This window comes from Fundulus heteroclitus, chromosome 8 (assembly GCF_011125445.2).
Source record: "Fundulus heteroclitus isolate FHET01 chromosome 8, MU-UCD_Fhet_4.1, whole genome shotgun sequence".
Lineage (NCBI taxonomy): Eukaryota > Metazoa > Chordata > Actinopteri > Cyprinodontiformes > Fundulidae > Fundulus > Fundulus heteroclitus.
The window spans coordinates 10,803,622-11,050,468 of record NC_046368.1 but is presented as its reverse complement, the minus strand read 5'-3'; the positions used below and the strand labels follow the sequence as shown (position 1 = coordinate 11,050,468).

Sequence of the window (246,847 nt, the reverse complement as noted above, 5' to 3'; positions counted from 1 at the left end):
TAACAAGAACATTCTGAAACCAGTCTGGTCATTGAGCAAACAGGACTGAGATTCATTATTGCGTTGAATAGGGGATTGCCGGTTTCGACCTGATCCACACCGACCCCTTCATTGACCCCGACTGTCTCGCGGCGGCATGGAAGTGTTTCAGTAAAGAATCTCAATAGTGCAGCGATCAGTAACCAGGCCTAAAGGAGAAATGAGTTTGGCACATTAGCTAACAACTAGTTGTTCTTAGTGATTTTGCTTTGGATTTTACTTCAGGTGACATTTTCACCAAGTTGCCAAAAACCCTTCTGTCACTGAGCTGAAAACATGTTGTGTGATGTTTCTATGTTCATTTACATGAATCTGAGTGTGCAGTAGTAAAAAATCCCCCCCCCCCCTCCAAAAAAACAAAAAACAAGCTTTTGTTATTCACGCTGCAGCAATTTGTGTTATTGTTGGACAGCATGCAGTGCAGGTGCTTCTTGTTTGCTGACCTCTTAAGCCATTTAACTTAGCTTTGTCTTTCAAGCTTGAGTTTGAGCGCTGAATGTTTCTGTTTGTCCATCTGCTGATAAACCACCTCAACGGTCAGCTAGCTCCCATCTGGCTGTCTCTGGTGTCACTGGTGTGTACCTTTCCTTTCATTTTTGCTTCAATGCTTTATGCTTCAGAATGTTTCTTTTCTGAGATCCCTTTAGTATTATTTGTCTCCCTCAGTCATGACTTGGAACGTGTGCCTTTGACTGCCCTCTGCTGGACTCATCCCGTCTGTGATCAGCCATCCGGTTTGCAGACAGTTTGACTGATTTTATGTTTGTATGAGCCAATGAGCCAATGCCTTGGATAGAAAACTTTTTAACCAATGTCTCTGTGTAATTTGATTGAATTGACTAAAGGGCTTTGAGAGGTGTCAAAATACCTCTAAAATCGGTGGTGTGGTAAGCTCAACCATATTCTCTATCATTCACAAATTAAGAGATAATTTGAAAATTAAAGGTATTTTGTAAAAAAGATAACATAAAGAGCCTTTTAATTATGTGTTTACATTAATTGTTTTCTCTTTATTAAATTGCACATTTTGATTATTTTTCTTTCTTAAAAAGATCAAGCATTCATGTATTAAATGAGTGAAATGATGATTATTTTAGTGCAGTCCAAGTGTCTGGCAGGCTAAGGAGAAAATAGGTTTGTGCAGTTGCTGGCTACAGGAAATCTGCCGAGAAGAAAAGAGGAAGTGGAACCAGACGGTTTGGTTCAATGACCTGCTGCCTGGGGTCAGAGAAAGAGGAGCGAAAACTTTTGACTCGGCCAGAGATCTGTGTTGGGTGAAAAGTTTATGAGGTGATAAGGGACTGGGTGCAAGTGTTCGGTGGAGAGAGATGGGGGGGTAGAGGTTTGTAACCTCGCAACGGCTCTCTCAGCATATAAAAGAAGGGTGATTTGGGTACTCGTGGCTCAGATTCTCATCTCAGAAGACATGCAGCGCGGAGCAGAAGAGAAGAAGACCCAAGACGGAAGGACGATCGTGGAGCCAAAGGAAGAACACGTCGCCCGTGTCTCTGAGAACCGCCGAGACTGAGTCAGATTATCTATTTTTTGTATTTTTCCACAATTCGGGGCCAACGATCTGCAAATCCTGTCAAGAAGAACTGCTGTGGTTTTGACCTGGTTGATGAGAAGATCTTAGATGTCCAGAAGATGGGAGTTGCACCCATGAGATGTCAGTTCTGAAGATGAGCCGACTTGTGGAGCAGAATAGACGGAACTCAGACACAGACATCAAGGCAAAGGGCTCCAGGCATGAGTCTTTGTTAGTGGGGCATCAACGGGACATCGGGTTTGCCATCAAGAGAAGGCACGTTGTTCGGCTGAACAACTCCTTATCCAGCAATCAAAGCCACTATAAGTTTCCATCTGAGGTTCGGGTCAGTTTGCTCCTCCAAATTTAAAATCCTTTCCTGCACATATTAGTAAGCAGCCTTAGATAAGAGATAGGACGTTGATTAAATATTAATTTGTAATCTGTTAAATTGCTTAATGCTGTTTCTAATTCCCTGCTAAAGGGTACTAATTAAAGAAGCATATCAAATTTTGTTCGAAGTTGTGGACATTCAATTATTGAGTCAACATTTTTCCGAGTTCTTCTATGATTGTAAAACAGTCATGGTGCATGGTTCTAGAAATATTTTGGAGGTCTTAAAAGGTTGCCTGTAGCCCAAACTTTAAAACAACACCCTTAGGGACTTTTGAGTCTTTAAAAAAGCTGGACAGTTGTATCCTACTCATCTAGCTGAAAAGGTCTCACAGGAATTCTAAACAGGGTAATACTCGTTAGATTCAGAGGTCTTTAGAACCCCAGCTAGTCTGAGCTTTAACCCAAAATAGGAAGGATGTGGGGAGCGGGGTTTTAGTTCAAAGCCGTAATCGTGACAGAGGACATGTTGGGAGTTGGCGCTATATTAACCCTTTAAGGTTCACACCAAGAAAACTCCAATGAAAAAAATTTTTTTTGCATTTTTCATTCCTTTAGAACATCAATATACAATGTACAATTTTTTTTTTCAAACACCTTCATAGTTTTTAAATCACAGGTCTCTACCAAACGGTTGAGAATTCCATTTATGGTAAAACTTCGCATAAAATTACTAATAACAAATTATTATTAAAACTCTTATAATCTTTTTTATTCTAGTAACAGAGTAGGAAGAACAGACAAAAAAGAGTTGTAATGCCTCCTAACCAAATATAACTGCAGTTTTGAGGTATTGGATCACCCTTATTTAGTATCAATTATTATTATTATTTCTGGTGATATGCAATAAAGCTCTTCTGGTGGGCATTCAGGCACAAGAAACGTTGCACTTTTGACACTTCCACCTTGACCCTCCTGTTGGACAGAGGCTACACCGGCCTCGTTTGTCACAGTGAAGTGGCAATTGTCCAACGTTATCATAATGCACATCTGGCTGGGGCTGAGTAGGTCTTGGAGTGTAACGTTTCTTCGGATGGAACATTTGTGGTGGAGAAGAAGATGGTGGCTTGTTGACTTGCATCAAACTATGAGCAACTGCCAGACAAAACCTTTCAAAAAAGAGCAGTTTCTCATTCAGTAGGGCGCAGTCTCTCTTATGAGTGGGCCAGTCATTTGAGATATACAGGTCAAGAACGTAGCCAAACAGTGGAAAATACCATCACCTTGATTTTACTGGGGTCTTGTACATGTGTATCAGCATGTCCGAGAGATCAATGCCTCCCATGTGTTGATTGTAGGCATGAAGGAGTGATGGGCATGGAACATCAATCTTTGTGTGGGTGTATTTACTCCGTTGTTTAACACTTCCAACAGGCATGATCCCGCATGAATTGCTTAGAATGTTGACACATTTATTGTCAAACCATTTCACAGCAAGCACTCCTTCAGAAGACCTGAAATCAAAGGCCCCATGATCGTTTTTCATCAGTTGTTTGTCTGTCGACAGTGAAGCTTCGCCCGTTGGGTTTGATCTGACAGTGCCAATGCATTTGACCCCCAGATTTGCATGGAGGTTTTGTGTTAAGTCAAAGCTTGTGGAGTAGTTGGTACAGAAGACAACTGAGAGGTGTCAGAGCCTGGAAATTGTTTGTCCTTGCAGCATAAAAAGTTTTGCTGTCCATCTAGAATTTTCGATATAAGGGAAAATATATATCCAAATATAAAAGATCTAAATCCATGCATCAATAAAGTGGTTGTAATATGTCAGCATAAGAATAAGTCAATAAGGGATGTAACAATTAAAAAAATAAATGTATATGTGATCCAATCACTGTACTTAACAAAAGAAAGTATTTTCCAACTACATTAGTTTTGAGTCTCTGCCCTTAATTATAAATGGATAAATCAACCGTTTGGTAACATGTGTTTTTAGAAAATTATTTAACCCTCATAAGATTTGCTTTTCATTATAATATTACTTTTGAATGTTTAATGAAGCCTCTGATATTGTTCCATGTTGAGAAAGTTTGCCTATCTTTAAAATATTTGACAAAAAGAGCTTTATTTTTTAGCATTTTCATCCCACTCCAAACCTCCTGTGTGGACAGTTTTTCAACAGGTCGACATTTCAATTACACAGTGCACTCTAGTGGAGTTTTTGAGTATTACAAGTCTAAACCAATTGGTAGAAAAGACTCAATAATGTATGTCAATTTCAGTGTATGCCTGAGTTAGATATAAAGCTTCAAAATATGCTCTACCAATATGTTGAGCAGAACGCTAAAGGGAACGAATTGAATTATATTATTTCAGTTGGAAAAAACAAAAACATCCCAGTTTGTTTTGATTTACAAAATCGCTGCCTAAACCATTTTAGTTACACCTAAATGTTGTTTTAATATAAGTGCAACTGAAGCCTTTTTGTCATTTCCATTTTACTCTATAATCCTGATCAGAGCGCCCAATAAGTTTTAATTAGTAATCCACAACATCCTGTTTTCATTAGGTATAAATATATGCCACAGAGGAATTTTTCAAAATGGGATAGATAGCAGAACATGGAGTTCAGTTAAGACAGATTTGTGTTGATCTTTGCTGGTGTGGCTACAAGAAAAGCAGCTGGTACATAAACTTGCCCAAAACTGGAATTGTGACAAAAATAAGGCTGGATGAGGTGATATGTTTGTCTTTACATCAGATGCAAGATCAGGATGGTGAGGAAGGAAAAACAAATATCCAAAGCTCCTTGAAAGATAGCTGCATCAAAAGGTGGTGGCTTCAGGTCACCAAGACTCCATAACAACTAATTATTAGAGTGACATAGCTGGTAGTTTGAAGGACATGCCAGGAAAATGTCCATTATGTTCAGCCTTCACAAATTGAAGTGTGGAGTTAACTCAGTTCTGCTGCTCAGATGACACTAAAATATTGAACAAGCTGTTTAATGAAAACGGACATTTGGAGATGCACCTCATGCCCATATGCATATGAAGGCAAGGCAAGTTTATGCGTACAGCACATTTCAGTAACAAGACAATTCAAAGTGATGTATATATGCAGGATATAAGAAAAGAAAACATTACAGAGGAAAGCACAGTGAAATAGTAGCAGCTATTTAAAATAGCTTTTACAGTTTTCTGGAAGTTTTTTTTTTTCCAGATAATTGGAGCATAAGAACTGGATGCTTCTTCTCCATGTTTGGTTCTGGTTCTAGGTATGCAGAGTAGGCTGGTGTCAGAAGACCTTAGTGGTCTGTAGGGTTGATACACTGATAACAAGTCTGTGATGTATTTAGGTGCTAAACCATTTAGGGATTTATAGACTGACAGAAATATTTTAAAGTCTATTCTCTGAGCTACAGGGAGCCAGTGTAAGGACTACAGTTGTCTTTTCGGCAGACCTGTGAAAACACCATTCTAATAATCAATCCGACTAAAGATAAATGCATGGATCAGTTTTTCCAGATATTAGTTATTTAATTCTGGAACTGTTCTTCAGGTGACAGAAGGTCGACTTTGCAAATGTCTTTAGATGCCTTTCGAGGGTCAGGTCTGAGTCCATACACACAGATTTCAGGCCTGATCAGTGGTTACTAGCTGAAGCAGCTGAAGCTGTGTGCTTATGACCGCTCATCTATTGGTCCAAATAGATGAGCGAATAAATATCAGTTTTGATTTTATTCAACTTTTGTTTTGCTTGAATGGGTTCACAGTCACCTGGTGACATGATGATGTGGAGCTGTGTGTCGTCTGCATAGTTATGGTAATTAATGTTTTTTTTTATGATCTGAGCTAGAGGGAGCATGTAGATATTGAATAGAAAGGGACCCAGGATGGACCGTTGGGGAATCCCACATGTGATTTTTGTGGTCTCTTATGTAAATTTACCAAATTACACAAAAAATGTCCTATATATAGGATTTAAACCAGTTGAATGCTGTACCAGAAAGGCCGACCCGGTTTTCCAGCCTCACTAACAGAGTGATCAACTGTGTTGAAGGCTGCACTGAGGTCCAATAATACCAGCTCTGTGGTTCTTCCACAGTCTGCATTCATACGGGTGTCATTAAACACTATGACAAGGGTGGTCCCTGTACCCTTGTGAGCAAGGAAACCTGACTGGAAAACGTCAAAGTGACTGGTCATTGTTAAGAAGGCATTTAAGAGTTGAAACACAGCTTTTTCAGTAATCTTACTCATAAAGGGGAGGTTTGAGTAGTAGTTTATCCTAATAGTTCTTTTTCAAAAGTGGCTGGATAATTGTTGTTTTTAGGGACTGGGGGAATACACTATGCTTATTATCTGAGTCAAATCAGACGCGATGACAGCCAAAACCATCTTAAAGAAAGCTGTGGGTAGGACATTGAGACAGCAGCACGATGAACTTAGCTGGTGTATGATTTCTTCTACATTTTTTATAGTTTATTTGGCTGAATTGGGACATTTTGTCAAGATCAGTTTTAGTTGGAGATGGCTTTGGTATTTAATGTAATATGGACTGCTCCTCTAATCTTTATAATCTTTACTAATCTCGGAAAATAAGTTAGGAAATCCATTGCAGGCCCTGGTGGAGTGGAGTTCAGATGCCAAAGTCACAGTTGGGTTTATCAACATGTCAACCGTGTCAAATAAGGCACGAGCAAATAATTATTCTAATAATAATTTCAAAAGTTCTTACAGTCATGTTTGAAACATTCCTATTGCGGTATAAACACATAGGTTATGTATTCAGACAATATTATAAGAATTAATTGTATAGAGACCCACTTTGACTGAATGAATGATTGACTTCAGATAATCCAGTGAAATTATAAATTTATCAAATGCAAACATTATATGAACACAATACAATATATATCAAGATATATATTGTATTGAAAAAAATCATATATATATATATATATATATATATATATATATATATATATATATATATATATATATATATATATATATATATATATATACATTTGTTATCATATCTGAAGAGGGGTATGAAGAAATTAAGCTTATTTAATCACACCCCTTCTCTTTCCTATATTCCTCAAAGTCCATTAAGGAAGCAAATAAATCAATATACTGTACATTATAAACATACATATACACATTCACATGTGCATAAAAACATCTCAAGCAGAGCAACGGAGAGCAGTTTTGTTTCATATTTGTCTCACTTTGGCCAGGATCTGTTGTGAAATTTGATTAAAAGTTGACTGAAAACTTACATTTACAACTAAAAGTAGAGTAAACACGTGCTAGAATCATTCTGGGAGAAACCTTAAGCATGGCAGTGTTTTTGTTTTTTTAAGAGGGAAAAAAAGGGGGAAAAAAGGAAAAAAAAGAGGAAAAAAAGAGAAAAAATGGAAAAACAGGGGGAAAAAAAGAGGAAAAAAAAAAGCATGGCAGTGTTTCATGCGTGTTATGTTTTCCCCCAATACACATGCAGGCAATGTCAACGTTGTTGCCACCTGCTGGTCACGTATACTTATTACCGTATTTTATTTGGAATCCCAGTCATGTCTAAAGTTTTTAACATAAAGGCTGATATGCATCTATGATAAATTCTTCACAAACACAAAACATTTCAAATACAAACAATTGTAATGTTATGCAAATGACCAAGCAAAGTAAAATATAATGTTTTTTTTGGGGCTATGTATTCACCATATTTGCCTGAGACTATTAAACAACTCCAATATGGAGGCATGCTGTTGTTTAAAACAATCTGTTGCAGCTATATGTATGTATATGTATATATATATATATATATATATATATATATATATATATATATATATATATATATAAATATATATATGTATAGTCGTGGTACTCATAGATAGTGAAATTTCACCCTGTATCTTAAGTCTTTTGGAGTCTCTAGCCGGTTGTTCGGTGTTTAGCTCCATCCATCTTCTTCTTAACTATGATCAAAATCCCCGTGTCAGCTGAAAAGCTTCCCCATAACATGATGCAGCCACAAAAGGTCAGATTTTGGCCAGATTATGAAGACTCACTAGAGCTCAATTTAGCTTGACTGAACTTAATTTCAAGGTTTGCGTATGGTATTGCCCAGTGACAACATGCAGTATTGAGTGACGCTATCCGAGACACACGCCAGAGTGATGCAGAGCAGAAAGGGCCATTCAACCCTGCTTGCAGCTTTTTTTTTCTTGTTTTTAATTTTCCATAAGGGCCAAACTTTTTCTGTTTACAACAAATAGCTGTCCATAAAACAGATTATTTCCCCTGAGATGTGGCTCGCTCCAGCTCCTTCAAAATTACCATGGTCCTGTTGGCTGTTTCTCTGACTAATGCCCTTAATGATCCCAGGCATCATGATGCTGTTTGTTTAATAAAGTTCACTTTTAAACTTTCACAAAACAGCGACCTTTCTACTGAGGGTATGCAGTATACATGTGGCATTTACCAATTAGGTGACATTTGATGGCGGCTTGATGCCTTGGATTTGATTCAGGGATAACCGAGTAAAGGAGGCCAAATTCATATGCCTGCCACACTTTTCAGATCATTACAAAAGTCATGCATTAGTGGGTTTTCACCTATCACATGCAAATTAAATGCAATTCATTGAAGTTTGTGCTTTTAGCGTGGCAAAATGTGGTCCTAGTGGTAGGAATAGTTTGTTTTATATTCCCAGTGGATAAAATGTTTTTTGATGCATTTTTAAATCCATACTGTTTCCCTTACTATGGGCTGTACATCTTTTCAGTGAACATATAGTATTTTTCATAAGAGAACGCTGATGCTCCTGGAACTGAAGTGGGATGTTCTTTCGTTTGTTGTGACTCACTGTGTGCAGCACTAGATTTCACTTCAACTAAAATATAAAAAACAAAAGCTGCATAAAAATGCTTGTGAGCACATCCCCACGGACATGGCACTAAAAGACGGCCTGCCCACATAAAACACATGAACTTTCCTGAAGAACTGGAGCAGACATCTCCAAACACCCACTTTCCATTTTGTTTCCAAGCCTGGCCAAAGCAGGCTTTGGGATCCATGCATCTCGTCACTGCCAGGCAGTAGGTGGGTGTGGTCTTCACTGAGTTGTTGAACATACCAAAGCAGGCTGACTGCTGACACACACACATTCACCCACACAGGAGCTTGTTCACTCTTCGTCTGCTCCAATATTTGTCTCACTTTTCCTCACAGTCGGAGCAACAACAGCAAGGTTGGTGGTGGACTTTTTACATTCTGTAATGTGTTTTCACCAGTTTTTTTTGTTCTGTGGTTTCTGTGGTTTTACCACAATTTTAACTGTCCTTGTCTCTTTTTTTTCCCCTTCTGTGCCTTTGAAATGGACCTGGAATTATCAGTTTATTGCTAACTTCCCGGAAACGTCTGTGTGACTGACAAGTCGTTGGAACACAAAGATGTATCTGCCGTTGTCAGTGCTGATATGCCTGTCAGTCTTCCAGCTTTGTGCTGGAGATCCGCCTGTGGAGGAAGCCATTGTAACCAGTAAGTAGAGATATGGATGAGAAACGTAAGATGTCCTGTATAGACATATGTAATGAGGCAACTCATTATGGTGTGAAAAATGTCAAATTCTCAATACTGAATTTAGAATTTGACCATTTTGATCTGCTTCCATTAAAAAAAAAAAACGAATTAATTGTCTAACCATGTAAACACAAGATCACAACCACAAACCTGTAAACCAGTTTATCAACATTTGTCGCCCAGCTTAACTCTGTGGTTTCATGGCAAGGTAAGGCAAGGCGAGTTTATTTATAAAGCACTTTTAAGTAACTAGACGATTCAAAGTGCTTCATGGGTTCTCATTTGCTTAATGTCACAAGGTTTATATTTTTTTTAGTCTGACATAAAGCAGCTGTAATACTTAATCAAAGACAAATATACATTTTCAGTATAAAAAAAAAACAGTTGAACTTAATTGGATGAGAAAGAACTTTATTTATTTCCATTAACCAGTATAACATTTGAATAAGAATGAATAGAGTGAATAAAGGGATAGGTAACAAAAATAAAATTATAGCTAGTCTGAAACACAAGGAATCTGGCCCTTTAAAAAGAAAGGACACGTTGTTCGGAAACGGTGTGGCTCTCTGACTTCATGGTTGAATAATTTCTGTGTTTGTGGTCTTATTCTGCAGACGATGACTCCTCACTGCAGTGTGGTTGGGCACTGTAAGTCAGATGAATTCATCATTGCCAGAGTGCTGTTTTTTTTTTTTTTTTTTTTGGCAGAGTGCAGGTTTATTTTAAGGAGAAAAACAAAAAGCCCACACTCTTCAGTACCAGGATTATAAATTCTATGAAGACAGGATAAGTAATTGGTGAACTAATAACTTATCCTGTCTTCATTGCTTTGTGATTTATTTACTGACATCATATCTGTTGTAATATTTGCTTTAAGATAGATGTTTGACCTAGCTTTTACTATATTTATGCAGTTATTCAAGCAACAATCCAAACTTTTGCTAGAGGACAAGCACTGTTTGCCTCTTCGTTCTGCATTTCTGAACTAAAGGTCCTAAATTAAAAAGTACTTAGCAAATTTCAGCAACAGAATAATTCAAAGTGTTTTACATGAATAGAACATGAGAAAAGAAAAATTGTGCAAAGTACAAGGCAGAAGGAAAGGTTGGACTATAAACTGAAAATAATGATGTTTCAGTTAATAGTTTAAATAGAACATTCAGAGGCAACAGTGAAGAAATGGGGATTTAACCTTAGTTTAAGAGAACTCAGGGTTTCAGCACTTTTACAGTCATCTTGGAGTTTGTTCCAGATAAGTGGAGCATAGGAACTAAATGCTGCATCTTCATGTTTGGTTCTGGTTCTGGTTCTGCAGAGTAGGCTGGTGTCAGAAGACCTGTGGTCTATAGGGTTGATACACTGATAACAAATCTGTGATGTATTTAAGTGCTAAGCCATTCAGTGATTTACAGACTAACAGGATAATTTTAAAGTCTATTCTCTGAGATACAGGGAGCCAGTTTAAGGACTTTAGAACAGGGGTGACGTGCTCTACTTTGCTAGTTTTAGTGATGACGTGGGCTTCAGCGTTCTTGTATCAACTACGGCTGTTTGATAAACTTTTTAGTGAGCCTTGTGAAGACACCGTTGCAGTAATCAATTCAACTAAAGATAAATGTAAGGATTGCTTTTCCAGATCCTGCTGAGACATTAGTTCTTTAATCCTGAAACTGTTCTTCAGGTGATAGAAAGCCAATCTTGTAATTGTCTTTAGATATCTCTGAAGGTTAAGATCTAAGTGCATCACTACATCCAGATTTCGGGCCGGATCAGTCCAAAAAGTATTTCCTCAGTTTTGTTTTAATTTATCTGAAGAACATTTTGGCACATCCATGCATTGATTTCTTCTAAGCATTTATTCAGCGCTTCAATGGGTTCATAGTCAGCTGCTGACATGGCGATGTAGAGCTGTGTGTCGTCTGCACAGTTATGGTAACTAATGTTGTTGTTTTTTATGATCTGAGCCAGAGGGAGCATGTAGATATCGAGTAGCATGGGCTCCAAGATGGAGTCTTGGGGAACTCCGCATGTGATGTTTGTGGTTTTTCAAGTAAAATTAATTATTCAACGATACAAAAAAGTTCCTGTCCTTTGAGTAAGATTCAAACCAGTCAAGTGCTGTACCAGAGAGACCAACTCAGTTCTCCAGTCGCTCTAAAAGAATGGAGTGATCAACTCTGTCGAAGGCTGCACTGAGGTCCAATAGCATCAGCACTGTGGTTCTTCCACAGTCTGCATTTATACAGATGCCATTAAATACTTTGACATGGGTGGTCTCTGCGCTGTGGTGAGCACGGAGACCTGACTGGAAAACACCAAAGCAACTGGTTATTGTTAAGAATGTATTTAACTGTTCAAACACAGCTTATCAATAATCTTACTGATAAAGGCGAGGTTTGACATGGACCTTTAGTTCTGCAGTAGCAGCTTGTCCAATTTGTTTGATAATTGCTGTTTTTAGTGCCTGGGGGAATATACCTGACAGAAGAGACGTGTTCACTATTTGAATCAAATCAGACGCAAACACTGGTGAAACTTCCTTAAAGAGAGCTGTGTGTAAAATATTGATACAGCAGGAGCTTAGTTGATATACAATTTCTTTTAAACTTTTATCGTTTATTTAGCAGTCGGGATATTTTGTCAAAAGTTGTTCTAGTTGGAGACGATCTTGGTACTGGGCTTGAGGTTGATGTACAAACTGCCCTTCTAATCTTTTTGATCTTGTCTGTAAAGAAGTTTGTAAATTCACTTCAGCCAGTGGTAGAATGGAGTTCAGATGCTTTAGACACAGGAGGGTTTGTTAACCTGTCAGCCGTGGCATATGAGGCACGAGTATTAATGATGTTGATCATGTTAATGATCTCAGAAAGAATCCCTTGCATTTTTTTAGGTGTAACTATTTGTAAAGTATATTTTATAGGTGCCTTAATGAACCTGGAGTCCAGTCTTTCACTTACCTGACTCCGCCAGATAGATTTGCTCCGCATATCCATCTGGAAACCTTCCGTTGAAGTAATTTTGGGAAGGGGCGAAAATACTGGTTAGCTGATTGGCCTATGGTGATAGACGGGCCAAATAAACCAATCAGATTCGTTGTTGCTCGTAACAGAGCGACGACGAAAACACAACCACAAGCCAAGCTACTCTTGCTGCTGCAGGTAAAGGCTCGTTAGCTCAGCAAAGAAATACTCTGTAATTCCGATAAAACTTGCTCGATAGCCCCGCTAACGCTAGTTTCATCGGCTGAAGCCGCCATGTTCTTTAGACTGAACTGTCGCGCTTCCCGTTGCGTCACACCTCAACCCGCCTCAAAGCCAACACTGATTGGACGTTCGTTTGGTGAACGGCTCCAAATTTTCTTTAACGGAGAGTAGCCAGACTGATCTGCGAGTGAAACCTTGAAAGCTCGCGAGATCAGGATGGTCTCACGAGGCTAGTCTTTCACCACCTCTGTTCAGCTTTCTGACACCTAACAGGGTGTGATCAGCTGCGTTTGATCGCATAGTCACTCGACATGACCTTCATGTTTGAATGGGTGGAAATAGAACATTCATCAACTGCTAGCTGGCAGCACAAGCAGGTCTTTCCACCTTTAAACAGACACAGCCCACAAGAATGGTGTGAATCTGAAATTAGCATGTCAATGCAAGTTAGTTTCTGCATGATAGCAGTTACAACAAGACTAACAAAGTGGTAAAATAGCAAGAAAAATGCTTCACTGGTCAAGTCAATCATAAAACCACATTAGTAGACTAGAAAGACAGGGAATTCATTCCCAACATCAATATTAACAGAAGTCAGTCAAACAGTTGGAGAGCACGTTTTCACAGACAGATGTCACAATGGGCTTAACAAAAAGAGTAACCCAGCAAAATACGTAACGATGTACAATACAGAAAAAACAGAACAAAATATAATCATAAAATCCCAAGTCTAAAATAGACTTGAACTTGGGCAAAACAATAAGAAATTTTCTAAAAATAGGCACTTAACAAGTTTGGAGCCTCCTCATAATGCTGAGATTACAGAGCACCACTAGCATGGAGAAGAGTTACATCTAGGATACTGCAAGGTCAGCTAAGTTGACCTTAGAAGACTGTTCAGAGGGTCAAAGTTCACATCTGAGGTGTGTTGTCCGCTTACACTGAACTACTAAGCAAGTATTATTTTGAATTAAACAAATACCTTTTAGTTTTCTGCATTCAGAAATAATACCCAATACTGGACATTGTGGAAATGTTACTGGTCCGCATTGACATCATGACCAATGATTGATTAAAATGTGGATGCTGGACATAAGGAGCTCTAACTTATGCTGCCTGTTTAGCACGTTGGAAATGATATCTAAAGTTAACAAGCTAGTTCCTTAAATATTACAAATGCTTTTAACAAAACCCAATGACATTATTATACATAATAAATCTGTCACCTAAAATGGCCTTTTTAATTATGTAAAAGAGATTGTTTGATGCGTGATCATGTCATTGAATAAATGTCAAAATAACGTCTGGAAAGAATGAGGCTCCTTTTTGCCTCTTCTCTCACTCAGAAAACTGGGTCAACAATATTGTATAGTGTTACCACAACTGTAATCCTAACACAATTAACCCAGCATTTGATTAAAAAAACTGTATAAATATATTTAAAAAAATTGGGAAGTCTTTGTCTGTATACTGTGCTTTTTATTTGTGGTTTATATTGATTTCCTATATATTACAGTGGCCTTTTCACTTTATAATACCCACAATTAATGGCCACATGTTTTTGATTTGTGTCCCAGGAAAAGTGACTCCTCTGGGCGGCTGGGTTGAGAAAAGTCCAGAGTCAAAAGACATTCAGAAGGCCATTCAGCATGCTGTGGAAGTGTTCAACACACGCTCCAAGGCCAAGAGGTTGTACAAAGCGGTCTCTGTTACCAGCGCTAAATCTCAGGTTGGGCTGATTTGCCTTAAAGAAATGTATTTACCCCATCACCATTAAATGACCCCTTCTAATCACTGTCATATATGGTTCTATGGTCAGGTGACTAATATGATCAGCTATAAGATCCAGATGGTCCTTGGAAAAACCCAATGTCTCAAATCTGAAAACCATGACTTGGAGAGCTGCATTTTGAATAAAAAGGTAAATCTGTTCACGCTCTGCCTTTTGATGTGAAAATAAAAATATCTGTCTCAATTTTCATATAACAGTTATTGTCGTCTTTTCTTTCACAGCAACTGAAGTGCCTCTTTGAGCTGACTTTGAACCCCCGCACTGACAAGTATGAGCTGCATGCTAAAAACTGCAACAAAATTGTGAAGAAGGTTTAATTCTTTTTTTTACGGAATCGACATTTTTTTATAGCTTCATAGTTGTGACTGGTTTTAAAAAATACTTTCAGTACATACTTACAGCAACACGTTAAAAGTAATTCAATGGAAAAAGTAAAACTGGATGCAGATTAAAAGTGATTTGGGTTGAAAAAAATCAACAAGTTAAAGACATTTAGCTTTAGTAACTGTTGCTCAAAACTTATTAAATGCATTTTGATTTAGAATTCATGTGTTTTTGTGACACTTGCTTGTACGTTGAACTCAGCGATAAACACCAAAAAATAAATCATCTCTTGATTAAAAAAAAAAAATTATTGCTTGTCGGGAGATTGGAGACTGTTCAAGTGTAAATAAACAATTATATATTTCATACTTTTAAAAACCCTTTTAAATAACATCATTTTAAAAGTTGTTTTCATTCTGATGGCTTGTTATCTGCATATTTTTTATTATAGGTAAATAGGATAATACTAATAAATAAAAAGACATCTCTCATATATTTTACTTCAAGAAAACACTCAGAGGGTCAAGTTTTTCAGCAGCTTTATAATCTGTTTTAATCTGTGCAAGAGGGAAGATTGGCTCCAAACAATACTATGTCATCCACAATTATTTGAAACCCTAATAAAGATATGAACACACCTAAAAATGAATGCGTCTTTTATTGCAAGAGCATGATCTCGTCCTGGGATGCATGTAAACTTTGCCCATTTGCAAAGGAAAATATAACTTATCTGGGATGTAACCAGCTATGTGAAAGAAAAGCAAGAAAAGCCCCTTGATGAAGCCTTGCTTCCTCCGAAGGATTATGGATGAGCTTGAGGCGCGTGTTTGGTCTCGTGCATGTCGAGTGCTTCTCATCCATCCATCCATCTTCTAACACGTCTATCCTTTGTGGGGCCGTGAGGGGTGCTGGTGCCTATCTCCAGCTGTCAATGGGAGAGAGGCGGGGTGCACCCTGGACAGGTTGCCAGTCTAGAGTATTTCTCATTGGGAGGGGGGAAAAAAAACAAGTGGAGGCGGGGCTTACAATTCACATTGAACTCTTCTCACTCACGGTTGGAATTTGTGCAAGATCAGGTATAGTTCCTTTAACTACAGTTGTAGAATTTGATCAGATGAGAAAAAGAAAGAGCTGTTCAGCAACAAACACTCCAGGTGGGTTCCGTGTGGAACAAAGGTTTAATATGTGGAAGAATGCCTTGGACTGGGGATCTGTAAGGAAATGTGTCGTTGTGTTTCTTTACTAAATCCAATGTAACCATGTTAGAGCACATGGCATCCTGGGCGCTTTGAAAATAGCAAGACGTTTTAGCCTGCTACTTTCAACCAAAAAACTATCAGCATTGGGTTTTTCTTTTAGCTGGGTAATATTCTAAAACATACAGCCATAAAATCAGTTCATACAAGATGAGTGTTCTTCCATGGGCACCACAGAAGAATGTGCACACAAACAGCCGGCCTTTGTGGAAGAATGGCTAGACAAAAGCCAAGGATGAAAGAAAACCATCGGCTGTCCTGTTTACAGTTTGCCACTAGCCAGGTGGGATGCACATTACTTTCCAAGGAAGCACTTTGGTAAGAGAAGAACAAAACTGAACTTTTTGCCCAACAAGGAAAAGTGTGTAGAAAAACTGCCCCTGAGTACACCAGCCCTAAAGGGAAACTTGGCAGTGGCGGCATCATATTGTGGGGATGTATGTCTTCAGCGAGGGAAGGAAATCTGGTACAGAGCAGTCCTGGAGTCAAACCTGGTTCAGGCTGCAAAAGGCCTTAGACTGGAGTGGACGTTTCTTATCCAGCAGAACAGTGACACCAAACATGCAACTGGAATTGCAATGGAAGGATTTAAATCAAGCAATGCCCATTATTTTAACAAATCAAAGAAAGCGTTTCCCCAGTTTAAAAAAAAAAAATGAAACAAAATTCATTCAGTTTGGTGAAATTGCACCAGCCTGACCGATAGTCTGCAGTACAATTCAAACGTCTAAAACGTCTCCATCACTTTCTAAGTTAAAAAAAACTAATGACCAGCAAAGGCAAAAATAAAAAAAAGTGGTTGTAGACATGGACATTCTTTCAGTGAGGCACATTTTTCCATTTCTGACAGAAACCTACTTCTCTGAGCTGCAGCCAGATTCCCCATGGAAACTCCATCTGGTTTTATGGCCATAGATGCCATTTATTCTCATTTAGTTGTTTAGAATGTGGAAGGAAAACTATTCTCTCTGCTTCTTATTATGAGCTTGTCTGTTAAAATCAGCTCAGCTCCCTTTACACTGGCTTCAGTATATTCTGTTAAATTATTTTCCATTTATAGACTTTTTCCTGTCATTCAACACATTGTCAGTCATACATAGTAAAAAAGGCATTCATATTATTTGAACTCATTCACATGTCATCTTTATAACCAAATGAAAAGAAAATTTAAAGAGTCTACCTTGCAATTTAGGCCCCGTTTATTTATTTAGGTCTATTTATGTCTAACAAATCCAATGTAGTCAACTTTGGTTTTGCAAGGAAGACAGAGTGAAAACTTTGTGACTGTGGCACATGTGGTGCATGCCATACTTTTCAAATTTCTAGTTGCAAATGATCTGGAAGACCATATAATTTCATTTATGTGCTGCTTTGTGAGAGTCAAGCACATAAGATCCAGTAATACAGTACATTGGCATTAGTTGTCGTTAACAGGCTCAGCAGATGCGATTTCTTTTAAAGGGCACTTTATCTTGGATGTAAGATTAACTATGTGGTCAGGAAGCGCTGCAGTAGCAGATAAACTTTCTTTGGAAACGTTAAGTCATCGTGTAAGTAGAAATCTTGGGACAAATGAGCAAATGTTGTCCTTATGATAAAATACACACACATATCAGAGATGTCTGACACGTTGCAGACTTACGCTCCCATTTTTTTTTTTTACCTCACTGGATTTGGTAGCTCCAGCATTTTCTCTATTCACAGTTTGATCCCTAAAACAAACAGTAGCCTTATGATACACAAACATATGTTTTACATCAAAAAGATAGGAAACCTGTAATGGGATTCCTATGGCTCTTACTCTTAATCTGCACCGACTGATAAATACTAACCAATTTAATTTAGAATTTTCGGTCAATTGTGTGCAATCTATATACGTACTATAAATATTCCAATGTCACATGTGTTTCCCCACATGCCTTATAGATGTAACAAAACAAAAAAAAGGTCATATCCATCCCTCTTTTATTTAATAAACCTCTGATTTAAACATATTGGCACCAACATTTACAATTGAATAGTTCACAGTAAAAAAAAACAAAAAAAACAAAGAACCATGAATTTATGGAGAAGAGTGGTAAATTTGAGTCCTTCTGTAGGGCGTGGAATGGGATTGTGTTCTGTATTGCATGTGATTGTTTAGATTGATATTTTCCAAATTCCAAGTCAGAGACCAAAATTTGGGACGTATGAAAAAGTTTCTGCTTTGCAGACGTTGAGGATTCCCCAAAGATGCTCTTTTCTTCCCGTCAGCGACTGAGTTGGGAAGCGGTCAGACACTGGTCTCAATGTGAGGGGACATCTTAAAGCTCAGCATATGACACAGGAGTCTGTGCTGGTGTTGGTACCTGAAACAAACACACACGGAGAAAGATGGTCAGTCAGAAACAAAGGATGGAAAAATAAATAAAATAGATTTCTGGCACCACCAGGAGGCCAACACATGCTATTGCATCTTTGAGTTCCTCTTTGTGACAGATTTACTAAAAATATTCATGTAACAAACCACTGGTAAGGTTATGGAGAGATTTCTAAGTGATTTTGTTTTTCAAGTTAATACTCCAGTGGCAACATTAAATCCCTTTTGTGGGTATAATTTTCCTCTTACTTGTTGATGACCCTTTGAATTTCTCTGTTCTCCTCCTCTGTGAGTTTGAGCAGCACCTGATCCAAGATGGGGAGCTCCAAATTCAGGTACTGAGCAACCTGACAACAGGAGAGGAGAAAGAGTTTAGTGACAAAAGTATGACTGACCTTCACCCAAATATAACTGGAACATTAAATACAATGTGAAATCTTCTTAATATTTGACACAAAAGCTGTTCTAAGAGTTAAAAGGGTTCAGTGAAATGTTCTAGATTGTGTTTCATCCACTTTGCATTTTTTTTTGGTAATATTTTGTCCGGGCAGCGGTTTATTCTCCATTCTTAGTCGGTTTGCCTATGATAGCCTTGCATTCTTAAGTTATATGTTAACTTATCAGAACATAGCTCCAATCAAAAGTGAAATCCAACTTTATTTTGTCAAGATCCATGAATCTACAAAAAATAAATAAAATAAAAAGGGCACAACATGTCAAATCTTGGTCTGGGAGCCAAAGAACCCCACCTTGCAAATATGTCTTAAGCTGCTATTACTAATGTGACATCGATGCCTCAAAGATGGAATTTGATGAATGGTTTTCCAATCTTTGCACTGTCAGTCAACTAGAAAATACCCAGGTGTTTGTCCTGGAGGGAAATGGTATTTAGGCAGGTTCATTTGTTCAACAGCTTGAATGAATTGCAGTTCATTTCAGTAAAGACATATTGAGAGACATATTTTTAAAACTTTTAAAGAATAAGTGTAAGAGCAAGAGACAGGAACGACTGAGAGTGCACTAGACAATCATGCAGCCACCAGTGCAGGGCTTGCTCAGCATGTGCAGTGGGTAAGAGTTTGCATGCAGAGTGAGGCAAATACTTATTATTATTGTATAATGGCCTTACAGTAAGAAAAGCTGCAAAAAAGCCACTTTGTCTCAGAAAAAACAACAACATTTCCTGACAAAAATTTTAATTCTGTGTGCACAAGGTTGTCCAAGTATGAACAACAGGAGGCCAGTGCAAAGTTTTTTTTTCAGAGATCTAGAAAATCATTTGTCCTAAGAAGAAAAGGTGGGAGTGAGCTTCCTAATGTTTTTAAATAAATATTCAGAAAGCAAGTTGGTGGACAGCACTAAAAAAACCCCACAAAGAATGGGTCGCCATTAGGCAGGATTTAGTCCAGACGTTTAAATTCATCAGGAAGCAAACTGGAGAAGTTGTTAGAAGGAAAGCTAAACATCATAAAGCCATTGGCCATAGCTGGAACTCACATCGTTGCTGACTTCTTCTTCATGCATGTCCATCAAGAAGATCTTCATGATGCTATCAGAGGGACCCTGAAGTATCCGTTCCCACAGTGGATGGTCTCTGTGACTCAGCTTTCGTTTTTCTAGGCAAGACAACAGGAACATCGTATCATCTTCTCATTTATTCCTCGATTTGCGGTTGAACAGACGAGCCCTACCTCCACTCTGGTGAACACAGTACAGCGCAAACTCCTGGGGATCATTTTCTATCTGCATTACAAACAATGCAAAGTTAATCATTAGATCGTTTCATCCTTTGTGTATTTTCTGTTTTCCTGATGGAGGGAACAGAGGAATCTGCTGTGAGGTCAAAATTTGTGCTCTATAGTGACTTTGCAGAAAGGGAACCAAACTCGCCTTGAACTTGTTCAGCAGCTGTTCAATGACTTGGTCTGTGGTCATCCTGCTAGAGATGCGAACTCTAGTTGAAGTACCAAAAGATGGAGTAAATATAGAGGTCTGCAAAATGCAATGAGACATTTAAGGGATAGCTCCGGGTTTTATTAGGGACATTCAATTATAAAGTTAGTCGCAAATAATATCTTACCTGCTATAAATAACTCTTTTGGTGTCTTCATTTCATAATAAATCTAGATTAGCAGTCTTAAACTAAGGGTGCCTGGCCAAAGTGGACTTAAATGCCTTGGATCAACTACAGTCTCAAAATATAGATGTTTATGAAAATATTATACAGCTTTATGGAATTACCTTTCAGTTTCAGGTGGGCATTCAAACAGAAGACAGTTTTTACGCATGGAATGGGAGACCAGAGGTGGTCATCCTGTGTGAAACACTCACTGAGAGCAGAACATGTTAAGTGTTTTCCACCTTTGTATAAAGAAAGAGAAAAGTAAGGCAAAGGTGATCCAAAAACATTCTTTTAAACTCCCAGATTTTAGCTTTTTTTCCCCCCTAATTTACTTCTATATCAGATAGTTACTTTCATATATGCTCTGTGCTACACTGGCTTCTACGTCCTGAGTGGGCATCTGATAAATAAATAATGCAACTCTTAGAATAGTTGCTGAAAAGACTGGAATGTAGTCACAAACTCACATGATCTCACAGCTTAGCTGCAGCATGAACAAAGTTTGCCTTGGATTTGAACCGTTGGTGAACCGCTGTGGTCGAGGCAGTTTGAAGCAGAAAGTCATTTTACTTCTTGCTAAACTGGAAAAGCAGCAATACTGGTTCAGAGATCTAAGAAACTTTTGTGATATGGTCAGAGAGAAGCAGTGTTCACCAAACTATTGTGTGGAGATTTTATGCAGATAATAGACGCCTGTATTGGTAAAAAAAAACAAACAAAAAAACTCTTAGTTCTTCCTGCCGTCTCCTGTTGACATATTAGGACAACTTATTAAATAAAATTCCACTTGACTGTCTAAGTTATATCACAGTAAATTACTATTTGAGTTTGTTCTGCTTTTGTTTTTCTTCTTCTCTGTTTTGACTTCATAGCTTTTTTCCCCTGGCATACTGTAGAACTCCCCACAGCAAGGGTCATGATGGTTTATAGGCTTATTGAATGGGATTTGCATATTTCCCTGAGTACCAACTGTAACAAAACCTCGCTGTTCACCAGGCATGGCTGCTGACGCTGAAGGAGGAATCTGATTCACAGCTAGTGCCTCAGTGGTACAAAAAAGGGTTACACAGATTTTTAGAGAGTTTCAGATGCACCAGTTATTTAGATAGCTTAATATCCAATCAATGTTTATTTTAACTCTACATGAAAACTTTTTTTTTTTTGTCTGAGACTTGGCTTCGGCAGGGGAGCCGAAGCCAAGTCGGGAGTTGTGTTTTGGTTATGTGAGGGGTAGAAGAAATAATGTTCCAGGTTACGTTTTGTGCCAAACCTGCAGCTGTCAGGCTAACTAATCAGGATTTATACCAAATGAAGGCACCAACAGAGTTGTCTTTTAAACATAGGATATAAACTGCTTTGAAAGATTTTAGGAGGACCTCACTTAAAAACATTGAACAATCCCATTAATGAACACACAAAGTGAGGAAATGGCAGGCACGATTATCGAAAAGAATGACTGTAAAAGTCAAAAAGTGAAAAGGCGGTGATTCGTTCAGGTGTCGTGAACCGCAAACCCACTTTGTAGTTGTAGAAGTGTCCGTTGATGGAAAAGCGATGCTGTTTTTCTTTCTCTCTTTCGGCCGCAGACTTCCCCCGGCCCTTCCTGCGCTTCACCAACGACGCATCGCTCATGCAACGAACCAGATTGGACTGTGGCTCCATATCGAGACTCCTCTGCCTCGTGGGACGCAGAGTGGCGGTCTCATAAACAGGAGGACCTGTGAAATGTAAAAAAAAAAAAAAAAAGCACGTTCACAATGCTACAAAATCAAGATTCTGTTTCTTTTTTTTTCTGAATGATTATTTAAGTGCAGAGAAAGTTATTTGCTGTCCTGGACGGATCCTCTTTCCTTGAATAAATGCATTGCTTAAAAAGTTGACAGAATGGCAAAGGTCATAAAACTAAAGGATAATCAAGCAACATGATTTTGTAATGATTTGTTGACAGTTACTCGAGTTGCATAAGACACTTTAAAAGGTTTAGTCGAAATTGGCTCAAGCTTCAAGAACGTTTAATATTGAAATGGAAAATAGTGAAAGGATATTTCATATTATCTACTACAGATAATGGGAATCAAGTATAAATCTCTGTGTATATAGACACAAACAGAGAGATAGAATTCAAAGTTGGATGCCTTTTAGGTCCCCAAGCTGCACCGTCAGATAAACTATTGAGCCACCACGATCGAAATAGCTACATGAACTTTGGAATAGATCGGACACCATTGCTTAACGCTGGCCTGACCTGTGCTCACAAAGGTAACCCAAAAGGGTTTTTCACAAAGACAAAAACAAATAACCAGGCATTGAAACTGTTCTTTTGAAATAAACCCATTTTTAAAGGGACCACATCGATCCAGTCATATGATATGTGATAAACCAATATTTCTCATTTAGACAATATAATACTCAAGTGGAGGCAGCTGATGGTCAAGATTCCATGCAGCTATTTCTGTTTCACTTCACTGATGGATATTTTATTACTTTTTTTGTTTTGTTAAACCACGTAAATGAATGTTCACAGCTTCTTAGAGCAAGAAACATCTGCAAACCCATAGAGCAACATGACGTTTGCAAAGCAGGAAGTTCCTTTACACCCTGCGACTAAAGATTTGGTGGTGTCAATGTCAACATTTGGAAAACTGTGGACATTTGGGAAAGCACAACATTTCTAATAAAGCCCTTGGATTTGACAGGAGGAACTCACATTTATATCTGCTTGTCTTCCCACTGTTTGGCCTTAAAGACACAGAACACGTGGACATGCACTGTATGCAGTTGGTTCTAAAACTGAGAACCAACAGCGGACCTTCGAACAGTTGGAGTCTTGTGCTTTCTTTTATGCGACTAACGGGTTTGAAACATCGCAGAAGAATCATTGATCAAATATACAGTGATAGTATTTTACACTTCCCTGCAGTTTATAAAATAAAACAACTCTGTTCGTACATCTTTTTTGTAAAACAAAGGCTGATATTTGGTATGTCAATAGTGCTGCGTGGGTTTTTCCAGGAGTAATTTGGGAGGTTGGCCACGACTGTTCAGTACGTGCAGTTGATTCATCATGATGAATCAAACGTTACCGCTGATAAGATAAAATCAACCTCTCCACTTGACTGTTCTATACATTTCCTTTCAGTATGACTTAAAAAATGTTATGCTCAAAATTGTGGAAATTATGCATTGCCTGTTCAAAAAGAAAAATGGGCGAAGGGCGAGGTGAGGCAGCAAGGAGCTGTGCCTCAGCTCTGATGGCTCCGTGCCGCAGACACTGACTGATCGCTGTCTGTCTTTATGTTGCCAATCCACATGTCAGATTACACATGTACTACAAGCGCTGACGTTCCACAGCCTGTTTAAAATATGTGGTGGATGTGTGGGACACATTTAGTCTTTGGAAACAGCCATTCAAATCTGCTGAGTGAGGCAAAAAGTACTGTGCTGCACTGGTAGAAGAAGGAGAAATCTTTATTTGTCGCTGCAAATGTACATTCTAATGAAAATTGTTTTCTGCATTTAGCCCACCCCTTAGGGCAGGGCTGTCAAACTCATTTGAATATTGGGTTACTTTGTTATCAAAAGGTAACTAAAAGGGCCGGTTGCATGTGTATGGATGATACTTTTGACTTTCATTTCATTTCAGTTCACATAGCAGTATAAAAAACACACAGTAACATAAAAGTAGCACCTTAGGCTCAGTTTATGCAGTTTATCTGCAAAGAAAAGTTGATATTGGAGTGAGTTACACTCTCATTATTCTGCATCACTTTTCTCTTTTTGGACATTTCTGGGTTGTTTTAATGTGTTGTGGGAAAACTTACATCTAGTGGCAGGATGCTGTTACTACACGTTTAAAAAAAAAAAAAAAACATACGCTACAGGAAGCACAGTTTTAGCCACTTTATACAATTTAAAAGGATATATGCTTCTACATTATGACATGATATGCCATTTTTATTTGGCTCTTGAGGGCCGGATAAATTGCCTTGACGGTCCGGATTCAGCCTGCGGGCCTTGAGTTTGACACATGGGCCTTAGGGGGTGGGCAGCTTTTTACAGCTCCCGGGGAGCAATCTGCTCACTGGGCCACCCGGTGATAGGGGACAGTGCTGAGCCCCGTAGAACAATGAGTAACAAGTGCAGGTCGCCGCGTGGTCTTCTTCTGTTTAGTCCAACCAAATGGAAGATTACATCTATAAACTAAAGGATTAAACTAACTGGATTGTCAGTCAGAACAGAAGGTATCAGAGAGGACAGCACACTCCGGAGCTGAAAGATCTTTTTCTGCACTGAAAAGACTGAAAACATCCAGCTGGTCCAGAAGAAATAGAAGGATAGGCGTATAAAGTTTATACACAAATAAAGGATCTACACAATTTTAACAACAAATAGAGATCCGTACAGATTCAGTTTTTATTTTGAAAACTGGACCTATAATAAATATTCTTCTTTTTATTGCAATTGCTATTGTATAGATGAACAGTATTACATTGATTAAAGGATAACTAAAAGCTTTTGCAATAACTGAATGTTTAAATTTAGGTTAAACATTTAAATAGAAGTGTCTATTTTGGGTTCATATGTTTGTAGATCTGACTCCAGAGGCGTCGGTGCCTCACTAGTCCTGAACCTCCCAGGTCATGTTGCAGTTTGCAAGAGTCTCAAAGCACCAGAAATGGCTTTTACATGAAAGTAAACGGTGCCTCAATAGTCCTGAACCTCCCTGGTCATGTTGCAGTTTGCAAGAGTCTCAAAGCACTAGAAATGTCTTTTACATGATTAATACATGTCAATGACTTTTTTTCATTTGTTTTTGATTTTTTTTAGACTGGGACATGAAGGGTAGCCTTATACTTGTACTACTACTTCATTTTGTCAGATAAGTTCTGTTGAAGGGATTTTTTTTAATAATCGGGTCAGGCAGAAATCAGCCTGAGGCTTTAGAAACCAAACGTTTTTTTCAAAAAAACTAAATGAAATAAAACGTGTCCAAAAACAGATACTTCACCATTTCAAAGGGGGTTAAATAATTAAACAATAATTTGAAAACTTTTATTTTACGTTGACTCAGGTTCTCTTTGTCTGGAAATACATTTTGTTTGATGATCTGAAACATTTGAGTGTGAAAAAGAAGAAGACAAAGAAAACAAAACCCACAGGAAATATATTAGGGGACAATACTTCTTTTTTTTCCCCACAGCAATGTATTTAAACATTCAAGTTACTTCTTTCATTTAGAAAGAAAATGTTAATCCGGGGTGGGGGGGGGGGGGGGGGTGTAAAATATTAAAAGTCCACCTGGTAAAGGATCGTTGACGACTGTTTCCTGGGCTGCCTCCGCCTCTGCCATCTCATCTATCTGGTTCAGCTCACTGTATTCTCCCCATCGAGACATAGTACTGGTAAAAAAAACAGACCCAGGAAACCACATCTGTTTCACAAAAAGTGTTTACCTTTGCATGTTAATCGGACTTCGGTCTTCTAACTCTCTGGTTAAACTGTATTGCATGCATATTCGTGTATAGAAAAGGATTAAAGCTGCAAACCTTTTGCTCCCCAGTGGGCTGATTGGACTGGTGGGATCAGCTGAAGTTGGGGGCTCAAAGGGAAGAATCTGTTTGTCATCCTGTATCTTCAGCCTGATTGGTCTCCGTACTCCCCACGAGATGTTCAGCAAGCCCTCCACTGTCAACTCTCCATCGTCCGCCTGTCGCAGAGACGCATCCAGTGATGCTTGCGGCCACCTACAGATCTGATTTAGTGATGCTGCAACTTCGCCCATGAACCAGAGGCGGTTTCAGACGGCGCGCCTCGTACCTGAGAGTAGGTGAGGTGCAGCTGAGTCTGGTCCTTCAGGAAGCAGTTGTAGGTGTTCAAAAGTGACAAAAACTCTGCTCTAAAATAAATAACTGGATAAAATATGTTGCACAGAAAAAGAAAGGACACAAGTCTACTAAGTACCTAGCAAAATTGTCCACGTCCCTTTTATTTTTCACATTTCTACATGTTACAACCGCAAACGTCAGTGCCAGACTGGACAGAGAGCATCAGAGGACATGTATTTCAAAAATGCCAAGGCACTGACACCGATACTTAATGGGAATTGGGTATAGACTTTGACTAGGCCATTCCAACACGTCTTAAGGATGCTATTGTAGGTCTGCCAGTAAGTTACTTATCCCCCAGTCTCGAGTGTTTGTAGCAGGTTTTCTTCCAGGACGTCCTGCTCCATCCATTTTCACACTAAATCCAACCAGCTCACATTTTCATGGCATCACCATCTTCACGTTAGCGTTCCAACACACATAGGCTAACGGTTACATTTTGCCTCATCTGACCAGGACAGAGTATTTTCTGTTTGATGTGTCCCCTACATGGTTTGTGGTTTAGTTGTGGCATACTATTTCTTTTTGAGATGATGGATTGTGTTCCATGAGTTGTTCGAATCTTGGGACATTTATTTCTTTTTTCAGAAGCTACCCTGATTTAAAACCTCTCCACAACAAAACCCTGACCTGTCTGCTGTGTTCCTTCGTGATGCTGTTTGCTCCCGTATGGTCTCTAACAAAGCTCTCGGGCCATCACAGAACAGCTGCACTTCTACTAAAGATTAAATTACACACCACACAGACTTTATTTACGAAGCAGGGGACTTCTGAAGGATGGTGTGAATTTCCGGTATCCTGAATTGAAGGCACAGTCTTAATCCGCTACACCATGGAGGGACTTTCTGACGGATATCGGCTGCACTGAATTTTGTTTTCTGGTCTCTGTTTAAACACAAATGCATGCCACGATTTTCATATTTTTGTTTTTGAAAACATGTATTTCTTTCCTGCCACTTATACGGTTATGAACAACTTTGTGTTGTTCAACACATCATAATGCAGTTGTAGCATGACAAAATGTGAAAATCTGCTTTAAAGGGTTGGGATTATTTTAGACTGGAAATCTTTTTTTTTGTTTGTTTTGTTTTGGTATGGAATTTCAAAATTTGCCAGAAAATAGAAAAACAGAGATGACAACAGCAACAAAAAAAAAGCAGTGTTTTAATTTTGTAATCGCTGAATCACCTGGACAGCGTCCTCCCGTCTCCTGCGTGGATCACTGGGAGCAGGGAGGCAGGGTTCATCTCTGTTCAACTGACGCAGAGAGAGCAAAACAAAAGGATCAACACCTGTAATCTAATGTCACCACAAACTGAAAGCAGCCACGCTGAATCCTAAAGCGTGAAGCAGGATACAAACACTACATGGTGCCAGACGTGTCGATTCCCGAGAGCATTAAACAAAGATTCTTGTCCAGTACTATGCGGATCTTAAGTTAGGAATGAATCTTTTACTTGACTTGTTAAACCCTCACTCCTTCAAAATGTTACTAGAAAAGAGAAACCTTACCTCTTCCGAAAATGAAAATCTGAAACCCTTCCTTGATTTAGTGTCTTTGTTTCTTTCTTTCTTGTTCAAAAACCTTTTTTTCTTGTCATCTCTTTGTCTCTCCCTCTCTCCCTCTCTGTCGCTCACTCCATAGTTTGCATGTTATATTTATGCCTAACCGCCCCTTTGCTCTTTCACTTTCTTTTTTTTTTTTCCGCATGTTTCCAAGAGATTTAATGACAGTGCTCCACCCAGTAACCAGTGATGACAGCGTAGGGCCAACCGTTTTGTTTATATTTTGGTCCCAGACGCCGAAGCCTTCCACTGGAGAGAGCTGCTGCTGGAGTGTCCCTGCTTGCTTCTCTTTTTCCTTAACACTGTAAAAGCAGCCGCGGCTGCAGTTCATTTAGTTATCAAATGCCGCCATTCTTTCAAGCCTCGTCTGCCTCGACCTGTTCTCTGTTGTGAAGGAAATTTCTCAGGTATTCATTTCTCACTGTCAAACTGAACTGAGCGGCTGCTGAGAGCCTCAAGACCGAAAGGGGGCTCTCCAAAGCAAATGCATTGCCAAAAAGTACAGAATTTGTTTAGTATTTCTTTGCTTGCATTCAGTTCGACTTTTTTAATTACTTCCATTGTTGAAATTGAGTATTTTTTTAGGATTTCACAACATGTGTGTTTTCTTTGGCAGGATGGTCCCATATTTAGCTCAGATCATCCCCCCAAACCGTGCCAGCATGCCCATTCTTGCCAAAGAGAAGCAACAGTTTGTTGCTACCATACCATCACCATGTATGAGAGGCCGTAAGGGGCATTATTCTGAATCTGCGCCTATACATGCTACTGAAAAACTGCAAGTTCTTACACATACTACTGAAATGCTGCAAGCCTTTACACAAACTACTGAAAAGCTCTTATAAACACGACTGAAAACGCTCTCACACATGCTACTGAAATGTTTTAAGTTTATTTCAGTTGAAACAGACGGTGTTTCAATAGAAATGGAAGGTTTTTCAATAGAAATGGAATGAGGTTTGGCCAAAAAGTGTGCGTTTTACATATGTTGCTCAGTAGGAGGAAGCTTAACAAGAGGCAGTGGAATAAGCATTTCTGAATAAGGACACAGATGAATCAAGGGAGACTTGCATTGCCTGCAGGCTGCATGGCAATTGTTGACACATTTGATAGAGTTGTGATCGTCTCTTCGGGGACTAGTACGTTATTCAGTAAAGCCGCTGCCTCGTTTAGGCTTCCTCTTAGTTGCTGAGCCGCCATTAGTTCATCGCTAGGTACGTAAATCGAGCACTTCTACTGAGACAACTTCCGGTTTTCCTTGTTCTTCTTTTCTTAATTGGCGGATTGCAAAATTTATCTTACCGCCACCCAGGGATGCTGCCAGGAATATTGGTCCCCATGATAAAAATCAAAATCATCCATAAATGTCATATTATACAAATTAATTTTCAGTTTTTGGGCCCCTGTTAGTCAGAAGCCCTTCGAATTGTCATACCCCCCCATATGCCGCCCCTGTCGCCACCTACTGTACAAGAGAGTGTAGCTCTATATGTTCCACCTACTGTATTCTAGGTTTTAATTGAGTGTTATGTAAAAATAAAAACAACACTTTATTAATAATCCTGATTTATTCCCTATGCATGTTTGTTCCTAATATTATGTAATATAACAACTGTAATGTGCATGCCGCCACCTACTGTACAAGAGTGTGTAGCTTTATATGTTCCACCTACCATAAAAACCCTTTGTTTTTAATCCTGATTCCCTGTCTGTTGCTAATATACTTTTAAACTCCATTCTCTTCCTGTTTCCCGTATAAATTCAGTTCTTACTGAGACAACATCCGTTTCCAATGAAACACCATTCCAAAAAAGTAAAAAACAAAGCAACTGGACTTGTTTTCCGTAGTTGAAGACGTTTCGCTTCCTCTTCCGTAGTCTTCAACTACGGAAAACAAGTCCAGTTGCTTTGTTTTTTACTTTTTCTTTGGAATGACCATGACCTGGATGACTGAGAATCTTCACCAGCAATGAAACACCATCTATATCAACTGAAATATATTGAGAACATTTCAATAGTATGTGTTGGAGCTTTTCAGTAGTTTGTGGGAGCGTTTCAGAGTGAAGTCTTATATGGACTGTGTGCCAGAGCAACATCTTCAATAGGTTTATGTTCCCCATCTAGTTTATGGCATGAATAATTCTAAAAACACTCTATGAATGTCAAACCTTGCACTTGCTATGGTAAGTGTAAGAGATGAAAGAAGCCATTTTATTATATGCTACAAAATCCTCAGTGAATGGTTATGCACAGTAGCAGGAATTGACAATTTTTATGCTTTAATTTTACTCTTTCAGAGAACATAATTCCAGAAAGTATCTTCAGGAAATGAATCAGATAACATTGTTCTAATAAGAAAGATACTGTCAAGTATTTTATAAGATTAGAGATAATCGTCCTGTGGAAATAAGTCAAAAGCTGAGATGTTATCGATCCAGATGCAACCAGTTGGAAATAGATTATGTTCAAATGAAAAATAAAATTGTAAATACAATAAATTTAATACAAAAATAAGAAACAATGTTTAATAACACTTGAATAATGTATTTTGCTGGGCCAAAAAAAAGTATTAAAATAAACTTGTTTTACAATTGTGTGTCATGACCACTTTTCCCAAGTCAGAAAAGCAAAATGCACACATTTCCCTTATATTGTTAATATTTGCTACAGCACACATGGAACAGAGGCAATGTAAATAAGCCTTTATATTTTTCAGTAATCACATGGCTGATTGGAGAAAAAGCAAGCCTTACACACCCAAAACCTCATCTTTTTGCCTTCCTGTATGTCGTGTTGGCGCCTATTCTCCCTTGAAGTTCAAATAGTAAATCAAAGCCTTTGTTTTGCCAACGCAATGTCACTCACAATAACTCTGGAAGAAAGATTCGACAATCAAATTCACTTAGAAGATTAAAAGGAACCAAGCTGCCAATTCATTCACGTAACATAGATAATACCAATCCCACATGTTTCCAGTACTTGGTTCTTTATAAAGCCACAACCAAATCCTCCTCTATAAAAGACTGAAAAACACGTTCCTCCTACCTGGCCGGTTCTTTGGTCTGATGTTCTGAACAATGATGTGGATTTTCTCTACATGTCTGCAGTCGTGTGATCGGGCGTGTGTTTGTGTTCAAAGGTCTGAGGTACAGTTCGTGTTGCAGGAGGTGAGCCTGTGAAGCAACCCCACAGCAGCTGGTTAATTATTGCAGAACACGTTGAGACAATGCTCAGAGGGAGTGGCTGACTGACACCAGATATGACTTGACTTTAGAATGTGTATGTGTGTGTGTGTCTGCAAAAGAGAGAGAGAGAGAGAAAGAGAGAGAGAGAGAGAGAGAGAGAGAGGACTGTGTGCAGAAACAAAAGGAGACCTGCAGATTTGCAGCTGAACAAATCTCAGAGTTTGATAAAGCTTAAGACTTTTCAACTGTTAACTTCAACGGCATAATTCAAACTGCTTTAGGCTGCAAATATTACTACAGCATGCAAAGTAAACTCTTCAGTCATACCTTACAAGCACTGTGCAATGCTTTCATAGTGAAACACTATGGTTATTTGCCATGTGGTCTTGGGAAAGTTGCTTTAAAATAACCTTTCTAATTTATATAACTCTTATAATATTCACTTTTTAAGTGCCTTCTTTGTAACTAGGTAGTTTCAAACATTGTCAAGATGTAAAACACCCAAATCGCTCTAGTATTTTCTCAAAGACATTTTAGATAATTTAATAAATAATCAATTTTTAAACTGGCAATGTGTAGCCAGCAGATATTTGAACATTTTCTGGAACTTAGTGGTGGCTTCAAGAATAGAACAGGTACTTTCTAGAACTTAACAAGACACTTTCTTGGAACTTTCATGAAACCTACTAGTTACTTTCCCAGAACGTATCAAGTATGGGGAGTTTTCTATGTGTTATCACTTACAAGAAGTTACCTTCTGGTAGGTTTTTGAAAGTCACCTTTAAGATTTGGGAGAAGTACCTAATATGCTACAATAAAGTTCTGGAAGAATAACTGGTAAGTTCCAGAAAAGTCACCTGCAGGTTTGGGAATATGACGGGCCACTCTGTAGTGCTACTAAGATTTCATAGTTCTTAACTTTGAACTGTTATGGAAAATGTTATTGATGTATGTAACTCTGATCATATCTTGTCTGGGTGCACCTGCATAACTTTCCCGTGTGAAAGAAACTCACATGCTTACAGATTTCCATTTATGTTTCCACATCCAAGTACACAGAGAAGAGTTGAGTTAGATAGGAACTGGATCGTACCAGTGAATGCACTCCTCTGAAGATTACTCCCACTTTCTATGTTAACCCAGAATGTATAAAAGTTTAGTGCACCCTTTTCCTCTCGCTCTGTTTCCTGACTGCGTTGGGGGACAGAGACATTCAAACGCTCATGCCTTTGAATTAAATAACTTACAAAGACAAAGATGTATCTTTTCTTTCCATGAGTTGTGTGCTCACTTAATTAATTATTAATATCCACTACAGAACGTAACTTTTTTGAATCAGTTTTCGTTAACTTCTTTGTCTCCATTTGAGGTATAATATATTGTGATCAAATTTAATTTGCCTTTACGAATGAACTTTCTATTTTTATCTAACATTTTAGAATAATTTTGGGGTGACAGTGGTGCAGGATCTGGAAATTCATCCAGTAACCGGCAGTAGTGTAAAGCATTTGCTATAGAAGTACAGGCCATTTATTCCTTATTTATTTATGTATTTATGTACTGCAAGCCTTCATAAAAGTGAACAAATTGGATGAACAGCTGTGGGTCTAAAATCCTCTCCCTGGCAAATAAACAGTGTCTTTAACCATAAAAAGGTCCAGGATATGCATGAAAAATAAATGAAAGAAGCTGATTCCCCTTTTAGCCGATTCATCTTTTGTTTGGCAAGTTCTGGCAAATAGCTATTTGGGAGTCATCATGTTGCTGCAAAATCATTTTATAGCCTGACAGACTTGGACCATATCAAAGCGTGGGTCTTTTGTATGTTAAAAGGCCCTCGGCCTTGTGAGGCTGCATTCCTTAGTTAGGCTGGGTGCTCCATTTCTCTGCTCAGTGAAAAGTTGCTTTAGAAAAATAAATAAATTCTGATCCTCGAAAAGTTGTCAGGTTGAACATTATTACCAATAATAATACAGCCAAAGTCTACAAGCAATTCTTTAAAGGATAATCTAAAAGGTTGAACAAATATTTTTATGACTATAAATACAGTTAGGTCTATCTATAAAAAAAATTTAATAAAATATTTTTGCTCCACACAAAAAGTTAGACTTTGTTCAAATTCACACAACACAATCTAATATTGGTTATATGTGCCTGCTATTCCCCCAGCAGAGGGAGTGAGAGGATCACTACATACTGTAAAAACAAAATCATCATGAACTTTTAAGTTAGAATTTCCAGAGACAACACTTGTTTTGGAAAGTACATTTTCATTTTTCTTTTCTTTTTTAAATGTAGTTCCAGTTCTGTTATTGTTTGCATGTTAGTGGGGTTTTCCCTTTCATTGGCTTCTTGGAGGACATTTTCAAAAGAACCAAAGTTATCACTTTGCACACAGCATCACCTAGTGGGCAATTAGAAGAAGAAGAAGAATAAAAGAACAAACAGGTTTACTTTAAATATAGTTTACCCAAAGGCAGGTATTGCACTGAATAATTATTTTAAACCTATTTTCTCTGGTTGTAGCACATGTTGTGTAGTAAGTAAAAGCTGCCAGTATGTGTAAATACCTCCTTCCTTTTAATTTAAATGGATTTTAGTTTTACACATAATTATTCATCCATATTTAATACCCTTCTTAAGTTGTTAAAACTGCTTTTCATGTTTTATGCTGGATAAGAATTCACTTCACTCTCATTGCTGTTAAAATGACAACGACAATGAGGTATTCTATTCTACTCTATTGGCGTGCATGTGCTGTATTATTCCAGACAGTGGAAGCAGATAGTGATCAAACATACTGTGTGCACAGTATTTGAGCAAAACTGCTCAAACCAGGGACATCTGTGCTCGGGTGGAGCTTCTCTGCAAAAGCAAATGAAGGAGAAAAGAGCATCACATGTTGACACAGGAGAAAAAAAAAAGACTTCTTCCATCGTTCTGATATATTCATCAAACATATTCATGTTTCCCTAAAACACAACTTAAACACAACTGACCTAAAACCCGGGTCTTCCTGTTGGAGTACAATAGCTGCCTGCCTCCGACACGGAATGGATGAGCAGCGAATGAAGTGAAATGTCATTCCTTTCTTAAAATAAAACAGAACGTTCAGGCCGACAGGCAACAGGTGGACACAAAGGCTGTCTCCCGGATTCTGTGTATGCCGGGCATGCACGTGTCAGATTGTTAAGCCGTGAGCTGCCTAATCAGCTTGTGTGCGTGCTTGCATGTAGAAAATAGCAAAGGTACGGATGCCGAATTATGTGTTAGTTCCTGGTTAAGCACCGTGGCGATGTAAGTGAATCTATATTCCTCGGGAAATGCGGGAATTTGGTTTGTTTGTCTTCCGTCGTGTCAGACACAGATCTGACGGGAAGCGGAGATAAATCAGTGCAACGTTATTCTGGAATAAATAAAAAAGTGTACGGTCAGTGTTGTTGACCACTGTCCACTGGCGTGTTGGGAGCCTTCTGAGCTCCGAGCATTGCTGCAAAATCTGAGTGACTGTACCGCAGCAGCTGTTGCTGTCCATCACCAAGTTAAAACGCACACACACACACACACACACACACACAGAGGGACTGAGCTGCTTCATGCTTATCTCACAGAGAGCTCATGGCTGTCCCCGGCACACAGGGAAGCAGCTAGATCACCTCCTTACCTGCTATGGGAATCTAACTGTCAGTTTGTTGTTTTGCTTCTTCGACCACACGCTTTGCTCAGTTTAATCATTCTGGAGCAAGAATGAAGACTTTGGAGCTAATATTTGCCTTTCACTTGATTCTGGTCACTTCCGCTCATAGCACAGAGAGAGGTAAGTGAGAATGTCTTTACTGATCCAAGTTCCTTTACTGTCTTTTTTAAAAAACTTTTCCTAAAGACAACCGGTTTTCCTAAAACTTAAAAATAAACGTACAGGGATTTACAGGGAACTATAGTGATAACCTTGATACCCTGCATGAAAAACGAGCTGGTGTCTGCAGGCCAACTCAGAGAAGATTTGATTAACTCGGTTTCCTCCCCACAACCAGGGACATCCTGTCTGTAATTTGTGACACAGGAAATGGAAAGCCTCAGGTGTGTCACACGTTCTAACATACGGCGGCTCGGTCGTATACAAAAGGGAGCGGCATCACCACGAACGTGGACAGGAGCCTGCTGCCGAAAGCATTAGGTGAAGCGCTGGATTACGGACATGCGATATGAGCGCCATATCAAATGCTGGCACAAGCAGTCCGTGAGCCTGCAGGCAAACATGCTTAGAGAGTGTGGAGAACCTATGCAAGCTGCAGAGAGGGACAGGTGGCCTTTCTGTCCATGGTGATCCACAGGAGCTGCTGTGCAAGAAGTGATAGATAGATAGATAGATAGATAGATAGATAGATTGCACACACTTAGTCAATATTATAAAAAGGAACACAGTAGCAAAACCCCCCAAAAACAAACAAAAAAACAACAAAAAAAATGGTTAGGGTTTATGATTCTGTAATCTGCGTTATAGAATCATAACAAAGACTAAAGAGCTAAAGATGGCTGGCATTTTGTTTTGTCTTAGAATAAAACAACTTCTAGCAGTGTTCGCCCTCCACACGCAGCAAAACTGCGTATCTTTTTAAAATAACTTGGAGGAGACAGTGAATAAATTTCATCACAATGTCTTAAATACTTTATTGGCAAAAATATACAAAATCCCTTAAAAGTAAGGCATTTTTTGGGCAGAAAAACCCACACTAAGAAATATAGTGTGCCACTTGAAATCAGTTGTAAAGTCGTTGTTGCCTCGGCTGCTGTTGATACTTACTACAACCCTGATTATACCAATAGGACAGCGCTACAACATATCACATGACTGGAGCATACTGAGTGTCAGGATTTGTTTATTGATGAACTCAGAACACACACAGGACAAAAGTTTGAGAGGTTTATTGAAGGGTAGATGACTGATGGAAGATGTAACCAGAGGTGCAGGAATACAGCGGCTCAGGGGTGCAGGTGAAGGCAGGGGCTGACGGCCAGGAGAGAGAGAGTCCAACAACGCTGAGCGGGGTGGCACAGAGCAGAGCCTTCTCAGAGCGGCTAGTCAGGTTAGCAAATCACTGGGGACACCAGAACACAGAGCAGAACTTCCCAGGAACAACGGTGAGGCACAAAGTCTTTCAACGAGGCAAAACTAACCTTAAATCTGAAAACAGAAATAGACCTTCCAAGGCAAGGACGAGGACTGGCATGGAGTGGATGATACAGAAGACGTACCAGCACTAAAGTGAGGCAGAGGGAGGTTTAAATAGGAAGACTAACAGGTGACATGCATCTGACTGAATAATTACTAACAGGTGTGACTGACTGCAAGGAGAGTGAAGTGAAGGCTGGGTGGAAGGGAAGGCTGAAGTGAGGGGAAGGAGAAACTAAAAACAATAAATAAAGTTAAACCCTAACTAAAACTAAAACAAGGTGGAAAAACCGAAAACCAATGGCAACAAAAGCCGAATCAAAACTAAACCATGACACTGAGGGGGTCTTTGACCGTTGTTTTTTGCATATTCCCTCAAGATCCAGAGCGCTGATCCCTTACTTTCGCACTATTTACTTCAGATTTTCCACAGCATTTAAGTTTTGAGCGAGAGAGAGAGAGAGAGAGAGAGAGAGGGAGAGAGAGAGAGAAAGAGACTGTGGTCAGAGCACCTTTGTGTTTAAGGAAATAGTTATTTGTTAATTTTACTGTGTAGTTTGGATTATTATCTATTTAGTAGATGGCTCATGACCCATTTTCAGTTTTTGTCATTGGTTACCATATTTCTATATAAAATGTCCTGGTATTTCAAATTCCTCTTGATGTCATATGTTCTAACAAGCTGCTCAGGGACATATATATATAATTGCTTCACTTTCACTATATGTCTGAAATGGGAAAATTAAATGTGTGTTATATCAACGACCACACATCCAGAAAAGGCCAGAAGAGATTCATTCTGTGACACAATCAGCATGTCATCAGTTCTCATGCTCAAATGAGGTGTTAAACATCTGTTCAGACATAACACTGAAAATACAACAACAGTGAGGAAGGAAATGTATCATCTGGAACACCTCTAAATGGAGCAAATAATGAAACATTTACAATCTTTAAACCCAAACTTTAGGTTGATCAAGGAATCCTTGCGGCAACTTTTTTTCTAACAATCAGCTGTCCGACATCAAACAGCAGCAAAAAACTGATGGTGTGAACTGAGATTTTATATGTGAGTCATTTAGAAGTCTTTGTGAAATTTCAAAGCGACAAAATATCCTTTGAACTCTTATCCCTTTTCCTCTTGTGCTTTATTCTTGGTGCTGAGTTGAATGTGTCTGATCTGGAGCCAAACCCATAGACTATTGTCTTACCTAATCCAATACAAACATGTTTTTTTCTATTTTATACTTTACATGAAATAAAAAAAGATCCAATATTTCTAGTCTTGGTTTATGTGATAAACATTTTTAACTAGTTTCATTTATTTTTCTGCTTGTTTAATACAGAACTGAAATTTGACCTTTATTATACTGAAAATGAGTTTCTGACAACAGATTAAACAGGATAGAATGTTTATTAGGGATGGACCCAGCTCATGGCTTTTTATCTTCTTATAGACTATTTTAATAAATACATTTATAGTGGCTTATGTATCCTATTAATGCATGTTGATGCATTTACTACACAGTGACTGGAAGCACATTGCTGTCAATATAGCCATCAGTGTTATTTTTAGTTATGCCTAATTTTGATAATCTGCATAATAAATGCGCACATGCATATCTATTGTATGTACATATTTTATTTAGATTAACCATCTCTACACATCTTAGTATATGCTTGACAGCAAAATTTTAATGTAATCGTAAATACATGCAGGTAGGAAGGAGTTTTATCTCGTCATCGTTTGGCTTTTTAAAATCTGTGAGAAACTGTCTAATCCTAAATTAAAGTTAAATATAGTTGTAATTTGGTAAAAGAAACACAATTACCAAATAATAATAGGATTTTTCTGTAAATATTATTTTGTTGTGTAACAAAATGCTTTCTCTTCCTCTATATGGTCCAGCACCTCACATCATCACTTTACTAGAAACGGTGGATGTACTTCTGGATCACAATGCCACCTTCATCTGTGAGGTGGAGTCAAGCCCCAGTGCTTATATCACATGGACCAAAAACAATCAACCAATCATGTAAGTTTACTAAGCTTTTTGATAATTTTAGACCTTGTCTTTTCAAAATAACTGCATTTTGAGGGCCCCTTCACATGCAGGAAAGGATGCAGAGACAGGACTGGTTGCAGCTGATGAGTTTTGGCCGAAGAAGGCAGCAGCACATATCGTAGTGGAAAAGACAAACAACAACAACAAAACAAGCACAAAAGTATATTAATGAATACAATATAGGAGTTATTGCAATGGAAATATAAAATTTAAAGCAGAAATAATTTGGAATTGAAAACACAGGCCCTGCTCGAAGGATTTCTGTTGTGCATAAATAAGTAGGTCAATAAAAGCCAGACTCATTAAGTGTGTATTGGTAAATGGTAAATGGACTGAACTTATATATCGCTTTTCCAGTCATACTGACCTTTTGTAGCACTGTACACTAGAGCCGCAATTGGGGCTAAGTACCTTGCCCAGGGGCACATGTACATGTGACAGAGAAGTTGAAATCGAAAACACCACCTTTTCTATTCAATTCAATTCAATTTTATCTATATAGCGCCGATTCACAACACGTCATCTCAAGGCACTTTACAAAGTCAAATTCAATCAGATCATACAGATTGGTCAAAAAGTTTCCTACCTAAGCAAACCCAGCAGATTGGATCAAGTCTTGACAAGCAGCATTCACTCCTCCTGAAAGAGTGTCGAGCCACAGTGGTCAGTTGCCTGCATTGTTGACGGCTTTGCAGCAATCCCTCATACTGACCATGCATGAAGCAACAGTGGAGAGGAAAACTACCATTTAACAGGGAGGAAAAACTTCCAGAAGAGCCAGAACCAGGTTCAGTGTAAACGGTCATCTGCCTCGACTGACTGGGGGTTAGAGAAGACAGAGCAGAGACACAAAAAGCACAGAAGCACACATTGATCCAGGAATCAATTTCTACGTTATATGGTGATAGCGGATGATCTGCCTCTCCTGGATGATGAACACCAGACCAGTTGTACCTACTATGAAGAAAAAAATGACAGAGAACAAAAAGTTATAAGTTTAAATAACAACAAACTGCATATTGGAGAACAGTAGGAGAGCTTAGCAGAGTGAGTAAAATAGACCACGGTGTCCTCCAGCAGCCTAAGCCTATAGCAGCATACCTACAGAGATAGCTCAGGGTAACATAAGCCACTCTATCAGCATTGTCAAAAAGGAACGTTTTAAGCCTAGCCTTAAAAGTAGACAGGGCGTCTGCCTCACGGACCAAAACTGGTTCTATCATGGATATTTAATCTCAATTGGTAGGTTTAAAATGTAATGAGACTAGTTAATAGTCAGTAACTAGATTGATACTCTTGGCTTTCTGTTACAACACAGTTCGTTCCGCACTATCTTTGTGATTACCAGGTACTATGACAACCGATACTTTACCAAGGAGCAGGGCCAGATGTTGATCATCCCTCATGTCAAAGAATCAGACAACGGAGAGTACTGCTGCATTGCCAGTAATGGCATCGGAGAAGCTGCAAAGAGTTGCGGAGCGCTTCAGCTGAAAATGAGTAAGCTTTATTTATTCCATGGCTAAAATGATTGATTCAAGCCATTTTAAATGTTTATTTTGAATAACAAAAAAAGTGCATTTTCCCTTAATCAGAGCCCCAGATCAAACGGCAGCCTACCAATGTGACTTTACTGATAGAATCCAAAGCGGTGCTGCCCTGTGTCACACTCGGGAACCCCAAACCAGATGTCACCTGGCTCAAGGATGATGAGCTTATCAAGGTAAGCACACTTAGTATCTTTTATGTTTTGGCTTTAAGACCTAAATAATTTATTCTGATGGCACATTGCATTATGACCACCAGTCTGATAGTGTGTTGGCCCCTGATTTTGCTGCTGAAACAGCCCAGACCTGTTGAAACATGGGCTCCACTAGAGCCCTTAAGAGGTGCTGTGGTATCTAGCACCAAGATGTGAAGATGCTAAGAGCAGATCTTATAAAACCTGAGAAGTGTGAGGTATGGTCTGCAGCGATCTGACTTGTTTGTTGAAGCACATCCAAAATATACTCAACTGAATTGGGATCAGGGGAATTTGGGGGCTAAGTAAATACTTCAAGTTCTTCTCAAGCAACTACTCACCCATAGTTGCTGTTTGGCATTTAATGTTAAAAAGGATCACAACCAGCTTACACTGCAGCCCCATATGCAGGGCTCTGCACATCCTGACTTCTACATCCACTTGGATGAGACATTGTTCACTTGCTACCTAAAAGCGCTGAAAAGCCCTGAAAAGTTCTTTGTAAATAAACTTGCCTTGCCTTACGTTGCCTACAATTTCCCACCCGGTACTACTGTCATGATGAAGAGAACATTAAAGTTATTCACTTGTCTGTGGTAATAATGTTATGCCTGACTGATATGCATTTCTAAAAGAAAGCAAAATTTCCTTATTTTGATTGAAAGAACTAAAAAATCGGTATGCGAAGAGGTAAAGGTAATATTCTAGATGGTCTGTGGTCTAACGTCGCACCGCGTCTCTGTATGTTGTTCTCCAGTCTCTTGTTTGCCCCTCCTTGCCCTAAAATGCTACCATCAGAGCAGCACTGGAGCAAATAGGTGGGGAGCAAACCCAGCAGATCAAAATGTTCTCTTGCTAACAGCATTATAAAGTCATGAGGGATTTACTTCTTCACTAGAAATGTTCCTCCGAAAGGTGAGGCAGGTTTGCTGTGCTCATATCCTTCACAAACATGCGCATGAAAGGCGACTCGTGAGGAGGGAAAGAGGGGCTGGGTGTCCGCTATAGAGGAGGAAGAGAGGCGCGGCTTGTCACACATCCTGTTTTGGTCTACAGACATTGCTCAAGCACCACCTAGTGGTGAAATATGGCTTACTGTTCTATCTTTTAAACAAATCACTTTCAGGTCAGCGACCGCGTTACCATTCTGGATTATGGGGCCCTGAAAATTCATAGGATCCAGAAGGAGGATGCAGGGATGTACCGCTGTGTGGCCAGGAACAGCTTTGGTTTGGCCTTTTCAAAGCCTGTCACCATTGAAGTGCAAAGTATGAATTTCAAAGTGGTTTTACTTTCTATGCTTGCATGAGCAAATTTACTTCCAGCAATCAGAACTTCATTCTGTGAGGTATTTCCTGTGTGTTTAAAGGAATCTAGTACTCTATTTTATTTCTGCTCAGCTCCAGCACGACTCCTGAGAGTCCCCAAAGAGAAGAGAGCAGATTATGGGAGCCAGATAACCCTGGAGTGCAACGCCACGGGAAACCCCATCCCCACCATCACCTGGCTGGAAAACGGGAATGCTGTGAGTGATTGGACTTAATCTATATGCATATGCATGCAAACATTATTGACATTGGACATTTAAAAAGGTTTTCCTTTTTTAGTCCTTTTCTGTGTTAGAACCCATTCTTATTGTCTGCACTCACAATTACAAAATGTAGTACATTTTTAGAAAAGTATGTAATTAGTCTTTTACACGCTACACAATAACAGGAACCGTGTTCAGTTGTATGATTACTGCACAATTATAGATGCCGAAATATTTGTCTGCATTTATCAGCAAGCATTATTTTTTTCTTTTGGAATTTGTCAGACTTTTATTTTTTAAGTTTTCAACTGCCAAATTAGTGTTCTCTATGCGTACCCCCCTCCCCCTCATAAAAATTTTAATAAAAATAAAAAATAAAAATTCACAGCTTACTAAATAAACAAATAATTTTAATAACTGTTTTTCTATATTTTATCCACGTTGAATGTTAGATTTAATTGGCAACATGTTATTTTTGCCCCTCAAGTAATAAAATCTGATTTAGTATATAAGAAATAGTATAAAAAAGAAACAATCGATTGGGATTAGGTGCTTTTATTGTGTCCTGTGGAGCTTCTATCATTGGTTTAGAGCAGAGGTCATTAACCTTTTTCAAATTCAGAGCTACTTCATTGGTGCTGTCTCATTCGAAGGGCTACCGGTACTGACCTTTGAACTACAAGAGTCAAAGTTCACCTTAACTTTATGTAAAATAAACACAATTTTCATGCTTTTCTTCCATAACTGGACCATGTGTCCTGTTTTATTGCAAATCAAAATATTGTCACCCTAATACAGAAAAAATGGTTTGTATTTAATTTGTAATGAGCCATTTCTTCCAAAGCCAAAGTTCTTTAACAAAATATATCCATGGCACAACAGTGCAGTCAGATATCCGACCTACAGCAGTTATGCTTTCAGAGGTCTTCTTTATATAAAAACGCATTAATGCATTGAGTGGCTGTTTTCACATGGGCCGCAAGGCTCCCTCCAGGATGACAGGGGGTGGGGGGGTGGGGGAATTCATGTATGAACTTGCACACAGAACATCCACTTGTTCAAGTCAATATCTTATGAGCAGCTTCTAATCCCTTTTAAATTACATAAATGCATTTGTTCGACTGATCCTTGACTGGAAAAGCCAACGGTGAACATTCATTAAAATAAAGATTGAGATTGATGCAACCTTTATTCTGTTCTCAAATGTATCTTTTTCCTCTGAGGGTGCAAAAGGGGACTTGCCCCTTTGTGTCACAAACGAAAAAGAATCCAGGACTAGATAGTAATAAGACACAAATGACATCTTTTGGCATTTGAGTTCAATTCTCTCAACAGGAAGAAATACACAAGGCCACGAAAAGCAAACAAACAAACAAAAAACGACAACTGGAAAATACAAAGAAACGGCCTGTTAACACAAAGGTTACGTGTCCACTCATGTCGAAACAAAAAAGAAAATGTGTCATCTTGAGATTATGGATACCCAGACACTGAATCCTTTACGCCTACAAACTCTTTTAACAAAGTAAGGATCTTACCTAAACTTCCATTCATTTGCAGCTCGTTCTATGGCCTAAGTCTTACCCTAACCCTACACCTAACCCTAACCCTCAGTCCTAAACCTGACCTCCTGCCCAGAAAAAAGTGGACCAAAAAAAGTCCTCAGTTTGCATCAAAGTCCTCACTTTACAAGTAAAATGGGTAAAAAGAAAATCCTCATTCAGTTGCAATTACACACACACACTCACGCACACACACTCACTCAGCAGTTAATGGGCTTTCAGACTGGCTATTGGATCATAGATATAAACGGCAGGGAATTCTCATCATGGCGACAGAGCTTTGAACAGATTGCCCCGCAGTTATCTAATAATACACATCATTATCAGGTTTGATTAGATTGCTCTTATTAAATGAGAGCGTGACCTGAGGATTCTGCCACGAATTGGCCCAAAACTGTTCCATAGTAAATGGTGAGAATCAAAGCCTGACTAATCTATGCATGTTTTTTTGGCTTATGATTAATGTAGAACGTCAAACAGTTTGTGTTTTCAACAAGGACACTTATATCACATACCGTCTGGGGCTTTTATAGTCCTGGAGGCTGGCTACAATGTGATTACAGGCCCGTAATAGTTGTAAATATGAGGTCCGCTTGTGTGCCTGTGGGTGTGCGCTGATTAAAATTACTGTGAGAGGTGATTTTCTGGCAGCTTGTTAAGGCCATTAATACGCATCAGCAGGGCCAGGTCCTAAAAACAGGCCGTGCGAAAAGCAACTTCAAACATAGACGCAGCCACATGTCAGCGCCTAGCCTAGCTCCGCTCGCTCAGACATAGCCACACCGCACACGTTGTTTATCTTAAATTGAAGTGTGAATCCAGAAACCCAACTAACAACACGCTTATTGTTTACGTGGATACATCATCACTGGGCATGCCGATGATCTTCAAATGAATATAGTTCATTATGACGGCTAGATGTAGGTTCTTATGATGGAAAGTACGTCACATGCCTTTACTGTTTGTTGTTTCATATGTAGAGTGAACACGCGTTAATCCGTATAAATTTCCCTTGAAGTTCAATTTAAAAATAAACGTTAATTGGTTTTGAAGCTAAGCTGAGTTATAAAATCTCAGTTCCAGATTTCGCCTTCTTGCTGCCTTTCACATGGAATTACTATTACAATTTTGCAGGAGTTTCCAAATGGAAAAAAGAAAGAGGATATCAATTGCTTTTCAAGTGTTATTTTGGATTATTTACTCTAGCTCGCTTTTCAGTTTTAAAAGAATCACTAAGGTTGTATGATTAATGGAAAAACTGTTCAGCTGCATCACTGAAAGCATGAGATGAAGCACTTTTTTTTTTCATGTAAAACCTCTTACCTGAACTGTATCCATTATTTATTTTCTGACTCTTCTATGATTTTATTTCTAGGTCTCAGGGGCCTCCGTGGAGGAGACCTTGGTGGAAGACGTAATACTGTCTGTTCTCAAAGTGACGGTGACCAAGTCAGCTTTGTATACGTGTGTGGCCTCCAACAGACACAGCGGTGGAGCAAACACTGTAAAAAAAAGTGCCAGGGTCGCTGTTACGGGTAAAGTATAGAAAAAGAGCTTCAATTTCACATCAAACTGTTTACTCAGAGCAACAAAAGACAAACAGAGCTGTTTCTAACTTCCTTTATTGGTGAGGGGTTGTTTGTGCCCAGCTGCTTCTTTGTGTTGTGCTAGCTGCTAGTTGGTGGCCCCTTACGTTGCTTCAGCTGCTTCTTGCTTTAAACCCACCCTGGCCACAGACATACTGAAGTGACAGTGGCCACACCTGCATACACACTCTGCTTCCACCTGGGTGTCCCTCAGTCCCCTCACAATTAGCGAAGACATGCAGAGACAAGCACTATGGCTGGTTTTTCCTTAAAAAGATTCAAGCTTACTACTCCACTTTGTCTTTTCCGTTTGTCTTCAATCTTCGTTCTTATCGTTGTGCTTGGACTCATCCAAACGGCGTCTTCTGGATATTGCTTCTTTCCTAAAGACTGGAGGTAAGACTTGTGCCTTACAGCTTACTCTTTTGTGGTTATACTGTGATGTTTAATATTGCACACAAAGCCTTCCATGTTCATTGTCACTTTTAGTAATGATATGGTTGTACTGAAAATCATAGAAAATCTAACTTTTCATTTTGGGTATGTTTAGTTAGGAAAAAAATCCGGTATTAAAAATTATATATATTTTTTTACATAATGTCTTATTACTTTGCACAAGCTCCTACTATCAGGAGAACAGCACTTGCTGTATTGGAAATTGGCACTTAGGACGTCTTCTCCACATTTAGATGGCTGAATTTGTTGAGTTGCTCCCAGGTGATTGGCTGACTTGCTATACTTGTTAACACGCAGTTGAACAAGTGTGCCTAATAAAGTGGCTAGTGAGCACAGATTGGTCGTGATTAGTCTGAAGATTATGATAGGAGTATAAAAAGGTGGATTGTGTCCCTGGGCAACAATTTTTCATGTTGATTTGGAAACGTCATTATGATCATTATCAGGATTAAAGACCCAGTCAGGACCTATTTTGAGATTGCTGATGCAGCAAATCATTTATTTTTATGATCTGCCGGTGCTTCAAAGAGTCCATGATGCCTTGCACTCAGGCTCATGGCATCACAGATTCTCCAACATGGTTAGCTACGGAGGTGAGGCGCTTCCCTACTTTGCCTTATGTCAGACCCAGCCGATTATTTTGTTGCTGTTGCTGCAGAAAAGCTCAGTTTCAGTGTCATTTGACTAAACCACAGCGTTCCAGTTGAAGTCCAAGTACTTTTTAGCATACGCCGCCTGTTCATGTAACTCAGGTCTTCCTCCAGACTTGTTTGCCGAGTTCAGAATTGTTATCAACTTTTTAATCTGACTGCAGATATGGACAAAGCAGTGTGAGTAACTTATTTTCTGCTGCTATATTTTGACTTTTTAATTTTCCCAAGTCATTCAAGCAGGATCATCCTTACTTGGATGGCATGTTAGAGAGTGGTTTGCTATTTCCTTAGTCATGAGTGCATTGTAAGACCTTTTACACAGCTTTGCCAGGGGATATGAATATTGGTGGAGGGTGCAGTGGATTCTTTTATTTGTTTGAACATTTTCAGAAGTTTTTTGTCTTAGGGCTGGGCGATAATTCAATAACAATATATATATTGATCGATAGACGTACATAATTGAATTAAAAGGGTCAGTAAAAAGTTCAATAGAATAACAGTTTTCTATCCTTATGCATAGCCACGTAGGTTAATACTACAGTCATTACATCCTCCCTACCAATCACAAATGCAGATCAAGGAATGCTGCTTGATCAAGCTCCGCCCCCTTGGAAGAGTTCAGAGAGCATGCGTTCTTTTTTCTTTTTACCAAAAATTGTGGTTTTGGTAAAAAGTTAGTTGAATAAAGGGTTGAGTTTGAAATCAGTGTTTGTGTGTTCTTTATCTAAAAAATAGGTCGCTAAGCAACAGCATAAAAAAGCCAGGGCTGCACTTAAAATATATGTTTTGGATTTGTTGATAATTATGGGTATCAATCAATATGATTTCTATTTTATCGATATGCTTCCTGTCAATATCGTCCAGCCCTGATTTGCATTACACTAGTTTCTGAATTGGGTGTACCCCAATGTTGGTTCTTTTGACTCTGCCAAATAATGAAATGCAGTCTTAGTGTGCCAACCACCTTGCTATACTTTATCCACCTACATGCACAATTTTAGCTTTTATGCATCACAGCACTGGCTGCCACTTTGGCATTACTAATGGACATGAATAAGTAACACATGCATAGTTAGATTAAAAAAAAAAACAATAATGCATTGGGAAGTGACTGTTTAAGGAAAATGAATGGCCTAAGAGGCATTGGATTGCAGGTCAGAGACAGGTTAAATGGTAACATTTCACCGTGGTTCGACAGCTTAAGACCACATCTGGACTGTAGAAACCGTAGACCTAGAAGGAAAAAAAAAGGATAAATGGTCACAGTTTAGTTAGATTTAAACTCTGCACAGGCATCCTTTTCCCCCAGATGTGACATATGGAGTTTGTAAATGCTGCATCACAGAATGAGAGCAGAAACCTGGGTCCGGTACAGCGATCAGATCATCATTCAGAGGAGTCAAAATGACAGACAAGGATGAGCGTGTTTCCAGGCCTGAGGAATAATAGGCAACAGAGAAGGGAAATCAAGGAGTCAAACTCAAGGGGCAAAACAGGAATAGAGGGAGTCTGGCGCACAGGCAGGCAGGTTTTTACACAAGATGTGACAGATGTTCGTTCACGAGGCAGCGAGGAAGTCCAACAGACAGCATGCAATCTATGTAAACCATCCACAGCCGTTTTCATGATCAACATCTGGATCACGTTGAAGAGAGATTGCAGGTGAAGAAGTTCTCATATTTTCACGGACCATCTGCCAAAGCAGTAAAAGAGGGGCGATTTTTGAACTTCTGTTTTTTTTTTTTATTTCCTTAGTTGAGAAATAGTGTTACAGTAAAAATGGGATGAACAGTAAATACCTTTTCAGAACATGAACATTTTCTAATTCCACATCAATTTGACTATACTCTGATAACTTCACTCCATGATAAATGATAAAGATCATTATAAAAAAAAGAATAGTTTTCTTACTGTAATTTCCCATCCTGTCTAAATTGGTGTAATTGGAGATAATTACGCATGTACAGTGTTTTGAAAACATATTTGCTTTGCTTACAGATTTCTTCTGCTTTTGCTTTCTTCTCACTCTTAAATGTTTCAGATCATCAAATAACTTTTATTACCAGACAAAGTTACCCCGAGCTTTTTAAAAGAACAATTTTAATTCATTATGGGAAAAAGCTATTCAACCCACCTGGCCATGTGTAAAAAAAAAAAAAAAACGAAATCTATTGTCCCCTGTTTTAGATCATGAATTAACTTTTATTATCCACATTTTGTGGAAAGTTGAGTCCAGTTTCACTCATCACTCCTGGCCTTCGATACTGCAGACATTTAGAAGCAAGAATTCAGTAAAATTTTAAGCATTGTAATATTTTAAAATCAACTATCAAACAAGGTGGTAGTAATGAGATAATTATGGACTGATTTGTTCATTTGGGACCTGGATGATTAATTGATGTCAATGGAATGACGAATCCTGCTCTCTAGCAGAAAATGGTAAGGGAAAATGATAATTTTGTGAAATTGAGCAGCGGGAAAATGATCTGAAGCACACCAGCAAGTCCACCTCTACACAGCAAAAACAAAAACTACGTATAGGAGTGACCGAGTCAAACTCCAGACGTAAATCTATTCTAAATGCTGTAGCAAGATCATTCTTCAAATCATTCTACAATACCCCGAGAGTTAGAAACAGTTCTGCAGAGGAGAGGTTCCCTGAATTCAACCACAATGATTTGTAAAAGACTGACATTTATGGCAAATGGCTGATGGCACCATCTGCTGCCAGGATTATGGCGGTAACCGTTTTTTTCATAAGTTAGGATATGTTTAGATCATTCTTTTCCCTTGATAAATGAAATGAGTTTGTTTACTCAGATTTTCTTCATCTGATATTTAAATGAGTTTGATGATCTTTGTGTTGCTTGTTCTGGCAAACAAGCAAAACAATTTATATATATATATATATATATATATATATATATATATATATATATATATATATATATATATATATATATATATATATATGTGTAAAGGACAAATACTTTTTCACAGCACTGTACGTGTCCTTCCAACAGACTTCATCAGGAACAACAGACACCTGACAGACATAGAGGCGTCACAGGCTACTGCAGTGCATATCGTGGAGATGTGTGTCGCTCGAATCTCCAAGAAAACTCTCTGGTTTTCTTCAACTCCTCCCTCCTGGACCCCGAGGAGATGCAGGAGTACCTGGTTCACAGCTGGTGGACTGAGCTAGAAGGCCTGAGTGGGCTGTGTAGCCCAGCTGCACTCTCACTGCTGTGCCACTCCGCCTTTCCGGACTGCAACCCATCAGGTGTAGGATCGACACCGAAACCGGTTTGCAGGTAGTGTGTTGTGTCCTTGTTCTTTATCTCCTTTTGGCCAGTTTCTCAATTAGTGTGGAAAAGTAGCAATAAAGCAGTTTAGGGCATGGAATCATCTTAATTTTATTCTTTTCATTGTCGAAACAGAGAACACTGCCTGGCGGTGAAGGAGCTCTACTGTCATAAGGAGTGGTTGACGCTGGAGGGGACGGGTTCAGTTCAAGCCGGACTCTTGAGCTCGGTCACGGGGTCACAGACTTTCACATCGCTGGTGCCCAACTGTCAGGCCTTACCAAGTCTTCACACTGCCCCAGATGGTTGCACATACATTCACTTTGTCGGTAAGATATAACTTCTCCAGGCTGTGAGGAGTGTTTTAAGGACACTTTTGGACACATAGTTCAGATTTTTTGTTTTTTAAGTGTGTATTTAATCATTGTATTTTAATCATTGTGGGTAGATTTAAATATCTGAAAGGTCAGGATGGGACAGGCTGCAGGTTATAAAACTGTATCGTCTGCTTAGAACAATAATAGGTTCTGCAGTTTAAGTTTACACACTTTTTGTTAGGAAAAAACAACAATCCAAGTAGATTATTTACCTATTCTTTGGTCTTTAACCACTTTGGGTTACATTAGCCAATAAATGTTCCTATTGATATTAAAATATTTATCTTTATTTTATTTCAGATCTCCAAAAAGATCAGATAACAAGTAAGTATGAAAAGGCAAACCAGAAGAGAAAAGTACAGCCGTGAATAAATCAGCAGCGTCCTGAATGAGCCAGTTTTTTTTTTTTTTTTTTTAACAGCATCTTGTTACAATGGCAGAGGTCGCTTCTACCAAGGCAGTTTGAATATCACAAGATCTGGAATACAGTGTCAGCCATGGAACCAACAGGTATAACCAACATAAACCGGTGTTTTTGTTTGCTTATGAATGTGTTTTTAAGCAATTGCAGTCCTACAGAAAAGCATGCATGGTTGCTATTACCAATGTAAAGTTTTTAGAAAGTCAGAAAGGGGGATCAGAACGGCTCAGTCTGGCTTCATATAGAGGCATGCATGTTGTTCAGCTAAAGAAAACACCATTTGTAGAAATAATTTCTTGCAAAGTTGCAGACTTTTAATATTTGCTAACATAGTGTATCCAGCATATATGAACTATTTCTGTTTTAGTTATTTTAAACTGCTAAAGTCAGCTAAAACACACGGTCTACTTCTGAAACGCTATTAACTGCCATGATGATTTATTGATAACGATTTATTTTCACCTTTACAAAATGCCTGCTGATATGACATCTTTATACTACAGGTAAGGGAATTACTAGCAACTTAACTTCACAAAATCTGAACCAACCCTTTAAAAGCATTCCCAGCATCCCATACTCCGACTGCTGAAACATGCCTTGGGAGAGAAGGTCGTAAGCCCTCACAAGATGCACAAAACATATGTCACTGGACAATCAAACTCCCATGACCCCCCTAGCACATCTGCAAGAGTAAAAATCTGGTCCACTCTTCAGTAGCCAGAACAACAGCAACACTCCTCCTGAATCTGAGATTTGGTCAAAAATCCCTTGATATTTAGAGCTAACTAACTCTCTGGCTCCCCTTCTTAAAGCCACCGGCTAAAATCATTTAGTTTTGCTCTATCTTCCAAACTAGCAGTGGGTAAACAAATGCCTGATTCATCATATGATGAAGTTCTGATTTGATACTTTGAAAGAACAAACAACTTTGAACGTGTTCTCCTTCCTTCGTAACTGAGGAACTCTTTTAAACCTATCCAAATCCCCAAACATGCAGGGAACTGTACTGTGCGGATAAACTAGGAGGAGAGCTACACCTGAGGTTCCAGAACTCCAGTTCTATAATTTTTTTTTATTTATAATACACTTTTTTTTAACAGATGCTTCGATCCGTTTTTTATCAAGCATCCCAAGATCCCTACCCAGAAACAGAGACACCCACAAAACACTGTGACAAGCTCAAACCCAGGCGCACATAGGCAGGCATTCAGGGGTTAATCTCCCCGCAACCCAAAAGCCTCTTTATGTTTTTACGGCTTTCCTCACTCGGAGGGTCTTTTTGGGTGAACTGTTACTACCCTCCTGTGCCGTGTTGTGCGTATGTGTGCGAGTGTGTGTTTGTGCCAGGTCAGCAGAGAGGGAGGAGCATCTTATGTCACATCCTGCCTCTGGAAGCAATTAGCTTTCACACGCATATGGTAAACAGACTCCTGCACAGTCTCTCTCTCTCTCTCTCTCTCTCTCTCTCTCTCTCTCTCTCTCTCTCTCTCTCTCTCTCTCTCTCTCATACATACACACACACACACACAGACATACACACGTACAGTGGAGAAGGTTATGTTCATTCACGTCCAAAGATATGTACGTTTGCTCAATCGAGGAAACAATTGCCATCTAATACAACTCAGATGTCGGTGTTTTCTCTCTAACCTTCTGTTGCTTTGAACTAGTGTTCACAGATTACTCAATCTTTCCCTTCCTTCCTTCCCACACGCACACACCCAAAACCATTTACGGGTGCATATATACCGCGAGAAGAATACGTTGATTTAAACGGTATCTCTGTTTACGCTGCACTTGGCAAATCTACAAAGTGAGATTGGTTGATTCATTTTTAAAACTGAAATAAATAATCTGCTGGAGACAACTGAAGAAGTTACTGGGGAAACGTTTATGGCATCTTTTTTGCCTAAATGGATTTGGATACCACTCATGAGTTGACAGTTTTTTCTTTGAAGAAATTACTCATTTTTTCTAGGAATGTTTGAGCCACTACATCTTGAGAGTTACAGTAAAAGGGTCTGGCAACCATGCAAAACCTAGGAGTAGGGATAATAGCATTCAAATCACACTGTTCCAGCCCAGTTTGCAGTCTACAGTATCACTCTTTTTTCCTCCTCAATTCTCCATCATGGCTTTAAATTTATCTCAAAATCCATGTACAAGAAATACACACAAACCAATCATGCATAAAAAAACATTCTTGTCAATACCAGTGGATTTCTTGATATTTTTTCTTCAGATTTTAAGCCTTCCGCTCATTTAGGCATGCATGAGTGATAAACTTATAAAAAAAAAAAAAAAACATAATATTAAAAAGAAAATTATAGTCATTTATCTACAGTTTGTTTTGCTCTGCAAAATCAAAAGGTTTACCAAATGCAGTTTTGCAAAATTCAGGGATCATCAAACTGTCTCCCACAGATGTAGAAGTGATGTAAAAGCTACATTCACACAAGTGGATGCAATGGTGAATACCCGGTAAAAAAAGAAAGATGTACTGATTGTAGTAAAGATCTTTGCAAAATTATCTAGTTTTAATTTTAGATGTTATATTCTATTCAAGTGTTAGTGAAAAGATATCCTTTTAAACTTGACTGATGCATTTTAACGATACACCGAAGGTTTTTGGTAAGCACCCAACTTTCCTTTCGTCCTTAAAAGCATTGTAATAGCATCAGGGGGATGATTTGTACTGGAAACGTTTTCCCAAAGGGCAATGCTCTGATCAGAGTGTTATGAACTCCTTAATGACTGTTGCAGGCTCTTTATGCTTGCCCTGGGATGAGGTACTTCCAGTAATCTTTAAGGATACAAAGAAACAAAGCAAAGGTCTCATTGCTAGTCGGTGTTGAACCAGTTCGCCAGTTTATTGAATGTCGACGTGACAGTTTTGTTTGGAGTAATCCAAATGTACGAAAAAGCACAATGTGAATAACGTCTTTGAATAAAAATGGCAGTGAGGCAAAACACTGATGTGTCACTTTTTGGCTACTTGGAAGGAAGGAAGGAAGGAAGGAAGGAAGGAAGGAAGGAAGGAAGGAAGGAAGGAAGGAAGGATTAGTGTAAGTGATGCCTGGTGATTTCCAATAATCTATCTATACATAATTAATTTTGTTTTTAGTGCTTCTCCAAAACAATTTGAATGACAATTTAAAATCACAATCACCTTTAAAGGCCATGCTTGTGTGCACAATTAAGGAGTATGACTTCAGTTATAAGCGCGGACAGCGTACAGACCTTAGGTATAACTTTATATACATTAGAGAAAAAAAATGATGGGATAAACCAGAACAATAGAAATATCCTTTGTTGTCCCACGGTGGGGGAGTTCAGGATACAAGCAGCACGGTGAGTGCATATGGAAGCATGCACACACACACGCACACACACACACATGGTAAAAAAAAAAAAACAGAATAAGAGACACAGTAAGAGCTTTTTTACAATATAAGAAAACTACTATTATCAGTTATTAAGACTAGCACATTCAAAAAGCATGCAGCTGAGTAGGGTGAATTTAAAAAAAAAAATATGTGCAAAACCTGTATGTATAGTCAGGCACAAGAAAAGGAGCAGAAGGTACGTTTGTGTGTGTGTGCGTGTACAGCCATTTTTGTGTTTTAATATGTGAAGAAAATAAAACAAAAGGGAGGATTTGGCAATCCAAATATGCTTATTTTGTTTCACAGCAGTGCAGCCAACCACTCAGACTGTGAGGTGCTATTTGTGTTCATCAAAGAAACAGCCTGAGGGAAGAAACTGTTTCTTTAGTTTTTTTTGTTTTTTTTTGCAAATAGCACTTTGTAGCACCGACCTAAAGGTGACAGTCTAAATAGTGTCCAGAATGGGTGAGGTCTCCAGACATGTTAGCTGCCCTTTTCCTGACCTCTACAAGTCCTGGATGGAGGGAAGGTCAGCCCTCGATTATCTTCTCTGCAGACCTAATTGTTCGTTGCAGTCTGGCCGGTCCTGTTTTGTGGATGAGCCAAACTGTACAGTGACAGATGAACACTGGAAAGAACCAATAACGGCAGCGTAGAAGATGACAAGCACATCTTGTGGAAACTTCTAGTTCTTAAGTGTCGATGTATGATGACCAGCTCAGGCTTCGAGAAAGGGTAAATGGTTCCTAGAAACCCAAACTGTTATTTCCACAGTCTTGATCGGGTTAAACTTGGACCAGTGACAGTAGCGTGATCTGCTAACTTCAGGATGAACAGCACAGCACAGTTCAGAGATGGCAACATGTTTTTCTTCGCATCCTCTCTGGTGCTCACTAGAGAGGGGATACCGCCAGCGAACACTGGGAAAGAGGCAGCTTGCCCCCTGGACAGGTTAAGATTAAGAGCAATGTCTGTTCATCAAAGTGCCTTTGTATGATCGATACAGTATCACACACATGAATCACGTAAGAACACTCCAGTCATTATGTTTAATTTATTTCCATGGCACATTTGTCTCCATCTGTCTTACAACAAGCAAACTGCACAAAGGGAGACTGTCCAACATTGTGAGCCACTGTAGCACTGTACAGTCCATACCGTCCAAAGTAAAAATCAAATAAAAGTTAAGTCCTGTTCAGTCGTCATGTACAGTGGTGGGACACGATCTTTTTAGCTAGAGTCATAAAGACGGAAACTGGCAGGGGGTCGAGTGTGTGTCGCTGCACACTCGACCCCCTGGAAAATATGACAAATTTCTCCCCATTCTGATGTTAGGTGTAATGTGTGTAATGATGAGGCGGAATGAGTCACCCAGACAATCGCTGCACTCAAGAAGCCAATAAAATGAGCTGGACATTCACTAATTGCATCTTCAAAGGGACTGACGCATTCAGCTGCACATTTCTTATTTGCACAAGATGAGCAGTTTAAGCGCTCAGTATAATTCTGCAGATTAGGTTGCAGCCATTATGGAGTAATACAAGATGGATAATGTGGTGAGATTGCACCATTTTCTAAAGCTGTTCATGACATCATGGTGCATGACTAAAGTAACCTGACCAGCAAGACCTGATAAAGCACTATTGTACCTCTGTTTTATTGCCATGAAATACAGCCCTTCTTGCGCATTGGAATACATTTTGTGTGAGAAAAAGTTCATGGTTGAGGACGTTGTAGGGTCCTGAGAGTGCTGCGAAACATCTGGAACGCAAAAGTAGTTGGAGATGGAGGGATTCAGAAGATAAAAGCGGAGTCCTGTTCACTTCTGAGAGTCAGCGCCTTATTGTTACTTTGCTTAGAATTGTTTATAATAATAGATCTTGTGTGAGCAATTTGCTTAAAACACTTTGAATCCAACCATCTCAGGTGATAGGTTCATGCCACATCCCCTGGGAGAGATTTAACTGTAAATAAATCACTTTGTGTCCTGAATTTGTTGAGCTGTAACAACACTGCACACTAAGCATAAGTACTAGAATATGTCATATTCTTAAAATAAGTCATATCGGATTTGGTTTATGCTATAAAGGTTGATCATATGTAGTTAGTCCTTTCTATCTCTGCTTACCCAGTTCGTTTTGTCCTGCAGGTTCCCCACCAGCACCGTCTATCTGTGGACGTCATTCCAGAGCTGATGAACTCTGAAAACCACTGCAGGAATCCCGGTGGAATCAGCGACAAGCCCTGGTGCTACACCTCGGATCCCAATATACGCTGGGAGTACTGTGCTGTGCCCCAGTGCGGCGAAAGAAGCACAACTCCAGGTTCTCTTTTAATCGTCATTTGCTCAATTCATTCAGATCCTAACCATCCCCTGTACTCTGATTCACAAACACACAGGAAAAAAAAGCAAATGCTGATGCATTTAAAATGGCGAAAATGTTGCGCTCCAATGTCCATTTCCACTCCAAGCTCAGGATGTATCAGTAATGAGTTGACCCTGAAATGTGTATACCCCACTGGCTGTTGCAAATACAATAAACATCAGACAGGATCGAAAAATTATTTTCATATACCACAAACCCATAATGATAAATTTCTATTTTATGAGTTGACATAAAATCATAAGCAAAACGTTGAACAGTATACCTTTAAAAACAATGACTGTTGACTTCTTCGACGATATTACAAACAGCACAAAGGGAAAACAGTTCCCTTTTAATTTTCGATAGTGTGAAGACCACCACCTCATTATTAACGTTAATAAAACCAAAGTAATTTTGATCGGCCCCAAATCAGCAGGTGACAACTCCTCACTTCTTATCCGTGATCAGCAAATCAACCACATTCTTACAGATCTCTGGGTGTTCACCTTTGAAACCAAAGACCCAGTTTGGATGGGATGTTAATGCTAATACGTTGTTCTCCCGATTACAGCAGAGAGCATATTTCTTACGCAAACTCTGGGTCTTTGGCGTTGACCCGAGGATTATGTTTTTATTTCACCAGGCCGTACTGAAAAGTATTATCAGATATGGAATGTCAACATGGTTTGGTAATCTGTCTGAATTTAATCATCTGGTCAAGTATGCAATGAGGGTCTCAGGAAGGACTGATTATTCCTCCCTGCAGCCGATTTACGAGGAGTCCGCTCTCAGGCTCACACAGAGAGTACGGACTGATCCCGCTCGTATCCTCTAGTCCCAACATGAATTGCTACCTTCTGGCAAACGGTATAGAGCACCCATAGGGCATACTTAACAGGCATAAATATCCATTCATCCCTACCTCCATCACACTGATAAACAATGTAAGCATATAGTGTGTGGACGTATGAAAGCGTTTTATGTTTTTATTCTGCATCTATCTATCTATCTATCTATCTATCTATCTATATAGATATAGATATAGATAGATAGATCTATATAGAAACAGACAGACAGACAGACAGATAGATAGATAGATAGATAGATAGATAGATAGATAGATAGATAGATAGATAGATAGATAGATAGATAGATAGATAGATAGATAGATAGATAGATAGATAGATAGCGCTCAGAGCTGTGGTTGGTCTAGCACAGCGAGGAATTGTGCCCATATTGTATCCATAAAGTCACTTACTCTTCTTGTAACATAAAGGTGTATTTGTTGTTGTTATTAATACAGGTGAACTATAGTAGTTGTGCAGAACATTTGCATATCTTTTCACTTAAACCTGGACATGTTGATTGAGGCGACTGGCATTCCCTAAAATGCTCTCAGTTTCATGTTGCCTATCAAGTACAACGATAATGTGCATGGATTATAAGCATAATGTATAGTGTTTCATACATCTGGATTCCCTTTTCTTAATTTAAGCATGTGCCAGGAGGCCCCATGAAGGGTTGTTGAGGGCTTTGCACGGCTGCAAAGCAATATACCGAACCTTTGCTGTGAACAAGGCGTGTGACTTTGCTCCTGCTGTTTCTGATAGTAAAGAAGCCAGAGCTTCCAGTGCCTGATCACAGCCCTCGTCCCCCTCCCACGTTGACATCATCATCATCGCCAGCCTACTCAATGTCTGTCATTGTTGTCATCTTGACCTCCATGGCGATTGCAGCCTTCCTCACAATCATCATCCTTGGCTGCCACAGGCGGAGGAAGCAGTGGAGGAACCGAAAAAGGTAGAAAATCTAAAAGAAAAAAAAATCAACCAAGAAGCTTGAAATATGATTTAATGTGTTCTGGTCTTTTCACCATGTGCCTTTTGCTTCTGTCAGAAGAGAGATTGGGATCCCAAAGCTGAGCGCTCTTCCTTCTGAGCTCTTGCTGGACCGGCTCCATCCCAATCCCATGTACCAGAGAGTTCCTCTGCTGCTGAACTCAAAACTGCTGGCCCTCGAGTATCCCCGCAACAATATCCAATATGTCAGAGATATTGGGGAGGGAGCTTTTGGACGGGTTTTTCAAGCCAGGTAAGAGAGAAAAATCATTGAGAGGAAAAATGAATAAAAAAACAGTGTGAAACATACTTTTACAATATCTGTTCAGTTTGGCAGCATTTTTTCAAAAAAGAAATATTAAGGCAGCAGAACAAGGGTCTACAGAGAGATGTTGACATTCCTCACCCAGAGGAAAGAGAAAAGGATTGAGACAGGGCTAAGACAGAGGGAAGGATATTATACGTCAACAAGGCTACTGGTCATTTTGAGAACCAACGCGTCATTCACAAGGTCACAAGGGAGGCGGCCAGAGGAGTCACCTTCAATTTACCTTGAACCCCATTTCACAGCGGGACACAACAGTCTCACACTTATCGCTTTCATCAGGCTAGACACTAAAACCCGAGTCACGGGGCAGTTTTAGCCCCGCGGCGTTGTAAATCTGTCAACAGCTAATTTGTCAACAATCTTTGAGCTGTACCTGGGTGTATTTAAAACTTGAGCTGCTGTATAGTTGGCTGCGTCTCTCATCACGCAGGCCAGTGGATGCCATCTGCACTCTTCCAAATAAGTTACTGGTTTTTATCTAAAAACCGAATCCTTTCCACATAGATTTATATCTAGAACAGAATGAAAAAAAATGATCCTTCTTACTTATAAACCCAATCAATCTCTACCATATATTAGAGATAGGGTTGCTCCATATGTTCCTATGTTTGATACTTCAGGTTTACTGGTGGTTCTTAGAGTTTCTAAAAATATAATGTGAATAGAATTGAATATAACTTTTTACCCAAGTCCAGTGGGTATTTTGGACATTTAATGTCCGATGTTCACAGTATCACCATTGAAAGGTGAAATAGTACGATCATCTGTACTAGGAGGATGGGATATTTAAGACGGAAAGTGAGCAGTGTGTTTTCAAAGTTGATTTCTTAGAAACAAGAAAAAAAGTGCAAGCATAAGGTTTTAGAGGGAGACTGACAAGGATCACATCCTGACAGCTAGATGACTGGGTCATGGAGTCTCCCAAATTGCAGCTGTCATTGGTGGTTCCTGATCTACGTTTGTCAGTATCCATCAAAAGTGGTCCAAGAAACAGACAGGGGTGAACCGGCGACCAGGCGAGGGGAAGCCAGGACTCACTGATCGACATAGCTAGGACCAAAGGCTGGCCGTGCGGTCCAATCCAAAGGATGAGCTACTGAAGTTAAAATTGTTGACGACGTCAGTGCTAGTTTTGGTAGAAAGATATAATAGGCCGTGCTTTACATGTTTCTACATATGGGGCTTCAGAGCTGTAGACCAGTCAAAGTGCATATGGTGAACCCTTTAAGCATGGCCTCGTTTAGTAGTGAAGCTGAAAGAGGCCATGATATGAGGGAAAAATGGTTCTAGACTGGTTTAAGGATAACTAGACCTCCGGAGTCCAGAGGTAATGTATATATGTGCACATATAAAAGATGGCACTGTTTTATCTGTAGTAGAACGAGGATGTGACCAACTGGACATTGTAAAGTACAATATTTATTAGTGATGATGTTTTAAACCCTAACAATGCTTAAACCTTTCTGCAACTTTATCTCTGAGCTGCCTGGCGTCCTCCTTCATGATGCTGTATGCTCAGTAATAGCCTCAGCTGGATCAATAAGAGTTTGCTGGTGATGTGGCAAAATTCTTTTGCGACATACTAAAGCCCCTGATAACATCGCACACAGAGAAAGATTAATACTGATTGTATTATAATCTTTATGAACTATCTTCCTAAGAGCTTTTCTGTGACTGATTTGTGTCGTCTTGCTGCACAATACACCACGGATCTCAGAGAATCTTCTTTTCTCATTGAACTTCAGCATTAAATATCTGAAACCATCAGCAGTAGAAGAGTCGAACACAAATCTTAACAATCAGCCCAGTTACATTTAAGTCCAAAATCTCACAGTAAAAGCAAAACAAACTAAAACCAAACACATGTCAGAGTCATTCAGGACTCGGGCCAGGAAATAGAAATGGACTAAAATGTCCTTAACCGAAAACCACATCCTTTCTCTGAAACTTGATAGCTGTATTTTTTTTTCTTAGAGGATAGCAGAAGAAGCTCTACGCTCACGCTGGAAGTCAAACAGAGTGCATAGAGTGTACACAAAATACACACTGGGGCGGCAATCTCAAAAGAGGCTGTATTCTGTGCTACATGTGTTCATTGGGGATTGTATGCATAAAAAAAGTGTTTTCACTAAAAAAAAGTCACATTTATGTTAATAGACCCAAGGTTTTACTCTTTGACTTATGCCAGTTTGTCTGATTTGCATCTTCTTTTTTTGTGGGTGATTTTTATTAAGTGTGTGTTGCTCCTAACAGCTTTGGGAACACTTTCCTATCAACTCTGACCATCGATGATTCAAAGTGAAACAAAAGAAAAACTTAGTCATTGTTCATCTCTGATGGTCACTAGTCTACTGTAAAGATATATATATATATATATATATATATATATATATATATATATATATATATGTAGCTCAAACAAAAACTCAATGAGCAGGCGAGTGCTATTGTGGTTCCATCAGGGGTCATAATGTGACCTTGCCAACTGGACAAAACGGGGAGGAGAACCACAGTTAATCCAAATACCTTGTGACACAAAATCCTTACAATGTGATTGAAATTAAATGATATGCAAGATTGGAGCAATTTTACAATTATTTAGTTCAATCTGAAAAACTCACAGAGAAAGAAATGGCAATTAGAAGGATTTTATTGATACAATATTTTAAGTCTTTGGCGCTCAGACCTCGGCAGGAACATTAATGCTGAATTATACTTTAATATGCATAAGTAGATGTATGAGAACAGGGATGTTCCCCCCCAGGTCTGAAACTGGTGGTGGAGTGGAGATAGAAGAAGTTTGTTCAGTCCATATGGTGATCTGTTTAAGATAGATGTCCAACTTGATAAACACAGGTTGCATAAACTGTCCATGATGAGCAAGCTTGAAGCGACTGTGGAGAGGAAAAACTCCCCTTTGGGAAGAAACCTCTGGCAGAACCGGGCCCAACATGGTGGTCTTCTGCCGGACCAATAACAGGCGATAGGGAGTGATGAAGACTGAAGGGAGAAAACACTCTGATGGGTTGAGGATGGAGGAACGTCTTGGAAGCTAGATGAACTCAGCTATGATGGTGGAGAAGGGGTTGGGGGTGGGTTGAATCGGACATCTGATTCGAAATCCAACATGCAATCCGTTTGCGCTTGCTGGTTAGCAGGCTGAGACGTGGATTTGAAGTTGCTTTTAAGATGAGCGTGGGATGCTGATTGGCTTCATGGAGGTGCGGTTCGTAGCTGATTGGCTCACATCAGAGGCGTATCGGACTCTGATTGAATGGAGGCAGGCGACGAGTTTCTTCAATTGAACTTGCGCCTTCAGCTTCATTTTAGGCGGCTCAAAAGAAATGACGTTGTGGCAAAATGAAAATGTCCGGGTCAGAATCAGAAATTCTGATTCTGATATGAAATATGTATGAAATAGAGTGCGGTGTGTAGGTGTAAATTAGGCTATTTCCTGTATGTGTAGATCACTTCTGGTTGCATTTAGAGCTGCCTTTTATTTTTGCAAAAGCAAAATTGCTAAAATAGGAGGACACATTGTCAACTAACAGGAGCTTAAAATTGGTAACGCATTTCGTAGAAACAGAAAGCACTAAATATGTGGCAGTCTTTCTGGAACACTGACAATTTCTGTGTGTATTATACGATACTTGCAGAGCGCCGGGCCTCCTGCCGACAGAGCCTTTCACGATGGTGGCTGTGAAGATGCTGAAAGAGGAAGCCTCGGCTGATATGCAGAACGACTTTCAGAGGGAGGCGGCGCTCATGGCCGAATTCGACCATCCAAACATCCTGCGACTCTTGGGTTAGTAGGTTTGTGTGTCAAATAGAGAGAGAAGGGGAGATCGTGTCTGCTTAAGGCTTCCTTGCAGACATGCGATCACAGCTGAAACTTACAATGAATATCTGGTAAACTGGTGAGTTTGCTTTAGGCAAGGCAAGGCACATTTATTTATATAACACATTTCAGTACAGAGACAATGCAAAGTGCTTTACATGATTAAAATATAGGAAAATTAAACAGAACAAAAGCAAGCAGGAATAAAATGCAGAGACAAAATAGAACATGTGAGAATGTGAGAATAAAAGCAAACAAGTAAAAACAGTTGGACTACAAAGTGAGCTAATGATGTTTCAGTAATACAGTTCAATCAGAACAGTCGAAGGCAATCCTAAACAACAAAAACTTTAAGTAAAACTTTAAGTAAAAACACATGACAGAAGAAAAAGACAGACAGAGAAGAGACAGAAAGAATGACTCCACAAAGTAATAGACTGGAGGAAGTGCAAGCACAAGGTCAAAGAACAAGACAAGACAAAGAAAAAAAAAAAACTTAAATTTACTAATGCACTACTACTATTAAAGTTTCCGGAATAAGAAAACAACCAAACAATTCTTGCAGCTATTACCATCAGCGCAGCTCCCAATAAACTCTGTCATTAGTATTCCTAGATTATTTCTTCTGTGCTCTTTTTGAGTCTCTGCTCTGTCTTCTCTAACCCTCAGGCAGGCAGGGTTTCCTTGGATGGAAGACTTAACCAATCAGTCTGGATGATTTGATTGATCTGAGTTTGTAAAGTGCTGTGAGATGACATGTGTTGGGAATCGGCACTCTCTCAATAAAATTAAGTTGAATTGAATTAAGACTTTATAACATGGTTCATTATAGCCTTTATTCCTTTATATTTGATATACTTTTGGATAACACAATATCACAAACACAATATTTCAGATGTTCAGAAATGAAATCAGCACCTTGTGTTCTTTCTCACCAACACTGCAATGAAGTCTTTTGGTCCAAGCCTGGAAAACTAAATCCCTCTTTGTCTGCAGCAGCAGTACCTCACATGGGAAATGGAAAATCCGAACCTTAGATTAAGCACATTTATTCGATGGGTGAAAAAAATCAACTGTTAGGAAGGATCAGTAACACAAGAAAGTGAAGGTTTTGGAGTGGTTCAGAGGGAAAGTTAAACCTTGGCGTGACAATAAACAGGCTGCTCGTACTGGAAAACCCTCTGATGTGACGATGTAAACCAGTTCTGAAAGAGTGGGCCAAAAGTCCTGCACAAACTGGTCATTGTTTTGCTGTCACAAACCGTTCACAAAACAAAAGCATATTCATTTTCTATCTAACTTGGAACCATTATATGAACAAAAAAAAAAATACGGTCTGAAAGATTAGAAACACTTCAGCCTTGTTTAGTTTGTAGTTTCCACTCAGATACAGTAATTCCTTTGAATTAAGTCACTTTTTCCAGATCGTTACAACGGCAGTATAAATGCATTCCAGATAGGACTCTTTGCCATGATGCAACTCGACAACTGATGTGCTTTTACTGACCGGGGTAAAACAAATGGCCTCCATTAAACTTTATCTACACTAATTCAGTCTGTCTTATCTAAGACAAACAGCTCAAATCCAAATATACTTTCAGGAAGACATGTAGAGGTACAGCATGCTCTTTTTGCTGCTCGCAGAGAGTAAACAGAGCCATCGGTCATTGACTGTGCTGAGGGAAGGTTAGTTCCACAGTTCCTCTGGTTTGGAAATATTTTTAAAGTCAACATTCGCTCACCCCCCCCCTCTGCACAGAACTGCAGTGTCTGATTTCTTTCGCTTCAGCTTTGACTGACGGATTCATGTCGGTCAGCTCTTCTGTAGGTTGAACAAGAAACTAGAATAGCGTTGATTAGATTATTTCCTTAACCTCTGGCTAACCCTCGACTAATAATACGCGACAACTGAGCTGTGAAAATATGTGTCCATAAGATAAACGACTCAGTTTTAGAGACAACATATGGTGGCATCTCTTGACTTTGCTGCGTGAGTATGCGCAGGTTATATTTCATATATTTAGCGGTGGAGTGACATATTTTAAGCCGGTTACTGACCTTCAGCCAAGGTTGCTGCTGTTGCGTTATGTCTTGCTTATGTCCCCCTCCCTGACGCACAAACACACAGAAACCAGTAGTGAATTATTGTTTTATTGGAAGTAAAATGATGCATGGTTTTTAAATTGATTTTCATAAATGTTGACATTTGTATTTGGTGACAGCGTCACGTTGTGGAAAGGCTTTTGTTTAGCAGAGACAGGAAAGCAGGTCAAAGTCGATAGGAGGATGAATGGAGGTCGATACAGGAGGAAAATCTATTAGAAGCTATAAAGGATTTGGAAATGTTCAAAAAACATGCATCCTATTCCGGTTGGAACTATGTGTTGTCTATCACAAAACATTCCAATACAATACATTAAAATTTTTGGCTCTTAGGGGAAAACATCATTGCATCATTATTAGGGCAGTACACTAGTATCCATTTACAAAGGGCAGCTTGGTCTGAACCCTAACAGAAACCCCATCTGTATTCATATCCATGAGCAACATGCTTAACCCATATCTTACTTCAAGCCTAAAGCTATAACAACAAAAAGAAATATTATATGGCACTGGTTGCATTTACATTCACTGTGCATACCTCTCGAGGTTATTTACATGTTATTTTGTTACAATCACAAAACTTTAGTTTAATGCATATGGATTTAATGTGTCAGACAAACAAAAAGTAGTGCATACTTTGTAATGGAGAGAAAAGTGGAGATTCTAACTGTTTTTTAAAGTTTTTTTAAGTAAAAATCCAAGAAACTGAGGCCGGCATTTGTATTTCTACAGTGCTTTTAATTTTAAGAACAGTTTCTGCAGGATTTCTGTTAAGTATGTATTTACCATGATGCCTGTAGGAATATATATTTTAGTCAAATTTTCTGTGAAAAATACCAGAAGCTCAGTAAAAATAACCATGAACAGCTATTTTCAGGACTTGCAACAGATTTTTCATCAGATTCCGGTCTTGACCTTTAACATACTTTGATTTAAATGATTCCTATGAGCTGGGATGCAAAACTCTCCACATGTCTGAAGTCTGCAGCTACATCTGACATGTTTTCTTCCCTGACTGTCTAGTATTTAGCTCCATCAGTTTTCCCATGAGCTCTGAGCAGCTTCCCTGTCCCCTGCTGATGAAAAACACCCCCACATCATGATGCTGTAACCTCCCTGTTTCACTGTGAGGAACGGTGTGTTCAGGGACGGTGTGTTCTCTTGGACTATTTGTTGTCCAAGAAGTTCTTTTTTGGTCTCATCTAATTAGGGCACCTTCTTCCACATGCATGACTTGTGCCAAACAGGAAACAGATTTATCAAAGCCTTCAATCAAAAATGGCTTTTTTTTTTTCTTGTCGCTCTTCCATAAAGGACAGACTTGTGAAGTCCTTCATTGACATTCGTCCTCTCGACAGATTCTCGACAGGTCCTCTCAACTGTGGCTCCTCCAGAGTTACCATGGGTCTGTCTGTTGGTTGCTTCTTTGGTTTATAACCATTTTGTTAAGCATGTAGATGGACTTTGTGGATTTTCTTCTGTGCCATAACTTTTCGTTTTTGGATGAAGGGTTGAAGTGCTCTGTCATGTCTTCAAAATTTAGGATTTTGTTTTATAATTTAAAGCCGCCTTAATTTCTCTATACTTCACTAAAATTCACATACACACACATGTTTCAGATAAAAGCTTTGTTCATACTGATCAGGTAGATTCTATTTACTAATTAAACCACTTTTGAAGGCTAGACTTTGTTCAGACCTAAATAGACACTAAGCCACACTTCAGATTTATTTTTTTGTCCAAAGAACTTAGCTAAACCATTAATTATTTTTCTTCCACGTCATAATAGTTCACTACTCCGTCTTCCACTGTCACATCAAATTCAAACGAAAACATGGAAGTGGGTGGTTTTAGTCTGAAAACATTTGAGAGTTGTTGTATGCAAAATGAGCACAGTGCACATTGACTTCCTGTATGATGCATAGGACACATCAGTTGATTTGTTCCTTTTTCCTGCAAAACTGTCCACCTATCATGCATTTGACAAAATTTAGAGACATGCATTCTTAAAATCTATAAATGGTTATGTAACCACAGAAGAAAAGTAGTCTATCATAAAAAAATGGCTAAATAGCAGATTAATATAATTTAGTATCCTAAAGCAGCAGTTTGGAACTTTTAGCCACTAGGGGCGCTACACCTGTAACTTCCAGGTTTGGTGCCCCTGAAGTCAACAACAGATTTATAAAGTAACATAATTACTATAAATCACAACCAGCTGTTAAGGTAAACTTGGGTTAACTTTGGAATTTACATTACCCTTGTTCCTTTTATTTTCACGGAGTGATCACAATTTGTTTGTCTGGATTACATAATTTGATACTTTTATCAAATTGTATGTTGTAACAAAACAGGTTATTATACCTGGTTGTTTTACCAGGTATTGGTGACATAATTCAGAATTCTGAGTATAACTACTGAATATTAATCTTAAAAGATAAAATGGAAAAGAAAGAAGAAAATAAAATGTTTCAGGATGGCACTTTTTTGTACAGTTTAAAAAGGGCAGGTGCTCCAGCTCCACCTAGGGTCTATCTGTGCACGTCCCTGCTTTACAACATAGGATCTGAACTAGAATTAGATCTCTGAGGTGCCAGTATAGTGTGATTGTTTCATTTTCCCAGTTATTCTGTTTTTGATTTGGAGCTACATATAATCTGGACCTTTGCACCTTTGCATGCCCCTATTTGGGCAAACCTTTAGCTGTAGACAACCTCACATTTCTGTTGAAAACGACTTAGATAATCCAGAGAAGATCATGAATGCCTCAAATACTACATAATATATCCATGGCTAAAAACTGGAGAAGAAATAGATTTTTTTCTTACACTCACAATTTCACAAAACCAGACTACATAGCTTTGCTCAACTAAACCTGGGTTCTCGGTGGATTCCTGCCTGAGAACATTTCCTTCTCAAGGACTCTGGGATCTCATCAAGGAATGCAAGTCCACATCTGTGGGTTAGAACAACATTTTCAAAGCATTTCAAATAACTTTGCTACCAGCAGGTCATTGAGCTTTTGATTTCAAAAGCAAAAACAGAATCAATCATGAATACTCCTGGCAGTTCGTTGTGGGGTAATAACCCTACATACTTTAATAGTTTATGCAATAAACTAACTGACCGGAGGAAATTAAACTACAGTTCATGGCCCAGTCGGGTATTTCTGACCCTCTTTAGGGCAAATCTGGTCTACCAGCACAACAGTAAGAGCAACAATTGCTGTGTTGCCGTAATAATTACCTGTTAAGAATACATGATTGGGATGTGAATGGTTATCCAGGCTTACTATGTTGATTTTGTTGAGATTTTCTTTTGTTCTGTCTATTTTCTCCTGGAAAAAAAACTGTGTTTCTTTGTCCTCTCCTCAGGTGTGTGTGCCGTGGGTAAGCCGATGTGTCTGTTGTTCGAGTACATGGCCCAAGGGGACCTCAATGAATTCCTACGTCGCCGATCCCCAACCCGATCGGTGCGCACCCTCAGCCGAGCGAGCCTGTCAGCTCACAGTTTCTCTTCAGATGTGGAGGCGGGGTCTCTCGCCTGTCCAGAACAGCTGTCCATTTCCAAGCAGATCGCCGCGGGAATGGCCTACCTATCGGAGCGCAAGTTTGTTCACCGGGACCTCGCCACCCGCAACTGCCTGGTTGGAGAAGAAATGGTGGTGAAGATCGCAGACTTTGGCCTCTCTAGGAATATCTACTCGGCTGATTACTACAAGGCCAACGAGAACGACGCAATCCCCATTCGCTGGATGCCGCCGGAGTCAATTTTCTACAACCGTTACACAAGCGAATCAGACGTGTGGGCCTATGGCGTGGTGTTATGGGAGATCTTCTCCCACGGGATGCAGCCGTATTATGGGATGGGCCACGAGGAGGTTATTTATTATGTGAAAGATGGTCACATCCTTTCCTGTCCTGAGAACTGTCCCCTGGAGCTGTATAATCTGATGCGTCTTTGCTGGAGCACACATCCTTCAGACAGGCCGAGCTTTAGCAGTATTCATCGGATACTGGAGCGAATGCACCAAAACAGCCTGAGCACAAATGAAGAGGCTGAAGCTGACTCATAACTTTGATTTTCTCGCATGTGGAAAAGCCTCAAGGAAACTGGGATTATATCTATAATCTGCCACTGAGCACAATCATAAATATAAAACTCTTTATATATTATTTGGTAACTTTTTTTTTTTGCCTATTTGTTCCTTTTCTGAAGACACCAAATCTTATTACTTCGATCCATTTTGAAGATTTGCCATGTTTTTGTCATTTGTGTTCAGCTTGACTTTTTAAATTTTAAAGCCTAAACTGATGGATTATTTTATTTTATTTTCACCTGCTACTGTCAAGTAAACATACAAACCTTAAACATTTAGACTCCAAATGTTAAAACAAGCACACAAGGACAAAGTCTCGCTGCTTGGGCCTCCTGATAAATGGATGCAACAAAAGTAGACAGTCGTGTAACTGGGGATCAGGCTTGGAACATAATTTGAGTATTCTGTTTAGGTGTGTTGCACATCTAACATATACATTTGGCCACCTCCACTAGCCAGGGTAACACGGAAAAAACAATGTAGCCATACCCAAACCAAGCCTGATAACAAGACAATTTACAGTCACCAACATTCCAGTTTTCACTGTATATCGTAAATATAAGCAATTGGTCCCACCAACTTCGGGGAGTTTGCCAGAGATAAAATACGTCAAATATACAACAAAATATGTCAATTTTTCTGTTCTTATAGACCTAAATCTAAGCTGACTTTTAAGTTGTTTTTTTTGGCTTAGTTATTATTAGGCATGCCTTGATCAGGATTCTTTTTTTTTATGTCACTGACACAGGTTCCAAAGCCCTTTGAGCCATCAGAATGATCAGGAGGTACTATATAAATTCAGCACATATTACAAATACACATTTGCGGTTACTGAGTCTAGTGTGATACACCTGTAAAGTTCATCAATGGCATGCATTTGGTTCAAATTCACTAAAAATACACCGTATGAAAAATCAAGAAGCTTTATTGTCAATATGTGTTACCAGAATGACATTTCTAGCGAGGCAGACACTGGGTAGGAATGCAGAATGTATATCATCAGTATTATAATGGCTGACTCATGAGCAATGTTGATGGGGCTTTCTTGAAACAGATTGATATTATGTTACAAGACAGCTTCAATAGGCTGCTGTAAGTCTTCATGTTCACAAAGTAACCTATTCTAATGGCAGCCTTTTTTACATGGATAGTGAAACATGTTGCACTGCTGCAAGCTGTTCATCAAGGATTTTTTTTTGCAGTGTTTCTCCCTTTGCTCTCCCCTGAGTGAGAAGGAGAACAGGCACAAGGGGAGGAGTGTGATGGATTAAATGTGCAGTGCGTATTTGATCTAACTATCCACATTGCACTGTGTCTCATACACAGGGAGAGTGTGGGACAAGCTTCATTTAAACCGCCTGCTGGCTGTCTTGAAAAGTCTAATTGACCAATCTCAGCTAAAGTAAACACAGCAGCATCTGGATGCACTTTTCTGATGACAAAAACGGTAACCACTTCATTCCTCCCAGTGGTCAATTCCAGCTAAAAATGGATTACCCCAGAGGAGTTTCTTAAAAATAAATGATTGAGCAAGTCTTCTGAACTGCTGTTTAAATGGAAATTAGTCACTGGACCTTGCTTCCCGAAAGATCCGTAAATCTATTACTAATACTGTTCAGACAATAGGTAACTATAATTTTCTGACAAAATGTTATCAAATATGTGTGTGGCTTTACACATACCACTACAGTCTTCAGTAAAATAATTTGATCCAGCAGACAAGGTACTGTATCCATGAAGAGCCATTTGCTAAAGTGCTAGGCTAACATTAGCATGTTTCCTTTATGCTCTGATGCAACTCATTGACATTTTGACTTGTAACATATTTAAGTACATTTATTGTGTTAGATATAGATTTTTAAGAATCATTTGTTCATGTTATTATTGTTCACAAGGGGTTTAGCTCACAAAATCCATGATAATACACCAGCAGCATGCATCAGGACTCCAGTTTCATCAGGGACGCCAGTACAGATTGTTTGAATATACATTGATAGGAACATAAATTTAATAATTGGCATTGGATTGGGAAATCTTTATTATTTTATTGAGGATTTACTTATTCAGTTTAGTCTGCCCCTTTCTTTCATAGCACAATACCTTCAGAAATTAGACAAATCACAGTTATGAGAATATTTCTTTAGGATGAAAAAAGTCAAGCTTTAAATACACCTGAAATAAATGTATTGGTTTTCTAGGTTTTGGGAAGTGTATGTAGGCCTCTGTGTTTTTCTTAAATAGTCAAATTGAACACGTTTTTTAATATAACTTGTCCTTAGTTGAAGTAATTTATCATGTACTACTTTATAGAGTTGAATAACAAGTTTGGCGTTGCTTTTAGTTGTTTCAACTACACATATTAAACCATGATTTTTGGTGGTTTGATTTTTTAACATTGCCTTTTCTTTTCTTTTTTCATTGTTCTGAACTGTTAGACATTAAGGACAAACTGACTGATGTTTATTAAACAGGGAGGCAGAGTTTGATTTTTTTTATTTGATGACATCAGAGTAAGAAAAAGATAATATGAGAACATCATTCTAACATTTTTTAAATCTTTTTGCTATTAAAATAAACACCGGCTTATTCCACAGTGGCACACAATCACTTTCAATCGATGCTGATAGGGTACACGTATAAGGAGGTTCTATTCCAGTTTAAGGTGTTCTTTCTTTTTTTATGAGGCTGTTTGTATTTACTGCTGGTCTTTGACTTTGGTCAGCAAGAACAAAGTTGAATTCAATGAGTTTTTGTTGGCAAAACTCAACTCTCTAAATGTATATTTATTTTTTTAGGGATTATGCTAAATCTTAGCAAAAGGATCCAATAATAAGGGTGCCTTAAAAATAGAATTCAGTGAGAATAAGCCAACATTTGTCTTAAATTGGCAAATAACTTTGTTATGGTTAAATGTATCTTTAAAAATAAATAAAAATTGTTTCTCATCTAGGAGCTCACACATTGGGTTTGGGGAATTTGTAATTCCAAGTGCCCATTATAGATACATAAATATATAAGAGATTTGTATTTATGTATCTAAATACAAATTCTATGTATCTAGAGAAAAATTTTGAATTTTCAGTTGCTAATCCATGTAGGATAACAAACATGCTTAATTTCCCTTTGATTGTGGTGTGATCTTTTTTTATATACCTGTAATTCCTTTATTTATTTTTCTAACTCTAATCCTATTAAAGAATATATATTGCTTTATCGCCTATAAATAAATAAATATGTTTTGCGTTTACTACCTGAGGTCAAATAACTGACTTTTGCGTACAATTAGGAGCATGATACTTCCAAAATTATTATTCATACCCCTGGCAACCATTTAGGTTTAAAATAGTCTTTTAATGTAACCAACACATTTCTTCTAACTGGGCATAATTGTAACATTTTGAAAAGGGTTAAACATGAAAGCAGATTATAAGAGGGTCTAATTGCTGTAATACCAATAAATATTTTTCCATCGATTATTAAGATGGGTTCAAATAATTGTATGCATTGCATTTGTTTTAATAAAATGTAAATAAAAACATCTGTTATAATTTTTCTGGATTGATACTCATTCTTTATTTGTTAATTTTTTATGACATACTCCTGTCTCATTTCCTTTTGGGAAACTAATTCTTTTGGCTAACTGGAAATATTTTGTAGATCTAAGTCTGCCACAAGTATCACTAATTTAAAGCTTTCAGAAAATGGTCAAATAAACAAAATATTAGCAATATCCTCCCATAAAACCAAAAACTGGTTCGGTATATTTGGTGAGGCTGTATGTTGCCACAGTTGCTAACAGTGTTGCTTTGCAGCAGAAAGGTTCTGGGTTCAAGTCCTAGTCATTCTGCATGGACTGGTTACCTTTCCTAGGTGGATTCTGCCTTTTGCTCAATGACTGCTGCAGATATGCACCAGGCCACTGTGACCCCCCCAAGGACAAGTGGGTATAAACAATGGATTGATGGAAAAGAGGGTGCTGACCTTTGATCAAGTGACTTGCAGAAGTTCTCATACCCCTTGAACTATTCTTGGTTCCCCTGGCGTTTCTCTCGGTGCTCTGGGGAGTGGATCTTTGACTCCTCACAACCACGATTGAGCATTTTTCTTTTGGATAAACTTTACATACAAAAGTGCACTCTCACAAACACCTACAGGTGCTTGGATCCAGGTACTCACAGACTCACTTCTAATTTTATCTTCAGCTGTCACTTTATACATATTGTATTGATTGATACTGTATATTCTTCAGTGATGGTATCAAGGCCTTGGTTGATTGCATCTGTAATACTTTATTGGCTGGTTGTGCTGTATTTTTGTCATCTCTCTTTGCCGGTGAAGAAGCAGACAGAAGGTGTTGTATCATACTCTCCTTTTTCTCTCCTCTTTTTCTTTCACCTTTTCTCCTTTTTTTTCTCCGTTCTCTTCTACCTTCTTGTTTCAGTGTCTATATAACATGAGATATTCCCTGCATTAATAAAGCTTCTTGCACGTACAAATCAAGCGGAGCACTATGGCGAATGCGGTAAGGCTCCCCTTGTGAAAGTAAAAACCTGTTGGGCTCTTTTTGGCATTAAGACAACAATTCTTATTGCCGCATTGCCAGACAGGACACTATTAAAAAAAAAGTCTCTGGTTTTGTGTGCTTTTTTTCCATCTTTCATTTTCTAGATGTGCAAAGCTCTGATGGAACTTAAATGTGGTTTGTCAAAGAGGTGACCCTAAATAGTTCAACACACATTTTTATAACATTAGAGTAACAGTTCAAAAGGTTATGCATATGCTTGGCAAAACGCTGTACCTTTCTGTTTATACATTTACGCAGCCTACAGCTTAAGTTTGTGGAGAAAAAAACACTATCCCCCACCTCTGTGAGTCATGATGGTAGAACATTTAAAGAGTCAGCTGAATCTATCCGAAAACACGGTCAAAGCAGCTGGAGACAGTGCAGTTTGTGTTTTACGTTTGGTCACAATGCTCCATTAGCAGGCCTTTGAAAAGATATCAGCCATGACACGAGCTGGGAAGTAACTCCAAACCACTGTGCTTTGACATTTCTTGTGCTTAAATGGATGTTTTATCCCCTCAGTGTAGGAGCTGTCTCATAGAAGTCTAAGACGAGTCAGAGATGTTAAACATCAAAATTTAGCATTAAAGTGATGTGTGTGTCTCTCTTTCTAATGTGTTTTTTTTTGTTCATTTATCCACAATCCCTTCATCAGAGAGCACGCGACAGCCTAACTCAAGAGAGTGGATGCTGCAGTAATACTCTTCTCCACAAGAGGGATTATAAGGGTTGCCTTTAGGTGGAAAAAGTTGGGCGCAACTGCATTGTCTCTGCAAATTAGATTGCTGTTTGCATAACAAAGAAAGTTATGCAAGACGACCCATTTATTTGAGCTGTTTTCTAACATCTTTGCCAACATGTTTTGTCACTGCATGGGTGTGCCCGTGCAAGCTTGATGGATTCAATACAAACACAGAGAGAGAGAGAGAGAGAGAGAGAGAGAGAGAGAGAGAGAGAGAGAGAGAGAGAGAGAGAGAGTGTGTGTGTGTGTGTGTGTGTGTGTGTGTGTGTGTGTGTGTGTGTGTGTGTGTTTTGGGGATGCCCAGTGTAAACTGTTTGGATAAGGCAGCAAGGAGTTTGGCCTTGGACTGACCATCCCTCTTCTTTTTGATATAAACTGTGGCTCAGGCTCTCCTTGTCCCACTTCCTCCTGTGTCGCCTCGCTTTTCACCTACTCTACATCTGGGACTTTTTTTCTGTTCACTCCTTTCCTTTCCTTTCCTTTTACTTGTCAAGCTGCAGGGAATTTCATCTCCTGTCTCTTTTGCTTTTTCTTCAACATGTTTTTGTTAAAACTGCATCGTGAGGGCAGTTACACTTTGCCGGTAAATGCTCCTTAATCACAGCGAAAGGGTCAATCATCCCTCCTCCGAGCAAAAAGGTTTATTTGAACGAATGCTCTAACTTTTCTCACAGCTGGCGCAAGCAGCTCTTGGACCTTGGCAGCTGAGCATCATTAGAGTCAAGAATCTCTTCCTGTTTTCTCATAATATTGTTGCCCTTTGCACCAATGCGTCTTTGAAGTTCGGCTCTTAGAACTTTCTTGACTTTTTGATGGACGCAGGTTGCAGGACAACGTAGAATTTAGTCCTGTTAAATTGTGAATTTTCAGCCAGGGGGGGCAGCTCTGCTATTAGGGACACCCTAATGTGAATCGTGGAAAAATGTCCGTGTTGACTTGACAGTGATGTGACATCCCTTTCAGTCAGCGACCAGGGGAATTTCCTGCTTGGCCATGCTGGCTTTCATTGGTTCATTCAGGAGCAACAGGAAGAAAGGAGGCATATATCAGTCAGCTGGAGGCAAGCACTCCAAAACTGTGGAACAATAAACAGTAGATAGCGGACACACATGCAAAACCTTTTCACTCTTTCCAATAAAAACATTTGCTGGCTGTAGCAAGGACTCCTATTTATTGCACACTGTGCCATTAAAAGACAAAACTAGCCCTGACCACTTGTGTGTAAACAGTGTGATTGATCGGTTGTGCAGTGTACTCCGTGTCCAAACTGGTCACAGATACTTAGAATTACAGGTGCAGATTGAGGAGAAGAAATGTATCCCTAAGCCCAGATTCCTGGGACTCTAAGGACAGGGATGTGCTAAACAAGCAATGAGATCTAGCCTGGTCAGAACTCTGACTGACCTTTGACTCAGGGATGGGAACGGGCCGTGGCCTAACCCAGTGGTCAATGGGTGAGAGGCAGGGTACACCTTAGACAGGTCACCAACCTATCACAGGATACAATCAATTTTGATCAGGATCATTTTTCCCCCAGCCCACTTCAGGAGATTTCTTCTTCTCAGATTTACCTCAACACCCTTGACTAAGCCTTTCCTTTTTTGATTTGGGTGTATCATTGGACTCCTTTCTCTTCACTCACTCCTCTTCATCATCATTTTCTAGCACACAACTGAAGGTTCTGGGCCAAACTTGTTGATATTTAAAAAAAAAAAAAATCAGAAATTCATCCACCAGAACTCCATTGAAAGCAACACCAATCCCAAAGCACGATGATGCCGCCATCTTTCACGGTGGGTGTGGCGTCGGCTGGGTGATGTGCAGTGTTGTTTTTTGTGCCAAGCTTACAGCTTGGAATTAGGGCCCAAACGTTCACGTGTGGTTTGTTCCAACTAAAACACAGTGTTATAGGAGATTTTAGCCAGAGGTGGGTGTTTTCTTTTAAAGAATCTTTGACACTCCTTTGTGCATACATATGGTGAATATGGGTCACTGTAGAACACAACCAATACAGGTTGGAAATTCCTGCAGCTCCTTCAGGTCTCCTTGTCCCCCCCCAGTATTTTCCTTTCATTAAGTTTGAGGAAATGTCCAACATTATTGATGTCTGTTTTCACGTATTTTCCTACATCAGGACCTGTTGTCAAATCGTGTCTGTCTGAAGGATGCAAATGATACAATGTGAGGAAAATTAAACTATTTAAAGTTGATCAAACTCACTATAATTCACGCGACGTCAGAACTCCAGAAGACTAAATCCTGAAACTGAATATAAAGTTATCTAATAAGGGATTTGCTCAAGAGTGAATTCAACATACGGTTTTTTACATTAAACAGGTTTGTTTGATTTTCACTTAATTGTGTAGGATACTGTATATGTCTCAATAAGATCTCTGTTTTTACATCACAAAAATACTGGCCTTTTAAAAAAAGCTACTTTTTTCTGAGCCATGCTGAGTCTGTTGCCCAGTAAAAACGATACATCAGCACATCCACCATTTTATGAGAGACAAGTTGGAATTGGAAACCGATGCCTGCTTAATTTGACCCATTTTTTTTTTGGAAAAAAGAGTTTATGTTTGATTTGTAATTTCTGTACAGCCTACAAAAAACAGATGCTTATTTTAGCATGTTATTAGGTTACAAGCGCAACAGTCAGCATGTTATGCTGTCATTCAGCTAAACACAGCCTGGTAGCACAAGAGGCCCTTTTTTTCTGCTAGCTAAACATGTTATGAATCAAGTCTAGAATGCCAGCCAACGGGAGTTCCAGGAACTAATTTCTTCACCTTATCTCTTCTCATGCTGCAGAGGGTTAAAGCACCAACCAGACTGGGCAGAGATTTGTTCCTCAAACAAAAATACCCAAAGGGTCACAATAACTGCTCCTGCTAAAAACCAAGGCCGTCTAAGATGTGTGAACTGGCTCAAGGTCCATGCATCATAGGCTCCGTCTATCAGTGGCCCTCAGTGTTCCCCGTCCGAGCTTCCTAGATGTCATGGAAACCGAAACACCAGCAGATAAGAGAGCGGAGCCGGCGGGGCAAGACTAAACACTGTGTTTTCATTTGGTCCTTTGCAGAAAGATCGTTCAACACATTTATCAAAAAATAAACCACACTCACACATTAGAACCCTTCTAATGTTTTTATTTATTTTTTATTTTTTTTTTGAAATGTCAGCACACTCACTTTGGGTGAATATTCATTGGTATTAACTTCAAAAGGACTGATATTATTGGAAATCTATTCAGTTCGGTGTCACAGTTACACACTAAACCTTCTGGTACAGGGAGGTTTGGCATTTTCTTTATGGTTTTTAAACTGTTGTTTTATTATGAAAACAATCAAACAAAAAAAAAAACAAAAAAGCAGACCTACTCCTGGGAAAAGCTCATAGTACAAGTTTCGGTTTGTATAGTTGTGCCAAACGACGGCAGCCGAAGGCCGCGTTAAACACTTTTTCACCACAGAATGCAAATGAGGCCGGTGATGCTAATCTGAACAGATATGGACTAATCGCATCATTACAGGTCATGATAAAAAAAACAGTGAGATTTATAGGAAAAAAAAGGAAACGCTGAGACAAATGTGCTGCTTTTAACACTGATGTTATACTGAAAGGTTGGACTATTAACACACTCTTTAAAGATAACTAAACACCACCTGCCGTTCTTGCTCATCTCCTGTGGTTTCAGTCCCTCCTCTGCTGCTTTATGCAACCACTGTCGGATGCAGTTACACGTTAAGACTGCTGGATTTGTTTGAAGGTGAAACAAGCTTCGGACTTCCAAAAAACTAAGTCTAGTGTTAGGTTGCTCTCCTAAAGAAAACTGCAATGCGACGCACTCAAAAACATGGTTTTAAGTAAACATTTCTAAAGTTTTTTTTTTTTTTTATGGAAATTCACGGCAAAATATAGATGACATCAAACCACAAAGAGTCTACAGTACTGTATGTAAAGTATGAGTTAAATCCCCCAAACATGTTTCCCTTTTTAGTGAGTAACTTTGGAATAATATTTTTTTTTTCAGATATATTTAAACATACTGTACAAATACACTTACAATGGTATGCAAAGAGTGACACAATAGTAAACAGACATGTAATGATGGACAATTATAACAACATGAATACTTTCTCAGTCAGAAACAAAATGTCACAGTGAATGTCAAGCATGACCGTATAGGTTAGGCCTAGGCTTTAGAAATTCAGTAAAAACTAGTCTCCAGATGTACAAAGAGGGACATTTTGAGAATTTCTTTTTTCTAATTAAAAAGACATTTCAAATTAGAAAATCTCTCTTTTTAATGTGTAAAACCAGTTAGATACAGGATAAATGCACCAACACAGTCATCTTGACATGAAAAAAAGAAAGATAAAAAACATTGACATGTTAACAGCTGTGAGTAAGGTGCGATTCACAACAATGTGTCTGCCTTCATTTAACTGAAAGAGTCCAAATTAAAAAAAAGGAGAAAAATTGGCAGTTTTAAAGTCTTTATACTGATAGAACGTCACATGTTGACTAAATACAGGAAACTTCATCAGACAACGTCACTGTTTATTTTAATGTTAGTGACCAGTATATTGTTTTCACAAACAAGTTTAACTGTGTTTTAGGTGTTCATTTACATATTGGATTCAGCTGTATAAAACTATGTCCTTGCACAGTATGCCTCCATTTATTTATTTAGAATTTATAAAGTTTAGATTACAGCTAAAAGCACTAACTCCGTCATGTAATCAGATGATTTTTGTTATAAAAAAATAACTTACACAACCTTTTGACATGACCTTAAACCCTCCATGATTTGAAAACTCTCCAGAAATCTCTCCAATTAAATGTAAAAGGCTCATTGCCTGTTGTTGCAGACTCTTAAAGAACAACCAGATATTAGGTGTACAGGAGGATTACAATTTACATTGGGCCAGATTGGTTTGGATAACCTTTTTCAGATGATAAATGAAATTATCATTTGAAAACATTTTTATTTATTTACTCAACTTAATGTTTAAGCTTGACAAAAAGCAAAAAATCAAGCACTGTGCAATCTTATTAATTTGTAACATTTAGGCAATTATATGACTATTAATCTCCATAATTCATCAGAACTGTGGTTACAGATTGGTAACCACAGTCAGCCCACCCATTTTGAAGCAGAGATCATTTCTTTACAGCCGAGTGGTCACAATACAAAATATGGCATCACTACATCTTTTCAGAACTGCACATAATTATTTCAACACTTTAGAACATACCTGCTGCAAAATAATTGGAAAAAAGGTAAAATAAAAAAGTTTAAGTTTTCTGTGGCCTCTTTTTAGTCAGTTCCTAGTCTTAGTTTATAGAAAAGAGGCTTTCATGGCCTATGCCTTGCAGCCAAATGTTGACCCTTTTATTGTCCTCATCCAATGCAGTCTGAAAGTGAGGATAAAAAAAAGCACAAGTCGTCAAGGTAAAGTCAGAAGTTAAACCGTTGGTTTGTAACCAAAAAGATGCACTATTTGACACTTAGCTCTAAACCTTGCCTACAAGAACCTTGCCTCGTTGTATTTGAGCTTTCACAAACACACCAGAAACCCTCTTGTACCGCTCCGGCTTCAACAGATTTTGACCGAACCAAAAGCGGTTCGGGCCAATCACGTTGCAGTATTCAGGTTTAAGGTGGAGCATACCGGTGCAACAAAAAGCACGAGTGATTGAGTGTCTGATTTGTAAGAATCCACAATTTCTTCTTTGAAAGTAAAACAGCAGAGAATGCCTTGACTAGCTTAACTTCTTGTGGTTTCTCACAATCTCTGCTGCTTGCGTTTAAATTTGATACCGTGATTGGCTAAAACCAACCTCTGGTAGGCGGGCACGGGATTGCTTCGCCAAATCAGCTCGGAGAGTTCTGTTTTAATTCCCTCCTTTCACCCAAACTGATTCAAACGGAGCAGTCCCAGATTGATAATGTGTAGAACAAGAGTGCTAAACGTTATCAGTCTATCTAGCCAGGTTACCTATTAGTTAGAGGATGTTAACCACAGAAGATTATATCTGTCAGCTCATAGCATATGGCCATGTTTATACAAACTACGCACTTTTACATACATGTAACTTTGTTTAAATCATTAGTAACACTGTTGTAACAAAGGTTCAAGGCAGTGACCACAATGGAAGCATGTTTGTTGCCCAACCTATATCTAAAATCTGAACAGTATTATAACTGCAGTTTAAACTAAATATTTCTGGAGAATTTTCCAGTTTCTTTCAATTTGAAATAATAGCTAAAATTGTCTTTGGGCTGTATGATTTAGGATTTTCTTTATTAAGTATAATTTGTACAAGCTTCAGGGAAGTTTGTTTGAATTTTGGCCAATTGCTCCTGAACTGGGATACAACACCTTTTCTATTGGACTAAGTTTAGGCCGTGGTGAGGGCCACTCCAAAACATTAACTTTGTTTCCCTTAAGCTACGTTGTATCTAATTTGGCACCATGCTCAGGGTTATTTTCCAATTGAAAGATTTACTTGTAATCAAGTTTCAACTGGATGGATGAGATGTAACCTCCATTTCCAAATAATGATCTTTCCTATGAAAGATCATTATTTGGAAATTAACTGTTTTGCAACGTGCACCAATTCCTCATACAGCAAAACCTCCACACAGCATGATGCTGCCAGCCCCGTACCTCACAGCTGGGACAGTGTTGTCGGGATTGTGGAATTCTTCCTTTTTTCTCCAAATATAATACTGGCAAAAAAAAATGGAACTTCATTTTCTTCATCAGACCACAAGATAATACAGTATTTCCAAAAATTTAAGTCACTTTCCCCTGAGTCGGGAGTATTGGATTCTTCCTGTCTGAGTGGAGTTTAAGCAGGTGTTGTTACAGGATTCGTTTCACTTTGGACAATGTCCCTCTTTCATCAGCTCCAGTCTTTATCTTTACAAGCTCCTTCGCTTTTGTTGTAAGTTTTATGCACACATTTTTCCCAAAAGACATTCACACAAAATACATTGCCTTCCTTAATAGCCACACATTCCAAGGGGGTTAATATTTGCATGCAATCTTTGATGCATATGGCACCTTCATAATTGTTGAGGTCCACAATGTCTTGGCTGACTACTTTCGATTCCCCATACATTTTCTGCCCTAAAATACATCCTTCATTGAACTCTCTTTTTTTAAATAAACCTTTCAGAAGCTTACAAATTGAATTTGAAAGGAGCAATACAATTAAACTCACTTTTCTGGCATTTAGCAAATAGGAATAATTGACTGACCCATCATTGGAAAAGTTTAATCTGATTTCATGTCAGGGAGTGAGAAAAAAATAATAGGTCCTTTTTGTGCTGTGTACATAAATATCTGGTTTTGGCTGTATAATTAATCAAAAATAAATGATACACAATGGTTTATGTACATGGGACTGAAGTGGTTTGCTATGATTTTAAAATGAAAGAAGGGATTTAATGGCAAAGTATAGGTAGATGTTGGCGATGGGGCGAAATGCCTCGACATTCACATTCACTCCCCCCGCTGCTGCTGTAAATGAAAACAGAATATTCTCTAAACTCTAATGCAGAACAATGCAGCAAAAATATATCTCAGCAATCGAAACGGTGTAGCAGAACTAAAGGATTAAATTTTTTTTGGAAGCTTGGGACAAAGAATTTTACCCGATTTTACAGATGCTAGTCTTTTGCATGACTGTCAAGGATTATAATATTTGCACACTTCTTAGTGTTTATATATAACATGCATGCAAATTGCACAGTTTCTTACATCGTTCTGCAAATTGACTGATGTTGTTCTTATTTTTTACCTTGAACATTTCCTATTTATCTTTTGATAGGTCATCCTCTTCTGCTGTACAGCTTAACTTTAAATTGAGCTTTTTTTCATATAGTGTTTTAGCATTTCTGAAGGTCTTCTCTAGGAATGCTGCTTTTTATTAGTTTGATTTGTGTGTGCTTGTGTTATGCATGCGTTCTGAGCCGGTGTCTCACCAAAAAAAAAAAAATTATGTTAGATAGACTCTTTATCCTTCTGAAATCCTAAAATCACAGCTATAGTATGAAAGTGTGAAAGGAGCAGGTCAAAAATAGTCCCTCGATTTATATGCATGAATAATTAAAATGGTATGTATGTCTGAAGTTGGACCATATCAGTTGATACTGTTATACCTGTTCACATCTGCTCCAAGAAGTAATATAGCATGCAGCAGCTTCTGTTCAGATTGTGTAGATTACCAAATTAGAAGTGGGGGCCAATAATGAGGAGGTTGTTTTTGCCTCTGCTAAAGGAAAAGGTAACATGAAAAGGCCCTCAAGATTTTTGCCTTGGTGGCGCACGTCCAAAAGCATAGTAGTTCCGTAGTTAAATAGGCTAAATGGAGAAAGAGAATGGTTACTGGCATTACCATTTCACAGATGAACTTAAATAATTCATATCAACTTTGCTTGTAAAAAACACATTTAACACAGGAAATAATATACAGCTAAACAAAAATACTAACAGCCTGTCAGTCTTCAAATATTAGACCTTCTCTCTTCATTCATTTAGTCTTTTCATCATTCATTTTACTTCCCTTTCTTCTTCTCCTCTGTCTTTTCCATTGCTATCTCCATCAAGCGGATCACCAGTTCCATTCTCCTGTTTCAGAATTTAAACAGCAGTCTATAATCTATGCCACATTCTCGTCCCTTCTTTAGTATTCACTTTGTTGCAGTCAGAATCACGAAAACTTCCACCCTTCCTTTTGTTTCAATTATTTCAAACCACAGAGTGCTCATTGTGATGCTGATGCACACCACCAGCACCCAGCACCGTGTGGTTGATAGAAGATGCTGAGCGGTCGGATCCTTCCGGCACCGTCCCATTGACATTCTCCTGTTGCTGGCAGCACAGGATCTGCTTAAAGGTGGCGCTCATCTCCTTGTCCCGGTATGAGTAGATGATAGGATTCATAGCAGAGTTGAACTCGGCGAGGAGAAGGAAGAACTTTTCATAGGTGAGGACGTTGCAGCTGGAGCAGAAGACATCGAGGAGTAGGATGACCAAGCCCGGGGTCCAACAGATAATAAATGCACCTAAAGACACAAAACATGGGTCAGATATTAAATACTGCATGTAAAAATCAACTTCATTATTAGAAGTGTGCTTAAAAGTCCATCCATCCATCCATTCATTCATTGTCTTCCGCTTATCCAGGGTCGAGTCGCGGGGTAGCAGCTTCAGTAGGGAGGCCCAGACGTCCCTCTCCCCGGCCACTTGGGCCAGCTCCTCCGGGGGAATCTCAAGGTGTTCCCAGGCCAGCCGAGAGACATAGTCCCTCCAGCGTGTCCTGGGTCTCCCCCTGGGCCTCCTCCCGGTGGGACGTGCCCGGAACACCTCACCAGGGAGGCGTCCAGGAGGCATCCTGACCAGATGCCCGAGCCACCACAACTGGCTCCTCTCGATATGGAGGAGCAGCGGCTCTACTCTGAGTCCTCCCCGGATGACTGAGCTCCTCACCCTATCTCTAAGGGAGAGCCCAGACACACTACAGAGAAAACTCATTTCGGCCGCTTGTATCCGGGGTTCTTGTTCTTTCGGTCACGACTCAAAGCTCGTGACCACAGATGAGGGTAGGAACGTAGATCGACCGGTAAATCGAGAGCTTTGCCTATTGGCTCAGCTCTCTCTTCACTACAACGGATCGGTACAGCTCCCGCTTCACAGCAGACGCCGCACCAATCCGCCTGTCGATCTCCCGCTCCATCTTCCCCTCATTCATGAACAAGACCCCAAGATACTTGAACTCCTCCACTAGGGGCAGCACATCCTCCCCAGGCTTAAAAGTCCCAACTTAAATTTGCTCGTCGTAATTGAGAACTGTCTTCAACATATCTACTGAGGTGTAAATCAACAGGTTTTTTTTATTCTGTCGGACAGAAACAACATCACTCTGAAACCACATCTCCAACACTTAATAACCACAGTGTTATTAATTGACAATACAAAGCATCTGTGCCACTCTCTGACCACATCTGAACAACTTCTATTGACTTATGGGGGAAACAAAGTGCTTTTGAAATGTTTTGAATTATGGCTGCAGCATATTAGTGGTGATTTACAGAGCTAAACAATTGCCTTCAGCACTGAAAGCTTTTCTCGTAACTAGAAAAACTTAAGAGTTAAGAGTTTTATACTGATCACTCATACCAGTCTTTGCCTGACAAAACAACACTAACCTATTAGAGGTGGACTAATAGCATAGGGGTTGGCCTGAGGTTGAGATTTGAGTTTCCAGTTGATCAGGTTTGCTTTCTACTGATGCAATCAAAACACAACTTGCTTTGTGGGGTTTTAAGCCTAAATATAAATGTATCCCTAACCCATCACTTCTAGCCCATTACCCTATGTTCCTCAGAGGTAGTGTGTCCCAGCAGTTTTGTTGGAGAAGAGGGAAAACATAGGCAAAAGGGCCTGTAGCTCATAAAGAAGGAGACTTTTTGAATGTATTATAGATGTAAGTATATTCTATGTATAATTTAGTGATTATTTCTAAAAATGGGTATGAAGAAGTGAAACTTCTCCTTCCTATAGTCCTTAACACCAACAATCTTCCTTTTTCAACATGTCCTATCTGGCAGTGAATTAAGAATTGCTGTCTTAATGCCAAAGAGAGCCCAACAGATTTACTTTCACTACTACTGCTTTTGCTTAGTGCTTTGCTTGATCTGCAAAAAAAAAAAAACTTTATTAGCTATTATTTTGGGATTATTTCAAGTTCAATGGACACAGAAATGGAAAGGTAAAAGAAAAAGAAAAGGAAGAGAAAAAGATGAGACAAAACGTTTAAAATGGAGAAAAGGTGACAGGAATAGATCAGAGGATGAAGAGAGTACAAGATAACATCCTCGGAGTCTGCTTCTACACCTGCAGAGAGAGATATGAAATGAACAGCAATACCAACCAAAGAAGTATCACAGGTAAAAACAGCCAACGCCGATCCCAGCCCCGACAACCCACAAGCCCATCCACCTGGAGATGTGGCCAACACAATCCAAACGGGCCAGCCAACAAGAGCCCGCCCCATAACCACCCCCCTCCCCCCACCCCCACCCTTGAGAGCAAGCGTTTGAAAAAGACCTCAAGCCTGCCTCCGCCTGCTTAATATTCGTGGTTGTCACTTTACTTATAAGTCCATACTACTTCAAAATCAATTAGGTAAACATATAAATCAATATACTATACATATACTATACATGTAGTCCAACTGTCTTTAATATTTGCTTTTAGTTTTTATTTTCCCATGTTTTATTTTGTTTCTACATTTTAGTCCAACTTGCTTTTATTCTGTTTTTATTTTATTATATTTTAATCATGTTTGCATTGTCTTTGTACTGAAATGTGCTGTACAAAATAAATTGGCCTTGCCTTGCTTTGCCCTTGCCTTTGCAGACATCAATTTTGCCCAAGTTTCAATCTGTGTCTGACGACACAGAACAAGTAATGTTTATCCTACTCCCAGCAGTGACTGTTGGCTGACCTGTTTATCAAGGTGGAGAGGTGCATTTTACTATCTCACTGTTCGCGTATGGTTGGCTCTAAATAAGACATGATAAGAAATGTTTTTGTCAACCAACAAACAGGTACATTAGATACAGGTATATCTCCCTGATGCACCATTTAAAGCCACACCAAATATTGTGTTCTTCCTTGTAGAACACTGTTTACCAGATTGATTAGGTAAATGAATGATATCTCTTTAGAGAACAATATCAGATATTTCTCTAGTAAATGACCATCAATGACATCTGTAGGAGTTTCAATCTTTGTCTGATGTCAGTTAGAAATCTTACAGGAAGTCTCGATTAATCCGTCGCCAAAAAAAAAAACAGTCAGAAAGTGACTACAACATCTCGCTGAAGACGTCTCACCAGAGCTGAGCTGATCCCGCCTGAATGTAACATTGAGTCTTGCTTATGGTGCCAGCCTGCTAAACTGAAAGAAATCCTCGCTGGAGGTGTTAAGGTGGTGATGTGGAACGACCGCGGTGGTGACACATGCCGGAGGAGCTCTGAAGCTGCGAAGGCCATTCAATGCTGCTTGCAGCTTTGATTTACTGTGCACTTCATCTGGTTCTGATCTCATTATAAGATATGGTGTAGTATGCATTTATTATTTTGATCACTTTTCACAAACGGTTTGAACAATGTTACCAAACTTCTTGGTCCTCATAACCCGCTGAGATGAAAAACTGATAATAATATCCACTTCTACCAGTTTAACATGTAAAAGTTCTGTGTTTTTACCTTGTTCTAACATCGTTCAAGTGTATTTTAGAACTTCCCAAACAATTTTACAGACACTATTTTACTTTTGTCTCTTGTTATTTCTCTGGAATGATACATGTCAACTTTGAGCTGTTCTGAAATCTGACAAGCTCCGGTACTTTGTCATTTCCACCAGACAACTGCATGACATTAGCCTCTTGGGATTGTACAAGAAAAACTCAATTAGGAATTGTGCAAGCAGGGAACAAGTTGGGAAAGAGAGAGAACTGACAGGCCTGCCTGTTATCTGCGTGTGGCGTTCAGGCAGCAGCTGCAGCAAAGGCTTGACCTCACTTCCCAGCTATGCAAGCAGACTCTCCAGATTCTGCAGAGCTGGTTGCATTTCCGAAATGCTTCACAACCCTGCATACAACATATCTGAACTACTGCTTGTAGCACCAAAGTGTAGCACCAAAGAAACATCTTAAGTCTGAACAGAACACGTCCCAAGACAGGGAATACGGAAAAGAAAAGGGGAACTGCAAATTCTAATACTTCATCCAAACATTACAAATAAATTCAGCACGTCTGCCTATTGGGACCAACGAGATACAACTTTTTTTTTTCAGTGCTGATAGAGCCATGAATTAAATCACTGATACAACTCTGAAATATTTACTTGTTCACCCAATCATTTTTTTTTTATATATATATATATATATATATATATATATATATATATATATATATATATATATATAAAATTGCTCTCTTTACTCGTAGAGCTTAAAGAAGAAACATGAGGCTTTTTTTCTTCTTTTTCCAAGTTACCTCTTGTAAATGCCACAAAGAGGGCAAAGACGCTGGGTAAGTGGAAAGTCACTGGAGGAAAGTAAATAAACACACTGAAGCAGGCGTGGAAAATGTTAAATGAAATGGTCTTTCAAGCTTAGAAGGAGGTGAAATAATCTGAAGGCAGCATCTACAGTTAAAACTTTAATACTTTAACAATCCGTGCATATTCTAATATACAATATAAAGAAAATCACTGTAAGGTCCTTTTTTTTCTGCCAAAGTGATTTTAAATATGTTTGTTTTTTACAAGTTTCACATATCAAGGACGGTTTTTTTGTCAGTATTTTGCCTATCTCTGAGAAATTCATTTCAAATCACATTGTATCTCAGCAATGACTACTAGAGTTTGTTTTTGAGACCCTTCATCAGCTTTTCTTTTCCTGATGGGAAGGATATTCTGTACTCTAGGGAATGTAGAGAAATGGGAATAGTGTTACAGAAATAACTGAGACCCGGGCACTGGTATGACACCCTGCAGTCAAACAAACCTGCACTCACTACGCTCGAAGCAACAGTTTCTGAACTGAAGGAAGAGAACTGATGCAAACACGTGACACAATGAGAGAGGCGAGCACATCTGCAAGATGTACAGATATCTGGCAAATCTCCGTTCCATTCAGAAATTAACTACAAAGAAGTTAACACTGCCGTTGTTATCATAAGTCTGATACGTCGCTGATTGCAACAAGTTTTCTGTAATAGCTGAAGCTTTGAGTTAATTTTTTTAGTCATCACTTATCTGTTACTGAAATCTGTTACTGAAATCTATCTGTTACTGAAATGTGGTTGTTTTTTAGTGGCAGCAACCAATCACATTTAAGGAAAGCATTTTCTATTTTTTAGGAGGTGTCACAGTCCCGTCCCCCCCCATCCCCCAGCAAAACCACACGAATATCAAATGTTTGATCTGATCCCTGCTTGGCCAAGCTTCCTGAATGTTAAGAGTGCAAAAATATTTATAGATCTACCACTTATACATATTATCTCACATTACACTACACTACAATGGATTTCAATGTGTCTTATTGTGTTTTTATGGAACAGTCAAGAGAAAAGACCAAAGTGACAAATAGAGGATTCCCATGCAGCTAATGGTCTCAATCAGACTAGTAATACTATGTAAATAACTGGAAAAAAACAACAACATTGCAGTCATGGCTAAAGAAGTTGTTGCGGACGGCTAATAGGGTATGTCAGTTTTCTGTAGGGGCGATGATCTAACCTCACTTTGCCCCTGTTATATTTCCCAGACCTGCAGTCAATTCTTGGTTCGGGGTTTAGGTGGCAAATCAGTCTACGCATGTTAAACTGCTTGGTTACTGTTGAAAGAAAATTCAGTGCGATAGACAAATCAGTTTGGCGCTTTGAAGACTAGCAAGAAAACACACAAATCCACGGGATTCATTTATCATTTTGCAAACTGATGAGAATGTTTTCTCCATGTAGTTCAGAGAACAATGCTGGCATCCTTACTGTTGCTCCTTAATGGCAACTGATCATAAGGGTAGAAGTTCTCCAGGTAAAATGAAGGCAAACCATCTGCGCTTCCTAAGGCAGACACACTGTTTGCCACATCACTGTAAACCCCAGAGAGTTACCTCTTAAGCCAGATGAAGACCAAATGTAGCTTCTGATCAACCCATGTGGGAGTGATTTATTGTCAAAGTACTCAGAGGAAGGGCTCCTGTGTCATCATACTGCAGAACAAGGCCATCCTAATGCAGTCCCTGAAATGTCATGAACATGACCGGAATCATAAAGGACAGGGAGCTCTCTATTTTCAGCCCATTGTCCCTACGCTAATCAGTGAAATCTTATTCTGCAACCACGTAAAGTTGTATTTGTAACTCAGTGATGTCATTAGTGTGTGGAACATAGAACAATACCTTTTTTGTCACAGAAGAGCTGTTGGCTACGTTTCCCCTCATTAACCACTGCACTGAATTCTTGTGTCATCTCGCTGGCCTCGGGTTTCATCTTAAGTAAAATTTCTTTAAAACGAATAAGAACTCAGTATTACATTGCTGCTCTTGTTCTTCCCATGTGTCGCTTCTTTGCACTTATCTGTTTGGCTGATTCTGTCTCTTTTCTGCAGCTGCTTTGGTTTCCTGTCTGTTATCTACAGTTTCCTTTTTATTTAAATTTTTCCCCACTTTATCCGGTTCAAGTTACGTCCCCGTCTGTAATCACTTGGCCCTTCCTGTCATTTTCATAATTTTTGTCTTTATCTCACTCTCTAGTTAGCTCTTTCTGTCATTTTTTTTAACCGAGCCATCCTCTGTGGTTGTGACCATCGTCTCTATGTATGCTACTGAAATAGCTCAGTGGCTTCCCTGCAGAAGACTCTTTTTTGTGACTTTTCTCCTCTTTCCTGCATCGGGGCTTCCACAAAAACTGAAGCTTAAATAAACGTTTCAATGCGTGTTTGGTTATTGATAAGGAGGATTGTGGTGTGCAGAGGGGTTCCTGTATTGGTTTTACTGTAATATTACTACTGGATAAACAAGGTTTATCTGTGTGCACAGTAACTTCTTTTAAGCAATATTTTGTTCTTCCTCTGTCAGCACATAAAGTCCGTAACATATACATATACTCTTTGCTCAGCAGTGACTTATTTCCTAGTGCTGAGGCTTCTGCTTTTTTATACTTGACTTGTGCTTATTTCCCCCTCTATCAAAAAAAAAAATCACAGAATAATGGGATCTTTTGCTTTCGACAGAGTTGACTTGACGCAGTACTTAGGTTTTTGCATTTTTTGTCTAAATATCAACATACCATGGTGTTGGTCTTCGCTGCTCCTGTGGTTTCTGCGTCTGTGTCTAAGTCTGGCCTAAAGGCCTTACTTTGAATTTACATGGATATGGCATTGAGACAGAAAAACATACCCAGTTACTGTTATCACTGTGTGCCTTTAAAACTTGACCAGTTCAACAGTGTCAGACCTTATACCAATAGGGAATTAACAGTCTCTATTAATGACTGATCTCTAACGTCTTTAACAATCAGCCAACTCACTGGTTATCAAAATCAGATATGTCTACCGACTTATCAATACATTACTTTTACCTGAAGCATAAATTACACCTCTCAATTGAGCCTTTTTATAACCAGCTGCATTCTCAAAGTAAACGGCAAGAGGTGTGCGTCTATTTCAACAACCATTGATTTTTGTTTTATCAGGTCCAACATGTAAAGAAAATCTTGGATCTTAATGAGATAACCTGCATAACTAAAGGTTAAAGAAGAAAAAACAACAACAACTGTTCAATTATTATAATAATTACAATAGTCATTAATGATAATCAGTATTTTTTTTTAGTTCTGTGCATTTAATCCATTCCTTGGGTGCAGTGGGCTGCCACTGCACAGCACCTGGGGAGCATTCTGGGGCCGAGTGTCTTGCTCAGGGGCCCAGACTGGCAGTCTCTGGGGTTGGAACCGTGGAACTTGCAGCCACTCGGCTGACTAGAGTTTTTTTTAAAATGATAATAGTAAACAGTAACAAATAAAAATGCCGCCTAGGTTTATATTGATAATAATAAAAAACAGAATACAAAAATAATCTATTTCCAATGTAGGAGTTTAAAATATATGTAAAATAGGTTGATAAAAAACATACAATCTGGCACACATTTGTATAATAGAATGCAAACTGGATGTTGTGTCAGATAGACTGATTTTAAGTATTAGTATTTAAAATGCTTTAAGTTTAGTAAAAAAATAAGCAAACTCAAATTAACTTCAAATATGTTATGTAAAATGTTTTCTTACTGTAATAATATTTTTTTTAGCAACAAGGTGGGTAACCTGCAGCAAGGGTGTGTATGTCTGATGTATTTGTTTCTTTTCTCTTACTTTAATCTTGACATAGTTTAGGATATAAATTATATTTCTGCCAATATGCAGTTTTTTTAAACTAGAGCAAAACTTGGACACAACTAAAGAAAAAGTTGTCATGTTTTTGGATTGTAGGAGGAAGCCTTAGTACCCTGAGAAAGCCCAGACCTGGGCAGAGAGATCATGCAAACTCCATACAGAAAGACCCCAGCCTGAGATTTGAACCAGAGACCTTCATTTCACAAGGCAATGATGCTCATAATACATTTTAAATTATACATATAAAAATAATCTGGAAAAATAAAATTCAAAAAACAGCATTTTTCCTAATTTACACAAGAGGTTCTTTTTTCTATTGTAATGAGGTTGACCTTAGAGAGGAAATGGTTTCAAGTCAAGGTCAAGGTTTTAAAACCTTGTTGGTGCTTTTCTAAAAATTATCCCAATGCTTCAGACCAAACTTAGAATATTCAACATTAAAATATCAATACATCCAATAGTTTCTGTTACATGCTTTCTAATATATTTGATAATGCAGTCAATTTGAAATGTTCTGATGAACACACTGGATTTTCAGTGCAAACTTTAATGCTTATGTCAATGCTCAGGCAGCATTTAGAGTGTGCCAAAAATGACCAGTTGATGCTGCTGAAACAGGACTCTCGTGACAGATGCAGCCATTGGTAGAGATTGGAAAAGCATCACTGTGCAAAAAAAACACATTTCTTGGCAACATCCAAACATTCATCGAAGCGCTCAAAAAAACAGGTGACATTATGATCGACATGCCAGGCATGTTTGAACGCTTATACCGGAATGCGGAGTTTGGATCCCAAGCAGCCCTGATTGGTTCAGGTCTCAGTTTGCCAGAAACCACATACACATCTGTAGCAAAGGAAATCACACAATTGCCTGTATCTGCAGGACCCCTTTGTGACTATTGGTTTCAGTCGTCCCTTTTGAAATCAGCACATGAAAGAGCTCCTTGTCTGAATTCTGTTCAGTTAAACTGAGAGATATTGAAACAAATGCATGTTAGTGATATGCCATCTGGTTGCATGTGTTTGGGGATGGTATGGCTTGGCACTCCACACTGTCTGACACTGTGACTTTGTACAGCACCATAAGATTAAGATAATCAAATCATTCACAGAACGAGCCGTACAAGGCCCGCCAACTGACACGCAGGCACCCACGCGTTAAGCAATAGCCGTGGTTAATTAAAGAGGGCTGGCTGTTGGGTCAGTGGAGATGAATGTAGAGAATATCTGTTCCGGTCACTCAAGCAATGTATTTTTCTGATGGATAGCCAACATGGTGAAATAGCAGCACTGAGACATGTAACTTATCCATCCTACATGAGTAGCTTCATTTTTGATCACTCTATAAACAAAACTTTCTTCAAATAAAAAATAAATAAATACATTTAACAAATCTTCTTCAAGCGTAGTCCGACTTACCAGGGGGTTAGCATTTCAGACTTGAGGTTTACCACAGAGTAGATATCGTTTAGAAAGGTTCTTTGAGGTAGACAAAATCTGGATGCTTTACTCCAGAATATACGTGAAATGGACTGTGTGTTGTTTGAAGGAGGTGGGGGATCCACCCGAACGCTACTGCGTGAGTGGCTTTGTTTTTCAGCATGTCAGAAATAGTTTTGTGACATATTGGAGCATTTTGTGTTCTCCCCATTGCAACATTGTGAAAGAAGACTGAGACCACATGCGGAGGTTTATAGGAACAGATGCTAAACTGCAAGTTTTAACATCGCAACCAAAGTATTATTATGGCCACTCACCAAAAACAGTGCGCCTACGGGGGCTTTATGACACTGGCAAAATATGTGTTTACCGATAGTGTTTGGGTTGAATATTGCTGTGAAAATATGACTTTAAATCAATACATCAATGGGGCTAAAGTTTTTTTTCTGGTTTGGTTTCTTTGCAAAAATAAACCACTAATACTAATTAGTGTGTGAAAGAAAATCAAAGTCATTACTGTAGTTTTATTGAAAAAAGCTACTTCTGGCTTCATTTGCAGTTATGCTCATAGGATAACAACGTTCTAGCAGCTTCTTGGTGACTTAACCAGAATGTCTTAATTCTCACCTAAAACATTTTCTGCTGCACAACCGAACAATTTTAATGGCATAGACAGCCTTAATGTATAGCACCTATATAATTAGCTCATGTTTCCTGGAGTCCAAGCGTTTCTTTGCGATACTGAGATTGCAAACATTGATACTGGGATGTTGTTAATTTATGATGAAACGTTCTCTCCTAGCTCATATTTGTCTCTAGTGTATCTTTTTTCGACCATTTTCCGGCAGTAGAAGCCTTTTGTTTGTAATGGCTGAGAAAAAAATAAAAACAAATGCTGCAATCGGCCTGCATGACCGCTCTTTTTTCCACCCATCCCTCTTGTCTGTCTTTACAAGCCCATTCCATTGTACTCATTCTCCTTCTCCCTTTTCTATGACCCCTCTTTATTCCACTGATTACTCATGCTCATCGTCCCTCTTAGCAGCCATTATCTATTTCTCAGACCCGCCTCACCAATCCTGATCACTCCTTCATTTCAATCATCCCTCTTTACAATCCCCGTTAATCCCACTCATCCACTATAGCCATCTTTACGAACCCCCCTTTATTAGGTAAAACCATCCCTCTCATCCACCTCTATGACTCCTTTTCATTCCACTCAACCCCTTCATCTTTCTTTTCACCACTTTTAGCTTCACTATCCTTGTTTTCTATCTTTACAACCATGTTTAATATTCCTCATCCCTCTTAGTGGTCTCTTAAATCAACCTAAAGGTACAACACAAAACTTTACAGATAAAGCTCAACCTTTTGATCCATCGATTAGATTCCCTTGTCATCTTTACTTTTTGATGAAACCATTGAATTCACATTGGTTTTGTGCTCTTCTTGTTAGCTAAATTCTTTTTATGTTAATATTGAATCAGCATGAGCTGCATTATCTTTCACTACTACCCAATTTTGTTAATAATGTGGGGCAATTGTCTTTTTTTTTCAGACCACACTATACGACTCCATAACTTGAGCTTTCATACATCTGAAAGAGCCCTTTTTATCATATTGATTTTTTTTTTTTTTACTGCAGCACGAATTGCTCTGTAAATGTAAACTGAGAATAAAATTGATTATTGTCAACATTATTTGACAATTAGTCCAGGATTTATTTTTTTCATTTTCTTGATTCATTTATTTCAACGTCTGCTTCTGTTTTATTTCCCATGTGTGAATTCATCTGTTACGTGAACAACACAGAAAAAAAACAACCTACGTAGTGGTTTAGTTTTTCCATCAGTTTTATGTGAATTAAGCCAATCTGGTGTTCGACTGTTCTTTATTAAGCTCAGAGGTTTATGTGACTGTGGGAGACTTAGTATTTGCACGCTTTCATCTGCCCCTGTTTATGCAGATGTCCACATTTGCGTAACCAAAATTTTATTTTTTTCCCAGTTTACCCGAGGGACAAGTGAATAAAGGACAAAAGTCAGCAGGCCAGCAATAATATCATATAATGGGAGAAGCAGCAGCAGGGGCAACTTAAGTGTTTTTTTTTTCTTTCCTGAGAAGTAAATAATCAAAACCAAGAACCTAATGAAAGTTTTACGTCATTGGATATTAGACATCTGATTAATATTTTGGATAAATCCTCTGTTGCCTGTCAAAAAAACACAAAAAATCTACAGTAAACAGAAATGACTCACTACTTTTAGAGTCTGAGTTGGCAGAGGAGAGTGACAGAAAAAGTAGGATATGTAATCTTCAGTATCCCCTACGGCATTTCCCAAATGCGCTCACCAAGAACCTGCAGAGCATTCTAGACAGAACAAAAACAGATCACACCCTCACTCACAAGGCTTAATTTGCCAGCAAGCGTTTGGCTCCAGTCGACTGAAATAAGTGTGACTTTGGAGCAACTTTAATCTAATACAGCTTTAAAACTAAAAAATAAAGTGACACAGGTGCGGCCTTCCTTATGAACGAGGGGAAATAAACTCCTAATGCTTTGCAGAGAAGTTAAAGGCTGAAGAAAAATGCCTCCATTCACAATTCTTTCTGCTATAAGATAACTCACAATCACTTTTTATTTTGCCACAAAAATCAAACCAGTTATTGACATAGTGAAGCACCAACCAGCTAACCAGTGACTGAAATCGCGACAATTTCCCTTGATGGGCTTTAACTAGTGATCAAGTACTTGTTTTTCCTTTCCATTACATGCAGTTAAAACGGCTTTTTCACCCCGAAAATTATCAACAAACAGAACAAACACTTTCAAACACTAGTTGTTGGGTTTAATAAATATTAGACTAGGGTGGGCATGATGGAGGAAGCATTATAGAGAAACTGGGTGTACTGTTTTATCAGGGCATAAATACGTAAAAAAACAAACAAAAAAACAAATGTGAGGCAAATTATTCAGGTCAAAAAACAAATCAGATGTTAATCGGTTTGGGCAATTTCAACAGCTTGTGGCGAGCACAATTGACATTTGATTTATATATTAATACACATGCTTTGGACCTGAAGTACATCTTCCCTTAAAATGATTCATACTAACAGAGAAAAAGTGACCACAACTGTCTATTGGCTATGAGACATTCTGAACAACTTTTGTATGGGGTAAGATAACTGTCAATAAAAATGTATGCATAGGTGTCTTAATTTGTACATATAAGTCAATAAACGTGAATAAATTTAAGATTTGTATTTGTTCCTTGTGGTCAACTTATACATACATGTGACATCAGATGTTTTGTCTGTGAGCATACAAGTTTAGAAGTTAGGAATACAAGTTATAAGTACAAATCACAAATTTCTGAGTACGGTTATACAAACCCCGATGAAAGAGTTATGCTCCTTACCAGTTAGGGGCGGTAATCACATGTGACATCCAAGTTTCATCTGTGAGAATACACATTGTTTTATATTTTTTGTGTTCTTCTTCTGTTTAAATAGTGTTTCAGGGGTTGTAGATTCATACTTCTAAAATGTGTGATTCGTACTTGTATGTATTGTTGCAAAGTTGTTACTTTTTAACTTGTATTCATAACTTCTAAACTTGTATTCTCACAGATGAAACATTGGATGTCACATGTATGAGTTGACAAGGAACAAACACAAATCTTAAATGTATTCACTTTTATTGACTTACATTTACACATGTGTTTTTATTGACAGTTATCTTACCCCATACTCATGTATGTCCATACAATTTTTAAGATGAGAACAGCAACAAACATAGGCCTATCACAAGCCAAATATGTGCAAAAGATGATGTTTTCAATGTTAAAAATATTTACAAGAGGTCAATCAGCTGCTGAATATTATACAAAAATGTTGGAACTTCACCATTTCTGTCTGTTGAACAATGGACAGAGAGGATCCAACCTTAATTTAATATAATAAGATTAATGTGCTTAAATGTAAATCCATAATCAAACTACACCGATTTCTCTCAAGCCAGTTTTGAGTTATGACTTAGTCTGTTCAACAAGACAACAAAATAGTCTCTAGGCATTTTTCATAATCCAAATGCTTTACTCTCAGGAACCACCAGCTGTTCCCTCTGCATCCAAAACACGTGTGTAATATTTTATCAGGAAATTTTGGGATTGCTACAAGTATTACTGATGCATGTAGGCATTTGGAACACTTGCAGGCAGACCCAGCTGGAGTGACGCTAGGCTGACTTTAGCTTTACATTTAATTATTAGGTAATGACACGGATGAGGCTTTTGAAAGTTTTGCTGAAATAATCTGGAAAGAAGCTTCGGCAACAGACAAAACTGTAACTGTGCTTTCATTAGTGTCCTACCATAAAAAAAAGTCCACCCCCCCCCCCCCCACATTCCACTCAAACCTTCAGAGTACCGTAAAAAAAAACAAAAAAAAAAACATGTTTTATATTTTTCCCTTAACAACATCTGGACCCCACAAACACAAAGAAACAGGAATAAACCATCAGGCTGAAACCAAAACTTATTTTTTCCCGGGTTAAGCAACCATAAATAAAACCAAGTATCTCTTAAGCAGTGGAGAATATGAGTTTTCTCCTTCCAGTGAGAAACATTCTGCCATCCACATGCTTTGTTTTAAAGCTGGAGTAAAGACAACAAATGCTTCGGCATGAGATAACATAGCACACAGGAGACAAATCACGAGGAATCCTTTGGTATGTTTTGTCTAGGACCCACATATCCTGTTTCCAGGCACTCTGAAGGCACCTTTTCCTGCAGATCCTTCTCTAACCTACTTTGCAGCCACTGATCTGGTCTGTTATAAAGGTCAAGCTATGTATAAAATTGAAGAATAAAATAAGATAAAACACAATATGACACACTGATGAGTCTTGGGGCCCTGCACAGTGGAAACCGTAGCTCTGGTAAATGTTCAAGCATAAAAACGCCAGGCTCCACTAGCTTCTGGACTTTAATATAAAACAGAGCATGTTTATCAGGAATGGATGCTGTCTAACCCATCCACTGGCAGGCACAAAATCAACTTAAACACAGCGCTGTGAGGTAAAAAGGCCAAATACTTCTTTACAGCACAGTTCCAAAGCTCTTCAAGACAATTCAACGTTTTTTTTAAATGTGATGAATGATCAGATTCAATGCTAGATAAGTTATTTTGATCTGAATGATTAACTTCACACAACTTATGGAGATGTCCTACTGTCAATTTCATACAAAGTTTGGAAGTACATTTTTTTCCTGAATTTTTATTACTGTGTCCAAAATAGGTAAAACCCCAGTTTAGACCCATATATCAAATATGGGTTTTGTAGGTCATATTCAATTGATGACTTTTCTTTGTAAACTTTTCAAAGTTAAAAGCTGCAGACTAAAAACTGCAGAAATGATCCACAATTAGTACAAAGCTGGGTCATGACACTACCTCAAAATCGATGGAAGTTTTTAGCATAAATAAATTAAATCAATCAATTTTGGATTTGACTTCCACAGAAAAAAAAAACCTAAAAAATTTAACTTTCTGAAATTGGAATTAAAGAGCAGTGAATTAACTCAGGATTTCTGAAGATCACTGTTTTCTTCAAACAATATAACTGATTTGAACTGTGCTGTCACTGAAATTGACCATTTGAATATTATATTTAACACCATAAAATCCTGAGCAGCATGCAAGGAAATGTAACAATGAAAGCTAATGATTTGTTGGGTGTTCTCAGCCATAGGAGGTGAAAGTTCTTTTGTTTTTTTTAAAGACATATTTTGAAGCTACTATTACACTAATGTTGTCTTCTAAATCGTATTATCACTAACAGAAATGTAGAACTGCATTTGAAGGAGGGAAATCTGCCCCTCCAGGGTTATAAACAGTGCAGAGTGTTTTCACGCTGGAGATCGTGGCCAGAGATCTTTCAGCAGGAGATCAGGGATGCAATCATTTGAAATGTGGTTCTGCTGAAGCGCTTGTGGGTTTCTGAAGGGGATAGGCGGGTGGGTCTGCCTTTTGATCAGCTGGAGGAGCTCTGCCGTGCGATGCCGGAGAAAGTGTGACATCATTGTGTGCCGAACGAGTTCGGCACGATATCGCACCGAACAGCTGGATTTACTTTGATGCTCACTACTGTGTGGCAGGTAATTTTTTTTTTTACCTTTGGCCTCCAGTCTTTAGTCCTTTTTGTGAGTAATGATGGCGTCACTTTAAAATCAGAGAGAAATAGGTCTGGTTTTATTGTCTTCACGTGGCAAATTTCATTGGTCAGACTACCAAAACTTTGGATAAACCAGGACTGCAGTATGAACATTAGGACCTTTTTCCAGCTGCCCAGACAGTTGCGATGCTGGGATCGGCCACTGGGTGCATGGTTTCACAGGTCACTGTTGGCACCTAGTGCTAAGATCATTTATTGAACTAAAAACTAAAGCTTTTAAATGGAGAGAATCCGTCTCACTTCACAATGTGTGAAATACACTCTCTTTGAGTTTGTAACTGCAACTACATTGAGTAATTGCAATGCAATTTAGTTGTTGTTTTTTTCAACTCCAGTGCATCTTAAAAAAAAAACTCAAGCTGAGCCCCAGCGCTGTGACGTATATGAGAAAAGACAGAATAGAATGAGATCACTGTGTGTGTGTGACGCCTGCATTCGTACTAGGCAGACACCGTGCTTGCACTGACTGCAGAAGCTTTGCAGACGAACCACTCAACTCAGTCATTGTTTTGGTTAAACTGATGACTAGTTGCACTCAGTGCTACAGTGACAGACAGACATTTGTGATCGCTAGATGAGCGGGAACTGATTCATACGAATCTTTTGAAATATGTTGAGAGTCAATGTGGAAACATAAAAAGCACTACTGCACTCTGAAATGGATTCAGGAAGTTAACGGTGCACTTCATTTGATGTCTCGTCGTGGGTGGGAAATGCTGTCTAAGATTTTGGGTAATCAGTTTTATAAAGGTGTTCAGTCTGCGGCTATATTACCCTCATCCTACATAGTGGCACGTTTCATTACAGGATGGAGGTGACACAAATGATACTTTCTTTGAAATAAACCCCAGAACAGTCGGAATCAGGCTATAACATCCAAATACAGAGAAACGGCTCACTGCAGTATCCTTGCAAATATATTCATAACCCGTGATTTTTTTTATTTTTTTTTATTTTGTCACTTAGAACCGCAAATCTCTACCCATTTTATTGAGATTTAACAGGATGGACAAACCTAAAGTAGTCCAGAATTGTGAAGTAGAAGGAAAACGTTGCTTGGTTTAAATATATTTTTTTGGCATTGATATTAACCTGTTTTATTTTTGTTCCTTTTCTTCAAAGCTACTTTTGGACGCAATTGTTGGATTTATGGTTTACAGTGGTCTGTGACCTTGTGTTTGTGAAAGGCAAATCATAAATAAACCTTTCTTACTATACTTACTTTCAGAACTTATTGAAATGAGCTCTCCTGTGTCTAACGTTTTCAGGTGTAAGTCTCTACTCACTTTTTCACATCTAGTGACCTACATTTTTGCTTATTCTTTTTTGCAAAGTATGTCAAGTTGAATAAATACTAGATTTATGGATTCTTCAGGTAATAAGGCCCTTTAAGATCGTTTTCATTCATGAGCTTAATGTTTTCCATGTCTCACAGGCAGCTAAAAGGTCCCAATGTGGAATTGGGTGTCAAAGCTGACACTTTTAATGCGACTCACAATGAGAGGCGGCGATATGATACTAAGCAAATATAGCAGCACAACAGTAAAGAAGTAAATGCTCAGGCGTCTGGCTGATCTGAGAAATATGTTGATCAGTAAAATCTGATGCAGATACTAACATTTAGCAGAAGACATGTTGCAATTTTTCTTTTGATGCATTGAAGCCCTGGAACAGATTTAGACATTGTGCCTGAGGATCACGAATCACGATACAAACCTAGGATAGGAGAACTGTACCACATATGTCTTACAAACACCGCTTAGCTAAAGGCTAAAGGTTGTAGGATATAGCTGTTTAGTTTTGCAATTTCAGCTGTATACTATGAAAGCATGCCTTATATGAGGTCAATTATAACATGATTTATATTTGAAGGAATTAAAGGTGTCCTGCTGATACCTGAGCCATATGTTTTTCCAGCTCCTCCAGAGGTATCATGGAGCTCATGGCTACCTTTGCGTTTCCCGCTCTGTATAGTAATTAACTGACTTCTAAAGCCAGCAAGTTGCACTGGAAAGGGATATCAAGCGCTAAATATAAATGGACACCAAACTTAAAATCTTACAATTGAAAACCACCCATATTTTCCACTCACTTTATAACCATTTCCTACCTTTTGTTTGTCATTATTTGCGAAGGTTGTGGACCCAAAGTGCAGCAAGAGCGACGCAGAGTCATCTGGAAGAGTAGCGTATTCAATAAACTGAAAACTTGTCGACACTGTCAGGGAAGGGTTGGCAAACAGGTCAGAACAGCAGGTAACCTCAACAGTGTCGGCAAGTTTGCAGCTTATTAAATATACTACGCATCTCCACTCATCCCACCCACCCAGGCAATGCACCATTTGCCCCTCTCCCATCAGGCAACCGCTTCAGAAGCCTCAAGGCCAAAAAAAAAAAAAATAATAATCCTAGAAACAGCTTCTTCCCAACAGCTGTGAGGGCAATCGCCCCCTCATAGGAGACTGCAATCCAACGCTTTTAAATCACCCCACTGTTATTAACCCACCATACATTACAATTACCTTAATGTTACTGCCTACATGTGCACTATCATCTCTGAATATCTAAATGCACATTTCTGTAAATGAAAGCCTCAATCATCATTGTTGTTCAATAAGCACCTTATTACCTCATTATTTGTTATCTGTGACTCTCCTGAACACTCCAAAAAAAAAAAAAAAAGACATTGTAACCATTGTTCATTGCATGTTTGTTTGTCTATTTGCCATCATTATGTGTTCTCTGAACCAGAGAGGCCAAAAGGAAATTTCACTTTGGTGACACGCGGTAACACTAAAGAATCTTTGAATCTTCATGACGGCTCTGCATCGCTCTTGCTGCACTTTGGGTCCACAGCCGTCGCAAACGATGACAGCAAATCAAGCAGGGAACAGAAACAAACTGTCCACTAAACATAAAACCTAACTGAAAGATGCACAGCCCAAAGAAGCTAAAAACAAATAAATAATCAAACACCTCAAGGTTGTCACAGTTAAAAATGCATTGAATTAGAAATAAAATTAAGCTTTTAGTGAAACAAAAGACAAGGCAAAAAAAATAAAATGACATTGAAAGTGTGTGAATACTCTTAGAAATGCACTCTGGAAAGATAAAAAGACACAACATAAAGGAGCAGGTAAATGTTAGGAAATCACTCTTACCCAACACGATGACCACAGTTTTGAGCAGAGACATCATTGTATCCCGGTTGCGCCGTGGTCCGGAGCTGTGCCGCGACATCCTCATGGTCCTCTGCCGCACGTAGACGAAAATGTGGGCGTAAAGCGTTACCATCACGACAAACGTCAAAAGGTTAAACACCGCCCAAAAGACCAGGTAGGAGTTGCTGTAAAGAGGTGCCATATTGGAGCAACTTTTGAGGCTGCAGATACAGTTCCAGCCCACACTGGGGATGGCCCCCATCACTATGGACATAGTCCAGATTATAACGATCACCACCACCACACGCCGGTTGCTCATGCGCGTATGCAGCTGCATGCGGAAGACAGTGATGTGACGCTCTATGGCGATGGCCAGCAGGTTGGCCACGGACGCGGTCAGACTGGTATCGATCAAGCCTTGCCGCAGCAACCACGTGGAAACAGTCAGCCGCTTAGTGTTCGGTCCCGTGTTGAACATTAGGTAGAAGTAGGCCAGTCCAGCGAAGAAGTCAGCAGCCGCCAGGTTGGCCATCAGATAGTAGATTGGGAAGTGGAATCTCCTGTTGACGTAGATGGCGACCATTACCAGGAGGTTGGCGAGCATGATGAAGATGCACACGGTGATGCCCAAGCCCATCACCAGCTTGCTGACGGTGTTCCAGTCGGAAGCGAGGGGCTTACCGCTGCGGTTGTAGAAGAAGGTGATGGTTTCGTTGTAATAGCACTGGTCTTCATCCATGGTGGTGGTTGCTGAAAGGAAAACAGTTTTATTTAGATTATTGATATTTGATTAAAACAACTACTGCTTTCCGTAAGGTTTTTTTTGACATTTTATCTAAACAAAAGAGATTTACACATTCCCATTCGGTGGAGTATGAATCATCATTTATTTTTTTTTGCCTCTCACTTTGCAAGAAGCTTGTCAAGTTTTCATTTTAGATGCTTCATCCACTGAAGGTACAACAAATATTTCTGATATCTCCTCCATGGAACCCTACTTCAGAAAAACTGGCCTTAATTGCTTTAAAGTTTAGGACCGTTTCTTTGGGATCAAAAAATATAGTAAATTCTTTTGATTTTGTTACGTAAAGGAAAAATAAAGATAATGGATAATGATAAGGCGGGCGATCTCATAACAAATTGATGCCATGTTAAAGAACAGCTCTAAAATGTATTCAATTAATATAAATGTAGATGATATGGTCTGAAGCTACTGGCCAGTCTGAGATGGGTTGTCCATTTAACACTAGAGAGCAATATATTCCAGACAAAGTAATAAAGTGACTCAGTGTGTAAGTCTTTATTATGTTGATAAAAATAGTCATGTTAATCTGCAGGAATATCCCAGTGAATTATTTACATGTTTATCATATAGTTAAAAAAGTGTATTCAGACTAAGTCATATCAGTTAATAGTTATTATATTTTTCCCCTTTGAGTGACCTTCTATCCTTTTAGTAAGGTTTAGTTAGGTTTGTTTCTTTTCAGAAAAATGCATTCTTTCTTCAAAACATGCAGTTTAAAAAAATAAATAAACGACCTGAAACATGGGAAAAAAACTAAATTCCTTCAGGCCTTACACTCATTTGCTAACTGTTTATGTGAGGAAAAGTGTGTGTCTGTGTGGTACCCTGACTGCTTCACATATAGGGGGAAAAAAACAGTCATCATTAAGTCAGAAGCAGTAGTTTTGTAAGAGCGAGGCGTCTGTAATGACAAAACGCCTCCTGTCTACAAGTCAAGGTCTACAGCAACGCAAAGCGCAAAGTCTCGAGTGTATTTGTGAGTGCATGCCTCCTTGCTTTGTGTGACGAGCCGGGAACTTGTAGTTCTGCATGTATGTGCGTGTGTCTGTGTTTGGGTCTTGTCAACAAACTCTGGTGTGAAATTGAGCTAAGAGTGTTTTTCGTTTTTTTTTTTTTTTTCTCCCATCAAGTCACGAACTGTGAGCATCGACGCCTGTAAGATGATTCTCCCCAAGAAAGCTAAGCAGAACCAGGAGCATGCTGCTTAGTGTCAGCTCACACACGCAAACAAACACTGCCCACAGAACCATGTGTGCCTGTGTAATAAACTCCAGTCCTGCACAGATGCAGGCTGGTTTCTCTCATACACCCCAGACCGGAAACAGGACCTCAGGGCTGGAGGAGGGTCTGTTTGTGTGTGTGTGTGTGTGTTTTTTTTTTGTTTTTTTGCTTTGTTTGTGTGTGTAAATTAGACACAGACAAAGAGCCCGCATAGAGGAAGGAACTATGGAAAAATGGAGGGGAGTAAATGAACAAGTATTAGGGGTTTTTGGTCAAAAGCCAGCGTTTTTTGGTGAAGACCCGATTTTCCTTTTTTACCAATAACAAAGCACATCTTGAAGGAATGAATTCAGTTCGGCTATTAAACAACAAAACTACGCACAACCGATCCGCAAGCTTGCCGAAACAACACTGAACGCAAGCTGAAGTGTGTCAGAAGTTTGTTTTAACCTTAGGTGCAAATGTCATTTGTGGGAGAATGCTTTTAGAAGCCCATTTTCACATAGTTTAGAAAAGTGGCTTTAACCCACAAAAGAGGACACGACCCCCCTTTACATCCTCAGAGCTCAGCAATACAAAATCAGATAAGGCTTGAAGCTTCTCGGTTGAAATCGGTGCTGAGACTTCCGGGGCATATTGACATCGTGGAAAAATGTTTACGCTGCTGTTCGTGAAACAAGCGCGAAGCATCGGAGTGCCCGGATGGCGGCATTAAGGAAATCCTACTAAATCAAATTCGGCGTTTGCAGATGCTGTTTATGTTTCCCATTTCCTGCCGCTGGCTGATATGAAACATCTGCAGATGCATTTGATTGGGATGTAAGTGGAATATTACTGAATTCATATCAATATTTGACTATATGAAATAGCGTCGCGTCGGCGTTCCACCCATTCATTCGTCCACCCATCTATTGTCTATACACGCTTGTCCTCGCAGGGAAGCTTGTGCTCATATCCAGCAGTCATTGTGTAAGAGTGGACTAATCACAGGGTATTAAAATAGTTAAAGAAACATTTTGACAAGGTTTGTTGCAAAATAAAGATTTTTGGTGGCTTTTATCAACAGTGGCTAGCCCATTCTTCCAAAAGGCCTGATTTGCAGGCTGAACTTTATTGTTACCCTGTTGACAGATTCTCCTACATTAACTCATTTTCACAATTTGCCTAGAGAAGCTATCGACCTCTTGGGCCCATATTTGATTACCGCGCCTTCAGCTATTTAAGAGTTTGAGATTAAATCACTTAAATGGTGCAATTGGTCCAGATTTTATTCAGGCAAGGCACGGCAAGTGTATTTATAAAGCACTTTTCAGTAAAGGGGTCATGCCAGGGGTCGTCAGGCTATAGGCATTTCTCATCCTCTAATCTCATTCTCCTTCCACATTTGAAATATGTGCTACATTGTGTTGGTCATCAAAAACACAATAAATTCTTGCTTAATTTCTATACAAAAATTAAGTTCGCCTGCAGCTGATGCAAAACGCTGCAGCACGTCTTTTAACAGGAAGACCTAAAAGGGAGCATATTACTCCGGTCCTGGCTCCTCTTCATTGGCTCCCAGTGTATTTTACAGTTCATTTTAAAATCCTTTTGTTCGTTTTTAAAGTCTTGCACAACTTGGCTCCACCCTACTTGGTAGAGCTTCTTCACCGCTATACCCCCCCTGATCGGTCTCTTAGGTCCTGTTACGGCTGCAGTCAGTCCTGGCCTCATTTTCCTTTTAGGGTTTGAGAGACAGGCCTTGTGCAGGTGGGATGCATTTCCCTGATTAGTGCGCTGCTGCTTTAAAGCTGCTATGCTTGCAGCAGAGGAGAGGCTCTCTTCCTGCTCTCCCTTCTCAGATCCCCATTTGGTTTGGTTTGGTTTGTAGCTTGTCTTATGGTTAGGTTTTGAGGTTTGTTTTGCATTTGCTTATTTCTGGTTAGTCATGGTTTCTTATTTTAGGTATTCTCTCTTTGGGATTTTATTTCTTTAGTATAATTTAATAAAATTCAGTTTTAATTTAACCAGAAAATCCTTGTGTGGTCTCCTTGTAATGTTATCCCACCAAACGAGCCTGGTGGACGTAACATTTGTGGGGGCTCGTCCGGGAGCAGCCTCGTTAAGAGGATCCCTTTGTCCAGAGTTAAAGGAGGAACATTTTGGGTTGTCGGTATCCAACAACCATGTTAGTTTCATTTAGTCTGGAGCACCTTTTAGCCGACCCCTCTCTTGAGCGTATTGATAGCTACCGCAAGAGTGACTTGCTGCAAATTGTGGAGCATTTTAAGATGCAGGTCCCAAAACAGGTCCTTAAAGGTGACCTAAGGGCTCTAATAGTGGAGAAGTTGGTGGACATTGGTGTGATCAAAGAGCCTGATCTGCCTGAGGCTACTGTAGTGCCATGCCAAAAGGCCTTGTTTGTGGAGGACCTCAAAGATGGTCCTAGTGTGGAGGCAGCAGTGAGTGAAAGGGGGAAGACACCCCGCACACTCCCTCGCTATGACCCATTGTCTTCTGTGAGTTCAGAAGGACGAGATGGAGCTCGTTTGAAGGTGAGGCTGGCATGTCTACAGATGGAGGCTGAGGAAAAAGCCCAGGACATAAGAGCTCAGCTGGAGCTTGAGATCAGGAGGCTGGAAATAGAGGCTGATAAAGCTGTAAAGCTGCGCAAACTTGAGCTGGAGGCCCAGACTCGAGCACCTTCTGCCTCTATCACACCTGGTTCCACCACCATGTCTGCTATGCCATTTGACATCAGTAAGTGTATTTCTTTAGTACCTGCTTTCAGAGAATCTGAAGTTGATTCATATTTTGCAGCATTTGAATGCCTTGTTGGTGCTTTGAAATGGCCTAGGGAAACCTGGTCACTTTTGTTACAATGAAAGTTTGTGATAAAGCTCAAGAGGGGTTGGCAGCTGTGTTCTTGAGCAGCTTGCCACACTGCTGGTTGTGTTAGTTGTTTTTTGTTTTACTGTAACACTCATTTAACCAAGTAATGACAGGTTGTGTCACTTGTTTGGTGTTTTGCCGTGACACTCTGTTTAAACCTAGCCTTTGCTGGTTGTGTTACTCGTTTTTGTTTTACTGTAACACTCGCTTAACCAGATAATTGCATGTTGTGTCACTCGTTTGGTAATTTGCCGTGACACTCTGAACCTGACAATGCTGGTTGTGTTACTCGTTTTGTGTGTGTGATTTATGTATTTACAAAATTTTGATTTTGTAATTTAAGGGGGGGAGTGTTACGGACCCATCCCGGACGAGCCCCCACTTATGTTACGTCCCCAAAGTCTAGGGGTTCAGGGGCAGTAACATAAAAATGGGTCCAGAGAAAGTAGTATAATAAAAAGGAGTTTTATTACAAAAAAGAAGGGGTTTTAACAAACACAAAACAATACAACCCCATTTAACACAAAAGGTCTAATAATCTTAATAGTGCTTAGAGTAAAGTAAATTACTAAGGGTTTAACCAACTAAGAAGCACAACTAATTCAAAGGAGTCCAAAAACAATCCAAATCAAAAGACAACAAGGAGCACCAAACCCCCCCACTAGCTTAGAGCTAGCAAACACAAACAGTCAGACTGCTTCAGCAGAGCACACAAAAGTTCCAAGAGGTCTGCAAAACAGTAGCAAACAAAAGGTTGGGGAACAGCTTTACAAAACCTCTTCCTACTAGCTGTCCCCCTGAAGGAATGATTTCCAGGCCTATTATACAGTTCAGGTGGGCCTCATCAGAGTCTGATTGGTTTTGCTGGTCCAATGGAGTGGCTGCTCTCCTGCAGCCTCCAGGCAGCCAATCAGCAAAGGTTTTCTTGCACAGCTGAACCTGCATGACAAAACAAAGGAGCCTGCACAGCCTCAAGAGGCCAGGGGCCGTAACAGGTCCACTGATCAGTCGCTCCTGGTGGTTCCCAGCGCAAAGCACAAGCTTAGAGGGGACGGGGCCTTTTCTACTGGGGCCCCAAAGCTATGGAGCGCTCTGACTGTGCACATACGACAGGCCCCCTCGCTGTCCATTTTTAAAACTCGTTTAAAAACGTAATTTTACTCACTGGCCTTCAAACCAACTGAGATTTCATTTTACTTAATTTTTACTGGCATGGTTTTTATCTGTATTTGCATTGTTTTATTTTGTTTTGTAGCAAGTTTCTTAATTTGTTAATGCGTGCTTAGTTTTTTTCCCTAGGTATCATTTTATTATTTTCAATGTTCTTGGTGGCTAGTGGTAGAGTGCTTTATAAAAAATGTTTATGAAGATGATGATGAGATATTTTTACAGAGATGAGAAAAAGTATTGGCAAGTCATCATGGTAGTATAGAACATTAACTTAATCGGGAACATTTTAACAAATCTTAAACACCCTTTTCCACCCTTAATGAAAGCGATCTTTTCCCCCCCCACTTTCCAAGAAACGATGAATATTTGAATAACTTCCTAATTGATTTTCAGCGATAACGAAATGGAACAAACCCCACAGGCTTAAGATAAATATGCTCACAATAAATAACATGTAGGCAGAAAACACTTTAGGTTCAATACTGAATCAGCCAGTTGCAGCCTTACACTGCACAAAGGAACTAAAAGTAAGCAAAATGTTCTTGAAATTGTTGCATTTGTCTTTGATTTAAGCAAGTAAATAAGATTAGCTGCCAATGGAATTAATATTTTGTACCCTAAAATAAGATAATTAGATACACTGCACTTTAAATTCGAGGATGGAAATTAATTGTTCCTATTTTAAGTGCAAAAATCTTATTCCATTGGCAGATCATATAAACTTGCCTGCTCATGTCAAGGACAAATACACTCATTTCCAGAAAATTTTACTTACTTTTAGTCACGTTTTTGCAGTGTGGCAGTGATGGATTAAAATAACGTCTCTTCTGCTGTTGCTTCGTCATTAATAGTATCTCTTTGTAGTGACGGTGCTCATCGTTTTTGTTTATTAATTTCCCAAAGCCTTTCTTAACCTGCAAGTAATTTTGAGGCTTTTAACCAGCAGTTATATCTAGATGAAGCGGTATCAGCAATTAGAAGGCAGCACAAAGAGCATCTGAGTGATATCAGCAACACTAACTCACTATAAATCCAGAGTCGTGGAGCCTCAGTGACAACTACCAGAACAGATAAAAGCTAATCTATTCTGCTTGTCTTTTGTGGTTTATGGCCATTAAATGTCCGGGAGGGGAGGGGAGCAGTCAGTGAGGCAATAGACGCTCGAGGCAGGTCACCAGTACAAGGAAGCGGAGGAAATGTTGGTGGCCTTTTGGTGCACATTCCTGACACTTTCACCAGACCGTTGGAGCCTGGAAAAGCAGATCAGGTCATTGTGTTTGTGTGCAACAGCTGGGCAGCGCGGATCATAAAGGGGAGTGATTGTGCAAGAAACGGCACAAGGAAAAAGGGGATTTTAGTATCTTCAATGTCCTGCACCTGGGCGTGTACATGTGCATGTTACAAAAATGAAAGTATAAGAAACATACAGGTTTTTTTTTTTTGTTATGTGAAAACTGAAGTTTGTGCGAAAGCAAAATAAGGAACTTTGCAGGAGTGAGAGAACCAGTAGTGTTGGAGAACAACGTTTTATTATTCAGACCCACTTCATACTTGTTAGCGATGTGTGATAATCTCTGGCTGGGTGGGGAACAGGGAATGAGTGTGTTTTGTGTGTGAAAGTGTGTCTAAAGGCTATGAAAGGACCACCCTGGAATCCATATGAGTGAGGTCATTACTCAAGCAATGACAGCAAGACGGCATCGAAACAGTAAGGGGAAGTCAGACTCACACACAAGTCATCACAGTTTCTTAGTGTGAACTTGACTGCTTATGCTCTTTCAAAGGTCGCATGTGGAAAAGCATCTTCTTGGCTGTTTGGTAACATAAACAAAATCCCAAACTTGACACCCAAAGAAAAAAAAACCTAGCAAATTCAAAACACCTATTAATAAGCTGCTATTGGATGTTGATCATTTGGAAGGTAGTATTTGTTTCCAAGAAAACATTCCTGTTGCGCAGGACATTATAAAGTTAAAATCTCGTGGTACTCTGTTCTTTGTAGAGTAACACAACTGTAATAATATGAAATTAGCTAGTTGAGCAGTTTTGTTATCTGCTAGAGTATTTAGTCTGAACGCAGCAGCTTTATAGAGATGCTACTTTTAGCTTGCCAACTGTAATTTATGGAAAAACAAGTGTTACCTTAAAAAGATGGAAATGTTATACTCCTTAAGCTTCCACACCATAATGGCCTCTGACTTCCAAAATATATGACTTCATAAATATGTATATATGTAAATTTTTTTGCCCTTTCCTTATGCATGCTTTTCATCAAGAAATATATATATATATATATATATATATATATATATATATATATATATATATATATATATATATATATATATATATATATATATATATATATATATTAATTTTAATTTTCCTTATTCATGTGTTTTCTTCAAGAAATGTATATGATTTATTTTGCCTTTTTCTTATACAAGCCATTGTTCTTTTACATTTCCTCATCTCCTTTTTACTTTACCATCTGCATTTCTGTGTCATTATGCAAATGACGAGGGGCGGTCTTAAGGGGACAACTGCTCCCTATTGGTTGGTTAGCATCAACCTTCCACACTGAAAAATGTCATGCTGCTGCCGCTACCAAACGCTGTCACAGTGGCTACCCAGGTTATGAGTGAGCTGAGGCATTTAGCAACTTGATTTGAAAACAACGCTGTGATTCCAGACTTTATCATATGCTCTCTGACTGAACTTGTTTTTCAATCAATGTCTCACATGGACCCAGGTGTTGGCAGGTGTCGCGTCATTCTCCCGACAGAAACTACAGACCATGTGCTGCTGCTGGGAGCTCACATTGGGCTGGAGCAGCAGATCAAGTTGGCTCTGTCTCATTTCCAGTCACCTAGTCGTGGAAATAGAGATGTTGAACTTTTGCAAAAAAAAAAAAAAAAAAGTTTAAAGAATGTTGCTACCTCATTGTTCAGTTAGTGGGTTACAACAGAAAATGGCACTTTATTGCTCTCCCGCCTACATGATTATCTGAAAACCTTTCCGCAGCACAGCATGATTCATGTTTCATGTGAAAGAAACTGGATTCTGTCTGTTGGTAAAGTTTCCAAAGCATAAGAGGTGGAAGACACGGTGAAGAAAAAATATCACTTAATTTGCACTGCTTACTGGAAGTGCAAAATAAGTAGTGGCACAAGTTTGCAGACAGCTGCTAAACTAACCGCAGTTGTTCAGCCTTTATATACGTTCTGGCAACACAACCACTGATGGATGAGAAATTGGCAACTTCAAGCTCTACTGAAATTTGCAGCTGGCCATGTGGACAGCCAGTATGTGCATTGGAAAAAAAAGTATTATGATCAGACGAGAAAGAAACTTTACCGTTTGGTCAGACTAATAAGAAATATACGTTTAGGAGCTAAGATGTGCCATTTAAATTTAAGGGCATTGTTCCAGCAGTCAAGCATGGTGGGGGCGGTACCATGCAATGGGTCTGTTTTGGCTGCAGTGCTACTGGTTCATTAATCATTTTTTTGAAACGGTTAAAGCAAGCTATCATTAAGCTTTTGGAAACCTCTTCAATTACACTGACCATCTGGTTCAAATGGTTACATGTTGAGTCTGTGCCACTGAGAATTATGCCAAAAGTTTGATGACTACTACTACAAAATGTGATAAAAGTAGGTGGCTGAGATGCAACTTTCAACGTGCTTTTCATCCCAGTATGAGCGGTTATGAACTTATATCTTTGAGCCCATATAACTGTGACAATGTGTGACTTGATGGAAAAAAATAACTTACATGCCAGATTTTTGCTTTTAACATTCAATGAAGATGTTTCCTGTTCCGTCCTTTCACCCTGGAGTAAACAGATCACTTGCCTAATTTAGGAACCAAAATAAATACTCCGTGCATTGCTATCATCAGAGTGTGGAAACATGTGATGGAACTGCAATTGCGGTTTACAATTTATGTAACCTGGAATTGTAGAGATCATAGACATTATATACATAGACGCCTCGTTGGGCGGGGCGGATGCGTCAGAGCGTCCGCCATGTTGAATGTGACAAACCTGCTGTTAGACTCAGTCACTTAAACAGTATTAGAGGGACTTTAATCTCAGAATATATTACATTTTTTTGTAATATTACGAGTTTATTTTCGTATCCCTTTGGATTTATTCTCCTGACTTTATTCTCATAAAGAATAAAAATAATTATAAGTATCTAACCTTGCCCTATTACTCCAGGATTAAGATGGTTCTGCAAACTGTGACTATGATCCCCCTTAATTGTCATATTACCACTTTTGTCTTTTTTTACTTTATTCTCATATGACCTTTTTAACATATTAGTAATTTTATTTCTTTAATACTCCCCCCAAAAGCCTGTTGCTAATCTGTGCCTATACCAGATCTTAAAAGGTTCACACGGTTTTATGAAATAATGAAGACCACATTGTTTAAACTTAACCAATTGATTTTTTTATACTCATAACACATAAACATATATATATTTATCTCTCTCTTTCTCTCTCATATATATATATATATATATATATATATATATATATATATATATATATATATATATATATATATATATATATATATACTGGACAGATACTTATATACAAACACGCCTATTTATTTACTTCAAAATCTACATATGCACATCAATCAAAACATCAATCAAAAGCCACTCTGGCTGCCAATCTCTATCAATTAATCTATCTCTATATTTTTTTACAAGTATATATAAGCTCCATCTATATCTTTCTATCTGAATACTTAAAACATATACACAGGGAACTCATAGACGTTCACTTTCTGCCACATACAATATGGCGGATGACGTCGACATGCAAACCTGCACCCAATGAGGCGTCTACGTATATATGTCTGTGGTAGAGACAACCTGTATGGTATATGAGAGGTAAAACCAATCGCACATTTTTTCCCCTCCCTTTTTCTTCTTATCTCTTTTCCTGTGTCTCATCCTTTGCCTATAAAATACCAGCTCTCTTTGCCACCAAACGTCATTTCACTCTTCTACAGTTTTCACTGCTCTTCTACACGTCTCCCCCTCTTCCTGCTTTTTTTTGCCAGCGGTCCACACAATGTGGCCATTGTTCCCCCGGTCGTTCTCCAGAAAGCAAAGAAAAAGGATGTCTGCGGCACATAACTTACACGAACGCTTCACACAGACGCTTTTATTCTCCAACCTTCTCTTTAACGACGTGCGCATCACCAGCATACACCGTCAGAAACTTGGAGAAACACCAAAAGAGCTCAGGACAAGGCATTGATTCAGGGTTGGCACCGAGTCACGTGTGGCTCCTGAGTCACTGTTTATCACCAGATAATACCCAGCAAACGCATGAACACTTCCATAGTATATAAAGCCTGAAACTTCTCATCTGCCCTTCTGCTAATGGGGACAAGATGACATGAAAATATCCCCCTGATCTTGTATTCCCTCCACTGGCTGATTATTTAATTTATAAAAGTTTTTAAAATTCAGTTTTTTTATGCCTCAGTGCTCACCTCTTCACCTTGACAAGCTCTTATACCCACACACTGCGAGAAGAACTCCAAGATCTCAAGACCAAAAGCTCTCAGTTGTCCCCAAGACTCGGGTCGTGACCAGTGGAGAAGGAGCTTTTTCAGCCGCAGCTCCAAGACTCTAGAACTGTCTCCCGCTTTCTGTGAGGTCTGCCATTACCTTCTCTAACATTGAAAGTATTCCTGGATCAGTGCCTCTGTGTTTTTTGTGTCTCTGCTTTGTTTTCTCAGACCCCCAGTCAATCATGGCAGGTGGCTGTTCACCCTGAGCCTGGCATGCACGCTCGATATGAGGGATTGCTGCAAAGCCAATGACAACGTAGACGACCGTCCACTGAGGCTCGGCGCTCTTTCAGGAGGAGTGAATGTGACTCAATGCCATCTGCTGGGTTTCCTTTGCTAGAACCTTTTGACCAATCTGTCTGTATGATTTGATTGAACTGACTTTGTAAAGTGCCTTGATATGACATGTTGTGGCGCTGTATAAATAAAACTGAATTGAGCTGAATTAAGATCATTTAAAATCTCTTTTAAAAACTCATCATTTCAAACTGGCTTTTAATTCCAGTGAGCAGGACCATTAGGCCAGTCCTTGTTTCTTCTACGCCTTTGTTTGCTCTATTTTATTTGTCAATCACCTTTTGGTTTATGAAACACTCTATAAGAACAAATAAATAAATGTTAATGATAATGATTATATCAGTTTTTATTAATCAGAATATTATTATTATTATTATTCAAGAGAACATCGATCCTTGTTGAACATAAAGTGCAACCAACTAACAAGTCTGTATTAGACAGTTTGACCAGTACTTAATGCTTTGATGACATTCAGCAAGTTTCTGGTATAAAATATGATTATATCAACTCTAAAACAAATAATAAAATTAGATTATCTCACTGGTGCATCTCTCTTCCCTCCCATGTGGATGGAAGAGAGATGCATATTTTCGACACCTAAAGGATGCGTCTTATCTATTAATTGTTATATAGCCAAAAATTGCAGACCTCTGCGATTTGGAAATTGTGCCTTTTACAATTGCGATTACACTGAAATACGATTAATTGTCCAGGCCTAATCTATAGATTAATGAATGGTGTGGGGACTAAAGTAGAAAAGTCGCAAATAATCACCATTTTTAAGAGGCAAGACCTATTTTGTAACTAAGAAAAAAGAGAGTCCTGCTTGATGATGTGGAATCTCACTGTAGGCAATTAAACCATCAGCATTTCATCACCCTCCAACAACAGTAGCTCACTGGGAACATTCGTTAGATGCACTCTGACATGATAATAATGTGTTATTCTCGAAGGAAAAGGCGTTAACTTGTTGCTTCCAAATTACACATGGATGAGCTTTGTTAGCTTCACTTTGGCCTTCGGTGTCCAAAGCCAACAATTTGATAAATTACTTAAAAAAAACACAACTACAATCAATATTTTAATTTTGTTATAAAGGATCATCACTTCAAAAAGTAATAGCAAGTAATGTGACTAATAGGTCAGTATCAGCAGAGTGCAAAGCATGTTTTCCCTAAACTCAGGCTCATCTGTTTCAAACGTTTGGATTAAGCAGGCTTTAAGGGCAAAAATAATAATAATTCTTTGGACAACAAATGCATGTTGATTGAACATGGTTACCTCTACCCTGTGCATTTGCAAAGATCTTGCACACAAACTGTTTAAACCTTTATATTCCGGTCATCGCCACATGGCGCTATTTACAAAAACCACACGCCACAGAGACCGTTTCACACCCCAGGTTGTCACTCTGATGAAAACAATGGACACCGCACAGCCTGTTTAGTCAGCTACGCGGCTGTGAAACTAAAGTATATTGCATTCTCACCACTCACACCCTTCTCCTTTACCCCTTCAGTGTGCACAATCACAGCCAAATAAAGATGATTCTGATCCTGACTTATGCAGCTTTTGGCTGCCAACAGCAACAACATGTGCCTCCTAGTGTTCAGTGTTGTATAAAGTACCGAAACCTCGGAGTCAAGTAAAAGTATAGGTACCTCTCCAAAATATGACTTTGGTCCAAGTCACTGACTGAAATGTTATTTGAGTAAAAGTCTTAAAGTATCTGAAGTGTCTTGTACTTAAGTATGAAAATTACTGTAAAAATACATGTACTCAAGTAATGTAAGAAAAAGTATAAGTAAAAAGTAAAACAAAGCAAATGCAGTTTGAATGACATTTTTTAGATTTTGGTAAACTTCATCCATCTATCCATCCATTTTCTGACCCGCTTAATCCCTCATGGGGTCACGGGGGTTGCTGGTGCCCATCTCCAGCATTTCAATGGGAAAGAGGCGGGTACACCCTGGACAGGTCGCCAGTCTGTCGCAGGGCAACACATAGACAGACAGCACAAACAACCATTCACACACACACACACACACACACACACACACTCACACCTAAGGACAGTTTAGAGAAGCCAATTAACCTAACAGTCATGTTTTTGGACTGTGGGAGGAAGCCGGAGTGCCTGGAGAGAACCCACACATGCACACGGAGAACATGCCAACTCCATGCAGAAAGGCACAGGGTTGGATTTGAACCCATAACCTTCTTGCTGCAAGGCACAGTGCTACCCACTGCGTCACTGTGCAGCCATTTTGGTAAACTTTGAAAGTCAAATTCACTTAAAAATAATATAAACAACCAAGTGCAGGAGACATTTAAACGAAGTTTAGACAGAAAATACAACCTTTTTGTAAGCTTTCAGTTTTCCTTCTACAAGTAAGGTCAGTGCTATGCACTTTAAAATTATACACAACCAGGTGCAGGCAAAATTTAGACCAGGGGGTGTATAATAAGAACATGGTTAAGTGATAAACCAGGCTTAGTTAACCTACAGGAAGTGGTAAACCTGCTAATAGATATTGGAAACTGTTTCATTTACGTTTTCTATATATACAGTGTTTTTATTTTGAAAGCCGGAAGTTATTGTGACGGGTAGCAGGAAGTAGTATGCAGAAAGAAAGATGGCTTTTACCTTGCTCACTGATGCACAGAGTGCAACTCTACTCTCGCATGTTGGTTGAAAAAAAAAAAATAGTACGGAGAGCATCGAAGAAGCACTTTTATTGCTGATTTTCCCTTCGGAGTCAAACTTCTTGGTCAGGTTTTTGACAATGTTTGAAATCAATGCATCCAGTCTTAGTGTCTAATGAGGTTGATGAGGAAAGATCCATTGATGGCGAGCCTTCCCAGTCGGATCGTGAGCTCTACCACATCATTCAATTAATTCTGTGGTAGGATTGTGTCAGTCCGCTGACAGACATCAAGAGATCCTACTTCGGATACAATCTTTGACCTGACTAATCCCCCTGACTAACTCACTAACGGACTTGAACATTTATTGAAGCTTTCAAGCAACTACTTCCGGCAAGAACATTCTCCAAAGGACATTTTATTTTCTTAGTTTTATTTTGGGCCCATAGGTATTGTTATTTTTGTATTGTACACTTTTCCATATTTGTTTAGTAAAGGTATGTTAATTACATATATCTGTGTCCATCCCTTATTCCTATTTCCTCAGCTCCTATGAACCTAGAGCCTTAGACGTGTACATACCCTGAAGTGGTTTACACATGATTAAAACAGATTAAAAGCAAGTTGGAATAAAATGTTGAAAAAATTAAACCAAATAAAACACGGGGAAGTGGAAACTAAAAGCAAATATCAACGATTTTAAAAACAGTTGGACTACAAACTTTAATAATGTTTCAGTTAACAGTTTAACTAGAACAGTCAAAGGCAATCTTAAACAAATGTGTTTTTAACCTTGATTTATAGGAACTCAGGCTTTCCGCACTTTTACAGTTTTCTGGAAGTTTGTTCCAGATAAGTGGAGCATAGGAACTAAATGCTGCTTCTCCGTATTTGGTTCTGGTTCTAGATATGCAGAGCAGGCTGGAGCCAGAAGACCTGAGTGGTCTGGAGGGTTGATACACTGATACCAAGTCTGATGTATTTAGGTGCTAAGCCATTCAGTGATTTATAAACTATCCCAATTATTTTTGTCTATTCTCAGAGATACAGGGAGCCAGTGTAAATATTAATATATTTTTTAGAAGACGCTAAGCCGACAGTTTATCCTTGTTGAAGGGGTATGTTTTTTTTCCACTTTTGCTCTTTAAATTTCACCCATCAAAACAAAGCTAAACAACCGAGTTGAAAACATGGCCGTCACAACATTCTGACTGGCTACTGTTCCTCATGAGCCTTGGACCAGAAAGCAAGTGATACTTTCCTCTGGGCTAGCTACAAACTAGCTAGCCCAGATAAACCATACAGGTTGTCGGTGCTAGAGCCCTGGTGTTGTCTCAGTGGAAACACGAAGAACTGACGCTTAGAAAGCACTAGCCCCAGTTAAGCTCTGGAAATGGCTCCATAGAAAACTCCCCATAGTGCTTTTAACATGACAGCAACTGGTAACATAGGCTTAGAGGGCAGTATTTCAGACTTTTGTGTATTGTATGACAACATCTATCAATATTTAAAGTTGGTGTCCTGCCTCGTGATTTGACTCATAATTGGACTAAATGCAAGAGTTGCTTACATTTGACTCCGAGTTAAATGTAGAGCTAGTTTTTCTGATTGGTCAACTTCTACAGCACAGATAACACACAGCAATATGGAAAGAACCTCAAAGGTGAAAAACAGGGAAATAAAACCCATGAATCACTTTGTAGAAATGCACATTTGTTGGGAATTTTTCAAAAATAATCTTTGCCAACCACATGATTCATAAGAACAATATGGGGGATTTCTTTTTGTTCACTATACACTGAGACAGTGCTAGAAACACAGCTAGTTTAAGCAATCTAAAGCTGTGTAAGAACAGTTTTCGCCAGCTGGTTTGGGCAAGAGATTTGTATTGTTCCAGCTACTATGCCACATCTGCAGTTCTCCTGATAAACAGCTTTTGCCACATGTGTCATATTCCCCCTCAGTTTACTGTAGGGTGTGTTCAAACATCTTTAAATGAAATCACACTCTTAGATTCCACAGATTACATCAGACGGGCTTGGATGCAATAAGACATTGCATCAGTGATGTCTTCCACAGAGTTTGGAGTTTGACCAAAAAAAGTGTTCAAATTCATCATTGTAATGTTCTAGCTTTTTAAAGAAATACTACTGTTATTCAGCAAGACAAAAAAAGGGCTTGCATGTGGTCATGTTCTGCAATAAGATGTTATTTGAAAGATTTATTATTGGTAAGATTTAGACCTCTAAAGGGATTTTCTGTTGTTTTTTTTTTTTTTTTTTTAAAAAAGGGAACTGTTTTAAGAGTATTGCTATGTTTTAGCCAAGATTCATAGTTGTGCAACTTTCAGTTCACAAGGCAGGATAAAACATGTTAGGTGAGACGAGACAACATTTTAACATTTTAGAGGAAACTGAACAGACCCAATTTCCTTTTTTTGTAGTTTTCAAAAATAGAGTAAAGGATTAAAAAAAATCACAAAGTGAGTGTAATAAGAGTACAACAATCCAGTCCATGCCTAATTTTTCTATATATGGTGGTATTTATTATCTAATTTCAAGCTGATCTTAATGAATAATAAAATTATTTCACTTTGTATTTGCACAATCACAATGAGTTTTCTTAACCTGAATCTCTTTCCCCTGTAAAATTATTAAAAGCATAAAGTAACTTCACAAGACAAATTAAAACATGACACAAACAAAGTTCCTACTGAAAATCAATATTTAGATTGTTTGTATTTTGAGATCTCATTCAACAAACTTCTGATATAATTTGTTAGGTCATATCAAAACTCTTCAACTGCGATAACGGTCCACTCAAACTGAAAGCTTTGTGCATTTAACTTTGGCATTTATGTTTTAATTCTGGTCTATTCCCCTGTATCTTCAGCCGATGAACTAAAGTTTGGAGTCACCTTGCCTATAAGTATCTGAGAAGAAAAGATATGACTGTGTCCATGCACAGTCGTGAGGTTTCTTTGAGCACTTATGCAGCAAGAAACTAACCACTAAAAAGACAAGTTATTTGCAAAAAATGCGCTCAAGTGTGCAGGGGGAGCAGGGTGTTCAGGGTCTCGCGGATGCACACTTCAACACATGGAGGACAAAACCATCAACATTCCAATTAGTGGACGACGAGCTTCCTGTGTCAAAGCAACCTCAGGGAACTAACCTTTTTGAATGTCACTCTTCATCCATGGTTAAAGTACCTGATTAAATGTGTCCTAATTTACGAAAAGGTAAGCTTTGATTAAAATGCTCAAAGAAACTCATTTAAAAAACATTGCCACTGCTTTACTGAACTAAAAAATGCCGAAATACGGAGACGAGAAATGAAAATCACACACTATATGAAATAGTTGTTTATGATTGTGCTGTATTGAAAGACGGTTTCCTTTTTACAGATTTTGGTTCCTCTTTTTTTTTCTGTCCCATGACTGACATCAGGTGCCATTCAGAATTTGAACCCACATTCGTTTCAGACAGAAACAAAACACGGTGAAGACGTACAAACTGGAATTAAAGAAGTTAATGTAAGGTTAACAGAGAAATAATGGGTGATTTTTACATTTCAGACCACAAAAGCATAAGACACAGGACTGAACTAAACAGCTGCTTGCCAACATTACACCACAACGTTTGTGCTCTCGATGTTGTCACACGTTGGTTGCTCTTTCTGCGCGCCATCAGCCTGTGCATGACTTCTGACCTGGACCTTGCAAAAGTATTCAGCCCCTTTGCTTTGTATCTATTTTTTTTTACATTCCAACATATAATTTAACTTTTTTTTTAATCTCATGTTATGGGATGGATGTGCTCAAAATAATCCAAGTTGGTGAAGCAAGATAAAAAAATATATATATTTAAAAAAAATAAAATAAAATTGGCATGTGTGTTTTTTTAGGTGTCTGAATTGGTAGAACTTCAATGTTTCTTTAATCCAGACAGGTTTAAATTTTTTTATTTAAATTTTTTTTATTTCAATTATTTATTATTTGTATTTTCAGAAATTGAATAGCCTTGGTGCATGATGTAGTAGTGTGCATGGAAGCCACTTGCTGCAGAAGATGTTGACTCTGTCTTTACATTTTCTGCAGTTTGTTTTGATTGAGATTATGTGTCTTACAGGACTGGTTTTTATTGCTTTTCTTTTCTAATTAGTTGATATAATTGGCCAGTTTTTATGTATTTACTCACTGAGCAAAATTTCCCTATTGAGATAATAGTGTCCAATCTAAGTGCTACATGAACTATAAGTATAAACATACCTTTTTCTGAGTAGACGGTATTGAGTTGGCTAACGGATGTGCAAAACGTGGTGCAAGAAAATAAATAATTCACTCAAGTATGGGAGGGCTTAAGTTAAGAGTATTATTAGAATACGAAGAGAATATGCCAAAAAGAATGAGATGATTATTTGATTCATGGAAATGTAACAGAGGCAACTGTGTATAGAGGTGAGAAGACATCTAACTGGGAAATGGGAGTATTGTGGGGAAGATGAGACGGTTGAACGTGTGCTTGTGCATTGCGCAAGATATGAACAGCTGAGAGACGTCTTCAGATTACAGAAGAAAGAAGATAAAATCCCATTTATCTTGAAGTCAATATTGCAGGGGTGTTCTCAAGCAGGTATATGTAAAGCGATTGTGAGGTTTTTAAAAAAGAAAACGCTATTTTTTAGCATTTAAGGTGGAAACGTTTGACTGATTAGGGGCCTTCCGGCTCACAATCCATACTGGAAGGTGGCGGTAATGCAACTACAAGTTCTTTGCCTCACAACAAACTTGTTGAGATGCACAAGTCAGGGTGGGGTTATGAAAAATATACCTCAGTGCGGCATCAAATCCATCATCTTCAAATGGAAAGCACATGGTGCCACAACAAAACTGCCAAGAGAGGACTGCTCAGCATAACTCACAGACTGGGCAAGGAGGGCCTTTAACAGGGAGGCAGCTGACAGACCAAAGCCAACCCTAAAGGAGCTGCAGAGCTCCACAGCACAGAATGGAGGATCTGTCCATGGGACCACAATAAACTGGACACTACATCGAGCTGGGCTGTATGTAAGAGTGATTTTTTTTTTCAGCACAAGGGACTGGGAAACTGGTCCAAGTCAAGAGAATGATGGATGTTGCTACATACAGGGACATTGGGCAAATGCTGTCAATCTGCCTATAGTCACTTTTCCATCAACGTTTTTAATGTGCAACACATTAGAAAAGGTCGATGGAAATGGCAAGTGAGTAAATTTCATAAAAAAATAAAATTAATTTGCGCTCACTTGAAGTGCCTCACGACTGCCGCCGTGTTCCCAGAACGCTCGAAAACAGCTCCAATTGCCACAAAAGGTGGCTCTGCAGAGTAGTTACTTTAGTGGGAATGAACAGGTATGCACGCTGAAGTTGTGTTATTTTGTCGTATTTGTTGTTAGCCTCACAGTCAAAAAACCTAAAACATATTAAAGTTTTAGGCAGGTACTGTAAAAGAAATGGTGCAAAACTTTTAAACAGTGGCATCACCATAATCTGTAAAATGGGAAGGATGACCATTTGAACCATTATTAGTTTAGCAGAGGAAGTGAATGAGGAACACATTCTATGGAATAAGTCAGCATTGAATTGAATCATAATTAGTACTTGTTCTAAATGTTTTAAAAAGGACAGTGTGTTGTCTAGCCAGATAACCAGATGTGGAGGGGGCCCATCATGAGTGGAAACACTTGGGTGTTTTGACGGCACACGAGTTTTGTTCTCGGAACTGTTTGAACAAATGTGTAAAACCGGGCTGAAGTTGTTCAACAGCTATATGAACGACAACAATGTCTGTTCACTGTTCAAATCAAAATGGGAGTTTGTTGCATAGCTTTTTGGTTGCTTATTGGCTTTGGAAAGTTACATGTTCTTAGCAAGTGCTGTGCAAGCTGGTTTATCATCAAAGCTGATCTACCTCTGCAACACTGGTTGAAAAACAGGAACGTGAACGAAAAAGGAATGAAGAACAAACTAAACAACACAAGATTGAAGATATCATCTTTTCTATGTCTGCAGGCTAAAGAAGAAGTTGCGCAGAGACCACAAATCAATATATTCAGCTAACAGGAAATGCTAAAAACAAATAAAAAAAAAAGACAAAACAAAAATGCCACTTCGACTTGTCAAAGTCACGTACACAAAAAAGGCTGCGCTCACACTGAGCTGCCCTGCAATCCAGCATATTTGTAGGAATAAGTGTTCTATTGTGAATATGCTGTTAAAAGCGAAAGCATTAGGTAGGCCTTAGGTAAATTTTACTTGTACAGGAAGCATTTTTTTCAGTGAGTCATTCTCCTGCTTTTGAGGGAAATCTAATTTTGCAACACTAGCTCCTCTTTTACCTGCATGTATGCTGAAGTAATCTGGACCTCTGGCATAAGAATGGGTGGAATGCAGGTCTTTGAGACAAGGGGGAGGAAAGATCAAGCTCTTCAGTAATCACAACACAGATGTTTCAAGGACCCTTTGGCTTGACGGATGTCAGGGCTCATGTAGGGAAGCATGACACAGTTCTGCAGGGGAGATACCACGTTTTTGCGATGGGAGTTTTGTTTAGCCTCGCTAAGAAGGTCAAAAGCCAGAAGCATCAACTTCACTCTTCGAGTTCTGTTTTCCTTTTAAAGCCTCACGCAAGTCGCAGAGTAACCCCCCAGATGAGCATGCATTTGTAATCCTTCCAGGTCTGACAGTGAGAATGTTAAGGACTCATTGCCTGTGTTGCTCAATGGTAACTTGGGGGGAACCAATGGGCTGCTGAGAACTATCCTCACCCCATATCCCAGGCCATATCATGTTTTTCTTCCTATTTCTGAAACTTAAGACACTTGACTGTCTATGAGGCTGGTAAAATAAACATAAGATGGAAAATATAACATCATCATTAGACCTTTGTCACTGTAACCTATCTCTTGAGTTGTAGTCACAGACGTCAGCAGAACTGCACTCGCTATCTCTTTGCTTTTCTTCCGGGGTTTTATCTCAGTATCTTCTTGTCATGTCTTATCATCCCCGCCTCTCACTTATTCTAAGTTTTTTTCATGAACTTGTACAGTAGCTGTGAACGTTATAAAGGGTTAACGTCAGCAGACATGATACTTTGCCTATTTTTTTCATGATTTAACCACAAACTTCAATGTATACCAATGGGATTTTATGTGACAGACAAGCCAAAAGTAGTACATAATTGTGAAGCGAAAGAACGGGGATTTGAGGACATTTTTCTTTCTCTCTCAAATAAGAACCTGAAAAGCATGGCTGGGCGTGCGACAATGCTCTGGCTACCTTGGCTCGGTAAATGTCTGATTTAATTTGAAACGGTATCTTAAACATTAGAAAAAAACTACATGCCGCCATTTCTGTTTGCTGTTGCTAGTCTGGGTTCATTTTTAAAAAGACCCTTTCACCAGTTGGCCAGTGGCATTTATTATGTCTTAAGAATGTCCCATTAGATTCTAAATACCCAAAGGGGAAAAAAAAGCGACATGTTGAAAAAGTTGAAAACAAGTTTACGGTGTTGCATATCTTACCCCAAACTATAACTTTTTTTTTTTTAAACTAAAAATCTCCTTTTGGCTCCCTCACTTTAACTTGAAAACCAAATGCGAACAAATGTGAATACTTTGGGGAAATAAATCAAGTTACCCTAATTAAAACAGTTTGAAAGTGACTGACCTAATCTTTCTGCAGGAGTCCAAATGGCCCTTGCAGACCCCTGCAGCATCAAAGACCCCCTGCAGTCTTTGTCAGTGGGTGGCGGAAAACAGTGTCCTCGCTCTCCCTTGTGAACAAACTAATAAACACATGCAGGCATTTGAACACATACCGTTTGAGGTCTTAAAGAGATAACGCTCATTAGGTTGCATCAAAAGAAAACGATAGTAGACCTTTGCAATATGTTAAATTAGCTTTGATGATCCTGGAAAAAAAACACTTTTTCAACTCAAATAATTTTAATTATATAGCACCAATTCACAACACGTCCTCTCAAGGCACTTTACGGAGTGAATTAATTCCAATCGCACAAGTTGCGTTTCCTTCAACGGTTTTTAATGCACATTTTGAAGTATTGCATTTGAAAAGGTTGATGGAAACAGCAACATTCGAATTAACTCACTACATTTCGAAAAACAGTAAAGGTGCTAAAGAGGAGATGGAAGATGGGAGATGTCGAATCAGTTCTGACATTTTCCTCACACAAGTGATCGGCAGTTTCTGCTGCCGGCATCTTCCCGGATATCACCATAACACTCGAAAACAGGGCTGGAAGCAACAACAGGTACGTGTGGACCAATGAAGAGACTCGAGCATTCTTAGTCTCATCTGTCAAATGCAATAAAATCAGGGCATTCATTAAAGCCTCGCTCCATTATTGATCTGTGGTCCATGCCAGTGAGCAACCTTTACTTCCTGTTTATTACAGCCAATGTCAACACGTGACAACATTACGCCGTGTCACCTGGTCAATTAGCTACAAACCAGTAAATGGAAACACTTCAGATGCAATTTTTTTTTTTGCGATATTTTAAAAGTTCACTCAAAATTTGCATGAGAATTGGATGGAAACACGGCCACAGATGGGTTTCCTTAGATAGAACATTTTTCAACCAAACAGATTGCATTGAGTCTTTGACTTGCAAACTTCACTCAACCTAGATGATCATGTAGAGAAGTGGAAGGTTGCTTGCATTGTGTCGTTGACTTTACAGCAGTCCTTATTACTGAGCATGCATATGGCGACAGTGGAAAGAAAAACTCCCCTTTAACAGGAAGAAACATCCAACAGAACCAGGCTCAGTGGGTGAATGGTCATCTGCCATGACCGACTGGGAGGTGGAGATGACAAATCACAAACACTCAAAGTACACAGAATCACTGATCCAGGAGAACTTTCTATGTGTGAGAAAAGTAAGAATTTAATGGCAGTAGTGGGTCATCTAGGTGATAGACACAGCCTAGCACATAAACTATGAGTCAGCTTTCAGGTCTATAGGATGAAAAAGATATACACATTTGTTTTTTTTTTCATGAACTAATTCATCCATTTGTTTACAGCTGCTACTAAATGAAAGGTCACAGAAATTACTGATGCTACTGGAGAGGACCTCTTTACAATGTTGCGGTGTTGCATCAAGGATGAGAATCCTCAACTTTTCTCTTAAAACATGTACCAGTTGGTTGTTGGAATGCATGCAATGCATGACAAACTCAAATTTTAACCAGGTCTCTGGAGACAATTAAGATTAAGACTATGGATAGGTGATTTCTTCCCTCTACTTAAGAGGTGTGACGTGGTTATTATTACTCAAAGCATAGTTTAAAATATCAAACATGTCACATACAAATGCATTTCTTGCATCCCTGAATGCAAAAGTACAGGGCTTTGCAGATGCTCACATGGCTCCATTCATTCTGACATTTAGTCATGGGTAGCTCTGCAAACATCTGCACATTCCATGCATTCTAATTTAAAATGATAAATGGCAATTCCACAACAGCAAGTCTAGCTCCTGCTGAGAAAACAATTGTAGACGGGCATAAAATGGCTGTTTTTCTCCATTTAACATTTTCCTTGTATGTGGCATAAAAAAGGTTCAGTCTCTCTTGTGGGTCATGCACATTATGTTAAACTCAGTATTAAAACTCAATACTCAATATTGTTGTTCGCAGATCAAAACTCTTTACTGTCTTCTCAGTAATCATGCATTTTATCTTCATATAAGAAAAATACCCATGATATGCATTCAGCAGTGTTTTTTCAGGTTTTTTTTAATTGATTATTAGCACAATACCGAATAAGCAAGTCAGGAGGGACATATTCAGCACATATAGATAACTAGATAACTTGCTGATATTAAAACCAATTATCAGAATTGTGAAAAAGGGAAATAAATTGACTTTGAATGTGGGATGGTTGTTGGCGCCAGACTAGCTGGTCTGAGAATTTTAGAAACTGCTTACTTGGATTTTCGACACACGACCATCTCTTGGCTGTACTCCAAAAAAAAGAAGAAAAAAAATAGTCCAATGACAGACAGTTGCGTGAACTTTAATACCTTATTGAAGTCAGATGTCAGAGAAGAATGGCAGATTGGTTTGGGAGAGGCACAGCAGTTTTGAATACCCACTTCTTACAACCAAGGTATACAGACCACCACCTCTTAACGCACTATATGTTGTACTTGGAAGCTGTGACCTACACTGGTGGGTGCCACTCCTGTCAGCCAAGAACAGGAAACTGAGGGTATAATGGCACAAATAAGGCAGATCTGGAGGAAAAACGAGGTCAATCATGGCACTACCGAGGTGTACTTATTAGGGGCCGGTCGATGCCCAAATAATTTATTTTCTAGAATAAAATTTGGCTTAGCTTGTATTTGCTTTGCTAAATTAAGGGTTTAATTATTATCATAATACATTTTGACCAATCTAGAAATACTTGAGAACCCCCTTCATGATGTTGGCATGTGGCCTTATTGTATAACTGTTCTATAAAAAATTTAGAGAACAAGGTTTAAACAATAAATCTGAGTTCTGCAACCTCGATACGACTTGCCAGCTGTCTCTGCCGGCTCATACATCTTGAGTTCTTTATCTTGACTTCAAAGAATGTCTTGTCAGCTTTAACCGTGCCCTAATTCCAACTGACTTTCATTAAAAAAGTTCAGATAAATGGCTGAATTTTTAAGGCTTTGTTGGGTTTTCTAACTCCTACAAGCAGTTCACAGCATTAAAAGGGGTCCCAGTATAAAAATAAACACTTTGGGCATGTTTCTGTTATTGGGTTTGTGTGATATTACATCCCACCACAAAAAAAGGTTTCCTCTCGGATTACTAATACTGAATGTTGGATATGAATATTTTTACAACTCCTGGATGGTTTGTAAATTTTTTTAGGGGAGGAGGAAACTAAGCAAATATATATAAAATAAATCCCCATCTGCACAAAAAGCGGAAAATCAAGACAGATGTCAACATTTTTGGTCCCAGAGCTCGTTTTTCTTTTCCTCCCTCCGTCTACTCCCTCATCCGAGCGCCGTTCTACTCCCAAAGGTTCAAGGAAGAGCCCAGTTCTGACGCAACAAAGTCCTCAGAAAAGCGTCTCCCTAAGCCCGGCGCACCAGACCCCCCGCTGAAATAACGGTGCGCTCTGCGGCATCAGGCATCTGCCGGCGGCAGAGCCTTTATCCGAACCACACCACCTCGCCGCGTCTACGTGGCAGGTATGCTTTGATTGTGTACAGATGCCCACATTAGGCAAGTGTGCGTGCGAAAGAAGGCGAAAGAGGTCCAAGCGAGGAATGTTTCTTTTTTTTTTTTTTTTTTACCCCCTTCTATACGCATCAAGTGTAAGTCATGAGAGGCGAGGTGATGAAAACACCCATACTTACAGTTATAACGAGGTCCAGTGAGAGAAGCGGTCGTTTACTCTCTGAAGGGATCCCGAATGTCCGAGTGAAGTTCGATTCGAAAGCCCACTCTGCATGCGCAACTCCCTCTGTCAAAGGCGCCGCGGATAGGACTCCAAATCCAATAAAGAGACAGGTAGATCTTTCATCTTAAGTTCCAAATACCAAAACAGCGCCCGCACCTATGCGTCCTATCAGAGCGTTGCGATTATTGTTTTTGTTGGTGTTGGTAGTTTTTTTCTGAGTCCTACACGGGTTTAGGTCTTTTCCCCCAAATGTAGACGGCTTGATGCTCACCGCTCCGGCTCCGTGCCTCTCTGCGCTGGCGCGTCCCTCTCCTTCTCTCACTGAACGACTGACGCGCACGCACACACGCGCGCGCACACACACACATGAACTGACACACTCTCAGAGCACGAGACTGGACCTTTGTCTGCACGTGACGTCACTCGCGCATGCAGGGAGCAAGAAAGACGTCTTTTGCGCACCTTTATTTCTTTCTATCTTTTATTTTTAAGAAAATACGCTCAAAAAAGATGAATAAAAAAATCCCAGTTTTGTTTGTCTATTTCAGGGTAGAACAGCGAATGAATCGTGAATGAAATGCAAATCTCTTTGAAGTTGACGCAGGTGAGCAACAAGTGCATGAAACTTGTTGAAGACGTAGGAGTCCAGCTAGCAAAGAAATTTCTGAGAGTCGCTCCTTTTTCCCCGCCTAATTGGAAACACATTTTTCCATCAACTTGTAAAGAAAAAGAGACAGGAAGGGGGCTAAGAGGTTGCAGGGAGAGAAAAAAAAAGATGAAACGCGACTGAGACTGAGAGAGTTTAAGACACAAGCAAATTAACCTTCCTCGTCAATATACATTAGGAACAAGTGTTCTTTGCTGTCTGTGAAGGCAAAACTTTCATACATGGACTTCTCAGCAAGTGTTTGGTTGCAATAGCCATGTCTGCAAAATTCTCCCCATCTGTGAACACTTAGCGAGGTGTTAGGACTAAACCAACCATCGGCTTGGCATGAAATGGAGCAGGAGAGACATTCTACATTGAACAAGGAACAAAACGTTATTGTGTCATTTCGTTTTTTTATATACCAGAGTTACAAGTGGACCCAGATGGACAGTCATGGGAAACATTACTTTTAAAAATACCCATGCAGTCATGAGAAAAACGAGCTCATAGAACCTTTAGTTGCAGTATCTTAGACTTGTTTCAAACTGACTTGATCAGTCTCCTACGTCATTGTGGGGAACATCTATTTGACCCAATCTCTTACAAAACATTGCTTTTGTTCATGTTAATAATAAATCTTCTTCAAAATCTAGGGTCACTTGTGGAGTACCACAGGGTTCAGTCCTTGGGCCAATTCTCTTTACTATTTATATATCCTTCCGGCAAAATTATCAGACAGTATGGGATTAATGTCCACTGTTATGCTGATGACACTCAGCTATATTTATACATAAATCCTGATGAATACAATCAATTACTTCGACTACAGGCATGTCTGATGACATCAAAACCTGGATGTCATTAAATTTCCTGTTTTTTTTTTTTCTGACAAGACAGAAGTTGGAATCTTTGGACCAGAGTCCTCAAAAAATAAACTTCTTAATCAATCATGTAATCTGGATGGCATTCAATTGGCCTCTGGTAATAAAGTAGAAAATCTTGGTGTTATTTTTGACCAAGACACGTCCTTTAAATCCCATATTAAACAGGTTTCCAGGGTTTCCTTTTTTCATCTTTAGAATATTGCCAAAATTTAAAATATTTTGTCTATGGGTGATGCTGAAAAACTAGTCCATGCATTTGTTACTTCAAGGCTGGACTATTGTAATTCTTTACTATCAGGAAGTCCACAAAATGCAGTTTGAAGCCTTCAGCTGATCCAAATAAATATATATAAATAATAAATATATATAAATAAGGACATCAGGGTCTATTTTTCTCACTCTGCTGAGTTTTCCTACTGTTCTCCAATTTGCATTGCTTGTTGTTATTTCATCTTTTACCTTTTTGTTCTCAGTATTTTTTTTTTCCTTCGTAGTAGGTACAACTGGTCTGACATCCTGTTAGCTGTGACATCATCCAGGGAAGACAGATCACCCGCTATTACCACATACCGTAGAAAAGATTCCTGGATCAATGTGTGCTTCTGTGCTTTTTTGTCTCTCTTTTTCTGTCTCTGCTCTGTCTTCTTCAATTCACACTGAGCCTGAATCTGCTGGAGGTTTTTCCATCCCGTTATAGGGGACTTTTCCTCTCCACTGTCATTTCATGCTTGCTCAGTATGAAGGTTTGCTGCAAAGGCATCGACAATGCAGACAAATGTCCCTGTGGCTCTAAGCTCTTTCACAAGGAGTGAATGCTGCTTGGCAAGACTTGATGCGATCTACTGTATAGAAAACCTTTTGACCAATCTGTATAATCTAAATAAATTTGACTTTGGAAAGTGCCTTGAGTCAACGTGTGTCAACAATTGATGCTATAGAAATAAAATTGAATTGAATTGTTTTAGTTTAATTAAGCTTTTTTTGGTTGTGTGTTTATTAACATGAATTTTAAGATTTCACCACAGCATTTTAGTCTGGTTGAAATCTTTACTTTGACTGGGCCATGGCCTTACCTTGATTCTTTACTTCTTTGTCCTCACTGTTGTATGTCTGTTATGGCAGTTGTCATGTTGTGTATGCCAATTTCAGCCAAGCATTTGCTGAAGGGCAAATGTTGTTGCATTAGACTTCTGAATACTTTGGTATTAAGGGCGGCAAGCTCATGCTGCAGCAAACCATGCCCAAATCACCATACATCTTCCATTGTGCTAAATAGCTGGCATTACATTACATTTAATTTGATTTAAGTGATTTTTGATATACTAATGCTGTCACATCTGCTGATGATGAGTTTTTCAAGAACGTTTAATTAACAGCACATGGCTGCTAACTTTTTTCTCATTACTTTATTGAAAGCCATAGGTGTTTTGTTTCTGGCCTTTTTATGTGTTATGAGCAAACCAAGCAAGGTATTGCAGCACAAAGATCACTACATCTGACCAAAATGCTATCATTGGAATCTAGATCTCTCTGAACCTACCCCAAAAACCCAGCATGACCTCAGTTCGTGGTATTGAGCTTCTCCTGTATTTCTTTGTGGTTTGGCTCAAAACCTAGAGAACTTTACATAATGCGATTGACAAAATACGGGGTGGAAAAAGACACAAAATTACAATACCTTTCATGAAATATGAATACCAAAAATAGAATGGTGTACTGTGGATAGTCACATCAAGTGCTGTGAAGTGCAGCAACGGTTTGGAAAGGAATGACAGCAACCACAAAGAAGTCAGTGATGGAGGGGTAAACTGGGGGGATTTGTTTGCTTTTAGTGATTTGTAGAAATACTTCCATGACCACTGTATTGCATTTGTGCTAGTGTTGTTACAGAAGTCTCTCTATTTTACACGGATCTAACATGCCAAATTTAAACCTTGGTGTCCCACAATGAAAAGCAAACATCTATGAATTGGCCACAGCATAATCCCAGCTCCTGTACGAGTGGAAACCCATGCATACACTGCTGCAGGCAGACTTATACTAAACAGTGCATCTGTGCTGATGTTTCATGTTTTTTCCCCTGGAATTTTATGCCTCAGCTACATCCCGGAAATACTCCGGTGCAGAATTCAACCATTAATCACCTCTTTTAAATGAAGAATATAGTGTTTTATGTGGAAGGTAGACATGTACTACACTTTAGAGTTAAATAATTGCTAGAAACACTATGTGAACTCTTATGAAACTTGAAGACTTCAACACTTAATAGTTCTAGGTGTTTGGAATGTCACCCAAGTAAGAAAAATAATATTAATAATGGTTAGGCTAATCAAATAAAAGTTGTTACTGGTGACCATTGTAAGTATGCACAACAAACCTTAACCAAATTCCACTTTTATTGCACTAGCATAATCTCAAACTGAAAATGTCAGAATATGATAATGCTGTGCGTTAGTACTCTGGGAGATTGCTTCAAAGATAACAACTTGATGGAATACACTGTTTGCTGTTGCTACCTGCATGGATTGTTGTCACCCAATGCAATCAGTTGGTTTTTTCTTATTTTGTCATTTTACCAATTGACAAAATAAACTGAAATTGACGGCACTGTTTTACAACCAGGTTCAGATTGGAATCTATTCAACTGACTCTGAAGCTGTCTATGTTTGGACTGAACTGACTATATATGGTAAAGTGCCATAATTTTTGCAAAGTGAAATGCAATCCAATCATAAAGACAGATTGATCAAAATGTTTCCCATCTAAACCCAGCAGATTGCATCGAGTCTTGACAAGCAGCATCCTGAAAGAGCGTAGTGGGCACTTGGTGTTGCTTTGTCTAAGCAGCTCGAAAAGTTCTACTGAATGCCACGCCTTTCCCCAACCGATTCAATGGGAGCAGATATATAATGTGCCAAATGTAGAGTGCTACACATTATAAATCTGGCTTACCAGGTGAGTGGTTTTCACAATTTAACTCTTCCATGGATGACATTTTGGCCAAGTTTCTTATTCTTATTTTTGAATTATGAACAATACTCTGTATTGTATAACTGAGATTAGTAGCACATGCACCGCTTTAGATTTTTTTCTAGGTTCTTTTGTAACCTCCTAGATGAATGTTTAGTTTGGTGTTGAGGTCATTTTGGGAGAGTGGCAAATCCAGGGAAGGTTCATTTTCCATATGTTCTTCATTTGTGGATGATAGCTATCACTATGATTCATTAAGGTCCAAAAGACTTATAAATGGCTTGCTAACCCTTTTCACACTTCTAAATGTCAATGGCTTTATTCCCAGTCCATTAATACATTTCTTTAGATCTTTTACCTTCATGTTTTCAGACAGGCTCTAGTTAAGGGACTGCTTGATTCTAGAGATTTGGAAGTAATCAGGCCTGAGTGTGGAGCATGAAAGTTAAGTCAGATTTTCCAAAAATGTGTGATGACAGTTGATTCAGGATTAAACAACATTTCTACTTTGGGTGAAATTAGTTTGGCTAATGTTTAATTTTCTAATAAATTAAAGTCATTATTTTGAACAAAAACTCTGGTTATCTTCAATATAAAATGTTCTATGTTCTGAAACATTTAAATGTGACAAAAATCAAAAACAGGTCTGTAAGTGAACAATTTCCCAGAGCACCGTGAATGTATTCAAACCCACCCAACCACTACCATCATCATTTAGGTACATCTCAGGTGGAAATTAGTTGACCTAAAGGGCAGAGGAAGAGAAATCATCACTCTGAAACTAAACTAAAGGCATTAAACAAAATAACTTGATGAAAGACTTTGGCAGTAACAGGCAAGCCAACAACTTTTTCATCTCTGAGCACATTGATCTCAGCTAGCCTCTACTGGCCCCACAACACCAAAGCACATGTGATGGTCCAGCAACTGCTACACTTTCTGCGTGCCTTGAAGCAAAACAATCTCGACAAGAATCTGCTGCAGGCCTTCTGTCATTCTTCTGCTAGGAGTGTACTAACACACTGTCCTGGTTTGTAGAAAGAAAACCCCACAGCTGAGGGCAGGAAGGCCGTGCAGAGCATCAGTAAAATGTTGGCCTCCTTCTGGATGATACATCCAGATCGTGCTGCAAAAAGTGGGCCATCAAAGAATTCTATTCTGTTTTATTGTATTCTACTAAATGTAAGGGATAATGTCCGACAAAGTGTCCACTATCATAAATTAATGGACAAGGCGGAGGTGTGAACCGGCCGACGCGAAGTGTAGGACAGTTGCTTCCACAAAGGAACACCTTGAAGGACATTGTCCCACTTATACCATGGCCACTTACGAAATAAATAAATATTCAATCGATTATTAATACTTTAATGACTTTTTTCACCATTAAAATCATATGTTTTTCACAAGAAGTGGCTGAGAGAACTATTTAGTATCTCTCGCTGAGATGCGTTGCCAAGGTAACCAGCGTCAACTGTCTTGCCCTTACCAGCTAATGTTGGAGCCAGCGCAATAATTTCGATCTGGCTATTTGACCGGTACTTATTATAGGTGTCCTATAGCACTTTTTAACGGACACCCTGCAGCCAATCAGGATCGAGTATTCTCCCAGACCATATTGATTTCAAATCAGCTACTTTAAGCAATGGCCTTGGCATCTGAAGCATTTCTTCTTTTTTGTCATATGTTTAACATTAATTAACATTTTTGTTACATCTTACCACCATTCTGAAATAATCTAAATTAGCTACTTACACAATGACTGCTAGTCTAGACCCAGAGGAGGCAATAGTTTGTCACATCTGATGGAAAATTAGCTTTGTTTGAGGACAGCTTCAATAATGTAGACCATTTCCATTAGTCTGTCAGACCCAGTGGTTAAAATGATTATCTAAGATTTTTATGCCTTTTTCTTTAGACACATAGATCAGTAGCAACAACAAATGCATTGTTTTCAACACGGCACACCCACTGGCATTTATTGCATCTGGAAACATTTATAGAGGTGGTTGTAGTAAATAAACCACCATAATTCCAGGAATGTAAGGGAACAGTTGCATGCATCAAATAAGGAAAACTATTGAAAGATGATTTCATAATCATGTTCTTAACAAAAACTGTATGACTTCTTTTTTTTTTTTTACTTTTTACTAATCCATTTCATTTTGTTATATTTTCAAACTTAAAAATGGAAATGTAAAGCAGCATAAGAGGTTATAGTCAGTGCTTCAATAGATAGGTTATAAACTCATATAATCACTTGAACATGGTCAATTGTGATCTGTGGATTGTTATGAATAAGATGCTGCCGATATTTCAGAATAAAAATGTTTGAATCACTCTGGAGTTGTTTTGATATTTAGACAACCCAGTGCCCCAAATGTACCTGAATGCAGCATCAAAAGCTGTTTTGGAAAGTCCCCTCTGAGATTCCTCCAACTTGAATTTTAAATGATGTACAGAGTTTGGGCTTATTGGATGCCTCAAGTAGACGGATTTGAAAGTCAGGTGATTTTTCTTTATTATATTTAATGTTTTTTTTTTTTTACCTTTATAATGTTCCTGGTGAGTAATTAAGTTGAGAGTAGAGTGAGCATCTGTATATACCTTTCTGACTTCATGCTGTTACTCACCTGTCCGGAGGCCAGCGCAGAGTCAAACTGGAGCTGCTTCTGCTCTCGAAAAGCTCTCTACCTCGAAAAAAACTAGTTTAATGTCAAACATCATTTTGTCTCTTTCCTTATCTGACAACTTCTTTGCCAAAGACAATTCTTTTTAGGTGGTAATAATCCTGATCGTCTTCAGGTGAACATGGTGGTGGCATTTATGGGCATGGAGGGGCTAAGCTCTTAGTGGCAGCTGTTCACATGGACGTACATGCACGCGCAGTCTGCCTGGCTATGTAAACAAGAGAGTGGAGAACGACACAGAGACATGGTGTGTGACGTCATACCATAGTCCATCTAAAAAGATACCTTTAGTTCTATAGAAAAATATTTTTTTGTTGTTTTTATTATCTTAATTAAATTTCACTTATTTCTCCTTTAAGATTGCACTGCAGAATATTGCATTGCACACTTTTGTGCTCAGGTATAAAACAATGTTGTATTAATTCAGTAAATGTACATATCGAACTAATAATGCTGTACTGGACTTGGTACAAATACGCTTACAGTTACACTACTAACATAAACATATACATTGTTTTGAATGTTATTCGCACACCCAGGATTTTAATTCCGCCTTGGTGGGATGTTTTTTAGACACCAAATGCTAAATAAAACCTGCTTTTGTTTGACCTAGATCACAGCAAAAACTTACGCATATTGAACCTCTAGCAGGACCAGCTACAACAGTTGGACAAGAAACTGGAATATGTCACCTTGCGAATGAAAATAATACCCTCTGACTTTTTAACATTTTGCGATGTAACAGCAAGCTTTAATGTATTCTAATTGTATTTTATTTGATAGATCAACATAAAGTAGGGGAATGATTGTAAAGTAGTAAGAGAATCAGATTATTCACAAGCAAGGATACAAGGATGTTTTTGCAGCTTTAAACACTCCAAAACGTTTGCATAAATGAGGATGAGCATTGCATCTTATTACTTCCAGAATATAAACACAAAAGAACCCCAATCAACTCTGACCAACTTCCCTGTCCCTGCAAAACAAAAGCATCATCACAGCATGATGCTGCCACCATCATGTTTATCCATGAGGATGGCGACTTTTGGTGTCTAATGTGAAATAAGCTTCCCTAAATAGAAACCTTAACCTACCTAGCCACCTTTACTCCAACAGCAGGGGCTCTTTTACCTGAGGTTCCATCCCATTGTGGAAGTAGATTGAGATGATGTTTATTAATGACACAAAGCTGGTTGTCATTCAAAAACACTGATGGCAGTTTGTGACCAGATAGACTGGCAAGACCGTAAACATAAAAGACAAAACCGCTCCAATGATTTTATATGGGGAAGATACATTTTTTTTTTTTGGACTGTTGCTTCCTACAGTAGTTCATAATGAACGTTAAAGGCATTGAGGATTAACTGTCTATTTGACCAGGTGGTGGAAAAGCAAACCATTATATAAGGTTCAATCAGTAAACACTAGACCAGGCGTAAGGACTGGCGGAAATGTAGTCCTGTCATACAACCTGCTTTTTTCTCAGTGCAGGAACTGATGCCCCTTCATCCTGAATGTCTATCTTTGTTTCTGCTGTGGAGATGGAAATTTGCCTCCAAGTCAAGTTGGTGGAAGTGTCCTTTTATTTTTTACTACAAATATTTATATATATATATATATATATATATATATATATATATATATATATATATATATATATATATATATATATAGTGGCACTGGCTTTTGAGAAAATGTTTGTGTTTACCTCTGTATCTATACTTTTGAACCCTAACTTTACCAAACCAATGCATTTGATAAGCCCAAATCGCTGAATAAGCAACAGACTGCTTCAACGGCTTGTAAAATATTTATACCCTTTCAACTTTTACAGAGTTTGTCACATTCAAGCTAAAATCCAAAAAGTCTCCCTAAATATAATCCATGAACAAAATCCAGTACAACCAGGTGATTTCAGAGCCAGTCCTGAAAATCTAAAGATTAATTCTTCATTAAAAAATTGAAAGAGAAGTTCAAACCGTTTAATTTAGCAACAGGGAAACAGGTGAGGGTCAGCAGGATGATGGATGGAGCTAAATATTGGCCTATCCTGGGATAAAACCTGTTAGGGACTGCAAAAAACTGGGTCAAGATTGGCCTTCCAGCGTGACAACAAACCCTCACCTCATAGCAACAGCAACAATGAATGTGTTTCAGAAAAACTGTTAAGGGAGTAAAAAAAACAACAAAAAAATTTTCAAATGCCCTCTGTCTGATTTAAGTTATTCTGAAGAAGAATTGGCAAAAAAATACAAGTCTTGAATTGCTTGAAATAATATAGCCTTACCCCAAAATATTTCTAACTGTAAATACTGCAAAGGGTGGTTCTGAATAGTATCTACCTAGTTAGGCTAAACATAAAGACAAATCACACTTCTGAGATTTTTTTGTCAAAACAATATAGCAATTTTTTTTGATTATGTACATTTTTGCAATGCACTATATCTCTCTCGCACAAACACACTGTCTTTAAAAGACACACACTATGCTCTCTCTCTCTCTTTCTCACTCTCTCTCTCTCTCTCTCTCTCGCCCTTTGTGACATTTAGCTACATAGATAAGTGCTTGGCATTTTGAATGTGTTTACATTGGATAAAGGTCCCTTCCTTGTATTTAACTTCTGTTCTGATCCCCATAACCCCACAGCTACTTCCACAGACAAGTCATTTGACAAATACTATGCGTTTCAAAAGGCAAGTAAGGACTAATGTGACACATTGGTGCTATTTGGACTATGAGCAAAGTCAAGCAACATCATTCAAAGAATAAATAAGTATAGACCAGCGAGAGATGGAGAAAAAAAAAAGAAACAGAGGCTCAGAAGTTTGAAAGGAGAGTTGAGGTTGTGTTTTGAAGAGCAGAGAGGATTAGTTTGGGTGAAATGGAGGGAAAAAGAAGACGAGGGTGGGGGCGCATAAACAGCTCAGCAGCAGTGGGGTGAATTACATCACAATGTAAACAAAACTGTTCGGCAGAACTGAAAAAAAAAAATGGCGAATATGAGGTATCGTGTATGTGTTTGGTTATGGAAAGCCGTGGGTAATAAGTCCAGAAGAACAAAGAGCCAATGTCATCATCTTCATGCATCTAATGTGGTGCATGACCTCATGCTTGATTTCAAATGAAGGTTTATTGAGCAATGCACGTACTGGAGTCCTTTATTGTTTGTCATATCTTTGGTTCTAAGCAACAGAATACATAATTTACAGTTCTTGACAGAGATGGCTTCATGCGGGTGGAAGCTTTGCTCTTCAATTATTTGGAAACAATGTAAACATACTGGGTGAGATTGATAATTTCCTTTTGCCGCATATGATTCTATCGTATCATTTTCTGTGTGTTGGCGAAGGCTTTTCCTCTTGAGTTTCTCTCACTCACTTTATTTATTTATTTTTCCCAGGTTTATGTCTGGTGGCTGAAACGATCGTCAATGCAAAGGATGACAATAACAAAGCCTGTTTATATCGCCGTCAGTGGACCGTCCTCTCTGGTGCTTTTCGTCATTAGAGGCAAAATCTAGATGTACTACAGATGGCAGGTGGGGATGTAGAGCATCTTTTGTTGTTTTTTTATCAGGGATGAAGTCTTGCATTAGTGTTGTTGTCTTCTCAGCCACTGTGTGGCCATGAAAGAAAAAAAAAGATTTATTTTCAATGTCCAGTTAAAGCAGATGTGTCATGTGACCTTTCACCTCAAAACAGTTGAAAATATATGACCAAGATGTACTTAAAAAAAAAAAAATTGTTAATTTTATTGCATTGTGAGCTGGATGACAAAATACCCTTATTCCTGGAAGTTCGTTGTGACATAAAACATTATATTCATCCTAGCACAGTGAATGTTGTCAAATATGGGAAGAAATGACACATACGGTTTACTTGACCCCATTATTAGAAAGTGCTATGGGCATTCATGCAAACATCCCCTTTTGGGTCCAAACACCTGTCCGATCAGACCCAGAACTATCGGGTGTTTTAGAAAGCTGAATGCGATGAGGGATTTCAAAGAGGGCAACCGTATTTTTCGGACTATAAGTCACACTTTTTTTCTTGGTTTGGCCGATCCAGCGACTGATAGTCAAGTGCGACTTATACATAAATTTTAAATGGTAAATCATACTGACCAACATGAACCAAGTAGTAAACATTATTGTATATAGCCGCAAGAGGGCGCTCTAGGCTTGTGAGAAATACATACCGCTCCTGTACCACTTAAAAATGAATTGGAACATTAAATTATGGGCAAGACTTGTTTGTATGTTGTTTCGCTCTTTCAGTCTGCATTTAAGCAGCAGAGTGCTGCGTGGTGCAGCTCGATAGGATAGCCCAGACCAAGACAGAACCCTGTTATTAGGCTGTCCGTTAAGCTAATAACAGCTAGCGCTAGCTTACAGGTCTGTTGTCCGGGCGTTTTACAACTTCACTGATGCACGTGAGTTTCATGTTGCTCTAAAACATCCGGTCACACTGTTAGCTTAGCACGTAGCACCGCTATGCCGTTATGGTGAAAGTCACTGACGAGAACTTTCCGGCTTGGAGTTGGTGGCTTGTTATGCTATTTTACCCCATATTAGGCATGTTCCATATTATTTAGTTGATTTTGTATGCAGCTGTGTAATTCAAAAAGTTCCCTTACCAGATTAATTGTCAGTTTTTAGTCTTGGATTGTGTGAAATACATTTCTAAATAAATGGGACCTATAGCCTGGTGCGACTTAACGTCTGATTTAACTTATATATGACTTTTTTCCCACCTAATGATGCATGTTTTGACTGATGCGACTGATTTCCCGGAGGGACTTATAGTCCGAAAAAATACAGTGATTGAATCAAGACATGGTAAAACTAAGGATTTGTTTAGGAGTCTGCAGACTTATAAAACCCAACTATTTTGCTGTTCAGTAATTGATTTACCATCCTACTTTGATGTAAAAGTCAATTTTTTACATCTCAACAAACTGTTTGTAACAAAGCTATAAATGACCATCATATGATTGGTTCTTTCTCTCTGACTTGACTGTCTTCGGTTAAAGCACATCGGTGCATGTGTCTGTGCATCACATATTCTTGGCCAACGTGATGTGCAGCCACAGGGAAGAAGGCAGTCAGTCGAGTAACCATGTTTTAATGCACACACAAGCACACACTTCAGCACACAGCGGCCTGTGACATGACGGCTTTTTGTTGTTGAGTCGGTGAGGTCTGTGGCATCTGGTGTTTGTAGCCTTACTGTGGCATCAGGGTCACCACACCATAGTGTGTGTGTGTGTGTGTGTGTGTGTGTGTGTGATCATGCGTGCCTTTTCCTTTCCCTTTCCTTTTAAGCCTTCCTGCATTTGCATTCATCACCTTACCTTTAATGTAAGCTATGAACTAAACTTTAATTAAAATAGTTTACTTTACTTTTCCCTAATTACAAGGCTAGAGCCATGTTGAAAGAATTTACACTGAAAACACAGCGAGATAAACTGCCTTTTTAAATCAGCAAAATATAAAAAAGACTTGGAGGCATATTTGTTCAGAAACCAACAGAGGGGTACTTTCAGTGTGGTCCTATAGTCCTTGTGAATGTTTTTTCCCCCGCTTTGGATCATTTCCAACAGCCCACTTTAAACAAACAAACTTGACAAGGCCGCCCTTCCCCCTCTTCTAATTAGACATAATAAAGTTTCCCCTTGTTGAAATAAACAATACTTCACTACAAAACACCAAACGGTGCAATAAAATCCTCAGCATCCATCAACGCTGTACTGTAGCAACTGCGTGTTGTCGCACAGGCATGTCGGCAGTAATGCTTCGACTATTAACGTCATAAGAGCATCATTATCAAGATATTAATCATCTCAAACTGCAGCGGGAACTTTTGTATTTTTGCATGCCATCTCATTGCTATGCAAGGTTGCTATCGTGGCCCCCACTAGAGCTGTGCAGCATGGAAAAGCCATTACAGCTGACAGAAAGGCCTTTTATTTAGAAAACTGAGCTCAGGTTCACATCAGGATTCAATTACCTTCAACTGGCTTCTATAGAGAACAGAAGAAGAACACCCCCCCCCCCACCCCCAACTCTACCTTCTTCTGCATCCCTCCCCCACCTTCTCATTCTTTCTCTCAGCAGCGTTCCCAGTCTGTGACAACGATACCTCTTTAAAACTATATTTCTCCTTTTGCTTCCCCCGTTCCTCCCTGTCTGTCACCTTCTGTCCTGCTGGCACTTCAGTTTTTTTTTTTTTAAGCAAACCCTCCTTTTTCCTTCCTGTCTCTCCCTCCATGTGCTTTCACTCTTCTCTCCCCCACCCTTTCCTGCCAGCTCATCTTACTCTATACGTTTCCCTAATTTTTTTCAGTTTTTCCAAAATTGCAAACAGTTACAACCTTTTCGGATTATTTTTTTTCCCCCCAGGCGACTAAGCTTGACTTTTTCTGAGATTTCCCCTCTGTTATCATACTGTGCAGCAGGATTCGTTGCTCTTGCATTAGAACACTATTGAAAGATAAGTGTGATTTTGCAAACCTTTTGACTTTCTGATGGCTCTAAATCTTTGACATAATTAAAATAAAATTACCATCACAGATTTATACTATTAGAGGTTTAATAGTAATTTGTAACAATCATGCACATTAAGCTGCCAACAGCAGTCTCAATAGTTGATAAATTGTTTCTTTTCGCTGAACTTTTAGTTTAATGCGACTCAGCTGTGTTTGAACAAATCCACCTGCTGCTAACGCAGACTTTCACACAAGTCTCTCCCAAAAGCTTTGAAGGTCATCATGTCGTGTCTGTAGAAGGGATTGGCCACGTCTTGTAAATACTGCCAACGTTCTTTCTGTCTGTAGATAATTTCACTCTGTGAGGATATGCGGAGTCCCAATGTCTAACAAACGATTGCTTAAGGTTTTTCAAGTATCCTTTTAAGTAATGTCCAACTAGCTGAACTTTTAGCCAACCTAAAATTCCAGAAAAGCATCAGCTTAGGTCATAAATTCGTTTGAGGACACATTTATGAGTGAAATCTCACAAAAATAGAAGATTATGAAATACCTTTGGAAAAAAACACAGGAGGTATTCAACTGAACATTTTATGCCAAATACCATGTCCCTGGCCCCCGATATTCTTGCTTTTGTTAAGTGTTTCCCATTGTCCAAGTTATTCAGTCAAGTTTGCTATCAGAGAAAATTTACTTATTGCCCATAAGTAAGAGCAAATGAAAGCAACCCTTAAGCTAAACTTTTTTTGGCAATGACACAATTTAATTCAGAGCTCCGCGTTTGTGCGTCTGTTATAATGTGGTTCTGCTGTGAAAGAAGGTGGGTTTTCTAGGAAACATATGTGAAGCCAATCCTAAACAAGTGAGGACAACTGAATCCCAAACCAAATAAAACATCTGTAAAATCAGAAATGTCACCTACTTTAAAGCTTAAAGTGTATTAACTCACCTCAAAATCGATAAATTGCTGATAAATGGTATAAACTGGACCTAACGGTGCCACTTTAGTGTTACTGCACAATATTTTACATTACAATATGAACTTGTTTAATTCTGCAATATTTGTCTTAAAAAAGACTCATTGCTGCCTTCTTTGGGTTCAACAGTGGCTATTGAAGTTGAATTTTCCTCTTGGTTCAAACATTACATGTTTTTGTCACCGTAGCCCTGCATTCGGGTATAAAAGCTTCTCAGTCAGACACCCCCCCCATAGAGACTCAGACTTAGCAGTTGGAATCACAAGTGACGAGAGCATCGATTCATGGTGTTTAGTGTTTGTTACTGCTTTGAACATTAGCCTATGACAGCAATGATGCTGCTAACATCACTTTACCAACTTAGAAACTGAACCCATCCTGTTCTCCATAGCGGTTGCCATCAGGCATTGCTGAGCCAGCACCCTGAGCCAAGGGCTGAAACTGATAAGACTCGGCCCGCTGTGCTTTCACATTTATTGGTGAGCAATGGCGTTTCCTGCTCAAACGATGCCCTGGGGAGTCTCCTCGTCCTGTGGTCCCATAGCCAACCAAAAAGCAAGTTAAGCATTCAAGTCATGTGGCAGTATAAAATGTAGAGCAGTCCCAACAAAGCAAATCAAATAGGCTCTTTTTATTTAGTAGTATTCAGCAATATTTTTCTAATGCAATACTGGCCAACTGCCCATATGGGGAAAACAACTACACAGTTTTATCTCTGGTAAATTATACCATAAAGCTGCAATTTTTTTCATCAAATTGATGAAGATTTAAACTTACATTTCAACATGAAACAAACAGGCTTTCAGCAGCATCACTAATGATTGACACAGGCCAGCAAGCCAGACTTCACCTGTCTGGGAAAGAAAATTAGTCACTGACTCCACCAAAACTAGGTTTGTGTTATAAAACCAAAGGTTTTTACAGTGGAACACAGTCAGTCTATGCCCGCAGGCATGCCTGTGGTCACTGTTTCAGTAATACTGCATAGACTACACACACAGACACAAAGCAGTTCCATGTCTGTGGCAAAAATCCTTGTGATGTGGTAACATGTGAGCATACCACTCTGTGGTATAGTCGTGGCAACCCTCACACTCCACACAGTACTTAAAGTTCTGTCTATGGTTCTCCTTCATTTATCGCGCTATTTGGCGGAGTGGCACTGTTTCCTCTTTCATTTCTCATTTGAAGGGAATAATTCTTGTCAACTCTGATAATGAAGATAAAGCTCAAAATTAAAGGTAGACCGATCTCTTTGGCACTCAAACGAACCAAAGAAAAAGCAGAGAAAGAGGTTTTTAAGAACCTTTTAAGATCATTCAAATCTATCGATCGAGATATATATATATATATATATATATATATATATATATATATATATATATATATATATATATATATATATATATATATATATAGATAGAAGAATTTTGTGACGCTATGGGGATATTAACAGGACCAGGTTAGGCAATTCAATTCAATTCAATTTTATTTATATAGCGCCAAATCATGAAACATGTCATCTCAAGGCACTTTACAAAGTCAAGTTCAATCATATTATACAGATTGGGTCAGATTATACAGATTGGTCAAAAATTTCCTATATAAGGAAACCAGTTGATTGCATCAAAGTCCCGACAAGCAGCATTCACTCCTGGGGAACCGTAGAGCCACAGGAAGAGTCATCTGCATTGTACATGGCTTTGCTGCAATCCCTCATACTGAGCAAGCATGAAGCGACAGTGGGAAGAAAAACCACCCATTAACGGGAAAAAAAACCTCCGGCAGAACCGGGCTCAGTATGAACGGTCATCTGCCTCGACCGACTGGGGTTACAGAAGACAGAACAGAGACACAACAAGAGAAACAAAAAAGCACAGAAGCACACATTGATCTAGTAATCTGTTCTACATTAGATGGTAGTAGCAGGTGAGTCGTCTTCTCTGGATGATGTCAAAGTTAACAGAACGCCAGACCAGGTGTACCTACTATGAAGAGAAAAGAGAGAGAACAGAAAGTTAAAGCAGAAATGACAACACATAATGCATAATTGAAGAACAGTAGAACTCAATATAGTGAGAAAATTAGATCCTGATATACTCCAGTAACCTAAGCCTATAGCAGTAAAACTATAAAGGTAGCTGAGAGTAACATGAGTCACTAGTTATAATTCTTGTCAAAAAGAAAAGTTTTAAGCCTAGTCTTAAAAGTAGATAGGGTGTCTGCCTCACGGACCAAAACTGGGAGTTGGTTCCACAGGAGAGGAGCCTGATAGCTAAAGGATCTGCCTCCCATTCTACTTTTAGAGACTCTAGGAACCACCAGAAGACCTGCAGTCTGAGAGCGAAGTGCTCTGTTAGGAACATACGGGGTAATCAGAGCTCTGATATATGATGGAGCATGATTATTAAGGGCTTTATACGTTAGAAGAAGAATTTTAAATTCTATTCTTGATTTAACAGGAAGCCAATGAAGGGAAGCTAAAATTGGAGAAATATGATCCCTCTTGTTGATTTTCATCAGAACTCTTGCTGCAGCATTTTGGATCAGCTGAAGGCTTTGAACTGCATTTTGTGGACTTCCTGATAGTAAAGAATTACAATAGTCCAGCCTTGAAGTAACAAATGCATGGACCAGTTTTTCAGCATCACTCCTGGACAGAATGTTTCTAATTTTGGCGATATTCCGGAGGTGAAAAAAGGAAACTCTGGAAACCTGTTTAATATGGGATTTAAATGACATGTCTTGGTCAAAAATAACACCAAGATTTTTTACTTTATTACCAGAGGCCAGGTTAATGCCACCCAGATTAAGTGATTGGTTAAGAGGCAACAATTTATGCTTTGCATTCATCATTCGCATTTAACCCAACTGTCTTGACTGGTTTTCTAATTTTGTCCTGGTGAGTTATGGAATCTATAGGCAGCCAAACCAAAAAGCAAAAAAAAAATAAATACATAAATAAATGAAAAAATAAATAAATATTAATAATAAAAAAACAAACAAGCAAAAGACATCAAAGCATCCTTAAAAAAGCCCATTGTGGTTGTCTCAGGGGAAGATTGTGAATGTTTTACACTTTTTATTCTACATATTTATTTCTGCCATCCCAAAAAACCGAAGCTGTGAAACTCATAAACATTTATTACACACACATAGCGTGTTATATTTGAGGTGTTAATTATCTTAATTTCTATTGATGTTGAGCATTATATTACATCTGATGAAAAAAACACAAATCAGGCATCTCAAAAATGTGAATATTACAAAAGACCAATTAATAAAAAGTTTTCAGGACAAAAAATATTTTATTGGATAAATTTTGCATCATAGGGTTTGCCAGGCCAAGCCCATTAAACAGTTTGGTTGTTTTGATTCATAACACATGGACTAGCTGGAGTGGATCACCACAGACCACTCCTGAACCAGTTCGTCAAAATCGCCTTACTGGGGCTGAGCAATAAAAAGACTGAACTGAAGTGAACTTACTAGTGTTTTGCAATAACTTTTTTCAGAAAACTGAATATTAAGTTTCCATAAACTCTAAGCCACTTTACATACATCATTCCATTTATAGCAAATCTATTTTACATATGAATTTTACTTTTGAATAATGTTCTAATTTACTGAGATGTAAATTATAGAAAATAAAAACAATATTTTATTTAAAATAAAAGTAATAATAATGTAAAACAGTTTCATGTCAACACAAAGCACTCTATACCTCAAGTACAAACCAAATACCAGTTGATATCCCTTTCCCTCAGAATAAAAAACTGCTCATGAAAACACGCACGCTCTTGGATAAAGAGCTGTTTTATTAGCGGAGGGGCGAATGCGTATCTACCTCCCATTGTGTTTGTGTGCTGACTTCTGCAGTTCTCAGATGCTTTGAGTAGAAAATTGGCCCTTAAAAATGGACTTTACAATGTACACGGCACAGAAGCAGCTGGAACTCTGTCTGGCCCTGTGCAGTGTACGTACATAGCTGTTCAAGACAAATGCAGTGCTGTGCAAAATAAATTAATACCCCTTGAACTTTTTCACACTTTGTCAACTTGCAACCACAAGCTTTACGTAGCTCACTATGACACACCACCTCAAAGTGGGGCAAAGTTATACGATGAAAGGAGGATTATACTCTGCTTCAATTAAACGTTTTTTTATTTTATTTTTTTACAAAAGGATATCTCAAAAGCATGTTATGGATTTCTATTCTACCGTGCAATTAATTAATCCAGTCATCATCCCTTAGGTATGCAATCCTTGGCATACAAATGGGTGAATTATTCAACCCTGAACCGCATGCATTTTGCTTTGTCCCCCTGTCCGCTAAGTGATTTTTTGCTTTTTTACTCCAATTTTTTTTTTCATTTGACTGTATAGAAACATACAAGTAGTGAGATTCTCACTGTAAAAATAAAGTTACGTAGGGCTTGACTGGCAACACCCTGTTTATTCTACGGCAAATTTAATGAAAGACTGGCTTTTTTTCTCATGTTACACCACTCTTTCATCTTCTCTGTTTAATTCTAGTCTGACCGTCTCTTGGACTTAAAATTTTGGTTTATCCTCCACCTCGACACATCTCCTCTCAGTATTTGTTTGTATTTCGATACACTTTTTTTTTTTTACCGAGTCCCCTCTGTTTCTCTCTTGCGGCTGTGTACAGGTAACTTTATGTTTCCCCCACAGTGGAGTTAATGCGACCAAGAGAGAAGCTGCAGACTGGGGAAAGACTCCAGTTTCGGCTTTGAAGTTGTACCAACCTCAGAATGTCTGACCAACATACACAATCTGACAGAGAACCCCGTTGATTTAAGTGTAGGTTGTCGGCATGTATGCCAGAAAACCAAATGGAGTCAGCCTAAAACAATTCGGACAGACGCAGGGAGACTTCAAAGCAATAGATTGCAGATGGGCGCAACAAAAAAAGGTTTGAGGAGGGCGAAAGATATAAAAGAGAAATTATGGGAGTGTGAGAAGAAGGGAGGAGGGGGAAGAGGAAGTGGTCCCTGCCCAAAGAGGTAAAAGAACCCCTTGTCTCTTTGAACAAAGTAACATTTCAGCTCACTTCTAATTCAGTCACTTCAGTTTAGATCAGGTTGTCACTTATTCCACATTTAGACTTCCCAGCAGTCCATTTTTCTATCAGCTTCGGTGAGAGCAATTCTTCACCAGATACACCAACAAATCATTGGTTTTATTTACTAAGACCCTTAATAGGATAAAAAAAAAATAATCTATTTTGACAAGTTTTGCCTAAAAGGACAGGCTGGATTGGTACAGCTGAATAATAAATTAGTTAAATATAGAAATCTGATATGAACTACAGAACATTTCATTCATTATAACACGTGGATAAACATACTGTACAGTTTGAGCTGATCAACCAAGCCCCACAGCTTTTAGATGTGCACCGTTACCAATTTCATCATTTAAAATGCCCGAATGCAACATAATCACCAGCGAATAATCATTCAGCTATTAAAATTTGACCGAATGCATTGAAGGGAAGCTAACTCAAAAGAGACTTTGTATATGTGCCAGATTACTGGGTCAAACAGCTCCTGAGAGATGTTTCCTCCTTGCAGTGTTTAAGACTAGACAAAAGAGCCTCAAGACAGAACTGTTGATGGGACTAACCTGGGTTCAGTGGTAACAGTACCTAAAATGGATCAGAATTAACCTCAAGTGCTTCCCAAGGAGGCGTGTAGGAAATTCTAGAGAATATTCTTTGTGAATGACATTAAGCATATCTACCCACAGTTCTATAATTAAGTACGCATCAGTTCTGGCACAACCAAAGCAGGGGCTGTGCCGTTACAACAAAGTGGTGACATTTTACCCTTTGCTTCAATAAGAGGTCAACCCGGGCAGAACACCCACCAGCAAAGGGGAGATGGGAATGTTACTCATGTCCATATGTCTGTCAGTGTCAATGGCTGTGGATGCAGCTTAGCAAGTGTGGGGTCTATTTTAGAAAACATTAAGTAAGTGGGAGTAGGTCCTTGTGGTTTAAATGAGCTTCCAGTTCTACCTGCAAATGAGATCACCAGAAAACGTCTTAATGTGAATAACAGCTGACTGGTTACTTCCCATTTAGACTTGCAAACTAAAGAGGATGCCGCAGGGTTAAAATGTTGTTCCTGTGCCACAAATCATTCCAGTAAATAGAACCTTTCCAAGCAACTATATTATCTCAGGCGCTTGTCAATCTTAAGCTTAAGGAGGGTTAATTTATACTTCTTTTTTTTTCTTTGCAACAACACTGATCCTTCTCTTTTTTTTCTAGGTGATAACTTGGTCTTAAGAGGCTAAGCCAAAAAAATGAAGCACAAAGCCAAGCACACAGAAAAAAAAAAAAAAAAAAAAAAAAAAAAACATTGGGTAATCTTTAGAAAGCCTGGGGTATCGTTTCAAATCTGTATTCAATCCCACTTGGGAAAAGTGATTCAATGTTTTTGGAAATTTAAAAGAGTTAGCCTTTGGATTGTGCTAAAACACTTTAGATTCCTCGGGAGGCGGATCCACTTGTTGCACATCTTAGTAAAAGCATCCAAGCAACACAAATCTTTGTCCCAGGGCAACTCATAACAAAAGCAGATTTAATTAGGAAGGAAATCTGATTAGTTTAGTGGAGTTTGGGGTTTGGCTCAAAAGTCTGTTTGACCCAAACAACTCTTTCTGGCTGCAACAATAGAGCCATGTAGCAGAAATGGAATTATTTACGGAAGAAAATTCATGTTTGCTTCTTAGTTGCGTTTCCTGTTTGCACATTTGCTTTCTGAAAATCCACCCAGACAGAAACCTGACCTTTCATCTATATTTATCCATCCGGCTTTGCATGAGTGTTATAAGAATTGGGAGTATGGGTGTGACTGCCTTTAAAACGATGTAGTAAGAAGTTGATCCGAACTATGCAATTCCACTCATATTTCACAAAACAAGGATGAGTTCCTTAAACCTGGAATGAAAGTGAAACTAACATGGAAGGTCAGAGGAACATTTCATGGGGATGTATTCCCCAAATTTATAGGCAGCGAGAAAGACAAATGAAGGTAAGCTATTCAACATAACCACCCCCTCCATTAAAAACTACGAAGAAATCGTCTGGGTGGAAATGAGGGAGAATGAGGGTGGTAATGAAAATATATCTATTGTTCACTATCTTCCCTCACTGCACATTATGGTCTGCAGTTAATACCTGCATATTATTCTCATTCAGCTGTTTTTTTTAATAACGTAGCCTGTTTGATTTCAAGGTACCAAATTAACTCACTCTGCCAAGCACTGTTTTGCTTTGCTGTTTTAACGAGACAGCAGCAAGACGACACACACAACAAACCCCAGGATCATTACAGAAATACTATTATAGCGTAACCCTACCTAGCGTGAGGGAGCTGTAGACCAAGTATACAGGCCCTGACATATAAGCTGTGCTTCTAAATAATCTCTGATATTACTACTGTTTTGAGAAGACACAAAGGCATACAGTACAATAGAAAATATATGGTAAATGGAGGAAGTACTTAGAATGAGTTGTTCCAGTTTCAGCTCTCCCTTAAACAGAAATGAAAAGATTCAAACATATTTACTTAATTTTTTTTATCATTCTTACGATCTGATATTGTCTTATACAATATATACATATAACTGTGTATCTTAAGTCTTTAGATAAATAAATGCTATATGAAGGCTGTGAGGGCTAAGAAAATCTTTTCATAAACTGATTTCATAGATTTTTTAAATTCTGTTTGCTTGACATTTCCTGGCAGGAATATGAATAGTTATCAGAATTGTGTAGTAATAATGCAACAAGTAATGAAATCCCATGCGAAAATGTTGCTCTTTGCTTTCAAAATTTAAAACAGGTTTGCACATGAAACAAAAAATGTGGAGGACATAAATAAATATGACAAAATAAAATATGTTGAGAATATTGTATTAAATGTGTGTTTTTTTTTGTTATTATGTGTGGTAAAGCAATGATATATGGTTCACTTTGTAAGGAAAAAACACATTTAGTTTAAACTTATAGGTTAAATTTGATAGAAACAACATGCGTAACTGTGTGGTTAATCCCACAATAACAGTGTTGTTATCATCTGACTTCGGGTAGTATCAGTGCTGAATTGCTTCATTTTCCTGGTTCCCGCTGTTGAAAAATAAGACTATTCGACATCCAGTCTTGTTATTCATTTCTTTCCTTTTTTAGAGGATACATCTGGGGTTCCTTTGGGACGGTACTCAGTTCCGACTCTGGAGAAACTTTGAAATGTTTGGAACATCCTCGATGATACAAACCTTCAACTGGTTGCTCTGTCAGGAGCTTCAGGACGGGACGGCACGCAGTTAGCTGGAATTGCTCTACCTTCCCTTCCTCTCTGTTTTACTTTCCACCGACATCTTCCTTGTTCCACTCAGAGCTCATCTTTCACACATAAGGAACCACTGAATCAGCTGTACAAAGTAACCAGATAGTATTCAAGAACTGCTGGGACCGGCTGAGCACCGATTACATGGCCAAGTGATTACAGGTTGACTCAAGGACGGCTTTGATTTCACATTTTAGCTTTGTACACAAATGACAGATATCGGTGGTTTGTTTCAAGTAGGAATTTCAGGAGCAGGAGTCACAGGCCAATCTGATGTCTTAATGTATCTGCTGTGTATATAATAATCAGACCAACCACATGAGAATGGAGGAGATGCAAATTATTACACTGTACATTTTCTCTCATGACAAATTAAAATGTCTTCTGTGAAAGGGGGAATAAAAATCAACCAAAACAATAAAAATCACAATTAACGTTTCTCTTTTACTGTGCCCTCCACATCAATTTGATGCTCCTAGTGACAATGCATAAAAAAAACTTTTGCTCTCTAATTACATTAGCATATCTCCACAAAATCACCATTGACACACTTTTTAGAACCCCTTTCTTTACAACATCCCCTCCACTCCCAGAACAGTACAACATTCAAAGAGAGACAAAGGGGGGATCTTATGGGATTAAGGGCTGAAGACACTAATGACCATGGGAAATGGGGGATTTTGTGTCTGATGAACAGTCTATCTGTTAATTTGGCCATATGTTTTGGATCATTATACCAATGGATGACCCATTGAGAATCCATTTTTTCTGTTTCCTGGCAAAAGCCGAGAAATATGTTAAATGTCCCTGCTAGTTCAACAAGATAATAAAGCCATGCACCCTAATTCAGTTCAGTTTATTTATATAGAACCAATCCACAACAGTAATGGCAGTAAAAACTCCTTTAGCGGCTGATAAGCTCTGAGTCTGTTTTCATGTCTACATGATAAAGGAGAGAACATACAGGTAGTTGCAGTAAAAGCTCAGCCCATAGCTATGTGTACAAAAGAGACATGGCAAACCACTGAAAGACAGGGTCAGCTGCATCATCTATAAAAGGAGAATGTGACGTTGTTGGCAACCAAGGCTCAGCTGATTGCCGCCCCCCCGTCAGGATGGTGTCACACCTAACATGAGAATGCCAGGCAATCTATAGTGGAGAAATAAAACATGGATAGATAACATAAAGTTAAAAGCTAAAAATAACAGCAAAACATGCAAAATTGGAGAGTAGTAGGAAAATGTATCAGCATGAGGGGGTGTGGTCGTTATGTCTTTCAGCAGCCCAGGCCCAGAGCAGCGTGACTAACAGACACAACTCTGGATGATCTAAGTCTCTCTACCTGTAAGCTTTATCAAAGAGAAAAGTTTTAAGCCTCGTCTTAAAAGTAGACAGGGTGTCAGCCTCACCGCCTACACTCGAGCTGGTTCCACAGGAAAGGAGCCTGACAACTAAAATATCTGCCTCCCTTTCTACTTTTGGAAACTGTGAACCACCAGTAAATCTGCAGTCTGACAGTGAAGTGCTCTGTAAGGAACATACGGAACAATCAGATATCTGACGTATGATGCAGGTTGATTATTAGGGGGTCTGAATGTGAGAAGGATTTTTTTTTATTATTTTCCAGATTTAATGGGGAGCTGAGGAAGGCACCCTATGAACTCTAACAAGGTTGCTAGGGCATTTGAAAGAGAAACGGGTTCACAGCATCACAAATTTGCCAACAGTGGTTAAAAGGGTAAGTTTGTTGGTAAAAGATTTTAGTCTCAGGTGATCAAACAAAAGAACTCAAACTAAAGTCCCACTGCTATTTAGTGAAGTCAAAGGATTTGCATTCCTGATGGTAGGATCCCTCTTTAACAATTGGTTAGTGTGTAGAAAGTGTCTACTGGTTGTTATGGAGAAATATGCATCATTGAGGAGAGTCTTTGCTGCATTTCTCTAACAGTGAGCATATGAGATTTTTTTCACCAAGGAAACAGAAAACTGTGAAAATTAATAGTTCCAAAACACATTGGTTAACTACAAAAAGTATTAATTCTAAAAATGTGTCAGTTACATTTATTTTACAGAAACTATTAGGGAGGTTAAAAGAATAATTTCTTGTTGTATAAATATAATCAAATTAACAGCTACATTTTTCTTTCTACACAACTTTACTGGGCATATCAATAAGTGTGAATGGTGTCTTATTAGTTATAGACAAAAAAAAGTTTTACATCATTTTATCTGCTGGTTGGGCATGAAATACTGAAGACGGTTTTTAAATACACATAAACACAACATCTTTATTTTACCGTGCAACAGTGTGGACAGGGAAGGGAGCATAGTCAGTGAAATAGGTTGTGTATAAGGTAGGCCGAAGAGTGGAAAACCAGGGTTTTGGAAACATAATTTCCTGTGGAAACACTGATGTCATGATAATCTATTTTACAGTCTCACACGCACTCACGCGTGTGCAAACACACGGGCATTGTCTGTGCAAATCAGCCTCTTCTAGCAACCACTCTGCTAATGCCATTAACATAGCCATCAGCTGAGCTGTATACAGCCTTGTTTTATTGTTGGAGACTTTAGTACAGTGATTGTGAAGGAAAGTTTCTCAATGCAATTAATCTAAGATTGCTTAACCACAGAAAAATAGTCTTCCATCAGAAGAAGTAGGATAGATTTTCTTTATTTCTCAAATAATGACTCCACTGACTCTACTGACTCCACTTTCATGGAGTCAGTGGGTCTTTGGTGTGAGGACTACACAAATCTACATAAATCATACATCACAGTCAGGGTCAGAGACCACATTATTTTTGAGCAAAGGTATAGTGGGCTCACTGTGAAATTATGTTTCTACAGTACTTGCTTGAACATTCCATAGCCATCCTGTTTTGCATTTATAGAAAAGTCTGTCATTATAAAAGTAACATTCAAAGTTACATATCCTATATTTGAGGATTTTTTTATTCACTTCATTTTTAATTTTATTATTGTTAAATTGTTATGTAACCAGGAAATTTCACATTCTTCTGCTTTTGGCTTTTCCCTTTTACAGGTTGCAACAGCGAGTCATCAGTCTCCACCTTATGCTATCTTCTGGATCTTCACCAACTACCTTCATGTCCTTTTTCACTCCATCAATTGATCCCCTCTTTTGTCTTCCTCCAGGCCTCCTATTTGGCAGTTTATACTGATGTACTCATTATCCCGCCTCAGTACATCTCCAACCCATCTCAGTCTGGCCTATCTGGCTTTATCTCAAATACATTCAACATGAGCTGTCCCTCTGATGTACTAATTTCTGATCCTATCCATCTTTGTTCCTCCCAAAGAGAACCTCAAAATCTTCCTCTATGCTTCATCCAGCTCTGCTTCCTGTCTGTTCCTCCCTGCTACTGTCTCTAACCCATACAACATTTATGGTCTCACCACCATCTTTTACACCTTTTCTTTTATTCTCACCGCTACTCTCATCACACAACACAGCTGTTCTTTTACTCCACCCGTTCCAATCTGCAGGGACACGTTTCTTCGCTTCTTTTCCACACTCACCTTTGCTCTGGACTGTTGACCCTAAGTACTTAAAATCCTACACCTTCTTTAGTTCTGCTCCCTGTAACCTCACAGTCTCACTTGGGTCCCTTTAATTACCACACATGTACTATGTCTTGCAAACATTATAGTCTTTTGGAGATTCCCGTCAAACCTCATTTCTCAACCTTTCCATCACCACAGCAAACAGGACGGGGCTCAACGCCGATCTTTGATGTAGTCCCACTTCCACCTTGAACTCTTTTGTCACACCTACAGCACTGCTCACCACTGTCTTACATGTCTGCACCACTCAAACTTACTTCCCTCCTACTCCAGACTTGCTCATTCAATACTATAGCTCCTCTCTCGGCACCGTGAAGTTATTTATCTAGTTCTACAAAAACACAATGCAGCTCCCGCTGGCCTTCTCTGTACTTCTCCATCAGAATGCTTTAAGATTAAAGACTGCATCTTTAGTACTTTTCTTGGCATGAAAACATACTGCTGCTCACAGATGTTCATTTCTAACCTCAGTCTAGCTTGCACAACTCTTTCCAATGACTTATTTGGCTTGACTTGAAATTGCCAATGAGGTTGCATAAGAAGTGGAGTAACATGACTAAATAAAAAAAAAAAAGATCTTGTCTGGAGTCTAGCTGCAGCATTTTGTACAGACTACAATCGGTCTATGGAGGTTTTGGTAAGGCATGTGGAAAGTACATTGCAATAATCGAGATGTGACGAAACAAAGCATGAACCCAGTCAAAAACTTTGCTACTGGATATCCTAGACACTTCCATATGTACACATAGCTATACCATCAGGACCCACTTCCTTACTTCATCCTTACTTATCCGAAATTGATAAAGGAAAGGTTCTCTACGTTCTCTGAAGGAAGCTTATCATATATTATACATACTTTGTGTATGTATAATATATGATGTGATTGTACAGAAATATAAGCTTTTAGATTTTGATAGTTTTATTAAGTTTTCTTTTCTTAAGATGATTTTTAAATGCACAAACAATATAGCTCCAGCCGTACTCTGTCCTTTTGTGACAAAAATAAATACACGGAGAGTTAACACTAGGAGAGCAGCGGGTGGCAACTGTATAGCAGAGGGGCGCAAAACCACTTTTGGACAGTCAAGTTTCTCAGTGATAGGGATCCGTTTTTGGAATGATTTACCAACGGAAATAAAAATAGAAACTGACCTGAAAACATTTAATAGAAAGGTGAAACATTGGCTGAAAGAAAATCAAAGATGTGAACATTGAGTCATTATGATTATGTTGGATGTGAGGTATTGTTTTGTGTAGTGTTGTTAGGATTGTGTAAAATGTTAATGGTTGTCTTTTATAATGTATTTTATATATGATTGTGCAATGTGAGCTACGTTTTAGGAAAATGTATTTTATAAAGGCCTGACTGGGGACTGGGGTTGCAAATTAGCCTATAGGCTAGAAACCTTTCATGCAACACATTTACACATTTTGTTATGGCTCTGCCTATTACAATTATGAATGTAATAATGTGCACTGCATTGTCCCTGACAAATAAACTAATAAAAAAAAAACAAAAAAAAAACACTTTTTGCTGGCGATGTCATCAAAATACATACAACTGCAGATGTTTTGATCAAGTGTTGTTTTTACATATACCAGAATCTCGGTGACACTCTTTGACGTAGGTAGGAAACGTCACTTCCTCTCGTCGTTCTGAGAAACTGAGAAATTACTTCAGTGAAACTAAAGTGAACAAAGATTATGAAAATAATATCAATGCTTCTCGGTAGAAATGTAATCAAAATGCATATAAATTAAGTTGTTTTGCATAGTTCTCAGATACTAAGATAACTGTCTACATCATGCATTTCGTTGCACAGGCTCTGATTCAGCCATTAATTGTTTACACTGTACCCAAATGCTAAGGTAACTTGCACACACCCTAGCTGGTATGCTGGCTGGACTATGACACATAGTGCATATTGTATAAGCTTTGAAAGTTATGGAAATTGTATGTATGGAAATATTTCATATTGCATTATTGTGTATTAGGTCTAAAGGCTTGAGTTATTTTTCCAATAAAATAACTTTGTTTTTCCTTCGGGTAATTTTTTTATTTACCCTTATATTCTACTGCTGGTGTTTTCTTTAGAGCTAACTTTAGATTAGACAGTTTACTTTTCTTTCTTTGTATTGTTTTTTTTCCTTTCTCATCACTAATAATTGTCTGTTTGACACTGTCACACCCTAATTTTACCCACTGAGGGACATTAAAGGAATTTTTATCTTAAATGTTTAAGGCACACTTAAAATCCTTAAATTTTCTTAAAAATTTATAGTAAGTCTTATAATCCAGTGCACTTTATACATGATTATCATACTTGTTGTACTTACTGATTGATTTTATGTGGTACAATATGCTCAAAAATCTGTCAAAATGTGTAAATACGACTTTGGTGAGCAACGAAGCTGCTCTGCTTAATGGATATCCGGGGCATTATGGTACGCTGTGTCACTACCTGATCGTCCCCATAACAATTCAATAAAATTTTCTTTATATAGCACCAATTCACAAAACATTTCACTTCAAGGCAATTTACTAAGTAAAAAATAACAGGACCCCTGAGCAGTCTACAAGACTGCCTGAGTTTCATTTCTATACTAGAAGTGCATTCATGTAAGGCAGCCCGCACCCAGAGTACGCACTAGCAACAATAAATCAAGTAAGTTATTTAAATTTAATGTTTAAGTTTTTTTTGGCCTTATGTTAGAAACAGGGCAGTGTAGTCCAACTATTCTGTCCTCCTGACAGAGAGGAGTGTGTTAAGTCTTCTTGGACCTCTGCAGGCCACTATTACCTCCTTTGTCTTGCTATTGTTCAGGATGAGGTTGATCCTGGAGCACCGCTGTGTAAGATTGTAGACCGCCTCTCTTCAGTGGGTCTAGTCATTGTTGGAAATGAGACCCACCACAGCGATGTTTTCCGCAAACTTAACAACCATGTTTGCGGGGTTTATAGCACAGCAGCTGTGGGTGAAGAGGGTGAAGAGAGCAGGGCTGAGTACACAACCCTGTGGTGTTCCAGTGTTGAGAATCATTGGGGCAGAGGTAAGTTTTGCTATTCTCCCCACCTGGAGCCTGTTGGTGAGGAAGGCACGAATCCAGGAGCAGAGAAGTGGCATGATGAAAACAGCAGACAGGCCATTTCATGACAACAGGTATCTTTTTATGTTCATCCAACCCCATTCAGGGTCAACATTTAATGGAACGCATGTCAATCACAGCAGATAGGACTGCAAGAACTGGGGTCCGTTCTTCGTACGTTGCTTAAAACATCCAAGATCAAATGAGACATCCAAGATGATTTCATCCGGCTAATCATGATCCGGCTAATTGGGTTCTTCGAACACACCTGTTGTTTACGATTAGTATGGCTGGATTGAGTTATCTGAGACAACTGCGCGTTCATGCGTTTGTTTAAAAGGGGAAATGTATCGATAGTAGAAACATTGATCAGCAACGCTGCTATTGGCTGTTCAGCATGGCCAAAGAACGCCCGCAGTTTTTTTCCCAGCAGAACAAAAGCTTTTAATGGAAGGTTATGCCGAATTTGAGTCATTAATTAAAACACCTAAAAATCTGTTAAAGCCAGGAGAGAGGGCTGGCAAAAAGCAGCAGACAAATTAATGCGTAAATACTGTCCATGGTAGATGTTTCTATCACTTTCTACAGTATTAATTTTTGCATTTTAATAATCTCATATTTACTTTGTTCTTTTATGTCAGAGCCTGAACATGGGGACAAGTAAAAGTGAAATACAAGAATATTCTACAAAATGGTAGCCTTTAATTATTATACTGTATTTTAAAAAGGCACTTGTTATGTCAAGAGATCCAAATTTCAGTGTCATTCCTTAGATACGGGAAGTAAAGGACACGTGCAAACTGGGAATTTTAACAAAAAAAACAAAAACAATCTTTATCCATAAAAAATGAAAATCTTCCTTTTCCAAGTCATCCACAGTTTACACGGTAAAACTGTATTGCTCCGTGTCTAGATAATCCAACCATATTTTTTTCTAATACAATATACGGCTCGACAGGAAGCAAGCCTTTCAAAGTAAACTAAACTTCACAATAAAATGGCCTGAACAAATCTTCTTACTGAATATGATAAAAATAAAAAGCAAACCACCATACAAATAACTTAAAATTTTAGATTTATGGCTCCAACATCACTTTTTCCACTGTTAAATGATGTGTTTGTCTGTTTATAACAGCCACCAAGAAAATCTCTCTGTACTGTCGCGCTGCTCTAAAGGATCCTGTCTATTGCGCAATACGCGATTAATTCGAAAAACTCTGCAAATTATTCTTGCACCTTCCGCAACAGGTTGCAGTCGTAAAAATGGACATGGCTACGGCAGACTTCCCATCTCCTCCGCTTATAAAGCCGTGATCTAATCTTGTTTACATGAAATAAGCCTGCTCTGGAGCAGGCTCAAGCTGGCGCACTTGTTGCTATGACAACAAGTGCAGGAAGTCTTTCGAAGAACCAAACGATCCAAGATCATGCCAAATCGTCAACAATGAAATCCTGCTAATTGAGTTAGCGACGTACGAAGAACGGACCCCTGATCTGTTTGACAGCTTATTTTCAACAACTGAGGGTTTAACTCCCTTTATATTAAGCTAAACTTAATGAAGATGAAATGATCCACTGACAATTAGCAAAACAACTTGGAAAAACAGCTAAAAAATCAGTAGGACTGTGATGATGATGATTTTGGCATATTATAAGGATATATTTACCCAGGGACCCTACCCCCTGGGTAGGGTTGGAAAAACAGAAACATTTATCCAATATAAATAGCTGCTCATGTAGTTAAGACTAATAAAACCAGTGAAGACTCATAAATGTGGGGAAAAGTGTTGGAGCATGGGAAAAAAAGATATACAATTAAAAGAAAAGACTGTGGTAACATAAGACTGATGTAGTGGCTTGCAGAAGCTTACACATCCTTGTTAAATGGCAGATTTGGGAGCATAAAAGATGAGGACATGACAAAAAAATATAAAAACATATCCCACTTTTATTGTAAAATGAATCATGTAAGGTTACACTGAAATCATAAGGCTCTAAAGAATATGGCCATTAAGTGTGCTCAATGATAAACTACTACTTTTGTTAAGAACATTTTGATTAAAAATCTAAACTTTGTTTTTGTGTTGTTTGCAGATGTGTGGTACACGTTTCATTTTCAGACAATGGAAGTAAAAGTTTGGTATGTTGTCTTATGACCTATTCCTACTTTAAACGTATCCACAATTTCATCCTTGACCTATTTGGTGCGTTGCTCAGTATTCTAGATTATGACCTCAGAGGCCTTTACCTCAGTTGTGTTTACACACAGGCAGACTCAATTTACTCATATTATGAATTTGGAAGGTAATGCGTTTTGCTGCATTTTATGTAGGGATGGTATAGGGGGTTGAAAAATGAATAAAAATCATGTGTTTTTTTTTCTCCAAGCCCAAAATTAACTTACTTTGCATAACTTTAAATTCATGTCTAGATAAGAACAAAAAAGGGGGGGTCAGGGTGGAAGACTCTTCTGTTCATGTCCTACTTTTACATTTTCACTTCTCTGTTGTTCTTGGATCAGACATTTATTTTTTCCCAGCTGGCATAGTTCCAACTTCAGCCCATGACTGTCATGTTTCTGGGGGTTACTGGACCTCAGTGACAACAAGAGCTTGGGAGCCGCATGGTGAAACAAAAGTAAGTTTTACCAAGTACATCTTTGCACCTACAGATTACTAGCACAGAGCTGTGAGAAAAACGTAGGGTGAAAAAGCTGCACGGAAGCACAGTAGATAGTGGCACAGAGGGTTGAACCCTAAGGGAGAGAGACAGGTGGTTTAAATAGAAGTGGAGAAAACAGAGACGAAATCAGGACAGGTGAAATTAATCAACTAAACGAGACAGGTGAAAGAAATTAAGAACTGGCAGGGCAGACAAGAGAGGGAGTATCAGAAACAGGAAAAGCATCAGAGACAGAGTAGAAGAATTAAAATTGGGGCAAAACCCTGAAATGTAACTAAATCCATAAACAATGCAAAAAGTAACAAAAGAAACCACTGTCCAAAAATAACAAGGTCCAACTACAAACGCAAAAGGATTTTAACAATGACATTTCCATTATTTTCCTGCTGCTCTTGGTTTTTGGTCATTCTTTCATATGGTTTGAAATGTTTTTACCTCCATTGTCTAACTTCCATAATTTTTTTATCTTGTATGACTCTGCTTCTATACTTTATGTCCTGTCTGCGGTCTATCTATCCACGTGCTCGCTCCTCAGTTATCCTTCTCAGTTGTTTTTTTTTTCTCTTCATGTCTTACGGTTCTCAAAACACAGTCAGACTCCTGCAAATATAGAAATGTGAGCTCTGAGATCTCACTTACACAAGAAATTCTCATTCTAATTTAACATCTTCCCCTTTCAAATAGGGCTTTTTTGTGAACAATGTCACATTTACTCAGAAGCAGCTCAAAAATAAAAAAATAAAAAGTCCAAGTGAGTGGCTTGACGTTTAAAAACTAGCCCAAAAATCTGCAACCCACAATTCAAGAAAGTTGCAAATAACTTTAGACAAAAGCAAGCCCAAGGTCACTTATAATGAGCGGGCTGTGCAACACTGAAGCTCACATAGACACATAAACACCCCTGCTGACAATATAATAGACCAGCCCAAGTGTGCACAGTGTGGTGTGTTAACGATCATGATGATGACGGATGTCATGGATTGTATGATGATGTTTTCATTCCGCAGAGAAAAAGACAAATAAACGTGGCCTACCTGCAAAGGTGCTGCAGTTGCTGGTATTAGGTCTGAACATTCAATTGTTGGCTCCTTGCCACAGAAACAAAATGGAGAGAGTACATTTTTTTTTATTTTTGGACAGATTTTCCACAATAAAGTCTTCTCACTTACATGCTGGTATCCGACGCTAACATTTCTCGGCATGCCTTCATATTTAAAAAAAAACACCCTTCATGTGGTCACTATCACCATTTTGCAAGTTACTCTGACAGGTATCAACAAAACAGTGTTTTTTTTTTTATTACCATCATATGTCTGTTGAGGCGATATTCAGGACAGATCTGACTCATAAGGAAACTTGTAACTGTGTTGTTCTAAATATAGCAATTTGCCACCATTTGTAAAAAGCCCTATTGGGTTACCATAATTATTTTTGGCCACACCTCTATAATATGAGTTGTACAGTTGTAGAATCAGGTCAGAATTTTTTTACAATTTACTAGTCAACTGATCAAAGCCGTCCTTGGAGGTTCCTTCTTAAAGGGTAGATAAATAAGTCTTAAAAACTGATGTGAACATTTAAACACAGTCCACCAAGTTGTAAAAAAGTACAAATGTCTCGAATAACTAGAGCGTCATATAGCTTTATCATCCATTTGCTGAAGATAATCTCTTTCAAGACATTGTTCAACCTTGGCAAACCTAAAATATAGATTCAACACATCTTATCATCTCCCGGCCTATGCCTGTACCATTGAACAGGTCATTATCCTAATGAAACAAAAAACAATACAAAGAAATGATGAAAATCTAAATCAATGATATTGATATATGTTTAACCCTAACCCTAACTCTGGCTTCATATATTTGTTTCTCACCTCAAGAGCACTGTTACCTAATGAAGTAAGTTAGGTTTTATAATATCAATGGGAAATTTGGTTATTTTATTAATTTGAGATGTTGAGTCCCCCTCCAAAACTGAAACAGGTTTTTTTGGTAATTTGAGTCTCTAAGTTCTACCCAATGCCTGTCCCCAACAGATCCATACTGTTACTAGAGGGATTTAAAAAAGGTATTTCTGTTTTGTTGTTGTTGTTGTTTTTAGAAGAAAATCACAACAACTAAAGGTAAAATGTTTATTTTGTTTTCTTCCTGAATGAATAATGGAAATAAAGTATGAAAAAACAAACAAAAGAAAACACATTTGTGTATATCACTAGTGATAGTGTTCAGGTCCTTGAGTGGGGCCATAGCTACTTAATAATTTTTATATTCCGAGAGGAAATGGTGAGTTGAGATGCCTTTCCAACAGGGACTACATGGCATTTAAGTTGAAAAATCTAAAATACAGTTACAAAAGCACTTCTATAGTTAAATTTCGTGTAGGTTCTCTTCTTTGTAGTAGGCTGGCTAGAAATAGCCAAGAACAAATAGAAGAGTCAAGAACAAGTCAATAGAGACAATGAATTATGATTCTCGTGTCAGTAAAGTGACTTAGAAATTTTAAACGACTTGTTCAGGACTCACACATCACGTCTTTCTACTGTACTATTTTTATTCCATCTAGAGAAGCTTCAACGCCATCTTCTGCCCACAGCAAACAGAGCAAGAAATTAACACCTGACCAAGTAAATTAAAATCATTTGTTTTTTTTTCTATTGTTTTTTTTTGTTGGCAAGAATTTTAAAAGTGCTTCTTAATTTCACATCCATTTTAAATAGTTTTGCATGGAAAATTATCTTGTCTCTCAAAAGTATCCAGACCCTTTTAAGGTATTGCATGTTGTTTTATTTTACAACTTTAAAGTCCAATATATTTGATGTGAATTATATATGATAAAGAAAAAGCAGTGCTGTATTGGGTACTGTCAGGAAAAGGAATCATTATTTTTTTTTAAATACTGTATCTTGAAATTAAAATCTGAAACTTGTGGCATGCAGATGACACTGGCCACCCTAAACCAATATGTTGGGGAATCCCCTTTTGCTGTAGTTACTACTTCAAGTTAATTGGGGGACTGGCTTGTTACTCTCTTCTCCTTTATAAAATAACTCAAGTTCAGTCATATTGGATGGAAAGTGCTAAATTAATTGCAAATTACAGAGAAGTGTGCTCTGGTACCTCGCCATTAAGTGCAAAATAACTACTGAAGCCACAGAGTGTCATTAATGTGACAATGTATGGTCAAAATACAGCTGAGAGAAGTATATGATCGCCTGCGGGTATGACTCCTGTTAAGAATAACAGCCACTGATAACTGTTGCAACAGAGCTCGTCGATCTCTGCCGGACGGACAGAGTAGTTGCTGGACTACAATGCCTTGTTTCTAACATAACGGCAAAATAAACTTCACTGTTATGTTGGATTAATTTACCAGTACAGCAGAAAGCCTGCTACCTCCCATCATAAATTATCTCTACCTGGTAAAAGCTACATATTTTAACTTATTTTTCTTTTCTTGGTTACTTTCTCTCCCGCTGGGCAAAGAGTATGGATGGTCCTTCATTTAAACAGAAAACTGCAAGTAGAATGATCCACGGTCGTCTTTGCTTGTTCTACACTCCTCCTCCACCAGCAAGACATTTTCTTATATAGGTAAAACGTGTAAGGCTAACAAGTTTGTCCCCTTTCGTCTACTGCAAGAAAAGATGGCAACGCAACATGGTGTCTTTCATTGGGTGCAACACCTGTGCATTTATAAACAACTCTAAAACTATGGGAATGCTTTCATTTTTGAAAGTGATTGTTATTAATCTTTGTCAGAATATGTATTTATGAAAACAGTACTTGATTTTTGCTAATTAAAGAACAAATTAGTTACACACTGTCCCTTTAAGACTACACTTTGACTAGGACAATAATTTAGTTGACTCATTTAGGGGTGTGTACTTATTTAGAAATCAATTAAATACTGTAGTGATTCCAGGAGCATTGCTATTAAATGGTGAGATTGACTAAGCTGGAGGGAGAGCTCTTTTCTGACCTGACCTGACTTTTGTTAAATTGGTACGGCCTCCATTGCTTCAGTGTTCTTGACCCTTTTGGCTGGTACGGTACACTTTGCATCTGTTTAATGTAGAAGCAAGCTGAACCAGGTCTGCCACTGAAAACTTTCCTTGACATTTAAAAAAAGCCAACCCTAACCCAACAATTTTGATACTCTCACAAATAGCTATTAAAAAAAAGGATGTATACAATGAAACATGAGGTAGACATCCTGGGAGAGTAACTATAATTCCTTCTTACCTCACCTCATCAAAAATGTACAAACACCAGCCCCTTTGTGAAATATAATGTTTTAAGTGTGTTTATGGCTTGCGTAGTGGCCTTATATGTGACTTTGACTGCCAGAGTTTGGGCTTGCCGTGTGTGTGAGTGTGTGTTCAGAAGGCACAGACTATGATTGTTCTATCTGGGTGTTAGCTTTCGAAGCAGGAAGTGCGCCTTCAGGTCAGAAAGGAGGGGAGATCTACCCACACTTAGTCTGCCCACATCTGTTCAAATACCAAAGGCTGTCAATGTCACACAGGAAATGTGTCCACATGTGTGTGTGTGTGTGTGTGTGTTTTGATGGTACAGAATAGGTTCTTTGTGAGAGCAAATTTTAAAATTGTTTGACCTTTCCCTGAAGCACCTTTTCCCATACAACTGTTAACCACAAGAACATGACCAGAAAATTGGTCATTTACTTGTGGTAAAATAAAAAAATGCACAGTAACACATAATAAGCACATCAATTACACAACTAAAGGTTGCTTTGAAACATCTCTTCAGTCTGAACACTGTTCCTTGTCTCTGGTTCCTGAACTTCTCTACTTGGATACCACAATCATTATTGGAAATAACATCTCCAACTCCATTATGCCGAGCACGGAGACCCCTCAAGTTTGAGTACTCAGTCCACTGCTGTTCACACTGCTAACCAATGACACAATTGAAAAAAACAACAACAATTATTACATAAGCAGATGATACAACATTGGTGGACCAAATCAATGCAAGGGGATGAAGTCAAACAGTTGGGGTACTGATGTAGAGACAGTGTGCTGGTGTTCATTAAGCACAAAACAAACAAGATGATTAGTGGTAAGTGGTGTTGGATTAATGCAACAAGGTGAACCCTGCCTTGTTCCAAATGCACAATACATAATATTTGGAGTGTAAAAATAGAAAACATATGTCAGCCTCATTTTTCGCTTCCTTTCACAAATCCAAATTGTGGTTTAAAAATATGAGACTGGTTTAACATAAATATAGAATTTCAGACTAGAAATGGTCCAGGTTTGACCGTTATGTTGGTTGTTTCTAGCATTTTTTTTTATTTAAGGTTATATTAATAACAAAACTATTGAAAATGTTATTCTGTTGATTTTAAAAAATGAAAAAAGTTGCATGATTAATACCTTCATGAGATAGTAATATGCACAGTAGCATTATTCAGTTTAGCTCTGAGCAGTCCATGTACTTTTCATTTTGTACAATAATTGATCAGACATAGTCCAAATAACTGAAAAAGTGGAATAACCCTTTAATTTGATCAAGGGTTAACTTGAGCTCCAACCCATGTGGGATCAGTATGACTAACCCAACCAAACAATTATTCCTCTTAAAAACCAATAAACATCCAGTTAATTCTTTCAGGTGTGTTAAAAAAATGCTTTGAAGCCTAGTTTTGTGACCTGCTTCCTCAGTCAGCAGCAAACAAGGTGTGCTTACTCAACACAAGAGGGCACCCTCACCATACTGACTGGGCCAGCAAAAATGCAATACAAAAACTATCAGGGGAGCATGGAGGCCAGTCAATGGTATCAATTCCAACAGGAATTGCCTGCATACTTTGGTCCCATGAGGCTGAGCGTTATCATGCACCAGGAAGAACCCAGGACCACTGCACCGACAAAGGGTCTAACAATGGGTCTAGGGATATCATCCCGATGCCTAATGGCAGTCTGGGTGCCATTATCTATCCGGTAAGGTCTTTGTTCCCTCCATGTATACGCCTCTCCAGAACAACACTGACACCTACCAAACCGATCAGGCTGAACAATGTTACAGGCAGCATAACGGTCCCCACAACTTCTTCAGACCCTTTCATGTCTGTCCCTTGAGCTTGGAGAGAGTCTCAGCTCTCATCTGTGAAAAGAACAGGGTGCCAGTGTCAAATCTACCATCTCTGCTACTCTCTGGCAAATGCCAGTCAAGCTCCACAGTGCCAGGCTGTGAGCACAGGGCCTACTAGAGGACGTCTGGCCCTCAGGCCACCCTTATAAAGTCTGTTTATAATGGTTTGGTCAGAGACATTCATGCCAGTGGACTTTGAAGGGCTCTGGCTGTACTCATCCTGTTTCTCCTTGCAAAGAGGAGCACATACCGGTCCTGCCGATGAGTTAAGAACCTCTGACAGCCCTGTCCAGCTCTCTGAGAGTAACTGCCTGTCTGATAGAATTTCATCCATGCGGTTCAGACTGTGCTGGAAGACACTGCAAACGTTCTGGGAGCGGTTCGTATTGATGTGGCTTCCTGGTGGAGACGGCCTGCCCGTGCAACCTCTGTGGGGTCCAGGTATCGCTTCATGTTACCAGTAGTTACTCTGCCCCTGGTCAACTGCAAAACTACTGAAAAGCTGTCAAAAAATTGAGGAGTTATCTGTTCTTCACCTGCAAAACCAAAACATCTGGTGCACTGGATGTTAATTTCAGTGACACCAAAACAGACTGACAAAACTGACATTGATTAATAAAACAATTCCATTACTTAACTGAACAGATCAATAAGTTTAACTGACTGTATATTATATTTTGATTAAAAAGAGTTCCGTTTATTATTTGAGCAGTCTATTTTCATATTTGGATTGATATTTGTGAGATGGTATATGCTTGAGATATTGGTTTATAACTCCACTCCCCTTTAATCTTCTCCACATCCCTATTCCCGATCTGCATGTTGCTCTGAAAAAAGAGAATACTTGACCAAATTGCTTCAATTGATAGCAAGCAACTGAATTAAGTTTACCTAACTTAATTACAATGTTTTAACTTGACAGCTCATAAATTAAACAAAATACATTGAACAAAATTAATTCAATTACTTGTTACCAATTGAAGCAATTCAGTTAGCATACTCAAGAAATGAAATAAGTGTGCAACTGAGGTCAGTGATTTTTAGAAATGTGCAAAACATTTACGTTTATTTATGCATGAAAACCACTCACAAACTACTTATAAAGATGGATAAAAACTGCAAAAAGAGCAAGGATGTAAACACTCATTGGGTTTGTTTGGAGCGGCGATGGTTATAAAGTCTACCAGCTGCTGGGAAGAGAAATTTGCGATAACGGTCCTTTGCACATTTAGGTCCTTTGACACTGAAGGAGCATGGAGTGGGAGACACTGTCCAACAGTGATGGGATTTTTCTGCCGGCGTCCTTCTGTCTCACTCCACCTGCAGTGGGTCGAAGGGGGCATGCTAGGATACCGCTGGCCTTCCTGAGGAGCTTATCTGACCCCTTCCTCTCAGCTGTAGCTGAGCAACTGCTTTAACAAACTACACCACAGAAGATGGCTGATGCCACCACAGAGTAGAAAAAAAGTGTTTCTGCCCATACTTTCTTTATATGTATGTTCAGTTGTCTCCCATTCATCGTACATTCTTAAATGCACTAAAATAAACATTTATTCGTGTTTTCAATTTGTGTCATTCCCTTGTGTTGAAGTCCCTTTAAAAATATTCTGTATTGTTTTCAACTAGAGGAAGATATTTGTCATGTACTGTTCTGACAGTCTAGGTTTTTACAAGAAAGGGACAGAGTGAGTGTGTGTGTGTGAGACACAGAGAGAGAGAGAGAGAAATAATACATACTACATTGGTCCAACTGCTATTTTAAGTGCTAAAATTTCAGAAAATACAGAAATGTTTGTTGAGTATAACAAGGACTGATTCCCTGTAACGATAACCTGAAGACGTGGCACATTACACTTCCCCCTGACACACTTCTCAAACATTCAAACCTTTTTTTACTGTTCTTGTCCCCCTGCTTTGAGCAGAACCAAACTGACAGCTTTATTAGGTGACATATTGGTCATCAAACTCTAAAGAGCATTTTTTTATGCCACTGCAGCTTTTTGTGGCTTTGCATGCATTCAGGATCTCGGGCCCTTTTTTTTTTTCACATCTATGGCGACAACTCCAGATGTTAACCAATAACACTAAGCTGTATGCCATCTGGGATAGCGTTCCCATGCTATCTTTATAACTGTTTCTATGTATGGGTAGAAACCACAAAAAAAACAAAAAACCTGCACTGTCAAAAAGAAGCTTGACACGTGGGCGTTTGTAACGTAAATCAAAACTGTCTGGCTCAAACACATCCTGTAAGATAAGAGTCAGTTCATTCATCTAAAAGCACAGGGTAAAAAGGGAAAGAGGTGAAAAAAATCATGATGTGGGGGGGAAAAAAAAGGATAATGCATCACTTTGGAGGGCGGTGGTGGGAGACATTTGAAAATATAAAATAAATGAATCCAAAAGAGTGCAAAACCTCTTAATCCTGCAAGAGAGTGACACAAAAATTAACCTGCGAGAGAGGGAGCGAAGTCATGGGGCCCGTCTTCTGGATGTGCTGACAGCTGAGCACATGCAAGGAGAGGAAAAATAAATTTCTCCGCGGGGAGAAATGAAGAAGTCGAGGAAGAAAACAGACCTCTGATATTTAAAACTATAAATACATATTTCACCAGCACGGTAGTGAGAAACAAAGGGCTGTTCCACAAATAGAAAATACATTGAAAGCTGGAATTGAAAGTGGCTCCCGTCATCCAACTGCGTTCTGCCACGTTTACGGGGGCAATCCGTCTATTCCTGGAAAAAAAAAAAAAAGCCCTGACAGCCTGGTGGGAGCCAGAGGGAGACCGAGCGCCGGTGGTAATGGCTGACATTAACTTTGGAACAATGGAGTCCAAGTTGAAGAAAAATGGGTGGGCCGTGGTATGTCGTGTTGTGAGAAGCAACGGTTGTTCCCATCAGGGTTTAGACTCCTGTGTATTGTCTTAAATAAGTTAATTGTGTGGTTAGGCAAAATGCTGATAACTGTGAGAATGTTCTCCTCGGAGCTGCAGTGAAGCAACAACTGACTCAAGTACAAATGTACACAATTTTGAACACTAATACTTTTGTTTTTCCATTAGCTTTTTAATTAATGACTTTTGTAAAAGACATGCCATGCTTCCTCTAGTGGAAAATGTAATTTAGTCTTATTTCACCATCTTAGTCATTTTTTTGTGTTTTTTGTGGATGGTCTCAAGTTTTCCTGACAACACATTTGCCTATGTCTGACATCTAGTGGACATTTATGGGTCACTACAACCTTGAGTCTTCTCTCATGCTGTATGCTCTCAGACGGCATATCCCAAGGTCCCAAGTTGATTCCAAAATAAGGAGAATGGCCAGAAACAACAATTAATTAACAAATCTCATTTACTGAATTTGCACAACAGATATGATGGCCCTTTATGCCAAAAACTGTTTGCTTGTGAAACTTTTAATTTGATCACTTTCCAGGTCTTGGCAAATAAAGCGACTTTTTACACTCAAGAATAAGTAAAATAAATACATTGTGCAAAAGGCAACTCTAATATCATGGAAAAACATACAGACACAGGCAATTTTATTAATGAGAATACTAATCAAGAATGACACAATCACTGTCTACCTTCATTGGCATAGATATGGGCACATTAAATTAATAACAAAAATAATCACCTTCATTGCAACGTACATTCCAATGAAATATGTTCTCTGCATTTCACCTACCCCACTGTGCAGCGCCGAGGGTGCAATCTGGGGTTCAGGGTCTTGCTCAGTGACCCAGAGTGGCAGTCTGTGGGAGTTGAACCCAAAACCTCAACTAGGCCACCACTCCCCTAAAGACTGTCGCCCAGCGTGGGGCTCAATCCCACAACCCTAAGATTAAGAGTCTCCACCGACTGAGCTAGCCGGGCTCGTTACAATCAATCTTATTCGTCCAAATTGTCCATCTATCAATCATCTACACCCAATTCTCTGTGTAGGATTGCAGGCGGGCTGGTGCCTGTCTCTGGCATTCATTGGATGACATCATAGGGCACCATAGAGGGACACAAGATAAACACCCATACACACACTCTCTAAGGACAATTTAAAGAGATAAATTATTAGTCGTGTTCTGCGGGAGGAAGCTAAAGTAAGCAAACTCTGTGCAGAAAGACCCCTCCCTGGGATTTGAACCCAGAACCTTCTTGCGGTAAGGCACCAGTGCCGCTGTTCTTCCTGGTTGTGTTTTTCCAAATTCCATTTATGACATTTTCATTTAACAGAATTCCATGTTCTACAAAGAACACATTCTTCACCCCGAAGAAACCTATCCAAGCATACGTTTAATGCTTAAAATGTACCATCTGAACAGATGCAGAATAACCCACATTTATTGGTATGGATCTGATTTTTGTTAACCTCTCAAAATTTAGATAGATAGATAGATAGATAGATAGATAGATAGATAGATAGATAGATAGATAGATAGATAGATAGATAGATAGACTATTGGACTCAGCACAAAAATTATAAAATAAATATCAAACTTTTATTTCAATAAAAGGTTGATTTGGACTTGAGATTTTATTTTTTTGATTAAAAACGGTCATAAATATGATCAGAATCCAGATGATACAAGTGAGTGAACTCTTATTGCCTCAACTTCCTGTACACATGCATGATAGGAAGCTTCAATGGTTTGAACTTCAGGGCGCTGGGTCAAGTTCAGGTCATCTCACTTCTCCAGCCGCCGATGGGAAATGAAATTCTGCAAAGACTCGTACTAATCTCTAGACTGCTGAAATGCTTCTGTAAACTTCTCTATACAGTGCCGGTTTTTGATGCGGGACATAGGGGCAATTTTCACAGGGCGCCACTGGAAAAGGACTGCAGAAGCACAACATGCTGGGTGCTGAGAATGTCACGGAAGCTGCTACTCTCAGTGGTAGGATTGCATCAGCAAAGTGAGAAATGTTGTGGTCATTACCACAAATCTGAACACGAAGGAGATTCTTCACAAGAGTCAGTAAATCACGCCGTCATTCCTGCTGAATCATGTAGTCTGCAGTTTGAAATCCTTGTGACAGCTGCTGAACACAGCAAGAGGTTAACGAGCCTGAGAAAGAGTTATTGTCTTAAAACATTACCATGTTTGTCCAAAAGCATACAATCTATGCTGGGATGTGCTTAGTCTCGTTGCATTTGCTTTTGTTATTTGTTATTTGTAAGAAACAAGAAAAGAACAACACTGAGCATAATTAGAAAGGTTACAAATGACTAGAAGCTGTTTTTTTTTTAAAGTTTGTTCCTGGTTTAAAAACAATGATTTCACATGGGACACCACAGTGGAGAAAAATAAAGCCACATAAAATAATGTGGTTCTTGTATTATTAAAAAGGAATACAACTTCAGGCGTGTAAATATCAGTATATGAGGGATGAAGAAACATGCTTACAACAAGGCAAAAATAAATGTATTATGAAAAGTTTTAGTTGTTTTGTATTTCCGTCTGATAATTTTACAGTGTTTAAATGTGACATATGTTTATCATTGCATATAATAATTGTATTTACTTCATTACCAACTAAAAAAATCATAACATAAGATCCACACAGTCAGAGATGTTTTACCCTATTCAGTTCAGTTTAAAACAGATCACTGATAACTCACAATGAATATAATCTAAAGAATTTACACAACATAGATCCAGTTTCTATATAGACATAAATATAATCACAACAATCCAATTATATAAACAGACCCAAATGCATTTTCATGCATTCCAATTCAATTGTCTTTATAGCACCACACAGTCAGATTCAGTTGATAATGTTTGTAAACCAGATACCCAGTCTTAAAACGTTCCTTCTTAACAAAGCCTGTAGTTAGAGTGGCTTATGTTACCCTGAGCTATCTCTGTAGTTATGCTGCTATAGGCTCTGATTTTGCATTATTTGTTATTTTAACTTTAAGTTCTCTGTCATTTATTTCTCTTCATAGTAGGTACACCTGGTCTGCCGTTCTGTTAGCTGTGACATCATCCAGGGGAGGCAGATCATCAGCTGTTACCATCTAATGTAGAAAGGATTCCTGGATCAATGTTTTCTTCTGTGCTTCTGTGTCTCTGCTCTGTCTTCTCTAAGCCCCAGTGGGTCAAGGCAGATGAGCGTTCACACTGAGCCTGGTTCTGCTGGAGGATTCTTCCAATAAAAGGCAAATTTTCCTCTCCACTGTCGCTACATGCATGCTCAGTATGAGAGAGATTACTGCAAAGCCATCGACAATGCAGACGATTGTGGCTCATCACTCTTCAGAAGTGACTGATGCTTTGTCAAAACTTGAATTGGCTTTCAACACCAGCGAGATCTAGTTTAAAGTGTATGTCTTTGTTTTTAAACTACTTTTAATTATAATTATTTTTATTTTGTTGTGTTTTTGGATTGTACAGCACTTTGTATCAACTGTGGTTGTTTTAAAGTGCTTTATAAATAAAGCTGGTATGGTATGGTATGGTATGGAGTGAATGCTGCTTGTCAAAGACTTCATGCAATCTACTGGGTTTCCTTAGTTATGACACAGTAAAAAAAAAAAAAAATTTAATTGACTCGAATAGCCAAAAATAACAGACGCCCACAAACATACACGTAATGAATCTAATCTAGTATGTGCTTTAAGCTGATCTCCCCTGGATGCCAAATCTTCTGTATTCAAGCACCTGCTTTAGCACATCACTCATAATGTGATTAATTTTTTTTTTCAGATAGTTCCTGAAATATTGTGAAACTTCACTCAATGCAACGGACACTGCCGATCCAGTAAAAAAAAAATCAAACTGCTGAAGCTTGTTCTGAAAAAAAAAAAAATCAGATAACAGTCTGAGCATGCTCATTGTTCAGGGGGTCATTAATGACACACCTGACCAACCTGACTGCAAGCGTTGCGCGGGCTCTGATTGGCCACGGCACTTGACTTTTACTGTTCGGTTGCCGCCTTTTTCACTCCTGCACTGACTCAAACATCCCGGTCCAAAGATCGCTGTGCTGTTTGCTCTAAGCATGAGAGGCAGCTGGATCCCACCTCTTCCTGAATTAAAAGTAAAAGCTCATAAAGCGCTTCTATCAACTTCTGTAGCATCTCACCAGTCGGCCGCATTGTCTTACATGTGGCTGGAGGCTCAATAAAAACAGTTTTGAACCGCGTGGAACGAGTTTTGTGCTAGATCTTCCATTTACAGTCAAACAGAAGCGAAGGGAGGGTGGAGACCTGAAACACTTCCTTCACTTTGTTTGACCCAGTGCTCATGTGCACGGGTACTAGAGGCAATTCAATTTCAGTTTTTGCTTAAGGTAAGAGAATTACTTTAATTTATTTAAAGACTTTTGGAAACTAACTGGTGCTTGGTACTTTGGTAGACCAGCATCCTTAACACTTTGAGTTTTAAAGCGTGTAACATGTTACAACTCACACGTTGCAAGGTTTCTCTGTAGCTCTTAGCAAGGGTTGCTTTTTTTCCTCCCCTGTAAACAATGAGCCCCAAAAAAGAGAAGGGGAGAAAACAATGTCCAAAAAATAGTCTGCGTTCTTTCTATGTAAATAAAGGTGATGTTTTTTTTCTTAATTTGTTTAAGTAAAATATTGTATGCTAAGCTCAAGCCATTACAGTCAGAAATTAGAACATTAGACATAACAAATTGTGGAGGATCGGGTGCCTGGCTAATTTATTTATACATCTTGTATGATTATTTAAAGAGAGATCAGTCATTTGCTACAGGAGCCCTCAGATCACAGTTGCCAATTGCAACGCCTGGATAGATGAAAAAAGTGACGCGATCCTAAATGAGCACACTGAACAGTCAAAACCTTTGAGACAATTTGCAATTTTAATATTTTTTACCACACTGAAATTTGTTACTAGCTTGATGTCTAAACAACTAAAAAGGAAATGGCTTCTTGTGTTATAATTGTGTGATATTTTATAAAAAAAAAAAAAAAAAAAACTTTTTCAGGGATAAAAAAATGGAAAACCTGATCTAGAGATGGGATCGGTGGAGTCGTACTTTGGCAACCTGCGTGGAAAAGAGAAACAGCCGGGTGAGCTCTATTTTTATGTTATATGTTTAGTAACTTTGTGTTAAGGTGATTGGTGTTTTGACATACACAGTAAGCTTTAGCATGTCTGAAATAATGTCTAACCTTTACTTAAATTAAAACTGACATTCGTTTTCCTTCTGCTACTGTAAAACATCGTTCCTTGAATGCTTTTATCAGAGGAGGAGAGGCATGTCCGAGCCAATGACAGACCTTTCAACCGGTCGTACAACTATGCAGTAAGTACATGCTGCAGTAAGCATTTACACCATAACCCAGATCTGCCTTACAGAATAATGAATCACCCTCTGAACCTTTTCGCAATCTGTCATATTGAAACCACAACTTTCAGAGTCCATTACTGGAATTTTATGAGCCACACCAACACATTGTAGTGTATTATTTTGAAGAGGAATGGAAAGAATGCATGATTTTGAATTTCTTTTTATTTTACTTTTTTTTTTACAAATACAAAAGCTGGAAAGTGTTGGATATATTTCAATTCAGGTCCCCTCTAACCTGACTCCGCCAGATAGATTTGCTTTGCATATCCATCTGGAAACCTTCCGTTGAAGTAATTTTTGGAAGGGGCGAAAATACTGGTTAGCTGATTGGCCTAAGTTGGTGATAGACGGGCCAAATGAACCAATCAGATTCGTCGTCGCTCTGTTACGAGCGACGACCAAAACACAACCACAAGCCAAGCTACTCTTGCTGCTGCAGGTAAAGGCTCGTTAGCTCAGCAAAGAAACACTCTGTAATTCCGATAAAACTTGCTCGATAGCCACGCTAACGCTAGTTTCATCGGCTGACGCCGCCATGTTCTGTAGACTGAACTGTCGCGCTTCTTGTTGCGTCACACCTCAACCCGCCTCAAAGCCAACGCTGATTGGACGTTCGTTTGGTGAACGGCTCCAAATTTTCTTTAACGGAGAGTAGCCAGACTGATCTGCGAGTGAAACCTTGAAAGCTCGCGAGATCAGGATGGTCTCACGAGGCTAGGTCCCCTCTACTCTGGCGCTGCTTAACAGAATCCAAGTCAACAAACTTCCTTCCAAACTAATTTAATTAGTAAATAGTTTCCTTTTGAATATTTGAATCTCAGTATATATGCGCTTGTTCAGCAGAGACCTCAGAGGTTTGTCAGGGAACATGAGTGAACAAACAGCATCACAGAGAGAGCAAGACAGCAGACGGGTCAGAATAAAGTTTAAAATCGAGTTAGAGGCATTTTGACCTGGACATTTGCCCTGGACGGAGAGGTTACACGGCTTGGCCAAATTCCACTCTTCCATAAGATCAAAGATAGTAAATACTTAAATAATTTAATGAAATTATTATTATTAAAAGAAAACTCTAATTCATAATAAAGCATATCACCAGCAACGCTTCATTGAAAAATTGTACGTTAAAAAACACAATGCAGCGCTACGTTACTTAAAAGGGCCACATTCTCATGTTTAGGGAAAAAAAAAATGCAACCATAAAACAAAACCAATTCTCCTCCAACCCATACATACGTAATGAGAGGACCAAACTGGTTAATTAGTTATTTTGGTAGCTCTGCATTCTTCTGGACATATTCATGTTATGCTCTGTGTTCATTAATGACTTTACCTGATAACGAAAGGGAGGAATGCGTGTACTGGTTGTGATTACAGACAAGAACTCTGTACATTAATCCTGAATTTGGTAAGACCTACTCAGAATGAGACAAATCTGTTAAAATACAGCCTGCCTGTCGGAAGATGGTCTGTTCAAACAGTCGTTGAGGAGTTAGAGGATTGGTTGGACCCATAATCTTTCCTACTGTCTTGATCAAAGTCAGAATCAAAGCATTTGGTTTCAGGTTCAAGTTATCAAACTAGCATGCAACGCTGTACCTCAACTGTACCTTAAAATGTACTCAATTGTCGCTCTATAGATTTTTACCAGAATATCTGTACAAATACCAAACCGCCAGAGTCTGATGTTGTTAATAACGCAAGCCTTGAGCATCTTTCAGAGCACCGTTAACTCCATTATGAAATTGCAAAGATTATAGCACAACAGCAATCCTACAAAGACATCCATCCGATTACGTCGTTTAGGTAAGGATTCTCTAGCTAAAGTGGAAGTGTGTCAATGTTTGCCATGATAAGTGCTGTCCGAATAGTGCATTCAGTTAGGAAGGAGGTAGGAACAGAAGCCTGTAGTCTCCCTCTGATAATAATTTAGCATAGGAACCTAGCAATGTCCCTAACTGGCACTGAGGAGCTATAAGGAATCCCACAATTCTTTGCGCGACATGACGTATGAGCACAGCCCACCTCATAGATATTAACGAAAATGGCTGGAGGGAAGTGAGCACGCACTTTGTAGTTCATTTTGGGAAGGCTGTAGGCCTGAATTTAACTAGAATCATCCATGTTCGTTTCCGTCACGAAATGACATCAGCGTTAAAGGTGGTCCGAAATCAGTACCGCAGTCCAGAGATTCTTTCCTACCCGCGGTAGAGTTCTTACTGTTGACCCCATGGAAGGTCAAGGAACAGGAGCTAGGAGCTATAACTAGATGTATCCGGATGGAGCCGTGGTCCATCTGCCTCAACTGACGGGTTGGGCGAGGGTAGCAAGAAGACTTGCAGCCGTAACTGTAGCCAAAGATGGTTCGTTAATGGATTGACCGTGGAGACGTGGATGGAAAAGCACGCCGCACTTTTCAGATTTTTTATAAATTAGATTGAAATTTGTGCTTGCAACGTGACAAAATGTGAAAAGTTCATGGCCAATGAATACTTTGGCAATGTGCCGTACTACTTGTAAAAATTTTGATATACTGTACGGTATATTTCCGTTATTTTCTGGTGAACTAACCGTTATGTGTCACTTCCTCTTTCTCAGAACAACGCCATCAGGACCTCCAAGTACAACATTTTCACCTTTCTGCCTCTTAATCTGTTTGAACAGTTCAGGAGGCTAGCTAACGCTTACTTCCTGTTCCTCCTCCTGCTTCAGGTAGACTTTTGTCCTGTTTCTCTGCGTTCCAACATCGAGTTTTACCATTTCATGCCACTAATTATAGCTACAAACTTCTGTATCCGTATTTTCAAACCTATACTTTCTGGTTATGCCATGCATGAATAACTTTGTAAGTGAAAACAATTCCACTTCAAGTAAAATAAATTTGAGCTTTTATTTTATTCAGTGTTTGCATTCTTTGTCGACCGAGCTATTTAACAGATGAAGTAACAACTCCGGGTTGCTCTGTGTGTTCACAGTTAATCCCAGAAATCTCCTCTCTGTCTTGGTTCACCACAGCCGGGCCTTTGATTTTGGTGCTGTCCATGACAGCGGTCAAAGATGCCAGTGATGACATAGTAAGATAAAAGCGTTACCATTTTAAAGAACATTCTAACCTTAACCGTGCTTGCTGTAAAAACAAAAAAAAGCATAGAACAAAACAAAACAGACATCTGAGTAATACCTTTTTTATTTATTTATTGTGTTCGTTTTGTTTTTCTGCCAACTGAGTAGAACAGGCACAAAAGTGACCGGCAAGTGAATAACCGCATGGTGAACGTCCTGATCGATGGAGAGTGAGTGATTTCAGTGGTCAAACATTAGATCACACATTTGTAAATTATTGACAGCTGATAAGGAAGTAATTGTGGCAGTTGTAAAGGGTGTGTGTCTTGCACCTTTTTTGTCGAATGATTGGATTAGTTATTTATTCATTTATTTCTCTATAGACTGAAAAATGAAAAATGGATGAACGTTCAGGTCGGGGATATAGTTAAACTGGAGAGCAATCAATTTGTTACAGTAAGTAATGGCTAAATCAATTTCACTAATGAGATTAACATTTTGAAATATAGAATCGCTGGCTTACGTCTTTTACTGTAACGTCGCGACTTTCTCAACTTCTACTGAACTTGTAGCTTTCAACCAAACCACTCACAGAGGTTATGTATCTCAGGCAGACCTCCTGTTGCTGTCTAGCAGTGAACCTCTCAATCTGGTTTATGTGGAGACGGCTGAGTTAGATGGGTAAGTACTGGGCATCTGTTTGCTTTGCTCACACACATCGGTTGCCTCCTTCTTACATCCTCCTTGGTCATCCCCAGCGAAACAAACCTGAAAGTGAAACAGGCCCTGACTTCCACAGGAGAGATGGGAGACTCCATCGAAGCTCTTTCCGCCTTCGAAGGTAAGGAATTAGGTAAAATAATCATGCATTAAAGATTCGGAGCAAAACTCATGGTCAGAGGAAAACAAATGAAAAATAATGTTATGTATGTTAAGCTGTCCAAAATCAATGAAAGTGTATATTAAGTGTTCTTTTTCCCCAAAACGTTATCCAAATTATTAGGATTTTCCCAGAATTTGGAGCAAATTGGTGATACAACTCAGTTTACTATGGAGCATACAGAATCTACTTCACATACCCGATGATTCCAATCCCAGTCTGTGGTGGCAGTGGTTTTCAATTCAAACATATGTTTACTTTTCTTTTTTTTCTTATAGAAATAAAGCTAGGGAAATAAACACATGGAAGTTTAAACAAATACATTTCTGAATCTGTGCAAGTCGATTGCTTTCACAGCACAGAGCCAACACATGTGCACAATTCACAATGTCTTTTAAGAAGGAGTAAAGTTGAGATTTTGAGAATGTCTTCCAGGATTCCCTGATATCCTGTTTGATCTTGTTAGATTTTTTTTATGAAGACATGCAAGAAAATGCTGTATTTCAGGTCTAAAATACATGCACAGGTGGGCCACAAACCTCACTCACAGAGCCATGATCTTATCATCTGGGCTTTCCCACTTTGTTTAAATGCATAGAAATATTTGTGCATGTAAGCTTTTGTAGAAAGTAATACAACATTCTAAAAAAAAAAAAAAAATCATGTAATTAATTATTTTGTCAGAATTTACCAAAGGATAAGTGGATGTATGGAACTATAATTGACCTAAAACAGTAAAACTTTAGACAGAGTTAATGTCAGACAGTAATGTATGTCCATAAAATGTCTATCCTTTTTGATCACTTTTTTTTAACCCGTTAAAGGCTTAGGTTGGCGGAACACATTATAAATGGCACTATGGGTATGCTGGTTTTAAAAAGGTATTAATCTGTCAGTCTGAAATAACCTGCCAACGATGTTGGACTAACTGGAAAAGGAGGGATCCTGGTGATCTCTGTAACGGGATGTTGAGCAAATGTTTAAGGTTTCTTTAAAGTTGGCCATTGGAAAAATGTTTGGAAACCGTTCCACAATAACGTCCTATGGATGTTTACTTGCCAACACGCAGCAAACCTTTGGCAGACATTCACAGAATGGTTCCTTCTTAAATTATGCTCACAGCTGGTACATTGTTGTCGATTTCCGCGTACAGCCGTGTTTGATCACTTAGAATTCTCCTTACCTGTTGAGTTTGACATGTTGCTAACATTTGTGCTTTCAGGGGAAGTGCGATGTGAGCCTCCAAACAACCGTTTAGACAAATTCAAAGGTACCCTGACTGTGAATGGACAAAACTATGGTCTGGACAATGATAAGATACTGCTCAGAGGATGCACACTGAGAAACACAGAGTGGTGCTTCGGTCTGGTCATCTTTGGAGGTAGACTCTTCTCTGTTGCTTGTCACAAAGTCTCTCATTAATGGCAGACATCTAGATTTCACTATTGCTGAAAAGGGCCCAATGTGTAGTTTATCAGTACCCTGAGAGATATACTTTGAGTCTAGCTGCCTAAGATAAGAACCTTGTTAATTTTAACATGGGGAAAGAAACTGCTGTTTACAAGTCAAGTCTACACCGGTCCCCCAGATGGCACTAATGCTACACCATTTTGCCCATGTGTTTTTCAAAGAACCAATCAAAGTAAAACCCATAACAATGATTCAAGTTATATTTGTAATCATTTTTGTTAAGTTTTGAAAAGTTACTAAATAGTTAAATCTGAACAGCTCCTGAATTTTTACAGGTTATGAACTGATCATTTCAACATGGATTTAATCTGCATATGTGCTGCCTGTATAGCCTTGACAACTATTGAGTTTTTTGTTTTAAGTCTTTTATATATAAAAAAGGAAGGCCATATGGAAAAATGTAAAGTCATCAAGTGCTTAAAAGGTCCATGTATGTTTTGACAGTTTGATGTTCACTTTGAAACCAGCAATCAAAAACAAAAAGAAAAAAATGGGTGGTTATTTGAATTTCTTCTCAATTAAAACATAAAATCTCCTGAAAAGAAGGGAAAAAAATGACATTTGTTTTTTGTATTCTGGCACCCTTCACTCGTGATGTCAGCCCACAAACGGTGTGGCTGTTATTTTTTTTAAGCATCTTATTTCATACTAGACAAATCAATTCTAAAGAAAATCCTTGCCAAAATCACCCACCATTTAGATATGTGTTTATTTAATATCTTCTTTCTTATCAGCATTTGTTTTGCAGTAAAGATAATAGGAAAATCAAGCAAAATTTAAAACTCACTTCAGCTTGTTTTGATTGTAAATATGGGCTGCATTTACATTAGAAATGTGTTTTAAAACTTTAAATCTTTTTTTTTCATTATTTCAATTCAGCTCAAATCAGTTACAGTTTATTAATATAATGCCAATTCACAACATGCCATCTCAATGCACTTTACAAAGTCAATTTAATCAAATCATACGGACAGACTGGTTAAAAAGTTTTCTATCCAAGGAAGCCCGGCAGATTGAGTGATTAGCTACATTTACATGGATAAAAGTAATCGGAATAATGGACCGATCAGACTAAAAAAATGTAGCGTAAACAAGCCAATTGGAATATGAAGATCGGATTAAGCTTGACGGGAATGAAATTGTAATCCAAATGAGAGGTGTGGGTTATGCTGATTGATAACGTGCATATAAACACTTGTCAGGCTCAAGTTATTCTGACCCACGTGCGCTCAACGTAAACAGGATGTATTTCCGTGGGAAATATGTCGGGTAGTAAAACTGTCGGGGATCCCAATACAACCTTTCTGTTCGAAAAAATAAAAGAGCTCAAAATTGTTGCTTACTCAGTAACGTTTAAACTGTAATTAGAACATCGTGCAAGTCCAGCCTGGGCGCTCAGAAGACAAACAAACTCGTATAATACTGTTTGTAAACTTTGTTTACTATTTTTTGTTGTTCAGCAAAGGTGGAAGTACTTTTTCTTCTGTGTTTTTCTTAGGGGAATTTGCTAACTGCGCATGTCAGATTGGTTCTATTATGAATAAAGTAACAAGGCAGCCTGTTAATTCTTCCTCTCTTGTTCATGAAGGCCCGTCTCACCTGGTTTCGTAGATTTGGTAGCAAAGGAAGAAATCAATTATCAGAGACGAAACACTTAAAACATACATGCATTTGTTACAATTGGAATTCCAAATGGAGACAAACACTTACAACGTTACCATAAAGCTTCATTTAGTATATGACACAAGTCCCTCTCCACGGTGTTGTAAGCGATTCGTCTGCTCGAACACAGCCTAGATTCCCAATTTAATAGACTGACCGGTCCCTTCCGGAGTGTCCGGGTGACGGTGAAGTCCCCGCAGACATTCCGTGTCGAGGGGCTCATCTGCTGACAGATCATAAAAAAGCTTTCAAACCGTAAAAGTGCCCCCATAAAACATCATGTGACATTGTGCCTGAACGGACCTATTGTTTTAAAATTAATCTACAAAAACCCCCATCACAAGTCCAAGCCACTGTTTAATGATAACAAGGTAACTCTTTGTGCTTTAAAAAATGCCTGTCCTCCTCCTAAAAGACATAACCACAGTGGACAGTTGTCTGCATCGTGTTGTTGACTTTGCAGCAATCCCTCATACCAAGCATCCAGCGACAGTGGAGTGGAAAACTGCCCTTTAACAGGAAGAAACCACCAACAGAACCAAGATCAGTGCGAACGGCCATCTGCCACGACCGTCTGGGGGTGTGAGAAGAAAGAGCACAAAAAAGAACACAGAAGCTCTGATCCAGGAATAATTGATATGTTGGAGAGCGTAATGTCAGACTAGCTTCATGTGTCTAGGAAATAAACATAATTGAGCAGAGTCTCTGAGCCAGTTTTCAGGTCAAGGGGGATGAAAGAGAGCACAGATAGTTTGTTGAGAAAAAAGTTGCACTATTGCTGGTTTCTGATGATAGCATCAAATTACCAAAACCTGCACAGACCTGAAAGCCATCTCTCCTGAATTATGTTTCGATCTGAACATGATAGAGAATCTCCACAGGTCCTGACACCAAGCTGATGCAGAACAGTGGAAAGACAAAATTCAAACGGACCAGCATTGATCACCTGATGAACGTCCTGGTGTTGTGTGTAGGTGTTTGCACACACAGATAAACCAAAGCTACTGTATCTTTTGGGTCACTACGCATTTACCTTAAACAGCAGTTTTAGGTACCCTTTTATGAATGACATCACAACAGACTGAAAAACTATAACTTTAAGGTTAAGTTAGTTAATGTGTCTACTTCACTAGATTTTTGGATTCCTGTTCGCCTTGTGCTTCATTCTGGCCATCGGCAATGCCATCTGGGAGGTGAAAGAGGGCTCTGTTTTCACGGCGTTTCTTCCACGAGATGCAGGCGTTAATGCTGCGCTGTCGTCCTTCCTCTCCTTCTGGTCTTATGTCATTGTCCTCAACGCACTGGTTCCAATTTCCCTCTATGTCAGGTACACGTTGGCAAAGAAAGATGATGAAATCCAACGGAAACATTTTGTTTTTTTTTGTGAGATTCTAACATGTGTTTGTGCACGGATGTCAGTGTGGAGATTATTCGTCTTGGGAACAGCTACTTCATAAACTGGGACAGGAAGATGTATTATGCAAAGAATGACACTCCTGCACAGGCGAGGACCACCACGCTCAACGAGGAGCTCGGCCAGATCAAATACATCTTCAGTGACAAGACTGGCACTCTGACACAAAACATCATGGCATTCAACAAGTGCTCCATCAATGGAAAAAACTATGGTAGGCAATTTAAGTCTAAAAACCACAGTGACACTCGGGTTTGGATATCTGATTCTCATATGTCTCTTTTGTTTAGGGGATCTGTACGATTTTTCTGGACAAAGAGTTGAAATAACGGAGGTGAGCGCGTTTCTTCGTGACTTTTTTTTTTTTTTAAGCACCCTAAAGGTCTAATCATACAACTTCTTTGTAGAAAACACAAAAAGTGGATTTCTCCTGGAACAAGCTGGCAGACCCAAAATTCACCTTCCATGATTACAGCCTGTTGGAGGACGTGAGAGAAGGAAACCCCGAAGCTCAAGACTTCTTCCGCCTGCTGGCTCTGTGCCACACTGTCATGCCAGAAGAAAAGAAAGAGGGTCAGATTATCAAAGTTTTTACCAACAGCAGTGCTTTTCAACAGAAGCAATACCTTGAACTGAACTGTAGAGATTAGAAGTCTTTGGTAACATAAATCATTTAAAGCTTTTTGAAACTCATCGAGTGCAATTTAACTAAAACACAAAGATCATTAGGCGATGCATATATTATTTAAAAAGTTGTGATTGCAAGACTGGAGCTTTTGATTATGTTTTTTCAGCACTAAGTCTTTGTAGAACTCCACCTGCTTGCTACGTATCGACTTGCAGAAGCTTTCCAAATCCATCAGATTCGGAGGACTTCTCTTCTCCACAGCCCTCTTCAGATTACCCTACTTTAAGTCTCATTTTTGGTCAGATTTAATGTTGGCCTTTAGGCTTTCCTGAACATTTTACTTAAATCATTATTTTGGTGAATTGGAGTAAATGCCCCTTTTTCTTCTATTCAATTTACTTTATCTATGTATATAATGCCCATTCACAACATATGACATGTCAAGACACCTCTACTGAATCATACAGGCAGAGTGATTTAAATGTTTTCTAAGGAAACAAGCAGATTGCATTAAGTCATTGACTTGCAACATTCACACCTCCTAGATTAGCGTGTAGTCACAGCGGTCAGTCGCTTGCATTGTGTCCTTGAATTTGCAGCGATCCCTCATACCGAGCACGCATGCAGCAAAAGTAGAAAGGGAAAAACTTGCCTTTAACAGGATAAAAACCTCCAGGCTCAGTGTGAGCGGCCATCTGCCTTGACCGGTTGGGGGGTTGAGTACGCACAGCAGAGACAACAAAGCAAAAACACAGAAGCACTGTCCTAAGAGCACTTTCTATGTTGGAGAAAGGTTAAAGGGTAATGGCAGTACTAGCTCCTTTAGTGGCTCAGTCTCAGCTGATTTTCAAGTCTAGAGAATGAAAGAAATGAGTGAAGTCAAGTATTGTTTTCAAATTGAAAAGTTTTCAAAAAGTTTTCATGTTTCTATGCCTCATTCTTAAACAACCTGTCCTCTTTACCACCCGGTAGGGGAGCTGAACTACCAGGCTCAGTCTCCTGATGAGGGCGCTCTGGTCACCGCAGCAAGGAACTTTGGATTTGTGTTCCGCTCTCGCACACCTGAGAGCATCACCATCATGGAGATGGGCCAAAAAGTCACGTACGAACTTCTGGCGGTCCTGGACTTTAATAACGTGCGGAAGAGGATGTCAGTGATAGGTCAGAGAAAACTGTGAAAACATGGTTTTTATGTGCACTTCTACAGACATCCCACTTTCAAATGTTCTGCATCTGTCCATTCTGTCTAAGATGTCATTTTGTGCTGTTTAACAGCCGTGCTATAAATTCAGGAAATAAGTATTTTGTCATAACATTTGTCCCAATTTTTCTTTTACTATGTTCCTCAGTACGCAGTCCTGATGGCAAGATGACCCTGTACTGCAAAGGTGCTGACACCATCATCTATGAAAGACTAGACCGCTCTTGTAAAAACCTGATGAACGTTACTACAGGACACCTAAATGTAAGAGATGCATTCTTTGATATTTAGTTTATCTACATCTTATGCTCCTTTTTAATTCCTTTGAACCATTTAACCACATCAGGAATATGCAGGAGATGGGCTACGTACTCTTGTACTGGCCTACAAGCACCTGGATGAGAAGTACATGGATCAGTGGACACAGCGCCACCATGAGGCCAGCACGGCCATGGAAGGACGGGAAGAGAGTCTCGATCAACTTTATGAGGAGATCGAGAAAGACATGATTGTGAGTTCATTTGCTCAATCACTTAGAGGAATGAAGGCTTGACCAGCTGTAAAACCGAAAAAAAAAAAAAAAAAGAAATCTACATTATGAGCTCAGTTTCTATTTATCTGTGGTTTCCAGCTGTTGGGAGCGACAGCTGTTGAAGACAAGCTGCAAGACGGCGTACCGCAGACTATTGAGCAGCTGGCCAGAGCTGACATCAAAATCTGGGTGCTGACTGGGGATAAACAAGGTAGACGTCACTAATTACCGCTCGCATGAAGCCCTTCAAGAGAGGTAAAACTTTGCGGGTATATGACGCCGATTGCCAGGAACTAAGTCGGGATAAGTATTCAATGCTGACAGAGTTTACTAAGCAGATCTGTTCTTCACATCACAGTTGCTTTCATTGTTGTTGCTAAACAGAGACAGCAGAAAACATCGGCTACTCTTGCAACATGCTAAGAGAGGAGATGAAGGAGGTTTTCATTGTGGCCGCCAACACCGCTGAAGGAGTCAAACAGGAGCTGCAGTGAGTCAATCAGTAAAAGTATTGTGAAGCAGTGAGTGTATAACTGTTAAGGGTTTTGTTGTTTTTGCCCCACTAAGCATGCACTCCTCATAATTGTTGTAATGAACCTGTGTGAAATAAGTCTTTTTCAAGATCAAGGATCCTGTTGTTCTGAAGAACAAAAACTTCCCAAACATTAAATTCTAACTGATTACTTATTGTTGAGTAATTGTGAAAGAAAATTCCTGTTTTCAGGTTTGCCAGAAGGAAAATGTGTCCGGGAGCTGCAGAGGAGCCATCGGTGACCAAAGCTCGTGCAGGTCTCTTTTGGCTTCAGAAGACGGAGACGGTGCCGGATGAAAACGTTGAAGGGGAATATGGTCTGATAATAAATGGACACAGCTTGGTGCGTAGGTGCTTCATTTCGATGAAGTTGTCTTTAGCTCTGCAAAACGGTTTTGAAAACTATGAATATATTGAAGTTTTCATATGAATCAATATTTTTGTAACAATTAGGACTAAAAAGTAATTATCTAAAGGTATCGTAATCTTTTGAAGTAAAATCAATACAAACTCATCATGCTGCGTTGCAGGCACCCAGATATATGTTGTCCATCCCGTGAACTTCACAGGGGGGTCACCCAACTATGGCTGAGTAACAAAACAGTCTGCTGCTGCTGCTACTGAAAGTTTAAAACTCCAGTAACATGGCAAGCGCATCCAGAAAAGAGCCTCTGTAGTTGAAAAGGCAAAGGCAAGACAGAAAGGAAAAGTGGAACAATACTAAGAAGTGACCTTTTCCCACAGAGGAGGGGCAAAAAAGCTGAGATGAACTGTGGCGATATCTGATATTGGAAAGGGATTTCAAAATTCAGCACCCTATTGATAGTCCCCTATTGAGATGTGTTTCATCACCATCAGTGTGCATTGGCGTCATACTTGTGTTGGTATGAACTGATGTAGGGAAACATCCAGTGCCAGATGGCTCAGTTTAGTTTGAAATAGTGAAAGCTATCCGTACTAAAGAAATGAGCGGCTGATGTGACAAATGATAATAAACAAGTAAACTATAACAAATGATGGACCGAGACTAAGGCTGGAAATTAAAGCAGAAACTCATCAGAACCCATAGCAAACAAACTTACTGGCTCTAGTGGATCACCAGAGAAAAGCTAAATTACCAGAAACCTGGAAATGAAACAATTACTGTTGAACACAAATGTCTGAATTCAAGATACATCAAAAATGTAACACTTTTCTTTCTAAATGAGTGCTGATGGTGTGGATCTTCATTGTTTTGCCACATTTAATACAATGGAAATATTGTCACCCTGTAATTGGTTGTATCTTTCTGATCTATATTACAAAGAACCTTATATGTTAAAAACAACAACAAAATGAAAAAAGGCAAACCAAAATAAAAACAAAAAAGGAAATATACTAGTGCGAAGTCTTTACTCGAGATGTAACACATTCTAATTTTTGTAAAGCTCTCATAAATCACAGATCATGCAAGAACGAAGCTTTATTTAATGTAGAGTATTCCAGTCCAGGATTTACCAGATCTATTGTGCTTTTTATTCTAGTTGAATTCCAAGGTGGTCCTAATGCCAAAATGCATTTACATGATGTAATTATTACTTTCACCAACACATAAAGGTTCATATTTAGATTTAGTGCAAGGAGTTTGTTCTTTGCTCCTTCCATAAAAATCAAATCAAGTGCTCATCAACCTATGTAGTTTTGGTTTTGTTCTAGTTGAGATGAATAAAGGCAGTCCTTATCAGAAAACCTGGAAACGACCCTTGAGCTTTTCTCTGAATGGAAGCTCATATGAACTCCAGCGTTATTAGCAGCTAACAGTGAGCTGGGCTTGGTATTCTCACAGGGACTTTAAATCACTTTATCTTCTGTCACTCTGTTAGTGTTTCATTTTCCTATTGAGAACCCAAAATGTTGACAGATAAACTATTTTAAATAAATAGATCCATCGTTAAACTTCTTTTATTTTAACCAAAGGCTGTCGGGTACATAATATAGCTCTATTATTCGACTATCCTTTCAAAAGGACAACCCTATAGCTCCTTTCTTTTTTGCCTCAAAAACTTATACAGGTTAGCTAAGATAAAACATTTGCCTTTACATCTGGAACAGAAAAATAGTGCTGATAGTACTTGATCAGCTCGTCACTTAATTTGACCATATTTTTAGACCTTTTTATCTCTTTAGACCCCTTGTATTACATCTGTAAAACTGTACGGCCCCTTCCTTTTTTTTCCTTTGCAGGCCTTTGCACTGGAGAAGGACTTGGAGTTGGAGCTGCTGAGGACAGCGTGCATGTGTCAAACAGTGATTTGCTGCAGGGTCACCCCTCTGCAGAAAGCTCAGGTCGTTGAGCTGGTCAAGAAATACAAGCAGGCAATCACTTTGGCCATTGGAGATGGAGCCAATGATGTCAGCATGATCAAGGGTAAAATCTGCCAGTCCAATCGAGCCAAAAGGCTAACATCAATCTTTTTTTTTTTTCTTTATTCGTTGAGGGAGATAATCTTCTCCTGCCTTTCAGCTGCTCACATCGGAGTAGGAATAAGCGGTCAGGAGGGCATGCAGGCTGTTCTCTCAAGTGACTTCTCCTTCGCTCAGTTTCGTTACCTCCAGCGCCTCCTGCTGGTGCATGGGCGCTGGTCTTACCTCCGCATGTGCAAGTTCCTACAATATTTCTTTTACAAGAACTTCACCTTCACATTCGTGCATTTCTGGTATGCCTTCTTTTGCGGCTTCTCTGCCCAGGTAAGTAAAAGGTCTTACAATAAGTTTGCATAAAACCTGCTCATTGCATGCTGCGCACATTTCTTAATAGAAATACATAACTTTGTGTGACCTATACTGTAGATATACAGTTTGTGACACTTTGTAGCAATGTCTTAGGTGTCAGGTTATTGTAGTCCTTAAATTATGGCTAATGTTCAAACCAGTGTGTCCAATAGACAGCAATCCTTTTGTCATTTTTTTTCGTTTATCACACTGCAAAAACGGAACAAAAAACTGTCTTGAAATTAGTGTATTTGTCCTTGATTTGTGAAGGTAAATAAGACGATCTGCCAATGGAAAGAGTATTTTTGCACTTAAAATCGGAACAAATCATCTCCATCATCATACTGCATCAACTGCAGTATATCTAACTATCTTATTTTAGGGGTCAAAATACACATTCCATTGGCAGATCATCTTATTTACCTTCACAAATCAAGGACAAATACCCTCATTTCAAGAAAATGTTACTTATTTTTAGGTCTGTGTTTGCAGTGCAGCATCTGTGTACTTTGGGGTTTCCTATCCTTTCACCATATCAACTTTTTCATCTCTATCCAGAGAAAAAAAAAGTTACAGAGAGAAAAAAGACTCTATACAAGAGTTATTTATCTGATATGTATTAATGATGTAAATGTTGTCTTTGTCAGACTGTGTATGATGAGTGGTTCATCACGTTGTACAACTTGGTTTACACGTCTCTCCCAATCCTCAGTTTGAGTCTCTTTGACCAGGTATGGACTTCATAGAAAATAGATCGTCAACGTGAAAACTGTGAGCAATTCATTAACATCTTAAGAGCTTACTGTAGTGTTCTGAATTCTCTGCAGGACGTAAATGACCGTTGGAGCTTCCAGTATCCCCAGCTCTACGCTCCTGGCCAGCTCAACATGTATTTCAGTAAAAAAGCCTTTGTGCGCTGCATGATGCACAGCTGCTACAGCTCTCTGGTCCTCTTCTTTATCCCCTGGGCCGCGATGCGCGACACAGTCAGAGACGACGGCAGAGATCTGGCAGACTACCAGTCCTTTGCTCTGCTGGCGCAGACCTGCTTGCTCATCGTGGTGAGCGCACAGGTGAGACGAAAACAGCGCTAGCAACTGGACATCATGAAATTATGATGAGAGCAGAAGGATGAGCAATACAAAGGGACGCAGACATGGCCAACAGTTATCTTCAGTGAATTCAAATATGTTAAAAATCTCAACAGTGCAGTCAGGTTGGTTTTATTATGTACAGTATGGAAGACTTGAGGGTGATGTCACAAGATTTTGTCTTTAGAGCAGCTGGGGCAAAACAATTTGACTTTCTTTATCCAAATACAAACTCTAAAATATTATTTACATTCTGCATGGCTGGGTTTCTTCCTTGGCCTGTTGCCCCGTGACTCAACCACAGATAAGCGGAAGACAATGGATGGATGGATGGATGGATGGATGGATGGATGGATGGATGGATAGATGGATGAAGTTAGCAAGGGATTTACGTATTAACCTTTAATCTGAACAAGTCAAGTTCAAACTCATACAATAAACCAAATGGAAGCACAGTACAAGTCATCACCCCTCCCTTTGGTTGGTAAGGTTTTTCCCCCTAGTGAGGCTGATTAATAGATGTGTTGCCATGGCAACACATGAAACAGGTGACCTCAAACAGAAGCCTCCACAACTAACTCCCTGAAAACACGAGATGTGCAGAAACAGTTGGCTCCTTCAAATCCAGGCTGAAAACATTGCTGTCTACTGAAGCTGCCCCCATAAAGCCCAAATACGTTCTTTCATGACTTTGCTTTAATTTGCTTGAATTAGTCATTTTTTAGGTTTCTGACCTTTTATGTGATGTTTCATGTTTTAAATGATTTGTTCCATGTTTTTTTTTTATCTCTGCTCCTTGTTTTTTTCCATTTGAATTACTCAAGAAATTATAGTGTAAATGTGTTTTTTTGTTAAGTTAATATTTACTGACTTTGCTATTAACTGTATTTGATCAACATTCAGAACAAATTCATCTCATTGTAAATTGTGAACATAAAACCTTAAAGTTGTCATGTTTATATTAAACAAGATTTCCATCTGTGGCCAGAACTGTATAGTGAAAACTACAATTTTTTAAGCTGCCCTTTATAATGCTAAGCTTTAGAAACATTGCATCTAAATGCAAATAGTTATCTACATCATAAAATACTGAATGATTCCGATTTTAATGTTTCAGCTGTGTTTTGACACCTATTACTGGACAACTGTGAACCAGTTTTTTGTGTGGGGGAGCCTGGCTGCCTACTTTGCCATCACCTTCACTATGTACAGCAGTGGCATGTTTCTGATCTTCACCTCCGTTTTCCCCTTCATTGGTGAGTACGCAGTGATACAATGTAGGACGATGGCTTTTGCTGCATCTGCTTATAGATGAGAAAATAAACTCAACTATCTGCGTAACTTTTCTTTTATGATGTTCTTCCCTATGAGCAATGCATGTCTTCAAAACAAAAGATTTTTAGTCCTTTGAGGTTTAAAATAAATTTCTAAAGAATTACAAGCATCATGAATGGTAAAAATATAAAGGTTTCATAATGTAATTAAAGATAGAGATCAAAACTTTTTTTGCATGTATATAGTTAGAAGTAAATCTAAAATATGAACTATTGTACCTTAAATGATTGCACCATTTTTTTGTAATTAAATGCAATATAATAAAACTGTTGAGAGAATTTTAGGACATAGTAAAGAAAACAAAGTCGCTGTCACACGCTGGGTATGAGGAGGGTAATAGACCTTATGTTGCAGTTTACAAGCATTGGACTTTTCATTTAAAACTCAGACGGGTTATCTGCAGTTAAACCATCCAACGCTTGACATCCTCAATGTCATCCATTTCCAGTTTCTGCATGCACTAGTGTTGGTTTATGCACAAACATATATGTTTTTCTTCGTCTTTCCTTTCCTTAACTATAGGCACAGTCAGGAATTCTTTGAATCAGCCAAATGTCTGGTTGACCATATTCCTGGCTTCCCTTCTCTGTGTCCTGCCTGTGGTGGCCGTGCGCTTCATCCTTATACAGATCCGTCCGACTATCAACGACAAGGTGAGGAAAAACACCTGAGAGGGACCATGTTGTATGGATTCGGTAGTTACACATCTAGCTTAACGGGTCCCGACAAACCAAAACCTAAAGTTGCGTTGTGTTTACTTCCTCTACAGGTGAGGTATAAGATGCAAATGGAGGCGCTGCCAGCAGCTGCTCCTCGCCGTCCAATGAGGCGTGTCAGCACCCGGCGGTCCGGCTATGCCTTCTCCCATTCTCAGGGCTACGGTGCTTTGGTCACTTCGGAAAGATTCCTCTTTAAGCGACCCCTTAAGAGTCTGCTCGCCTTTTCGGTCCAGACAGACTCACCCCTGGCTACGAATCAGCCACAGATCTTCCGTCCAATACCGGAGGAGCTTGAGGGGTCACAGAGCTCTCAGAGTTAGGACGTATGTACGCAAAACGCCGGAACACTTTCGAGGGCAGGTCTCCAACAGATTCTAAATAGTTAAATTTCTCCCCATCCTTCTTTGCAAACACTTTAGATCGGATTGTGAAAATTTGTAAACAGCATTTTTCTAGACAGATTTTCAGCTGGATATCTTGGCTTTGACTGGGCCATTATAATGCAGGTGATTTAAGCTAAACCATTCCACTGCAGTGCTGGGTTTTTTATACTTGGTGTACAGTTAGAAGGTTACACCTCCTCCCAAGGTTCAAGTGTTTTGGAGCCTCAAACAGATTTTCTATCAAGATTGCCCTGTAGTTCCATCCTTCTTCCCAGCAACTCTGACCATTTTACTGAAAAGTAGTGTCCCCAGAACGTAACGCTGTAGAGATGCCACTCTAGGGAAGCGAAGGAGTGCTGAGGCTATAAGCGTCACGGCAAACTGGGAACAGGGCTTCGGGCAACTTTCTTTTCAATTAATAATTTTCTTCTTGGCACGCTTTCATAAACACTTGTCTTGTCAATGCATTCTGCAACATGAACCGTGGACCTCTGCAGCTCCTCCCGAGTAACCCTGAACCTCTTGGCTGCTTTTATGATTGATGGACCCCTCGCTGGGCATGCCACCATAGCTGGATTTACATATCTTGGTCAATTTGGAGTTGTGACATCCTTGTTCCATTTCCGGATGATGTGTAAAGTTGAAGACAAGGTTAGATTATAAAACAATATACTGAGCTTTAAACATAGGGCAGCACTGTTCAATCATGCTGTTCACTAATATTCTCTAACAAACCTCTGAGGCCTTCACACAACAGCTGCATGCCTACTAAGATACAACAAGATGCAGAGGATCGTCTTTATTTAGTAATGAGGCAACTTCAGGGGCAGTTAGCTGTACTGGCCTTTATCTAGGGGCTTTAAAAGTAATATGGGGTGAGTACTTATGATCACCACCCTTTTTTCACATTAGGTACAGCTAAGCCAAAGAACATCCACACTCCTCCCATGTTTAAATTTAAAATTATATTGATTCAACCAAGAAGTTTGTGTCTTACAGGAAATATTATTTTTAATTGGCATTACATCAATTAAAGCCTTTGTTGTTCTCCTAGGTGTTTTGATGATTTATCTATGAGTTCCTGGTCTTTGAGGTTAAAATGCCTCCTTCCTCCTTCAGCTACCTCCACAGTTTCTCTATTAGAAGCTGGCAGTCTTCCTGAGCCATTCCAGTTTGTTAATATTACTTCCAGTGGAAAGAAACATGTTGCTTAAATTACATAGTAGTAAAATAAAATAAAAAAAATCTTTGAGCTTTACTGCATGACTGTCTCTACAAGCCGACTGTTGATTTTTATTTTATTCTATAATTTTTTTCAACACACCTGTACTTAGAGGAACATCTCACTGCTATTTAATTTGTATATTTCGATTCGGACGGTCTGACAAATAGACCTTTTTAATGCACCAGTCATATTAAGTCTGTCTGAAATTGGCTTCATTTTCGTTTTAGTGTCATGGTATGTGCATCATGCAAGTACAATAAATTACTTTTTAATCTTTTTTAAAATGGCTTGTCTTCATGTTGTGCTTGTTCTTTTGATCTAATGCTGTTAAAGTATGTCGTAATGCCACTATGTAAAGAAAAGTGACCCTGTTTCTAAACCACAGACAGGGGGCAGTATTGTCTATTTAATTCCATTTTTTAAAAGAAGCAAAGCTGAACGTTCATCCTGTTAAAAGAACACCTCCAACAAGCTCTATCCTAAATTAATGTATTTTCAAGTTATTTTCATGACGATTCTTTATTTCAGTGTTAATCCAATTCATGTCCATATTGGATCATAAAAAAAATGCTCTGATTTACTAGCAGTTCTACCTGAATCTTACTCAAAGATGATCGCTGACACAAAATCCTTTGATTTCCTTCATAATTTTCAAATGGCTGATGAAGGCACCAGAAATCTGCTTGGTTATTAGAAATATTTGGCAAGGCGTTTGTTTTGGAAAACCAATACACATGCTGTACCTCTGCTAGATTCATACTGCATGCAGTTACAAGCCCTCTACACTGCTTTTTGTCCTTTTCTCCCACTCACTCTGCTTTCTCTCTCTCTCTCTCTCTCCTCCCACATATCCATACTGCACTGTGCATTTGTAGAGCCGTTCATAAACCGAATTCAGCCACCGCAGTGTCCTCTGAGGCAGTAAGTAATGACCTCGCTGGTGGAAGCTGTCCCGCTATGGCACGGCTCCAGAAGAGCTTTCATTTTGCTTCACAAGAGCAGATGGTGTGGATCGCACTTTATGACGCTGTGCAGACATGCATTATAAAGGAACACAGTGAGGTCTCGCTTGGCTAACAAGACACCCGTGTCAGGGTTTATATGTTGTTTAATAAAAACACTGACTTAAAGGCTGAAATACAGAGAGATATCAGCATCAGGGAAATCATATTTAAGCCGTTCCCCCTTTAGTTATATCCCCACTGACTGCTTCTTTCCATATGGTCATGTGGCACTGACAGCAGGCCTGACGGTCTCCAGTGAAGGTCACTGTGTGATCCCAGAGTATGAAATAGGAATGAGCCCTGGCATGTCGTATTTATAGCCTCCATGTGTGGCACTTCCCCACTTATGACATGCATTATAATGGTGATCCCATTCATTTTTTCCACATTAAGCATCGCTAAATAAGTAAACGAACACCATTTTCAAGGTTTTAAAATGTATCTGCAACCTGAAAAAAATGAATTCACAACAGTCTCTTAAATTAGAATGGTACATCTTAGAAAGTGTGTGTGTGTGTGTGTGGGGGGGGGGGGGGTAGATCAAAAATGGGGGAGAATGAGAAAAGCAAAGGCACCAGATTGCAGTGACAAAGTAAAGTCCAAATGAACACGGCCACTCGCAGATTTACAGGGAGTCTCTCTGATTGCATTACACAATCCGTCTAGGTCAAAGATCAAGAGCACAGCAGCAGCCTGCTTTTGACCGAGTGTAAGAAGAGACAGCCAGTCTCAGATTCAAGAGAAAGAGAATTTCACACGTGGCGGTGTAAGCTGGACTGACATGGGATAACCTCACTTTAAGAGCGGGCTGCCCTGAGGGAACACCGTTACAGTCTCTGAAAAGCTAGAGGGATAATTCATGATCAAAGTTTATGTCCACTGTTTGTTTTTGTTTTTTTCTTTAATAGGAGCAGCAGCTCCTGTACTCGTAACATGAGAACGTATAGCTATGATGAATTCCAATATATTATCTGCTATGTTAGTAATCTGCAGTCATGCTACATTGCCTTTGGGCTTTTACAGACACGTCCTGACTCTTTTCTTCCTCACTCTCATAAGGGTGGCAACAATACTCATTAGCTCAACTTCCTGTTCAGCTGCATCAATGTTGTATTCATTATGAATACTGAGAACCTTCACGCATTTCTGTTTATGGATACAGTTTCTTACTGAAGGCCTGTCAAAATATTCCAGCTTTTCCTTACATTCTCCTATATTGCAGCTTTTATATCTGACCTGGTGAAAACTAACTGAATTTGTTCTGTTTTGTCATCTGCAAGTATTTTTGTTTGAATGTCATTTAATAGTTTCCTTTATTAGAAACTAAAAAAATTTGGGTCCATTTGCACACGCTGCAGTATATGAGACCACAGCACATGCTTACCAGTGACAACAGCTGGAAAATCATTTCAGGGCGTTGATTTGAAAGCTTTGTTCCCTCTTACAGGTCTAAATGTGGAGGTGAAGAGGGCAAGGAGAAGGGGTAGAGGGGATGATGCTGTTAAGAACTTTGCCTTAACTAAGATTAACCAGTGCATTGACATAGGCTTAGAAGATCATATGCTTGCAAAGCTGTCTCAGCGGGTATGACAGATGATGTACCAATACACTGGAGAAAGGGAATCCAAATGTCAGCAGCATCCATCATGTATAAGTTACCTACTGCTTTAGAAAGAGAGCCTGACAACCTTTATTTTGATATGCAATTAAACCATGTAGATCACATTTTTTGCTTTTTCACTTGAAATGGCATCTAGTCACTCTTATCTGCAATTACAGGGTTTATGTCACAAGAAATCTTTCCTTAAACATTCACTTCCAGACACAGCCTGTATTTGCAGTAATTGGTGTTGCCATTTCTGCCAAAGAACTTGTTTTTGGCCTTTACTCCAAAGATTCCCCAAACTTAAACATTTCTCTTAATCAGCGTTCAGGTTTCCCCTGCATGTTATTTGAAATCACAGAAACATGTCTCAAGTTCCTGTTTAATTTTTGTAACAAATACTTTTTCTGCCATTTCTGTTGTACTTTGAACTGGACGCTAGTTTTAAAAAGGCAGCTAGGTAAAGCATGATTGCTGCATGAAGCACAAATGACCAGAAGAATCAGGTGACTTCCAGTCAGGCAATGTCCCAATGACCTCCTTTTGAAATGGGGTCAAACGATTGAGGCCTTGTTTGGGTAAGAGCTGCATACTATTGATCTAGCAGCTGCCCCGTCCTCAGAAGAGGAGCTCCCTTTGGACCTAGGATACATGTGAAAACAGCTGAAAAGTCACATTTTGCGGCCTGAACACATGTAGACGGCACACATTGCAGGATCTTTTTAAAAGGGCTTTGCTTTCTCCCCACATTTTTCCTGAGACCATGCCCCTTTGAAACATTTAGTTTTAAAGCCTTTTGTTTTGAATCATTGTGCTCCATTTACCAATTAGTCTTTCTGGCTAGCCAAAAAAGATGGGCTGCCAACGTTGTGAAATAATTGTAGATTTTTTTTTTGTACACTTAGAAATGCAGTACAATTATGCTTCAAAAGCTACACTTTGTACTCCAGGCAACAGTCAGAAAAAAAGCACTTTCCTCAAACCCTTACTGTCACCCTTGGCATGCAGAGGAGTAGAGCAGACAAGCTGGCATGAAAAGATCTTCGCTAATGATGTTTCTCTCTCCCTTCATGAGCTTGCCCTGAGCCAGCTGGACTCAAAACAAGGACAGGGTCATGTCCTTAGGTTTGAGTAATATTAGATGTTTTCTTGGTGCGTCACCTTAGAATGTTTGGGCCTGCATTAATCCGTTTTGACATTTGTTAATCATTTCCTGAAATCCAGATCGGTTGTCTCATGTTGGCACTTGAATAGCTTTACAGGATGAAACTAAATTTTAAAACCACAGGTTCTATTTAGATAAGTTATTTACTTAAACATTACTCTTCCCTTTCAAGAGTTAGTAACAACATGCAAAAAAACATTTAAAATATTAGTTTTATTTAATTTCAAATACATTAATTCTTAGACAGACAACTGTAACACCAAATCATTAAAGTTGTAATGACATTTTCCTTTACATAGAATTTAAAAAACAAAAAAATAAAGGCACACCAATAGAACAAGGGATAGCTGTGCATGCACAAGATCCCATTAAATAAAAAGCAGTTGCACCTCTGAAGTTCAGTGGTAAACACATTGTACCTGAATTAAACACCAGTCGCAGCATACAGAACAATTATTGCTGTTGTGAAAGTGAACTATGTGCATTTATTCTCACCACAAGTATTTATACAGCATGTAGAAAGCATACTGAAGCTAAAAGCACTTCCAAGACACTAGAAGTACAGTTTGCATAATTGTAGATATCACCACAGCTGACCAGTTTAGACAAGCCAAACCCACCATTGTTATTGTACATAATTCTAAAACATGTCCTTTCAGAAGGGGTTCAGGAGTTTGTTTAAACACTTAACATGGGCTTAATATGGTTGAAATGTACCATTTACCAAAAGAGGACAAACCCAGAATGTATCATGATAATTAAAAAAAAGTGGTTATATAGCCAACATTCTGTAATCTTGACCATACAGCTATAATCCTCCCCATGGTATAAGTGTAACCTAATGCAACTCAATCCATTGAAAACGTGTGAGAATAAATGATTCAGCCCTAAAATACACCAACTTAATTTTGAAATAATGCTTACAAGCCATCTAGGTAAATCTTAGAACCACGTCTGGCCCAGATATCAGTAAATGTTACTCAAAAAAAAAAAAAAAAAAAAAAAGCCAATGTTCGATAGAATTTCAGAATCAATGAGTAAATGAATTGAATTTACCTGGTCCAGTCAATAAGCTTATCAACCCATCTAGTCTGCACTTGTCTCTTTAGCCTTCGTCTGAACACCTCTTACAACAAACCCCAGCATTTGTGCACAAGAAGGTTCTCTCCATTGCCTGTATCCAAGAAGCGATTCCCACACTCCTCCCAGCGACACACTTCTCCCCTGTCCATAACCACAAACTTCCACTCCACATGCCGCTCTGCAGGAAGGCTGACCACAGTGGCCCAAAGCCCATCTTTTGCCTTTTCCAGGGGAATAAAGTCCTTCCAGTTCCCTAGCTCCCAACGGTTTCCTGTGATTGCCACCTTCTGGTATGGAGAGTGCGTGAGATAGTGGATCCGGAAGGTCACACTGACATTTTGGGGCATAGGCTGGACCGCCAGGACCCTTTTGCCAGTTTCTGTGGGTTCGTCAGTAGAAGGAACTGTGTTGAGTTGTTCATCCTCATTGACAGGTGGTACATCAGCATTTCTGCAAGTAGTGTTGACAGGAAAGGAGGATTGGATACATTCTTCTGGAGACACTGGATTGATTTGGGGAACCGAAGCAATAGATGGCTTCACCCATGGATGGTCTTGATCAGTACCATCTGTGATCCATTCATTGTGGTCCATTGTTGCCTCCATAATATTGATTTCTGTAGTTGTGTCCGCTTCCTTGCTTTCCTCCTCCAGTTTACCTTTTATAACAATTTTTGATTCCATCTTTCCCAGGTCTTCACTTGCACATATGTCAGTGGGTGCAGCTTTTGAGAGTTGGCCTGCTGTGTTGAAACATTCAATCCCATGATGCAAAGTCTCATGGACGGTACACAAAGCATTGGCTTCATTAATAACACTGTGGTGTTGTGCATCATTAGAAGAGTCGAGTGTTGCATCTGCTGGGTCTTCAACAATGACAGATGGCGATTCACCCATTGCGGTTTGAAGTTCAGCCTGGTCTTCAGACTGTGGATGATCATCCACCCCAGTGAGGAGCACGTTCTCATGAGTAAAAGAACACTCGCCATCTTCAGGAAGATCTGGGCTGACAGTCATGCTTGAAATTCCACTCTCTTCACCGACGTCAGGGAGGCACCAAGTCAACTTGCTTTGATTTTCATGTAACAGCTGGTCTTTACCAATCTCAGGTTCTATGCTCTCAGCCATGACTGGGGCAGAAGCATTGGGGACCTCACGATTTTCTGCATTTTGCAATTGCTCACTTTGATTCTGGAAGGAAGAGTCATCAGGAAGAGACATCTCTGTAGACGCTGATGCATCAGAGCTTGCCTCACTTCCAACGGCATTGGGCTCCCTGTCACCTGAAGACAGAAGTATTTTTGCATTTTCTTTAGGAATCAGAATTTCGGGAACAGTTTCACTCTCAGGACATGCAAGATCAATCGGGGCAGCACTTTTATTGACCAATTCATTAGTGATGTCATCTTCAATTTTGAGTTCTTGATTTAGACCAGCTGAAGGCAGGACCTGATCTTCCTGGATAGTTTCAGGCTTTACTGACAAACTTGAACATGGTATGACAGGACTGGACACCAGAGCTGAGGTTTCCTGTGTTTCACCAAATGAATATTTGACATCCTCAATGTTCTCCTTACTACAAGTAGAAGCATCTTGCTCAAGTTCCAGCTCTTTGCTAGACTGCAGCACAGCACAGTTAACCAATATCTCACCGAGACTGTTCTTGTGTTCAGTCTCTTCCCCATTTGGACTCTGTTCATCTGCACCGTCACTGGCTGGCATTGTTGGGCTTGTCACAGTCAAAGGTTGGTCACATGCAGGGTTATGCAGTGGAATATTTTCAGTGGCTAGGTTTGCAGTGTTTGACTGACTGAAGCCAGAGGTGTCGAGGACTGAACTTTCACGCTCTTTTTCAGTAGACAGAAGGGACTCATGCTTGTGAAGGGTAGGCTTTTCAAAGTAACCCTCTGTGCTGATGGAGTCTGAGGCCACCTGATCATTTGGTTTTTCATCTCCATTTAAACCCACTGGAGCATTTTCATCATGGCAAACCGGGCTGTTCAAACTGCATGGATTTCCTTCCTCCTGACGGGGCACCTCATCCTCCAGTGATGTTTGTACCTGGACAGAAAGAGCAAGCACTGAGGTCAATTTGTAGACTACACAGCAGAGTGGCATTAACATTTCCCCACCAGCAGGTCAATCAAGGGTATTGTCATTTTCTTTAATGGCTGCTCACCTTCTCTTCATTTCCAAGACTCTCGTGAACCTCTACAGGCTCGAAGCAGCTGCTACAGCCTCCCTCTGCACTGTTTGAATGTGGAGTGTGAGGGCTACTAAAGTAATCTTGCTGAAACTCCAAAGCCTTCGCCTCACTGCCGTCATCTTGCAGGGTTTTAACGTCACCCTCAACATTGAGGGGAATACCGGAAGTCTCCTCCACATGTGAGGCATTGCACAGTTTCTCTGGTTCCACTTCTCTTTTAGGTGGACTGGAAGGCAGAGTTTTCTTCTCAGCGGCGCCACAGCCGTTCCTCTGCCTACGTCGACTCCGAGTTCCACCTGCAACTCGGGCTTTTGGTACGGCTTCACCCACATCTACAAGACAATTTTATCAGTAGAATTGGGTTTAATTGAATTACATTCCTAAAACTTGACAGCCCCAAAAGTTACATTTTCACTTTTGAATCATATGTTCAGTAAAATCTTAAAAAAAAAGCTTTTATGTGAATTGAAGTCTCTTTTTTTTTTTTACAAATATGACAGTCAGAACTCAAGAGTACTATTACTGTAATTGCGCCAGATTTTCAGAATCTATCTTGAAAAGTGAAATGCATAACTTGTTAATTTAACAAAATGGCTAGTGGTCAGTTAAAAAGTTTATCCTCTTTATACCTTTTAGAAAAAGGTCAACAACCTGACAGACCAATTGATAGATTGTACTTACCCAACCTGTTAAATGAAGCCTCTGTGGTAAACCTCTAGTTAACCATGACAGGAAAGCTCCATTGGTGGGGCCAAACCTTTTCCATTTGCAATTCTCATTTCAGTTTCTATGAATTTAGCACTTCCTTATTCTGCATGAGTGCAGTTTTCAGGATCAAAAAAAAAAAAAAAAAAATAGGTCTGCATTCAAGAAAGAAGCACCATATTGGGATAATTTTTAATCAAATATTGAAGCCTGATTATGCAAGACATTTGCCCCTGTGTTCATTTTGCAAAGGTAGTTCTCTAAAACCAGCTTTGATGCAAGTTGGTATTCTGTAAAGTTAAGGGGTCAAGGTAATTTTGTTGTTTGCTTTTGTATTCAACAGAAAAGATAACGTGAGCAAACGCAGCAAGCTGAAATTGTTAGCACAGAGCTCAGTCCAGGATGGTTGTCACATTGGTCCTGGGGTTAGTTTTCATGTGTATAAAATAGTAAGATAGTCATTGTATCTGTTTTGGCTTTAATAGAAGATGCATTGGAATACTTTACATACAATGCATGAAAAATATTTTACAAATGCTCACTTTAGTTTGAGGTAATAACTCTAAAATGTATGGTGCCATCCTTTTCTTAAAGTTACTATATTTAATGAAAAAAAAATACCACACTGAAACTCATGGCCGAGAAAAGTACATTTCCTAATGTTCAGCTTTAACTTAGTCAGATAACCATTTAAAAAAATAAATAAATAAAACACTAGGGAATATACACCAAACACAAATTACTCAACGGGATGTAAATTTTAAACAAAAACACAGCAGTTGGTTGCCAGAAATGGATCAATTCTGTACATGAATATAAAATATAAATTCTGCATTAGCAGGTTTAACAAATGTATTTAGCATGATCTGCAATTTGGACTGAATAAGTTCAGTTGTATTACAATGGTAAAGTGTATGGCTTTGAAATAATGGAGGGGGGGTCACTCAATGTTGTAAATATAACATTGAGAACTTTTTTTTTCCCCACCACAACTTTGAAACGAGAGCCTTAACAGTAACTGTTCAGAAGAGATATTGATAAAAGTATAAACAGGACTCTTGCAAATGGGATCAGAACATGTATGAACATAGGGTGCCCAGTTTTTTTTTTTTTTTTTTTTTTTTAAATTTTATATATATATATATATATATATATATATATATATATATATATATATATATATATATATATATATATATATATATATATATATATATATATTCTTACATGTCACCAACCCGTTTGACAGATTAGATTTTAGGAAAAAGGCTAGAAATCATCTCACTTGTTTCTCAATAACTTTTTAAGAGCAGATCCTCGGAACATTCTTTATTCGCACGACGTAATTGAATCCATCAAGTTAAAAAAAGGACAATGTAAAACAAATATAAGTAGTTTTGACATTTTTAAAAGGCAACAGTTTCCTCCCCTGACAGCGGCTCTTACCTGTTGATTCCACCGGGCTGCGTGCGTCACACTCCGGACTCGGCTCCTTCTCCAGCTGCGGCAGCGACGCGTCCTGCCTCGCTGCGGGGCTGCTGCTGCTGCCCACGTCTCCGGCTCCAGCCTCGGCCTTCCTCCGCTTGCCTTTCACGCTCCGGTAGATGATGAAACCTGCCACCACGGACACCATGGCAATCACGGCCACGGCCACGGCGGGACCGTGACGGCCGATCATGCAGAACAGCGAAGCCAGATCCGTGCGTTTTTCCATCGCCACCGGGTTGTTGTTTTTAAGTTGCATCGGTCAAAGCTGATGCCACGATGAAAGCTGCCGGTGCGTATGAGTTGCCCTCGCTGCAGACTACCGCGGACCCTGACTCCTGCCTGCCCCAGCCGTCACTGGCTGGCGGGCCCTAATTGCTCCTAAAGAGCTCTGAGTGGCTGCAGGTGCGAGCAGCTCATTGGCTGAACTCAGTCACGGGACGCTGATTTCATTGATGAATTGAGGACAGAACGTGTATTTGGAAACCCTCCACTGGCTGATGTGATTGACTATTGGGCCTCATTGATTACGTTGGGTCTTGTCGGAAAGCAAAACAAAACAAACAAACAAACAGGCTTTTTGTTTCAGAATTTGAGAAACAGTTTAATGTTATCAAGTCGCGGCTGATTTAATTAGATGACGTGAAGTTTATATTAGGAGATAATAAATAATAAAGTGAGTGATTGTAGATAAAATATCAGATTTTGAATTCAGCTTGGAAGAAACAAACATTTTCCCATTAGAATTAATTAATTACAAATATCCTTCTGCGTATCCGTTGTCCATCAATAGTCGTTTAAATGCATTAGTCAGGAAAAGTGATATCATCGCGCCTGTAAAACAGCTCTCCCTAGTGTAGATGTGTGGTAATTACCGGAGATTCCCTGAGCATCTCCAGTCGGGACAGTCCCACTGACTGATAGGAAGCAACAAAAGCAATAAAGGAGTGAAGAGACGCCTGAAGGCTCAATACAAAACAGAAGAAACCTAATTTTCTCTCGTGGATTCCAGATGGCCCTTTGGGAGGCCTGACTGCTGCCTGTGGCCAGAGGTCAGGCCTCTGTTCCACTAGCAGGATCTCCTGCAAAGAAACCTACAAGAGCTGCGCAGCAGTCTTCAGCTGATGGACAAACTTCAAAGCCAGATCCTGGAGGACACAGAGCCTTTGAGGAGCAGCGTGGCTCTGCAGCCAGTCTCCTACCAGCTGGACAAAGAGGGAGAGCACTTTGGCCTAACCTTGGACACTCAAGGCTTTGCTCCAGAAGAGCTGTCAGTCAGGCAGGTGGGCAGGAAGCTGAGAGTCAGCGGCAAGACAGAGAAAAAAGAAGAGGACGGCAAAGGCTCCTACTCTTACAGACTGCAGGAGTTCAGACAGGAGTTTGATCTGCCTGAAGGGGTGAACCATGAAGATGTCAGTTGCAGCCTTTCTCCAGATGGAAAGCTCCACATCCAGGCAGCCAAAGTTGCTGGTGTTGAGGCGGCTGAGAGAGAGCTGACGATCAAGATTTTTTTTTTTTTTACTGTGAAATAATACATGAAGATGTGCAAATAAAACAGTTAAGCTATAAAATATATAACATTTGAGCAACAGGTCAAAGGTGAATCATGAAATGAAGAGACAACCTTTTAGCTCTGAAATAGCAAGATTTCTGTTTAATGTTTGAGAAAAGTCTGAATTAGGGTTGTAATAGCGGACGATACTGCACAGAATACTCACAAATACTCAAAAAATGTAAAAATAAACTTTATTAAATCATGAGGAAGTCAGAGTATCTGGAGAAGACCCACACATGGGGAGAACATGCATGCTCCATTCAAAAAGACCAAGCCTGGGGTTCAGCTCAGGACCTTGTTGCTGCAAGGCAACAGTGCCACATTGTGGCCCCTACAAAAAAAAAAAAAAAAAAGATCTGTTAAGAATAAAAAGCAAGAATACAAAGTTGCATTTGTTTCAGTTAAAGTTACACACTTTATAATAAAAAAATTGACTAATCGGAATAAATGAATGAGCTTGTTACTGTTAAACTGAAGTCCATCTTAGTGTCTGAGATTTGTGGTGAATCCTACGTTTCCATCCTAAAAGAAGGTGTCTGGCCAAAGATTTTGAATATTTTAAGTTACATGGTTAAAAAAAAGTTGTACAACTAAACTGTACTACCATGGTCAATAAATTAGAATATTACTCATCAGGTTATTTATGTTAGTAACTCAATTCACTGACTAAAAAAAATCTATGCAGATATTACACACAGGCAGAAGAAAATTACTTTCAACCTCTTTTTTCCATTAATTGCGGTGATTTTCTGCTTACAGCTAATGAAAACATGACATTTAAGTTTAGAATTTTAAATCAAACCAATAAAAAAAAGCCTTTTAACAAAGAAATGTGGCCTTAGGTATGTTTAATGTCTTCCTGAATCTTATTATTTTCAAATGGTACTTTCAGTATGACAAATGAGGCTAATTGGAATGCATATTCTAACCTTAGTGAACATGGAGTTCCACCTAACTTGAAACACGGGCAACACAAATAAGGGCCATTTTGGTTAAGAAAATGCATCAGGAATTTTGAATGGCTATCACAGTCAGTAAGATGACTGGAATTTAATAGGACTGTTGAGAATGAGCCATTACAGATCATTTAAGGCCCTTGATTTCAATGATGTAGCTCAGATTTTGAGATACGTTGTTGAAAACAAAGATACCTAAAAGCACCTTGGCCAGATGGAGTTATTTTGTCTCTCCACAAGATGGCAGTAACAAATTGTCAGTGCTCGAGGTGGTGGACCACAGTCACGCTGACCTGACAAACCACAGCAAGAAAACTGTATTTATTAAATACAAACATAATTTGTGACCTGTGGATGTGAGAGAACATATGAGACTGAATCAAGAGTCAGTCAGTTACCAGAGCCTCTGACAGTCCGACAAAAAAACAGAAAGTGAAGGTAAGGTGTCACACAGAATAACTCTGACCACATTGTTTTTTTTTTAATTAACTTATAAGTAGTTACATGAAATCAATAGGACAGTTTCCCGAATCCAATGATTTATTGATATCTGCAAGCAAAATAAAACCAGGTATGGCTGTGGAAAGATTTTAGATGTTTAGGCTGAGATGAGGGAAAAAAAAGCAGAAGTGAAACCGGCATTTTTTCTTGCAATAATTTTTTCCTTTACCTCAAAACACTTTGCCAGTCATTTTTTAAAAGAGGCTTCCTAAATGAGCTTCACATTAGCAGACATGTTTGTGCAAATCCAAACCAAAGAAGCTGCCAAATGTTAAAATGTTCTGATAGATAGATAGATAGATAGCTAGATAGATAGATAGATAGATAGATAGATAGATAGATAGATAGATAGATAGATAGATAGATAGATAGATAGATAGATAGATAGATAGATAGATAGATAGATAGATAGATAGATAGATAGATAGATTCTTCCTTCAGGTTTTTAGACACTGGTCCAAAAGGGGCAGCCGTGAGGGTGGAAACACCTTGCTGTCAGAGGTCAGAGGTCAGTAGCAGATGGATAGCAGCTCAAAGGAACCCTCGTTACTACCAAAATATGTGGAATACCATCTTCTAATGCAAGACACATCAAACCTTGAAGCAGATGCATCATATTGAATATGGAGATCTAAAAGGCTCAATATTTATATGAGAATTGATGTATGGATTGCATGGAATGCTTATGCAGTATGACTGTTAAACAACGCAAACAACCTTGTCAAATTTTATGAACTTTTATATACCTTATTCTTACCAGTAGAAAAGGATTTACACATATATATAGATATCTATTTGTGCTAGTAATAATGTGACTGAGGGTTTCTGTAACGGTATTCATATCAATCCAGGAGCGTTTTTATTCCTATCTTATGTGGAACTAGTACAATTGAAACTCTAGGTGCCCTAAAATGTAGTTTATGTTGGTGATATTGTGACTGCAGGCATCTGCAATTCTAGTATAATTGCTTTTTATGAAGTTGTAGAGATCTAAAATGAGTTTCTTCTCATGAGAATGCGCTTTCATATCTTTACGATGCCAACTCTTGATATCATAATTGTACGTCTGTATATCTGCAGGTGAAAATCAAACACGACTGAACAGTAAAAGTGATTTAATTTATCATAGGAAGAATGATGAATAAAATGTAAAATAAAAAATAGATGGATGAATAAATGGATATTTAATGCTGCATATACTGTATAAAATTGAATGTTTATCTTAGATTAATTAATTAGTTAATTGATATCTTGGAAACACATCCAGTTAAATGACCGCCTAAACTTTCTTAACATTCTCCCATATGCAAAAACTATTTATTACACTTACAATTTGAATTATAGATGTATTAAAATCTAATTCACACTAGTAATAATGTTAGTGTATATATCTTTAATTTCAATATCAGCTGGCAATAATGTTATCTTTACTTGGAAGAATGACAGTATTGCTATCTAAAACGGTAAGCAGAGATATGTTGACTATTTGGTTAAAACAACTTGTTCTGGGGCCTTTATACCTGTTTTTTTTCCTTTTCCTTTTTTTTTTATTGAAATGGGTGAGTATGTTTAACAATAGTAGTGCACACATAGAACCGAGCGTGGCATGTTCAGCAACAGTTTATCTTAGAATGAATTCAGCAGAAAGATCATCATGAACAGAAGAAGCAGTATCAACCCTGACATGGAGTAGAGTTCTGTGGATATGCTGCAGTTCGTGTTTACGGGCGACTCAGATGTGAAAAAAAAGAGGTTTTATCTAAAATCTGATGTTGTTCTTATCAAGCGGTGTTTGTGTGAATGAGGAAAACGACTGCTAACAGCTTTTAAAGGCCAACGAGGATCCCCTTGCGTGTGGGAGGACAGCTTTTCTCATCTCCGCACCCTATTTTTTTAAAGGTCACGGAACTGAAGACCAAAGCAGCTGGTGCATTAGCAGATGGCGAGAAAAGAGAGAAAGGAAGACGAAAAGAAAAATCGCATAACAGATACTTGATGGTATTTTTTTCGTTCTCTTAGAGTAATGGTTCCAAAACATGAGCTTCCTAAACTGAATCAAATTAAATCGCCTGAGAGCAAATAAACCCTTTTGAAGTTATTACACATTCCCTTTGGGTTTTCTGTAATTAACCAAAAGTAAATGAGCATCTCTAGTAAATAGGTTTCTTCTAGGAGGCAACTGTTTAGACACGATCACAGTGAATAGCTGTGTAAAGCACAGACACATGTACATGTGTCTGTTCATAATTTTGTCACATTACGACCATTAATGCATTGTTTAAGGACTTTATTCTCGTAATATTAGGACTTTATTCTCATAATGTTACAACTTTATTTTCGTAATAGTATAACTTTATTCTCATAATGTTACAACTTTACTCTCGTATTTAAAAAAATATATATTCTCTAGCCTGGCTTTAATACTCTGTCATAACGGAGCATGGCGGTAAATGGGGGCAAAAATTATAAATGATCTCCAATGTTTTAACAAATAAAAATCAGAATATTTTAGTCTATATTTCTATTCTTCCCCTTTACTCTGATACTAACTAAAATCCATTGAAACCAATTTCTATTCAAAAGCTACCAAATCAGTCCATGTAATCTGTCTGCAAATAATTTAATCTTTGCATAAATAAGCTGTTCAGGAAAGGCACTATGGGTATGTCAGACAGCATTAGAGTACTTTAATAGTAATATGTAAATCTATTTCTCACTACAAAACCTTACACACAATGCATTTGTAGCATCAGCATGTATTCAAACCATATTAATCTTAGTGAGTAAATATGTCTGCTATCAATCTAGAATCATTAAATATCTTTCTATCTCTTGAATGGGTAAATTGTTTTTTTGTTTTTTTCAGAGAGCCTGAAATAAAAAAGGCATAAAAGGAATTAATATATTATGAAAATATACTCAATAAAAAAAAAAACTAGGTTGTAAATTGAATGAGGATGTTGTATCTTTTCGGTCAGAAATCCTTTTAATATACTGATTGATAAACCAACAAGACAAACATGATCTAACTTTTTAAAGGGAATCTTACACGAGTTTGAGAAGGAACATTCAGATTTGCTTAGATGACCAAGGTTTACCTTTATCAAATGGTCTCTCACTGAAATGGGAAACTGACAGTCTCCACAGATAATTCAGAGTTTTTAATCGCCTGTCTGGAATCTGTTGGGAAGGTGCAGAATAATTGATGAGAGGAACCCCAGCAGAGAAATGCCTGGAGGTCGCGTTTCAGAAAGGCGCAGGAGGGGATAGAGCCCATCTCCAGGTGGGCCAGAACCTGTCCGCTTTCCAGAGAACCAAACCAGGCATTGCCACGGGCGTCAGGCTGTTGGATGCTTGGCAGCTCCTCTCTTGGAGCTCAGGACCGACATTAGCCATAATAAAGAAATAAAATAAAACCATCTTGCTGAAAGACTAAAGCATGTTCTGTTTCATAAAAATAACACTGCTGGATTTCAACCAAGCTGATCCAGACGTGGATGGTTCAGTTCTCCTTCTTGCTTCTTGTTGGTTGCGTGTTTAGCTGGTCAGAGGTGCATAATCATGTCTGTCTCTCGGGCTCTTCACACCAACTCTTCATCACTCTGTTGCACACTCTTGCACAGTGACTCAGCTCCCAGAAGCACACAAAAGAAAGTGTTTTTGCCATGTCTACAATACACAGCCTTTAGGAAAAATAGAATCATCAAAACACCGTGCTTACTTTTCCAGGGAACAGATAATTCATAAAATGCCTGTTAGGTATATCAGTCTGGAGCCAATGTATCACTTTAAGCTATGAGACCTGCCCTCAGACACTGTTTTGACATGTATTCATATGTAGTCTAATTTTAGTAATTTTTTTAATCATAAAATCATAATGCTCGTTGCATAGGGACAAACCAAACGGCATATTCTGTAGAAATGAAAGGTTATGTGATTGAGTCTATTGTTACCTTAAAAGTATATTTCAAGAAGTCTTGGTCAGAACAGTAAATTGTTTAAATCTTTGCATAAATCTTTTCAAGGTCAGTTTTAGTCTATATCTTAATGAGACATTGGTGAACTGACTGCATCAGCCACACCAAAAAACTATGGCAGTGTATGATCCTTTCACGGGGCAAACTGTAGAGATCCACAGCTCAGGTCGGAGGATCTGAGGACAGGACAATCACAAGTCAGGTCAAAGATGTTTCTTCCTGTTAAAGCGGTAGCTTTGAGAAAACTGTGGATTTCACCGGAAAATTTGAAGAAGCACACCTTAAAGGTCCCTCATCCTTGCTCTCTGCTGCCATAGCCCTCCCTCCACTGCTTCACCCCAAAAGGGATTGACACGGCCACCGCCTAATCAGAGCCAGACATTCCTCCTGGCTCTGAATTGTTGTTTCTGTATTTCTGCAAAATGGTAGTAGGATGCCTGCGATAGACTGGCGATCTGTCCAGGGTGTATCCCGCCTCTCGCCCTTTGACAGCTGGAGACAGGCACCAGCGCCCCTCGCGACCCCAACAGGGATAGACGCGTTAGAAAATGGATGGATGGATGGATGGATGGATGGATGGATGGATGGATGGGTGGATGGATGGGTAGTAGGACCATTTGGAGGAGACAGAGGAGATTATTTTTTTCCACAGATTGTCATTCTTATATTCTAATGTCAGGACATAGTCACAGTTTTAACAAATACGTAAAAAATATATACAAAAGTTGCCTGCCGGAGCCTTAAAGGGGAGCTTTTTTTCCCACCACTCCTACATCCCTGTTCAACCTTGTTGGATCGCTGCAAAGTCAACGACCCACACTGGTTATACTACCAAAGACTTTCAGCTATAATCGCAGCAAAAAGTGGTTCTACAGCGTATCAACTCAGGGTGGGTGGATGTAAATGCACACCGCACTTTTTAGATTTTTTTTATTCTTTTCAAAATATAACCATTAAACATACATCTAAACATGTAGGTAAACTCAGCCGTATAAGCAGTGTCTCATAGTGGATCAACACTCCTGTTGTTGTGAGCATGACTCAGCCCTCTGGGGATAACAAGTGGCCATCAGAGCCCAAACAATCGATTGGTAACCTGTTGGTTCTCCTTTGGATGTGAACAACCAGTTTTGATCGGCGCACTTGAACTTGTTGATCCACTATGCAAAGGGGCTGCTGAGTTTACCTTCAGCTCCAGAGACTGAGGAAGTCTCTTGGAGAAGAAACGAAACGTTTGAACTAAAAAGATCCCTTTCAGATTCCAGAGCCAATTTATTTTATTTTTCTTATTTTTTCCATCAGGATTATTGAGGTGCATCAGAACAATTTAAAACATTGTCTCGATTGCCTTCTTCTTTACAATGATATTCTACTTTCTGTTGATATGCCATGCATAATCCCAATGAAATACATTTTACTTTGTTGTGGTGATGTGGCCAATATATATAAAAAAAAAGGTTTTAGGGGTATTGATATTGTCGTAGGCCGCTATATTTGCAGGAGAGTTTTTCTTCTTGTAGTACTTCCATTATAACACGGAGCCAAATACTTGGATGCAGATGATTCAGAAAGCTTGTTACTTATCACGCCTGCAATACATCGACTTCGCTGCTTGCTTCTTTTCCTTCGGGGCTGTGAGAAATGCTCAAATATAGCCAAGCTAGAATGTCGGTGAAAGCTGCCCGCAATTTAATTGGGATAAACTGTCCATGAAGCAACTAATCTTCCCAACTGTTATCAAAGTAAACTAGAAAACCACAATAGAGTTTTCCCCACAAAGGGTTTTAAAATGCAATATTAGTAATAACAAAACAAAACAACAACTTTTGATTAAAACAGGAAGAGGATAGATTCCAGACTTTAATTGGGCTGTTTATTTCTACACTGTTTAGTGTAAAGGCAAAATTAAAATTATGAAAAAAAAGACACTTAACAGTGCAGTGAAAACATGCTACTAGATCCAGATAAGCACAGATGAGTTGATAAAGGATTCAAAGGGCAGAACACGTAAAATGAAAGGCAAATATATCAAATGACAACGTCAAAGAGCTTCCACTTCCAGACGGTCGATTACTGAACTAGGGACAATGGAGAGTTTAGGTAATAAGGACAGAAGGTGGAAATTGGCTTGTTGGATTGGGATAAAACAAGGGTTATGGCAGGATCTGAAATTGATCTTTTTGACAGAGGACAGCTCATCAAGCACATTTGACGAGGCTCGGTTCCATGAAACGCTTCTGGCACTGAGCACGCCGCGTCCCTGTCACCATGCCCAGGGTTTCCTGGGCCACAGAAGTGATCCATTGTTAATGCTGTTTGTTACACCTGTGCTCCTCCTGTCGTGACAAATCATAAAGCTTGCAATGAAAAAAGAAAACTGAGAGAGGAGCTTAGTGGCAGGCAGACTGACTGCAGGCTGAAGACAAGATGTTGCTGAAATTATTATTTACAACACCGCACACTATATTGGCTCTCCATCTCCCCCTTATTTGAAAAAAAAAAAAATCTTAAAAAATCTTTAAAAAAAATCTTAAATCTAAATCTGATATTTATTCAATATTTGATAGGCCTTAGAAAAAAATACAATTACTTTCAAAGCCCCATAATATAATATACACCATTATATATAGGTCTGACCAAAGTGTCAAAGCCACCACAGAGGAAGAAAGTCTGATTAAAATCACAGGAACCATAACCACGAGGGTAAGGATATATCTGTCATTGAGAAGTCCTACCAAAGATCAAAGAGGGCTGCACTGAAGGACAGATCAGAGGCACCAATTATGGCACCATGGGACCAGACACTCAAAAGGAAATAAAGGCCACACAACACAGGACTCGAGATTCTTGCTCTGCACAAATGCAGGTGAAGCAGTTCAACATATAATCCTCTGGTTTATATCTGTTAACAGGCAAAGTGTACGTGAAATGTCATACGTGGCTGGATTTGTGTACATCTATGCTGAGTATGGATTGGAGGTCCAACAGCTAGACCACCACCACGACTTGAATTAAGATCCTGTGGGACACCCAGATCCAGACTGTTGAAAAGGTGACGGCTAATCAACCGGACATTGTGGTGGCAGAAAAGCTGAATAGCGAGTAAAAGTTATAGATATTGCCATCCTAGGGCTCAGCAATTTCAATAAGGCACATAAGACACTTGTGAAACACTAAGGGCTGGAAGACGAAATAAAGCAGCTATGCTGAGTGACGGCCTCGACACTGAAAAGTCACAATAAAGTCAAAATAATATAAAAACAAATTAATTTAAAACTCTTTGAATGTGGCAGAATATTAGAGGGGCAAAAGTAAGGCCTCTCGTAATCTTCCACCGCGGCATAGGTTAGATGCAGTAAGGCAGTCCGTTTGATCTTGTGGGGGTTAAGACAAAAAGTCAATTGTTAGACCAAAGATGTTTCATCTGCACTGATCTGGAGGATGTAGCAGTTTGCTTGTGAAGACACAGGCACATTTTCACCTGAACTCACGACCTGTCCTGATGCAACCCAATAACCATAAGATGGAACCAGGAGGAACATTGCTTAAAGAGCAAGCAGATTGCCTTCAAAGGATATTTCTTCTCAGATGCTGAAAACCCCACCCTTTCGGATTTGCAAGGGAGTACCAAACACGTGACATTGAAAGGTGGAAGCAGTTTTTATTCTCTCAAAAGAAAAATATTAGTCTGGACAGTCCTGATGGCTTCAAATACTATATACAATATTATATAGGTTTCTATGTAACTAGATAAGAACTGGACTTTTTTGCTAAGTGCCTTGATAAAACTCCCTTCCTCTTCCTAAAGCAAGATATGCTGTAAGCATGCATGTAGACATTTTTTAAGTAAAATGTACAATTATTTGACTCAAAAGTATCTGACTTTGGGCAAATAATTTTTTGAAATAATTTTCTGCATTTACATGACTTACAAATTATTGTATGCACTATGCAGTGTTATATATTGAGAATGTTTGTTGCACAATCTCCTAAATGTCAATTTTTTGTGGAAGCTGTGGATCCTGTGAAGTTTACTTGTATCACATGTGGCTTTGAACAGTAAATTGGTGTTAAATAACAGTAATTAAAGTAAAAGCTACCTTGTTTTGCAACTAACACGGCATCAACACCTGTGAAATAAATAAGCTCACACTCCACAAAAACACGAACACAGACTGGAAATGAAAGTAATGGGAAAGCAAAACTCTGGGTTTATTTAGCATCTTCCCAATTGCCCAGCTGCTAGGTAATCTGAAAAATTGGCCTCAGCTGTTATCTCCTCTTCTCTGAGGGGTGGGGGATGTTAATTCTCCCAGCCTTCCTAGTCAAGATTCAGCAATACCGCACAGTCCAGATGCCTGTGGCCTTGAGCAGATTTAGCATATCTCTAAGATATCTCTAATAAGTCTGTTAAAACATATTTGTTGGTTCAGAAATGGTCATTGAAATTACTAAAGCAGTTCCATGTCACAGACCATGCTCCAATATTTACTGGGTCTGCTCTGTCTCCTCAAACCTCCAGTGGGTCGCAGCAGATGGCCATTTGCATTGAGCCAGGTTCTGCTGGATGTTTCTTTGTTTTAAAGGTGAGCTCTCCTTTCCGCCGTCGCCAGTATGAGGGATTGCTTCAAAGTTAACGACATGATGCAATCAACTGTCCAATTTAGTTACACGCTAAAACACGAGAAGTGATTGCTCCAAAGTCAGCAGCAATGCAAATGGCAGCAACACTAGTGATACAACACTAGTCCAGTCCAGGAGCAATGGAGTATATTCAAGGTTTTTTTTTTGTTTGTTTTTTCTTGTATGTACAGTTTGTAGCATGTCTTCACTTGTTGTCATAATTGGGTCGTAAACCCAGCCTTTATTCACACACTTGCATGATTGTTGTCTTCGCAGCATGTCAGCATAAATAATTTAAGCTTCAGATTTATTTCATTCAGGACAAAACATAGACTTTCAAACACAGTTTATGGCAACCAGTGGGATTAAAATAAAATAAAACATACTAACAAAAAATATGTATGGTTGTTTACCTTGATTCGGTGCCACAGCAGGAATATACAGAGAATTGTATCTTAGGGAAGTCTCTTGCATGACAATCCATCCCATATTTGCATATTTATAATATGAAGCACCAAGAGCTGACCACGCAGCTGCATCAGCATCTGTGAAGCATATGCTGCTTAAGATGGAGCACATGTGAAGACTCTCAGAGTGTCATAATCTATGAAAAGAGTGGAATTCCAAATAAATAACTTAGGCTCTTATTTGTGTCTCTGTTATAGAAGATATAAGTAAGAACCTGCTTAACTCTAAAGAAGCTGCACACAATGTATATAAAAAAGAGCAGAGGACAAATTTAGAAGTGAAATCTATGAATTAGATTATGGACGACCAATCCTGCCATAATTAAGAGTATATACAGAATGAAATGAATAACTTGATAAGTTAATTAGTCTAATAAATTAATTAATGTGTCATTCAAATGCAACAAAATGAAAAAACAGAAGATTTATTAATAATTGATTAACAAATCAGAGACAAATTATTATTTGTATTTCAAGCTTTAGATGTTATAATTTATGTATGTGATCTCATTCACATTTTGTATTTTAAGTCTATTTTGTTTTTTTTTTCTTTTGATTTGTGAAGTTTTTGAGGCATATTTTTTTCCTAGCCTTGCTATGTCTTTTATATGCATTACATCACAAATACATTTTCAACTAAGATGTTCTTAAAATATTTAGCTTTTAGATCATTTTTGTCCCTAAACATAGATGTGCTTTCTTCCCCCATATATCCCTATAGTTTTATGTAGTAATATGCCTGATTAAAAAAAAAATGGTAGCAACGACTCACTTCTGTCATGTTATTGCTAATGAACTTAAAAGCATTATGGATTTGGTAGTGTAGCGTGCAGTTAGTTATTTCTCAGAGACCGACTGTTTTACACATCTAACCAGACAAAGCATTAACCTAAAGATTAAATTATTGCCGCCAAACATTTCTAATGATACTACCTGAAAAAAATTCAGGTATTATTTTTTTGTATCTCACCCCAATGTAAATGCAAACTTGCACACCGGTAGGGGTGTTAAGTGGGGGCCGGGGCTGTGGTCAGCATGAGGGAAAGTGATGTTGAAACGCGGAGTGACCAGGGCAACGCTGGTGGTTTTGCCATGGATCAGTCTTTAGAGGTGGAAGATTTTTCACCTCCCTCAACACTGGAGGCTTTGCGGAGCCGAGCGGGGCAGAGCGTTATCAATTTGAGCAGTTGGCTCAAGGCGCTGATTCAGGGATGCCTGAAGTCAGCGCTGCTGAGGCAGTGGAAGACAGAATGGCTACCATTTTTTGAGTGGTAAAGGGATTTTAGCAGCGTTATTGCTAATATGGGCTAACATTCAAAGCAGCAACAAATGCTTAATATGCTGGTTATTCCAACTCCTGAGACTGATTCACCACGGGGTCATGTGTCTGACTGATATGTTTTTATACTTAAACGCAAGGCTAGGATGATGGAAATATGTACAATTTGAACCAATAGACAAAATTAACTCCAATAGCCACCGTTCAACCCTAAGAGGAAAGCACTAAGATGATTTTAAGCCAAATATTGCAGAACTAAATAAGTTTATGAAACAAAATTCCACAGTAACATTAAAGTAGCTCCCTTAGGCCCAGTTTATACAGTTTTACTGTAAAACTGTTTATTTTGGGGTGAGTTACACTTTAAGACTTGAAAAACAATGATCTGGTTCCACCTTTGGCCTCTATCAGCTTTATGAATCTACATACATAAATATATCCCCATTTATCTATGCAGAATACATCTATCTCATAATATTTCACATACTAATGTGGCTGTGATAAGTTGAAAGTTGAAAAAGTACCGGGGAACATTATCAGTTTTTTAAGACACAGCATCTGTATGCACAGTAATTCTTAAAAGTTGGCTGTGAAGCTGCTAATTTAATCAAAAGCCTAAGCTACAGAATTTCAGAAATGTATTGAAAAAATATTTATACAGAAAAACTGTAGTCCACTCACTTTTACAGGCATATCTTAAAAATGCACATGGAAAGTATGATGGCAACATGGCCAGGTGATAAACTCCATAACTCTGACAGATAATAACCATTCTCTGTTTAAAAAAAAGATTTTAGTGTCTAAACCTAAAACCTAAAATGCCCTTTCTTTGACTGCAGAAGAATAACTCCCCAGTATATTGTAATGGTTTTTATTATTATATACTTCATATCCTTAAGCAAAACAGGAAAGTGAAAAAGGAAAGGGTAAGGCAGACAGTGTGGCATTGAGAGGATTGGGTACTGAGTGGAAAAAAGGCATTAAGCTAATGGATGATGTCAATGGAAAGCTCATCAGCCCCACAGTCTCCAAACTCCATCTCCGACCTCTGCACACTAATGCACCAACCTTCCAAGGCACGCTGGACAATTGCTACTCTTCCTTTGAGATTACAGTATATGGGATGCTGTTATGGGTGCAGTTTGGAAGAGCATCCTCTCCTGAACATGTAAAGTCTGAGGCAGGTTTATAATATGCCGTAGACACACTGTCAAAGTTGGCATGACTTTAATGCTCGGACTACAGAGAGCCCAATATTCAAGTCATACACAGTGTTGCACTTAAAAGGTTTATTAAAAAATTAAAACAAATAAACAAAAGCATGCAGGCAAGCAAAAAGTCCAGAAAGGTGCAGGAGAAGGGCAATGCTGATAGCAGGCAGCACACAGCAGGACATGACAGGCTGAATCAGCCAGAGGCAGCCAACTGGTCATTGAGGGAGACGAACCTTCACAGAGTTTAGCAAAGCAGAGAAGGCTGAGAACAGGAGACAAGATCCGTGAGTCGAGCTCGTGTTGTACGTGGAGTGACAAGCAGAAGATGGCAGACAGATCAGAAGGGCTGAGCTAGAGAGGTGTACAAAAACAGTTCAGATCGGGTCCAGAAAAACACAGAGCCGAATGAGGTGTCTGAGCGAGGGCAAGGCGAGACAGGAAACGCCAAAGACAAGAAAACTGGGTCAGGTTATTGGCAATACATGCTGGACACCCACTCACGTGAAGGCTTTCAACAGTCTTGCAAGGAATGAGGCTGCATCCAAAAACATGTTTTGGGTGAGGACTCTTTAGCCAAAGGGCATCAATGGTCACCATGATAAATGCTGTACAAATAGTGCAGTCAGTGAGGAAGGAGGTAGGAAAAAGAGTCTGTACTCATTTAGCTTAGGAACCACACAATGTCCCTTACCGGCGCCAAGGAGCTAAAAGGAATCCCATGATTCTTTGCATGACATGACACAACATTGGAGAAAAAAAAAAACAAAAAAAAAAACAGCTACATAAAGCATGGCACAGCACACAAGGGCCAGCATCTCGGGGCAAGATTCAACAGTCTACTTGCAACTCAAGAACAAAGGGAACTCTTTTATTGACAGCGATTTCCAGATTTTGGACAGGGAAAACAGATGGTTTGAAAGAGGGGTAAAAAAAGCCATCTTGGTCAAAAGAGAAAAGGCATCACTAAACAGAGGTGGAGGTTTGCGCTTCCAACTCCCCAGTGTTTACAGCTCGGTCCTCCAATTCATTCCAAAGAGATTATCTCAGCATCTCATCATGATTCAGGTGACCAAGTACTCCTCTCGCACCAAGCAATAGCTTCTAACAACTCAAGCAAATGGCAGGTGGGTCATTGATTGACATCTGACTTAGAATGTGCCTAGGAGGATGGGCCTCCATGTCTTTAAAATCAGCAGTGCATCAACTACAGGTTGCTCAGTACGAGCCACCAGAATTGACAAAGACGCCTGGATAGGTGTGGGAACGTCTTCAGAAAGAATTGAAGGAAAGTCCAGTTGCCTCCAAATTAAGCCTGTTTGCTGTCGTTTTTAAACCGTGTGTTGCTGTGGTGGAATTTTACTTACACGGGATAGGTATATGATGGTGTATTTTGCTCTATTTCTGGTCCGCTTCTCTTACTGGCTTCCATGTTTTCAGGCTGCTTCTCTTTTGCCAAGATAAAACACCAAATGCTACGCTCTAAGTTGGGAACCCTGGGAAGTCTCATATTATTGGCTCAGGAACCAGGAAGTAAACACGGGCTACACTTTGGACCCCGGACCGTACCCCTAGGTTTGAAAGGACAAAAACGTGACTAAGACATTGTTGATGGAGAGGATCGATTGTTTATAGGAAATGTTACTTCCATCTCAGGTGACAAATGAGAATGATTTAAGTTGATTTTAACAGTAAAAATCTTACTTATAGCTCCTTTATAGCTCCTTTAACCATCATGGGTAAAGTGAGTCATAATACAATGGCTGGGCATCATTTTCTGATATCTGAAACATAACCGTACAGACTGCAGTGTGTTTCTTTTAGAATATTTTTTTAATCCACCGTGCAACTGAAATAATAATCAGCATTCTGAGAGCTTGGAGAAGGGATTTTTCTTTTTTTTTGGTCTGTACTAAAAGGTTTCTCGGGGGGCATTTTTAATTTAGAGTGCAGTGCATCCTCTCTCTGACACAGACAAGGACAAAGGTTGTATCATGAGACATCACTTTGCCCCAAAACTGACAGCAGATGCCTGATGGGACTCTGTCAGCCAGATAATTGATTTGTGGTTAGCTTGTTTAGGCTGTATGGTTTCAACCTTGAGTAACAGTGGCCCCCACAGAAAGCATAACAGTTCCTACAAACTGCGGGTAAATAGTGTGTTCATGTGAGGCAAATACAAAAAAAGCTTTTCGTTTGACTTTTTTTTCCAGCAGCATTTGCAGAAATCATAACATCGGTGTCAGCGTTAGTCCCTGTCAAGTGTTTATGAGGACAGAAAAAAAACGATGCGTTACAGTTTCAGTTGGACATCAAATGTCATAACCAGAGAAAATAGAAAAGTCGACTTTTGCTAATATTTATGGTGAAAGTCTGACGTCGCTTTCATTTTCATCCAGCGGTCATGTTTTTTACCAGTCAGACATTGCTCTTAGACATGGCCTTACTACATGTGTTTACGTGCTGCTTTCCCAGCTCCTCCTTAGTTATATAACGCAACGGGCATCACATCTGCAATCGGATTGGTATTCACAAACTGTGGAATTTAACTATACATATGTCAATAAGTCTGCTGCAGACTACTGAGTGTGTCATACTGGACTACAAATTTGACCTGTCCTCAAAACCTGGGTGAATGCACTTAAAAAGAATTGTGCTTACAAAATCCAGAAAGGGATTCCCCTGAATACTGAAGTTTTTCTTGTTTTTTATTTTATTTTTAATCTTTTTTTTTTTTTTGGGTGGGGGGGGGGTTCTTTATAAACCATAGGAGCCCTTGCACAATTTCTTCCTCTCCCTTGTCTTTCCCTTTGTGGCTGAATACAGTGCTTCTCTTTCATAGTGCAAAGATGTTCTGTGTGTTTTGCGTCTAAACTGCAGCCTGAATAATTCAAAACATCCCTCAGGCTCAGCGACCAAACTATGCAGAATTAGGAGGTGTGTGCGTGTATTGTCAGCTTGGAGCCCTATTCCACAAGGATCGCTGCTGGATTTTTCTTTCTGCATCATGGTACGATCAGTTTAATACTTGTAAAGTTTTGATGTCATCAGTTTCACTAAATCTTTACAGTTTCATGTGAGAGAGGGAATTTATATATAGATGGAAACATGAGTGTTTATTTCCCTTTATAATTAAAACCTGACATGAGTTTATTTTTCGTTTAGACACCTGTTCACCTTTTATCCACCACTGAATGTAGTTACTATAATCAAGAGCAGTGGGGTATAAGATGCTTTTCCTCTCTGTCTGGCAGTAAAACACTAGTCTATCGGAAAAAAAATACAGACTCAGTCACTCATTTCCTCGTGCTGCTGAGAAATCCTGACATGACATTCACATAGCCGATCTAAATCTCACACAGCCTTGGGGAGCTATAATCGCTGCGAAGTCCAAGCATTGGGTAAATGGGGACACTGCGGAGCAGTCCGTCACATTCATATTATCACTGCCGTGGTTGTCTTCTGACAGCAAGAGAGATGGATCTGAGAGAAAAAACAAGGTAGAAACGACTCTCCTACCACAGCCAGTTATTTTCTCATAGAGAGAGGATTGATGACGTTAGTGAGATTTATTAAAACGAGGAGAATGATCCTTCACACTGGAATCTGCTCAGTTTCATCTTTCCGTCTTGTTTTTAATCTTTGAAATGAGTATATGTTTTTTTTCTTTGCCATTGATTCTGCAAATGAGCATGTCATGTTTACATTTAACACGCGGATCTCACCTCCAGGATAAAATCGTCTCGCTCACGCATTACAAAGCAGTTTACTTCCATCCCTTGTGCTTGTTTCGTGTGATGTCTGAACCATGTGAAGTACACAGCAAGTTGTCAGTTCAATCATGCAAATTGAATTGTTCAGTTCAGCGAGGTAAAATCATAATTGTTTATAATCTACTCTAATTCATGTACTACTACTCCTGCAGTTTATGCTCCCGTTTTCTTTGGCATCTTTTTCCAAACAAGGGGAAATCACTGGTGTTGTTCTCACTCTCTCGCAGAAAGCAATCAAGCTTATTGAACTTTTTCCAGTTTTGTCACATCACAACCACAAAGTTCAAAGAGTTTTCTTGGGATTTTAAACAACTGATCACCATAAAGTAGAGTGTGTGAAATGTATTTGCATTTAGCCCTGAAACATGGGTCTTCTGTAAAATAGTTTGTCAGTCAGATTATGAAGAACAGCAGTTTTTAGTCTTGCCACAGGTTCTCCGGTGGATTTAGGTCTGAACTTTGATTTTGCCATTCTAGCACAGAATACAATTTGATTGGCTGGTTAAAATAGTTCTAGATCCAAGCAATTTATAAGTGTTTTTTTGTTGGTTTAAGGACCACAGAGGATTTTGTGAGGGTTATGTTGAAACATCGCCTCCCTTTTTGAAAGTTTAATTCAAGGTTGTCACTCAAGGCTTAACATCCTCCTGAATATACTGTTATGTCACATCACCATCAATCCATCCATCCATCCATCCATCCATCCATCCATCCATCCATCCATCCATCCATCCATCCATCCACCCACCCACCCATTTTATGTACACATATATCTTTAAGTTCTTAAATTAATTAATTGCTGTCAAATTCTAGACAAATTTAAAAAGGGACCCTGTTATAATGATAATAATCCTCTGTTTAATTTTTGGGCTGATCCACACATGTGGCTGTTGGTAGTAAAAGGCAGAAGTCTGTACATGATGATGTATTGTGGAAAAAAGTCAAAAAGGTCTGGAATCAATATCGCATTCATCCGTATGGCTTCCTGTGAGTCATCTGTGATGTGGAGCTTTACCCAACTCCCATCAAACATAAGCTGAGCACATATTTTTAGCCAAGCTGAGCACCAAAAAGCTTCTTGGATGCTTTTGAAAATGTACCATGGCTCCCCTGAGGGAGTCACAAGCATTGCTTCAATAGGTCACAGACATTTCTGGTGGCTTGGTGACAGATAACACACAATATTTCTGCATTTTGTGGGATCCAGCAGTTCCACAATTTAACTGCTTGTGTGGATATTCTCAGCAGGGTGGATGGCATACTAATTTCCTTTTTTTTTGTAGGGAGCATTTCATTTTTCTATAAATTACAAGTTGTAACTAGGATGTGGGGTTAATATTTTGAACAGCACATCTAATTGTCTACCTAAAATTGTCCTACTCCCAGCAACTTAATACAGACTAACAATGTCTGCATTAGAAACATGATCCAGCAAAAATCTGTAATCTCAGTAGAATTTAGACTATATTTGAAGAAAAGTACTAGGAAAAAAAGATCTTATGAAGGGATCGATGTGGATACCCTGTGGAAACCGCAGAAGCTGACAAACAGCACTTTTAGAGATGAAATAGAGGAACAAAGTGATTTATGATAATGAAAAAAAATGCTGAAATGAAGCTAAAATAGTGAAACATTTCTAAATCGTAATGCATCTAAATTTGAATGTTAGTACTTTGAAAAGGTCATAGATCATCACTTCCATTTCCAAAATCAATAAATATGTAGTAAAGTGTGGAAGTAAAGAGAACACAAGGTCGTCAAAACCATAGCTAAAACTTTCTGAAGAGTTAGGACATAAATTTTTGGTATACCAAACTCAGACATCAGGGCATAAAACAATAGGAACCCAAGACAGAAGCAGAGACAATAAGGTCTCCAGCTCAAATTTAGTTCAAGCGAAGATTTGTTTTTGGGCTCTTTCTCTAGTGAGGAGGTTAGAAAGTCAGGACAAAGGCCTGAGAACGTATCCTCTGAGACCTGAGAAAATAGCAGGGTGTGGATGTATTTAAAAGCATTCTGTGATAAGCCCCATGTGGCTAACAGTAGAAAATTACCTCTTGTGATGAAAACTGTAATTGAAACAATAAAATGTTAGCAGCATTCATATGAACATGCAATTTCTTCTCTACTTCTGACCAGTATCGTTATTTTAAAGATACATAGCCATGTTATTTGACTTCTTTTATTTATATTATACATTATCATTATAATAACCCCGCCTCTTGCCCATTGACAGCTGGAGATAGGTACCAGCAACCCTCGTAACCCCAGCAGGGATAAGAATGTCGGAAAATGGATCGATGGATTATTATTATAATAATATAAATAATTTTTCTATGAAAGATTATAATGTCCTGCTGCTGTATTAGTTATTATTTAGGCTTTTTATGCTTTGTTTGTGCTCAATTTGTTAGTAAATAAAGCATTTCATGTTTATTTTTTAATAATAGAAGAAGTACAACACTGCGCATGCGTAGCAGAGGATAAAACAAGGAAGCGGTTAATGGCTATTAGCATCCCCCAGCGAAACAATGAAGAATGGTCCAAGATCCAGTGAAAAAAAAATTATTCCAAGAAGGAAAAGTCTGGAATGTCGCTGGGAATACATTCTGAACGTTAGTGTTCACTGCAGCGGGTATTAAGTCTGCTGAGGCTCAGATGTGACCGCAGAGTTGACCGACGTGAGTTAATGTTCTGATATGAGGCTGTTAATGTTTTTTTTAGATTAGTTTATTTAATTAATAATGGTTGGTCTTCGATAACAGAGACCTGCTGCTTTACTGTGAGGCATTGCAGAGGGTCAGGCTCGGTCCTGTCACGAATCAGAGACAGGTGGACCCAGTATTCAACCAGACAAGCAGAGGTTAGGTGAAAGAACATTTATTTACAAAAAGCAAAGCCAAAATGGGGATCAAGACAAAAATGGGAAGACTGCATCCAATAACCAAAAATAACAAAAAGGCAGTCACAGACAAAACTATAAGCAAAAACAGGGGAAAGGCTAACTCAAATATCCAGAGGCAAACAGGGTCAGAAGAACAGGGAAACAGAGAGCATTGAAAGCTGACTTTGACTCACCAACTGGGCACAGAAAAAAAACAAACAATGATGTGACAGATTGCAGGGGGCAGAGGCAGGTATAAGTAAGGGAGTGATCAGGTGAATGGAGTGAAACTAATTAGTGACATGGGTGGAGCTAATCGGGAACAGGGAAGTGCTTGGGAGTAAAACTGAAGCCGATTGGATGGTGACTGGTGAAGGGGAGTGACAGGAAGACAAAAGAATGCTGGCAGGTGAACTGAGTTTAGACTGGTGACAGAAATGGTCTGAGAAGGCCGGATAAACTTATAACCTAAAACAAAATCAAACACTAAGACAGAACCTAAAATAGAAACTGAACTTAAGGCAGGAGAGTGAAGTAGTTGATCAAATAAACAAAAACCATAACCAAATCCAAATCATGACAGGTCCAGCAATATTTACAAGTTATTTATTTAAGCAAACAAGCATTAAGATAGTTTTGCGATACTGTCGCTAGATGTTGCCACGTCTGTTTATATTTGTTAATCTCGCCCAAGAGCAAATTATCTTTCGGCTCAAAAAAGGACCATCAAAACACTATCAAGATGGAGGCTTAGTGTTTATAGCCTTATTTTATCATGACAAAATGGTATCTGGTGTTTTTTTTATAAGTATATAACATGGCTGCATTCCTTTAATGCCCGCTGGCCTCTGTGCAAATCTCACTTAATGTCACATAATCAGTCTGTGTTTTATTTGTGGGGTAAATATGCACTAAACATATCTTTCAAAGTGTTTTTTTCATGCCATTCATCTGTACTTAATTTTCCTCATTAACAACATGCGTTTTGGCTCTAAAAAGTCACTTCAAGCTAATGTTTAAAGCTAATGATATACAAACAGACCCCAACTGCACCTCCCTCCTTCATTTGACTTAGGTACAAAGGCAACAATGAGCCACTGCTGCATTTTGACATGTAGATAAATATGCAGGAGGAACTACTGGAGAGAGCAGTGGATTTAAAGTGATCCGTGGACATCAGCAGAGGATTTTCAATTACAGAGGAAACATAAGTAAACCTAACACTAAAAGAAAGCATGTTCTTACCAGATACACTTTATGGACACAAGCAACACAACACTTTGCCTCAAGAGTCTGGCTGCTTAATCAATGCTATCTGTCCTAACGTTGGCACAAGTTATTTTGTATCCTCTCCCCTCAGATTTAGGTTGTTCCTTAGCTTAAATTCAATAGTTTCATCTTCTTGGGGTAAAATGTGTTTTAAACAGAAATACTCTTGGTGATTAAAGAAAAAAAAATCAGTTAACTTGATTGTTTACACTAAGCTCAGCTATGCTTCCTGCATACATGACCCTTTTAGCAGAAGGAATCATTGCTATCTTGACAAAAAAATACCTTTTTAACAGGAATATGTACAAAGTGTTTCTGTTTTTACAGCCACAGACAGGTTTCAGGAAGATCCAGCGGCAGACAATGTTTTCATCATATATGGAAGTACGTCCTGTTTTAGAGAGTGTGACTCAAACCCCCCTTTTTTGTATCATAAAATAGCATTTTAAAATCCTTTGTAGACTATTGTCACAAATTTGCCTTAAATTGCTTGTGGTCTTTATGTAGATTTAGTACCATATGCCTCTCACTGATGCTGCTGGATGTAATTTCACACCAAGGATCATATTGGAAGAGCTTTGGCGCCAACTAAATGTTAGTTTCATGTCCAATTATCCTCAGTTTTGTGACTTGCTTACGTAATACATAAATGGATAACTAGTTTGTGTGCTATATTTAAATTTGCAAACCTATACCTAATTTAGGAGCTTAACAATAAAAAAAACGTTAAAACATGTTATGTTTGTAAATAAAGTTCAGGTAGCAAGGGCTTTAAATGCTATTTTTTTCCCTTTTAATGTTGGTTGAAGCAACTATAAGTAATACTGACACCTTGTGGCTCAAATCAGTACAGCAGCTTGCCAACCACAACAATCTAATATTTGTTTTTTAAACGCTGTGTTGCTGTTCTGTTCTATTTCCGGTCCGCTTCTCTTACTCGCTTCCATGTTTGCAGGCTGCTTCTCTTTTGCCAGGATAAAATACCAAATGCTCTGCTCTGTGTTGGGAACCCTGGGAAATATAAGATTGGCTCAGGAACCAGGAAGTAAACAAGGGCTACACTCTGGACAGAAGTAGTTCCAGACCATACCTCTAGGTTTGAAAGAAGGAAAACATGACTAATACTTTGTTAATGGAGACGACTGTTTATAGGGAATTTTACTTCCATCCCAGGTGACAAATGAGAATGATTTGGGTTGATTTTACAGTAAATATCTTACTTATAGTTCCTTTAAACCAATGCAAGACATCTGCAAGGGCATCACGTCTATCCCCTACATGTGAGGTAAAGTCATAAAAAAAGAGCCTAACCTCTTCCAGAATATCCCTGATCTAAGCAGCATTTAGCTCTTATGCTCCACTTAACTGTTACAAACTTCCAGAGGACTGTAAATTCCTTTAAATCCAGATTAAAAAACCTTTGTTTAGAGTTGCCTTTAAATGTTAAAGTAGAAGTTTTTAAATCCAACTTGTCTCATATCATAACGTACTGCTACTATTCCACTGCAATGTGATTTCCTCTGTAATGTTTTCTCTTTGTCTCTGTAATGGTTTTCTTTCCTATGTAATGTGTCTATCTATGCATTTTTTTTTTCATGTACAGCACTTTGAAATGTGTTGTTACTGAAAAGTGATTTATAAATAAACATGCCTTGCATTGTCTTACTTGGGTGCATTGAAGTAAGCATTTTGAAACAGATCATTTCCCAGGCAAAAGACAACAATCAGAAACAATCTGTTTAGACTAATGGTTTCCATTATCTAGAATGATTCATATTTCTAAGCAGAACTGGAGCAAATGGCCAACAAAAAAAATACCATTTAAAGGATGTGGATCTTCTGGTATATTCAATGTTTAATTTATTAATTTATTCAAATTTCAAATTTAATTTATGTTTAATTTATTCAAAGGCCTCATCCCACATACAGGAGGCAAGGCAGAAGGAGTTCACAGAAGGATTGTTGTCGCCCAGTCACAACACTTGTGAATTATTTTGTTGTCACAATATTCTGCATAGAAAGTGCAGGTCAGCAGCTAAAGAAGTAACATGAGCTGTAAATAATGGCTAAATCTCGCCTTTTGTCTAGTAAATAATGTGAGCAATCACACTTTATATAATCAAGTATTAAAATCGTATGATAATGTATATACAGTATTAGTAAAATATTGTATATTTAATGAGATATATGTATATATTTTATATAAATTGAATTCAACAATTGGGCATGAAAACATGAAAGGTTGCAGCCCTAAAGCAACTTTTGTAAAATACTTTTTATTGTTTGATTTGTTTTCATGGATTTTCCTGGACAATATGTCACAAAGCAAACCGGTAATAGGAGGAAAGAAGATCCAAATGTTTGCCTGTTGGGAATTTGATATCTGTAAACAGCAGTCATACGAGTCCTTCAACAACCAAAGTAATAGTGCACTTATTAAAGAACATAAGAACATAAACGTATGTTGGACAATAAGTAGTTGCCTTGCCTTGCCTTACTTTGCCTTGCCTAGTTTAATCATGATATGTCAAAAAACAAAATATTTCTTATATACATTTAGAATTACAAAATTACAATTCCTTACTCTATTCATTTAAGTACTGATTCCCCTTGAAGTTGTTCTCCTTTTGTTCACATGGCATGGAGCTCTGTTTAAATGAGCATCTAAAAACCTAAAAACTATGGCCCAACTGTAAACCCGATAGGACATGGCAGTCCATCCAATCTGACAGATCAGGGAAGGAGATCATTAATTCAATTCAGTTCCACTGAAAATGTTTTATTAATACCAAATAAATGTTGTAACTCACATTATCCAGGTTTCTTAAATATTTTACAGAGATTCTGGAGAAGTCCCCAGAACAGAGACAGCCGTCATTATTTGCTTGTTAAAATAATAATAAAAAGGTCAGATCATATCAGAAACAGGTCTGCCTAGATGAAAAATACTACGGGCCTGGTGTTCAAAAAGGTTTGCATGTATTAAAATGTGCAAACTTGTGAGCGTCTACAAAGCTGATCTTCATACCAGGTGCAAAACAGTTTGCATGTGTAAAAGGAGTGGAACAGCGGGTGCAGATGTTTTTGCGTGTGCCTTCATGAATATACTGCTCACATGCTAACGACCAGGATGACCACAAATATATGGGAGGAGGATATGCAAATGTAAATACTTACCACCCACACAGCCATTCATGAAAGCTCAAACTGAGTACGGGTGCAGTTTTTGCGTCTTGTGTTCTGTACATTTGAAAGTCCCATGCAAGCTCACACAAAAATGCCTGTGGTCCTTGTAGCCAGACATGAGGCATTGGCACAGGCAAAGGAGAGAGATCCTGTGTGCGTGAGAACTTATTTGTACTGTCAGAAATAACAATCGTAGAATAAGATTAATGGGGGGAAAAGACGTCTGCCTCAGACAGATTATTACAGCGGCCGCAGCACCACCGGGCGGGGTGGGGTGGAGAGTTACTGTTTTGATCATATTTCTGTAAATAAACCAAAGCAAAAAAAACATTTATTGTGTCAGGCTTATAAACAAAATGAATATTGACTGCCACCCATGAAAAGCCATCAAAAATTGTACCTTGTTAGATTGAAGTAACCAGAGTTGCTGGGAGCTGGTGTGACTGTGTGTGTGTGTGTGTGTGTGTGTGTGTGTGTGTGTGTGTGTGTGTGTGTGTGCGTGCGTGTGTGTGCGTGTGTGTGCGTGCGTGCGTGTGTGTGCGTGCGTGCGTGCGTGTGCTAGGAATCAAAGTGAGGGCCATTTCTCTGATTTCACAATCAATTTCCGGGCTGTTTGTACCAAGAAAGGACATTTTGCTGGTCTTTACGTTGTTGTTGGTTTTTTTTTGTTCAGGGTAAGGTTTAGGACTAAGGTGTGGGTTGAATTTAAGTTAATATTAGGGTTAGGTATGTACTGGTAATTGTTAGGTTTGAGGTCATCGTCAAAGTTAGGGCATAGAGAGGGCTGAAGATGACTGAAAATCAATGTACATATAGCAAGACAAGAATGAGTGTGTGTGTGTTTAATGGAGTACGTGTAACGATGCACTCCCCTTTCTTCTACTCTGTCTGTCTGTAACACTAATAGCAGCACGACAAGCTATCATTACAGCTCTTGTTGCGCAACATTTAGTTCACATTCATAAAGTTGGAGTGACTGGAGTGCGTATCCATAACTTGAGGCGAGAGGGATTTTATTTCTCCCTCCCTATTTGTTCTAACGCGGGCTCTGTAACTTATCCATACATCCACTACCTGTACCTGCTTATCTGTGCAGGGTTGCACGGGGCTGGAGCCTGTCTCCAGCGGTCAAAGGACAGTTATGTTGTTTTAAAATTATTTTGGGCTTCTGTGGTTTGCATATTTTAGGTCAAATGGCTTCTGGGAGCAGTTGGAGAAGGTAAATCTGTACTGTACCCCCAGAGCATTGTTGAGGAGGAGCCGATAGGTGACAAAGTCAGCCTTCAGGTGTTATGATTGATACGTAATCTTTTAAATTTATTTTTTTATATTATAAAAAACTTAATTTTTCACAATAATAATAAATGGATAAATCTGATTTGTTAACTGTAACATTTTCCTATATAGACACATACAAAATAAAAGTTTTGTCTGCTGTTTTGCAGAACAAAACAAATGTTATTTTTCTTTATGTTTTTTTTAAATAATATTAATGTTTTTTAATAAAAGAAAAAAATGACTTACAAAGGACAGGTATATATAATGTTGTGTTGTGTTTTTTTTTTTCTTTTTCTGGTCCGCTTGATAAACACATTGTTGATGGAGAGGACTGTTCATAGTGAATGTTACTTACATCCCGGGTGAGAAATGAGAATGATTTAGGTTGATTTTACAGTAAATTTCTGACTCATAGCTCCTTTAAATGGGGCGGACCAATCTTATCAGGTTTATTGTAATAGGCAACCCATTATGAAAAAGGTGACGGCACCAGCATGCTGTGGACATACCTTTCTTCAGTAAGTACAGGGTAACTGGGAAGACATAATGGAAAGATGGATGGAGGGCAATCATGGGAGAAAACCCGTTAGATGCTGCAAAGGATTCTAAATCTGCAAAGCTGGTAAAGACATGCTTCAAAGGATGTGTGGCAGCAACTGCGGTGAACAGTGCTTTTTAAAGTCTTCACTCAGGGAAGATGAATACAAATGCACACCGCGCCTTTCAGATTCCTACTTGTAAACAAGGTTGAAATCCATGTATGCTTTTCCTTGCACTTCAGAGATATGAATAACTTTGTATTTGTTTACCAAATAAAAGCTCCAAAAACGTATTAGTGTGTTTGTAACATAACAAAATTGACAAAAATGACAAATAAGCTTATGTGAAGTATCATATTTCCTCATTTTGATATTGAGTGTTATTATCTCATCAACAACACACAAGATGATTTTAATTTCAAAATGTTCTGCAAATTTGGAACCTCCTGATTCAGGACCCCCAGAATTCACTGGAGTAAACATCATCCTTAATTAAATAAGCTTGATATAGCTCTGCATTTAGAAACCCTCTTTATCGTTTCACCACTGCGTAGCCATTTTGGCAACAGCCAGAGCAACAAGACATCTTTCACAGTATTACTGCCATAAGTGGGTGTCCATTTCCTTTCACATTAAGACTCAGTCAAAAGGGAAACATTTTCATCCGCCTCCTCACTTTGAACAAAAAGCATATCCGTCTTTTATCTAACCTAGTGACTTAATAAATTATGCATGCAGACAAAACACGCCTTTCTTGCTTGAGAATATCCGAGAGCTGTTAACATGTTGTGGGGCCAAGGTGTTTGGCTTTAATGTCACTGCGTCATCTCAAAGTTTTGTCTTTTGGACTTAGATTGTTTTGGTAATCAAGACACCAAGGCAATTTGGACTTTATGCACGTATGCCAGCGATTAAAAACCATTCAAATTGGTATTTTAATGATGCCTTAGACATGAGAAATGCTACGTGCAGTTTTGCAGTTCACAGTATTGAGACACAAAATACGCAAGATGTTGTGAGTCGTTCCATAATTTTGTGTTTAATACATAATCCTATAATCTTTCTAGTCATAGTTTTGAACGTCTTCACTATGTATTTGCAATACATAGTGAAGACGTTATATATGTATATATATATATATATATATATATATATATATATATGTATATATATATATATGTATATATATATATATATATATAATAGATATATATATAGGCATATAGCTGATTTATACCCACAACCCAAGTTTCATGCAATAACGAACAAACTGCAAAGTCAGATCCGTTCGGCTGTAGAAGATGACTGAAATATTTTCATATCCTGAGGAAAAACTGTGTCCCAGAGTCCAGAAGTACAACAGCTGATGCTGCTCACCAGATGAGAGCATTAGAATCAAGCCGCCTCCAGCATTATTTCTTGTGGATGATGGCGCTCACTGTGGTTGCCTGACTTTCCAAAGCCTTAGAAATGGCTGTATGACCCTTTCCAGACCTACAGATGCCAATAACGTTGTGTATTATCTGGTTTGAATTTCTTTACATCCGTGCATGAGGTATTTCTTTTAAGTTGCTTCTTCATCTTGCCAGACTGTTTTTATTTATCTACTTTATTTTATTTCTATAGTGTCCTGTCTGGCAACATGGCAATAAGAATTGTTGTCTTAATGCCAAAAACAGCCCAACAGATTCCACTTTCACAAGCGGAGCCGTACCGCTTTTCGCCATAGTGCTCCGCTTGATTTATGCATGCAAGTAGCTTTATTATAATTTATGCAGGGAATATTTCATGTTATATGGACACTAAAACAAGAATGTAGAAGAGAAAAGAAAAGGAGAAAAGTTTTTATTTTAAATGATTTCATGATTTTACAAGTCAGGCTGTAATCACACCTGCATATGACCAGGGAAACTGAACCCCGACTGTGTTCAAGCACAACTAATTCATAATTTAACAAGCCGGGGACACATTTTCCACCAGGGTTAGGGTTTAGTTTTTTAAACTGCTTTTGTTTTTGACTCAGTATTATTTCCTTTCTGACATAAGATATATGTGTTTGATGATTTGAAACGTTAAATAAAATGCCAAACGAAAAAAAAAACTGAATTAGAATAATTAAGACAATTTAATCAGTTATTTGGAAGTACAGAAACAAAAATGAAGTGTACTTGGTCCACTAAAAGAGCGACTTATATTTGTAACATTGTAAAATTTGCAACCTGAGTTACCATACTCGCTAGCGTACCCAGTGATTTGGGGAGGCAGCTGTGCTGTAATTGTGGAGGATGTGCGTAAGAAAATAATCAGATCATTGTGACATTGTGTTTTGCCTGCAGCTGCCTGGTTTTCATTACTTTCTTCTAAATGGGTGTGTCAGGCCCCAGTTTGTTCATCTGCAGAGGTTCAATTACGTATTTATTTGTGGCTGATAATTACCTCAGCACTGGACGATTGCCGTTCATTTTGTATTGGGTGAGATTTTGTTTTTGCTCATAGGAATCCCTTTTCACAAAACATAAAATAACAAGTATTTTAATTTGGATCAATATTCTGAATAATGTATTTTTTTTCTTTGACTTCTGTGTTGCTAGTGGGGAAAAAGAAAAAACATATTGCTGAGTTTCTCCTTTCAGCATACTCCTTGAAATGTGTGCCAGCCTGCTTAGTTGGGGTCTCTTCACAACAGATGCATCTCAAAGATGATGTTTCCATTACAAAAGGAGCCTTATCAAATATTAAATCATGCTAAAATGCTCTGTTGGGCAGCTGCCATGGTAATAAGGACCGCAAACATTATCTCTCTCTCTGATTTCAGAATGATTATCGGCTCATGAAATAAACAGGGAGGTGGTTTTTATACACACAGCTAATGGCTTTTCCTTTCATTACTGTCTTCCTTGTAGCGAAGTGAAATTGACCATAGTATTAGGAGTCATTGTAAAGAAGGGATTAAAAAACAAAACTCTGGTCTGTTCTTCTGGTTTCTGAAAGGAAAAAGACAAGGGAACGTGCTCCTGACCCCCCCCAGTCTTCAGTAGCATCTTCAGGTTGGGCCTGATGTAGACACACAAGTAAATGCATTTCTGTCTCGGTTCCTTAACCAGTTCCTTTTTTTCTTCTTTTAATTTGTCCGTGATCATTGCTCCAGTACAACAGGCCCAAGGCTTAGGTTTTAAAAAAAATAAAAATAAACCTCAAGCTTTTGAACAGGCTACTGTCCATCATCTACAAAGAAAATAGATATTGTATGTCACACAGAGCGAACGTAGAAAGAGAGCATTAATCATAGAAGCACCTTAGAGACCCATGGCAAATCAGAAAATGCTGCAGATATTGAGAAATCACACTTATATGGAATAGGGGCAAGAATAAAACTACTGTTAAAAGAAAATCACAATGAATCTCATTTGAGGTTTGACACAATCCATGCAGGGGACACGGCGACATGTCAATGAATGTATTCTGATTAGAAGAAAAATGTATGATCTTTCAGTGCCTCCTATTTTAGCCAAGTTTAGCAGCTATGAATGCTGTGTGTAGGTGAGTGTTTTTTTTTTGTTTGTTCTTTTGTTTTTTAGTGTTGATAAAAACCTTATTTTCATGCAGTTTCTGTAAAGGTTTTCAGAGCTGCAGTGTAATGCCTTAAATCAAATCATTTGAATGTGTTAGATTTGCCCAGTCAAAGTCCAGATAGAAATGTATTTGAGAATCTGCGGCAAGACTTCAAAACTGTTCGCCGAATCGAACAGAGTTTGGGTGTTTTTGCAAAGTAGAATCTACAAAATGATATATCTCGAGATGGACAGAGTTACTACGGACATACTTCAACATACTAATGAATACCTTCTGCTGTAATTCCAGCTACAGATGGTTCTACATTGTATATTGTAGAATGTATCCTGTATATTGTGATTATAGCTGGTATCAGCACCAGCTATTAGAAAAGACTTACCAGAGAGGTAACGAGTTCCTGGAGTATTGATTGGTCTGAAAATATTGCAATTTTACTGCAAACTGTACATTTTATATGTCCAAGTGAAATTAATGGATCTTCACTGCCAAGTGTTTTATCTTGTTAATCTGATAACTGTTGAGAAACTTTTAAAAACCATGATGTCACAGACACAAACCTGACTGTCAAGCCCAAGCATGTCAGACAAGGAAACAGCAAGGTTTAAGAACTACCTCCAAGCATCCTACTTTGTTTGTGACATATTTCACTGAATGAGGCCTGAAATAGTTATCTAGACAGAAATTAATACAATTCAATAAACAATGGTGTGTTTAGAAAACAAAAAATACACATTGTTTTAGAAGAACTACTTTCAGGTTGCAAGGGCCTGGAAACCCTGAGTTTCCTGTGTACCTAGTGATCAAAATATTGTAAGTTGCATGAACTAAGGAAACCTGTGTGGATGCAGCCCCAAAGTTTGTCAGGGGGCCAAAATCCTCCTAAATCTGGCCCTTCCTACTGTGTTCACCTGTTGGAAAACATGCTCTCTACCTCCTTATGCTGCATAACTTCTCACTAAAATGTGCTGTGCAATGTATGCATTTAAGCAGTGCATTGTACAGCAACTAAAAAAGTTTTATACAGGTCTGGACTTTGACTGTGGCGTTGTAGCACATGGATATGCCTGGATTCGATCCATTCCTCTATCTTTACGTTTGCTGTCATTTTTCTTCTGGAAGATAAACCATCTCCTCAGTCTCATGTTTTCTACAGCCTCTGCAGAATGTATCCTTTTGTACGCCCTCATATTTCCCATCAGTTCTTTCTTTTATCTGCTGAATAAAAAAGCAAAAGGCAGGAGAACAAAAGATCACGTTTCACTCTGCGGATGCCATTTTTGTGTTTTGTTCAGTTTGTGTCTTTTTAAATTTAGCCAGATTTCATTATTTTATTTGGTACCTTGCCATGTGACGGACTGGCAATGTGTCCAAGGATGTACGTGTCCAGCGTGTCCTACAAGAGCAAGCTGGTATAGGTAATGGACATATTCTAAAACTTTATTTATACTTGTGGAGCCAACATCCACCCTAGTAATATCATTACCCCATGTGATTGATGATATCATAAAGATATCTTGAAGTACAAATACATAAAATTTTGGTCTCACTTCACCAGACAGCTTTTTTACATTTCCAATTCCACCATGTCGATCTTCTCTTAAATAATAATTACAATTTGTGGTTCCAATGTTTTAAAATGGAAAAAGGACATCAAGGTTTTTCAACAAATTGTCCAAGCACTGTATGGGACTCATTCCTGCAACTCAACACCGTCCGCCTCATGTGGACTCTGTTGCTCATTAACAAGAAAACATAATAGTTTACTTATATCTGCAATTTTTTTTATTTATTTTTTACAGAAAATATATACAGATAAGATAATAAATCCTATTTTTGTCCCACAATGGGGAAATTAAGGCGTGCATGACAGTGGCAACGGCACAGGGTCACACAGTTTATAGTTGTGAAGGAAAGCTAATCTAATGTAAAGTTAGTTCCAAAGCAGCAGAGGATGAGCTTCATCAGAAATGGCAAAATTAAAAGTAAAAATAAATAAATAAATAGATAAAATGCCAGAATAAATGTTGCACAATTATAGATAATATGGCATACTCAGGTAAAAAAAGATGAAATACGTAAGTTGGCAGTGCATAAAAAGAACAGCAGCCTATTTACAGAGCAATATGAAATAATATGCAATATGCATGATAGCAGAGCTGCATTTCAAATTAGCTCGTTCTCTGTGCAATTAAGATATGAACTGTTATAAATACATTTTATTTTTACTCACTTATGACTTCAGATGGCTAAAGGAATGCATTCCAAAATGAAGTTTCAAGTATGCTGTCTGTAAGCGTATCACCATAATACATTTTCAATGCTCCCTCTTTTCTGTCTCATTATGCAGGCGTGTCATCTCTTCAGTTTTGCATTTCAAGCATTCAAATTTCGCAATTAGTTGGCTACATAGTGAGAACCAAATGAAGTAATATTACGTGCCGTGCTGGCAGGAGCTACAGGCTGTCCCTACTGCTTCTCCATGGCCATAAATAGGCAGAAACCTGTGACACATTTAATTAAATTCAAAGTTCAAGCTGTCGGATGTTGTGTTTTGCTACCCCCTTCTCGTACCCCTAATGGACCCTTGTGGTCTGTAATGGCTTGACATCAAACATGTTGTGTCAGCTCTGAGGAACAATGCTGAATAAGAGCACTGTCAAAGCTCACAATAAATCTACACGCGCAGATATTTAACTGACATTGAGATATGAAGACGTGACCAAGGCCTTGCATGTTTGAGTTTCAATTTAAACTGGGATTGTGTACGTTTCTAAAGCAAAAAAAATGTCTAAAGCAAAAAAAGTAAACTCCCCTGATACAGCCTGATAAGCAGTAGAAGAAAGGAGAAGAAAGTTAATGTAAAATTGGTGATTTATTGAGAAGGATAGAGCAACATCATTTACCAGCAGCATCTGGATATAATCACAGCAACTGTGCTTAGTAAGAGGTTAAGCCACATGCCACTGAATAAGCACAACAGTGGGACAGAAAGCAGCTGCGCTCGAGAGGAGACCTGCAGCCAGATGATTCTCTGGTCTCCTTTAGTTTTAAAGGGATGGCTGGTGGAGAAAATGTCAGTATCTGGCAGCAGTCTGCTGGATTTTAACACAAGGACTGAAATCCAATTACTGCTTGATTTCAACACATAACACAAGTATGGGGGTGGAATAAGCTAGAAGATATTCATAGTCTTAAAAACAACGATTAATCAGTACACGACTATTCCCTCATTTGAATATCAATAATGTAGAGCATCTTAAACTGCCAATGGGACCATAATTAAATGAGGAGGTTATCATTTCTTTCACCTATATGAATGTTGACTCAGATAATAAACGCGTCCCTTCTGTCAGGTGTTTAGGATTGCCTTCAACTGTTCTGGTTAACTGAAGCACCACTTTTTTGTTCTATTTTCTATCTACATTTTATTCCTACTTGTTTTTATTCTGTTTTATTTTGCTATATTTTAATCATGTAAAGCCCTTTGCATTGTCCTTGTACTGAATTGTGCTATATAAATAAATTTGCCTTGCCTTGTTGAAAACCTATACCATGAAAACTGCACCTTTTTCAAGATATCAAGTGGTATATTTTCATCTTTTTAATTTTTTTTTCATTTTTACTAACAAATGTACACACAGTGTAAATGAAATAACATAACGTTTGTATTTTCACAACAGATTTTCACAAAATACAACATTTTTAGAAAAGAATGTTTATGTGACACTGTGTGATATGTGATAATTCCTACTTCTGTTTTTCTCTGGGTTCAGGTCAATGATGCAAGAGGTGCAAAAATCAAGCTGATCAATCAGTTGATGCACTACAAGCCAAGCATTTGGAAACCGGAATAAATATGTGCATAAAGATTCACTGGTACGCTTTAAGAATTATGACATAAAAAAAACTTCTAAATTATACATATTTTTTTACAATACAACAATCATGCATTATTTAAGTTATTCATGCTTAGACTTTGCTTTCTTCAGAGTTTGCGAACTGCCTTAGCTTTAAAATAAAGTCATTATTCTCCTTTTGTTTTGGCAGGTTTGTTGTTTCAGCATATACAACATATACATATACATATATATATATATATATATATATATATATATATATATATATATATATATATATATATATATATATATATGTGTGTGTGTGTGTGTGTGTGTGTGTGTGTGTGTGTGTGTGTGTGTGTTATAGAAAATGTATTGTATAGTAACTGCATGAACACAAAAGTAGCTGAAACTGGAAGGATAGAGGAGCAAAACACGTTTAATTTATATTCCTTTTATAGAAAGACGTCAAAAAATAGAAACTACAGGTTGTTTCCAAACCTTTGGTCTGAGGGGCATCAGTAAATCTTTTGACAGATTTACAGATTTTAACATAATATCTGAAAGAGTGGTGTTGCATATAAGTTGTAAGTGGTAGCTCTGTTACATTCATGAAGAAGAAGTAAAAAAAAAACTTGTGACTGGCTTTTTAAAATCAATTGTGCAACAACAGGTTTGGTTTTGCTGTCAGTAAGTATTAATAAGCGCCAAAGACAATTATTAGGCTGCACAGAGTGAGATATGGGGTAGTGAGCCTCCCTGACCCAACCACACCATCATTCCCTGCCACATAGGCCGAGCCCAGGACCTGGCCACTAGTATCAGTGGTCAAACCACTCATTGGGATAAAGTTTGAATCACAGATAGCATATGGTCCGGGTTGCTCTAGACTCGCTCTGGCCTGACAGAGTTCAAGCCTCAAAACAAAGCAAAAATACAAACAAAAAAACTATGAAATAAACAATATTTAAATTGTTAAATCCTAAAATAATTTTATTTTCCCAAACGCAAACTCTTATTTGAAACGTTCGGATGAACAGAAGGACAAACGAGTCCGATGAGCAGAGGAGATGTTCTGTCTGTTCTCACTCTGGAAGCTGAGATAATCATCTGCTCTGACGGGCTAACCTCAGGTCTCACTACTGTCTTTCTCAGATAGTAAGGAGAAATGCTTTGTTGACATAATCTGGGAAATTGTCTCATTTTAGGGAATTTTACAATTTTACCATTCTTTCAGATTCTTTTCTACAGGAGCTTAGGACTAGCCAGGTTCAGGCAGTTAGTCTTATTTTCGGCCGGAGTACTATGGTGGACCGACTTTTTGTAATGTATAACATCCCTGAGTTTCCAGTTGTGAAACTCTTCCTTCATGGAAGCTGTGCATGAGAATTGATAAAAACTACACATTCTGTGGATTAAAACTTTTTAGCAGTCTCTTTGGTTCTCTGTGTGTAGTTCAGCCCTTTTTCCCCCCTTTCCACGACACAACAGAATGATGGGAACAGAGTCAACTTTCCTGAGGCATCCAGGTAGAAAAATAAAGTAAATTGAGTAGGTCTTCTGGACAGGTTTTTCTTTGTTAAAACATTTCATCTCTTCCCCAAGAGATGTCTTCAGTCTGAGGAGTCTCAGGTAAACTCAGCCTTATAAGCAGTACCTTTGTATCATCTGATTATGATCTGATAGACCGCTTATAGTTCCCCGAGAGCTAAGTCATGCTTGCAATAACAGCGATGTAACAGAGCCAACGTTTTTGGTCCAGCTTCGTGGCAAACAGAATGTTGCGGCCAAAGTGATGCCAAACACATTTGCTTAACAAAGGGAGGCTTTATATCTGTAAATCCTCCCTTGACACCCAACCCTTGATGATTTTTTTTTTTTTTTTTTTTTGGCTGTCAGCGTAATAGGTACAATATGATGCTAACCATGGTTGAGGAAGAGATGAAGATGAATAACAAGGGCAGAGTAAGACAAAGAAAGAAAGGACACGGACACAAAGAACAAAACAAATGTAGACAAAACAAATTACAGGTCCTGACAACCAACTTTACAAAAAAAAAGACATCTTGGTGAACCCTGGGAGACAACTAAGAAGATAAAACTAATAAACAAACAAAAAAAAGTGTGGCTACGTTGTAAGGCATTCTTGTTTTTTGTTTTTTTTTGCTGACGAGTTAAAGATCAGATTTACAATTACAAGAGCAAAAGGAAAAAGAAGGCAAAAGAGAAACATTATGAATTTTAAGCATTTTTCATTTACCAGGAATGTAGTGGCATACCATTTAATGAAATAAAAAAAATATGTAAAAAAGTTATATGTAACACTATTTGAATTTATTTATATGTAAGACTATTTGAAAAGCATATGTAGCAGCAGGATATATTACAACAATGAACTGATAATACGATGATATGTGCAGATAGTACATAAAAGAAACACCAACTAATACAAAAATAGTATGACATTTGTCAGGAATGCAGCAACAAATCAAAAAAAGACATTTTATATGTACATAAATGTGTAAGATAATATGAATTGAAAAGACAAGATACAAAACATTTATTTTTAGTCACACTATGGGGTAAAATTGGGCATGACTGGCAAAAACACATAGACAGAGTTATACATTAGAGTAGTATGAATAACAAGCTAATTTAAAGTTAAATTCCAAAGCAAAAATGATTAACTTATCAGACAGGTAAAAAGATGCACTTTTGCTAATATGTTTTACTGATATGCCATATTGCTAACACAGTATATTTATAAAAAATACATTATTTAAGATAAACACAGCAAAAACAGTAGCCCATTTACACAATAATGTGATAAAACTCTGCATTCGGTATGATTTTACAAGCAAACGCCCCAGAGTGGCTGAAATGTGTGCAAATGGACATTAACATCTGAGAGACAGCGCAAAATATTATTTTCTCAGAGTAGAACCCGTGCGACCATTAGCATGTTTGGAAACACATATTGAGTGTGTGCGCAGCAGAGATTACAACGTCTAGCAGCCGCTGGGATGAATGAATGTGCTGGTGAATATTCTCAGTCATCCAGACCATGATCAATCCAAAAAAAGAGTTAAAAAACAACACAACCGGACTTTTATCCTGAAGCTGATGATATTTCACTTCCCATCCAGGAAGCTTTCTCAATTCAAAATCTTTATAGACCTGTTGGCGAGGCCTCGTTAGAGCTTAGATTCACATGTAGATTAACCTGGAACTGATCGCCCCAACAATGGAGAGTCGTTAGGCTCATGGTTAGCCTGGCTCAGGAGAAATCCCGTTGTCACATGCATGGAGGTGTGAATTGGGGTGAAACTTAGCAGGAGTCACACCTGACGCTGTGATGTAAGTTTTTAAAAGTTGAATCTTGAGCCCTCCTCCTCTGTTTAAGGTTGTTTTTTTCTTGCTACGTCGTAAATGGCTTCTTTCACCCCTCTCTCATACCATCTGTCTTCTCTGTCGAAAATGTGAACACTTTGGTCCTCAAAAGAGTGTCCTTTATCCTTGAGGTGCAGGTGGACAACACTCAGCTGTCTTTTCACAAGCTACTAATTGGAGATCATTTGTTTTGTGAACTTGGTACTTACCAGTGTTTATGCTAACTGAAAAGCATACATTTTACATCTATAATCTTTTAGAACTATTGATACAACAATACAACTTCTCTTTGACCAGGCTTTGGCATTGGTTTTAGTAACCTATGGTACAGCAATGGTTGCTATGGGCATATCTTCTGACATAGTTTATTATTATATTGCACTGCCTCAGAAATAGGACAGGTGACTTAATGGACATAGAAAGGCACATTTCTTCTCACTTCAGTTGCACAAAGACGTGCCATCAGGTTTTTTTCTCTTTCTAAAGAGAAAGTAATTCCGCTCTGAAAAGGCTGTGATTGCGACTTCCAAAAATCCAACTCCAAGTACAACTCGATTGGAATGCTGTTAAGCTCCAGCTACACTGTGAATGGACTGATAATACTGACAGAGTGCTCTATTGAGACTATTACAGCTATTCTGTGAAAGGAACTCAGACCATTATAGCTTGGCTTCCTAGCCTGACCATTCTGCCGGAAAGGTTCCAAGCTAAACGCCACAACTGTCATTTGTCTTTACTAAAGAAGCATTTGCTAAACAAATAATAATAATAAGGCTTTTGTACAAAGCTTGAGTGGCCATTTAAAATAAATTAAAGTTTTAGATGTTTGCTTTGTAAAGTAACAAAGATTTTTGTTTACTTTCAAAGATCTGGCAATAATTCTCATAAACAAAACCAAAACTACTATGAGTCTACAAAGGTCAACTTCTGCTTGTAAGAACATCAATAATACAACTGTAAGACAAATTAGCAAGTACAGTTAGTGCTGCAGAAAAACAGTAATCTGTAAGGTCAACTTGCCCACAGCAAGTTATAAAAGCATTTAAAGCCAAACTTCAATGAATTTTGTCAGGATTTTTTTGTGTTTGACCAACACAAAGCAGCACATTACTGTGTACCGGGGTGGACATGATGCATTTTTTTTCTATATAAATACATGCCAAGTGTGTGTTATTTAATCCCAGTTTACGTGCAGCTGTTCTGTGAAAGCCTCAAAGGATTGTTGGAGAACATAATCCCTGTACAGCAGCACCAAAGGTCAGCGAAGAAGTTCTAGAAAAGTTTAACTCGCAGTTAGGTTTGGCCATCATACATAGCGCTGTTCATACCACCATCACGATATATAAAGAATATGTCACAGCTGCCATGACTAGGCCGTCTCCTCGGCAAGGAGGGTGTACGTCAAAGAAGCAGCACATACAGGTGGACGAGACTTTCAACTGGTTCAAGCTACAATTATGGACTATACAGAAGAGTAGCACAATTCTTAAATAGTTGAAAGAAAGCCATGACAAGTTCCCTTTGCAGTTTGCCACAAGCCGTTTAGAGGACACATCAAGTATGGGAAAGAAGGTCAGATAAGTTTGGGTCTGATCTGGTCAGATAAGACCCAAACTGACTGTTTTGACCCACATAAACTATGCAATAATGTAACAGAAAACAAAACTTTTAAACAAACTCCTCACCATGAAACATGATGGTGGCAGTATCTTGTTGGGAAATTTTCTTCATCAGGGACAGGGAAGCTGACCCGACATACACATACAGCATATAGCTAAGGCTACAATGGAATGGTTCAGACATATTCACAGGTTTGAACTCCCCACTTGGAGTCCACACCTGAATCTAATGGAGAATCTCTGTCATCACTTGAATACTGATATTCACAGTGACCATCACATCTGCTGTAGCCTGAGCAATTTTCAGTTCAGTTTAATATAAAAGTGCCTCAAGTCACTTTCGTTCTTGTGTTTTTAGACTTAACTGTAGCCATTGACAAAGTGAATCATAAAAGGTTTTTATCTCATTTGGAGCACTGGATGGGCAGTTTTCTTCTTTTTTTTTGTACAGCACTTTGGTCTCTCTGTTTAAAATGCTTTATAAATAAAGCTAGACTGGACTTTACAAAAACATTTTTATTTATTTACAAAAAAGTAAATTCAGCCGAATCATAAAGACATATTCAAGGTCAAGTACAGACGTTGCAATTTCTTCTACTCACAAAACAATTCAGTAAAGTTCAATTTATTACTCAAACTGATTGAAAAGTTTAGCTAGAAAGAAATCCAGCGGATTGCCTGGAGTCATTGACTTGCAGCATTCACTCCACCTGGATGGGCAGGTAGCGACAGCGGACAGTCAATGGTATTGTGTCGACGACTTTGCAGTAATCCCTTATATCAAGCAGGCATGTAACAACAGGGTCGAGGAAAACTCCCCTTTAGCAGGAAGAAACCCTCAGCAGAACCAAGCTCAGTGTGAACGGCAGTCTACCTCAGCAGACTGGGGGAGAGAGAGAGCAGTGACACAAAGGAAAAACACATAAGCTCTGATCCAGGAGTACTTTCTATGGGAGAGAAAAGTAAAAGGGTAATGACTGTACTAGCTCCTTTAGTGGCTTTAGCTATGAGATAACACAGCTAAGGAGATAAGCTCTGAGTCAGGTTTTAAGTCTAGAGGATGAAAGAGAACACAGTAAAAGCTCAGCCACTTGCTGTAGGAGAGAGTAAGGGTAAACCACTGAAAGACTGGGCCACATGTATCATCTATGCCCCCCCCCCCCCCTTCAGGGGCCCTGGTATCCAGCCAAGCAGGATACCAGGCCAGATGTACAGTAGCTATTATGAAGAGAAGAAAAACAAAAGAAGACATGAAGTAAAAATTTGAAATAATTGCAAATTATGCAAAATTACGGTTTAGTAGGATAATGTAGCAGAGTGGGGGGGGAGTGCAGCCTAAGCCTCTGGCATCATAACTACAGAGATAGCTCAGGATAAGATAAGCTAAGCCTACAGTTAGGGTTTGTCATAAAAGGACATTTTAAGCCTGGTCTTAAAAGTAGACAGGGTGTCTGCTTTACAGACTAAACCTGGGAGCTGGTTCCACAGAAGAGGAGCCTGACAACTAAAAGATCTGCCTCCCATTCTACTTTTAGAAACTCTAGGAACCAGCAGTAGACCTGCAGTCTGAGAGCGTGCTCTGTTATGAACATATAGGGCAATCAGATATTTGATGTATGATGGAGCTTGATTATTAAAGGGTTTTATAAGTGAGAATATTTTTATTTTATTTTATCATGGATTTAACAGTGAGCTAATGACGAGAAGCAAAAATATGAGAAACATAATCCGTCCGTCCGTCCGTCCGTTGTCTTCCGCTTATCCGGGGTCGGGTCGCGGGGGTAGCAGCTTCAGTAGGGAGGCCCAGACGTCCCTCTCCCCAGCCACTTGGGCCAGCTCCTCAGGAGGAATCCCAAGGCGTTCCCAGGCCAGCCGGGAGACATAGTCCCTCCAGCGTGTCCTGGGTCTTCCCCTGGGTCTCCTCCCGGTGGGACGTGCCCGGAACACCTCTCCAGGGAGGCGTCCAGGAGGCATCCTGACCAGATGCCCGAGCCACCTCAACTGGCTCCTCTCGACGTGGAGGAGCAGCGGCTCTACTCTGAGTCCTCCCCGGATGACTGAGCTCCTCACCCTATCTCTAAGGGAGAGCCCAGACACACTACGGAGAAAACTCATTTCAGCCGCTTGTATCCGGGATCTCGTTCTTTCGGTCACGACCCAAAGCTCGTGACCATAGATGAGGGTAGGAACGTAGATCGACCGGTAAATCGAGAGCTTCGCCTTTTGGCTCAGCTCTCTCTTCACCACAACGGATCGGTACAGCGCCCGCTTCACAGCAGACGCTGCACCAATCCGCCTGTCGATCTCCCGCTCCATCTTCCCCTCATTCGTGAACAAGACCCCAAGATACTTGAACTCCTCCACTAGGGGCAGGACATCCTCCCCAACCCGGAGAAGGCACTCTACCCTTTTCCGGTTCAAGACCATGGTCTCGGATTTGGATCCGAGACCAATCCGAGAAACATAATCCCTGTTTTTTAATTTTAATCAGAACTCTACCTGCCTATCCACCCAGACGCCTGCCTGCCCACCAGCCTGCCAGCCCGCCCACCAGCCTTCTGGTTTACTGTTGTAGTATGACATAATTTGACAAAAGCTAAAGTTCTTAATTTCTTTGGTTTCCAAAGAAATTCTCTTTCTATACCTTTACATGTTCTGGAAATGATTTCAAAGAGTCTTTTAAACACTATGTTTTAAGGCATCGTGTTGATTTTTCAAGGCTTTTTTGACTATCTGTGCCGTCCCATCAGATTACAGTATGTTGTGCAATGCATGCTTTGAAACATATTAAAGGGTACATTTTTAGGTTTCAAGACAGAATCTAGATCTATCTCGTCCTTCCCCAATGACCATTAAAGATAGGCAACAGCCCCACCCCCACTCCACTCCCCTTCGACCCTGCACAGATAAGCAGGTATAGATGGATGAATAGATGGATGGATGGATGGATGGAATAAGTCTGAGAACTTTTTTCCTGCACTACACAAAACAAATTGCTGTTGACCAATTCGTTTCTTTCTCCTTTCCCTTTCAGTGAGAAAAAGTGACCAATTAGACTAAAAACCATTGGCCAGTCTGCACTTAAGGTTCTATTAATAATGCATGTCTCTCGATTTAAAACAGGAGGCTATGGAACAACAAAGTGCAGCACAGTGTATTCAAGTGTGCATATATTAGCCATATATTGTTCTGTGAATGGGCACAGCAAAACATCTCTCTTTAATGGCTCTAATAACAGTGACATAACTTTCCTCTTCCTGACGTGTCCACAGCATGAACAGGGTATGCGTTGTATAAGTGTAGGTTTGTAACTTTGGAGCATATTCCACCATATTTCAACAAACTAAACAGATATAGTACAAATAGGGGTACATGCAATAAGAATGTGTCTTTTGCATGTACATGTCTTTTTGCATGTGTCTTTTCTGCAAAAAGAAGCGAGCTGGCATGCTACAAAGCTGCAGAAACTGTTTCTGCAGAACTTCAAGATATGTTTCTATTTTTTTCTGCAAACTTCCTGACAATTTCTAATGAGGTAATCCAGCTCCTCGTTCGTTTTTTGAAGAATGTAATAAAATAAAGGTGGATACATAATTAATTACAATTTTCATTTGATGCAATCATTTCATATGGAAGTACTATCGATTGCTGAACAATGTCAATTTAATATATATACATTATATATCAAAGTTAAAGTCAGGCAAACTTAACGTCAGACAAAGATGACCTAAGCAAATAGTAAAACCATTTTTCATGTATTAATTTAAAAAAAAGCCTTCCAAATCAACCTTGCTCAATTTAAAAAAGTAATCACCCTCTACACCTAATAACTCATTTTGCCACCCTTGATGGCAAAAGCTGCCATTAAGTGTCTGTGACTCTTCCCTGACTGTTTTACATCACTATGGAAGAATTTTAACATTCACTATGCTGAGTTGTGTTGATTTGGGTAAACTGGAGGGAATTTAAGCATGAACATTTCCCCTCAAAATGCCGAAAAATATAAAATACATGTCGGAATTAAATCAGATGCTCTTAAACATGTTCAAGCACTCGCAGAAACTTGATAATTTTGTAAAAGTAACACCCTGAATTTAAGTGAACCTGTTTCCAGTATGCACTGGACTCCACCGGGGCTACCACCCGGATTCAGATCCTTTTTTGGGTGATCAGGAAAAGGAACTCAAGGCGTAATCGTGGAGAGCAAGGTGTCAGGTTTGGGAACCTCAGGATCTCATCTTTGCTTTTAGAAAAGCTCTGCCTTGTGCTGACCGCCTCAGCCAGCCTAATCAGGGGTTTAATGATTCTTAAAAAAACTGCTTTTCCATAATTTTTTTCTACTTTTTTATAAACCACTTCAAAGGTCACTTGGTAATGCCACCTATACAGTTACTGACTGAGGGTGCAGATAATTGTAAATTTAAATAAAATTAAATAAAAATTGTAAATTGCTATGACAGGAATTTGATTTGCTACCGGCCTGATCTTAGGATCAGTGTAAGAGCTGATGGACCTGAGCTGTATGCAGAAGAGTAGGTGGGACTTGAATCACATTATGCAACTCCAGTGGATGTGATTGGATGTGGAGACAGCATGGACAGATGCAGCTGATTGAGATAGGTGTCAATCGATAGAAGAGAAGGTGTCGGCTATTTTGGATCAATGGTGTTGAGGATTTTCTAAAAGCAAACTCACATGTTTTCAACCCCTACACTGGAGCCGCCATCAAAAGGGTTACGTTTAGAC

General features: G+C 38.8%; 6 protein-coding genes and 1 pseudogene across 9 annotated transcripts; 4 read left to right on the top strand and 3 right to left on the bottom strand.

Annotated features, from left to right (window-relative positions):
- The first annotated feature begins 9,037 nt into the window (after positions 1-9,037).
- On the top strand, positions 9,038-15,453 carry si:busm1-57f23.1 (CY domain-containing protein). 2 transcript variants are annotated; one of them, XM_036140098.1, is made up of 6 exons: positions 9,038-9,157; positions 9,303-9,447; positions 14,270-14,421; positions 14,512-14,613; positions 14,706-14,820; positions 15,234-15,453. In XM_036140098.1, exons 2-5 carry the CDS (start codon positions 9,360-9,362, stop codon positions 14,799-14,801), a joined length of 438 nt encoding a protein of 145 aa, XP_035995991.1. In that variant the 5' UTR covers positions 9,038-9,157; positions 9,303-9,359; the 3' UTR covers positions 14,802-14,820; positions 15,234-15,453. The 2 variants fall into 2 exon arrangements, with proteins under 2 accessions (XP_035995991.1, XP_012722472.2); XM_012867018.3 differs by having other exon boundaries at positions 14,706-15,453.
- Positions 15,454-18,012: 2,559 nt separating this feature from the next.
- Positions 18,013-31,194, bottom strand: rassf6 (Ras association domain family member 6). Of its 2 annotated transcripts, none has more exons than XM_012867032.3 (11): positions 31,042-31,194; positions 27,619-27,687; positions 26,363-26,441; positions 26,092-26,252; positions 25,844-25,944; positions 22,064-22,263; positions 20,314-20,415; positions 20,115-20,166; positions 19,921-20,039; positions 18,673-18,770; positions 18,013-18,412 (listed from the first exon to the last, which is right to left on the bottom strand). In XM_012867032.3, exons 2-11 carry the CDS (start codon positions 27,675-27,677, stop codon positions 18,337-18,339), a joined length of 1,047 nt encoding a protein of 348 aa, XP_012722486.2. In that variant the 5' UTR covers positions 27,678-27,687; positions 31,042-31,194; the 3' UTR covers positions 18,013-18,336. The 2 variants fall into 2 exon arrangements, with proteins under 2 accessions (XP_012722486.2, XP_021174446.2); XM_021318771.2 differs by lacking the exon at positions 31,042-31,194 and adding an exon at positions 27,943-27,965.
- Positions 31,195-34,757: 3,563 nt separating this feature from the next.
- Positions 34,758-71,562, top strand: musk (muscle, skeletal, receptor tyrosine kinase). The gene is made up of 17 exons (XM_036140097.1): positions 34,758-34,998; positions 38,264-38,390; positions 39,769-39,920; positions 40,016-40,143; positions 41,288-41,429; positions 41,562-41,686; positions 44,630-44,789; positions 45,230-45,236; positions 48,973-49,263; positions 49,390-49,583; positions 49,932-49,955; positions 50,053-50,141; positions 55,588-55,762; positions 57,415-57,604; positions 57,701-57,895; positions 61,627-61,775; positions 67,286-71,562. The coding sequence occupies exons 1-17, from the start codon at positions 34,929-34,931 to the stop codon at positions 67,984-67,986; spliced, it is 2,919 nt and encodes a 972-aa protein (XP_035995990.1). The 5' UTR covers positions 34,758-34,928; the 3' UTR covers positions 67,987-71,562.
- Positions 71,563-76,463: 4,901 nt separating this feature from the next.
- On the bottom strand, positions 76,464-127,541 carry lpar1 (lysophosphatidic acid receptor 1). Its single transcript, XM_012867031.3, has 3 exons — positions 127,174-127,541; positions 101,138-101,887; positions 76,464-82,398 (listed from the first exon to the last, which is right to left on the bottom strand). The coding sequence occupies exons 2-3, from the start codon at positions 101,874-101,876 to the stop codon at positions 82,082-82,084; spliced, it is 1,056 nt and encodes a 351-aa protein (XP_012722485.2). The 5' UTR covers positions 101,877-101,887; positions 127,174-127,541; the 3' UTR covers positions 76,464-82,081.
- A 45,156-nt stretch (positions 127,542-172,697) lies between these two features.
- Positions 172,698-192,087, top strand: LOC105929324 (phospholipid-transporting ATPase ID). 2 transcript variants are annotated; one of them, XM_036140096.1, is made up of 28 exons: positions 172,698-173,020; positions 173,681-173,765; positions 173,943-174,001; positions 176,645-176,667; positions 177,062-177,120; positions 177,278-177,339; positions 177,493-177,565; positions 177,720-177,790; positions 177,868-177,950; positions 179,212-179,370; positions 182,003-182,091; positions 182,255-182,448; positions 182,541-182,749; positions 182,826-182,869; positions 182,943-183,108; positions 184,136-184,324; positions 184,513-184,628; positions 184,711-184,875; positions 184,996-185,107; positions 185,281-185,386; positions 185,621-185,771; positions 187,652-187,835; positions 187,932-188,155; positions 188,827-188,910; positions 189,007-189,252; positions 190,388-190,526; positions 191,128-191,258; positions 191,375-192,087. In XM_036140096.1, exons 3-28 carry the CDS (start codon positions 173,955-173,957, stop codon positions 191,642-191,644), a joined length of 3,396 nt encoding a protein of 1,131 aa, XP_035995989.1. In that variant the 5' UTR covers positions 172,698-173,020; positions 173,681-173,765; positions 173,943-173,954; the 3' UTR covers positions 191,645-192,087. The 2 variants fall into 2 exon arrangements, with proteins under 2 accessions (XP_035995989.1, XP_035995987.1); XM_036140094.1 differs by having other exon boundaries at positions 176,645-176,758; positions 177,022-177,120.
- A 4,811-nt stretch (positions 192,088-196,898) lies between these two features.
- stbd1 (starch binding domain 1) lies at positions 196,899-202,552 on the bottom strand. Its single transcript, XM_012867033.3, has 3 exons — positions 202,144-202,552; positions 199,966-200,324; positions 196,899-199,847 (listed from the first exon to the last, which is right to left on the bottom strand). The coding sequence occupies exons 1-3, from the start codon at positions 202,439-202,441 to the stop codon at positions 197,832-197,834; spliced, it is 2,673 nt and encodes an 890-aa protein (XP_012722487.2). The 5' UTR covers positions 202,442-202,552; the 3' UTR covers positions 196,899-197,831.
- On the top strand, positions 202,462-204,049 carry LOC105929307 (annotated as a pseudogene).
- The last annotated feature ends 42,798 nt before the right edge of the window (positions 204,050-246,847 follow it).

Excerpts from the sequence above, each read along its gene's own strand:
- si:busm1-57f23.1 (XM_036140098.1), top strand. The coding sequence starts at position 9,360 with ATGTATCTGCCGTTGTCAGTGCTGATATGCCTGTCAGTCTTCCAGCTT. Across the intron at positions 14,422-14,511 it reads TTACCAGCGCTAAATCTCAG|GTGACTAATATGATCAGCTA; the intron begins GTTGGGCTGATT and ends TTCTATGGTCAG. Across the intron at positions 14,614-14,705 it reads GCTGCATTTTGAATAAAAAG|CAACTGAAGTGCCTCTTTGA; the intron begins GTAAATCTGTTC and ends TTTCTTTCACAG.
- rassf6 (XM_012867032.3), bottom strand. The coding sequence starts at position 27,677 with ATGAACCCTGCCTCCCTGCTCCCAGTGATCCACGCAGGAGACGGGAGG. Across the intron at positions 25,945-26,091 it reads AGCCCACTGGGGAGCAAAAG|TACTATGTCTCGATGGGGAG; the intron begins GTTTGCAGCTTT and ends TTTTTTTACCAG. Across the intron at positions 18,771-19,920 it reads AAGAAGAAGTCAGCAACGAT|GTTGCTCAGTACCTGAATTT; the intron begins GTGAGTTCCAGC and ends TCCTGTTGTCAG.
- musk (XM_036140097.1), top strand. The coding sequence starts at position 34,929 with ATGAAGACTTTGGAGCTAATATTTGCCTTTCACTTGATTCTGGTCACT. Across the intron at positions 40,144-41,287 it reads AGGATGATGAGCTTATCAAG|GTCAGCGACCGCGTTACCAT; the intron begins GTAAGCACACTT and ends AATCACTTTCAG. Across the intron at positions 49,956-50,052 it reads CCAAAAAGATCAGATAACAA|CATCTTGTTACAATGGCAGA; the intron begins GTAAGTATGAAA and ends TTTTTTTAACAG.
- lpar1 (XM_012867031.3), bottom strand. The coding sequence starts at position 101,876 with ATGGATGAAGACCAGTGCTATTACAACGAAACCATCACCTTCTTCTAC. Across the intron at positions 82,399-101,137 it reads AACTGTGGTCATCGTGTTGG|GTGCATTTATTATCTGTTGG; the intron begins GTAAGAGTGATT and ends TTGTGTCTTTAG.
- LOC105929324 (XM_036140094.1), top strand. The coding sequence starts at position 173,711 with ATGGGATCGGTGGAGTCGTACTTTGGCAACCTGCGTGGAAAAGAGAAA. Across the intron at positions 182,870-182,942 it reads AAAGAGTTGAAATAACGGAG|AAAACACAAAAAGTGGATTT; the intron begins GTGAGCGCGTTT and ends ACTTCTTTGTAG. Across the intron at positions 187,836-187,931 it reads TGATGTCAGCATGATCAAGG|CTGCTCACATCGGAGTAGGA; the intron begins GTAAAATCTGCC and ends CCTGCCTTTCAG.
- stbd1 (XM_012867033.3), bottom strand. The coding sequence starts at position 202,441 with ATGCAACTTAAAAACAACAACCCGGTGGCGATGGAAAAACGCACGGAT. Across the intron at positions 200,325-202,143 it reads CAGCCCGGTGGAATCAACAG|ATGTGGGTGAAGCCGTACCA; the intron begins GTAAGAGCCGCT and ends ATTGTCTTGTAG. Across the intron at positions 199,848-199,965 it reads GTCTTGGAAATGAAGAGAAG|GTACAAACATCACTGGAGGA; the intron begins GTGAGCAGCCAT and ends CTTTCTGTCCAG.